The sequence below is a fragment of the Labrus bergylta genome, chromosome 9 (genome assembly GCF_963930695.1).
Source record: "Labrus bergylta chromosome 9, fLabBer1.1, whole genome shotgun sequence".
Classification (NCBI taxonomy): Eukaryota; Metazoa; Chordata; class Actinopteri; order Labriformes; family Labridae; genus Labrus; species Labrus bergylta.
Window position 1 is genome coordinate 15,476,771 of NC_089203.1, and position 282,019 is coordinate 15,758,789.

The following is a 282,019-nucleotide window of genomic DNA, read 5'->3' on the forward strand; positions in this document are numbered from 1 at the left end:
TGGTTTGCTAAAATGTTATTGAGTTATGACCTTCAAAAGTACTCATCAGCTGAAAACATGAACCCAGTGAACCACACACTGTAAAAAAAAACAACAACAGGTTTTATTCAGGGTTCAGCCTTTAAAGTGAACTAGAATGTAAGCCTTTATTTAGTTGTTTTCTTCTCACAATACAACCTTTCCTATAAGCTAAATCTTAAATAACAAATTTATTTATGAAAGATCATATTAAAATATACATTTTATTTTTGAGCATGATGAACAGTTTTCAAATTTGTTGTAACTTTCAACAAAGTTCCAGGGAAATACATACTCACGTTTAAACAGTGACATACTGGTTAAAGAAGCATACACATTTTTATTTAAGGATCCCTTAAATAATTGTGATTATTTACACGTGCTGCTTATTTTCATAAAACAGCATCCTTCATGACACTAGATTCTTTTTCTGACATAATGATCATCTTACTGAATTCTACCAAAACCTTAAAGCAAATCATTTTCCTGTTAGATCATGTAAGGTGTGAAGTCTGTGTTGAGACCTTTGACAGGAGCTTCACTGAGTGCATTTTATACACATTAAACAAGTAGAGAGAAATTAGACTGAAAAAGATCCCCCAAAAAAGGAACTATGTCAAGGGAGGAATGTCTCAATTTATTTAAACACAGCAGGGTTTTAGGAAAACCAAATAATGACAAGATAAAAATCTGTGAATAAAATATTATTTATTACAGTTGTGATATGTGTGGTTGGAAAAAATCTTTGTATATGCTGCATGATTTTTTTTTTTTGTAAATTGGATCATGATTTTGTCACAAATTAACATTAATCACAAATGTACACATTTACACATTGGTAGTTTTTCATTAGTAGATTACATGATACACATTTGTGAGCATTTACAGTCTAATTTCTCTCCATACACAATAAAACATCATTGAATGATATGTTTTTTATACAAAATCAATTAAATTGTCATCTTTGGTCCTACATTCTAAAAAAAATACATGTCTATACTGATATGTATAATCTTGGTATTTTCAGCTTTTTAAGATATGTTCAGACAGAAATCAAAGATTATTTTCCACTTGAATAAATTTTCCCAGTTTGACCACAAAATACTTAACGTATTATTCTTGCATTGGTTAGCATTATCCTCACTTTGCAAGATGGTTGACCAAGACATGTTGGTTAACCAAATGCCACCGTGTCTGTAATGTAAAACCAAAGTTAAGTTTCACCACCCACTTCAGGAACTGTGTGTGGATGAAAATGATTTTCTCCACTAGCTGCTCAAGGTTCGTCAGAGCTCGGTTTGATGCTTTGAGAGCCAGGTCAGGTTGGTTTGGTTATGTGACAGGATTTTTCTGATCGAAATCAACTACCGGTGTTTAGTTTCAACTGCTGGGAGCCTGTCAATTAAGTTAAGTGTTGTTTTTTTCCTTTGGTTGAATTGCCCAAAAAACGCCCACGAAAAAGGGAGAAATAACTTCTGGAGTAAAAAATTCACAGCTTACAAGATTTTTCCGCAAAAAAAAAAAAAAAAAAACCCACAGAAGCAACTTCAGTATTTCTAGTTTTTGAAATGGGTTTTGGACTGAACTGTACTTCTGCAATCCCAGGGCATAAAGAAAATCTATTTTTTAAATGAAGACTTTTATGCCTTCGTTGTATAGGATGGTAGAAAGAGTTTAGCTTGACTTGAATTTTGTTTTAAATCAAACTCATTTCAGTATACGTGTCACCCCTCAGGAGGCCTGGTTCACTTAACTTTTGGTCTGAACACACCTTCACAATAAAGTGCTTTATCTTGGCTTGTCTTATTTTGCTTATCTAAGCCACTGTAACAATTGTGTTAATAATTAGCCAGTCATATACAAAATATTACAAAAACAAAAATACAATACATGTGTTGAGTTGTAATATTTCAGAACACAAGAAACATAAGATGTGTAACAGTCATGAATAACAGGTGAACTAAGCTGTAAACAACACAGACAAAGGTAACAGTTGGGGAAAGCTATTTTTTTTTCTGCATCACTAGCAAGAGCTGATAATCTTACATCTCAGTGAAAATAAAATAATGAATTTTGGAGATCTCATGTGAGGATACCTTTAATATGGAGGCTCAGTGGCAGCACACAGCTCATCAGGAGATCTTTAATTTTTCAGATACATTGAATCTGTCTTCAACATGCTTCAAAGTGTGAATGTGTTGCAAATACATGACATCACTCGGTGTCTTTCTCCAGATAGGATAAAAGTGGCAACACAACACGGCCGTCAGGCAATTCCAATTAAACTAACTGAAGAGGTAACCGTGTTACAGGTCCGTTTTGAGTGTGAGTCATTGCTCTCCTTTCAGAGGCTTTAATTGATGACTTTAGTCTTGGATCGCTGTGAGGCCAGACTGCGACAGTGCAGGTAGACGGACAGGGGATGGATGAAGGCGAGCAGGCTGAGCAGTGTCAGGCCGATGTTCACCTGCAGACGTAACAGGGAAGAGTTCCAATGTAAAAGTGTAGATGTCATAATGACAGAAGTAAGTAGGTGGGATTTATTTCTCATAATACTTACATATAAAGGATCTCCACCCAGAACTCCTTTCACCAGAGCAAAGCATGGATACTGCAGCACAGAAAACACTGCAGACAGAGCCATGACCAAACCATAGAGCTTCCCAAAGTGGCATGATGGGAAACTACACACACACACACACATGCACACGCACAAGCACACGCGCACACACACGCGCACACACAGAACGGAGTTGAAAAAGAAGGTGAACAAGAAAAATAGATATAAGATAATCCTTCACAATAAGGGAACAAATCAAACACTAGGAATGCCTGACTAATGCATGACTTATTGTGTTTTAGTGCATGAATTAATGCTGGATGTATCATGGGTTTGTACTTTTCTCCATAAAGAAATAATCACTTCAGTTAGACTTAATGTGATATGTTTACAGTTTGTAAATCATCCTGCTAAAGAATAAAAAAAAACTTCATTAATTAATCAAAACACAAACATTAACATGATTCCAGTTATGACAGAGTTTAGTCATGTAACTGGATTTATGTCTACAATATAATATTTATATCTAACAAGTGGGAATAAAATCAAGCAGCATTTTTTTGCAAGATGTGTTTGCTGGATTCCGCATGTACTTATCACATTGCAATCAATGTCTAAAGTAACTTTGAATATCTCTGTATTAACTGTTAAAAGGGAATCAGATACATTTATTGGGTCTTTATAATTTGTAAATAGTGAACAACAGGAGTTCATGCATCTGTATCACATCATTCAGTACATTGTTGTACACTTGTTGTGAAAGATCACTCTAAAGCCAATCCATAACTGATTTATTAGAAGCATGTACACATTACATCAAAATATATTTTTTTATCTTAATATACTTCATTTCAGGCAGGCTTTTTGTGTGTATCTCACTTAAGTGTGGAGGACATTTTTTAGGTATGGGGGTCCAAGAAGCATCTTTGTGATGCTCATCAACACAATAAATAAAAAGAGCTTATCTGTTGTTGAGTCACTCGTTATTGAATCTCTTAAATAGTGAGTGTATGTCTAAATATAAGTATGTGAATAGTGCATTTAATACAATCTGTGTTTGTTTGTGCTGCCTGCCACAGGAACATACTTAAAAATTATTACTATCAATTGTTTACATGTGTGACGTTGTGTGGGTTTCTTACTCACGCCACACTGATGAATGCTGCATTTCCTCCATAGAGGAAGGAGCGGTTGAGCACCTGCAGGATGAAGGTGATGTACTGCAGCGGCAGGTATGGGGTTGTGGCACAGATGGAGAACAGCAGACACTGCAGCGCTGTCAGGAAGAGAGACAGCACAGAGGCTCGCAGGTCGGCCTCCTGCTCACTCTCTCCTACAAACACACACACACAAATTTGCACACAATCCCAAGCTAGATATCTCCTTAAGAAAACCTTATTCTCCTTTACGTGTAAGAATATTTCAGAGTGTGTGATTTTTCACTTTAATTGGAAAGAAGTTGGATCAGTACTGCTACGGTATTTCTGATGACATTTTCTGTAATTGTATTTAAGTAACGAAAGCGCCCATGGCTTGTGCTGTTCACCAGTTAATATGATATTTTGTTATGTTACCTGGAGCAAGAGGTTTGCCCTTGTGTCTGTCCATGATTAAGCCATTCCAGGGAGCACACAGCACACCACACAGCTGCGTTATAGCAAAGGCATTGATGTACTGGCTCACTGCAGGGACACACAAGCACACATCAGGTACCACAGAGGGGCAGCAGTGAGCAGTTAATTATTTCTTTACGTCTATCTTTTCTAATAGAGGGACAACATGACGTAGTGTTAGTGTGTGTTTACCTAGTGAAGGCTCTCCGGCTGTCATCCGATGCAGCATGGGGTTGAGGGTGCCGATAAAGAGGTAGTGTCTGAGCTGCATCACTGACAACCAAAGCAGGTGCCACATAAAGAACCTGGACAGGACACACTCACGGAAAGTCTTCTCTGCGACTGAGGAGGGGGGAGAACATCAGAGATGAATGAAGAACAGGGGAGAAAGAAAATGGGGTGATCTTTTAAGATGAATTGATCTTTGGAGCGGTAAAAAACACACCTGGTTTCTTATTGATGTCCTTGCTGAGAGGTGATTCCTCTATAGTCCTCTGTGAGTTACCATTCCTTGTGTTTGGATCTGAGCTCTTTGATTTTCCACAAGTTATCCTGGAAAATGTCACAATGGGTCAGCAACAGATTGAGTGCAATTTTTTTGAGTTTTTGACTTAAGTCCCAAACCATTATAGCCACCTAACAGGATAACTGTTTGTACAACAGAAAGCACCATCAAGGCATTTCCTCAAAAACTATGATGACTGACATTGATGTGGAATATTATGAAAGTATTATCTCCACTGTGTTGGTATTAAAGAACTGAACAGAAGTTCATTAGAAGAAAATGATGGGAACTAGCTACTTAGCCTGGCAGCCTATAGGGTATGCCAATCGTTGTATTGGTATGATCAGGTGTAGTGCTGGAGACATTTTGGTCTGTGCCTGCTTTTATTTGTGTTTGATTTTCCTTTCAGAGGACACACTTAAAGCATAAAGAAGCATTTATCTTATCTTAGTCAAAATGAAGGCATTTATGAGCCCTGTTTCTTGATGTAGCATGTGTACATGAGTTGTTGTGGTACCCATATATGTAGTGATCAGGCAGCGGGTAGGGAATAAACTTTCTGGGCAGAAGGAAGAAGGTCCTAAGCAGGTGAATGATGCCACAGGCGGACAGAAAGAGGAAGGAGGCTCGCAGAGAGACACCAGCCTCATGTAACAACTGCAGGGGGAGAGAAGGGCGGGGGAGGGGGGGCAAGAGTATTTACATCAGATGATGAATATATATATATATATTTATACATACATGTATGTGTGTGTGTGTTGATTTTATTCAAATGTGGGAAAGATTCTCACTTTGATGACGAGGAAGATTGCTGAAGAAGAGTCGAAGGCCCCGTTGTAGAGAGTGATAATGGTAGAGCGATGTGAGCCAAACAGGTTTCCAACCTTAGAACAAAAACATGACACATTGAAATCCTTTCTGAAAATCTTCTCCATCAACCATTGTGTCAGTGATTGTAAAGTTTGTTATTGCTGAGATTATCTTGCCTTTTAAAGTATGAGGATGTGGTTAGCACTCACAGCTACAGCACACCACTCAAATGAAACACTTTCAGTCAGAGACATTATTGTGTTTTTAATCCACAAGATCATGAGGCTGGTGTTAGAAAAGCCCTGCAGCCGGGAGACGTACTATGAGGGAGACTTTTTGTCTTTATTCATTTTTTTTTTGTATTTATGTTTGGGCTTTTTGCCTTTATTTGGATAATGGAAGAGTACAAAACAGGAGACAGAGAGTGGGAAATGGCATGTGGGAAAGGAGCCACAGGCCGAACTTATTTCAGCTGTGTATGATGATCTACACTGACAAAAACTAACCCTTTTATTCTGGTCAATTTCATATGTTTTGCTTTTTGTAGTAATTTGCTCATCTTTATCTGAAATTATTCTCATCAATCCTCTGATTCTGAAATGTGAAATGTAAACCAAGCAGAAGCTATTAACTGATATAACTGTATTGTTTCATGCTGTTTTCTATATTTTATGATCATATGCAAATTTCAGGGCTCTGGGAAAAAAAAGGAATTTGCATAGTGTCAGTTTTGGCCCTGACAAATTGTCGAATACACTTTTTTTGTCATCAAAGGTCAATTGAATTCCAAAATCATGAAATGAATAGCGTTCATTGACTGCTTCATTACCTGCATGTTGGTGACTAGGAACAACATGCCGCCTACTGCCAGGAGGGAGAGAGCTGGAAAGAGCAGGTTGGACAAAACTGAAGGAAAAAGAAACACAAACAGGAGGAGAAAATGAGTGTCTTCACTTGTAACAGATTATTTCTCAGCAGTATTTCTTTTGACAATAAATGTTTGTTTTTTACCTGAAGACGAGAAAGCCACCATCAAGGAACCCATAGTGTAAAGAAGGCTGGGGGGGAACAAATCAAGTTTCATCATTTCATTTTAAAAGCAGGTTAGAAGAATCCCAGCCACAGAAAAAGAGATAAGTAAGAATTTTAATTAAAAAAAGAAATAAAGTACAAACTTTCAGCAATTAAAGAAAAATGTCAGATTATAAACTCATGTTCAAAGGCAGGTTCTGCTGTTTGGAAACTTTAAGCCCCCTTTAATTAACTTCTCCTTTGCCCTCCATCCTCATCAATTGACCAATTATTTGCACAACTTTGCCATTATTTTCCCACACCCTTTTTTAGTTGAAACATATGGACAGCCTTAGTGCCAGTTTGTTATTGTGGACTTCTATACATCTGTGGCAACAGACTAAGCAGATTCGTGTATGAAACGTTTGTTATATGATAGATATCAACAATGAGGCTGAAAAACTGACTTTTTAGTCACAGGTTTGAGTGTCAGCACAACAAAAAACTATTTTTTCTTCTTCTGGAGACCTTAGTTACTTTATAGCATCCCTCATGAAATCTGCTCTAACCTCTCTTTTTGCATGTGCTTTCTTCCCTGTTCTCGTTATTCTACGAGCCCATTTTCCCTCGCAGGAGCATGCACAGTGCATGTTATGCATGCACACTTACAGTAATAGTTCTGCTCAAGGTTTCTGCCTGTTAAAAGGAAGTCACTGTAACTTTGTTTAATCTTGCTTAGTGCTGTGCTCATGGTGGAATAAATGTGGGTCTTTGTAAATAATACAACAAAGAGTATGGTCTAGACCTGCTCTTTTAGTAAAGTGTCTTGAGATAACAGTTGTTATGAATTGGCCCTATAGACACATAATAATTGATTGATTGATTGATTGATTGATTGATTGATTGATTGATTGACAATACATGTACCTTGCCTCAGTCAGTGACCCCCTGCGGGCTAAGAAACCTGAGCGAACTGTTATTCGCTAACTGATCTAGTAATCCCAGAGATGGGAAATACCAGAGACAGGTTGAAACTACAGCAAATTAGCAAATTGCAGCAGCCTATTTCACAGAAGCATTAGCTACGCCACAAACGAGAGACAAAGTCATGCAAGGACATGAAGAGGACAGAAGCCAATCTGTCTTCTGAAGCAACTGGTTTAGTAAAAAAAGCCACTGCAGACTTTTTTTTACTAGTTGTTCGTGTCACTTCTCCATATCTTTAAGGCATAGCCTAAAATAAGCCATGTCAAGTGTTGTCAAACTACTGCAGTCAAAGGATACTGGCAGTCAATTCTGTCGTACTACGATCTGGAAAGGAATTATTCATTCAAACTTTTTGTGTGGTTTTGTCCCACAGCCATTAACAGAAATCACTCTTCTGATGTAATGTAACATGTGATTAAACCATAACAACATCAATCACAACGTAAACAGTGCAACGGCATCGAATGGTATCACTTCACTTAAGCTAAAATTAGATAAAACATTCCAAGACACACTTGGATGTTTTGTAACACATTTTCAACTGTGGCTAGACTTCATGGTGGATCTTTGTAAATGGCTTTACACTGACTAATCTAATTTGATTGAAGAGGGGTGGGGGTCAGGCTGTATTTGAGGAAAGGATTATGGTTTGGACTAACATTTTACATTGCATTTAAATTTCACAGAGGACACAGACTTCTCATGCTTTTAAGAGAAACAGGTTAGGGGTTAGGGTTAGGGTTAGGGTTAATCACATCCAGTAGTTGATTCTTATATTGTAAAGTGGTGGAAGTGGTGGTGTTGACTGAATACTTTCATTCACACAATATGTGTCAAATAAAGTAATGGGGGGGTATAAGAGATAAGAAGGTTCTCTTTAGTATCATTTTAAAGAAACTATTGGCAGTGGTATGTATTTAACTGATACCTCGCCCTGTTGTTAAAGTTTTGCCTCAGTAAAAAACACGTCAAGTTTTGGTTAAACAACTGAAACAAGCAACAAATAACTCTTGAAAAGGAGAAGCAGCACTTGTTTTTTGGCATAAAAATCCACCACCACTCTTCTTCTTTGTTTAATTTTACATCTGATGAACACAGGGCTCATTCTGTTGTAGGCTTTTTAAAGTCAGACCTCTGTGTTATTACCATTGTTCAGTAACAGGTTGAAAATAAGGAGCATTTAAGTAGAGAAAGCTGAGATGATCAAGATAAGTGACATTAAGAGCTTGGTTCCACCTGTTGTCACAAAGCTATGAGACACAGAGACTTTGAATGAATTGTCTGTTCTTCAGCGCTTAACCGAGACTTTGTATCCTGTGATATCTTAATAAGCTGCTGTCTGAAGTAAAAGAGTTACCTGCAAAATAAAACAACCTATTTAAAACAGTATTTTGGCATTATTTTCTGTTTATGCTATATGGTTAGTTTATGAACTGTTTGGTAATTGGTAAAGAATATATGACCGCTCTCCTTTATCTATTAAAATCATGGGAAAACGTATTATCAATAGGATTGTACATTTGATCTTATTCCAAAACTACATCACCATCTTAGTACACAAGCAGGGCAGCAAATTAAGAAAAAGTTATTATTGCACCTAAAACTGCTGGTGAAAAATAATAAATGACATCTTAAATTGTTCTTTGCACGTCAAAGGTAGTCACTTCAAAACAACTGTTTTGGTAAAAAATGACATTGAAGATCTGTTACTCCACTGATTAAGCACCGCAAAGTAATAAGGTGTTTTTAGACTTACATTCCAAAAATGCGAGCGACTGTAGTACCAAAGCGGTCAAAGAGAAAGCCATTGGGTAGTGTCAGGAAATTGTTCATAAAGGAGGCGATGGTGAAAACAAGTGAAAATTGTTCATCCTGTCCACTGCAATCTGTGGATGAATAAAAAAAAGAACCAAGTTTTAGAAGAATGCTGTTAGACAAGCTGTATAGACATATTTTATGATCATAACTATAATCGCATCACTTACACAGACAATGATGATTAAAAGTATTGGGGTTGATGATTCAAACTGACCTAGGACCTGCGTTGCATTGACTCCTGTGGTGTTGGTGCACAGGTAGCTGAAGTAGCCGTCTGTCTTCAGGACAAACACAAGCGAAGCCCACCCAAACACGGCTCCAGCAAAACATAGACACTCCAACAGGCCAGTAGCAAAGGTGAGCCCACGTTTCACCACCAAGCTGTTCCCCAGACCCGCCATGGTCCCACTCACATCCACGCACACACACACCGACTGTTCCCAAACACTATCTTTTCACCTGCATGGACATACAAGCACACACGCACAGAACAGGATGAATTTATTTTCTGATACCTTTGGAGAAATGTCAGCATGAGCTTTTTTTGAAGAAAGTACAATTATTCTCAGGTGAAAAAAATAACATTTAAATAAGGAATAGATTAATAGATGCAAACACCATCTATGAGGCTATAAATAGGTAAAATCCATTAAAAAAATAAAAGTGCATGTAAAGTTGTAATATTTCTCAGTTTACTTCTCTCCCATACTCACTGTTCAGTCTCTGAGGGTCCCCCTAAGTGATCTCACAAACCACACCTTTCTGCTCTTGTCCCGCTCTCGTCTTTTTTATATAGTCCAGCTCTTCCTTCCTCTTCTTCACCAGTTCCCTCCCTCTCCTTCTGTCCTACCCAATGTTTTTTTTCTCTTTGTCAATCACTCTCTGATGTGCAGCACAGAAAATCTCTCTCCTCTGAGAGCTTATGGCTTCAGAGAGTATCACTCCTGCATTCCCAGAAAGAAAATCAGCAGTGCCAATGAAACCATGAGACATAGGCCTACCAGTACATCCAGATGAGGATGCTGGTAGGGCTGGCAAGACCTTTTTGGCCAAAAGGTCATGAGACTTGCACAAGGAAACAGCTTGGTGAGTGCCATGCATATTAGCTGTCATGTCTTAGTCCAAATAAACAAAGCACCCTTGATTGGTCTTATCACTGGTAGACAGGCAATCCTAACAAATGATTCTACAGGAACTCATGACATTTCGTGATACTACAGGCTTCTCCAGATGAAAAACATACTTTTAACCTTCTGTATCTCCTGAGAAGTTCAGCATATTTGACTGAGACACAGAAAGTAAACGTCTGACTTCCAGCTGCACCGGAAAGGTCACATTAATCAGAAGTCTGGTCAACTTAGCCTTCAAAGATTCAACCTACTTGGAAAATAAATAAAAAACTTGCGTGTGGAGAATTTATTGATAGACTGCTGTCCCAATCCTGTTCCACAGACAGACTCAAGAACTCGTTTGTCCCCCTGGCCGTACGTCTGTACAACACCTCACGGTTATGGCAGGTGGAAAGCACACACCTGGACTAAATCTTCCTTTTTCCAGTTCCCATCTGCACAGCTGTCCCAAGAGTCAGCCTCTAGTTCTACACTTTAATGATCACCTCAATTACTTAAATTACACCTTTAATTTAATGTTTGCACTGCCTGTTATTTAATGTCTGTTTTTTGATAATTTTGCACTATCTGCTTTTTAAACATTGCTGTACATATATAAACAACACAACTTCAGAAGGTCAACACTTTTTTATTTTTATTTTTTATATTCAGGTCTAATTACAGATTTTCTTTCCTCAACTGTTTATAGGTTCTTGTTTAAATCTCACATATATTTTTATCCCTGCACAGGTTATGTACATTTCTTGTATACGTCTATTTTTAATTGCACAGTTTAAGTTTGATTCATCTAGGGGTATTCTTTAAATCTTTTTTCGGGTTAATATATTTGTATGGGAGTGGGGCGTCGGTTTTGTGGTTAATTTGTAACAAATGTTTCATGTACGTCTTTGTAACCTGCTACTGGATGCTTTGAATTTCCCTCGGGATCAATAAAGTATCTATCTATCTATCTATCTATCTATCTTTATTTGATTTTAGCATCTTTAAAGCCCCTGGGAACTGTGGAGTGCAGTTTCCCGCCCTTTGGGGACTGAGCTGTAAATCTTGTCTCTTTGCTGATCTTGTCAGGTTCAACCATATATTCTGACATAAAGATGTCTTTCAACTGCAATAGTCATGTATCAGAATCAGAAATACTTTATTCATCAAACGCTTCAGTAGCAGTAGGATATAGGAATATATATAGAATATAGAATAAAATAGAAATAGAAATATAAGCAAGCACAGGGAATTTAATATATGTAGAATATTTACAAGTGTAAATATACAAAATGTGCTGTGTTTAACAGTGTATATATTGTGCGGAGTATGTATAATGATCAATAAAGACAATGTTATCCAGTTTGGTATCAGTATTGTACACGTGTCTGAACAAATTGCAGACAGTATCCCTGGCTGTGGATCTTCGCTGTTGAACATATTAACAAAATCTGTGTATGCAGCGTCCTGTTAATCACATAATCTGACCTTAGATAGATTGTCGAGCTTGTCGCTAATGTTTTTTTTGCTTTTGTTGATCATAAAGGACGACAGTATTCAGTTCTTTTAATGTCTTTTTGAAAACAAGCTCTAAACTTCTCAGTGGAGGATTAAGATGAATCTTAGATGTGAATCTAATTTAAAAACGACAGCTGCAATTTAAGTAATCACTGTGCTGGCAGCGGATACTACTGTCTGTAAGAGATCCTTTCCTCAGTGTGAGAGTCATGACACCAGTGTCTTCAGAGTGCCACAGCGTAAAATAATCCATCAAATATCGCATCGGCAAAGGCTTATACACAGCAACTTTAAAATCTTTAATCAACTAGCTCTTGAACCTCACAAAAATGAAACAACAAGGACACTTAAATATATAAATCTGACCTAACCTTTTGCTGTCTTTATCTCCTTCCAGAGAGTAAGAGCTCAAATTCACCAAACAGAGGATGGAGAGAAACCTGTAAAATGTCTCGAGCCTCGCAGGTTGCTCTCTTGTAAAAGATGTGGGGACGATCAGGCAGTTTAAAACAAATGGTCACGCTGGCCACTCTAATGATATGTTGCACCCTAATCTTGTCTACAGTTTGACTAAACCTAGTGATAATAACAAAGGCAATGACTGACAACCACTAAGAACAAGAGCACCATGAGTTCACTCGACACTGCATGTTATTCACAGTAAGCTCGCTCCCACATGTCTGACATGCTTTAAAAATTAAACCTGTTAAACGGTCTAATCCCTTATTAGATATTAGAGTGTGATTAGAAATGTTTTCTACTCTCCTGCAGGTCCACAGATCAAATTGAAGTGCAACACTAAATTGGTCCATTACCCCTTTTATAAACTATATCATGCCGCCAATTCTGACTTGCAATGAGTAATCAATCATGTTAAATGAAAAATGGGATGCTAATGGGTTAAAATAAGCAGTTGCGCAGTATTGTCCTTTTTTAACTATCCTACTCAGGGATTAAGTATCTGAGTGAAACATTAAAGGTTATGAAATGAAAATTTAAAAAATGCTAGCTCAGCTTATCTTTCACTATGTGGTTGAAAACTTTACTTCCTCAAAAGAGTTACTGCCCCCACAAACATGCATGACATCGACTCCAGCAGAACATCAATAGAGCAAATCATTACAGTCGATCATCAATAACAGCACATAAGCTGTGTTATCAAGCTCCAGTCCAACGTATACTTAGTTCCTATTACCAAGCATTATTTCACCAAAGGAATTTGGTGACTTTTAAGATGACTCAGTGAATACTATTAATTTCTGTTTTTATTGATTTCTATTGTCTTTGTAATTAGTTATATGTGTTTTGTTTTGTGCTGGTTTTTCAATGTCCTTTCGAGAATAAATAAAGGTTTGATTAATTGATTTTTTTTGCTGGAAGATGAATTTATTAATTTTCATACTAATAATGATCAACGTCCACAGTAGAAAGCAGGGGTCAAATCATTCGGTCTTTCAAAAGTTGTATCAACCATGTCCATACTGCTAAAGCAGATGAGTGATCCGAGCGCATATTATTATTATAATATAATTGGCCCAAATACTTAGAATAAACACATACAATAAAGTTTGAGGCTGATTATATTTGTTGCTGGGATTTTCTTTTTTAATACAGAGTGATCCAACAGGCTGCTGGAAGCAGAGATTGAAATGATTGCTGGAAGTCTTACCTCCCATTCATCCCCACTCATGAAAGACAAGAATGTATATTTAACCACCATCATCAACTGATCACAAGACACAACTCTTGCATGCATACTGTCACGCAAACCGGTGTAGGCACTTCCTAAAAGCACTGACCCAGAGTTAACACAGGCATCACCCCTGCATGTGTCCAAGCGTGTGTATAACAGTCCAGAGATACCGACAACTAAGAAGTTCAGAAAAGGTCTTCCGCCATATGACTTCTTTCTTATCACAATGCAAAGTTACTTTAGCTAACAGATAATAATACATGCATAATTGTATGTCTTTGTTATTAAAAAGTCTACAGAAAATGTGCACTGGACATCCAGTATATTCCAATAACTTTTGAAAAGTCTAATTGGATTTGTACTCTTGCATTGACTGACCAAACCAATCTGGGGAAAAATATTAGTGCCAAACAGTTAAGAGCTCCAGATTAAGCAAATAAAGGGACCCTGAGTGGACAGTGTTTGTGGAATACCCAGTAAAGACTATTCCTCTCAACCCCTCTGTACTGTTTAAGTAATCTGGCTCATATGGTGCAGCTATGCAGTGAGGTGCTCACAGTTTATTTATGAATGAGAGTCAAAGTATGAAATGATAAGTGGCAAAACACAAGAGGAAAATTATTCAAACAAAGGCGTCTTTCAGAATGCTCAATTCAAAGGGCTGTTGAAAGGATAATGTTGGTTTTAGGTATATAGCTTGATTTTCATATAAAGGTGTGTGCACACCCTATACTATGTGTGCCTGGATTAGGGGGCAAAAATGAGCTGTTGGGCCTGAATTAATCCTCCGTTTCTGCACACCTCTCATGAGTTGTTAATTATCCTTAAAAATAATAATAATAATAATTGTTATGGTTTGGTCTTTTTCTTGTTTGGTTTTTCAGTGTTTAGTGTTTCTTCTTGTTCTCGTGTGTTTTGTTCATTCTTGAGTTCTGTGTGTTTTTAGTGTTTCATGATTTAGTTTGTAGTTGTCCTCAGTGTTTCTTGTATTCCTGTCTGTGTGTTTCCCTCCATTGTGATTGCCCTGATTGTCCTCACGTGTGTCTTGTTAGTCTCATCTGTGTTTGATTACCCCTGTGTCTATTTAGTCTCTGTGTTTCTTCCCTCCTGTGTCAGTTCATTGTTGCATGTATGTTGTAGGTGTATGTGTTTGTGGTATGTCAGTTTGCTAGTGTCTCTTGTGCTTCCTCGTGGCTCCTTGTTTTTTTGTGTTTTTGGCATTTTGATCTTTATTTTAAATAAATCCTTTCTTTTAGCTCTGCACTTGGGTCCACCTCCCGTGTTTTACTCACCGAGCCGTAACAAATAATAATAATAATAATAATAATACTAATAATCCTTACTAAGTTAAGTCATAACTTTGATGTTTGACTATTTCTTTGCTTGGAGCAGTGACTATAAATTTGAAACGTTGTCTTTTTGTACAGCTCAAACAGCATCAATGTTGTATTTTTTGCCACAGCCAGGCTAGCTTTATCCTCTTTTTGGGTTGAGCTCTGCTAACCAGCTGTTGTCATATACTCATGTTTAGTAGACAGTTGTGAGGGGTCTGACTCCTACACTTTCGATAGATGAAAAAATGATATAAATCCATTTCTCAAAGTGTTCCTGTTTATTTGAATCAAGATTGCACAGGAAAGCCCTTGCAGGAAAATCCTTTTCATGTCCATTTTCATGTCCACAGCCAAAAAATATGATCTCAAGGACAAAATTGAAGTTGATCTTGGGTGCAAGGTCAAAGGTCTGGGGTCTTGGGCAGTTGCCCACTTTGCAGGTTATCAGGCTCTGTGTTTGAATCAAGGTTAGGGTACAGATATAGTTTAGCAAAGAGGCCTGATGGTAACATTTAAAGTAGTGAATGCATGTGCATTTTTTTTACAACCAGCAGTCAAACATACAAAAAAGAAAAGTGCAAACATCAGCAACTGCCAGGATAACTATCGGTCAGATGTCATCATCTCATGTCTTTTTAAAATGATACAGAAATAGGATTAACCATGGGACTCTCTTTCTTCATTTCATTCACTACTTCTTCTTCCCAAAAATGGTCATCAGGGAGAAAAAATGAAATGCTGCACATGACTTAAGAGATCATGTGGAAGTGAAAGCTTAAATATTTATTCTGATACTATTATATGATTATCCTAATGTGTGCAACTGATGTGTTTTGGGTCCAGGCTGCAAGGATATCAGCAGTCATGACTCTCTCCAGAATGAGCCGGGGCCCTGCACATCAGTAGGTTCCAAAATCTCTGTGATGATAGGTAATAGAAGAAAAAAGGGGACTCTGCCAAGAAACAAAAGGCAGTTATGTGATTTTGCAAACTTGTCAAACTTAGCATCCATTCCTTTTGATCCACAACGTGTCCCAAAAACGTTAGCAGATGAAGCTTCTAGGACCCTAAAGCTGGCTCTACTAAACATCAGATCACTGGCAGGGAAATCATTTTTAATCAATGATTTTATTATTGAGCAAAAGCTTGATTTTATTTTTTTAACTGAAACTTGGTTAGACCAAAATAACAGTGCAGCTGTTCTTATCGAGTCAACCCCTCACTACTTCAGTTTTGTAAGACAGGCCAGAGTGCATAAGACAGGAGGAGGAGTTGCAGTTTTGTTTAATGACTCCTTCCAATGTAAGCAATTATCTCTTGGAAATTTTGCTTCTTTTGAATATGTGGCCCTTCAGTCCACCCCCAGAGCCATGTTCCTAAATATTTACAGGCCACCTAAATACTGTGCAAACCTTTTCGATGATTTCACTGAACTGCTGTCTGTGATCTGTATTGACTTTGACTGTGTTATTATTGTTGGTGATTTTAACATCCATGTTGATAACCCCCAGGACAGAGGGACTTAAGAACTGTGTTACACTCTTGATAGCTTTGGGTCGACTCTGCACGTGACAGAGCCCACACACAACAGAGGGCACACTCTGGACTTAATCATCTCAAAGGGCTTTGACATCTCCAAGGTGGTTGTTTCAGATGTTGCCTTCTATGATCACTCCTGTGTTTTATTTGAGAGTACTATCTCAGTGTACAAAAGTATTCAAACAAAAATGATCACCAGCAAAATCTTTGACCAGGTTTTCTCTTCCACACCTGCCCTGTCCTGGGGCTTAGTCAGTGAGTTGGTAGATAACTTAAATTCTAAAATCACAAATGTTATTGATTCCATTGCTCCCACTAAGGTGAAGGTTGTCTCTGGTAAGAAAATATCTCCATGGAGAAATTTGACACTGGTAAGTAACGGAAAAAGAGATTGTCGAAAAGCTGAACGCAGGTGGCGTAAAACTAATCTCCAGATTCATTATGACATCTACAAAGAGAGATTTCACGTTTATAATTCACAACTGAGGAATGCAAGGCGATCTTTCTTCTCTGACATCATCACCAGAAACAATAATAATGCTTGTGCCCAGTTTGCTACTGTGGATAGGCTAACAAACCCTCCTGTGTCAATAGCATTGGAATTTCATTCTACCAGGGCCTGTAATACATTTTCCACCCAAAATCCAGAAAATTATACAAACTGTCAGTAACTCAACATAAGGATCAGGATATGTGCTGTGTCCATTTAAAACTAATTTAAGCACCATGACACAATTGAATCAAATCAACCTTAAAAACCTGGAGGACATTATACAACAATTACATTTCTCCTCCTGCTGTTTTGATATTCTTCAAACAGGTTTTTTCAAAAAAGTTTCCCAAGTCATGGCTCCAGATCTGTTACAAATTGTGAACCTGTCTCTTCTCTCAGGTGTCTTCCCACAGGCCCTGAAGACAGTAGTCATCAAGCCACTATTAAAAAAGAACAATCTAGACAAGTCAATAATTAACAATTACAGGCCTATATCACATCTTCTTTTTTTAAGTAAAATAATCTAAAAAGCTGTTTTTCAACAGTTAAATAACTTCTTGACATTGAGCGACTGTTTCGATGTCTCCCAGTCAGGTTTTAGACAAAACCACAGCACTGAGACAGCCCTGGTTAAGGTGTTTGATGACAGCCGTTTAAACACAGACAACTCTATGCTCTCTATATCTGGAACAAACTCCCAGAAAACTGCAGGTCAGCTGAAACTCTCAGCTCTTTTAAATCGAGGTTGAAGACACACCTGTTTACAGCTGCCTTTCATTAAACAATTTTAATAAGATTTTAAACTTTAACTCTGCACTGTAACTTTTAACTCTTTTTATATTTTTACTTTATTTATTTATATTAATTTCATTTGAATTATTTTTATTTGAACATATTTTCAGATTTAATAATTTATGTGATTTTTAAATGTATTTTCTTTCCTCTGTCATCATACTTTTGATGTCTTGTGTGAAGCACTTTGAATTGCTTTGTTGTTGAAATGTACTTTATAAATAAACTTGCCTTGCCTTGCCTAATAACACCTATTTATATGCATGTAATGTTTTTTTATAGTGTGTTGTGTATTGAAATCATAAAACTTTCTGACTTGTAAGAAACTTCAAATATACTATACTGAAGTGATTAAACCCTGCTGATTGAGTGAACCTGTTGAATGAACACATCCACTTGCACACTCGAATGTCAATGTTTGCGCAAAAGGGTTAAACACACACCAGCAATGAGGAACTGGTTTATGTTTTAAAAAAGTTCAAGAGCAACCAATTACAATCCCAGAAAAGTACTCAACTTTTGTCAATGAACTGAATGAACTGACGTATTGTCGATTGCAGTCAGTTCATTGACAAAATGTGGATACAGTATGTGCAGCAAGGCAGGAAAAGATCCCATGTTGCTTCAGCTCTGTACTCCTGTCTATGTGTTCCATCTGAAACAGTCACTTTATTATATGTGGATTCACTTTAATATCACAATGGTATGTTAATTATTGCTTCTCTAATCAACAGTATAGATTTTTTAATATCAGTTTGCATGCAAAGATTTTGGCAGGTATTTTTCATTGATTTGGAACCCATCACCACTAGATGGCTATTTTTCAACCTTTCTGCACTCTTCCACTCCTATGTAGACAAAGAAGAAGATGTAGGCACAAAGTGAAAACAAGCAGAATGGGCCAAAGGTTCAGGCTGGGACTTAAATATTGCAATATATCTCCTTCCTAACAATATGGTACAATATCACAATTAATTGAATCCTTACCCCTGTATTGCAAAACACATGATTCTTGCCATTCCACAACTCTCAAAGTTAATTTTTAATTAAAGTTGGGGTACATTTCTAATTTTCAGCATTACTCTTGTTTGATGATGTTCACATTTGTATTAGGTGAAATATAAATAGAACACTTGGGAAAGGAAGACATATATGTTTTTTGTCATATGTTTTGCATATGAGTCTTTTGTCCATGCAAAGCACTTTACACTACATAGTTACATTGACAGTCACACTGTCAAACACACTTTTACACACTGATGTAGATGCTGCAGTGCAAGGTGCCAAGCTGTCCTTCCAAAACTATTTTAATCACATTCACATACAATCATTGGCATGCCTTGAGAATCATTTTGGTTTCAGGGTCTTCCTATGCTTACTATGAGATGGGGACTTCAGGAGCCAGGGATCTTACAGGCAATTTACTGATTAGAAGAGCCACCCCGCTGAAGAACCACCCTTAAACAAGTATTAAGTCAGGTTGGCTACAGCATGTTTAGCTGAGTCTGACTTGAAAGTGTCAGCTCGAGAGTCAGAAGCTGCATTATGATGACCTCAGGTTCTGTCTGTTTTTGGCCAGAATCCCAGTTTCTAGTGTCCTTTTTGTTTTTACAACCCCAATAGTTAAAGGGATGTAAATTGGATCTTAATTGTGTCAATACGTGTTCAGAGTTTCATAACAACAACAGACAATGAGATGTGCTTCTGCAGGTGCTTTGAATAATGCATTTGACTAAAGTTGCAAATATTAAACACAATTTATTTACCTTGAGCTCATTTAAATAATAGGTCAAGTGCATGTTTTATATTGGTGAAACTAAGCAATTTAAACTTATAGCATGATACATTTTGATTTATCGTGTTTGAATGTGACCTAGTTGGTTTTTCAAAGCACTGAAGTATTAGCCCAGGTTGTTATATCTTCATGAATCAGATCAGGGTTTAATCTGTTGAGAAGACTCTGCGAAGCCCTCGCCTGTGGTCATGCTGTGGGCAGCTGAGGGACTGCTGACCTGTCTTCCTCACCTACAGTCCTGTGATCAACTTTCACTCGTGCACGGGATCGCACGAGTATCTGATCTATGTCCAGTCTATAAGGGTCTGAAGTATTTCCATGGCAGGATTTACACTTACATGTAAGTGTAGGGGGGGCCACATGTTGCTGCCGCTGGGCAAGTTGCTTAAAGTCTGTGTGCGCTCCTGCTTCAAACTGTGTTTTAACAATGTTTCCTCCGAGTTAAAATGCCCCTGCTGCTGGGAACGTAAATATAACGGACCAATCTTATTAGATAGGATATCTCTTTCTTAAAATAAACCCCAAAAAAACAACAACGAGCCAGTAAGTCTATTCATAGCCTATTCATTGTGTCTATCACGTATTTCATTCAGTTACTTTCCTGGGAGTAGGTCTAGATCTTAATTTATTAATCACTATACAGCCATACAACATTCTACAAGTTTAACAAACAAAATGGTAGCACAAAAAAGTGTAGCCTATTAGACCAATAAATCAACCAATAGCTAAATTATTTAATTTAAATAGTTAGGGAACGCCATAGGCTATATAATCACTGAATACAGTACAGTAGAAGTCGGCTACAATAGTTAGTCGTTTGGCGCCATCCTGTGACCGTTCAACTAAATTGCATTACCTTGTGAGAATGATCATTATAATAAGTGATCACTCGACTCTTCAGCAATGGTGGAAAAAAAGCACACATCTTACCAAGTTTTGTTTAAACAGATTTGAGGTACTTTTTCTTTGTTACGTCTGGTTTTGCGTCTGCTTCATTGCAGGGAAGTACATTTCTTCATGACAATTATTTTACAACTTTAGTTTCACGTTACTTTGCGAAAATTAGGCATGTAATGTATTCAAATGCTTGGAACATATTGACTTATGTGATAAGATATGAATTTTCCATTGCAATAGACAAACAATAGTTCTGTTTCATCATATTATTAATTCACACACAAAATATTTCAGAAATTGATAAATTTACTTTATTTTTTATGAAAACAGTAGGGTTGAAACAACATTGTTGTTGGTTTTGTTTGTTCAGTGTAAGAAATGAGACATCAATCACAATCCATTTGCAAAACATGCTGTCTTTTGACTTTTTCTAAAGTTGTATCAAAATATTGTATGACAGTTATTCTAACACAAGTTGTGAGAAACTTATGTTTGCTTTGGATTTCTTCCATTATATTGTATTATGATCATTTTCCTGTAAGAAACAAATAATGACACGTTTTAACCTTAATGTTGATTATTTTCATATGATCTTGAAGAAGGCCAAAAACAACTGTGTTGAAGACAGGTAATTTTAAACAAACAATATCAGACAATGCATGGTTAATATTTATAAAGAAAAAATGGCATCTCCTGGCAATTTTGTTAAAGAAATTCTAGTTTCTTGTCTTTGGACCTTTTGCAGAAACATCTGAATTATTTTCATTTAGTTGGCACAAGAAAAAAAGATAATAGTTTAAATATATATCATGTCTTCAAATTAATAAAAATATATCAGAGCAACAAGGCAGTAAGCAGACACAAGTAAATATTGAATTCTGCATCCAGCTTCTGCTCACATCAAGCAAACTGAGCTAAGCATGCAGTTACTTACACCTGTCCTGAGTTAGACCAATTGCCATGGCTGACTCCACCTACAGAGAGCAATTTAACAGCAACTGTCTGTCATTGATTCATTAAGTTCTGATTGGTCAGCCTTATCCAACATTTATAAACCCCTTGGATATGACAGATCCATATTGGGCTTCAAGATGATGACTGCAAGCTTCTGCACAGTGTAAGATGTTGTCTTGCTTTAGATGGTTTTGTACTAAATGCTGTGACATACGCTTTTACAGTTTTGACTTTCTATTGTTTCATGGAGTTCCTGTTTGTTTTGCTTATTGTGGATATATGCTACGTTCCTGTAGAGCAAGGTAATGTATCATTTATTCTGGTAACGAATTACATATATCAGTCGGCATAACCTTAAACTATCTGCTTTCCAGGTTTTGATCCCAGTGATTCCTATGGCAGCAGTCACACAAATGCTAATCCTGATTTTTGGCTCTGAACTGGGAACACCCTCTCACCAGTTTCCACCAAACTATGCTCCCTCTGAAGGTTTGTCTGCATCATATTATCAGCCTGTTGAACAGATGGCGCCTGCTGTTCAGCGTCAACCAGCAGCATGTGTTGGTTCTGCTTCCACTGGGTCTGTTTCATCAGGCCATGGTCGCGGTTCGTTGACCCCTAACCCGGTGAGGTACACCCAAACAGGACCTGCTTTTCAAACTGGCCCACAAGGTATTAAAATGCTTTTGGCTAATAAAGGTCCACAATTGTAAATCAGGTTGTCTATTGTTCAAATAGGAAATGGACTAGACGTTTTTCTGAAACTCAAATATTGTTAATGGACTGGTTTTTGTGTTGACTAGTTTCTCCACTTGTGTCCTCAGAGGTCCATTGGGCTGTTAGTCCACCCAGTCTCCTCTGTGGAAGAGAAGACATGCCAACTGACAGTTTTATTGTGATTAAGTAAACCTGAGAATCTGAGTCCACCTGGGCCAGTGTACCAGGCAGGGGAATTGTCCCACTTTAAGGAAAGCTTGGCGCATGGAGACTCCGAGAGAGTAACGTAAGAGCAGGGCTACATGCCACCTCCCCCACCACTTCCAATGCAGAATTCTGCCAGACAAGGATTCCCCAGCCAGCCAGCCAGCCTTGTCCTGAGTCTGAACTGGGTGGAGCCTGGGGTGCTTATCCTTATGATAACATGTTCCTGACTGGCTAGTATCCTCCAGGCACTTTCACTCACTGCTGCAGCAGCTATGAGCAAGGAAGGGACAACTAGCAAGATGGTCACTACATGAGACACTATCGTCCCTACAATCCTGAACCTGTACAGAAGATTCAGCCCTTCACTGACTTTGAAGCCCCCCAAAGCTTTAAGGGGCCAATGCCGCCTGCAAAGAGCCCCATGGGTGGCACGTTATGGCCAAGCGGCTCAGCCTATGCCCCAACCATCTTCTCATGCCAGCTTTATGCAACCAGGTCATTTTGAAGCTCCAGCCCACAGCCCAGCAGTTGTCTATTAACATGGCCAAGGTATGTGACTACATTGGCATGATGAGTTTGGGGTCTTTTAAATGTATACTTGTCTTTTGGGGTGGATCCCTACTGCAAAAAAGGCCTATTTACATTAATAAAAATTATAAACCATGACTTGAAATGTGTTTTTCATGGTGTAAAAGGCTGTGTGGTTTAAAGTGTTGTTGAGATTTTGTTATAAGTTTACTGATGTCATGGTGTGAAGACTGAGCAAGATGGTAAAACATCAAAAGACAAAGTAAGATAAGAAATTACCAAGTTAAAACACAAGAGGACTTAAGATATGAGACCGCGCATAAATAAAAGGCCATTAAGACAACATCACAAAAGTATGTTTTAAGGGATTTAAAAGAACTGAGGGAATATGAGAGTCTTATTTCCTCAGGGAGGTTGTTCCAAAGTCGAGGGGCCCTGACTGAAAAGGCTCGGTCACCTTTTAGTTTTAAGTCTCGACTTTGGAACAACGAGGAGGCCCCCACCTGAGGATCTAAGACTGCGGGCTGGCTCATATGGTGTCAGTAGCTCTGTTATATAGCTTGGAGCCAGCCCCTTCCGTGCTTTAAAAGTAATGAGTAAAATCGATTCTAAAACTCACAGGATGCTAAAATTGGAGTGATGTGATGTCATCTGTTACAACCAGTAAGAAGCCTAGCAGCTGCATTTTGGACTAGCTGAAGGCGAGACACTGACTTATTTGTGATTCCGGGAAATAGTGAGTTACAGTAGTCAAGTCCGGAGAAAATGATTACGTGGATGATCTTTTCAAGGTCTGGTTGGGTTCGTATTGTTTTAATTTTGGACATGGTGCGTAGATGGAAGAAGCATGATCGGACAACTGTTTTGATATGGGATTCAAAAGTGAGATTGCAATCAAATGTTATTCCTAGATTTCTGGCAGTGGGTTGGACATTGGCGAATAAGGGACCGAGGCTGCTCTTTGAAATATGAGTGATATTATGCTTTCAGATTTAGAATTGTTCAGTTGGAGAAAGTTTTGTGCCATCCAGCAGTTGATATCGTTTAGACAGTTTCTGACAGCAGCTAGGCTCCTAGCGTCCTCAGGTCTCAAAGGAAGGTATATCTGTGTGTCGTCTGCGTAGCAGTGAAAGGAGACTTTGTGGCGTCCAATTATTTGGCCAAGAGGCAGCATATAAATGGAGAATAAAATGGCACCTAAAACCGAACCTTAGAGGAGGAGTAGTTACCGATGGTGACCGCAAAGGTTCTTTAAAAAATATAAGAGTAAACCAGCTAAGTGCAGTATCCTTTAAACCAACCCATTTTCTGAGACGATCAATTAAAATTGTGTGATCAACAGTATCAAAAGCTGCGCTAAGATCTAAAAGAATTAAAATTGTGCCCTCCCCTCTATCTGCTGCTAAAAGAAGTTTAATTGGTTACCTTGAGGAGGGCAGTCTCTGTGCTGTGACAAGCTCTAAAACCGGATTGGAATTTCTCAGGTTATTTTCAGTCATAAAAGATAAAAATTGTGTTGAAACCACCTTTTCTAAAACATTTGATAAAAATGGAAGTTTTGGTCTGAAATTGTTAAAATCAGTGGGATCAAGGTTGGTTTTCTTTAAAGTGGTTGGACCACAGCATGTTTAAAAGCAGAGGGGACTACACCTTCTGCCAAGGAACTATTAATAATAGCTAAATACTGGGTCCAACTGTGTTAAAAACCTCTTTAAAACATTGTGGGAATAAAATCAAGGCTGCACGTAGCTGATTTCATATGGGTCAAAATTTCAAATAAAAAGGTCAAGGACACCGGCTCAAAACTGCTAAAACTGTTAAGTTCCCTGCTGGTGTCTAAAATACGGTCTGGGTGGATGATTTGTTGCCTAATGTCCTTGACTTTATTAGTAAAATAAGTTTAAAACTTCTCACACAGATCCTGAGAAGGATCAGTAAAATAAGAAGGGGAGGGGGTGGTGATTGATTCTAAAACCTTAAATAAAGTTCTGGGGTTAGAATGATTGGCTAAAATCAGATTAGAATAAAATGCTGCTCTTGCGTCTTTAACTGCCTTTTGGTATTGTTTCATTGTATCTCTCCATATTTCATAAAATACATGCAAGCCTGTTTTTTTTCCATTTTCGTTCTTTCCTTCTGCAGTCTCTTTTTAGATCCAGTTCGTTAAGCCATGGCTGTGGAGCTCTATTAGTCTTTTGTCTTTATAGGGACCAACAGAGTCCAGCACAGTTTGACAGGTGAGATTAAAAGAGGAGACCAGCTCCTCTGTGTTAAAATTTTGGTAAAAGGCAGTTGAAGAGACAGAAATAAAAAGATCCTTAAACTTGCTAGCAGACGTAGCATTAAAACCCTGCTGTGGATAGGTGCCTTGCTAATAACTGAGATAAAACCATTCTGAATAAAAACAGTTTGTGGTGTGACACACAGATATCCTTTGTCTCAAAGTTGTTAGGGCTGAGACCACTGTATAAAACAAGATCAAGTCTGTGGCCCTTAGAGTGAGTGGGTTCCTGTATTGCCTGAGTAAGGTTAAAAGATTCTAGAATATCCATAAAATCACCCGTGAGGGACTGAGAGGGGCAGCAGACATGTATGTTAAATATGTTACCTAAAACAAGGATTTTATCAAAGAAATAAAATGTGATAAAAACTCTGAAAACTGCAATAAAAACATTGTTAGGTCTGTAGATGATTAAAATTAACACAGGATCTTTTAAGTTAACAATAAAACCAAGATGCTCAAATGATGAGTGTGTAAAATTGGAGTGCATTTAAAATATTTTCTATGAATAACAGCAACCCCCTCTACCCGGCTGTGTGAAGGTGAGTGAGTTATCCTCAACTTTGTCATCTACTTAAAAATATGGTTGTAGTTAACTTTAAATAAGGATTACTAACTCAACAGTCCAGACTATGGAGAGAGGCTGGGGAAAGAACCTGGCAATCAGAGGCATGTCAAGACTTCTTTGACCTTTTAGAAGGGGTAGCCTTAAAAGTGATGTGCTCTCAAACACACACAATTTAAAAACTTACCCATTAACTTAATCACGTCTACCTTGTAAAAAAAGGGAATTGCGACATGTTTATGTTAAGTCACAACTGAAAGTGTTTGCATGCAAACTCCTGCCCAGTCAAATTTGCTAAAACACATTGATGATTTGTTCCCGACACATTGCAGGGGGACAATACAATTCCTATGATCCTGTTTTATGAAATGGATACGCAAAGTACAAACAAAAGAGAATGTGCTACAATATGTAAAGAAAAAATACCAACTGACTTGTATTTTTTGTAAGAATTTCCCTTTGTGACATCACAAAAGGTGGTAACCCCTCCCCGAGGTGGGTGACACTCCCATAGCTAGTTTTTTGTTCTGTCCTCTGAGTCCGCCTTCTCACCGTAAACAATTGGGCATGATGCAAGACAGCCCAAGCTATCCAAGACCCTCCAGAGAGGAGCTTGTTCAAACACAATTTATTTGCATTTAAAAACAAGGTGCCACATTTTACACATAAATACAGCAGCAATCAAGTATATCCCCTGTAAATGATTTTCCAAGTCATGACTGTCTATTATGAGTGTGATGCGATGATTGATATGGCTGTGATGATGTCTGAGCCGTATCATGTGTACTTGGATAGAGCGGCTGGCCGGCCAGCTCATCCCATTGTGTATAAAACCTGTTGAAGTGAGGGACTAGTGAAAAGAATAACATCATACTGTACTCACTTCTTATTTGAATGTCACGTAAGCTTTTTTAGATCACGGTCATTCCGTGTAAATTTATATGCAAAGAGAAGCTACGAAGAAACTAAAGAGCACATTAGCTTGCTAACACATCAATGCAGTTTAAGACAAATACAATTTTGTCAAGCGCATGCACTTAGCACGTAGTGCTAAATTATGGTGCGTTCCAATTTGATAACACTTTGAGCAAACGCGAGAGGAGAGGGGTTGGAGGTGTCGCCAAACAGCAGTTTGTTTTTGTTGTCTATGATCAGATACTTTTTTTTTTAGTTTTCTCACCTTGTGGCACAACAGTAGTGCGTCTGACTCCAGATCAGAAGGTTGCCTGTTCAAATCTTGTCAGTGTTAAATGCTCCAGTTTCCATTAACAAAATGCTAGCCTACACTAATAAATTTGAATATTCTTAGTTCTTTACAAGCACAGATAAGTTCTTTGATGGTCCACTTCTATTGCAGTCTTCAATTTTTCTGGTGCAACACACTCCAGATCCAAAGGTTGCTTGACCATGTCATATCAGGGTCAACCACTCAAAGCTAAATGAACAAGAAAGAAACTAACACTAATCACATTTTATACTTTTATGTAAAGTAGAGAGAGGTTGTTCTATATGATTGGATACTTCATCTGTTAGTTCCTGACCTTGTGGCGCAACGGTAGCGCGTCTGACTCCGGATAAGAAGGTTGCGTGTTCAAGTCACGTCAAGGTGAAAAGCTCCTCTTTCCATAATTGAAACGCTAGCCTACACTAATAAATTTGAATATCATTAGTTCTTTACAATCACAGATAAGTTATTCACTTTGATGGGCAACTTTTATAGTAGTCTTCTATCCTTCTGGTGCAACACACTCCGGATCCGAAGGTTTCTTGACCATGTCGTATCAGAGTCAACTACTCCAAGGTCCATGAGCTAAAAAGAAGCTAATTCTAATCAAATTGTATACTATTCATCTATGGAAGAGAGAGGTTGTTGTCTATGATTGGATTTTTCTTCTGTGGCTTTCTGACCTTGTGGCGCAATGGTAGCGCGTCTGACTCCAGATCAGAAGGTTGCGTGTTCAAATCACGTCAAGGTCAAAAGCTCTGCTTTACTTGAGGAAGGTGCTAATCTACACTTATCACCGTGAACAATATTAATTATTTACAAGCAGAGATACGTTCTTTGATGGGCCACTTCTATTGCAGTCTTCTATCCATCTGGTGCAACACACTAGGGATCTGAAGGTTGCTTGACCATGTCATATCAGGGTCAACCACTCCAAGGTCCATGAGCTAAAAAGAAGCTAATTCTAATCAAATTGTAAACTATCTATCTATGGAAGAGAGAGGTTGTTGTCTATGATTGGATACTTCTATTGTGGTTTTCTGACCTTGTGGCGCAATGGTAGCGCGTCTGACTCCAGATCAGAAGGTTGCGTGTTCAAATCACGTCAGGGTCAATCACTCTAGTTCACTTGAGGAACATGCTAGCCTACACTAACCAACTTGAACAATATAATTTATTTACAAGCAGAGATAAGTTCTTTACTTTGATGGTCCACTTCTATTGCAGTATTCTATCCTTCTGGTGAAACACACTCCAGATCCAAAGGTTGCTTGACCATGTCATATCAGGGTCAACCACTCAAAGCTAAATGAGCAAGAAAGAAACTAATACTAATTACATTTTATACTTTTATGTAAAGTAGAGAGAGGTTGTTGTTTATGATTGGATAGTTGTTCTTCAGTTTTCTGACCTTGTGGCGCAACGGTAGCGCGTCTGACTCCAGATCAGAAGGTTGCGTGTTCAAATCACGTCAGGGTCAATCACTCTACTTTACTTGATGAAGGTGCTAGCCTACACTAACCAACTTGAAAAATGTTAATTTGATGGGCAACTGCTATAAATTGACTGACCTTGTGGCGCAACAATAGCGCATCTGACTCCAGATCAGAAAGTTCCCTGTTCTAATCATGTCATGGTCAAATGCTCCACTTCCCATTTATGAAATGCTAGCCTACACTAACACATTTGAATATTATTCGTTCTTTACAAGTACAGACAAGTTCTTCACTTTGATTGGCCACTTCTATTGTAGTCTTCTATCCTTCTGGTGCAACACACTCAGGATTCGAAGGTTGCTTGACCATGTCGTATCAGGGTCAACTACTCCAAGGTCGATGCGCTAAAAAGAAGCTAATTCTAATCAAATTGTATACTATCTATCTATGGAAGAGAGAGGTTGTTGTCTATGATTGGATACTTCTACTGTGGTTTTCTGACCTTGTGGCGCAATGGTAGCGCGTCTGACTCCAGATCAGAAGGTTGCGTGTTCAAATCACGTGAAGGTCAAAAGCTCCACTTTCCATTAATGAAATGGTAACCTACACTAATAACCTTGAATATTATTAGTTCTTAACAAGCACAGATAAGTTATTCACTTTGATGGGCAACTTCTATAGTAGTCTTCTATCCTTCTGGTGCAACACACTCGGGATCTGAAGGTTACTTAACCATGTCGTATCAGAGTCAACTACTCCAAGGTCCATGAGCTAAAAAGAAGCTAATTCTAATCAAATTGTATACTATTCATCTATGGAAGAGAGAGGTTGTTGTCTATGATTGGATTTTTCTTCTGTGGCTTTCTGACCTTGTGGCGCAATGGTAGCGCGTCTGACTCCAGATCAGAAGGTTGCGTGTTCAAATCACGTCAAGGTCAAAAGCTCTGCTTTACTTGAGGAAGGTGCTAACCTACACTTATCACCGTGAACAATATTAATTATTTACAAGCAGAGATACGTTCTTTGATGGGCCACTTCTATTGCAGTCTTCTATCCATCTGGTGCAACACACTAGGGATCTGAAGGTTGCTTGACCATGTCATATCAGGGTCAACCACTCCAAGGTCCATGAGCTAAAAAGAAGCTAATTCTAATCAAATTGTAAACTATCTATCTATGGAAGAGAGAGGTTGTTGTCTATGATTGGATACTTCTATTGTGGTTTTCTGACCTTGTGGCGCAATGGTAGCGCGTCTGACTCCAGATCAGAAGGTTGCGTGTTCAAATCACGTCAGGGTCAATCACTCTAGTTCACTTGAGGAACATGCTAGCCTACACTAACCAACTTGAACAATATAATTTATTTACAAGCAGAGATAAGTTCTTTACTTTGATGGTCCACTTCTATTGCAGTATTCTATCCTTCTGGTGAAACACACTCCAGATCCAAAGGTTGCTTGACCATGTCATATCAGGGTCAACCACTCAAAGCTAAATGAGCAAGAAAGAAACTAATACTAATTACATTTTATACTTTTATGTAAAGTAGAGAGAGGTTGTTGTTTATGATTGGATAGTTGTTCTTCAGTTTTCTGACCTTGTGGCGCAACGGTAGCGCGTCTGACTCCAGATCAGAAGGTTGCGTGTTCAAATCACGTCAGGGTCAGTCACATTACTTTACTTGATGAAGGTGCTAGCCTACACTAACCAACTTGAACAATGTTAATTTGATGGGCAACTGCTATAAATTGACTGACCTTGTGGCGCAACAATAGCGCATCTGACTCCAGATCAGAAAGTTCCCTGTTCTAATCATGTCATGGTCAAATGCTCCACTTCCCATCTATGAAATGCTAGCCTACACTAACACATTTGAATATTATTCGTTCTTTACAAGTACAGACAAGTTCTTCACTTTGATTGGCCACTTCTATTGTAGTCTTCTATCCTTCTGGTGCAACACACTCAGGATTCGAAGGTTGCTTGACCATGTCGTATCAGGGTCAACTACTCCAAGGTCGATGCGCTAAAAAGAAGCTAATTCTAATCAAATTGAATACTATCTATCTATGGAAGAGAGAGGTTGTTGTTTATGATTGGATACTTCTACTGTGGTTTTCTGACCTTGTGGCGCAATGGTAGCGCGTCTGACTCCAGATCAGAAGGTTGCGAGTTCAAATCACGTCAAGGTCAAAAGCTCCACTTTCCATTAATGAAATGGTAACCTACGTTAATAACCTTAAATATTATTAGTTCTTTACAAGCACAGATAAGTTATTCACTTTGATGGGCAACTTCTATAGTAGTCTTCTATCCTTCTGGTGCAACACACTCGGGATCTGAAGGTTACTTAACCATGTCGTATCAGAGTCAACTACTCCAAGGTCCATGAGCTAAAAAGAAGCTAATTCTAATCAAATTGTATACTGTTCATCTATGGAAGAGAGAGGTTGTTGTATATGATTGGATAGTTGTTCAGCAGTTTTCTGACCTTGTGGCGCAATGGTAGCGCGTCTGACTCCAGATCAGAAGGTTGCGTGTTCAAATCACGTCAGGGTCAATCACTCTCCTTTACTTGAGGAAGGTGCTAGCCTGTGCTAACCTACACAAACCAACTTGAACAATATTAATTATTTAAAAGAAGAGATAAGTTCTTTCATGAGCCAGACCTTGTGGCGCAATGGTAGCACGTCTGACTCCAGATCAGATGGTTGCACATTCAAATCACATCAGGGTAATTCACTCTACTTTCCTTGAGGAAGGTGCTAGCCTACACTAACCAACTTGAACAATGTTAATTATTTACAAGCAGAGGTAAGTTATTTGATAGGCCACTTCTATCCATCTGGTGCCACACACTAAGGATCCAAAGGTTTCTTGACCATGTCATATCAGGGTCAACCACTCCAAGGTCCATGAGCTAAAAAGAAGCTAATTCTAATCAAATTGTAAACCATTCATCTATGGAAGAGAGAGGTTGTTGTCTATGATTGGATACTTCTTCTGTGATTTTCTGACCTTGTGGCGCAATGGTAGCGCGTCTGACTCCAGATCAGAAGGTTGCGTGTTCAAATCACGTCAGGGTCAATCACTCTACTTTACTTGAGGAAGGTGCTAGCCTACACTAACCAACTTGAACAATATTAATTATTTACAAGCAGAGATAAGTTCTTTGATGGGCCAGATCTATTGTAGTCTTCTATCCATCTGGTCAAACACACTCCAGATCCAAAGGGTTCTTGACCATGTCATATCAGGGTCAACCACTCCAAGGTCCATGAGCTAAAAAGAAGCTAATTCTAATCAAATTGTAAACTATCTATCTATGGAAGAGAGAGGTTGTTGTCTATGATTGGATACTTCTTCAGTGGTTTTCTGACCTTGTGGTGCAATGGTAGCGCGTCTGACTCCAGATCAGAAGATTGCGTGTTCAAATCACATCAGGGTCAATCACTCTACTTTACTTATGGAAGGTGCTAGCGTACACTAATCAACTTGAACAATCTTAATTATTTACAAGTAGAGATAAGTTCTTTAATGGGCCAGATCTATTGTAGTCTTCTATCCATCTGGTGCAACACACTCCAGATCCAAAGGTTGCTTGACCATGTCATATCAGGGTCAACCACTCAAAGCTAAATGAACAAGAAAGAAACTAATACTAATCACATTTTATACTTTTATGTATAGTAGAGAGAGGTTGTTGTCTATGATTAGATACTTCTTCTGTGGTTTTCTGACCTTGTGGCGCAATGGTAGCGAGTCTGACTCCAGATCAGAAGGTTGTGTGTTCAAATCACGTCAAGGTCAAAAGCTCCACTTTCCATTAATGAAATGCAAGCCTACACTAAGTAATTTGCTTATTATCAGTTCTTTACAAGCACAGATAAGTTCTTCACTTTGATGGGCAACTTCTGTAGTAGTCTCCTATCCTTCTGGTGCAACACACTCGGGATCTGAAGGTTACTTGACCATGTCTTATCAGAGTCAACTACTCTAAGGTCCATGAGCGAAAAAGAAGCTAATTCTAATCAAATTGTAAACCAGTCATCTATGGAAGAGAGAGGTTGTTGTCTATGATTGGATACTTCTACTGTGGTTTTCTGACCTTGTGGCACAACGGTAGCACGTCTGACTCCAGATCAGAAGGTTGCGTGTTCAAGTGACGTCAGGGTCAATCACTCTACTTTACTTATGGAAGGTGCTAGCCTACACTAACCAACTTGAACAATCTTAATTATTTACAAGCAGAGATAAGTTCTTTGATGGGCCAGATCTATTGTAGTCTTCTATCCATCTGGTGCAACACACTCCAGATCCAAAGGTTTCTTGACCATGTCGTATCAGGGTCAACCACTCCAAGGTCCATGAGCTAAAAAGAAGCTAATTCTAATCAAATTGTAAACTATTCATCTATGGAAGAGAGAGGTTGTTGTCTATGATTGGATACTTCTTCAGTGGTTTTCTGACCTTGTGGCGCAATGGTAGCGCGTCTGACTCCAGATCAGAAGATTGCGTGTTCAAATCACGTCAGGGTCAATCACTCTACTTCACTTATGGAAGGTGCTAGCGTACACTAATCAACTTGAACAATCTTAATTATTTACAAGCAGAGATAAGTTCTTTGATGGGCCAGATCTATTGTAGTCTTCTATCCGTCTGGTGCAACACACTCCAGATCCAAAGGTTGCTTGACCATGTCATATCAGGGTCAACCACTCAAAGCTAAATGAACAAGAAAGAAACTAATACTAATCACATTTTATACTTTTATGTAAAGTAGAGAGAAGTTGTTGTCTATGATTGGATACTTCTTCTGTGGTTTTCTGACCTTGTGGCGCAATGGTAGTGCGTCTGACTCCAGATCAGATGGTTGCATGTTCAAATCACGTCAAGGTCAAAAGCTCCACTTACCATTAATGAAATGCTAGCCTACACTAATTAATTTAGTAATTTAGTTCTTTACAAGCACAGATAAGTTCTTCACTTTGATGGGCAACTTCTATAGTAGTCTTCTATCCTTCTGGTGCAACACACTCGGGATCCGAAGGTTTCTTGACCATGTCGTTTCAGAGTCAACTACTCCAAGGTCCATGAGCTAAAAAGAAGCTAATTCTAATCAAATTGTATACTATTCATCTATGGAAGAGAGAGGTTGTTGTCTATGATTGGATACTTCTATTGTGGTTTTTTGACCTTGTGGCGCAATGGTAGCGCGTCTGACTCCAGATCAGAAGGGTGCGTGTTCAAATCACGTCAGGGTCATATCTATGCAAGAGAGAGGTTGTTGTCTATGATTTGATATTTCTGTAGTTTTCTGACATTGTGGCACAACGGTAGCAGAGCATCTGACTCCAAATCAGATTGTCTATCAGTCGGTAAGTAAGCTGGTTGATTTATTGATTGGTTGATTGATTTATATTGATTATGATCAGCACTCTTAAATATCATACCACTGAACATTATCTTGCAAATATCATGGTTTAATATTTAGTGACTCCAGAAATCATGTGGTCAAACTTGTAACTAGATCTTGTTATTGCATTATGATTTTATATTCACACACACAAGCACTCACAAACACACACACACACACACACACACACACACACACATACACACGGCGACAAGACACATGGTTGTCTAATGATCCAGTTCAATTTTCCGGTTGGTTGATATAAATCTCCAAACATTTAAAAAGAAACGGAAGAACAGTTGTGCTTTGGTAACCAGGCATGAGCAGGAGGGAGAGGAACGGATACACAAGAAGGTATTAACATATTTATAGCCCCCAAAAAGAGAAGGGGGAAGGAGAAGGAGGGTGAGGGGTGTTGGAAAAGATAATGACAGACCGATTGGGAATAAAGATAGACATTTATTTTTTACAACCATCTGTTTTGTGTTGAATGAGCATAAACGTGTTTACCAAACACACAGGAGCTCTAGTTTCTCATCTCGCTCTTGTCTATAAGATTAAAAGGTTAATTTTCTGGGGGAAAAAAACTTTTAGAATGATTGATTGTGTCCTATGAGCACATTTAATTGACTGCAAACATCCAAGTGTTTATAATGTGTGTGTATGTACATCCACGGTTTCCACAGCAGATGCAGCTGTCTTGCTTGTTGGACTGTGCCTATGTCACTGTGAGTCTATTTCAGGAGCATGTGTTGTTAGAAAGGTCAGATAAAGAAGCATAGGAATCCTCACAAAGCAGAGGGTGGGGGTGTTGGGTGAACAGGGGTGAAGGCAGATATCCACAAACCAACACACACATCTCAGATGGGCAGACAGGGAGACAGGGACAAGAGACAACATAGTGTTAGAAGCAAGAAGAGAGTAAGACACTACGCAAGGCTCTTGTGAAGACAATCTCCTTTTTGACTGAGGAAACCTGTATAGGGAAGGTAGAAGAGATCAATTTAAAGACCTGGATCACTATTTACTTTAATAGGCTGATTTCCATCTCGATCCAGTGGATTAACAAAGATTTCAGGACATGGATGGAGAATTGTCAAGCCAGGAGCCATCTGGGTCCACAGAGATAAATACTCAGACTGACACCAATAACAACAACAACCAGGTTTGTGTTTAAACATTTATATTTTTTATTACAGAAAAAAATACTCCATTAGGTAATCTTAGGATAACTGGTTCTATAATCGTTACAAGGTGGCATTGAGTGTATTTGCGATCATGGCAGGTGTTGTATTTGGACAGCACGGAAGGAGAGGCTTTACTACACCTGTTGTGCTGCTGGCTGAAGAACATGACACATAGAGACACATAAAAGTTATCCAAAGTTATGCTCATGCATGCATACAAACATACACTGTCAGTGAGTTTCCTATTCGCTCTGATGAGTCACAGCTGTAACACCTGACCTGATGTGACTGTTTCTGCAGCAGTTCGGAACGCTAATATTTTACAAGAATTTGCTCAATTATGGATAGATTATTCTTTAAAATAAAAGATATAGTGTTGTATTTGTCAAAATGAGATCTGAAATCACTGATTTAAGTAATATTTCAAATAAGAGGTTTGAGTGTAAAGTAAACAAGGATCTGAGGATCGATAAAGAACTATCTAATTTTATCTAATCTTATGATGACAATTTTTCTCTTAGATTAATTACTAGTGGGAAAATAAATAATTTTTTATGCTATTTAAATGCAGAGAGTTCTTTTTTACACAAGTCAAGGCATTAAAGAGCATTTTGAAATTGCCTATTATTTAGGGTAGGATATGAATTTAAAACTAAAAGAGGCAATTTTTCCATCTGAAGCTAGAATTCAAATGATTGAGATACTTCACAAATCCCATAGAGCTGGAGTTCTCATGTTACACTCCTCTCATTACTTCCAGGGACCATGTCATCCTTAGAGTGAGAGCTAATTTTAGTACATCTTACATAATCATGTGTTACAAAAAGAAATGATGTTCTAAATGAATCAAAGAAGTCTGTTGACTGATAAGTCGAATCCTTATAGTGATTTTGTAGATTAATCTGAAACTTGAATGTATCTCTGCAATGACAGATGCATGATAACAACAGTCGCTAATAGGCTCTTACTCGTGAGGATCATATAATTAATATTCATTCATAGAATTTAAAAGTAAGCAAACAAGTTTTACATTGTTTTAAAGCTATGACTGTGCTTCCCTTTAAATTGCATGCGACACATTGATGAGAGCAGAGGTACTAGGGAGCTTCTCTTGGTCTGTGAAGAAAAATATTAATAAATATTGAATGGTAAGCAAATGGGAGATACATCATCCAATGCTTCTGATGCCAAAATACATAGGTAAGTGCAAAACTCTGATGATGTCTGGTGGAGAGGTGATCTCTCCCTATGTCTATTGAACATATATATATATATTATATATATCCTCAGATTGGGCATTGGAAACTGAAACAAATAAATGTATGTTAGTCTCCCATAAAACCAAGAACTTCAACCAGAAATAAAGTGGTGACAGAGGAAGAACCATCATTTGACAAATGGAAATAACTTTACATTCATGTATAAAATATCGGCGCAACACTGAGAATAAATTGGTATATAAGATAATTCTCATAAATTTAGTCAAATGGGGGAAAAAAATTGGAAAAGGTAAAAACTCTGACCATGTTGTACTTTTCCTCTACTGATGAAGTGGCGCGGTTGCCATTGTTGAAATGGTTAAGTTGTTATCATGTTACCAAATGTAGAATTTCCATTTTATAATTAAAACATTATTTGGTTAAATTGGTATATAGAAGTGCAGTTTGAAATTAAGAAAAGGGCAAAGATGCATTTTGACATATTTGTTAGCAGATGTAGAAGTAAGAAATAGTTGTGTAATTGTGAGTGGCCTGTCAACAAATTTTTTTTTGTAGAATCACACAAAACTGCTTTGTAATATGTTTGCAGTCTTTGCGAATGGATTTGATACATACACAAACGTATATGCTTGTCCTCTAGACAGATGATCCAGAGCTGGAGGTGGGTAAAGACCCAGGGAGAGAGCTTGCAGCGGAAGAGACGGTGGACAGTGGGGAGGGAATGGTTGACAGGGACTCAGAAACAGATAAAAAAGAAGAGGAGGCTGGTGATACAGACAAGCCCCAGATAACTGTGTCACAGCAGGCTGAAGGTGACAATGAAGAGGCTGGCCAAGATAAAGACATGAAGGATCTTGAAGCGACGAGTACAGAAAAAGACAGAGAGGGGGAGACTAAGGAAGACAAGGAAGATGGGCAGGTGGAAGAGGTGACAAGTCTTGAGACTGAGAGAGATGCAGAGGAGATGAAGGACGAAAACAAAGAAGAAAAGAAGAGTCAAGCAGAGGAAAAGGCTATAGACACAAAAAAAGATGCAGATGAGAAAGCTGCAAAAGGGGAAGAGAAGAAAAAACAAGTCAAGGATGTGGAAACAAAAGACAAAGGACATATTAAGGAGATCGAAAAACAAGGGAAGCCAACAAGAAAAAGTGGTCCTCCCTCTTCTTCTCTCTCAAGACCAAGACAATCTGCACGCTCTATAAGAGCAGCCGCTAAAAACGACCTTATTGCCAAGTTCCAACAGGGTGCTCCAGAGTAAGTGTGTGTTACCTAGCATATTTAAAATCTTTAAATAGTGATGATAAATAAGATCTGATAAAGCGTGAAAAACGGTGCAATGTTGTGACATTTTAGGACACCAATACCGCGCAACTTTAAAATCCAGAGGTCATCAACGGCTGGCGCTACAGGAGCTTCAATCAAACAGAAGATGCTTCAGTGGTGCCGTAGCAAGACTCGCAACTATGAGGTGATTACAAAATGAACAACAGAATTAAAGAGAACTGACATTTTTAAAAATCCCCCCTTGTTTGCATGTGCTTTGCTTTGTCATTTCTTTCTCGTGACATCTTCTGTCCTTTGGCCTTTCAGGGAGTCAACATAGAAAACTTCTCATCGTCCTGGTGTGATGGACTTGCATTCTGTGCTCTGATCCATCGTTTCTTTCCTGATGCTTTTGACTTCAGCTCCCTGAACCCGAAAGAGAGGAAGAAAAACTTCACTTTGGCTTTTCAAACTGCTGAGTATGGAGGATTACATTTTTTAACTTTCATCTTTTTCCTTGATTAACTTAAGATCTTTATTGTTCCACAGGGGGGAAAATGCAATTAAGAAAGGCAGTGTAAGAGTAAATTATTAGTAATAAGAGAATAAAGCTACAGGAAATATGAAGGTTCTTGCATGCACATATACCAATGCAATAAAAGGTTCCTGACATAGGAGCAAAGAAAAGTGATTCTTTAAGTGCTAAGCTGTGCTGGGTAAAAGTAGTTATACTATACTAAGTGTTTTAAAAGTAACAGTGTATCAAATGACAATGTGAAGGTGGTCTCTTTAAGTTATGTACCTGCAAAGAATTTGCAGCTCCACGTGATTTGCTCAGATTTATAGTGAGTTCATTTTTTAACCTTGAATGTTATTGTTATGGTTCATTTGCACAACTCGCATACTCTATACTTAATATTGTATATTAATACTATTTACCTCGCTATGACAAGGATTTGAATGGTAATGTGGCCAAGTTCACAAAGAAAATCATAAAAGGGTCATGGGTGCTTATTGCACATTAAAGAAACAAATGTGTGCATCTATTTTTTCAATTCTAAAGGGAATGTGGTGATTAAATTGACTTTGTTGGTCTAGCCCTTAATGCACTTTTTGTTAAGATTGAAAAAAAATGTTAAAGAGGTTGTTGCACTATAGATTTGACTCAGTGTTTGTTTGTTGATTTCTGCTTTGCACGTTAAGTGGACTGAAAACCAAATCAGTAAGACTCAGACTGTGTGGTCAGTGTCACTGCTTTGTCTCATCATGGATCTTTTTCCTGTCCCCCTATTACCTCTGTGGCAGGTCCCTGGCCGACTGCTGCCCTCTGTTGGAAGTGGAGGACATGATTATGATGGGGAAAAACCCAGACCCCATGTGTGTGTTCACATACGTCCAGTCTCTCTGCCACAGCCTCTCCAAAATAGAGAAAGAGAGGAAAGACAAGGAAAAGGAAAAGGAAAGCAAAGAGGGGGTCAAAGATGAGAAAGGAGAAGATGCAGCTGGGGCGGAGTCACCAGAGAAGGAAGAGGAAGAGTCTGCTGAGAACGGGACGATGGAGAGCCAGGAGGAGACACAGAGGGAGGTTACTGAGATAGAGGGGACTGTAGAGGACGATAATAAACACAACAATTATGAGACGGAGAGAGAAGCTGTGTTAATGTAGGCATACTCCTTAAAAGAAATACCCAAAGAACAGATGAAGACTGAAAAAAACAAAATATTTCTGATAGTTGATGTCCTCAAATGAATCTTAAGTTTGGTGTTGGACTGCAGTCCAAATAAAGAGGGACATTAGGTTGAATCAGAAGTTGGTAACATATTGTATAAGTTATGTTTGAAAGTTCACTCTGTGTTTTTTTTAAATTTCTGTTTAAGTGTTTAGCATATGAAGCAGAATTGATCTGTTCTTCTATTTGCTGTGTATTTAAAGAAAAGGTAATTGAATAATATATTTGTATCGGAACGTTGTTTTGTGCAAGAACACCTTTTTGTTGATGGGAAAAATGATGATTAGCAAAGATGAATCATGAGAATAAGATGAATTGTATTTTTCAAAAGTAGAATTGTATTTTTAAGCACTCTAAATATTAAATGATTTTTTTGGGGGCAAAAATAAGCATCCAATTTTTTGTTGAGTCTTTCAGAAATAAAACATTTATTGTGGTTTAACAGATGATCTGAGGTCTTAAAGACATGGGTTGCCCTAAAAACATGATACATAATTAATAAGGCTGATCCAAATTGCGAGGATTTTATCACAGCAACTCATAATGTGAGTCAGTAGCGTGTACGGCCCCCTGCGTGCCTGTATGCACCCCCAACAATATCTGGGCATGCTCCTGATGAGTTGGCGGATGTTGTCCTTGGGGATCTACCTGGATCAGAGCATCAGTACTTGGCATCGTCGGATGCACAGATTCATAATGTCCCATAGTTGTTCAATTGGATTTAGTTTAGTTAGGGCTCCATTGGCTATGGCATGGAGGTCTGTGTGACCCTCCAAAGATATGCCTACCCAGACCATCGCTGACCCCCTGCGAAAACAGTAATGCCGGATGATGTTACAGGCAGCATAACATTCACCACTGAGTCTCCAGACTTTTACAGCTGTCATATGTTCTCAGTGTAGAGCTGCTGGCTCTCATCAGTAAAGAGAATGGGGCGCCAATGCCAAACCTCCCAATTTTGGTGTTCCCTGGCAAATGCCATGTCAATCTACACAGTGCTGGGCTGTGAGCAAAGGTCCCACTAGAGGACATTGGGTCCTCATGTCACCTTCATGCAAGCAGCCTACTGGAGGTCATTTTGATGAGGAAATGAAGATGTTTTTGTAAAGGCTTCTGCTAATGGTCATTAAGATTAGAAAGTACAGCACAATTTTTAGGTTAGAGCTGGGCCGTGCATTGTTGACTGCTAAAACTGGTCTGTACTGAGGCAGGAGGTGGATGCTGAGCCATAAACTGTACTAAACATGGATGTACTCTCAGTGACATAACCAATTGGTTTCTAATGTGGAAATTTTAAGCCCATTGAAGGCGATGTCAACCTGGTAACAGGCAAATAGCTGGAGCTGAAATGGGCCTTTAGCCTCCTGACAAACAGCTAAAACAAGCCTGCTCATCAGTCAGATCAGCCGCCCCCTTATTATGAATAACTCTTTTCCCTAATAAAATCAAAACAAATGACTTCGTGGCTGCCTGCCACAAACTAACCACTAGGCCATCGGCACCCCTTCCTGTTTATTTCTTTAATTTCTCCAACTTTTGGATATTGTAAAAATACCTACCTTGACTTTCCTTGTTCCAATCCTCCTGCCATGTTTTCTTTTTTTTTTTTTTGTTATGCTTTGGACTTAATTTTTCTCTAACTTACTGGCATACTTATTTCTAATTTCTTTGTTGCTTCCTTTGGAAATCTTTCAGCTAAGGACTCACTCTGGATGCTCAGGGTGTAATACACAGGTTTAGTTCTTTAAAGCTTTTATTTGGTCATAAGTTTTATTAATCACTTTTAATTGTATTAAACTACATTATTGCTCTCTTGACTTTATTTCCTGTTTTTGCTTTAACTCATTTTCTTTGTCATTTATGTAGGCCCTATGTATTCCCAGCATCATAGTAAATGAGGGACGCCCTCAATGATCTCTCCGACAACTTAAATGAAGGTTGATGGTGATAATTAATTAATTAATAATGAAGGTGTGGTTATAATTGGCGAGGTGGGCTTTGGCTGACATGGGTTAAGTACTACGCCTGATCCTGAAAACCTTATTCATATTACTTTTAACCAAACCCAGTCTATGGTTTTAAGTGTCTGAGCAGATAAAAAGGGGAACCAGGTAAATATCCGGCCAACCTGCGCATGCTTTCTCTGACTTACGGTAACAAGCGTCATGCTACCGGAAAGGCCATTGTGTTGTCACTTTTACAAGCTAACCCTGCGAATTAGTCGCGCCTTTTCTGACATAATTCAGGGCGGCAGCTGAGTGGAAAATGTCTGCAGGTATGCCGTCGTGCAGCTTAAACCTCGAGTCCCAGCTCTTGTCCATAATGGACGTGCTGGTAAAGGCTGCGGTGACGGAAATCAGTCAGATGTTCTCGGAGAACTCGGCGACCATCCGGCTCCATCTGAGCCAGAGCCTGAAGGAAAATGAAGCCCTGAGGATGAGGATGAAGGTGATGAGGAGTGAACTTTTCTCCCTCCGGCTGCAGACCAGGACGCAACGACCGCCCAGCCGATTTTCCTCGAAAGGAAATGTCCCTAAACCACGGACTAAACCGCAAGGTGACGAGCGCTCGTAACTTTTAAAGGGTCATTCTCACGCAGGTAGCGACGCAGGTTACTGAACAACGTCGGACTTTTCAATCAGACACCAATCAGTTGCGTTATGTCTTCATTTAAAAAGATCCTTTTTTTTATGTTTTCTTGTCGAAGCTGATTGGTTCAAACAATAAACCGCTTTTCCTTACCACGTGACACATACGTCACGTATTTCTTGTGTTTACCCAAAAACCTATAAAATGATATTTAAATTATAAGGCTCTGGTTCTACCCGTAGACTGTAAATATTAGGTTTTACCCTCGTACCATAAAGGTATGAGCAAAACAACGCGTTTCGCCTGTAGCTATTTGTTAAAACAATTATCAGGATAATCTATAATTAAATGTTACTAACTAGGCTACTAGTTAAACACTATATTCACGTAAAGGCTGTCTATTGTAATGCATATTATATTCGTCTTAAGTTGAAGAAATATCTTTTAATTTGTATTTTTTACGGATTCTTTTGCTGTGTGCTGCTGCTGCAAATGAAGTTTCCCCCAGTGGGACAATAAAGAGTCTGAATCTGAAAATAGTTACACTTCAAAGTCATTTCTGACTCATTTGTGTATTCATGTTTCAGTTAAATGTATTTTAAAAAAACAACAACCATATATAACTCTACATAAATGACTTGTCCTACATTTAGTAGAAAGTAAAGGTTAAGAAAAATGTATTACTGGCCCAAAGTAAAATTCATAGATATAGTATCAACTATAGTAAGAAGTACCTGTTAACTGGACCCAGACAAGAAATGAGAAGATTTGCTGAATTTTGTTTATATAATTAACATATTTGGGTTTATGGCATTGCAGAATTTCAGCTCAGACTTAAAGAAGCTGTACTGATGTACATATTTCTATATATGATTTTTAATATGCATTTGGTTCACAGTTGTTCAGTATATTTAGGAGACGGCTAATTTAGTCCGCACCGTCTGACACATACGCCCTTTTGCCATCAGCAGTTGTAAAAAAAAAAAAAATTTTTCCTTTCCTCTACTTCTCACCAAATCACCAGTGGTTCAGAAGACTGTTGAGGAAGTTGTTTCTATTTCTCTACAATCAAAGGAGAAGACTTCCTCTGCTGCCTCTCGATTAGAGGTAACTACAGCTTGCCTGTACATGTACTTTCAGTCACTTAAAGTTCACTTTGAAACTGTGTTTGCTCAGTTATGTGTTTTCATACTTTGTTAGTGTGCAGATGTGGAGAACCCAGAAGTCATCCTAATCAAAGATGAGGATGACTTTGGAGAATGTGAGCAGGTTCAAGGTGAGAAGGCTATCTGTCATACAATACAATTCACTTAGCAGACGCTTTTATCCAAAGCGACGTACATCAGAGAGTAAGTACAACTCTAATCCATTCATACACCGCCACCGAAGCAGTGGGAGCAATACAGGGTTAAGTGCCCAAGAATACATCGGCTATGTTGCTCAGCTGGGGATTGAACCCTGAACCTTTCGGTTGAAAGGCAATTACTCTACCTATGCAAACCTTTCAACACAAAAAAGAGGCTGTCAAATGATTTCATTTTTAAATCCTGATTAATCGCTAAATTTGAATATTTAGTTGCGATTAATCACATTTATTATTCCATGTTTAAAAATTCCATTATTTCACATTTAAAATAAAAAATAGTTAAGCTTTTCTTTTGAATTCTTGTACTGTCTAATGGGGCTTTCAAATAGGATGCGGTGGACACTGCTTCTTAATAGTGGACAGATACATTGTGCTATGGCAGAATCTACTTTACCTAGCTACTTTGCAGACTATCGTTTCTGTCACCTAGCAACTTGTCGATAGTCCAGAAAGTAGCTTTTACTACAGCACAATTTTTGTCTTCTATTCAGAAAAAAGGCCTTGCCACTGACACCTGTACTCCTTTATGTTTACTGTTGTCAGAACATACTGTCATAAAGATACTTTGCTGTGATTCATTATCAACAAAGTATTTACTTTTTCTACCAAATGTTTTGTAAATCGTAAATCAAAGCCATATTTTTTTCCTGGTTTATGATGTCTTTGTCTTTTGTCTTTTTAGGTCAGGACCACTTTGGAAACCAAAGTAAGCAGAGTGGTATTGCCACTGTGAATGTAGAGCCTGCGGGTTCTTCCTGCTTAACAGAAAATAATGTGGAGCTGAGAATCGTAAGTGTTCATGGACGAGGGGAGGGGCCTCTGCAGGAGGAGAGCAGCCTCTTTAATGTCACTCAACTCCAGGCTTTTAGCTCTCTGTCTCCAGAACACAGCATCCCTCATGATAGTATTGTGGATTTCACATTGGGATCCAATGATGGACCCTCGATCAGAGGGATGCAGAATAACAGCGTTGTAGTGGCAAGAAACAGCCAGCTGGAAAAGGACAATTCCACCCAGGTGACTTCAGCAGCATTGAATCCTGCAATGAAAACAATATTTTTAGAACCTGATAGTCATGTGGGGCCACCCAGTCATATCAGCCAGTTCCCCCAGCTGCAGAATGTCTTCCCTCAAACTGTTAACAAATCCATGGACTGTAGCTTCTGTGGGGAGCGTTTCCTCAGCCGCGAAGACCTAATTGTACACCGGGCAAGTCACACAGGGGAGTCCCCTGTTTTATGTTCATTCTGCGGCAAGTCCTTCGTCAACAAGACTACACTGGGCATCCACATGCGCATTCATACCGGGGAGAAGCCATATGCGTGTACACAGTGTGGGAAACGCTTCACACAGAACGGTAGCCTCAAGATCCACCTGAGAACTCACTCTGGAGAGAAACCATACACCTGCAATCATTGCACCGCAAGCTTCAACAACCCCAGCAACCTGCGCAGGCACATGAGCCTACACATCCCAAATGGAGCACTCTAATGATGAGAGAACAATGTTTTAGCATGTTATATCACTGACACCTGTACCACAGAGTTTTTTTCTTGAAAGATGTGATCTTGCCCTTTTTTATTTGATTTCTTTTTCCAAAGGTCAAAAGTTGACATATGTTATATAATCACCTAAGACAGTTACTAAAAATTAAAGAGGTCATATTCTGCCCTTTTGGGGGTTCGTACATTTAATCTATGTACCTACTGAAGTATGTTCACAATAGCTAAAGTTCAAAAAAGTGCCCACGTTCAGAGTCCCCACGTGTGCCAAGTCTGATCTGATTGGTCGGCCTGTCGGCTCTGCCATAATTGGTCAGCCACTCAGCCACTCTGGCTCCGAGGGCCGGGGAGCAAAAACATTAGTACCTTAGCACTACTGTGCTACCGCAGGCTACGGCATATCGTGGGCGTGCTACAGAAGTTAGCGGGCGTGCAACATGAGCTGCAGGGCTTGCCACAACGAGCCAATGGGCTTAGATCAGTGATATCACACTGACAAGACATCACACTGGCACATTTTTTTTCGAGGGGGGCTAGAACCGAGCGTTACATGCAGCTAATGCTGCAGCTAACAGGAGGACGTAGGAGAAGCTGTGTTTCCGCAGACTTTGAATTTTTGCAAATAGATGTGGCTAAACATGCACAGGACACTTGGAAAACACACTAAAGAGCATATAAAACCAGAAAAAGCATAATATGGGCCCTTTAAATATTGACATCTTTCCAGTTAAAGAAACAATGTTGTCGTTCAGACCATCATCTCTGTTAAAAGTGATGAGACTTAAATGCCTTTAAAAAAATAGGTGACACAGCAAAAAGGAAAACTGAAAATCCCCTTTTAATTTTTTTCTGTGCCTGTTTGACTGCTAGAGAGTTTATTTTTTAAAGCAAACTAACTTACAGATGTTGTTATCCTCCATTAACTGCAACTGTATTTGAATTTAATCTTGTAAATACTTTATTTTTCTTCTACCTCAATTAGCTCTGGTTGTCATACTTTAGCTCAATGCTAGGCAGACAAACAAGACAGACGCCGTGGTAGAAGTGTCAAGACGCAGTGGAAGGTTAGGTCCTCTTATATCTCCAACTTTCAATGTCTTTCTCATGCTCTATAGGATTTTCAGTGATAAATGTCCTAATGTATTGAAGGTAAATTATTCCTCGCTTAAGTTTAATTGTTAATCTTCCTGCCTTCTAGAGCACATGGCTTTCACCTGGAGTCTACCTCAATGCCAACGTGAGCACCTGATATCCTCCTTTTTCTACATATATACAGTATATGAGGTGTTTTTTAAATAAATAAATAAAAACATTCAGTATCTGATCAATAATGGTTTTCTCATATCACACAGATTGCAAAAAAACAAGATTAACTGACATAGCTCCTATTTATCACTCTGAACATTTTATTTTTGGAGGGGTCTTAAAATTTGGGCTTACTGCCATTCACATGTTCTCTATTTATGTGTATGTGTGCTTGTCCCATTTGAAAGCAAACTACCTCTACCGCTGCCTCTTTTATAGCTCTCTCCTTCTCTTTGTACTTCCAGGATAGATTTCAAGAGAGCAATGATGTAAGTGTGAATGCTGTTCGTTTTTGTTGACAGGAAATGATAAATAAACATTGTTTCATGTTTTGGTTTTACAATGTCCCTGTCTGATAAGTGTCATTTTGCTCCTCTAGAGTGCAGTGTTGTTTTTGTTCCCTCAGATTGCTGTGGCTCTGGATTGCTCAAGGTGCTGCTGGGGGGAGACTCATACGGAAACAGGGGGAAATTCCTTACATTGTTCCTCTTTCCATCCTGCCCGCAGTTGGTTATTAAGGTTTTGGGTTACTCGAAGGTTTTGATTTTTTCTTTTGAAGTTCTTAAAGTCAGAAACTTATCAAATAGGCCCGGTTACTAACCGAGATTTAAAGTAGGCCTAGGCTACAGTAGCGATAAACGCTGAGCAGAAAACATAAGATAGGCTATGACGTGTGTAAGTTACAGCCATGCAGTTATGATCCTTTAGTTTCAAATCAAGCATGATTCATAAATCATGTGATTACCATCATCCTCCTAGGCACGTGTAATATCTAAAAGGGCATTGGTTGTGGTTTTTATGTGCCAATAGTTTTGTCGTGTTGGCTCGGAATGTATTACTTCCACAAGAAAAGCTGCTTCCTCTTTGTCTATTGTTCTTGGGCAATCAATGAAATGACATCAGTGTGTGTGTGTACTTTAAGTGAGGGAAAGGGGGGGGGGGGGCGACAGTCGGAAATAAATGGGAGGAGAGAGGCGGTGGGAGGTGTCCTATTGACTCTAGCGTACTGTAACATATTTTGAAATCCCCCTTAAGTCAAAGTCAGAAAAGTCAAAGTCCACTTTATTGTCAGTTTCAAAATATGCCAGACATACAGTGGAATCGAAATTGCGTTTGTCTCCGTCCCGCGGTGCAATACAACCAGAATAAGGTAAAATAGATAAAATAAAATAAGGTAAAATAAGATAAGGTAAAATAAATAAAATAAAATAAGATAAGGTAAAATAAATAAAATAAAATAAGATAAGGTAAAATAAAAAAAATAGATCAAATAGAATAAGGTAAAATAAATAAAATAAAATAAGATAAGGTAAAATAGATAAAATAAGATAAGGTAAAATAGATAAAATAAAATGAGGTAAAATAAGATGAATAATATTTACAGTAATACATTCTAAATTGTGCAAAAGGTAAATAAAATAAAATAAAATTTAAAGAAAAAGTCAACTTGTGCAATGTGCAGTAAAGGCCCTTCTACTAAAATCCTAGGTTTCATCATTTTTAGTTGCTTGTTTCATCTTGTCAAAAAATACAACAATTTTAACCCCAGTCTAATAAATTGTCGGTGTGTGTAGAAACACTTAAAAAAAAAACACCTGTAAGAAAAGAGGAATTCGGTGTGCGCCGTCTTTACGGTAATCCCGCTTGTTGATCCCGCCCTCTCTTTGATAGAAATCTCGGTGATGTCGCTTCGTCTTTAACAAGCTTGACCCAGAAGCCCAGAACCCAAAAGGGAAGGAGGGGAAAAGAGGGGAGAGAAAAAAAAAACCACTTATAGCAGGAATAGTCTTGAAGGGGGGGCACAGGGCAGCATTTCAACGAGCAAGGTAAGTGAACTCGTAAATGTTACCATAGTGTCGATAAAGCGGGATAGATAGAGGATACACTGCAGCGTTGGCAAAGGAGTGGTCACATCAAGATCAGCAACACGACTCTGTTAGGCTAATGCTACCTAGCGATGCAAAACGAGAATTGTATTACACAAGGTCTCTCGGTTTTGTTGTCCTAATAAGCACATGATTATAACCTGGCGCAGTTTTAACCCACGATAGTGATTTCCAAAACTAGGAATTCCGTCTAAAAAAAAAAAAAAAAAATGTCCCGTACATGAAGCTTCAGCTCTAGTAGGCTAATCTGTTTGAGCTATGCTAACGCTAGCCCCTCACGGCTCGCTATGTTGGGTTATTGTGATGCTAACGTAGCAGGACAGCCAAACCAGGTCACACGGGTTTGCTGAGCGAGCACGGCCCGGCAAAGCCTGGGCTGATTTTTTTTTTTTTTTTATCTCCAGCATTTATTATGTTCATTTATGTGGACAGTTAGTGTTGGCACAAAACAAACAGCGAGCAACTCAGTGCTGAAATACACGAAGTCTTTGTTCGTGAGAGTCATTTCAGACCCGTGTGTGTGTGTGTGTGTGTGTGTGTGGTTTTTTTTTTGTTTCTGCCTGCGTGTTTGGCCAAATGCTGCCAGCTCGACTTGCCCCTGTCCTACTTTCGCGATATTACGTTAGCAAAAATCAATTCATGCTAGACAACCAGTTCACTGAGAGTCGTAGAGGTTTCATCAGAGACTGTAAACTAAAGTGTGAGATTCAGGCTGATGAAGACCCCTGAAGAGAACCGGGTTTGGTTCTCTTGACATGCGCAGTAAAGCTGGTCAAAATGTGGTCAACATTGCTGTTTAGAGTAAATAATCTCTCTGTAGATTGCATCCTCATGATTTCCTTACATCCTTAAAAAGTCGAGTCTGTTTTTAAAGGGTGGTGGTCTTCAACCTGTAGTCCAATCAAACCGACTTGGCTCATGCGTCTGCCAGCTCGTGAACCTGTTAGGTGGGTCCTGCGTGAACTTGTTTAGGTAGGGAAACACCTGGGTGGGGATAACTGTCAGCCTGAATGTGAACAAGTCAACCAGCTCTTCCCTTGTAAACACTGGGTCACTGCAGACACACATTGCTGTGGAGGTAAGCATCTCGCCCGTGGGCTTGGAAGAGTATCCTGGTTTGTGTTTGTACAGTATAAGTGATGGGGTCAGCGCTGCAGGTGCCACCACTAATAACCCCGTATGCGATAGTGAACACCCATGTATCAACCTTTTCTTGCCAAGTGATTGTTGATCCGTGCCCCCAGAACCAGCTGCGATTGTGTCTGCTCTCTTGAAGTGTCTAGGTTAATCCTCAAAGGGGTCTAGCCCGTGTTTGTGTGTGTGTGTATCTGTGCGTGCGCGTTAACATGTTGTGTGTATGCGTTAGGAGGTAAGTGGATTAGAAGCCTAAAGCTCCAATCCCATTTACAAGCCACATTCAGCTTAAACAAGCACTTGTGGAATCACACCGACAAACTTATTAGCAAACTAGCAGCGCAGGTTACTGCAAGATGTGCGGACAGGTGTGCATTTTCACAGAGAAGGGGTTGTTTCAGTGTGGGTTTGTAGCTGTCCACGGCAGGTGTAGGGGCTTATTGAATTAGCCAGAGTTTCATGAAGTAGACAAAGGTTGTTCTGTTGTTTACATGTGGGTGTTACAGATGTCCTCTGACATGGCTGAGTTGCTCATGCTGACTGATGGCTGCAGAATCAGATAAAGATATGTGACTCGTGGTCAGTCAGGGCTCAATCAGATGTTTGAGGAGTGAGTGTGTATGATGTTGACCTCAGTGCCCTATGCTCTGCATTTGTTTCAGCAGTGTTCTGGACAATTTCTCTTTGTCCCTCACTAGATTTTAAAACGTTGTGATTTGCTGCTAATTGGGATTTTGAAGGACATTTGTGTTCTTTAACATTTAGAGAACATTAAGTTGATCCTGTGCTGCTTTTTCGTTTTTGCTTCTTGTTCGGGGGTAAAAGTCTGACTTTAAAAAAAAAAAAAGGTCCATTTTATTATTGACAAATGTGTATAAACTGTAGTCTTGATTTAATGTAAGAGAAAATATAGCTCAATATAAATTCTCCAGAGCCAAAAATAATTGTCTGTTAGTTTTTTTTTTTTTTTTTTTGTAAAATCCCCAAAAATATCATCACAAAAGTCGTAAAACCAAGTGTTTCAGGTTAGAATATGAGGAGTAATTGGCAACATATAGTTACAAGATATTGTTACTCACAATAAACAGAGAAATATGATGAATGTAGATTGACAATTGTAGCTTTTAAAAGGTCATGAAAGCAGAACAGAAAACTGGACATGTAGAACAATGTTAGCAAAGGGGGAAGCTGTATGTGGCCGTGTGATCAGGTTATCGACTATGGGGGATGTTCACCGCAAAAAGGAGGAACCGTCCATTATCAGCTTGGTGTTTTCTAAAGTAGATGTCTTACAGGCTTTAGTGGTTTTGTGTGCAGGAAAATGTTCTTCTTTTGGTGCGCTTGAGTAGCCACAGCGTCCCTTTTAACTCCTTCGATGTCAAATCCACAACATCCTGTTTCTCCGGATGTGGTTACAGGGGAAAGGGGAGGGGAGTGGCAACAGACCTGCACTGATTGTTTTCATTGTTCAACGAAACTCACTACAGAGTACAAGGCCAAAACTCACAGCTGTGAAAGAGGCAGACGGGTGGAGGACAGAGGTCAAGAGTGGCTTTCCATGACAGAAACATAAGTAACACAGATGACACACAGATTTGTCCAGTAATGCCCTCGCTCCCCTGCACTTCTCACACTTGCGTTCCTCATACATGCTTACACAAACTTCTTTTTGTTCCACCAACCCCCCGGACTGACAGCTGCAAATTTCCTCGTCTGGCTGTGGTTTACAGACACACACACACACACACACACACACTCACACACTTGGTCTTAGAATAACATTCTCAAGTACATTTGCCAAGAAATATCAATCACAGTTCATCATTTTTCTTGTATGAATGACAGTTGCACTCATTAGTGGAATAACATCACATGTTAAACTGAGATAAGATGAGGACTGAGCCAGTGTTTAGATGCGGCTAATTAAAAGGGAAATTTGCCAGAAGGGGAGAGATTTGATAACATTTTTTTTTTTTGTTGCTTTGTTTGGGTATTTTAGTCCACTTATCTTGCCATATACTGCTATGTTGGTACAGTAAACACAGATCTCTATAGTGTCATGTTAAGGTCATACACAGAGGATGAGTGGGTGGGCTGCTGAACTGAATTGACATGAGACAATGAAAGGAATGCAAGACTTTTTATCTTGTTTTAAGCACATCCCTCTGTCTCACGACCTCGCTGCTGTTGCTCCAGTTTACTCTCACACTCCCCTGAAAGACAGTTTTATTTGTTTGCAGCTCCTGCTCTGCCGTCTCTGTCTGTCTGTGGTGGATAATATCAGCCCTGTCCTGGCTATGACCATATATAGGCATGTGTGGATCAGGACAGCGGTGTGCTTTGCTCAGGTGGGAGACAATGGCTCAGGGGGCGGCACAGTCACTAAGTAGAAGATAGTGTGTGTGCGCGCATGTGACATCATGTCTTCGTGTCAGTCAGCCTTATCCTCCATGCAAATCCTGGTTTTGGTTCCTCCGAATTCCTTTGTCTTGTGAAATATGTTTGAGCCACTCCTCATTTTCTCATCAAGCCATCCCACTTTCCTGCTTTTTTTCCCACACTGTCTGTCACACCCCAAGCAGGGACTTTTTTTTTTATGCAAGCACACTAACCAATGTGTGTGTTAGTCATTTGTCTGACAGACATACAGAAACAGTCTCCGCCTCTGCTGGCCTCAGTTTACCAGCTGAAGTGTGTAGTAGTGGTGGTGTGTTTGTCCAAAGGTGACATCATCGTCTGTAGGCTTTTTATGCGTTCTTTCTTGGCACAATCTCATGCAGGTAAAAGCTGTGAGTCATTCATCATCATCGCTTCCCTTGAACTAATTTCTTCTGTGCTGCGTTTCTTTTTTATTTACACTTGTTAACACTATACATGTCATGGCCCAAAAACACCTGCTGCACGTCTCTGTTTGATCCACAAGTCGCTGCAAGCTAACAATCACAGAAGTGTGTCTGTGCTTGTTGGCAAGCCAGAGAGAGACTTTCAGAAACTGAGCTTTGGTAGCCCCTCCTACATCTTGTCCAACCGGTTATGCAGGTGTGTGGGTGTAGGTGGCTGGCTAATGGCTGTGCCTGAGCTTACACACCTTTTGAAGCCAGTGCTGAGGGGGTTAGGGTTAGAAAGAACAAGAGCGGCAGATTGACAGTCAGACCTGAGGTAGCTGAAGACTGATAAAGATTTAAAAATAAGGCTTGGAGAAAAGAGATATAGCTAATTTGCTGAAGGAAAGATGAGAAGAATATATATTTCTCCATGGATGTTACACAATCTTTAAAACCTGCTTTCACTTTCTGCTGACAGTACATGTTCTTTGTCCCAGATAGAGCGGAAGGTTGGTCCACTTCCCACAGCTAACTACTGCACACAAACCAAAATCTCGAGTTAATATAGGGTGTGTCTAAAGGCCGGGGCTACTGTGTGTCCCTGTCTCTTGCTGTTTTTCTGCACACAGAGCAAACACAACCCTGTTGACACACATGTATGCTATTCACACTGTGTTGTTGTTTTTCAAACAGAGGTGCCTTCCTTCTTTCTAAAACAGCTCTCTCTCTTTCTCTTTATTTTCTTTCCTCCACGTCTCCCTTTCTCTCTCTCCCTCTCTCTCTGCAGTTCAGTCCTTCCTTCTTCTGGGCTTGGTGGTTCTGTGACCTTTTACCCATGAGCAACTAGAGCTCAACCTCTGATCTTGGCGTGATCTCTCACCTCTACTACCAAACCACGCTCACAGGTGAAGGTGTGTATGATTTTTCTCTGACTCGAGCTCTGACATTGGGTTTCTGCGATGCTGTGTTCAGCTTTTTGCCCTAACTGGAATAACTGTATCACAAAAAATATGCTGCTGATGCACATACCATATTTTATACAAAAATGTTTTCTTTGTCCGCTGTTTTTAATTAGCCCCAAACACACTTTCATGAGCCTGTATACATGGGATGGTGTTTTTTTTTTTTTTTTTTTTTGACAAATGCATTAGTGCAGTTACTACCACCAAATTATCAAAAAATTGTTCTATTATTTCACTCACTGTTTATAGAAATTGAAATGGCATACTCCTTGTAATTTATGTTTTGTAAGCGCTAACAACGTCAGGTAGTGCTCAAGGCAGAATTGAATTTGAGCGTGGGTCTCCTTTAAAGTCTCGATGTGGAGGAAAACTTCAAAGGAGGGCTTATTACACCATCACATGTTTGTACAGAAACCCGGTTTCATTTGGCAAGAGGTTATGTCAGTTTCAACCACAGACATGCCTATACAGTGGTGACTACTGTGTTCTCATTACTGAGCAAAGGAATAAATCCCCCGTTGTACAATGCCAACTGCCCAACTCTTTCCAAGAAGAACATCTGACCCACAATCACTGAACTAAATCAGATTAATCAGAACAGTCCAAACATGGCTGCACGATGTGGGATATTTTTTTTTTATAGTAATCATGAATATGGCTTTTTCTCATTTGATTAACTTTTATGGGGAATCATTATTTTTCTCCTTATAAAAGAGAAAATCAAAATATGATTTGACTTTTGTTAGGTTGACATGTTTTTTTCTGACATTTCAAGGACACATTGTATAGTTCATGTAGTTCTGCTTCACCTTAGTATTATATTATTTATTGTTTGTCAGACTTTTTACACTGATCAAAACATTTCAGCATGGTTTGGATATGCGCCCGTTTTTGAATAATTTTGACCCTGGGTTGAAACAAACCTTTTACTAAATCTCAGTGCCCCCAAAATCTTGCATCCACCGGATCATAGTGTACTTTGTATGCAAGGTTTCCCTGTTTTGTAGTCTATATGAGGCTGTATGGATGTATGTAACACCGCCCTCCCCTTTCCCCTTGGGGCTGTGTAGTGTGTATGGAGCAGTGTGAGAGCGCAGCAGCTCTGCTGGAGTCGGTCAGGGAGCAGGAGGTGCAGTTTGAACAGCTGACCAGGGCGTTGGAGGAGGAGAGGAGGTGGGTGGGCCTCCCCGCCACCAGCCCCTCGACCCTGGGTCGCCCCCTCCCTCATACACAGGTAACACCCTCCAATGAACCCAATCATCCCTGATCACGCTCTCTTGTAGGCGTTACCTGCCCTCATCTCTCATTCACATCCAATCCATGGGTCATCATTCCTCTATCCAATCCTCAAAAATTTCTCCGTCTGACACCATACAACCGTCGTTCATAAACCCCAACTTGTCTCCACCAGTGCTTGGCGAGTTTACATCAATTTATGTTTGTGTAAATGTCGCTAAATGTCTCTCTTCTTTGACTCTGGGAGACCTTTCAGCCCTCATCTGCATACGTATCAGTTGCCACCTGCACATACTCGCACTGCTCTGAACATGCCTGAGATGGTCATCATTTCTGCATGCTTTCATTGTCACTCACCGGATACATTCGACACTCAAACACCTTTCACGGCCCATTCTGTGGAATCTCAGTTATTTACCTTTCTAGTTGCAGCATGTTGTGTTTGTGAATGAGGTCATGTGTTGTGCATGTGTCGCATAGTCCTGCATCCAGTTTGGTTTCTGCTTTTTGTATTTCATTGTTTATCAAATATTTAGATGTCTTTCATCATCCTAAGCATTCCTTTGCATGCAGTGATCATTCATATCATCTGCTGTTGTATTTAATCATGCATTAAATGTATCTGTGATAGTGATGTATAGCAAAAGTGTCAGCAGTTTGGCGATTGCATTTTGTACATTTTCCGATATTTTTAACACCGCCTCACTGCAACAACCGCTTTGCTTTAGTTTTCAATTACTGTGTTCATTATTTTCTCTATCTTTCTACATTTTGAGAGTACTGCAAATGTGGAAAAAAAAGACAGAAAATCCTATCAGAGTTTCCAAACATGTAGCTTTCTTTTCTTCTAATAAGCAGTCAAGAATCCCTGATGCTACATTTACTACCTTAATATCCAGTACATTTTTACATTTGAGTAAATATTACCTCATAATTTTTGGTGCTTTTGCTTTAAAAGTTCACTCCAATCACAACATGTAATATTGAAATAGCTGCTGATCATTTCTAAATGATTCATTAATAAATAGCATATTAAGCTGTCACTTTAAAACACATCCGTATTTATCATTAGTGCAATGTTGCAAGTGGCAGCAGGATTGCTGTGTAGACAATATATGAGCAGTTCCTCCATTTATTTTCTTGAACATTTTCAAATAAATTTGTAGCTGAGGATCAGATTTCCTGTTTAAATTTCTAAACACTTCTTTTTTCCTAGAGCTGAGTTATCTGTTTAGAGAATGCCTTAACTGATGCCTTATCCTATATTGTTGTCTCTATCAAAATACTTCATTATCAAAGGGAAAACTGTGCCTGTAGGGCTTGAAGAGCAATTAAAGTAGAGCCATTATCATTTTGGCCTTAGCAAACACTAAATATCAGGCAGGCTGTATTCAGGGCGTGACATTTTTAGGACCTGTTATAACCCTGAGTTTAAATTACACTCCAACATTGTTCCCAAATATTTTCCTTTCTGTGAGAGCTTGCTGACATAGATTAGATCAGATATTGTGTCTCTTTAAAACCTTGGCAGTGACATTAAGATTTGGTAAGTGTGCGGCAGTTGTTAAAGGAAGACTGAGAATGCAGGAAATCATAATCTACCCTTCTTATTGCTCTCAAATAACACAGCTGCCTCCCTGTGGACATATAAATAAAATGCAGTCGAACATAATACTGCAAATGAAGTGGGATATGATTCTTTATAAGGTTTATAACATTGTTTTTTTTATGCAGTCAATGATATCAGAGAAATACTGAAAATCTGGGTGGTAAAACAGTTGCTGAGAAATATCCGCATTATCAGCCCAATTACTCAGGGAGGACGTGTCAGCTTGAGGCTATTTCAGATATCTTAGGCAGTTACATTGCATACAAGTGAGTGCTGCTCGGGGGAAGGTATAAAGTGTCCAAGTCATGCAGTCAGTGTGACAGTCATTGGTTATGTAACAGAAGAAAGCAGGAGGAAGTAAGGAGTGAGTATGAGTGGCTGCACTCCAAAATGTCCTCCCTCATGCCTGGCAGTGATTCACAGACCATAAACATGCAGGGATGGTTTCGGTCAGCACTGAATGTGCTTCGGCAGCAGCAATATCATCTGGGTGGTTGTGAGACACCAGACAGCACTGGCTACTACAAAGTATGCCACAACACCATGTATGTGTTGAGTTTTATTTTGAATTTGCAGGCCATGTCTCATATTTGTTTCTTTATCTTGCGTCTCAGAACGGGCGTTTGGGGGATGCTGACATAGAACGACTGAAACTAACTGACGCATACATAAACGGCACACAGGTACGTGTTTGTGTGTAAATCAAATCATGGTAGAGGTAAACTGTGCCAGTGATTTGATCCATTTTAAACATGTGGTGTGTCTCTGTTACAGTACAGAATGGTGGACCCTGCACACGGCGCTCTAGATGAGAGCTACACACCAGAGGACGACTCCCAGGAAGTGCACTCAGTCTTTTCTGAAGAGGGAACCACAAGGCGCCAAGACAATGGTGTAAGTGATATGACATATGCACTGGCTATCATCAAATTGAAATGAAATCTTGCAAGAGCTGTTTTTAAATTATTTTACTGTAAATAATATTTTTTGTAATGATTGCATGGTTTGATTTAGTCGTATGGGAGCTTACATTTAGCGACGCCTCCAAGCATCTCACACCACATTATTTTCCTTTCTTTGTTATCATATTTTTGAGAATAAGCCCCATCTGTCACTTTGTCATCCAGATGAAGAAACCAATCACACGCACAGTCCTGCCCTCTGACTCCATGTCCATCGATGGGGGGTTGTCAGTGTCCGGTATGGGTCCCTACAGTGCCACACTAGACCGTCCTTACAGGCAGCCTGTAGCAGGAGACTACCCAACTGCCACGGTGCCCAGAAACTACCCCTATGGTCCTGTACCAGGTTATGATGATTACCGTGGAGGCCCTCCATCGGAGGCATATACCAGCTTGAGCAGAGGCTCACACATGGACGACCGCTACAGGTACAACACTCCTTTCGCTTACACTTTTCTGTGATTGTTGTTCATGTATGTTAAGAATTGTGAACCTTAAAGATCAATCTTGTTTTTGGTTTGCGTGAGTTTATTCAATGTAAGATTCCGTTACTGCTTCATCAAAACAATGTGATAAACATGAATAAAGCCTCCAACAATTTGAAGCACAATTTATTTGAATTTGGATCTCTTTTTAACAAATCTGCTCAATTCTAACTTCCCTTCTTTCCCCAGGCCGGTGGATGGCTACAGGACCCTTGACTCGGGCTACAGGGCCCCAAGTCGCCAGCAGCTGGACCCGTATGCAGCCCAGCCCCAGGTGAGCCGAGGAATGAGAGCCCTGGGCTCAGCAATGGAAATGCGTTATGGCCATGGTCACTATGGACTGGAGGATGACCAGCGTAGTGTGGGATATGATGACTACGGCATGGGGCCTCCACCCATGCACCCTGGTGGCTACGGCACCATGCCCCGTTTAGGGCCCGGCCCAGGGGGTATGGACAGACGAAGACTCAGGTAAAACACAAAAGCATATCTGTGCTGTCACATCCTTCTTCTTTTTTGGCCATGAATAGGGGCAGTTTATCAAAGTGATCTTCTTCGCTGACTAATTAGAAACAAATTCATTATTTTAAGCCAAATCTTAAGAAAGTTCCTCTGTATTTCTCCCTCCAACATGAAGGAGCTGCGAGGATACTTTAGATGGGGACATGGGAGGAGTTGACCCGTACGCCTGGGCTGTTCCCATGACGATGGAGAGGGGTAGCATGGCGTCACTGGACAGCACACTGAGGAAGGCTCCTCCTGGTTCATGGAGACAGCCGGAGCTACCGGAGGTCATTGCCATGTTGAGCTACCGCCTGGACCCCGTCAAGACAAACGCCGCTGCATTCCTGCAGCATCTCACGTTCAAAAATGATAAGGTGAGACAAGGACCACATTGAAATGCAGAAGAACAGGGCTTCACAAATCTTTATCTTGATGTGTCATGAAAATTCATCAAATCCTATAGAAGAGCCTGATCATTTTGTACGTGTGTCTAGGTTAAGTCAGAGGTGCGTCGCTTAAAGGGCATTCCAGCCCTTGTGTCACTGCTGGACCATCCCAGCAAGGACGTGCACCACTCGGCCTGTGGAGCACTCAAGAACATTTCATATGGGCGAGACCACGACAACAAGATCGCCATCAAGAACTGTGATGGAGTCCCCGGTCTTGTCAGATTACTGAGAAAAACCCATGACCAGGACCTGACCGACACTATAACAGGTATCTACATCCCCAAATGGCTGCCTTGTCAATATGTTCAGGATTTAAACACACACATGATTGGTTTGGTTTGGCCATACAAATCTTTTGTAAAACTGTGTAAACTGCAAAAAATATTTTACTATTTGAAAGCTAAGCCTGTCTCTTTTATTGCAGTGATAGACATAGTATTTTTTTTAATATCCTCCCAGGCACCCTGTGGAATCTTTCATCCCATGACTCGGTGAAGATGGAAATTGTTGACCATGCCATGCACGCCCTGGCTGACGAGGTGGTTGTCCCGCACTCTGGCTGGGAGCGAGGGAGCAACGGAGCAGGAGAGGAGAGCTGCAAACCACGCCATCTGGAGTGGGAGACCGCCTTGACCAACACTGCTGGCTGCCTTAGGTATGCAAGGGATCAATGGACAAAATGTTGGAAAAAGTTGAAAAGGCTCAGAGAAGAGGAGTTATTTTGAGAAGAAACACATGCAATTATGTGCTTGACTTGTCCCTCTCCAACAGGAATGTGAGTTCGGAACGCAGCGAGGCCAGGCGAAAGCTGAGAGAATGCACAGGATTAGTGGATTCACTCATGTATATTGTCCAATCACAGATCAACCGCAAAGATGTGGATAACAAGGTATCAGATTGATTTTATACATATATATTTTTTGTGGGGTGTCAAGGGACTAATTGGGCAAAACCTCAGTGATGTCCTAACTCTTGCTGCCCATCAGTCTACATGGTTGGGAGGTGGGGGCTAGAACAGGCCATGCAGTAGGGTAGGTAGTATCGGAATTGTCACTATCTGGCTAGCTCGCATAAAAGGAGCCTGGGTCTGTTGAAGATGATAATGCTGTTTTAGTTGCACTGGCCATAAGGAAGGTTATGTAACTTATCAGGAGGGCATAAGGGCATCATTTGGATGAGGGGTTTGCTCACTGAGCGATTATCTTTTCATTGGGGGGACAAGTATCTTGTGTTTATTCGATATTTACCAGTTCCTCTTTCTTTCTCTGTTTCCATCTTTGATCATGTTGTCTGATCCTTTCTCTCCCCCCGCAGCTCGTGGAGAACTGTGTCTGCCTCCTGAGGAATCTCTCTTATCATGTTCACCGCGAAGTTCCAGGCTGTGAGCGTTACGTAGAGGCCCTGCCCCTCAACCAGGGACCCGTCCCTGCTAACAAGGGTGGCTGCTTTGGTTCTCGGAAGGGCAAAGGTCAGTGTTTAACAGATAATACAGTTCAGAGATACTGAAGATTTGGTGTTGAAATTTGGGTAGCTGCTTGTGTGTTTACGCTTCTTGGTGGCAGATGCACCTGTAGCTATTTTTCATACTATACCACCTTCTCTTGCCTCTCCTCCATCCTTCTTACCTCCCCCCCCCCCTTCTTCCTCCTACTCGCCCTTACTTCCCCTTCTTTCTCTGCTGTGTTTAGATGAGTGGTTTTCCAAAGGTAAGATTCCTCTCTCTCTGTGCTTGTGAGCCTTTTGAAACCATTGACCACTCTCATCATCACTCATTTTACTAATGCAGAAAGAAAACTTAACTTGTGAAAGATGAATGTCAGATATTGTGGAATTCACATCCAGCTCACAAGCATGATCACCTGACATCACGCAGACCAGCAGTGCATGTTCACAGTGCTTGTTCAACTCGTTGCATTTCTCATACCGTGCGTGCCAGTTTAGAGGACCGTAGATAGTCGACTGATCATCTCATCCAACTTCACATAATCTGTGTTTTTTTTCTTCAGCCCAAACATGCTTTTCTTTTTTGAATCCATTTCTTGCAGGGAAAAAGGACGGAGATGATGGAAGCGGAGACCAGGTGGACATCCCGAAGAGAACAACACCCGCCAAAGGTATGCACGTCCCTTAAAATCAAATTGACTTGTATCAGTATGGGACATGCTAATACTTTTATTGAAAAATTGTCCCCACATTTCTGTCAAATAAAGATAAATTTAATAAGATAAATAAAAAAACAAAACTAGTGGGCAAACGACAATAAGTATTTATTTAATGTTTGTATTTTTGAAAGAGTTCTCTAAATGAGACACAATGTGTTTTAAGACTAGTGCTTCTCTGTGGTCAAACAAATACAATAGTTCAGGCATAGTTTAAAACTTTTAAAACATCAGGTGAAAGTAATTTTTCTAGCTTACATGTTTATAGTAAAGATGAAAAACTGTGTTAAACTCACTCATGTCTCTTTCTCTTTTAGGCTATGAGCTGTTGTTCCAGCCAGAGGTGGTTCGTGTTTACACTTCGCTGCTCAGAGAGAGCAAAAACCCCTCAGTTCTGGAGGCTGCTGCTGGTGCCATCCAGAACCTGTGTGCTGGCCGATGGACTGTGAGAACTAATTCTTAATAAACTTACAGAGTTGTTAGTTGATATAGAGTACAACAATATCTTTTCTGCTCTCAGTTTAGAACGATTTTCAGTGCTCTCTCTCTCTCTCTCTGTTTGGTCTTTAGTATGGTCGCTATATCCGGGCCACTGTGCGTCTGGAAAAGGGTCTTCCAATGATGGCAGAGCTGCTGGCTCATGTCAATGACCGCGTGGTTCGGGCTATGTCTGGAGCTTTGAGGAACCTCGCCATAGACAACCGTAACTGTGAACTGCTTGGTAAGGACATCAAAATAGGCTTCAAGAAATGTTTCTCAAAGATAAAAGCGTTTTCTTCTCTTTTACCTGATAATATTTTTTTGTCTGTTTTTGTAAATACAACATGGAAGGACTTCTAGATTTGTATCTCTCCTGATATATTGTTACCTCCCTGTATGTATGCTGCAGGTTTGCATGCAGTACCTCACCTTGTGGCCAACCTACCTGGAGGCCAGAGTCAATCTGGGCGCGCCCTGTCAGAGGAGACAGTAGTGTCTGTACTGAGCACGCTCGCTGAGGTCTTGGGCAACAGTCTGGAGGCAGCAAAGACCCTTCGAGCGTCGCAGGGCATTGAGAGGCTGGTGCTCATCAACAAAGACGGGTATGTTAGTTCTGTAAAGTGAATTTAAACTATAATTGTTTTAATGTGGTTTCTGGGGTTGCATTAACAACAGTTTTTATTTTATAATCGGAAGGTGAATAGAGTTACTTTTGGCATTTGAAATTAAAATATTTGAATAACTAAAAAGTGTGAAATACCCTGAATTTATTATTGAAATACTTTAGTTAATGTGGAATAAAGCTTTCTTTTTGTCAACCGTCCTGAGCTGAAAGATTACTGCTCCTAATAAGTGAACCAAAGAGACGCATGGTAAACTGTGAAAGCTTGTGTGTGTCTTACAGCAAGCGCTCAGAGCGTGAGGTGCGGGGGGCCGGCCAGGTGCTGCAGCTCGTCTGGGCCCACAAAGAGCTGCGTCGGCCTCTTGAGAAGGACGGCTGGAAGAAGACTGACTTCATGGTCACGTTAAACCACAACACCGCCGCCACCACCAACGGTCCAAACACCCGGGTTAACGGCACCTATGAAGACAGCACCACGCCATTGCTAGACAGAGGTTGGTTTGCAGAAAAGAGCTTTTCAGAGCATTTAAACCGACATTTAGAAACTTAAAGACTGGTTCATTAAATGGCTTTTTGTGTTTTCCTACTATAGTTGTTAAATGTGCACTTCATTATATATGAAGCTAAAGCCGGGATGTTTTTGTTTTTACCACAGGGGAAAAGAGGGACATGATTCCACTAAACGACCTTGGCCCTGGTTAGTACATTAATTTTTTTTTTCATTAAGACATTAAATTTAAAGCCTGTTTAGATTGAAGGCTGTACTTTATCTGATTCTGTTCATCTTTTGTTTCTCAGAGGCCTACTCTACACTGGATCAGAGGGAGAGGAGACACACTCTAGATGAAACCACAGACACTTTACCGGTACTTTGAATTAGTGTCAGGCACTTTCACATGCTGGGTTGCTCATTAACGACACTAACCCTCTATCTCCTGCACTACTTTAAGTATTTCCTGACTTACACCGTTTCTTTCTTTTGGGAGTCTTTCAAACTTCACTTTTACTGACATTTTTTACTTTTTTTCCCCACTCACTCCTTTTCTCTTTCTCTCTCTCTCTGGTTGTCTCTCAGCGAGGGGTGTATGGGGGCAGAAAAGGCTCCTTGCCCCTCTTGGACTCCTACGATGGTTAGCCCTCCCCCTCCCCTCTACCCCCCTCTGCATGTAACAGCATGGTATGTCTAACTGACCTCTCGTCCTGCATGGACTCAGTCAGCTCTTTTCCTTTGTCTCTAATAACTTCAAACCCTCAGTTTACTAAAACACTGGTGTAGGTCTCTGTGCTGTTATTTAACCCTACAATGCCCTGATGTCATGAGTACATGCTGGTATAGTATGCTGTAAGGTACGCTGTTTCCCGCAGTCTGTCAGTGTAGAGCTAACCCTAAGTTGCTCAAATCCTCAGAATAATAAAAGTCTAAGCAGCAGATTTGTCACAATACCAGAACAATGCTTACTAAAGTTTGAACATTATCATAAATACTACAACACCGCACCATCAAGAGAAGAAGGGGGTTTGATTTTTGTCATCTCATGATAGTTATATGTATATAACTGTATGTATCCAGGAATATAGTGAAGTGTTTCATACATGTACTACGTTTTGAAATGTACAACTCTGCATTTTAATGGCTGTTATCATAGGTAAAGAATCTGTGTTTCAGTGCCCTCTTCTGGCTGTGCAGGCAGTACAACAACAATTTGCCAAAATGATAAACAAAGTAAAGCACTTTGGTGGATTTCATTGTCTGTGAAGCAGAATCTTATTGTCATGTAGTTACTTTTATCAGTATGAAAATTATTAAAAACGTAATAATGAATTGATATATATTTCATGGCTTTGATTTAAGTTATTTTAATTCAAAATGTGCTATCTTGTTCCACACACACACACACACACACACAAGTGAAAAAAGTCTCTTAATGTGCAGCTTGGTCACTGCTGTACTATTCAAGGCTACAGTCACTGTTTAAATGAATGTATTTTTGTTTTACCATGTCATGAAATAAGGATTCTGTCAAACTGACACATTTAGTTTTACATAGCAAGAATTGTACATTGCTCAAGGTTTTCTCTATTTATCGTCAGTGTATTCTTTGGAGGAGGTTGTCTGCTGTTTGGCACTTTTCTTTCATTTTCCCTCCAAAATATACTTCTTTTTTTTTTTTTTATGTATTGACTCACATTTTAATTAACATTTGCATTTAATTTATATCATCTAGGGCTGCATATACAACCCCTTTGCCCCTAGTGCTGTACTTTGCACCCAGATTTCTTTGAGCCATTAGCTAGCAGAAGGTAGATTTAAGTCCAGATGCCCTTACATACTGTATATAATGTTTAAATATGGCCCTCCATGTGATAAACAGTCAGGTGTTCAGGTGATTGTAAACATAGTAAAAATGATACATATTGAAATGGCAATATGATGAAATAGTATACTGCAACAAACTATACTGTATATAATTAAATCAGTGGACTTCTTTTATTTCAGTATTGAAGTATTCTCGTCCGTCTGGTTATTGTGACAGCCCTACTGCGCAGTGTGCCATACTTATACCACATAATAAGTCCTTGTGTTGCCTCCATGTTTAGTGAAATGTTCAGTAAATAATTATATTTTATTTTTCACTGTCACACTCTGACTCTGATTTAATAAAGTACTTTTGCTCTTCTCTCCAGAAAAACTGATAGTGTGCATCACCCAGACTGGGCCGTCCCTGCCTTACCACTGCTACTGAGGAGAGAAGAACCAGATGCACAGACTCTCTCCCCCTTGTCCCCCCCTCCCCTCCTCTCCCCTCCCCTCCTTTCCTCTTTTTCTCTACCAACACACAGATGGGATTAGAAGATGAGGGTTGGCATCCAAAGAAAGTGGCTGTCTTGCAGGCTTGTCATGCAACACAGCCACTTAGTTACAGACACACAGACACACCTATTTTACAAATTCATTCAATTGTAGCAACAGAAATATATTCAGTTTTTTAAATTATACTTCTTCTGTAAAGGCTATTATCTTTGTTGACAATCATTTTAACTGGTGTTGTAATCCTGCTTGATTCTATTTTTTTTTCTGGCTAAATCATTTTGGTCAAAAAAAAGTTTTGCCAACACCCACATCCTAACGACGAATTTGTACGTAGACTTCTAAGTAGGGTATATACTGTATATAAAAAGAAAATGGGATGACTGCATTAGTTTTGGCTCATTAATTTAAATCGTCCCGTTACTGGGATCATTGGGAGGTTGGGACGGAGTGACAGATCGCCCTGTAGAGCAAGAATGTTGTTTATAGAGGAGTTATTTTCCTGTCTAGAGTTATTTTCTCTTGGTTGGGACCAGCACAGGTGTAGACAAGAAAGGGCAGGTGTGTGTATATTTGTCATACAGTAAACCTGTGGCCGACTGTGTGTGTGTGTGTGTGTGTGTGATAAATGGATACGGACCTTGGAGTGAGTGTGTTTTTGTGCGAGTGACGGACCAGACCTATAAGACCACATGTTGATAATTTCATGCATTTATGTTGTTTTTTTTAAACTTATGTCTCCTGTGACAAAGCATTGTCATTGGGTTTTTTTTCTTGTTTTTTAGTTTTTGTGTAATGACTGCCTCTGTTTAGTGTTTGATACTTTAATTTCCAACTTTGTGTCTGCTTCCCCCGAAAGTAAGCTCTGACAGCCTCGGCATCTTTAACTCGTTAGATCACATTGAATGTGGGCCTGACTGGTGAAGCAGGGAACCAAACCATTACTAAACCACAAAACTACTTTAACATCCACTTTAGTTTTCATTCCTAGCTCTACTCTGTCAGACTTTGAAACTACTATATGCTTTTTATTTAGACAAAGTAACACTTTAGGATTATCTCTTTGAAATGATTATCCCCGCTTTAACTCTAAAGTTTAAATAAACACTACTGGTAGTTCTTATTGGCCTTTGTGGTGTGCTGTTTTATAAATAGACCCTTTACAAAATGGCAGGCTTTTATCCTCAGAGCAGACTCGAGTTTTAACAGATGCTGACTTGTAATTTAATTTGGGAGATGGACAAAAACACATAATTGTCTATTTTATTTTATTTTTTTCACTTTGTGTCTGGATTGTTTGTTTTTATTTCAGGATTTAAGGAGCGGGGATTGAGAGCATTATGCAATTTGTTTAACTTTTTTAGTCCCAGTTTTACTGTTACAGTTGTTTTTAAGGCAAAAGAGACCAATCATCTTTGTTTTTTTTCTTTTTTTTTTTACTCTCCGCACAGTATATTTGTAATGTTGCCTATCCATGTACAATTATGATGTACCATTCATACCTGCCTTGGCTCTGAGAAGTTGCTTTTTTCAGTAAAGTATGTATCTGGTAATACTGTTGTTTTTATAAATAAAGATCTTTTCTTAGACCAGATTTGGCGACATGTGATTGATGTGGCTGTGTGGTGAAGTAACGAAGGTCTGCTGTATCATGTAGATAAACAGGTCTAATTAAAGAGAGGCACTCTGAACGTCTGGGTAATTTCATACCCTCACTCTTGTTAAGGCAAATGGCAAACACTCACACCGTCACTATGTCAGATATTCACTCTCTAAGATACCTTTTTCTTTATTTTTTTCTTTTGCACCGTAGCACTGATTAAGCATTGACATTCTCAGCTTGGGTGTCTCTGGTTACACGTTCTTAACAGTGGGGAAAAGATCTGCCATCTATGTGTGTGTGCTTCATTCTCCAGATATGTCGAATAAAAACACACGGGTTCTTCGAGAACGTGAAGGTGTCTCGGTATTTCCAGCATGCAGCCCATCAAAAATGTCTCCCACACAGATTGAGGAGCAGCTGCTTGATCACGAGGTGAATGTGTGATGTAAACTGGTTTGTGTGTGTGTGTGTGTGTGTGACTTGTGCACAGTCACGGGGTTTAGCAACTTTGAAGGAGTTAAAATTCTGAAAATGAAAACATAATTTGATCCAAAAAATAATGGTAAATTCAAGGTATTTTAGTAGTAGCTAGATTTGGGGTTCCAAAATCCCCCCCCCCCCCCCCCCCCACCTTTCCCTGAAGATGGTCTCAATATATAACAAAGCACACTGCCACACACACACCTCAGTCACTGTTAAAAAGAATTAGCACCTAACCTGCTGCTTACAAGCCAGACATGTTGAACTCGGGGAGCATTTGGGGGCCATATGACTCAGCATATCTAAAAATCTTTGCTACGGCCCTGCTAGGAAGTGATGTGTGAGGTTTGTCTAAGTTGATTTAAATCCTACAGCTGCACCCGTCATAATTCAAGAACACTGCACCACAGGTTGAGATTTATTAGAGCTGCATAGGAACATAAACGGTTTTGATGGTTTTGTCCTCTAGCTGTTGAGAGCGTACATCTTGAGTGACAAGTGTGTGTGCATATCTGTGTTAGTCATTTCGTGTGTGATGTTTGTAACCTGTGCAGCTGGTACAAACACACACACACACACACACACACAGCGTTAAACTTGAGACCACCGGGCGCGGCAGATTCTCCCTCCCTCCCTGTGTACCGTCATAAGGTGTCATATCTATTTAGAGCTCCCCCTCTGTTTTTCATTTCCTCTCAATCGCTCACTCAAGCTCAAAGACAAGCAGCAACATTTAACTCCAGCACGTTCGATCTGCAGGAAAACTACTGCGAGGATAAAGCCATAGGAATAAAGCACATGCTCGGTGCTGTGAGTGAATGCTGAGAAGGATTTATCATTGGATACATGTCATCAATTCCACATTAAGTACTCCATCTAGGATAAGGTAGGGGAACTACACAACTGGGAGGTAAAGTGTGACCTTGTTCTTCCCTCCTTGTGATTCCTTGGAGCTGAGAAAGAAAGTAGGAGTTCTGTTTCAGAGCAAAGGAACGACTCAGTTTTTAATTGTTACCCATGGGTGTCTCTGGCCGTGGCCCCCCCTCTTTGAACTCAGATGACGAGTCCCCTGATCACACTCCGGCTCCAGACTCCTTTCGCCACACGTCCCATACTAGGAAGCAGAGCGGGCTAGGCGGACTAGGCTATGGGATGGGGGTGGCATGGCACCACCTGAGGCCCTTTGTCCCTTTCTTCCTCATCAGCTTCATGGTCGTGGCCCTTGTCTACCTAATGCAGGCCATTATCTTTGGGGGGCCCTTTAAGGACCCGCTTTTCTTTGTCAAGTTTAATGAGCGCTGGCCCCGGCCTGCTCCAGGCCAACATGACTCTCCAGCACCCACCAAGGGTTTCAGTCCGGTCCCCTCTATGTCCTTTGAGCAAGTCGTCTTTGGATTGCACACGGACAACAACACTATTTGAAATATTTGTTTGAAAAAAAACTTTGGAACTGTTTTTTTTCTCTCTGTGGATATGAAAACAAAGACTCCCAACGGATTACAAGAGGTGCCAGTGCTATCAAAAGGGCACAGATTTATTATTTGGCTAACTTTGACTAATTTCATTTGGGTTGTTGTTGAAAGTCCCCTATATGTCCTTTTTACTTGAGCCTATGACTAAAATGTTATGGAATGAAAAATAAACAGTCTATTTTGCTCTGATCTTTTAAAAATGTGCAACTGAATTAGTTGATTCTCATATCAAGGTCAAGAAATCTGACAGTAAACATTGTTCAGTCTGTCATGCGTTGGATACATGACAATTGGCCACGGTGTATTTACAAATAACAACCTTTTAAATATTTATTTTTGTAGTAGGCCTACTCACTTTTTGGACAGGGCTTTTTAAACACTTTACATCGAAGGCACTTAAACTCGCTGGCCCCCTGATTTTTACAGTAAAGAACAGGTGATATCATAAAGTATGTTTGGACCTATTATGTTTGGACAGTTAACACTCGAGCAGATTATTCTATCGCGAAGCTAAAATTGAAATTTCAGCAAAGAGTTTTTATTATGTAGATAAATCTTCCAAAGAAAATCTTCTTTAGTTCCACTTTGTTACTTTCCCCTCACTAAAGCTCAGCAAGCAAAAACTGTCCATGAAGCAGAATGAGGAATAAACAAATCAAATCATACAATCATGACATTACACACAATAAGAACCATTTTCCCCCTTCACTCCCACTGAAATATGGAACAACTTTTGGAGCCAAACTCCTACTTCAGTAAGCTATTTAACATCCTCAGAGATTGTCTTTTAGGTGACAATGAACAAGAACCGCTGTATCAAGCCACATGCTGAAGCTTATCCAGGTGAAGCGAAAAGGGGAAAGTACGAGACGTGAATCATCTCGCATTTATTGTTTTGTCCTACTCTTTGACTGTCTGTCGCTGTGGTCTCTGTACTGTACTGCCCCCCCCCCTCCCCCTGGTGGCGGAGCGACAAACTGCAGTGTGATGACTACTGTGGACGACCACGCTGACCCGTGGATGACCTCCCAAAAACGGCCAGGGGAAGAAAAAAAAGAAAAAGAAAATACAACTTTTATATCACCTTATTTCGAAACACATGTAGTGTCAAGAAAGAACAACATTTCTTTAATTTCTTTGGGGACGGATTTAGAAAGCGAGGATTGAAGTCGGTGAGTGAAGATGTCTGTCACCTGTCCGCCTTTCTCTTCATAACTAACATTCCGCCTTTTACAAAGAAGCTAATTATGTCTCGCACAATTTAGAGACAGCAAACTGATGTTAATGACATAATAACCAACAGGTTGTCTGTTATGACAAATGTACACCTCAGCTCTGTTGTTGACCGGACTTGTTGCTGATTAGCATTGGTGCTAAGCAGCAGGTGTGCTTTGAGCTCTGTCCAATTAAAGTACAGGTTGTCCCACTTGTTTTACAAGCTGTGTTCATCAAGTTAAAAAAAAAAATACAACCTTTGTTATTTTTTATTTTTGCATTGGCTGTGCAAATAAATTGGTTTTCTGTGAAAATAAAATAAATCAAGCCATACATCAGTATATATTATATATAGCTGTTAATTATAATTACATCAAGTGTGCAATAAATAGGGTTTAAGGTTTAGCTTCACTGTTATACCAAAATACTCACGCAGATAATATATCGACAATTATTAACTAATATGATAAGAATGCAGTGACATATTTAAAAATAGAAAAGTATTATTAAGAGATTTTAAATGAAAAGTATTTACAAGGAATATAGATGTTAATTTAAATATGAATGAACGTGTACCTCACTTAAGTTTATTCCACTACAAGAGTTAATAATAGGGCTGATATTATTATACAATACTCAAGTAACTTGTGTATTAAACATTTGTGGTGTAAATTCACATTTACCTTTCAAGTCATCATCAGTCAAATAAAAACAAAGAATAGACAAGAGATCGATCCCTCTTGTTACAGTCGACTTTTGACCAAATAATGTGCGTTACTGTGTTCATAGAGTCATAATTGAGCTTTCCATTGGTACAACACAGTATACAGACTCACCAAGTCAGAGTAGCTTTATACACACATAATGTAATGTGTGTTGTTTTCATATTGTGTAAAATTGACTGATGATGTGACCAGTATGCTGTTGAGGTTTGACGTGAAGCCCAGGCGTGCTTACATGGATACGTGTATGTGATGTTGATCCTGGTGAAGTGTTTAAAAAAATGTTGCTCCTTCTAATGTAATTATATATATATGTATGTTCAAACTGCATTGCCGTTAATCCCGTTGTTTTCATGTTTGTGGCAAATACAACTGTCTTTATTGTTTACATTTAAAATGAAATTCATAACAGTATGGAGTTTTTTTTCCACTGAGTTGTGATTCACCTCTCTCCTCCACCTCCTCTCTGCATCTCCTCTGAAGTGTATGGAGAGATGTGGTGCTACCAAAAGCCGGGGTTTGAAGCCCTCCTGCTCGCTGAGCTGCAGAGACAGCAGCAGTGCAACCAGTTCTGTGACACTCTGATCAAGACAGAAGGTATAAATACACTACATCAGGGCACTGATGGCATGGCGGTTAGGTCGTGCCTCATGTACAGAGCCTATAGCCCTCCAAGTGGGCGGCCCGGGTTCAAGTCGGACCTACGGCTCCTTTCCTGCATGTCATTCCCCACTCTCTCTCCTGATTTCCTAATCTATCTACTGTCCTGTCTAAATTAAGGCAAAATGCCCCAAAATTAAAATCTAAAAAATAAACAAACACACTACATTGAGCCACTCTTCACTTTCCTGTCATAGATTGTTTTTTACTTTATTTTCTGTTAAGGAGGTATGCATAAAGACAACATGAAAATCTTCCACAATTTGCAGTTCTGACGTGTCAATTATACAGTTTGACTTTATTATCATCACTAACACCTTAACTCTCTCCCCCAGGTGTATCTGTGCCAGCTCACAGTTGTATTCTCTCAGCTATCAGCCCCCAAATCTCCTCCTCTCTGTCTGCCTTGCCAGCGCCTCCTACAGGACAGAGCCGTCTCTTGGACTTTCGCGCTCTCGGCACATGCACCCTGCTCCACCTTGTCAGACTGCTGTACTCTGGACAGATGGCTGGCGAGGGGGAGGAGGAGAGGCAAGAAGCTGTTTCGGCTGCAGCCAGGCTGGGAATCCATGGGCTGGTGGAGGTCACGAGAGGAAGAAATGAGGAGGGAGAAGGCCAGCACAGGGAAGAAGGAGTGCAGACAGAGCCACTGATTCCTGGTGAACGTGAGGAGAGAAGGGGAAGGTGGAGGAGAGAAGAGAGGAATGAAGGCACCTTTTTGTGGAGAGAGACGGTGTCAGATGGTAAAAAAGACACATGGACTCAGACAGAGGAGCTACAGGTAACCACAGCAACCCCCTCTCATCCAGCAGCCTCCTTTGAGACAATCGATATGGGTGCTCTTCAAACGTTACATCAGACAGAACCCCATCTTCTTCCCCCTCATGTTTCCTACCTCCCAGTTTCCCTCGTCTATGAACCAGATGAAACCCAAGGCAGAAATACCCCGTCTACAGACCGCTGTTGGGCTGGAGCAGCAGCTGGAGATCTGGAGGACAATCAGTTGGAGCAGTTTCATGATAACATCCCAGGATACATCAACTACTTCCTGAACCCGCATCAAGAGGAGGGCCCCCGCAGACGGCGAAAAAGTGGGAGGCGAGCAGCAGGAACAGGAGGTACCAGGAGAGCTGCAACAGGTGAGAGAGGAACCCGGAGACCCCAAGCAAAAACAGGAGGGAGAAGGAGGGGTAGGGGAGTGTTAACGCAGACGGTGGATGTGCAGAGTGTTGGGGTGAGCAAGCTTCAGAAGATGTTCCTGCAGAGGTGGGGTATGAAGACTCCCAGGACGGGGCAGGGTGGAGGAGCTGTAGGCAGGAGGTTATACCTGAAGACAAGGGAGCAACTAAAGCCGGCCAAGAGCTGTCAGAGGAAGAGGAGGCGCGGCAAAGAGTGGGACTTCAGCCAGAGTGGCGATTTGAGAGAGGGAGGAGAAAGTAACATACAGCTGTATAACCAGGTGAGAGAGATGAACTGCTGCTGTCCTGCTTGTGACATCACCAAAACATGACAGGGAGACAGGATGATGCTGTTTTTCAAATAAGATAAATTAAAGGTACAATAGATGAACTTACCTTCTATATTTTGAAAGGATTTGAACATCTTGTAATACAGCATTTTATTTTTAAGCAGGATATAACAAAGGGCAACTGAAACACACACAATCTGTAATTATTTAACTTTTGTGTAACTATTTCAATAGATGAAAGAAAGTTGATTTTTTCAAACAGTAATTTGCTAGAAAATAAGATATGTAATGCGTTGCACAACTGGGATTTGCTTATGTTCATGACCTCGCCAGTCTGATAAAAGAGTCCCAAATGCAACAATCCTCTGTTATAGAAAGTTGAAAAACATTGCGTTTTTGTAACCATGATTCTGTTTTAGAAATTGTCTCTTGTTAGTTTCTGTCTATCAAAGGTATCAGCTCACCATTACAGGAAACAAAGAAAGGCCAGAAAATCATCTCACAATCTGATCAATAAATTACTTTAACAAATGATTAATAACCACAGAGGTTGCTGATGAAGTTTTTAACAACAGTAAATTTGATAATTGTCTTATCATGTCAGCCCCACAAAGATACGCTGGAACTGTCTACGTAAATGTCAACTTAAAATGACGTTGGCTTTAAACCTTCTTCCATTGCAGACACAATCTGCTGCTACAGAAATGTTCTGAGTTGTTTCACTTAGTCTTCACTTTTTTAAATATTTGTAAAACCCATGCTGTCAAAGTCAATGTTAGGATGGAGTTTGAAAGATTAAAAAAAAAAAAAAAAGAGTAGTTTATGTATTTGTGATCTGGTCCTGTGATTAGTTGAACTTTCTCCAGTAATGTTTTGACCAATAAGTAACTCACGTTTGAATTTGATATAATTATGACACCTTTTCTCCCTGCTTACAGGATGGTCTCCCTGTTGGCCGGCCTAAGAGGACAAGGGCCAAACAAACATCAGCTCCTGTTTCTTCCCCTCCTTTGAAATTTGACAATGTTTATCATGCATTATCCAACTCCAGCCCTGTCCTCCATACTTCTACATCAGCTGTCCTAATGTCACCTGCAGCTTCCTACCTGCCTCCAGCACCATCTCTCTTCCACACCACTTCCCTCCCTCCTGCAGCCCCTCCACCCTATGAGCCTGAACCCATGGATCGTCTCCTGGAGGAAGTGATAATGGGCCTTGACATTTTGCCAAACAACAACAGTGGAGGCCTAAATTCTCTGCCTCTTCCTTCAGCCGGCAGCAGCTGCACCTATGCCTCATCTGGCAATGTTTTGACTGAAAACAAATGCGTTGGCAGTCCCCCTGTACTCCTGGAAGCAGAATCTTCCCGGGTTGTTGGTGGAGGCCTAGGCCGAGGAGGAGGCGTTTCCAGCTCTGCAGTGCCAGTTCTGCAGCAGCAAGGAGAGGGAGAACTGAATGACATGCTTGAGAACTTTCTGCAGTCCTTCGAGCAGCATGTCGGCCGCTGGGACGAGATGGAGAGGGGGAGTCAGAGCAGCACAGTGGTTGTTCTGAGCGAATACAGAAAAACCCAGACCCAGACCAAAGCCCCTCGTCTAAAGAATACTCCACGTCCACTCAGATGTTCTCAAATAAGTGAACTGCAACAGAGTGATGAAGCTGAAACTCTACAGAGCTGTCCACAGCTGTCTCCTTTGGCTCCCCTGAAACATGCTGAGGAAACAGTGACACGAGTTGGAGAGTCGAGGAAGAATAAAAAAAAACAGTATCCGTTCTCACCGATGAAGGGAAGGAAGAGGAAGCCTGTATCATCGAGTAAAGCAAGGGAGAAAACAGTTCATTACAGAGACAAGCAGCTACAGCAGATGCCTGTCGTGAAACTGGAGAGAAGTGGCCCGCTGCCAGTCCGAGTAACGCAGCAGGGACGCAGCTGTCAGAGTCTGGAAGCTGAGGTGACAAACTTTTCAAACAACTCTGCTCTAATGCCTCTGATTAAACTGTATCTGCTGTCACCATCGGACAAGTTAGATTAAGATGTTGAAAAGTTACTTTGAAGTGCAAAGAATGTGAAAGAAATGTATCAAATGTGTGGTGGTTTTTGTGTGTGTACATTTTTTAGAGTCCCGGACAGACAAAGAGCACTCCATCATCAGTGAAATACCCACATGGTAGCTGGAGCATGAGGTCCTACCCAATCAGGAGCAGGTTCAGGGAGGCCCACATCATGGTTGGAATTGATCTTTGACAAAACGTTTTTATACTGTGATTCATGGTCTTAAAGAGCCCATATTATGCCCTTTTTTGGGGTTCATATATTTAATCTATGTACCTACTAAAGTATGTTCACAATAGCTAAAGTTCGAAAAAAAGTGTCTGTTTTCATGAACTGCCGCTCCATGCACCGGCTCGCTTCTGACCATCTCTAAGGCTCTGAAGTGCCCACGTTCAGAGTCCCCACGTGTGCCAAGTCTGATCTGATTGGTCGGCCTGTCGGCTCTGCCATAATTGTTCATCCGCTCAGCCACTCTGGCTCCGACGGCCGTGGAGCAAAAACATTAGTACCTTAGCACTACTGTGCTACCGCAGACTACGGCATATCGTGGGCGTGCAACATGAGCTGCAGGGCTTGCCACAACGAGCCAATGGGCTTAGATCAGTGATATCACACTGACAAGACGTCACACTGACAATTTTGTTTCGAGGGGGGCTAGAACCGAACGTTACATGCAGGTAATGCTACAGCTAACAGGAGGACGTAGGAGAAGCCGCTTTTCCGCGGACTTTGAATTTTTGCACATAGATGTGGCTAAACATGCACAGGGTTCATGGAAAACACACTAAAGAGCATATAAAACCAGAAAAAGCATAATATGGGCTCTTTAAGATGACTGATCCTAAGGTTTGGTGATACCTGAATTTTCCTCAAGCAGAAATAACTGATCATCTTTAAGATTGGCACAACATTTTGTACAGACATTTATGGTGCAGAGAGGAAGAGTCCTTATCACCTCTGTAAAACTTGAACTTTTCAAAAACTTAACAAAATAACTCAACTTACTACACTGATGAAATTCCAGCAGCCTCAGTTGCAATTTGTCTTTAGCATTATTTGGCAAATGGTAGCATGCTAAACCACCTTCAAATATCAACTAAACAATATTTACATTGATATACATTCTACATGTATTTGTTTTAAAAATAAAAGTACTGACATATTTATACAGGCAAGCAGAAAAGTACAAACCAGTTACATGCTGTGCAGTCATCATGGTCATGGATGTCTGTAAATGCGTACATTTACTTGATACTTACTTTTCTTGAAAATTACCTTAACGTGGTAGCTCTTTGCCGATCAAAGTTTCTATCATAGCTGTCGACTCTTTCATTGTCTGTATAATCTAATGAGGTTTATTTGTTTTGCAGGACAGTATGCCCTTTCTTTATGAGCCCCTTTCAAACAAAAAACAACCATCAGATAACCAGCAACCAGGTCCCAAGAGAAGAAGGCCCAAGAAGAATGGACTCTGCAGTGTATCTAAAGGGGGTAGCTCAATGTCATCAATTCAGCAGCAGCAATCAGTGAACGAGCAACTAGAGGAAAATCAAGAAAGGCAGGAAGAAGAATTAAACGTCCAGCGACAAGAGAAGGTAGGAGGAGCCAAGAGGACGGGTAAGAGAAGGAGTGTAGAGTCGGACGAGGAGACAGTTGATGATGCCCCTGCGGCCAAGAAAGTTTGTTTTAAACCAATGGCACATCCAGCATTACAAACAAGCTCTGAAGCCGACAGAACAGAATCAGCGTCGACAGAGAGAGAAAACTTGAGCTATGTGGACACCAGTGTGAGAGATTGTTTCCAAAAAGGACGAGGAGAGAAAACAGCGAGGACAGAGGAGAGTTCAGAGGATGAAGAGATCGATGTTGATGAAGTTGATGAAGATGATCACAACCACCAAAGGATAAGAGAATCCGATCCTTGGGCCTCTCCCCCTTCTCATTCAGCAGAAGAGATCCGTCTGGGATCAACAGGAAGCTGCGAAGACGGCAAAGACGAGGATGTTGATGTGATTGGAGGCTCCAGTCCCGTCCCTTCTCCAGTGATCATCAGCTGGTCGGATTCTTCAGAAGTTGAGGGAGAGGAGACGGACGAGGATGTCGACGTCGTTGGAGAAAAGACGGTCTACGCTCCATCAGGACTCTTCACTGCTATGAGTAAAGGTGAGCTCGAGAATACTGGACTGGGATGCTCTTAGACTAGAAAGTGATTTAAAGTCAATTCAAAACAGACAGAAGAACATCATTTAATTTTTTACTTGTCTTCAGGTTTAGCTATTTGTTTTAATTCCCAGAAAATGTTCTTGAACTTGTTTTATTTAGCTTTGGTAGATGGATGTAGTTTCATTCAAATGTTTTTATAGTAATCCCGTCCAGGGGCAGGCCCACTGACAATCACGTGAGGGAACACTGTTTTGGGGAAAAGAGCTGTAACTGACATGTTGATTTGGAGTAAAGATAAAAACCTGCAAAATAAAGTTGAGTAAAATCAGCAACTGAATTCAACCGCTCCGTGCAGTTGGTACGCATATATTCCGTTTTAGCTCTCGAGTTGACTTTTAATCATTTTCAGACTGCCAAAGTTGACTGGGATTGTTCATTTTTGTGTTTTTAGATGTTTAAACTTTATGTAGACCTCTGAATGTGTTCGTGTTAAAGTTCAGCATACTTTATGATTCCTATTCTGATATTGAGCAAAGTTTGTATTAACTTCAAGTGTTGAAGACATCACTGATGGAACAGTTAAAAATACATGCGAAAAAACAATCAGGTTTCTGTACTGTGAAAATCAGGAGTGTTTTATTTGTTGTAAATATGACTATGACTGTTTTAGTTGTATGATTAATAATGTCCGCCTACGTTCTAAAGTTTGTAAATGTTCCTGGAAAACTCTTGTCTTCCTTGTTTTACCGTCAAGTTTGTGTTTGATAATGTTCCTTGTGGCATTTTTGAGATTTTTCTGATTTCTACAGTAAAGCTATCCTCTCTACTTCTGGTGTTGCAGCAGCTTTATTCTGTGACCCCCTGCTGCCGTCACTGAATATGTGTCTCTTCATTAGTATGTTGTTTTCATTTACTACCTAAACACATCTTTGGGATTTAGCCAAAAACAAACAAATGTAAAGGCAGGTATCCATTGTTCGGTCTGCAGGTTTTCCTTTTTGACCGTTTTTGAGAAATTGACAACAAGGTCTTGGTCTTTGTTAACCACTTTTAAAAATACAACAATTAGGACAGAAAGCAGCAGAATGTGCACCCCAAAATAAACCAATGTTCAATATTTGTTGCGTTAGTGGTGAGGATTAGACGCACGAAAGTGAATGTAAATGAACAAGCAAACACTGCCTTGTTTATTTGCTTTTGTGAGCTCCATGCACACACGTAGTCAGCTTTATATTTATACCAGCAGGATGGAAAAAACCTTACTGATAATGATTACACTTAGGTTTCAGATTCAGTGAAGTGTCAGGTAAACCAACGTTGGTATCTTTAAAAAATATCTGAAATAGAAGATTATAATTGTCAGTATGTTTAATATTCTACATATAAGGCGAGTTAAAATGGCAACACTATTTACAGTTAAAGTAGAAAAAAACATGAAAGCTTTTTTTTTTTGGCCTGACAACTTTCAACAATTACTAAGCACATTAAATTGTTTTAATTGATCATTTCTAGCTTTATTTAATACAGCGCAGCTTGAACACTGGAATACTGAAATCGCACAGAGGACTATGTAAATGTTTTAATATCACTGTTTTGATGTTTTGTCTGTATTTGCTGCACTTTTCTTGTTGCATTTTTTTCAAAACTGCAAAGGTGTTACATATGTTTATGTGAAGCATTATTGGTAGTAAGTTGCAAACCATTTCTTTAAATCAGTATTTATTGTATTTTACTTATTTTCCTTGAAAAGGTCCCAATAATATAGTCACACACTGTTCTATAAGGAAAGAAGAAAATGTGAATTGAAAATTAGTTTATTAGTTTTCAACCTGTGGATCAACGTCCTACACAACAACAAAACACATCTGAGCTGCACTGCAGCACAGTCTGCTGCAATGAGGGGAGGGGGGGTGTCCTGGTCACGGTGTGATGTTGGAGAGTCATCTCCCCTCTGTTTGGCTCCAGCTCCCTGAAGAACTTCTCCACTCATCATTGCCCAGCTCAGGTGAGAGTACAGCGCAGGTGTGTGTCTGCATGTGAGTGTAGGGACCTCTAAACCAAATAAAAAGACACTGTATGAGTGTCAGCATGTGTGTGTATGTGGAGCATATGTTTCCCTGTGCTTTAACAGTGCGATATTGTCTCTTATCACACTCTGGCAGCTTCTGTAAATCATCAGTGGTGGTTTTGGGGGCGGCTCAAGTCAAGAGAAAGAAAAGGTTTGAGGAGAGAGAGAAAGACAGAGAGTAGGGGTTTGTGGGTAAAGGGGGGGGGGGGGTCGCTGTCTCAGTCTCAGCCTGTCCTCCTCTCAGTGCTGGATGCGCCTGATGGACTGGATCTGGGGGGTCTGACAGTGGGAGCCCCAGTTCCTCCAGTGCTGGTAGTCTCCACTATGTCTCTCACACTCCATGATGTACTGCTGACCCCTGTAGCCGGGGTGCTGGTAGCACACAAATCTGCAGAAAAGGCAGAGAGTATTAGAAGGACCATTTTAGCAGCTCTTTATAACACAGCTCTTGGTTAAAGGCTTATAAAACAGATGAAGAGATATGAGACGGGCGTAAAATCGAGGGGCATTTTAAAAAAAAAAAGATGCAAAACATCTTTTTACACTTCTCAGGTACTTACGCGCCGCACTGCACGTGCATGGAGCCGACCTCTGGCATCATCCATCCCATGGCCTGCAGAGAGGGATAGTCATCACAGATCTCCACACTGCGACCCATGAAGTTCTCCTTCTCAAAGATGATCATGCGACTGCTCTGGTGAGACTGTGAGGGGGTACACACAGAAAGAACATTCGATTTTTCTTTCCTGGGGTAGTTTTGTTTTGTTGTCCTGAGGATCACTAAAAAGCAGGATGCAACTCACAGCGCAGTAGATGGGGCGCAGAGACATGAGGCGCTCAACGTGGTAGGAGAGGGATCCGCTGTAAGCGTCCCAGTGGGGGTACTCTCCTCTCTCCAGGATGAACTGCTGGCCCTGGAAGTCATGGTGCTCGAAACCCACCCAGCTGTTCAGAGAGAGAGAGAGAGAGAGAGCTGTTCACACAAGTCTCCTCTTGATGTTTGGGATGGATGAATAAGGAGACAGCAAGAAGGGTAAAATAGTTTTTCTTGTTTCACCCTATCGGTGTGCCAAACATCATGCATTGTCTGTACATAAGGTTTTGTTTTTATCCCCAGGGAAAGAGTTAGTGAGACTTACGCTCCACTCTCCACCCTGATGGAACGGATGTTGTCCAGTCCACACTCCTGAATGTTGCAGCACTCGGAGGTGAACTCCAGGCACTTGCCCTGGAAATGCTCCTGCTCGAAAACAGTCACCTGGTGGGGATTGATTGGAGAGGAAGCAAAGAAGAAGGGAAGGTGATGAGTTGATATCACATATCGCATATGCAGAGATCTTAAATCACATTGATCGGAAATGTGAGCGTGTGTTTACCTTGAAGAAAGGAGCCATGCCCATTCCTGAGTTGACCAGGGGCTGCATCATGGGATACCTTGTAGTTCTGTACATCTTTACTCCTGTGGTTGCAAATGAAAACAGAGAGAATGAGGTAAGTAAAAAAAAAAAGGTGGTTTAGGTGGAAACTGTATGAAGAAATAAAATCATTTTAAAATGTCAAAAGTTTGACTGTTTGTTCTCAGTTTTAACAAGTAGGTCTTCAGTTTACACAATTCATAGAAATCTAACTAAAACCTTTAGGAGGTTTGGGCAAACATTGTAGTTACTTTAAAGATGAAACACAACTCATAAAAGATTTAAAAGTCTTGTTCAGGTGTTTCAGAGAGTGCTTAAGTTTCGCCTGACTGTCTGTTTACCTGCTTGTCAGTCTGACTCTGTGTGGTAGTGAAATCAGAAATGAAGCCTTACCTAGTTTTTGTACTTTAATGGAAGAGCTCTGGAGAAACACGCCTACCGCCTGCCTCGCGTAGAGCTTTGACAGAACCTGGCGCTTCAGTTTTATATGGACGGTCGGGGAGCGCGCCTGCTTCGCGCGTGCATGTTCTCTCACTGGGACCAGTCGCAGGGATGGCTGAGCGCGCTCCCGGCTTCGCTCTGCGGCCGCTGGATGCTGTTGTACTGCTGCGGCCAGCTCAGCAGATCCCATAGAGCTGCTGCCGCTCGGAAACAAAGGCGCTCCGGTATGTTCGGACCCCGGTCAGCAGTCCGGCGCGTGCCCCGGCACAATAGGCTGGGATCGGTGTGATGAATGTGGGGATTAAAGGCGGGGCAGAGAGTCCCTGCTGAATTACATGGAGTAGCTAACTAGATGAGTCTGAAAACCAACGTTTAAAAAACTATAAGTTTCATTTCAGTCTTGTTCACACAATGGTGACGCCAAACGTTATTGCGCGCGCAGCTTCCAGGGCGCAAGTATAGTGGTTTGACAAATGTGGACCTTCAGGAATCAGGACTATAGGCCTACAGTAGACTGGACGTCTTTGCACTCAAAAAGTGATCCTACAGTGAAATACATTAAAAACATACAAAAGTGAGACATTCAAATATTGTCCTAATATCAGATTGGGGGTCTGCAGTCTTGTGCCGTGAGGTCTGCAGATAAAAAGTTTGTTAAACTCAGGCTTAAGTGGGGAAACATTTCATTCAGATTTAAGTAGGTTACCACACATGAATTTTAAAAATACCTGGACACAAGGCCTGCAACATTACATGTATTTTTTCCACCTTTCAGGAAACATGCAGCACGAGGCCACATATCCCAACATCCACAATCAAATAATAGCCTGCCTTCAACAAAGAAAAAATAAAACCTGCAGGTGGAAGCTGATTTTTATTTTGGCAAATTCTGTGGCAAGGTGACAGGAAAATATAAATTCTGTAAGACACAACAACTATGATTCAGGTTACTTAATGTATCTTTTAAATGTGACACTTCTATTTTATTCGATACTTCATTAGTTTGTGTTATTTCTGTCCCCCAGCTTCTGTCAGTCCTCTCTGCCCCCGCCCATCAACTCGGTCTGTCCCTCTGTGATGATGAGGGGGTTCTTTTGTCTTTTGTCTCTGACCTCAGCAGGTTTGTTTCTCTACCCATAATCCCTCTCCTATGAGCGCCAGCGTATAAAAGGAGGAGGCACACTCTGAGCCGCACACACTTTGAGTAAGGCTCGGCGCAGGCATCACACACATACAGGTAAGATACACACACACATACTGTACATCTGTAGAGGGTGAGGTATAGGTGACACCAAAATATACAGATTGTTTTACATCTGTTTTCAAATTCATGCAATAAGAGTGTTTTCTCCATCTCTTGTGCATCCTTTATTACCTCCACACTAAAGAGGTAACATTTGTTATATGAGCATACTCCCTCTCACTGTGTTTTTTTCCTCTTTTCTTTTCCACCTAGTAATCATGTCCAGTGGAGATAAGTCCAAGACTTCTTCCCAGACTGATGGGAAGGCTGCTCAGGGCAAGAAGTCTGAGATGGGAATGATGTCCTACAAGGTGGGTGGTTGTTGCATGGGCCCCTTTTTTTTGCCTACAAGATATAAATGTCTCATCAAAATGTGTTGTTTTAATCATATCAGAAACTTCATCTCTGAGCCTTTGTGCCTCCAGATGTACGTGTTCGACCAGGAGAACTTCCAGGGACGCATGATTGAGATCAGCAACGAGTGCATGAATGTGTGTGAGCTTGGCATGGACCGCGTGCGCTCCCTGCGCGTTGAGTGTGGACCGTAAGTTTAAAAAGATTATTTATTCGAGCATGTCCCCATTTAAAAAAAAAAAATCTTATCTTTGAACAATTTTTCATCACATTATCTCCTCTGCAGCTTCGTGGGCTTCGAGCAGATGAACTTCTGTGGTGAGATGTACATCCTGGAGAAGGGAGAGTATCCTCGTTGGGACTCCTGGAGCAACTGCCAGAAGAACGACTACCTGCTGTCCTTCAGGCCTGTCAGAATGGTATAAAGAAACATTTCTGGTTTTATACTCTCATGTCCTTTTTTTCTTTAAAGTCTCTCCTTAACTAGGTTTTTCTCTCCCAGGACCCTGAGAAGCACAAGATCTGCCTGTACGAGGTTGGAGAGTTCAAGGGTCGCAAGATGGAGATCATGGACGATGACGTCCCCAGCCTGTTCTCCTACGGCTTCACCGACAGAGTGGGCAGCATCATCGTGAGCTGTGGAACGTGAGTGTCACTTTTCGCTCAAACATCACAGATATGGGATCAAATCACATTAATGAATCCTACACTGACATGTTTCCTCTTCTCTCTCCAGCTTTGTTGGATACCAGTTCCCTGGTTATCGTGGCAGCCAGTACCTGCTGGAGAAGGGTGACTACAGGCACTTCAACGAGTATGGCGCTCGTCATCCTCAGTTCCAGTCCGTGAGGCGTATCCGTGACATGCAGTGGCACCAACAGGGCTGCTACACCATGGCCAGCAAGTGAGGCTCAGGGAAGGAGAGAAAGAGAAAGAGCGGAAGTGAGGGAGAGGGGCGGAGGAAGAGGGAAAGGGGGAGAGACGTCTGAGGCTTTACCTCAGTACTTTTAATGCTCTATGATCTAAGGCAGTGAAGGGAAGGGTGAGGATCCCTGATTGGAGAAACATCTCAGTGGAAGGACCACCAAGACCACCCTCCATTTCTCTCTGTCTCTATTTTTCTCTTTCTCCCCTATGGGCTGAGTTTTGCTCCCCCCCCCTTTCTCCTTTTTGTTAGTCCCTCACTCCATTCCCCTCATAGTGCTCTGACACTCCAGAGAGGGAACACAACACCTGTGGCTGTTTTACATACTCGATTCTCGGCTCAGGGTTTGATGCACCACAAGAAACTGAGTCCCTAGAGCCCCCTGTCTCCCGACTTCTTGCCCCTGTGCTCAGCACATCCTCTCTGCTGTACAGAATCCTGGCCAAGTTTTCAATAAAAAGGAAAATCTTGATTTCAAAGATGTTTTGTTGCTATTTATTACTTATTATCCCCTTGATGGAAATGTTGATGAACAACTCAGACAATAAAATAATATTTAATATAATTCAAATTTCGGAATTTATAATTGTTTATAAATTGGATGGATTGGTACCAGTTAAAGTCGAATGCATGAATTTTATGTATTCAGAAAATCCTTTTAACATATATTTTTTTGAGTGACGCATGTATTCATAGTCTTATTTGTGAAGGTTTGAAAATCAGCCAACTACAACAATAGACATGCTTGCAATATTTTTAGAGCAGTTATCTTGATTGCATAAGCTATTTGTTTAGGCTACAGAATAACAGTGCTAATTGTGCCTTATGATAGGGTAATTTAAAAATATATCTTCAGAAAATAAAAGGGCATGTGTGAACAAATCTCAAGAAAACACTGTATTGCTTGTGTTTTGTGCACTTATCATTATCTAAAAGACAATGCAACAGTCTGATACATTGCTTAAAAATCAGTTCTACTTTATCTGGCAGTTTCAGCCTCAATAGGTAGCTACTGTTTTCAAACTGAATCTTTGCTCACTTCCATGGCACTCCTGATCAGGAATAACAGAAAGTAACCTAATAAGAGAGAACACCGTTTTTTCTTGGCCTAACAAAAGGGTCTCTGGAAGTCAGTGTGGCGTGCTGAGAGAAATTAATTACAGGTGACATAATACTTTCTGCTGCTCAAACTAATCTTTTATCAATAGATACAATCAGCGGCACGTCATAGTTGGGGGAGGGGCCTCCAGTGGGGAAAATAATCCTTTCCCCCAGCCACCAATAATGCAAACGCGAGGATTTTGAACTCCGAGGCTAGCACTTACAAGCTCTCATGTCCCATATTGATTCATTACTGTCAATTGACAAAGAAAGATATATTAATAAACTGAACAGAATAGGATGGATTTGTTGTCCGACACGTTTTAAAAGGCAGTGCTGCTGTGCAGGCATACAATTTTGAATTTTGTCGACTGTATCAATGGAAACATTTTGACTTCAAAATCGTCGAAAATGTTCATGAAAACATTTTGACTCAAAAAAGGTCAAAAATTTTAATGAAAACATTTTGACTGCAAAAGTTTTAATGTTAAAATTTTGACTCAAAGTTTTCATGTATAAACTTTGACTTAAAAAAATTCTAAAATTTTCATGAAAAAATATTGACTTAAGAAATGTCGAAAATCTGACTTCAAACTTTTCAAAAATTTTCATGAAATCATTTTACTCCAAAAAATTAAAAAAAATTCATGAAAACATTTTGACTCCAAAAACGTCGAAAATTTTAAAAAATGTTGACCTCAAAAATGTCGAACATTTTCATGAAAAAACGTTAACTTCAAAACACTACTAACAGGAGTGCTAACATTTCAGAACATTTTATACTTAACAGACAACAAACTTTACATCCACATTTCACACAGACGTGGCCTGTGACCAGTTTAGAGTTTATAATTAACAGAGCCCTGAGTGTACATTTGTTTCTCTGTATTTGTTTTGGCCCCGGCCCCTTAACTCTCTCTTTTTGTAAGATTCACCTTGGCAGTCAAGGTAGGTCTATTGTATTTATCTATATCCATCCTCTTATTCACCATATTTTGTGTATATATTTTTGTCCTCCACAATGTTTTAATGTCTTTAACTAACTGTTATTATATTGATTTGGTTAAATATCCCACATATATAGTTATTTTTATTAGTCATTACAGCTATCTTCTTGTGCAAGGCAGATTAAGCTAGTTTACGTTCAAAGCAAATTAAGCTAACCTGTGTAGAGGGTTGTAGCCTACCTGTGTAGAGTGTACTGCGGGCCGGGGAGTTACACTAAAGTGTTTGTCCGGACTTTTCTCTGCCAAAGAATGAAACATGGTTAATGAAAAGAATCAAAAGTGTCACAGCACAACTTAAAGCCCACCGGTTTAACTACAGTCTGCATTGTTGTTCACACAATCCACTGGTGAACTGAGATTAGGACAGATGATCGTTTGAGATTTTGTATTTTTTTTCCTCCTCATATGTGCGTAATGACATGCTCCTTTACTCTCACTCTTCTGTTTGAGCTCTCTCAAAGTTGTATTAAAGTGATAAAAACAAGATTATAATACTATTATAGGATAGGATCTCATGTGAATTAATGTTACATGAAGGTAGGCTATACATTTTATTTTGTCATTATAGTGATGAATCTGTGCGAGAATCACTTGGACCGTCATCAATTATCAATGAAACAACTACTGCACACTGACTAGGTCAACAAGTTACACATACCATGTAAGTATTGTTTACTTTTTTCTTGCTCAGTTTTACAAATTTCCCTTTAAATACTCAAGGCCCTTCTGCTGAAAAGCCTCCTTGTGACACACTCGTCCCTAATGACCTAAAATATGGAAGAAATGTATGTTGTCAGGAAATATTGTTGATGATTGTGAGCATCAAGACACTGAGATTAAAGGCGGTACATAAATGAGAAGACCTTAATCCCTGTGTTTAGACCAACATTCCCCCCCCTTCTTATTCACAATCAACATGCTCTTTATTCATGAAATCTTCCTAGAAGCACTTGAGCACATTGTCTATAGGTGGCTGCATATTCTGTTTTTTCATTGAGGATATGTCAGCTGCCTTGATGGTGAATTTCAAAGCCAGCAAAACATGCCTTAAAATAAATTTTGATTCTTCATTTTCATATTTTGAATTGAGACAATTGGCATTGTACAGTATAATAGGGCAATAATCAAATATGTTTTATTGGAATAGTCCCAAGGATGGGGCCTTGACCCAGGGATGGGGCCTTGGCCTTCTCAGTCTTAAAAAAAAGGTTCTCCCCATTTTTACATCTCTAACTATCTAAGAGTAATTTTCCCAAACATCACATTTTGTTCATTTATTTTATTAGAAAAAGAATTTAACAGTTTAGAAACAAGATTTTCCACTGAAAGGGCAACCATTGATACATAAAAATACTTCTAAAAACAGAGTCATAAATGTTGTCTATGAAGCTTTCGATATGTTTTACCGAAGTTTAAATAATAAATATTAATGCAGCACCCTAAGTTCAGATGTGAATATTTGTGTCAGTCATAGGCAGGGTGCTATTGTCTATTCAAACGTATTAATTTGTTTTTCTTTATAAAATATGAAAAATATAATTTCCAGATACATGCTCTTAAGAGCAGATGAATAACATTCACTACGATGTAGTGTGGTCACAAGTCCAGTAGCTGCACAGTTTCTTTGTTGATCTGTAACGTAGGTGGACCTTTCAGCGAGACATCATCCGCACAAACTCTGAAAAGACAAAAGAAAAGTGTTAGAAGAAAAAGGACTACTTTCATCTCCTCAGAGATCCAATGTCGACAAAGACAATTTCTCTCACCCTCGAAGTCCACCAGACCATCTCCGTTGAGGTCAACGTCTCGAAGAATCTCGTTGATCTCTCTGTTGGTCACTTGTTCTCCCATGAGCTTCTTCATTGCTTCACGCAGCTCAGTCAAACTGATCTGACCATCCCCATTAGAGTCAAACTGGACACAGAGAGGACAGATGTTAAGACTCACGCATAAATGTAATAATTCCTTGTGCTATACATCAATAGGAAACATACAAAAGTTTGTTTGAAAGGCAGTCACAGTGTCATTCTTTGTACCGCCACTAGAGGGTCTCAAAAGACATTTTTCAAATTCTTCATATTTTACTTCAGCACCATAGTTACCTCTGCTGATGACACAACCAATCATCTTATCTACATCAGGCCTCTCATTCTATCTGATACCATCTGCAATGTTAGACCCTTTTTAGGGTTACATTTCAGCACCCCTGAAATAACATTATAAGAACATTATTTGTAACTAATATCCAAAATGTTTTTTTTTTGGCCTTCTCATATTAGTTTATTTTTACTGAACTGTTACAGACAGTTGTAGAGCCATAAGCACAATAACTAGTACAAAAAGCTTAACTAGAAAAGATTTAATATCAAATGTTCTGGTTTGCAAGATTATCTTTTTCCCACATCAAAGACCGCCACCTTTGTGGTTTACATAATGCTTCATTGGAGCTTTAACTCGCCTCAAATAAATCTATTTGATCGAGCTGACCTGAAGCGGTTCCGATGGAAATCTTTCTGAGCGCGACAGCGTCAGATGCATCTGTCAGAGCAGTTGAATGGTTCTTTTTTTTCATGCCTGCTCCCCTTTTGACTTTGATAACATGACATGTCCACAACCTGACATATCCAAGTTTTATCAACCTAACAGCAACACCCAGAAAGCATTTATGAACACAGCAAAAATGATTCTTTCCCATCAAAGTTTTATCCATCTTGAACTTGAATCTCTCTGATTAAATATGTAACATTTGTGACTTATTGTTCTAGCAGCATTTTTTTTTTTTTTATTACACCATGTTATTTCTGAATGGCACAATTTCTGTCCTGCCTGCAGGTCCCACTTCACTTTTTCCACAGCAGGCGTTCTGACTTGTCACAGCAAGACAAATGCTGCTCGAATGAAATAAACGATGACTCAGCTTCTTTTAAGCTGTTCCAGCATGAATGATACCAGGGCCATAGAACCAGCTCCCCTGAGTGGAAAGTAGTCATAAACGGTCTCTACAACACTGGTGATTTTCTTGCTGTGACATGTCAGAATTGTCTGTTGTGAAAAGTGGTAATTAGGAAAAACTCCAGCTATGGTCGTTATTTGAACCTTGATGAAGATAGACACAGTATTTTTTAAATGTGGCTCTTTTACAACACGTCAAGAGCTGTTACCCCTCAATGTATGAGGGACATGTGAAGATGTTTACTATCTTTAGCGCAAAGGTATTTTAAGTATCTTTCTAAACTCTTGTTTCTTTATCAATCACATTAAGTGATCCTTTTAGGAGCACATATGTTTTCCTTTAACAGCATGAACGACAATAATCACACCATTGATCGCTTCATCCAAGCAAATTTTGCAATGCAGCAATTAATAGTGGTCAAATTTACACATGACTTTGATCAGTTAGAATCGAGTGTTATAGCTAACAACATTCAGCCTCTAGTATCAGTCTGCATATCCTGACCTCTTTGAATGCGTCTCGTAGTTCCTTGACTCCGATCATGTCGGCTGTCTCTGCCAACATCTTTGGTCCCATCAGCTCCACAAAATCCTCAAAGTCCAATTTCCCTCCACCTGCAAACAGAGAAGTGACGGGTCATGTCTGTTCCTCTCTCATCTCATCACTCACTCTCATAACCCTTTCCAAGAAATGTATTTGACAATTACCGCTTGCACATTTATTCAGCAAACTAGTCGGTCTATTTCATTGTTGTGTTCCGACTGTGCTTGTAGTCATTATTATGTTCTTTTCTTTTCTATGTGGTCTGTTCCTAACTGTGGGCCCTGGCATGTTCTATTCTGTTCTATTTCATGCTATTAATTTTGTTACTCTCCTGTTTTTCATTATTACATTTAGATTTTTTAATGTTTCCTTTTCCACTCTTTTGTAATTCACTTATCTTGTTCTGGTCTCTGTTTCTCTTCCTGTCTCTTTCTTGTTCTGCTATATTTTATTCCAGCCTGTTGTTCATTTTGTCTTCCAGTTATTTTCTCTATTCCTGTTTACATTCTGTTTTCCATTTGATTCTTTTCGTATTTGTACCTGCTTTGTTCTTATTCTGTCCTATTATGGTTTGCTCTATTGAACACTGTTCTGTAATCTCAGATGTTCCCGTTTGTTGTGCCATTCAAAAATGTATCAGATTTGATCTCATCCTATTTTCCTTTTGTCTTTTTCTATTGCATTTTTTGTTCTGTTTCTGTTTATTCTATTTGATTCTATCCTATTCTATCACATGTTCTAGGCTGTTGTTCCACTCACCGATCTGCTGGCTCAGTTCGATGAGCTCCATCTCTGTCGGCATGTATCCCATGGTCCTCATGCACTCCCCGAGATCTTTATGACTGATGTAGCCTTTTTTGTTCCTGTCGAACTCCAAAAACGCCTCACGGAGCTCTGACAGAAACACGATCAAAGACACACGTCAGTGTTTCTCAGTCAGCTGATGTGTTTGACGTGCTGGATGTTTGTTGTAGAGAAAAACACCTTACCGTCAATCTCCTCTGGTCTCAGCTCTCTGTCCTGTCAGAGGACGTAGAGACACATATTAGCTTCACATTTCTTTACATTTCTAAACCTTTAAGATACAAACAAACACACAAACACACAGACACACACACAAATCTAACTTGTATTCAAAGTACTTGAGGGTACAAGACAACAACTGAATAGGGAAACACGTTATAAACAAAATGAAGAAAATGAGAGAAATAATGAATGGATTTGGACCTGATGTGGTTCAACAGTACGGATTGATTGAATGAGATGTACACAGTTTAAACTATCCTCTTACATTGCCTCAAAACTGAGCTCATGCATTGTTAGAGCCATCTATAAAGTAACATAACTAACAAATGTAATGTAGCTCTTCAGTAAGCTGTATTTAGAGACAAGCCCAGTGCATCTAGAAATGAAAACTGTTTTTATAAGGATTAAAATGTGTTGCATTATCATACGGCCATAAAGGACATTTCATTTAACATTAAACCACCAGGAATCTCCAGATTAATTGTGGGAAGTTACCAGGCAACAAACATCTGGAGATTATGAGATTTAGTTTAGTTAGTCGGGAGACCCTTGTATACATTGTTCAGACACACATGTGTACATATATATTTCCGTGTTCGATCTTGCACATAGCACTCTAGTTCTCACGCAAGTCCGCACAAACTCACCACCAGTGGAGGGTTCAGTGTTGAGGATGTTTCACAAAGAGCTTTACAATGAGAAAAACACGGGACTAATCCTCTCAGATCCTTCATCGTTCATTTACTTTTATGTTCCTCTGCCTCGTTTTATCACACAACAAACTAAATGCATATGTTTGAACCAAATTACAAAATGAATAGACTTCCTCTAAGTTTAAAACAATGGATTTAACAACACTAATTAGTAAAAAAAAAAAAAAATAGACCACGAAAACCTGGTACTCCTGTCCCAGCTGCATGCTTGGTCTTCTATTGATACTGCTACACTTGTGATGACAGGTAGCCACTTAGAGACAGATACAGATAAAAAAAAAAGAAAGAAGCAAGAAGAAAATGTTTGAAAATTTGGCGGACTAGAACTAAGCAAATGGCGCTGTCTTTTTTTATTGCATGAAAGAAACGGTTGACACTCTGCCATGCTTAAAGTAAACTACAGGACCACCTACAAATCATTTCCATTTAGTCTTATTGTGCTAGAAAGCAGAATGGGATGGCATAAATTGGATCCAGTTTTATTGCTTTAGAGAGAACCTGGAGCCATCAGGGGCCTCCTCTGGGGCCCAATGTCAGCCCGTCACTCTTTCTGTTCAGCCTTTACCTCACATCACTCTGTGACGCACATTTTAGTGTAAGCTCCCCAAAAGCCAGTCAATAATTTCCATTAGAATTGAGAGATCGATTCCGTGGAGCATGTGTGTTGCCAGCAGTTTTGATTGTAATGGATGGCGATGGGATTACACAGCTGGTTGGGTGGTGAGCAGGAGGGTCAGCCACGGTGAGGATGAGAATGAATCAGCACAAGTGGAAGAAGTTGCGTGAGGGCACAGGGTTCACGTTTCTGATGTGACGTTACATACGAGTGTTAGTGAAAAGCCCTCTTTAAGGAAGACGCAAGCCGGCCCCGCAATGTTGTGCAGCATGTTGCAGTTCTTCACCAGCGCACCGAAAGTTTCCCTGTACGGCTTTTCCTCCATGTCCTGATCCTCTTCTTCCTCCGGCTGCAGACTCTCCTGGCCCCCTGCCCTCATCTTACCCCTGAGGGGCCCATCGATGACCCCCTTCAGAGGCAGACCAGACTGTTATTCAACCACAGCCATACAGTGTATGTATGACCGATTTCTTCACTCTTGAACACTATTATTTCTTTCTAGGAACATCATAAAGCCATTATTTTCACACAAACATGAGTTAGAATGCGGATGAAAACATGGCTGCAGTCTCTTCTTCTTAATATTGTTCATGTTAAGGACTGACAGTAAGTACTCTTAAAGTAAGAGGATACAAAGTGTGTTATTGATTTAAATGAATTTAGTATTTTTTCTTGCAACTACAATACAAAAAGATCTGTTGGCTAGTTAAGAACAAACAGTTCTTATTTTAGCAACTCTTGAAAGTTTAAGTATAAAGGCAGGTAGTCAAAAAGCTGCAAAAACCCAGTGGTCTCTTTTACTATTATTTTCTTACAAATAAGTAGTTACTTACTCTAATTCACTCTAATGCAAGACAGTAAAACGGATGCGTCAAGCTCCAGTCTTAGCAATATGAGACACAGCAGGCTTACCTTCATTTTGTTTTTCATTGATGGTTTGGTGCAGTTGCCCATTACCCGCAGACTGCCCTGGTCAACTAGCAATCTCACCCTGTCGGTCTCCTCCAGCTTCCCAAATATATTCCTTCACTTTTCTCTTTCTGTATTTCAGATCTTATTTTTGAGTTTTTATCTCTTCGTCCACTTCTTCCCCTGCTCTCTTCACTTTGGACGTCTCAGGGGTCGGGCTCAGATTGGAGCTCTGATATCTCTCTGTGTCCCATGCTTGTAATCAGCCATCACGTCTGATGCTGCACAGATGAAAAAAACTGCTCTAATCCATGCTTGAGCAACCCCTAATGACTCCACCCATCTCTATGTCATCCAAAGGCTACAACGCAGCAAATAAAACAGTAAAACCCAAATGAACTCTCCAATGCAGCTCTCTTGTTTGTTTCTTCAAAGCAACAGCAGCAACACTATTTGCTCCTCCTCACACTCAAACGTTTTCAATCCCCCCCCCCTCTCTCTCTCACACCCTCTTTTGGAGTTGCTTGCTCTCTCCTCCCTCCCTCAGTTGTCCACATGTTGCAAGAGCATTCAAACAAATTCCTCTACAGTGTGAAGATTTTTAAAGTGAGAATTAAGGCCATGTAAACAGATGGGGATTAATCCCTACAAAAGGATCGACCTTACGAAAAGAGGAAGTGACACAGTAACGACAGAGAAGAAAATATGAGAGAGAATGTGATGAACCCTACATTAATGAATAAATAAATAACCTAGACCTCATCAAACAGAAGTAAGCAGGTTAAACTGAACTACAAATCTCAATATATTGGGTTTTAATCTGAAACAGTTTTTATCGTCTTTATCTACAATGGACATTTTGTCAGAGATAAGTCTCTACTATGTTATTTTAACCACCACTTTTTATGTATCTGCTGCAACTTAACTTTGACATTTTTTTAGCAAAGCATTAAAAATGACTATTTATAGACAAGATGGAAGGAAAAAAGTTCAAACAAAACATTTAGAGAACAAATATTGTAGATTAAACTGTGGTTTATTACAGCACTTTGACTGAAAGTACTTTATTATTATAAGAAATATTATTATTATTATTATTATGTCACCAACCATATGATAAACCATAAAATTAGAGGGTAAAATAGAGTTTAAAAAAAATATCTGGTTTGAAAGAAAGATGTTCCTGTCCCACACTTTTTTTTATTTATGGTGATCCCTTCAGAGTTGAAAAAGCTTTGTCACAGATCAACTAGTAAACTACCAAACGTGTGATTATCAAAGCTACAACAAGTCCTCTCTTATTCCTAAAAAAGGTAAGAGTTGATCTCTTGAGCTCTGAGTTTGAAATATATTTTCAGAGAAAGCTTAAATGCTACAAAGTTTAAAACGTACCAAATCCTTTAACCGATGAGCTTAGATACTGGAGCAACTGAGAGCTTATGAAACAGACTCTGATCAGGCCTCAGGATGGACTTATGATGAAGTAATAGCGCATGAAGAACTCGACTTATAACTCCCTGGAGCTAGTTTGGACAAGCTTACTAAAATGATGATATATCAAAATACATTAAAATGAGATGAGTGCAATGCTAAGTGGTCGGGTAAGCATCTGTCAGAAATCTCTCCATAAGAAGTTTTCACTGCTTATTATAGTGCAACCAAATGCAGCACCGCTTGTGTGTGTGTGTGTGTGTGTGTGTGTGTGTGTGTGTGTGTGTGTGTGTGTCTGTGTCCAATTTTATATACATTCAGCAAAAGTTGTCCCTTATTACAAAAAAACGTGAGCGGCCCAGTGACAAGTGATAATAAAGGAACATAATAAATAAAACACGACAATAAATAAACAGCGTGCAGGGCCTTACATACGAAAATATTTGTGTCGCGTTTTATGAGACTTTTATTATGGCCCTCTCATAAGACACATTTATTGTGTGGTCCAAACTCAAAACATAAATGTGACATCCCTGATCGTTGGCCTATGTCACCACTAGAGGCCGCTTTAGGACGGATCTACAGTAATAACCATCTGACAGCTGCTGCAGTGAAGTAATTATACAACTTCTGTTCTATTTTAGGCAGAGCTCAGGGGAAGGTCTAGATGAGTGATGTGCAGCTTAAGAGCGAAGACTGTAAATTAAATCTTAAGTCTGAAAAAGACCCTAAGTAGAAACAGTTTGGGTCTGAAACACTCTAAGAGGGATCCAGAGGGCATGAAGACCAGTATGAGGGCTATTGATTGGGTAAAATACGACTACTATTTTAACTAATCACTCATTCGTAACAAACATCTACCTTGAAAATGCTTTAATATATTTTGCTGTAAATAACACAATATCATGTCCTGGCCAATAAAACAGACCAAACAGAGTTCTTCCTTTCTTTTAGAAGATGATTAGCTCCACAAATGACATGGTAGCACAAGTAAAGAATCATACATCACATCTTCAAGGAAAAAGTGTTGTCTTTATATCTGGTTATTATTTGCACACATGCACCTTCAAATCGTCCAGAAAGGGTTATTAAAATCTTGTGTGCATGCGTTTCCCTGCAAATATTGGTCTGACCACATGATGCTTACAGTCTGCTTGCATTTCCTTCACCGAAGCCACATTTCCACAGTCTGTGCATGTTTAAGTATTTTTGGTGTGTGAAACAGAACAGTCTTATGTAACGGAGGTACATCTGAAGTGTAAAGTAACAAACAAGGTCAAAAAAAAACTACACTTGAGTTGTTGTTTTTTTCCCCAGTTAGGATTGTGGTGACAAATGTGGTGTAAAAAAAAAAAGCTTCAGGTGCAAGGTGCATCTATGTTCTTAGTATTTGCTCGTTGCTTATTCTTACGCACAAGTTTCATCAGCACATCTTCAACACTGAAAAGGTAAAAAACCCTTGTTTTGTTTTTTAATACTGAACCACTTTTAGTCCAACAGAACAAACCAACATATAACAGCCCAACACATTCCTATACATAAGAATCCAACCAGTAAAATCATCAAAAGTTTAGTCTACTCTCATAACTCAATCCAACTTCAACAGAACTGACACCAGCAGCTGCATTAATAAACCAAGACACATCCAATACCATTAAGCCTGATTAATTACCAGGCTGATTCTCCACTATTAGCTGTCTCAATTTATCATGCACATGAGATGCTGCTGTGTGTTGAGTGTGTGTATGTGTGTGCGTGTGTGTTTGTTTGTTTGCTGGCCTATTTAGATCTGTTTTGAATACCTTTTAACTGCTTGTCTCCAGGGTACAGCATCGAACGACTGACACAAGCGGTTCTAGGTTTATTTTCACACCAGACACACAATCATGTGTTTTTGTTGGTGTGTAAGGGATTGAGATGGGTAGCGCTCGGGTCAAGTGACTCTGCTCTTTGTTGGAGACTCAGCCCTCTGTAACAAACAGACGTATCATGAACTGATCTGGTGTCAGATGTGCTGGTGTCCACTAACGACAGCTGTCAATCAATGAAACAAAAGAGGAGACAGACTAGACAGTGAGGACGGAGGGGATGAGGATGTATATAACACTGTCAGCACTGATGCATGAAAATGTAAGAAATATTTAATGTCATAGTTGGTCAAGGCTGAGTTCTATTTATCATATTTATTATACATATATGTTAGGAGAAGATTTGTATTAATTATGTTTCATGTTTTGTAGGTTAATCAAAAAGTATGTCCTCACTCCCACATACTCAGTCGCCCTTCTCTTAATTTAGATCATATGCATCATCACTGACATCACATTTTTCTCTTGATTTAAATAATTCTGTTCTTTTGTTCCTGTTTTAACCTCAGGAACAAAAGTGTTCAGTGTGTGCTGATGGGATCAGGTTATTTTCTTCTGTCATATCAGAAAAAAATCCTTGATCACAAGCCATGCTGAGGTCCGAAGCAGGAGGCAAGAGAGGCTTTAACTTTAAAGTAATCCTTTTTTGTTTGAAATTTCATACACACTCTCACACAAAGCCGGCACTTTCTCACACCATGATCCCACATGTCTGACCGCGACAGATGCTGTAACGCACTGAGCTGTGTCGTGTGTCACTGCTTACCATGATAGCGATGGGATGCTGAGATCGAGTCAGATCTGTGGCTGACGATGGCCGTATCCGTTGCGGATTACACTCATGATGTCTCCCAAAGTAAAGGAGTTTTAAGCCTCTAAAACACACGCTATCTGCATCCTTAGGTTTAGCCACTAGTCCTTTTCGGCTCACATTGCCATTTGCAGAAGGATTTGAGTTTTTTTTTTTTTTTTTTTTTTTAAAGGGCGAAATGGGTAAAATTGTGTTGACCTGCAGCTTTGTGATCTTTTGCACTATGGGGTCAAGGGTCGAAGGAGAGACGGCTACTTACAAAATCTGAGTGAAGCCAGGCTTTTAATTTGAATTAGAGGCTTAGGGTTTCAGTAAGGGCATCGCTGGGACATTCAATAGCCCGGATAACTTCATGCAGGAGCACATGATACACACACAGACTGACACACACACCCACAAACACACAAACCACAAGGAGGAACTCATTGGGTCACACACACACACACAGCAGCAGATGGCTCCTACCTGTCCAAACACAGAGTCCACTATGGGCAGCAGGTCGACAGCCTCAGCCTCCTCTTTCTCGTTCTCTCTCCTCGGTGGTCCCTCCATCATCTCCTCCAGAGTCCGCTCCAGCTCCTCACTCTCCTCAGCCCCCTCAGCCCCGGCTTCTGCTGCCATCATCGCCGGCCTTTGAAGGTGAGGAGGGAGAGGTGCAGTGATCTGAACGTCTGCGGTTCCTAGGTCGATGGATCGCTTCTTCTGCTTCTCCACCTTCTTCTTGATGGCAGCCTGCACCTGAGGAGGGGAGTAAAGAGTTGGAGACTCGGGAAATCTCTGTTCACCCCCCTGACGCGAAAACCTCATTTTTGATGTATTACGTCGGGAATTTTTGGAAGCAGCACAAAAAAACACAGTTTTTCATCATTAGTGAAAAAAACAAAACATGCTCAATTAACACAATGCATAATACTGCCTTCAAAACAAGGCAGTGGAATTAAATTACTAAATGAATACATGCCATGCTTTCTAAAAAAAAAATGCTTGATTAAACCCCTTCAGATGGAGCCCCGGGTGTACTGTATTAGCCGGGCTTTCATGCCATCTTGCCATTTAGACTAAGCTCCAGCTAGCCTTGAGCTAACCTCTGATTAATAGGTGTTAATTAGTGGTGATGAAGAATTGCAAATGATTTTATATTAAGTAGAGACATGTTGCTTACACTTAATATGGAGGACATGCAGAAGATTGCATTTTGTCATCACATTATTGAATGATGTAATTGCATACTGCAGATTTTTCTCATAGCGTTCAGGCTTATTGAGTTTAGTCTTTTATCACGAAGCTAAGCTGAAAGATGCTATATAGACAAACAGATCATTTATTTTAATCCAGCCCCATTATGTCAACTTTTGACTGAACACATAACAGAAATACATTGTTTGAGCTTTGTCTCAGACACAGGAGAGTTTCCTCTTTAAATAAAGAGCATCTTCTTAGTAAGCTGAAAACTTACAGATGCACCAAATATGGGAGGATTATTTCTTTTTTAATTAGTGATATACTGTATATTTACATTTGATTTCCTGAAAATTATCATCTTAAAATTACCTTTTTTTTTTTTTTTTTTTTTTTACTGAATTTGTTGCAACACAAACGTATTCACACCAATCTGATTCAAGGCATCATGAAGAGCATAAACATGTTTATAACCACACTGAAAAGCAGTAAAAAAAAGTGTTTATAAGGAGAAGAAAGAGAAATCATTACACACATGAAAACAGTGAACACACTCATACTGGACTTACATAGTTCTGAAAATAAATAGACAGCCATAATCACGCACCTGTTTTGCACTCCTCTCCGATGGCACACTCATGGTTGCAGCACCGCCTCCTGCGGCGGACGTCTCCCGAATGATCATGAACATCTCGTAGTCACAGGCTCACACACAAAAACACACACACACACACACACACACACACTCACACACTCTCTCTCTCTTTCTCTCCCTCGTTCTTCCTCCCCCTCCCTCACCTTCTGTTTGCCTTTTCCCTGCTCTCCTCTCTTCTGCTCTAGTTCTTAGTTTCTTCTTCTTTTGTGTTTAAAAACCGTAACCAAAGTCTGCTACAGATCATAAGATTTCTTAAATTTCAGATAGAATTTGCTTAAAAAAAATCAGCTCTTTGATGGGGTAAGGATTTCAGTTGTCCCAGGTAAAAGTAAAATAATAAATAGCCTCAGGTTTCCCTGTAAAAAAAAGAATCCAAAGAAATATTCTTTGAGTTCCTCCTCTGTCTCTATATTCCCTCCTGTCGTTTCTCTCACTGTTTCTCTGTGCTGCTGTCCATATGTGTCTCTGTGAGTGCAGGTGAGGAGGTTTTATCATCAGCTGTTGTTTTGGCGCTGGGATTGAGTTCCTCTGCCCCCACTCTCTATCTCCTGGTCCTTTAGGCGACACTTTATACCTCCTGAACTTCACCTCTCTCACGTTATCTACCTGTGACACAGCGACCCCTCTCTCTCTCTCTCTCTCTCTCTCTCTCTCTCTCTCTCGCTCATCCTTTTCCTCTCTGTCTTTCACCTTTGTTTCCTTCATCACAGGTGAACACTGCTCAGCTTAAATACGTGTTTTTGACATGTGTTCCTAGACTCTTTCATCATTTCATCATCTTTTCCCCTCTTGTCTTTATTTCATGCTTCTCCAAACCTCGAGTCTTTCTCATCTCCATCACTCTCCTCCGGCAGTAATCCATCTTCTCTTCAAACTCAATCTATCCTCCCTAAATCCCCTGTCCTCCCCCCTCTGTCAAATTTGGAGCCTTTTTTGTAACACAAATTGGATTCCCCCCCCCCCCCCCCAAGGTGCACAGGTCAGAGAGGAGAGAGAAGCAAAGAGAGGGAGTGATACATTAAAGTCAGCCGCTGGGTGATGATGAAAGACTTTTTTTTTTTATCTACAAAGCATCACTTCAATGTTTTGCTGCATGTATAATCTCATCTAGCGAGCATGGCTGAGCACACACAGGTGAGCGCTTCACGAGTGATCTCTATTTTTAGACGTGAATGTTCACACGCGTGTAAACATGAACTCATAAAAGAGGCAGATAGCTTTGAAGCTTTTATCTAAAGAAATGAATTCAACTAAAACTTCACGTCTAGCAAAAAAATCTTTAAAAAAGCAGCAACTTTCTTTGAGAGAAATAGCTTCCTATTCATCTGTCTTAAGTCGTCAAAAACAGACATGTCAGCAGGTGTTTTCAGCTCTTCCCCCTATTTTTTTTGCGTCCCCTCAAAATCTCCCTCCATCTCTACCTCTCCTACTTTATCTCGCTCCGCGTCTCCTGTTTACCTGAATTAAACATCTCTCCCCCTATAGTGTGTACTTCTTATAGGGTTTAATGTATAGCTTGCCTTCTCTCGAGTTTCTGATGAGGTTTCCGTTAATCACTTCTTTCTGCTTTTTTGGCCCATCTCTCTGTCCCTCTCATCTATAATTTATGGCGGGTGGTAAATTCTGGAGTGGAGACAGAAAAGAGATCCATTACAGAAAAGCTGAGTAACACAGTAAAAATAGAGGGTTTTATTTTTGGAAAAGATCCGTCACGCGAGAGAGGAAAGATGAAGGATGGATGAACAAGATGAAAGAGATTGAGACACTGAAGCTTCATGGAGATGGTGTAAAAAGACTCGTTCACCTTGAGCCTCTCTGAAGCTGATCAGAGACGGGGATGAAAGACACAGGGAGTGGCAGGACAGCAGAAATGTAGAAGTGAGGGCTTGTGTTACTGCGTGTTGATCTGCAAACACTAAGATCTAATTACAGATCAGGGTTGGACTTGACATGATCCTGACATGTATAGTCTTGGACCAGCAGCGAGTGGTTCGTGTAAAGGCAGATGACTCACAGAGACAACAGATACGTTTTATTTTGGTCAGAGAAGTCTCATTATTTATTTGTTGGTAATAGTAGTCACACATTACTAAATTGGCCAATTGGCACAAGAGAACTGATTAATCTTGCTAAAACTGGACACTGAAAAGAGGGCAGTAAACACAAAAGCAAAGGGGCTTATTATCCTGTCAAATGTATTCATTTGTATGCATTATCAAGGGTAACATACAAAGAAAGTAATCAAACAGTTGAGTCAGTTTTTATTTACATGTACTGATGGTTCGTCCCACTGAGTCTATTGAATGGGGTGCTGATCAAACACAGTATCAACAAAGACATTACCACAATAAACGCTACAACGTATTTGTTGAAGGGCCTTGTCCTATAAAGCTTCACCGCTATTCTGTCTCTCTCTGTCTCTCTCTCTCTCTCTCTCTCTTTCTGTAAATGTTTTAACTGTCTCTTTTCTGTTTGAATGAGGATCTTGCCTTATGAGACTGGAAATCAGGTAGTTTTCCCCCTCAGCCAGGGCGGCAATGGCTCAGTGTTAGTGGATTGTATGTTGGGGGTTTGATCCCCAGCTCCTGTAGTCTCACGTCAAAGTGTCCCTGGCGTATGAATGTGTATGAAGGGATTGGTAATACTGAAGGGTGCTGCACATAGCATTCACTGCTGTGACACGCAGCAAAAAAGAGCTTTGAGTAGTCAGACGACTGGGAGAGCGGTAGTCCATTTCGATGTTTATAATACATCTATCTTATTTCCATCCTGGTTTTCAGTTTGGTTTGTTGGTGTTTAATACTGTGAACTAGTTTTGAGTAGTGTAACAGTCAGAGAGAGGGGTCCCTTCTCTGTTGCTGCCCCTAATGTGTCTTCCATTTTTCTGTGATAGTTTTTGTCAGTGGATGTGTTTTATTACCTTGGGTGTAAAGATAGAAGGTGTAGAAGGTTTTCATTTAGTAAAGCCACTTGAGGAAATGTTGTTTTGCTTGTTTTGCAACATTGGCAGGGTTCCCATGCATCCTGGAAAACCAGGAAAACAATTGACCAATTTTCCAGTCATGGAAAACATTTGAAAAATGACAGAAAAAGCAAAATGTCTACGAAAATCATTCAAACATTCTCCCAATTTCATATCAGAGTTCTCCAAAACAGACAGCCTTGTCTCCAGAAAGGGCTAAATTATAGATTTGAAAAGATCATATCAAATAGTGACTGTGTGGTATATCAGCAGTATTAAGTATTGGAAGGAAGGCTTATTTAAATGTTACATTTAGGTTTTCCTCTTAATATTTATTACTACTCAATGAATAGTCATGATCTTGAGTTATTTGTTAACGACCACTTGTTGTCGTCATTATTACTATTATTTTTACATTATATTATTTTGAGTAAGGTAGGTGCAAGATACTTTATCCTGGCTCTTTATTTTTTACATAGCCAAGCTTTTATTTATTTTTTTGAGAACACAAGAAGACAAACTAGGTTATAAAATCTGAAACCATAATTGTAACTTACTCATATTAATATAATATATATAACATAATTATTCATTATCATTTATATGCATGTAAGTATTCATGGTAACAGCCAAAGACTGCACATCCTTTGAATCCGACTTCCACAGAAAGTAAACATATTGGTGTATCGGTACGATGCGTTCCGGTCATACAGCTTTATCACTGAAAATGTCCTGGAAAAGACTGGGAAATTTTCTCCAAAAAGTGGGAACCATGTTTGGGTAACATAATTATATAATTTTGCATCCTTTTTGAGATAAACTTGTCCCTAAAGCTGTATCTGTCTTCCATGTGGTCCAATAAAGCACAGAGCTGTGATTCATAGACCACTTCTGTGCTCAGTTATAGAGCATCCAGTTAGTTGTGGGCGCCCTCTGGTGGAATAAAACATCAGCAAAAAAACTCAGTTGGCTATTTATTCAGGAAAATCATATAGATCTTGACAGTGATTTCTCTGGTCGTACCTTTAGAACATATTCATTTAGTATTCTTCAAGTATTTTCTAATTACATTTTCAGCTGTACTGGGCAATGGTGGTTGCAGTGGGATATTGAAATGTACAGTCTTGTCAATTAACTTGTGTCAAATGCACTCTTCACTTTCTGATGATGATCATGTCATTAGAATAATGGTTGGTTACAAAACAGTTAGAAGAAAAAGAAAATAAAAGTGAATTTCTTCAAAAGATTTTAGCTTTTTTCAATATCCGCTCATTCTTATTAAACACCTGTCTGCTGAGTTTCCTTTGAAAACAAAAGTAATGTTCACATTCAGGGTCACTCATCAACTCATATGTTGCATCATTTTACTAACACATTTGTTGCCCACAACTTAAGGCATTTTTTTTTATCAAGCATTGCTTCTTCTCTTCTTCTCTCCTGCTTTGAGAATGATCCAATCCAAATGTATAAAGCACATTTAAAAACAACAACAGTTGACCAAAGTACTGTACAAATCAAGTATAGTAAAACCACAATAAAACACAGACCAATGCAAAAATGGCAGACAAATAGGAATGGATAAAAGGAATAAAAGTAAACTCAAGCAGAGAAAGGATCTGTAATGATAGAGCTAAAGAGACCTAAACCATCAATGAGTCAGTCCATCTCTGAATCCTCATTTCACTCGTAGCCCCGAGCACATTCATTGCTGCCTAAGATGCAAATATATATTTTTTTTTTATGAAACAAATAAAATAAACAACATTTAGGCACTTTACATTGTAGCTCAGGTTACTCTAGACAGAATACTAGACCTATTTAGGGCTATTATCAGGTTTAAATTCATACACATTTGGTCCACTAGAGTAGTTTTACTGGAAGCATCATTCTAAATATACTTAAGTGTCAATCTTCATTCTAATAAGGAAACATAATTCAGTGTCACAGTGTTGCTAATTGACATTATTTTTGCAATAAATTGAATTCTATGGCACAGAGAAAAAACATATATCAGACATTTGTACAGACTATACCTAAGATCAAATGTTGGTTTAATTTTTCTTACATTTGTTGATCAAATTTTAAAAAGTACAAATAATGACAGCCATGTCTTTTAGAGTGTCCTTTTTTATGTCGTTGTCTTGATCACTGTCTTAAAATATTCTCCCATTGTAACCTTTGAGTTTATCCCCACACCATCAGTAATACAGCGTCTCTATGACGAGGGAAATGTGTGAATGCTCATTACATGAGTTCATTTGAAGTTCATCAGCTGCTGAATCTTCTTCTGCGGTTTCATTGTTAAATCTGCTGATGCAAGCTCGTCGACTAAAAAGCCGGTCTATCCCCAGTGTGGCGTTACTATGGTGAGCGGCTCGCGGTTGTTTCCGTTAATGATCGGCCAGGGATTGAAATACGGGAAAACAGGCTCTTTAAACTTTGCATCACAGAAGGTGAAGAGGTGGCTCATGTCTCCTGCATCATAAAACGACACTTCACCTCGACTGTAGTCCAGAAAGACCCCCACCCTCCTGGGGGGTTTGGAAGGATGAATCAACCCTTCCTCTGAGTCGGTGCATGCTTCGTACTCACTGGTGCCATCGCCATTGTCCCTCAGCACCAGGGTCCAAAAACCGTCATCTGGACACAAGCTGATCTCCTCCTTCCTGTTGACGGAGGCTGTGGCTACACCCAGACCCCACGCTGTCTTGTGGCCCACTTCCACTTCCCAGTAGTGTCTGCCTGATGAGAAGGCTTTAGAGCCCAGGACGATGTTGTAGCGGGTAAAGCGCTCTGGGTTGTTGGGCAGGTTGGGCTGAATCTTCCCCACCTGGACTCTGGTGTGACACGGTGAAACCATCAGGCGGGGGTAGGCTGTGTTGGGGTCAAGGGTCACTGCTGTGATAGCTAAGACACCAAAAAAATAGTTTGAAAATGGACCAAGGCAACAACTGAAATGTGCTTACAGAGAGGCGCCCAAGGGAGACTCCTTGGCAGGAACCTTTAACAAGAAACTGAACGCAACCTGCTTAATTAGTGAAAGACGAGCTGACAAAGAGCATCAGGTACATGGATCCAAATTAAATATAAATGATACTGCGTCAACACAGAAATCCTTGATCTAACTCCACACAGTCATTTAAACCAGCATCGAAGTCTACTGTTTCACAATCAACACTATGGATAATTACACTGGCAAGTGTAAGGAGTACGTATTATGTTACCTGACTTGGATATTAGGACAGATGTGATGAAGTTTAAAAAACATGTCATGGCTCAAACAACTAATATTGTTATTATACATGCTTGTAGACAGTGCAAACAGTTGTGTCAAGTATCTTGAGGAGCTTTGAGGAGTTTACTCATCAGGATATATGGACTTCATTAAATGAACGATGAACTTTAAAAGAAACTGAGTTAGAACAAAAAGTAGTTTGAACAGACGTCACTGCACATGGTTTTGTTTTACACTGTATTTAACAAGTCCAATACGTTTATGATAGACGATTGCTCTACATCGCGCGCGTGTGTGTGTGTGTGTGTGTGTGTGTGTGTGTGTGTGTGTGTGTGTGTGTGTGTGTGTGTGTGTGTGTGTGTGTGTGTGTGTGTGTGTGTGTGTGTGTGTGGGTGTGTTAATGCATATATTCACACCTGGCTGAAAAAGGTTGCTCATTTTCCTCCAGGTCCTGTACTGCAGAGGTCCCAGAAACTCTCCAGTCTGCAGGTTAACACACACCTCTGGAGGAGGCTCAAACAGGCTCTCCACACTGGATAAGAGAAGAGGGGGGAAATCAGAGGGTAAAGAATTATTATTATTTATTTTTTTAAGTACACTATTTAAGAAGTAATTAAATACAAATTATAAAATATGTAAGTTTTGAGTTTTCTTGTTTTTATTTATGAGAACTATGCAATTATATTTAGAAACGTTGCACAGAATTTCAGAATTCACAGAATGGATTTCAAACTTTAAAAAAAAATGTTTTCTTTAACCAATAAGTGTGAGCATGTGTCTGTTAGATCTATAGTCTAAAATCTTTCAGACGAAATGTTGCAAGTTTCGAAACCGTTATCCTTTGGCCTTATGTCAGATCTACCACAGCCCTTTAGTCTGTAAAATGATTCCGTCAGTGACTGTCAGACGACAATGTGAGGCACAGATGACTTGATAAAACACAATCATGTCCCCACATCCTGTTTCAACATGACTTACAGTTAATTACAAAACAACACGTCATTACTTTGTGACTTTAGATGTTGGAAAGAGGACAGCAGTTGTGTCGAGGGAAAGGGGTAGATGAACTGGAAAGGAACAACTCAATAAGAAATCACCGCTGTTAAAGAATCATGATCAAGATGATACTCACCCTCCAATGAAATCTTTGATCCCCTGGAAAAGAGTAGATCAAAAAAAACGTTACCAATACAAATTTCTTCAGGATATTCCACAGCATGAGGAGTATATCTCTGGTACAGTGCAAATCGGTATTTACAGGCTGTTCTTTTATCAAACTACTGATACGTTTCACTACCTTTCAGTTCAATTAGGGTTTATCAAAAAATCGACTACAAAAGTATCATCTGTTTATTTCCTCCTCTTCCTCCGTCCTCCCTTCTCTCACCTTGAGCTGCTCTGGGTTTTCTTCTTCTCTCTGTTTCATGCAGAGCAGTTCTGCTTTATCCTCCAGCTGGCTGATTTGCTCCGTGGTCTTTGTAAGCGCCTCCTCCAGCTGGTTGAGCTTCTCCTCTTTCTGCTTCTTCAGTTTCTCTTTAATGCGCTCCTCCTCTTCAAGGAGAAACTCCCTCAGAAGGCCAAACTCAGCAGTGACCATCTCCTCCAGATCTCCTGCTCGCTCCTGAAACATGAGGAGCACTCTGATCAGACAAAAAAAAAAAAAAAACATGGAGGAGACATTCTGATGTTTCTACTCTAGGCCGAAGCAATAAAATGTGAATGAAGAAACACGTGTTGTTTGACTCTGAAGGTCTTGAACAAAACCTTTATTACCTTTTTTGGTAATTTTTCTTCTGTGTTTGAATTCTGGTTTATGTTGAGAAAACAGCTTACTGCACTTTTATAAACACTGGGCTGAATAACAGTTATATATTAGTAAGTGGTAGAATGTGATTAAGTTCTTATATACTTATGTATTCTCGTTTTAATTTTTCTGTTGGCGATGCCATAATATGACAAGTGACATTAAAGTCAATGTGAAAGAGACAATAAGACACAGTACAGGCAAACAAACAATTTATATTACGATGATACAATGACTAATGGATGATCAAGGATTGGTCATGGAGTGGAGATTTGGGTGGATCTTGGAAATCTTTGGGTGTCTCACGATTCGATTCGATTTAGATTCTTGGGGTCACGTTTAGATTCAGAATCTATTTCCGGTTAAAAACCATTCTGGATTCATGATTCAAAGTCTATTTTTGAACAAGTACATACTTCAGGATCTACTCCAGTCATCTGTGAGACTGGCAGGATTTCTTGCTGCTCCATTTGGCATAGATAAGAATCTCAATTTTTACATAAACCAATTTTTTCCACACCTCTACTAATTCAATTTGTGTTTCTTGTATGGAAGGGGTTCATATCTTTGTCCTTGTTTGGACTATTTCAGTTTCGATGTATTCTCATTTTAAAGGAGTAGAAATGGTGGCATTCCCCTTTAACTTGTGAATAGAGACAGAGAGATAGTCAAGTAAAGAAAAGTAGGCAGATAAAGTAATAGGCACACCGCAGTGTGCCTAAGATAAGCAGCAAAAGACAAATTGCCAAAGTTCCTCTTAACCTTGTTGACCCACATCCTGTCATGCTGGCATAGAAACAGAGAAGTGAAAACGTGTGCATGTGCAATGAAACTGGGTCAAACCGACAGACAGCGAGACAGACAGGAAAACATACAAACTGAGAGAGACAGACAGACAAACAAACAAACAAACAAACAAACAGGACAGATGGTGTGAAGTAGCCTGAAAGAGAGATGAGATGAAATACTACAACATGGCCGCATACTGCACTCTTATCTCTGTTTAACACAAGTACACAGAAAGGGAGTGTAAGTGTGTGTGTGTGTGTTTGTGTGTGTGTGTGTGAGAGAGAGAGAGAGAGAAAGAGAGAAGAAGGCCTCTATTTTGGTTGAATGCTGCTTTGGTGGAAAAAAGTGGCCCAGCCTAAATCACGTCAGCTGCTTCTCTTTCTATGAGGGTTTGTGAAATGTTAGCTATTTTGTATGAGAATGTGTGTGCGTGTGTGTGTGGGGGCCTGTGAAAACTAAGATTGTGAGAAAGACAAACATGCCATGACATGTATGAACGTCTATTAATCTTTTCATTTTCAGAAAGTACCTCTGAATCTGAGACACATGCAGATCCTCACATTCAAACAAAGCTGAGTAACAACTTGTTGTGTCACAACCAGTCATAATCAGTGTGAGTCATCCATCACTCATGTCTGTCAGACAGGTAAAGGTGGAGGAATGTACTGTAGGTGAGTGTTGCTTGGACACCAGAATATCTGTAAGTAACACACAAGTATTTGTCTTTTCCTTTCCCATGGCAGTTTCTTTCTTAAAGAGACACACTCACACACGCTCGCACACATCTATCATACCTTGATGAGAAGGATCTTGTCATTGGTCTGTGTTTGGAAGATCGAGGCCTCCTCTGACTGTAGCTGAACCCTCTGCAGAGCGACAGACAGCTTATCCTGTTTTAGAAGGTAAACAATTAAATGCAAAACATGGTTAAGAAGCGGAGACTCTTAACCAGTTTATACCATAAGAAGGAGAACATTTGATTTGTACCTCTCTCTGAACAACATCATCTTTGATGGGAATCATATGACCTCTCTAACTGAAACCTCTGACCCACATATTCAAACAAAACAGGAATTTAGCACCAGTGAAACATGCTGAAACACACTGGGAGAACCTCTCAGAGCGAGTCTTCAAACAAACAACATCGGGATGGCCAGGTTTTAAGAGTGGGGGGGGGGGGTGAGAGCTCACAGTGGGCTGCTGAATTCCTGTTAAACACCACCTACCCAAAGGCTGCTGCTGCAGGGGCTAACAAGGACTCTAACAAGGCCTTGTAAATTCCTGCCATCAGACATCAAATTTATTTAAAGATGTGTCTGTGAGATAAGGTTTTCAACATGGGTTTAAAAAAAAAACACAAGAAGATGACTGCAGCCGCACAAAAGCATGTTAGAACATGGCACTAACAAAAAGTTAGACTACCTTTAGTTATGTAGTTTCAGGTATTATGATGAGAACACATAAATTACAAGGAGACGTTGTAAGGTTTACTTGTAACAAATTAGTCCGGACTCGGTCTGTGAAACTGTACCTTATAGTTTTCAAAGGCCTCTGTAATTGGGATGACATTGTGGGTCTTATGATCCCGGGACATCCCACACACCAGGCAGATGGGCAGCTGGTCGTCCTCGCAGTACAGCTTGAGCTTCTCCTCATGCTCCTCACACATATCCATTCCCAGGCGCGGCCAGTGCCCAGTGGACGAGGCCAAGCTACTCATACTGGACCCGAGCTCCCGCTCCTCCGGCTCCTCTAGGTCACAACAACCCGGATCCCATCCAAGTATGCCCGCGGGTGAGTCCATGGTCCCGGCTCTGCGGACACTGTCAACGACGTTGCACAGCAGAGAGTTTGGGCGCAGTTTACGCGCGCACGACTTTCTACACTTTGGGCAACTCGACAACTCGTCTGACTTGGCCTCCCAGCACTGGATGATGCACACCTGGCAGAAGTGGTGTCCGCACTCGAGGATCACGGGGTCACGGAAGAGCTCCAAACACACAGGGCAAGTGAGCTCCGACTGCAGTTCTTCAAGCGCGTTGGCCTCCGCCATTCTTCGTAGCGCACATAGTCACTGAAAAGAAACGTCTGACGGCTGACTGAGCTTCCGTTCACAGTGAGAGAGGGAGTGGTCTGAAGCTGACAGCAGAGCAAAAGTCTGCACACCAGCCTGTTGCTGCACGCACAGTATCAGATGAAGATGCTCTGTGTGGATGCGCGGTCTGTAGCCCGGAGCAAAACAACTTTTATCTGCTAAAGAGAACCACCATCCAAAACATTCAAATGTAACCAATAAACCAATTAACATTATAATACTAACACGGCTGATCGTTTTATTATTGAGGAAGTACAACCGGAGCCTTGGCTAGAGTGCCACATTTAGGCATGTATTCTTTATGAGGATCCCTAAGAATCTTTATTTGTTTTTATTTTACCAGGTTGAGATTAGGAATCTGTTTTTCAAGGAAGACCATGGCCAAGACAGCCAGCAAGTTGAAAAACAGTCTCTCTAAGCCTTTAATAATAAAGGTTTAGTGTATGCAGTTCAAATGTCAAGACATTTTCAATAAAGGGTACTTTAAACCAATAGCAGAGGTAGGTAGTAAGTCATTAAGGCCTTCATATCAATTTGTGACACAGTTTTCTGACTCCAATTTTCAATAAAGAATATGTTATAAATTGAGGTAAAACAACTTAATTCATCCAATTGTTAATCAGAGTTTTATTCCACTTCTTAAAGATTTATCATTGTCCTTGTAGAGAATAAACTTCAAAAATACAACAATCAGGCTATTCTTCGAATCAAACAATGGTATACTTTCAAAACAGTCCTCACCATAAAGCTGCAGTTAAATTGTAAATGCTTTATAATCAGGTTGCCTACTGAAACATTAACATATTCTTTGGATCTACAAAATCCTCCTCTAAAATAATACAGGATAAAAGACCATGATATGGTTTAATCCTGATTCATAGTTACTGCATGAGCACAGTGTGGCCTGGGCTAAAGCAAGGGACAGCAGAATGTCTGCATAGTTGAAAACAAAAAGGCTAAAGCTGAACATTTTCTTAGTGGAACTGTAAACAATCTTAAGAACCCAAGGCTGTTCTGGGAGACTATGAAGTCTTCATCTGGAAATAACAAAGATATTGAACTCCCCCTTGCATTTTCAAGGATTCTCAAAGCATAACTGACTAAGCTTTAATGCTCGATTTATTCAATGAGCTGCTACAACCGCATCAACTTTAAAAGTAGTCAGTGATTTTATTGAGTCCTTGGAAAATAAGGAACACTGTGCAGCCCTTTGTATCATCTTGTCAAAGGCCTTTGATACTGTTGACCATAATATGAATGATAGACTGCACACTATTGGACTCTCAGAAAAATCTGTCTGTTGGTTTGAAAATGATTTATCAAACAGGTCACAGTGTTTGCAGGCTGACGGCTTTACCTCTGAATATCTTGAAGTGAAAAATGGTGTCCCACAGGGCTAAGACTCGGGACCAATGTTATTTATCATGTATGTAAACAGTATTGGTATGCTTATTATGTTCCAATGCAAATTTTAATTTATATTCTGATGATACTTCTTTTTAATGCTTTGCTCCTACACAATATCAGGCGTTCTGTCACTTACAAGAGGCCTTCGATACTGTACAGGACACTCTTATTGTGTTAACATTTATTTTGAAGCATGATAAAACAAAACTGATGTTTACAAATTCAAAGGAAAAATACTGAACTGGCTTGGAATCTCCTGTAGGAGTATTTGTGTCGGGAGGAGCTGGTCACTTTAAATAATTTTAAAAGTAGATTAAAGGCATTGGAGGAAGATGCATCAAGCTGCATCAGGTTGTCGATGATTTGACTAATGACTTTCTGCCAGGTGACCCAGGATATGGTGATCTGTGTTTGTAATTGTTTTGTGTTTTATGTCTGTTAACTTATTAAGACACAAGGCACAAGGGATTTCATGTGGCATTGGTGGCTTAGTCTTCCCACCATTCACAGAGCAATATTTTGCTTCCAGCCATGATCTTTCTTTAAGCGTTGGAAAAGACACTGCTTCAAAAGTTATTAGTTATGTTATTCCTACAGCGAACCTAGTTAGCAAAGTTACATGTTTACTGAGGTTTTTTTTTTTGTTATTTATTTTTGGGCTTTTTGTGCCTTTAATTGAGAGACAGGACAGTGGACAGAGCTGGAAACCAGGAAGAGAGAGTGGGGAATGACATGCTGGACAGGAGCCACAGGCCGGATTCGAACCCGGGCCGCCCACTTGGAAGACTATAGCCTCCATACATAGGACGCGTGTACCAACCACTGCACCACCAGCGCCCACTGAGGGTTTTTTGAGGGTTTTTTTTATTTGAAATGTTTTTCTTTAAATATATATATATATATATAAGTCTAGTTGTTCTTAAATAGTTACACACAAATTCACTGCCAGGTGTAAACCACATAGCTGTAAATTAACTTACTATTTCATTACTGACTAAAAAAAAAAAAACAACAAGCTTGCTAACGTATTCTTGCTAAATTCAAAACTGTAGCAAAATAAATGTAAATAATAAAATGCTTCATTATGTTTAGTAATGATAAAAAACAATCAATTTTCAAATAGATACTGATGTTAAAATTAAAAAAAAGTCCCACAAAGTGATAAGCATGCAGGTTATCATAGAAGGCGAACACTCATCTAAACCGTGCTTAATTTTACAGTGATTTGATCATCATGTTAAAAAAATACCCTGAAAAATGTAAAGTAACACCAAACTATACATTGTTATCTGCAGTTATGATGAGCCTGATTTCATAATGAGCCTAACACATAACTGTATGCATCCTGTGAAACCAAGGTACAATAACTTATTGTTTTAGCCTAGATCATGAACCAAACTTATCAAATAAGTAGTCTTGTTTTCTATGCCTTAACAAACTGTGACCATTTCACAAAGTGAAAAAACATTAGGGAGGAATTACAGGAGCATATATGGATGTTAAAAAGGTCTCCTTAATTATGCTTTATAATGCCACTGTAGTGTAAAAACATATATGCGTATGGGTAACAGTGGCTGGTGTGATATACCATGGAACCTCTGACTCAGTGACACAAAACAAGGAAGAAGAATAGAAACAAGCTGACAGAGAGTTAGCAGCTTTTCCTTTAAAACAACCTTGCTCATCTCATACCAAAGATCAGTAAACCTAGAAAGAACCAACCCTTCAGACCGGTTGCACTTACTTTTGTTAATTATGAAAACCTTTGAAAAGAACCCTCTTCTCTCAACTGTGAAGGGTAAACTTGATCCACTCCAATTCGCCTACCAGGCAGGGAGAGGTGTGGAGGGTGCAAAACTTTGGATCTTTCATAACTTGTACAAACACTTAAAAAAAAAAAAAACCCAAGCTCACGCACAGCTCTTGTTTGCAGATTTTTCATCAGTCTTTAATACCACTCAGCCTCATCAAAAAAAAAAAAGATCCGTGATTTTAACATACATCATCATCTTGGGCTGTGGGTTATATACTTTCTGACTGACAGAACTTACAGTGTGTCTGTAAATGGCCATTTTTTAGACTCCTGAACCATTTCCACCGGCTCGCCACAAGGGCGCGTCCTTTAACCCCTCTTCTTCATCTGTTTGGGCACCCCTGATGTACACTGATGCTTGCAGGAGAACTCAGGAGGGCAGCTATACCTGGTAAAATTCTCTGATGACACAGCTTTGCTGTCCCTCCTCCAAGGTCCAGTGTCAGACCATAGGAAGACTCTACCTGATTTAATTTCTTGGTGTGACAAAAACTTTTTAGAACTGAATGTTTCTAAAACCAAGAAACTTTGATTTTATACGCAAGAGAGCGGTAACCACGTGTCGCATCATTCATAATGAAACTGTGGAAAGTTGTACAAATACTTGGGTGTGCCTACATCAGGGGTGCCCAACCTTTTTTGAACCAAGATCTACTTTTAAAGTTGCCAGTCTGCCGAGATCTACCAGTCCACATAGTGAGCCATAGCCTTTACCGACAGCCTACAAACGCATTTAATACTCACACAACAAACAGAAAATAATTTCAGATATAATAAATGAGACTTCTGTACAAAAAATAATGCAATATGCAAAATACTTTTTTTTAAACTCTTATTTTAGGGTAGGCTACATTTTAATATTACGTTTGTATTTATATCACATATGTTTTTCCCTTAATTTTGTTTACAACAAACAACTTTAATCCGTGTGGAGATGTTCACAGACTACAGCAGGCTGCTGTGAGATGATGTTGCTTTTGTTAAATTAGCTGCAGACACGGTGAGAGTGAACGGAGTAAAGTCCAACCGACTGAAGTAGCTGCAGCTTCATCAAATGCGCTTAATACTCGTAGCATCCCTGGGCACCCCTGGCCTACATATTTGAATGACCATCTTAAATTCGATGTCAACACTGAGTCCATTGTATTGTTATTCATTGTCATCCACAGGTTACGATTCATCACCAGTGACAATAATCCTCATGACTCACAGTTCAATACGTTTCACTGACCTGATGACGAGTTTCTGTGTCCTGGAACGTTTCATGACTCCAACTGTCACTAGATGGCCACAATTAAGAGCTTCTTACCATTGAAATCTTTATTTCAAAGTTTCCAGATATGTGCTCCTTTTATCACTGATCCAGTCATAGAATTTCTCCTCAGGCAACAAATTGAAGACAGAAGGTGATGGTATTGTTCATACATTTTGTAAGTTGTATTATATAAAGTTAAAGATGTGGAGCAACTATTACTACCAAATGATACCGAGGTCAGGATCAACATACTCATGTTTTCCCTTTTTAGATAATGTGGCTAGTCCAATTTATAATTTGAATTAAACTAATTTTGACTCATGAATCGGTTGAAAAACACTCTTTATCAACCGTTTGGTGATTTGAAACCAAAAGTTGTTTCTATGTAAATTATTTCAATTAACTTTTCTATTTTTTGTGTTTATCCTCACAACACTAGTATGTATAATCAAAAAGGCTTTGTAGTAGTGTTGGTACTTTAACGTAGGTTCTGCAAGCTCCTATCTTGTTACCTCCTGAACTCTGTGTTCCCACATTCTCATCTTTCCTACAATTTATTAAACCAAAGCAGAAAGACTGAAACTGTGGGTTTTCTCACTTACTGATCAATCAGATAATTATATCACGAGCGCTGAGAAAATAAGAAGTTGAAGTGCTGTATATCTTCTGGGAAATATTGTGACCTCCCACAGTGAGGGAAGTTTTGATGACAGGAGAAACAGAAGACCTGACAGAAACTGAAGACAGAAAGTAAAACAAGAAATGCTGACGTGCTGTGTGGAGTTTGAATATATATGATTTATATAATTAATAAAACTGGTCAGCAAAACATCTGAAGATTTTTTTTATCAAATCGTCAACACACCTTGGAGAAGTATTGCTTAAAGAAAACCTATAACAAATGTAGTGTCCTTATACTATTGACATCCAAGTGCAGCAGTCCATAGAGAGCATTGTGTAATTTAAGGTACTCCCATCGCTGTTCATCTTTTAGACAGAGAGGGTAACAAAGTTGAGTCAGGCAGGCAGGTAAACGCTGCAAATCATCAGAAGGTGTGATTTCCTTCAACCAATAGAAACCTGGTTTTTCAGCAGATGTCTTCACAACAACTTCAGCAAAAGCCAGGAACCAGAAACTGCAATGTCAGTTCCTGTTGCTTCTAACACCTTTTTTTGCAGCGGATATAAGTCTGAATGTCTCGAGTCTAAAAACATTTAAAACGATGTGACAGAGAGGTTACTATCATTAAACCAGAAGAATAACAAACAATGATACAGAGTCAAGTCAAGAATTAAAAAAAAATGTCCAGGTCAATCTTGGTGCTCAGTTTAAGTTTTGAAATGCAGATTATCTTTCCTCACCTTGACAAAATTACCTATTAGAGAAAAACTTCTAAAAAGATATTCTCAACCCTGGCTTACTCAGCCAAAAAAGGGTAGGAAGAACCATTGTTTCCCAGAATGCCGTCTGACTGCTGGTCAACAGGGGAAGTTTGAGAGAAACAGGGTCAGGGGGTGGTCCAAACTGTAACCTACATGGTTCCTGCTGTGAGTGTAGGCTATATATGAGGAAACTGAGAGATAGCCCATTAACGCATATACCCCAGATGCTGAATAGACATTATATGTTTTATTTAACTCAGGAGCTGTGTCTGAGAAGAAGTCAGTCCACAAAGTCTGTTGTGCAGGATGTCTCAAAGGAAGATGCTGCAATCCTCCTCAGGAGCTCTGCTTCTCCTCCTGCCTTTGTTTGCTGGACCGGTCCTGGGAGAGATCAGCGAGGACTTCACCCAGTGTCTTGATTTCTTCTATGAAAGATCTCCACCACAAGGCATTACTCCAGCAGGATATCAGCCAATATGCCAGCGCTACAGAAACCAGTACCACTTTGCCAGCCTGTATGACCGTCAGCATCGCACACCATTGTACTCTGCGTATGTGCTCAGTCCTGCAGACGGCAAACGGCCCAAAGCACCCTGGATGTATGAACCTCAGGTAGGAAGCAAACACTGTGTGGCATTCAAGTGCATGCATTAGGCTACTATCTTGAATAAGTTTGTGTTGAGATTTGTTGAGATACTAGACTAAGGTGATTTTAAGGACACTTATTCTGAATCTAATGCAATCAAATAAAAAATACTGCAAGAAATCATGCTGTCATAAATGATATAACTTCTTTCTGAAGCTAAAAAAAAGTTTATGACAATAAAGGATGCACTTTTGATGCAGCATCTCAATTTGACTCCTTATTTTTAACAAACAATTAACCTTACCAGCAAAATATTGGCAAATAAAAATATACATATAAGTGTAGCTAGATGCAGTCTCAGTCTGTTCATGTAGTCTGCAGTTCATCATTCACTTTGCACAGGAATATAAAATTATTATATTTTTTTGTTCTAAACAATAATGCATTAGACTTTTTCTGTTGAGGTGAAAAAGAAGGAAAGTAACATAATCAAAGTTCCATTTTTATTTTTATTTTGTAATCTACATGTGAAGGTAAATAGGTCACACATCCATTTAGAGTACAATCACATGGACTATTCCACCCAAACAGTAAAAAGCACCAGTAACCAGAGAAATATTTTGGTGTAGCGTCTGAAAACTGACATGTCCTTTTCTCTGTCATGAAGTTGGTGTTCTCCCGTGCCAGCTCAGAGATGAAAGTCTTCGACATTCCCATCGACCAGAATGTGATCGAGAGCCAGGCGGTGCTTCAGGACTACAAGAACTCAAACTTCACTAAAGGCCATCTCAATCCCAGCATGCACCAGAAAACAAAAGAAAACCGTAAGGCCACATTCACACTGACAAACATTGTCCCTCAGCGAGCGGGCTCAAACTCTGGCCCCTGGAGCCGTCTGGAGAACGAGGTATTGAGTGAATTCAAGGCCTTCTGCAACGGGTCAATGTATGTGATCACCGGAGGCATGCCGTATGAGTCAGAACCCCGCTGGATCAATAACAGGGTATCTGTCCCTGAGTACATGTGGTCCGCTTACTGCTGCCCGTCCTACAATGCCAGCCTTCCTGAGTCTGTGAGGTCGTTTTTCCCCACATACGCAGCAGTGGGCAGAAACGACAGAAACAGTGATGAGCAAATAGTACCAGTTGACATCAAGTCAAAAGCATCAGTCAGGGGCTATGATGTGAGGAGGATGTCGTTAGAGGCTCTGGAGGACATCCTGAGTCAAAGGCTGGCTATGCCTATCAGTCTGTTTCAAGGACAGTGTCAGGAGCAAAGGGGAAAAGATGAGGTTTAGTTGAAATCATCTGTTATGGTTGTTCATAATTGTCTTTACTTACATCCTTGTTCTCTTCTTAATTACTGAATAAGTGTTTGGTTAGAAAAAAAAAAGGACGTACTGACGATTATTTCTTGATGATAAGGGTTAATTAAGAAGATATCTTTGTAAGCATCACCTTGTAAAATGTTCAAAAACTAACCCTGTTTTAACAACAAGACTGAAACTAGTGAAGAGTTATCTGTCAATAAAATGAGTGAAAAACACAATCATAGAGTAAGTGCATCATTTTTTCATATACAAATGTGAACCTCTTTATACATTTTTTCCAAATGTGGTCTGTGTAAGTACACAGTGGTGAAGCACGCAAACGCTAAAGACAATTGGATCCCTAATAGTCAGCAGCAGCCTCTCAGAATTAAAAAAAAAAAAAAGGTTACGCACATTTTCTCAGAGGAAATAAAGGAACATGTTTCTATTATTTTTCAAACAAACACCAACACAAGCAGCAAAGTGTTCTTTTCTGTCCTCTTAAAGCATGATTTATACCTCTCTTTTTGAAGTGAGGTAGTTGTCCTTACAGAGCCTACAGTTCATAAGGGTTGAGTCTTGTAAGCCTTTTTAAATGGCAGTGTGCCATAAAGTGAGAGGAGCTCTGGTTCTGTTGTTTCTGCTCACAGTTTATCTGTCATAGCCAGAAGCAAGTACCGTCCACACACACCTCTCACTGCTCCATTACTGAATAACATCCTAAGTGAAAATGTTTTGTCATGATGATTGAGAATAAGAATGCAATATTCCCTCTTGTGAATGTTATCATGCAACATATTGACAACCCTTTAACTTAATAAGAAAAGAGCAGCCTTCAGAAAAATTGAATTGTTTATTTCTTCATGTGACCAAAACACAGACATACAAAATACCAAGCTGTCAATTACATTTTCAGGAAAGAAATGAGGGCATTGGCTTTAGCACGACTGAGTTATTGATAAAAAGAGAAAAATGTACAATATAATCATAAATAATTAAAAAGGTTTGTACACACAAATGAGAACACTCCGACAAAAATGGCTGCACATCTGAGATTGATTTTGTTTCTCCTCCTAACATACAACTGACTTCCTGTCAAACTTTGGACATATGCCTTCTTTATTTATTAGGTGTGTAAAAAAGGGAAATTCCAAATCACTGAGAATAACATGAGCATCTACCAGTCATATTCATCACATTAGTTCTACCACATTCAATGAAACACTTTCTGTTTCCAGTTCAGTCAGGGATCTGAAAGCGGGGGGGCCTTAAAAACAGCGGTGGTTTTTCAGTTGCTCCACGTCACTGAAGCCGCTCCCACAGTTGGAGCACTGAAGTGTCATCTTTTCACTGTTGTGTATGAGTTGGTGTCTCTTTAAGTACTCCACCCGACTGAACCGCTTCCCACACGCTTCACAACCGTATGGACGTTCACCTGTGTGGATTCGCTGGTGGCGTTCCAAGTTGCCAAGTCGACTGAAGCTGCGTCCACACTGAGGGCACCTGTGTGGCCTCTCGCCTGTGTGCACCAGATGATGGCGTTCCAACGAGCGCGAGTGGGTGAAGCGCTTCCCACAGATCTCGCAGCAATGTGGACGCTCGGCTGCACATGCGCACTCATGGTTCTTCAGTGCCCAGGAATGGCTGAACGTGTTTCCGCAGTGAGCACAGGGATACAGACCATCCTCGCTTCCACTGCTCTGATGTTGAGAGCCCCCTAGTGGACAGGGGTGCTCATCCAGCTCAGCCTCAGACATGAAGCCTCCTCCGCATTGTGGGCAGAAGTGAAGCAGGTCCCCACCTCCTTCCTCCTCCCCACCGCTCTCTCCGACACTCCCTGGTGCAGAAAGGTGGGGTGGGTGCTCAGACTCTCCAAGCTCCATAACATCCTCTCCTTTCACGACCCCGGCCGAGTCACCCTCTCTAGACTTTTTCAAATAGCCCGACTTTGAATCCTCTCCAGCCCTCACACTGTCCTTTAACTGGCCCTGCTCCACCTGCTCTTCCCTCTGCAGTGTGGGGGGCTGAGGCTCCAGCTCTCCCTCCTGCTCCATTCCATCAAGACCAATGTATTTTGGAGCCAGGCTGATCTCGCTGCCTGGCGTTCCATCTGATTCAGGGCTGACAGGCTGGGAGGATTTCATGGAGGCTTCCTCACGGCCTCTCTCAGCTCTCAGGGCTGACTCTAGACCCCTTAGCTCATCCATGGTCATTCCTCCTTCTGATGGCTCCACTGAGCCCACCTCCCAGTCCTCTTCGTCTCTATCACTCGGATGAAGGGTTGGTGGATGATCTGACAGGTCACCTGAGCAGAGACAGGAGGAGAAGGAGAGATGTGGAGGAGAAACAAAGAGACCTGGAATGAGCAATCATTTCAACTTCCTTTCAAACTATTTATCTCTACACATTTCACTAACTCCCTCTCCCTCAACCAGTTTGTCCTGGGCTGATTACCTTCGCTTTGGACTCTGGAGACACTGCGCTGGTTCTTGTTGGGCAGATCCATATTCAAAGCCTCTTTGATAAGTCGGAGAGAAGCAGGCTGATAGCCTTCTGTTTGACCAAACTGTATAGGGATGCACAAAGAGTTACAGGGCAAACAGCTCAAACCGGGTAGGATATACATTTTTAAATCCATTAAATAATTAATTAACATGTAAAATTATCATATAATGCCATTTAAAGTGTATCCCCTTCAATATTATATTGTTGATTGCTATTTTTAGTTTCTCCCATCTACATCTTGTTATTTTGTAGCCAAAACTTTATTTGCACGACAGAGTGGAATCAGATTTCTCTATCCTTTAACTCAATGAAACATTATTTACAAAGTGAACATCAAGCTGTATTGAAAGAGGCTTGGGAGGGGGGTGTCAACAAAGAATAAAGTTCATTTTCATATCGGGTTTCTTCAATTGTGCCCTTTTCTTGCACATGGTATACGTACCCTCTGCTGGACATTAGGAAGAGTGCAGGGTTATGGCACTTTTTCATTGGCTTCACCTTTGAAACCAAGAAGGTACATCCACTTCTTTTAAACGGTTAATAGTTCTAGCCCGGCCTATTCAAAGTTTAAGTTGTATGACCAGTTATATTTCTTTACAGCCCCACCCTGTAGGCATCTGCAACACTTTGCAATTCCTTTACATGTATGCCAATAAAATTCTACATTCTTTGTATATTCAAATACAGCAGAGAAGTGCAAAGTTTATCTTCAACCTTGGTCGTGAAATAGAATAACAAATAGCTTTGCACTACCAGTAGTATTTGTACCTAACAGCATGAAACACTTGAGATGTGGAGAGCCCTACTCCACAGGCTCTCCTGGAAGCTAAATATCAAATCAATAGCTTTGCTTTTATCCACTTCATCTCTGCAGTGATTTGACGGATGAAAACAAAAGCAAAACTCTCTCTGTCTTTCTGTATCATCTCTTTTTTTTTTTTGTCTTCACTTTTTTCATTCTACATGAGGCTGAGAAGTGCAGAGATACTGTGGCACTTTTCTCCTCCTACTCCTCCTCCTTTGAGAGAAACCGTCTTCCTCACCTCCTCTTTGATGTTGGCCGTCTCCTCCCCCTCACCGCTGAGGCTGCCCTCCCCTCCATCGTCCTCCACCATCCCTCCCTCATCCTCTTCATCCCTGGGGAACTGGATGAGGTACATCTCCCTGGCCTCCTTCCCCCCTCTTCCTCCTGCTACCATCCCCACAGCTCCTCCTCCCCCTCCTCCTCCTCCTCCTCCTCCATCACTATCAGCACAGCCACCTCCTCCATCCTCCCACACACCTCCAGGCCAGCCTTTGCCATAGGCTGCTGCTGGGCCCTTCTTTGACTTGCCTCCTGTGGAGAAGAGAGAGAAAAGGAGAGGGTGGAAGGAAGGGAAGAGAGGGAGGAGAAAGTGTGTGTGTGTGTGTGTGTGTGTGGGGGGGGGGGGGGTGCATGGAGAAACAGAGGAGGGAGAATGAAATATGAGGGGGAGGGAGATAAGTGGGAGGAGATGATTGGGAGACCAGGAGAGAGAGACGAGAGGGGGAAGAGGTCGGATAAGTGGGAGATGAGGAGGAGGAGGTGATTGGATCGGCAGAGAGAAACAGGAGTAGAGAGGGGGTTAGGGGGAGGAGAGAGGAGAAGAGAGGAAGCAGAGAAGGGGAGGAGGAGTGAGCATGATGAACGAGGGAGGAGAGAGGCAGTGTAGAAGGACAAGGGAACGGGAAGGAGAAAAACACGTGACAGCAAGGAGAAAATATAGAGGAGAATGTGGAGTTTGTGTGACAGGGGAGGACAGCGGAGGTTTTGTCACAGTAGAGGGAGAGAGGGAGGAGAAGTGGGTGGACAAGTTGAAGGAGAGATGGGGTGTAAAGAGGAGAGAGAGGAAGAGGAGAGGAAGAGAGAGAAAGGAGAAGTGTTGAGCAAGAGCGTAATTACGTTGGTGGTGGTGAGAGGAGTGGAGGAGTGGAGGAGTGGAGGACGGAAAGGAGGGGAGGGTGTGTGTGTGTGTGTGTGTGTGTGTGCAACGTGATGAAGGAGAGCACAGAGCAGGAGGAGGTGGGGGCAGGGAGAGAGGAAGGAGGCGAGGGCGTGAAGAAGAGAGGAGCGGAAAGGGGAGGAGGCAGGTTTTGAGTGAGACAGACAGACGGAGAGAAGTGGAGGAGAGGAGGTGGGGGGAGGGAGAGGAGCACGGCAGGGAGGGAGGGAGGGAGGGAGAGAGTGTGCAGAAGCACAGAGGAGTGGGAGGGACAGAATGCAGTAGAGAGAGAGAGAGATAGAGGAGAGGGGGAGGTGAAGGACAGAGGGAGCGAACATGAAGAGGAGGCGGAGGAGGAGGAAGGAGGAGGGGTGAGAGGGAGGGAGGAAGGAAGGAGGGAGGGAGAGATCAGCTTTTGCCAGATGGTTTCCAACAAAACAAGTGCGTCTTCATATAAGCCCTGACTGCACTAAAAAAAAAAAAAAAACCTTTTTGCCAAATAACACACATAAGAATGGTATATTAAAAATGTTATGCTTTTTTTTAATATATCTTATCACATGACACAAACTATAGGTAATGTAAGTCTCACTTATTTAGGAGTAAAGGCCACCCTAAAGACAAATACTTACGGGCCACCTCAACTTTTCGTTTGTGCCGCCCTCCTCCTCCTCCTCCTCCTCCTGCTCCTCCTTCCGCAGCGGACAGCCCTGCGTTGCGGCGGTTCGCGGCCCAGCCGAGCCCGTACTTGCGCTCGGCTCTCAGCTTGTTCTCGGTGAGCCTCAGCCGCAGTTTGAGAGACTCGTTCTCCCTCCTGTTGAGGGACAGCTCCACCAGGTAGTCGTTCACGGACTCCTGGAAGAGTTTGGTGATCTCGCACACCGAGGCTCGGATCAGACTGTCCATGACGGCCGTCAGATGCGTCTCAAACGTGGACACCGACTCCTCCATCATCATCATCGTCGTCGTGGAAGCCACAGCTTCTGATGGGACCTGATGATGGTTCAGTACCAAGTTAACAAGCAGCATTTTTAATGACAGAAGTTGTGCATGACATGTTTCACACTGGTTCAATAAAAATAAAAAAACATCACTATTTATAGAACCCATATAAAAATGTTAGATAGATATGTTATGTTCATGTGTCGTTTCTTTATAGTAGTAAAAAAACAAATATGGATGAAATCAGCTGGAGGTGTGACAGAGCTGTAAACCCACACAGTTACATTATGGTTATACCACCTCTGTAACCTTTTATTTTTTGAAGAATACATTGCCTGTTTCGTCAAAAAGCACAACAGTGGTATCGCACTTTAACATCAAAATACACTAACTGTGCAAGGCGAGCTTGTTTTTAAAACTTACAGTACGATAATGTGCATGTAGGAGAGCGGCAGTAACCCCCCTCCGCGACGGCAAGAAAGTGATTGTGCTAGCAGCGGCGATGCTAATTTAGCTTTGTATACGTACCGTTTTGAAAGACGAAATAAAAGAAGAGTTACTCAGACGCGAAATGGCGACAGACTCTGCGATTTCACGGATCGTGGATAAGCTGGTTCGATGTTCATTCCCACGGAGACACGGCGACAAAGAAAAGCGTCATCCAACTTCTGCCCTGTCTCTCTCTCTCTCTCTCTCTCTCTCCCACACTGCCACTGTTTTCCTCTTCGCTTCCTTCAGCACTGCTTAGTGATGCTTGAGAACACTGCGCATGCCCAGTACCGTAATTACCCTAACACTCAGCCGCAGCCGCACCCTGGATTAAAACCTAAAAACCAACCCTGGATTCGCATATATAGAAGCTTTCCTTTTTTTTAAAATGAATCTATGTGGGTTTTTTTTTTTAACAATTTTATAATTCAACAAATAAAAAACAATTTAAAATGAAAAAAAAACAACAACTCCTAAATGGTTGGCGTAATGTCTAGCTTTTTCAACATAAGGGTCCTCCAGGATGGATGGGGGCGCTATGGTAATTTTGGGTGACATGATTAAAACTCCTAGCACCACTTTCCGTGTAAAGAAGTGTTTCGTCCAAAGTACAGTCAATAATATAGCGTCTGGTCTGCAGCTTTTTTTGGGGGGGAGAAGAAAGCCAGAAAAAAAGTTGTAATAATGCCGATGTTTGTAGTGAACACCAATGTGGCCAAAGGCGATGTGCCTGCAGCTCTGCTGTCCGAAACCTCCGCGGAGCTGGCCAAAGTTATGGGCAAGCCTGAGCAGGTAGGCCTGGGTTTCTTTGCTTAATAAGGTTTATTTCTTTGTAATACATTGGTAATCATTCTTCCCTGTATGGATTAGCTTCATAGATTGAACCTACATCACCAGAACATGAACCCTGTATTTAACATCATCTAGAAGTTAAGATTGTTTGTCTCCGTACTGAGTGAATGAGGTTACCGAGAAATAAGTAAAGTAAGCAAATATTATTGACCGAGTCCACCGGATTCAACATGGCTAGATGATTTATCAGAGGCTATTATATATATATATAGATATATCTATATATCTATATATCTATATATAGGCCTATTTGTTAAAGCTGTAGCCGCTACTGAGGAAACATTTTCTGGTTATTTTATTTATTTTTAGCAAATAGTCTACAGTTTGTGCTTTCATGTTTTTTTTTTGTTTTTTTGTTAAGGATGGTTTTAACCATTTAAAGTGACATATTTTTTTAAATGCTAAGAACTATTATATTCTAGAAATATTATGCTATGTTTCAAAACCAAAGTTCATTATTCTCCGCCTAATTCATATTAAGGAGAATACGATGACCATTATGTAGGAATATTAAAGTGCCAAACCCTTCTTGGAGAAAATGGACCCAGGTCAACTTTTGGTGCGTCTTCATAGTGGGGTTGCAGGTTGGGGTATTTGAGGTCATGTTTTCCAAAAGTCTTCACTCCAACCTTCACTGTAGTCTGTATTTCAACAGGCCTGTCTTTACACTGCTGTAACTATTTTATGGCATAGGGGCTTAACGAGCCTCACCCTAACCCTAACCCTAACCCTAACCCTTGACTGATCCGGACAGTGTGTAGTGACATCAGTTCTGTGTCTCTGTTTCCCACCAGTACATTGCAGTGCACATCAACTCTGACCAAATGATGACGTTTGGGGGAAAGGGGGACCCGTGCGCACTCTGCTCCCTCCACAGCATTGGCAAAATCAGCGGGGCGCAGAACAAGCAATACTCTAAACTTCTGTGTGGACTGCTCAACAAATACCTGGACATCTCTGTTGACAGGTATGTTCCAGACACATAATGTAACCAGCCAATCTACTGCAATTAATCTAATTAGAACGGGTGACACGGTGACGTAAACGCACAGACTCTCGGATACCATTAATCCCACTTACGGTACCTTGCTCTCCGTTAAAGCTTTATCTCATTAACTTTTTTTCTCTTTGTGTCTATTTCAGGATTTATATTAATTTTACTGACATGGATGCAGCCAATGTGGGTTGGAACAACACCACCTTTGGCTGAGAGGGAGCAAGACTCTGCAAGTTGACATAAAATAACATTCCACAATGTTTCTTTAAGTAGGAAATTCACTCAACCTGACCCGTTAGATATGTCAAGACATCTGGTTATCCAATAGCCTATTAACTCTTTACTCTACTAGGACACTGTTTGCTTTGCACTTGTCATTTTTGACCTGGGGGAAATAAATGAAACCCTGCATATCATTAAGGAGTCTCTGTTTTCCTTTGATCGTCTGGCCTTGGTAAAAACACACCACACTTTTTTAAGATCATTTTTTTTGCACATTGAACAATTGATGTCATAGGTTTAACCCTAAAACAGAAGCTGCCAAGTGGAATAAAAACATCCTTGATTCTCACACCTTCTCTCTTACAGAATCAGCTTTATTGGCCAGGTATGCTCACACATACAAGGACGTTTGACTTTGATAAACTGTACCCTCCATGTCCAAAGGTATAACATTCATTATTAACAATAAACAACAGGCTAATATGTACAACGCTAAGTAAGACAATAGTGCATCAGTGAGTAGTGCAAAAGATAATAAACGCATTAATAAATGATGTGATTTACATGAGGTAGACAGTTTTTACAGTCTTTGCATAAAGGCAGTATGCATGGTTTGATATTAGGTTACAGTATTTACATGATTAAGTGAGTGACCATAAAAAGTGGATGAATAATCTCATTAACATTCACAGTGGGGTTTATGCACATGACAGATCTGACACTGTGACCGCCTGGGGGAAGAAACTGTTCCTGTGTCAGGTTGTTTTGGGGTACAGTGATCTGTATCGCCTACACGAGAGGAGGAGTTTCAACAGTTTGTGTCCGGGGTGTGAGGGGTCTGCGCTGATGTTACCTGCCAGCTTCCTGACCCTGGACCAGTACAAGTACTGGATGGAGGGCAGATTGGCACTGAGGATTTTGTCCGTTGTAGTTCTTCTACTGAGAACATGTCCAAATGTCATGCATTACAAACTGCTCTGTAAATTATTTACTACAGTTCAGCAAACTTGAATCTTTCAGCTCGCCCTACCTGAATGCCCATCAATCTTTGACTACATCTGTACCACAGTAAGCCAAGTGTGACCTGAAGGTGGGAAACTGTTTGCCTGGCGTTCATCACATAGATGAACTTTGGATTTGTAAAACTTGAAAGCTTTTTTTAAAGTTTATTTTTTACTTTCAAATGGAGGGGAAGGCTAATGATAAAGTTGACTATGGAATCAACTATGGGTATTATACTGCTTAGTCAGCCAATGTATCCTCCTCCTAGAAATATTTTTGTAAAGTTTATTTGGTGGAAATATAAGTTGTCACTGCTTAACATATTTTTTTTCAAGTACTCACACGCTGAATTATTCCTCATCTAAGGAAATACACACTAGAGAATAAACTGAGAGTATGCAGCATACATTGACACAAAGTTGGAAAGTTGGCAGGTATTTAAACGACATGATGTTACACCCTCCTTTACAGCAGGTGGCGGTATGCACCTTTAAGTAGTTTGCCATCCGCCAATAAATCCAGAGAAGAAGAAGATTTTTTTTTCCCTCCTAGAAAACTCGTCAAGGAAAAATGGCGGATTCGTGTGTTGTCCAATAGTTGATCAACGTTGGATGGATTTTAAAGATTACATGCTTAACATCACATGTCAGGTGCGGATGGACTGTGGTCTCGCTCATTGCTTAGATACGTCACCTCATCTCGAGTTCTCCTCGCGCCGCAGGTGAGCATGTGATTTCCTTTGCAGACGCATCAGTCGCGCGCCATGTGATAAATGCTACCTCTTTCTGTCTCCCCTTCCACATGTACAGGTCCGTTTTTTGTTATTACAAGGGGTCGCAGTCATGCAAAGTGTCTGTAGCAGGAACGTGGAAGATTTGCGCCTCATTGCCAGAAAGAAACCTCGGTTTGATTGTAGTTATTAACACACCTGAGTGAGCTCATGTTTGATAGCTACCTGCGGAAACGTCTCTCGTGATACCGGACTGAAAATAACACCTTAATTCATCACGACCAGGCGAGTAACCTGCTGATGTGTATACACATTAAAACCCACATATTTTTAAATAATATATCCACTGTGTGTGTCATCGACTCGTAAGAAACAACTAAACCTCTCTTTTGGCACTGCATGCTGAGGTTGTGTGATATTAAGATGTATACAAGAGAAAACCTCAGTCTCCCTCACCCAGAAGAAGGGGATTTAACACCATTGTTGTTTTTTTGTTTTTTTTTGTGATCAAGTTTTTAATTTCCTTTTTATAACAGAGTTACAACAATCATTAAAAATACAGACACAAAGTGAAACATAAACCCTGTGGCGTTCCCTCCCTCCCCACCCCATAGGTCTCTATTATAAATAAATACTGTGTGCAGGGAAAACAGAGCATAGATAAAAATAAAATAATAATAATAATAATAATAATATAGCGCTTACAGCAGTTTGTTAATTCCCATGCTGACAGCTGCAGCACCATGCACTCTTGCCACTGACAGCTCCACACCAATGATATCAATATATGTGTTAATCCACAGGATTTTTGTGACTGCGTAAAGCTAACACCTTTTTGGCTGCAGTGATGCCTGTTCAAAGAATACGTGTAACACCATTTAACACCTTTGTTTTGCAAATAAACACTTTGCAAAGTGATTCTACTCCAGCCGTGGATTACCTTTCTTTCTAATGTTGAACCCTAACCAGATTTTTTTTTTTTTTTAAATCTCTCTGTAGGTGTACAGTCACTGGGAAGCTTAAGGACAGCTCCAGCATTTTCTGAAAAGGACATCTGCCCGCCATATTCAAAGATGTCGGACTATCTGATGAAAGAGTTCAGGGCCCTTCTCAGTACAACCATGGAGTCAGTCCTGAGAAGGGCTATGTTTGAAATAATGAAGATCTTCGAGAACAGCATACATGACCATCAGCTGGAGCTGGCACAGAAAGGAGAAGAGATTGTTCAACTTAAAGTGAAGTTGCAGAGAGCTGAGATCAAACTGAGAGACAATGGGTGTGCAGGCGACGAAAGAGCTGAGCTGAATAATACTACAAGTGAAATACGAAATAAGCCGGAGGATACTCTGAATGCCTCTGCGCAAACCTCTGTTGTTTCTGAGATTGATTTTGAAGGTAAAGTGTCCACATGTGGTCAATATCTTTATAACCTGTGCTGCTTTAACATTTCGAAAAATGTATTGTTACAAAGCTTAGTCTGTGTTGTTTGTTTAATAACCAGAGTTGATATACGCTCTGTTTATTACTGTACGTAATAGTGTTAATAATTTAATTTAATTTTTCACCTTCTCAGAATTTCTAAACTAATGTAACTTTGAAAAATATGTTTTTGTACCAATACATCACTGATTGAAAAATATCAGTAACACTGGTTTTGTATGATGTTTCTTGAGAAAAATAACTTAAAAAGGATACTTAAGTTTCATCAAAATGCGACAAGTAATTTTGAAGTGAGATAGCGTTGCATCCTCTGGTACAGTAACCAGTATCATCACTAGTTCATATGATGGCAGGGGGACAGCAAGCTGTGTGCAGACCAGATTAAATGATGAGCTTAAAAATACATCATTATTGTATTTCTCTTGTGCAGCATTATCATGTTCGTGCTCTTGTTTTCTTTTGTGCAGTACCTGATGACTGGTGCGCTCCTTTGGGCTGCGAGACCGTGACAAAGCAAGAAGAGGGGGGTTGTCCCAGTGTGAGACTCCGCCAGCTGTCTATTCCTCTTTGGCACGTTCCAATTAAGCAGGAGGTGTGTAACAGTGCGAGAAATATGGATGTGCTGGCATTCCAACTTAGCATCATACAGCTGACAGACTGCCATTTGAAGGCAGAATACTTATGTTCCTGATACGCCAAGCATGCAGCCTAAGATAACTCTTAACTGTCCGTTTGAACTCGGGCTGTAGATATATAACCCCACTCTATAATCCCATTTGAATTTGTATGCTTTATCATTTTTTAACATTAGTATATATTCAAATTTTTAAATGCTAAAATTTCTCCTATGCATCATATACAACTAAAGGCAATTTTACTAGTTACTACGGAAAACCTTGCACCCTGCATGTCATTTTCTTTATCATGAAGCTTTAGCACAGAATAATGTTCACTTGGATGTATGCATTGCCCATAGTACGGCGATCAGAATAGTGTTAAATATGTACACTGATGTACTGGAAATATGTGCAGAACTTCTTGTGCATAATTCTACAGGAAAGGCTGAAGCAGTGATTTGCTCGATATTGACAGCCTGATATTTTGTCCTGATAAACTCAATATATGAACCAAGTCCAGACATGTCAGGTTTTTGCTTAAGCATGCATCAAATGTTCTTATTCTCTGCAGTGTTGGGGATGTAATCTATAGCTTCTGTATTTTTAGATGGCTAGCCATGACATTGACTCCCACCCACAAACGAAAGGTCTCAGAAGATCAAAGAGAGGTGAGCGTGGCTCCTGCTAATTCACACTTTTCTTTTTTTTTTTTTTTTTCCAAAAATGTTACATAATGTTCTATGTTCTATTTTAATTCACAGGTAGTAACCGCATGATTGCCTGGGCTTCATTTGTAAACATGAACATTGTCTTTACCCAGTTGTAAAGTAAATTCAAAGGCTATCATGTTATGTCATCCCAAATTGAAAGAGCTGGTGTACAAAGTGTTTCCATCTGAACTTACACTGGTTGTGTCTTTACTCAGATAGTTTGATTTTAGTTGCCCAGGTAGTTAGTTTTCCATATCTGAGATGACTTACTCTTGTCATTCTAACAGAACACAGGTTATGGTTGAATCTTCTTTTACTCCTGTGTGGAGTGGCTGACAAAAACTAACTGAAAATGTTGGGTACCTGGCAGCTATTTTGTACTGGGAAGCATCTTTCTAACTCCCATTAGACAAGTAGAGGGAGTAAAGGATCGGGCCACACCTTTCTCAATACATTTTACTGCTTGATGTTTGGTGAAGTCACAAGGAAACCGTGGCATATCACTTAGGGGAACGTTTTCGAGGTGCAGCTGATAACAGAAGTACCCACATTTCAAAGTGGCCTCTCTCAAATGAATGTCTGCCTTGATAATCAAGCTGACATTATGTGTGAATGTCACATGTATGTTTACAGGCAGTTTGTACAGACTGCATGCACTGTTTGTATTAACAGACTTATGAGCCTGTAATCTCAGCTGATATCAGACAGATTGTTGTTGTAAAAATGACAATTTAAATGCTTGAAATCTGACATTCCTGAATTTGATTGTTGCACAAGCGCAAATTGATCTGGGCCAATTCTTTATGTACTGAAATCTCATCATGTTCCTCAAGAACTTTAGTTTTACTTTATTTAGCACATAGCAAACAAAGCTACATTTTAAAGAAACTTTATGGCAACACATGTTAATGTTTAGAATATTAGGGGTTAAATGCCAGAGGCGACAAGTTTTATTTTCTTCATTGTATTGACATCTAACCTTACATCACTGTCAAAGTCAAGCACTGCACTACTCATGTGCTTCATAATGACGAATCATTGCTCTGAAGGGATGAAGGATATATGAGAGAGATCTGCAATATTACACTTTTAATTTGTATTTCTATTACTCAGTTATGCAGAAAACACCTCTCATTTTTATTTATTCCAACTAAATACATGTTCTACAAGTAAGACTTTTGTTACATTGTCTTTATTTCTCCTCATCATTTTCACATGTTTATAGTTAACATTTAGGCCTTTTCTTTTTTTCTTTCCTACAGATTCCTCATTAAACGACAAGAACAATCAAACCTTGGGCAATAATTTGCTAAGGCGTGACCAAGGAGTTCGGCGTACTAGAGTAAGCGAAGACATCAACGTACCGCTGCAAGAAAATACTCAAGCGGTTGTTCAAGTTCCCAAAAAAAGAGGAAGAAAACCAAGGCCGCAAGAAACTACATCAAAGAGGAAAAGCGAGGATAAGGGAATTGCAGTAACTAAGTCTAACCCTCCAGGAAAAGAGACAGTAGTAGAGGAAGGTAAAGAAATGTACAGCTGCAAGTATTGTAAGAAGGCATTTGATTCACCCTTTGGCCGAAATGTGCATGTACGGTTTCACAAGTGGTGCAAGGGTTGCAAAACAGTGTTTGCCTCTCCGAGTGCACTCAAGTATCACAAACCAAATTGTGCTAAATTCCAGAAAATGATGGCAAAAAAAGCACAGTCTTCTGTCGCTCAAGTCCCTGAGCTTAGCAATAAAGAGTCCCCACCAATCAAGAAAACAGTGATAACGAAGAAAGACAGCACAGCCTCCACTTCAAACCACAGTGATTCCTCTGGGGAGAAGGATCAACCCATCAAACAGTACTCCTGTTTACATTGTAATGCAAAGTTCAAATGGCATTTCAAGCTCCAGGAGCACATGCGTATTCATACTGGTGAGAAGCCATTCACTTGCAGCATTTGCTCAAGGAAATTCCGAGTAAACCAGTTCCTTAAACTCCACATGGCGAGACTCCACAAAATGGAAGTGAACTCTGAGGACTTAAACGTGGACCTTTCATGGACTAAGCCTGTAGAGGCCACTGAGGAATCGATTTCTGCAAAGAAAGAATCGAGTGTACCAACCAACCATGTTAATGTTGAGAGAAAACCCAAGGTCAAAGGGACGGGTTCTTATGGGAGTCGCGGCTGGGAAGCCTGTGGCACATACAACCCAAACGGTTACACCTGCAATGTGTGTTTGCAGGTGAAAAAAAACAAATACCTGTTGATAGAACACTACCGCATCCACACAGGAGAGAAGCCCTTCAAGTGTGTCAAGTGTCACAAAAGGTTTCGTTTTCGCGGACAGCTCTCCACGCACCAAAAATCGTGTACTCAGTCAAGTAACCAGTGTAGCAAGTGTGGGGAGAAATTCTCAGGAAAAGAAATGTACGATAAGCATATGTTGAAAGTTCACAAGGATCGACCTCACTGCTGTAAGATTTGTGGGAAAAAATACACAACTGCAAAACGCCTCAAGAGCCATGTAAAGCGTTTACATAAGTAAAGGACTTCCACAGTTAATCTACTTTGTCAAGAGACTTCTCCACAATATCGAGAAAATCACATAAGACCACTATGACAACCAATTTGACTGCAGTTATGTCTTTCTTTCTTTTTTTTTTTAAGAACAGCTAACATGATATAGACAAAATTACAAAATCTCTACTTGTTAAAATCTGTAAAAGGTATACTTCCAAATTCTTCATCGTGGTTTTTGTATTGAGTTCAAGTTAATGTCAAATTGTCCCGAAGATTTTGTCTACTTTTTTTGATTTGAATACAGTTTGGTCCACTTGGAATGAGTTGACCATTTTTGTTTTCCTTCAGCCAAGTTAGGTGTACAGGTTTTTTAGCACGAGTTTGAGGTGCTGTGCCTGGTTGTGGAGTCAGACTTGTGGTACCAGCTTTGTAGTGTTGACTTTTTGCTACACAATTTGTAAATAGCTGCAAAGTAAAATCTCTATTGTAACGTCATGATAACTGAAAACACCGAAAGTTTTCTTGCTTTTTTTTAATCTAATGCTTTGAATTTTTTAAATATTAATTAGTTTTAACTGCTTTTTTTTTTTTTTAAATAGATCTGCCTGACCAAAAAAGAAGAGATCTTACTAACGAGTTTACTTTTTTCTGTTACAATTACGTTGCTAGATTAACATTTTTACCATTCCAATAAAACCTGCAATTACATACCTTGACTTCTTTTTTTTTAATTACAGCAATGTGTTTATAATGTTGATGTAGATTATTACAAATCATTAAAAATGTAAGCCTGCCCGTTTGTGTCATAGACTGTAAATCTTTTTACAGTCTATGGTTTGTTCATACAACTTAAGTTTCTTTTGGACCTGCAGGAACTGAACGCGTTTGCCTCGTTATCGCGAGACTTGCATTGCTCACATTCCCAGATGCCAACCAGCAAGCAAGCAGCAGCAGCAGGACGACTGGGCGCCGCAGTTATGAATGTAACCGAAGTATTTAATGTAATTAATGATGTCAGAGAGTAACTATCAGAGATTCGTACTCTGGCTTTCATGCTCTGGCTTTTACCGACCGATATATTTGGCTGTTAACGTTAATTTACTCCGGTAGCTCGATGGGCTAGCAGCTACAGGCTACGTCTCATAGGTTTGTTCTGTTTACATGTTAGCTCACTTCAGTGGTAATATTCACGAACACGTCACGATAAGATGTATTACATGCGAGTTGCTTTGATATGTGTCTAATGCAAATGTAGCGTGGCAGCATCTTAAAGCAGTTATTGAATGGAGTAACCACGCCGTCCTGCATCTGCCACTACAGGAAAACATTGGTGTAAATCACTTTTTTTTTTGCGATTAAAACGCCGACGTAAGAGGACAATGGAGTGTGTAAGGGGTGCTTTCCACGCACAGCTGGCTACTGTCATGGATTCCCTGCTGGCAGCTGCTGTGTGTGAGATCGCCAAGATCTTTGAGAGCAGCCTGATTGAACAGCAGGCGGAGCTGGCTCAAAAAACACAAGAGATCTCCATCCTCAGAGGCAAGCTGCAGAAGGTGGAGAGGAGGCCGAAGGTGAAGGGTGGAGGCAGCGAGGAGGGGGATTTGTCATCGGGCGACAAGGAGGCAAGCTCGAGACAGCAGAGCTTAACAACATCAGGTAACGTAGATTATATGTTCATATTCAACCTTGTAAATATTACCATGTAGACCAATCTGTCATTGTGTCTGTTGTGGCTGACTTGCATTTAGATTTTTCCCTTTTTGTCAGTAGTTGTGTATCATGTTGAACTTCACTGACCACCTATACTTCTTTCTTGCATAGGACTTAATGTGGGAAAGGATTCATCCTCTCATTCAGACCCAGTAAATGGACTCAGACACAGTGTGCTGAAAGAGGAGGTCACAGGCCAGGATGGAGCTTCAGTCAAAAATGAGGTCAGAACGTGTCCTTGACTCTCTCCTTGATTCAAACTTGGCTGAAGTAAAGCTTTAATGATTTCTGAATTACTACCCTGAAGTGACATTTTGCACAGTGCATTGCTTTTGACACATCTGTATCTTACTGATTTGTCCTTCTCTACATCTTCTTAGCGAGCTGGATCGCGGCCTAACCTTGAGTCGGTTGCAGTTCAAGCACCTGAGGGTAGCCTTTCTGCTGTGGATCAGAGGCAGATAGATACCCTGCAAGCCAAGGCCAAATGTAAGATGTCACGACAAACCTTTTCTGCTATTCACTATTTAGTTGTTCAAATACAAGATGACCCATGTCTTTTTTTTAATGTAAGGGTATCCCCCACTATTTTGCAGTGTCTCAATGGAAGCAGGGCAGTCAAAGCACAGACCACCGACCCCTTGAGGATCAAGTATCCGCCCCTTTTCTCTCCATCTCTCAAAGTGGACGATGCTCCCCAGGGACTGACCCAGACCTAGCTCAACCAGGGGAGTGGTTGCCAGGGCTTGACACCTCTCGAGGTGGTCTGGAGAGTATGCAGGCACACGGAACCAGCTGCTCTGGCACAGCTGGCAGCAGCGCTGGCACAGACGCACACAGCTACAGACCTGGTTTCGGCTCTGATGAGACCAGCAACGAGGATGATGAAAGCTCTTTTCCCTTCATGGACCAGGAACCTGAGAACCATAACTCCAATCAGACGTCAGTGCAGGGTCCAGGTGTGGTGATAAGAGGGGCACGGCAGGTTCAACCACAAACACCTTCTAGCGAATCATCATGGAGACCAAGAGAAGACACAGGGGGTAGATGCCCCATCAGTCACACTCGGCGGGTCACAACTTTTGCCAATAGAGACCCTCTTCGATCACAATCCAATTCACAGCTGCTCACGCTACGACACGCAAACACTCTGAGTCACCCTGCAGCTCTTAGCGGGGGGAATGGGCGACCCTACACCTGTCCGTATTGTACCAAGTGTTTCACCTACCCCTCCCACCAGCGCAGACACCTTTTACGCCACACAGGAGTCCGACTGCATCCCTGTCAGTTTTGTGAAAAGAGCTTCCTCACTCCCTCCGAGCTTACTGTGCACACCCGCACACACACGGGGGAGCGGCCTTTCGGCTGCGCTCAGTGCGGTAAACGCTTTGCCCGCAGCGGAAACTTGAGAGCCCACCAACGGGACGTTCACATGGGGAAGAGACCCTTTGCATGCACAGAGTGTGGAAAGAGATTTGCACACAGGGGGAACTTGAGAGTGCACAATCACAGAGTCCATCAAGGTGATCCCTATTACATAGACGATCAGCAGGAGCCCGACCTGGGCCAGAATCCCATCTGAAGGATTGAAAATGATTGGCCTGCACTTACTAAGTTTGCTAAATACACCCTCAGAAGTTTTTTCAGGATTGCCTTTTATATCACACAGAAACTCATTTGCAGAACACGCAAGTGAGTAATTGAAGGTTTTGCTTTCATTTTTTTTGTTGGTAAATTAAAAAGTTGTTTTGGTGCAATCTTTTACCACCATTAGTGTTTTATATTAATGAGATACATGGTCAAAGGAAATTAAAATTAAAATTAAATTAGATTGAGTTGTTTAATTTATATTCAAATTCAGTTCATTACCACTAAGTAAGCACACCTTGTATTTATCCCAAAAATAAGAAATATTGTCTATTTTTCTCAAGGATGACCTCGTGCACAATGTCTTTTCCTAACCGATTTAAGTTATTTTTTATCTTTTTAAAGTTAAGAAACAACATATTAAAGACAGTATAGTTTGTATTAGATTTAGACACGTGGCATGCAGAGGTAGGATAGCTCGACTCTCACGTCATGTGGGCAATTCTCTTCAAACTTTTGTTCTGTGTTGTAAAATGGAAAAAATTTGATGCTACAAGTCCATAACTATGTCGTCACAGACGAGCTGTGCTTTTATTTACATCCTCTTTTTGCAATGTGAAATAAAATTCTGTACATGTGTGCAAAAATAAAATCTCATCTGACTGACCCATCAATGCAATGTACCCCATTATGTTTGGCATCACTCTCAACCAAACACCAGGGGGCACTGTCAACTAACAGCATGCATTGAAATGCTTTGGACAGAATTGCAAATGTATTTTTGATAGTGTCACTCTCGGCTTGTTTTACCGGGTGCCCTATATTGTCAGATCTTTTTTTTACTGATGTTTGCACTTGTGTCATCATGGCACATTTCTCATGGCCGTGGTCTGTAAGCCTGTGCTTAGCAAAATCAAATACCAGTCTTTGGTTTGCTGTGTTGGAAATCCACTGACTTTGCCTGAGTTTGTGTTGTGTCTGTTAGTAACAAGGAGTTATTTACAATAACATGTTAAGCTCTGTTACTGTATGTGCGCATTGTTTTAATGAAAGAATTGAAGCGTCAAATAAGATTAGAATATGTTTTCAATCATCAACACAAAAACCTGTGTGAAATAAATGCTGAAAGTTAAAGTATTGGCGTAAAGAGACATTTGTCTCTCACTCTCTCTCACTTTCATGCACAGTCTCATCTGCTGAGCAGGTTTTTCCAAGCTGTGTATACCCCTGGCTGATGAGTCCTTGTTGTGTTTTGTATTTTAAACTAAAAGATTACATTGTGTGTAGTGACCTCCCCTCCCCCCCAAGGGTCACCTGTGTGTCTCTCCCTGTGGGGGAGTTATAGAAATATATTAAGAGCATACAACTGAAGGCCCACCCTGCATCGGCTCTAATACCAAACAGAGAGACGGCAAACATCAATAAGAATGGATGTGCTTATAGAATTTTATATTTATGGATTCATGAGTAAGTTCTGTGTGTGTGTGTGTGTGTGTCGGAGAGAGCGAGAGAACTACTGTAAATGTGAGAGGATTGAATCCCCACTGAGAAAAGCTGCAGGCGTTTGCAGCCCATTTGGGTGAATGTACTGTCTGAGTACTGTATTTATACACGGATGAAAGTGTTGGGTCAGATAAAAAACCCAAATCTATATGCAGATTAGGATCCCAAAATAGGTTTTTGTGTGTGTATTCACAGGCAAGGGTCAAATAGGCTTTACAGAATTGACTTCTTTTATATTTGGTTATATGTAATCTTCTTTCTGTTGTAAGCAGCTTTTCCCAGGGGGAGAAAGGAAAATGAGCAGTTGACCTGGCTGGGAGGACTGTGCACAGCAATGCCTTAAATACAGTGTAGATGCTTAACAGTATGTAAAAAAAAAAAAAAAAAAAAAGTTGTTTAATCAATTTTTGCCCTCTGGTGATTTGACTAGTGTGTTACATTCACATTCTTATAATAATAACAGCATCCCTTTTCAGAACTAAAATGTATCAGCCGTTGTTTATCACCAGGCCACAGTGTTATCATTGTGTCCTCTAGCAGGTATCAGACTATCATTTGTGCTTTACTTTTTATGTCACCAAATTTCTGTGTCTTTCTCTTACCCCTGAGGTTTTAAATTACCAGAAAAAACACACATACTGAACCTCCTGCCATCTCTAACTCTGCTGCCTATAGAGTCTTTCCATCACCGTCCCATAATCCTCCAAATGTATCCCCCTGACACCCCTCTTTTCCAAAACATGTCATACAAAAAGAGGGGAGATTTTATCCCGACTCACCTGGAGACCTAGGAGTAATCAGTCAGATCATACTTACTGTGTTTTTATACCCATCCACCTCTCTGACTTGATCTTTTTCACTTTTAAGCATGCCCTATGTGTGTTTTTCCTCATGATCGTTATGGTTGTATTTATTTGTCTACATCTACCAGCTTCTTTTTCTGTGTGTGTACTTGTGTGTCTGTGCTATAAGGAGTTTAGTGTCGCCCCGAGGCGGCTCATAATCTACACAGTCCCACCACTCCCCAGGGTCCGTGGTTTCATGCGGGTAGCCATTACTGTAGTGAAACCTCCCTTTAGGGGATTACACTGCTGCCTTTGCTCATGGCACTGAGTTGATCCATCGTCTGCTGACTATATTTAAGCACTCACTTAATGTGCTAATAGTGTTAGACTGGAGAGATGCTGCAGAGCTTTTAACTTTCATCTTCTTAAGCTCTTTGTCTGTTGGAAATGCTGATTTCATGGCTGCCGGCTTAAATTCAATCGTAATCAGTCACAATTACAAATGATAAAGTGATTTTGTGGATGAAGTGGATTTTGTGTGTACATGTTTGCATGTGTGTGGGTAGTGGTCAGAGTGCCCCAGTCACTGGGTTGAATTGAGACTGGGTTTTTTTTTTTCACATTTTGGGGGTCATAAAGCGTGATGGAGTGGGACTAAATTATATTCCCTTTTCAGAGTTTGTGTGTGTGTGTGTGTGTGTGTGTGTGTGTGTGTGTGTGTGTGTGTGTGTGTGTGTGTGTGTGTGTGTGTGTGTGTGTGTGTGTGTGTGTGTGTGTGTGTGTGTGTGTGTGTGTGTGTGTGTGTGTGTGTGTGTGTGTGTGTGTGTGTGTCTGCACAAATTAGTGTGTGTTCTCCAAAAGCCCACCCTTTGGTTGCTAAGCAACCCTGGCTGTGTCTGGAAGTTAGAGTGGGGGTGGGATGGGAGAGAAGCACCAGGTCAACAGAGACACACACTCACAAGCATTGCTGCATCTGATTGGACACTTCGGGGCTTCTGATGAATGATGCTGATCGTTATCATGTCGGCTGGATGAAATGTGTTTGAATCTCAAAATAGGGGAATGTATTTATCTGTGTCATATTGTACCAGAGATTCTACTTCTTACACACAGCGAAGAGAGCGATAATTAGTATTTTGAATCTAATGCTACTTGTATTTTGGCTAATCATTTTGAAATGTTATTTTGTCTATTTGGGAATTTTATGACAATAATTCCACATGATCAAACATTGGGGTAAACTTAATTTGAAACCCTTAAAAGTCAGTCTACATTGAAAGCCAAAAGGTTTTCTTGCATATTACCTAAAGAGATATTTGGGTTGATACCTTCTTTAGAATATAACCTTATTTTTTATCACAAAAAATAAAAGATGGTAAGATTGCTTTGATTTTACCAAAGAGTGTTTGTTTTTGTCTTATGTTGAGTTGACAACATGACTGTTTTAATTAAAAAAATAAAAATAAAAAAATCATCAAAACATTAATCATCAATTTAAGAGCTTTAAATCTTTTTGGAATTTTCTGTTTTATCCTTACGTTTTCAACAGATAACCCAGACTACAGGAAACAGGACACATGTTTTCCTCAACCAATGAAAGACTTAGATAACTTGGATGTCTCGCTAACCCTAACCCTGAATCACTAATGCAAGATTTTCCAACAGTGTTCTCTTCTCACCATCTCTCTTGAGGAAGATTATGTGGGGACACAATGCAGCTCAGGTTTAGCCCAGGAGGACACATGGGACACAGTGGATGGTGGGTGGTCATGCTCCAATGTCACCAAGGTAACGGGACCAGTCCAAGGCCAAGTCTTCACGGCTGAACAGTCACCATGGGGGACCTGAGACTGCTTTCAGGGTCAGACATGATAGGTTAACAAGGACAAGCTGAACTAGATTTACTGCATAAAGACAAACCTGCTGCATGCCTGGTTTTGTTCACTTGGTGTAATCAGCTGTTCATCACTATCTGTAGGCCTATATGTTCACTTTTCTCTGTTGTACTTTTCTGGGAGCACTTTATTTTATTATATGATTTTAACAAACAGATAAATCCCAAAAATATAAAAGTGTTACACCTATTTTTTTTTCCTGAATTAATATTGTTGGTCTAAAATTTCAAAAAATCGATGGGTTTGGTACTTTTGTGGAAAATGACTTGTGGCTAGCACATAACCATCATGTCTTTCCAAAAACACGAGAATTCTCATCTAGTCCTGCTTGGTGGAGGTTTTTAACTAGTCACAGCTTGTTGCTTTGTTTCTTCACTCTGTAAATACAAAGTTTACGTCTATTCTCATTCTCTTTTCTTTAACCATGATTTCTTCCTAGCAGACAGTTTTCCTTTAACAAGCTGAACACTGTAGCCTACACTGTGTATGTGCTAGCTGGCGAAGACGTCTCACCTTTTTATGGACCGGGGGAGACGAGCCAGAACTAAGATATATTAATAATTTAGCTAATTTTAGCTAGGCAACACATTAGCCGTGTGTATCACAAACACAAACTGCAGCCGTTTAGCTCTTTTGAGCTGAACTTCTACAATATGTTAAATGCTAATCACAAAAGTCACACATGAAGTTGTTCATTAGGTTACCAGTCAAATAAAAGTTCATGAAATGAACGGAAGGGGGGTGAACCTGAAGGGGTTCATTTATCATTTTAGACCCACTACAGTTAATGTGTTTCGATCTGGACCTCTTTATTATTGCTGGAAGCATTATTGATGGTTTGAAAACGTGTCGTCTTGGTATGGTGGCCCAATTACAAGGTTGTTATAGCCTTACATTTTTATAGACCTCTCATGTCCTATGTATTTAATTGGTTTTGCTACAAAACAAAATATTACAGCCTTCAGACAATCTCTATCGATCATTTTTATCGAAATAAGTCAAGTCGTTGTTTTACTTTATCCATGTCCAAAACCTGTTAAATTGCAAGTAGTGAACAAAGGCACCAAACCAAAAGTCATTGCATTTACACTGAGAGTGATATAACCGATATAACAGACTAAAAGAAGCATATGAACATATTTGAGAAGTTTGAATCAGCTATTTTTTTTGGTGGTTCTTTCTTTATAAATGACTTAAATTCTTAATTTATTATGAAATTGAAAGATTAATTGTTTTAATGGACTAACGCCTTTGCCTTTAAACTACACAGCCCTACAAAATCATTAGACCTATAAATGACTCCAAATGTGTTTTTTAGTCCATTTATATCTATAAATGTGGTTAGAAGTATACTGAAAACAATTAAACATTCTTAGCCTTTCCCCCCACCTTTTCTCTCTGTTTTGGTTTTGACAAAAGGGTTAAATCTTACACAGTCAGGACCCTCAGTAGCTAAACATCAAACCTTATGGTTTTATAGATTTAACCAGTGGGTGGCATATGGTTGGGGTGAATGGGTGGAGAGCTGCAGGTCGAACAGTGGCTATATGGGAAACAGTGGGTGGGCCTGGGGGGGCTTTGTGGTGGATGTTAGGCTGGTGGGGGGCAGTTAGTAGGGCAGATATGGCAGTGTTGTGTGGAGTCTTGCCCATCATTGGTAAGAAGTGGATAAGGGGAAGATGATGCTGGCAGTCTAGGGGTAAGTCTGATAACCAGCTCTTCTTGTTCCCTGCTGTGGGGGGGGGGGGGGGGGGGGGGTTCAAAGCCTGGTGGCAGACAGCCAGCACCAGTGATGGCACCAACTGTCAGTGGCAGACACCCCCCTCCCTCTCTCTCCCTCTGCTGCCACGCTGAATGAAGCGTCTCTATGTGTTGTGGTGTGTGAATTTAAGTATTTCTCTTTACAGTCAGTTGTCATCTTTGATTTCTTGTAGGCTCGGAGACATGATGAAAATGTTTATCTCATTCAAAAGAACGTTTTATTACACTGATATTTGCAGCCAGTCACCTACCATATCAACAATGCTTCACATTGTTTAACACTGTTGATATCAACCTTGTGCAATTTTTCTGTAAAGAAGCGAACAAAAATTATACTGTACATATAAATGATTACTACTTAGTTTCTTTTTTTTTTTTGCCTCTATCATTTGATTTCTTTTGTCCATAACTTGGAGCTGCTGTAACAAGTGCATTCCTCCCAATGGGGTATAAATAAAGTCTATCTTATATGATCTTTTTCTTATCTCTAAGATAAGATAAGACTTATCTTATCGTGTTTTCTTTATAACAGAATGATCTCTGTATTTGCGTGTAGCCTGAGAATCAAAATAATGATTTGATTGTCTTGAAAAGGAGAAATGCACACTTCTTATCGTTAAACTGAATAATAATTCTTAATAAAATCCCTGCTATAAATAAGACTCATACATAAATGAATAATAAAAAAAAATCCAGCTGTGTCTCAAGTTTGTTCATGTGTTCATGAATTTGGTCGTGCTGTTCTCTTAAATGTGTAAAATAGACTTGGATTAAATAGTAAATAATATATTTTCAGAAAAATTTGAATACTTAAATTTTTTTTAAAAAGTGAACTGTAGTTGGATGAGAACATCAGTACCTTGTCATATCTTTTCTGTAATATGAAAGCTGCAGACTGTTATCTCAGCTCTACTTGATAAGATCATATCATGATGTTAAACAACTTTAGCTTGAAAAACAGTAATTGAATTCACCAACAGCCCTACATTCTATGCAATAAAAATAAATCTCTACGTAATATGAACTGTCTTACTGAGTGTGTGTGTTCCGTGCTAATTGAATTATGACTCGAGGTGAATCCTCTAGTCGTCACTGTTTTGGTTCGTAGCACTCAGTCAAGTAAAACAGTCCTCTTCTCATCCTCTCTCCTTCTCTCGCTGCTTTCTTTCCCATCAGTCCCAGCCTTATAAGACCCTTCCGCTTGAGCTGCCCACTCCTCTGTCCCTCTCTGCTTCTTCATCAGGTCTAATCACCTGCAGTCAGTGGTGGTCAGGCACATCTCAGCTTTTTGATGATTGGCTGCACAGAGAAGTGGGCGGGTCCTGCTCTGATGCATCTCGCACGTACCAGCGCAGCAGGACAGATCCTCTCTCTCTCTCTCTCTCTCTCTCTCTCTCTCACACTCTCCCTCTCCCTCCCCCTCTCTCTACCTCTCACTCTGGCTTTCATACAGACGCCAGAGCACAGGCTGCTGCAGAACGCAAAGCCAGCAGGATTTTCCCTCCTTGCTCTGGATGAGCCGAGAAACCAAAGAGACAGTAACCCACTGAGAAGGACAGAGAGGTTATTCATGGAGGATCCACCGAGGAGTACCTGACCCAAAAGCTGCAGAGTGTGTAGGTGAGTGCGTATATTTGCCTTGCTGCTTATGTGTGTGTGTGTGTGTGTGTGTGTGTGTGTGTGTGTGTCCATGCTTGTGTGAGTTTACTGCAGAAGCAGCAGCACTGCAGATACATCAACCAGGGGCTCTTGCTCATCCCTCTCCACCCTCCCCCCACTCTCCTCCTTCTCCTCCTAATCTCCTCTCTTCTTTTGGAGCATCCATTAAAAACTAGAGACTTTACCCATGACACAGAGAACACGGTCTTGTATGTTGTGTGTGTTTGTGAGAGAGAAGAATTGCTCTGGCCACACCTGGACTCAGCAGCTGCGGAGTGGATTTGTCCTCCCTCACAGGGGATGTGTCAGAGCTCTTGGAATGAAAAACCAAACTCGCTTGGCATTTTTCAACTTATTTATAATAAACATCCTCCTGCAGGTCATCATCGTGCTCTCTGAAACAGTTCTGTGGACTCTTTAAGTGCACCAGCCCCTCCTCCGGGACCGGCCCACTCCCCTCCTTACCTGCCCCTCATCCACATTTAAAGGATAGGATGGACGGCTCTACGCGCCTGTGCTGAGGAGGCATCAGCGAGCAGCATTATGGGCTCTTGGCTGGCCAGCATCCCAACCACCACCCCCTCCACCGCCGATCTGCCACCACCACGCTGCCCCACCGGAACGGGCGCTCTCCCCAGCCCTGCTGATGGGCGAAGACACTGACGCCAACCCGACGCTCAACCACCGCGGCTTCCTCCCCGACCACAACTATGTGACTGAAGGTAAGAAGACCCGAAAAAGGAGGCTGCACGGTTCTGTGTTTTCATAAGCAGGTTTTAAAGTCTGCCCTTGTCCTTGTATGTGAGTTAAGAGTTCTGGCATGTGAGTGGAAGTGTGTATATGCTTAGTTAGCCTGTTAGATTAAACAAGCTCAGGAAACATCCTAATCTTCTTTAAGCTCTGTGTTGTTCAGACAGCAACAAGAACTAGGGAGTACAATCCTCCTCTCTGCTAAATTTAACTGTATTCGGCAAGTTTTCATCTCTTGAATCCCTCCTCTTGTACTGTTTTTTTTTTCTTTTTCTTATATCATTTAATCTTCCAGGACCTTTATGTTTTTTTTGTTTTTTTTTTGCTTTTGTAATCACTTTGCTGTCTTGTGTAACACAGCTTTTTGTTACACTGCAGGGAATAATTGATCTGACCTGGGTCTGAAAGCGTGTATATATCTATCTATATATATATATCTATATATATATCTATATATATCTATATATATCTATATCTATATATATATATATATAGATATATATGTGTGTCTGTTTGTGTCTGCATGTCAGATACAGACAATGGGAGAAAGGTATTTTTCTCTGTATCAATACCAAGAAAAAGATGCCAGAAATATAGTCGCGAACAGGAACTCTCTTTTGCATTGTCCTTTTGAATAGAACAGGTGTAGGATTCATATTGTATTTATAGAGTATCACATCTGACAAGGGGGTATCTTAAAAAGTCCAGCACACACGTTATAAAATAGGTATTCTCTTTGGTTTGTGTTCTATAACAGATGGATTATAACCCTGGATAACCTCCCCTCCTGCTAATCTCAATAACACCACTAATCTCACCTGCACACGAGCATCCCTGTCAGTCTGTCCTCAATCTGTTTCTTGGACTCAGCTCATTGTTTGCCACGCCTCTGTGGATTATCATGTGGGGGTCATGAACGTGCTTTGAGCTCATTTGGGATCCTTGCATCACTGTGGAAGGGGGATTAAACTTTCTGTTTCTTTTGCTGTTATATCACTTCCTTCACACAGGAGCACACACTGTAGTCAGGGGAGAGCTGTAGTACCGCCTGTTGATTGTGTAACTGCTTCTGTTTGTGTTCAACATATTGTACTGATGAAAGGATTCAAGAATATATGTGTGTGTGTGTGAGTGTTTGTCTTTGTTTGTCTCAGTCTGTGTATATCTTCTCTTAGACTTACAGTATTTCCCATTGTGCCTTTGTCCATTTCACAAAAGGATTTTTATGAAATAGTGGCTGAAAATCCGTCTTGACATCCATCACCAGCCATCCATTATTGCCATGGCAACAGTCCATGATGATAAACATGCTGCTTTTCATGCTTGGCCAATATGATTGACAGGTCGTCTCCACCCACCAATACAGGCAGTATTAATTATTCCGCACATCTCAGGCAGACGCAGACATTAGTCAGGGTGAATTGCTGATGAGCTCACACCAAGGTGAACACACCACTGAACCCTGTTGTTTCGAAACGGCCGTGCAACACATGGGCGTCCTGAAAAGAGACACAACTACTGATTGTGTTCTAAAAATCAATCATGCAATAATCCCTCCCTAACCAGAAAAGCGGATCATTTTCTGTTACAAATAAACACAGCAATTTCATTACCTGCTCCTTCTTCTACATCATCCACAACCCCCCTACACCTTTTCCTCCATGTTCATCCCCCACCCTCCGTCCTACTCCCCACTTCCATCCCCCACTGCCTCCCCCTCTCAGTATTTCCCCATCAGTCTGCTAATGCGACTCGCAGCATTGCCCAGTGCTGAAGTGGCACGTATGCCAAACAATTATCCAACAGTGTTCTGAAGGCTGCTCAAACACAATGTGCCTCTTTTTATGTGTGTGTGTGAGAGTGTGTGTGTGTGTGTGTGTGTGTGTGTCTGTGTGTGTGTGTGTGTCTGTGTGTGTGTGTGTGTGTGTGTGTGTGTGTGTGTGTGTGTGTGTGTGTGTGTGTGTGTGTGTGTGTGTGTGTGTGTGTGTGTGTGTATTATATGTGTGTTAAAGAGACAGACAGAAATAGTGAGATTTTATACATGGCTGTATATTGACGTGTCTTCACCTTTGTTCATTTTGTTTTGTTGCATTCATATTCATTTGTCTGTTTTATTTGTACAGATCTATGTGTGTATGGGTGTCTGCAGGGGTTTTGTCTGTTTATGTGCGTGTGCATACATAACAGTGTGTCTGTAAATCTCCCCGTGGGGATTCCCCTGTCCTTTAGCTCCTACAGGGGAGTCATGCTCAACCTCCCACTTCCTCAGCTTCCCTCCCTTCCCTTTATCTCTTATTCCCCCCCTCTCACACCTTTTGCTCGACTCAAAATCTTATGACTGGAGTCTCATATGCTTTAAGGATGGATGGATGAATAATAAAATAGGAGTGTTTTATTATTATCAAATCAAACTTCAAACTTTTGATATTTTAGGCAGATTAGTAAAGAAGTTTTGACCTATTCCAATCTATAATGTATTCATGCTTTGTAACCTCACTGTGAATGGGTATCATCTACAAAAAGGAGCAATACTTACTGGGGATAAGGAAACATCTTGTTGTTGGGTTGCTATGTTTTTGACAGAATCTAGTTCATTCTGTAAGGTTTCATAACCTCAGAGGTTTAGGTTTTCTCAATTAACTGTAGAGAGGAGCAATCCTGCTGCGATAGGAGCTAAAAAAAACCCCAAAAAACTCAAAACAACAAACTTTGGGGGCGCTGGTGGCGCAGTGGTTAGTGTATGGAAGCTGTAGTCTTCCAAGCAGGCGGCCCAGGTTCAAATCCAACCTGTAGCTCCTTTCATGCATGTCGTTCCCCACTCTCTCTCTCTCCCTGATTTCTGACTCTATCCACTGTCCTATCTCTCAAATAAAGGCAGAAAAAGCCCAAAAATAAATGAAAAAAAACAACAACTTTGAATCAGAACCTCTTGAAACAAACATGTCACTGGGCACTCAATGTAAAAGTAGGAAAAACAAGGGATGCTTTCAGACAGACTCTTGGTATCATAGCCTCTGTAAACACAACAGATATGTGTCAATAAATCTAAGGGTTTAAGGGACACTAAAAGCAACATCTTAGACATGATTATTTACGAGCTCGTCTGCATTTCGTTTATTGTCCTGGTTTTCACACAAATTCAAATTGCACTGAGCTTTTATTACACAATTGTGTGTGCGACTTATCAAAAATAAAAATAACCCGAGGAGACTTGTGAAGATTGTCATTTAAAAATGGCCAATCAAGACACTCTGAGGCTCTGTCTATCTCTGTCCATCCTGCATGTTTTGCTTGTCTTCCTGCCAAACCCAACATGTCAACACATCATGTTGTATAGATACAAAAGTATCATATCTTCATCATACATCCGATCCATCACTTTTTTTTTCTCTGGTGAGTACTCATGGCCAACAGTGGTGATGCAGTAACTCAGTCCCTACCCTTAACCCACCCCTCCCCGCTCCTCCCTTCCCCTCTGCTCCTCCTTGTTGCCCTGCTCCCTCCTTTCCTCCTCCCTTCCGTCCTTGCTCCTCTTGCAGGGCTGCTCCTGGCTATAGCCTGAAGAGCTGCGCCCATCCTGTCCACCCCTCTCCACCCTGGAGTCCTCCCCCAGGATGTTGAGCCCCATCCAGGTCCTGTGCTCCGACATCACCACCCTTTCTCTGGAGCCCGAGCCGTTTGCCTCTTACACTGAAGGTGTGTGCTCTCTCCTCTTCCTTCCCAAAGGTCCTATCTCTTTAGTTTCCCCCACATGACCCCAGAGTGACGTGTGAGACTGACTTGAAATGTGTCCCTGCGTGTGGCTGTCTAGATGTAAGAGTTTGTATCTGTGATTGGATTGAGAGTGTGTGTGTGTGTGTGTGTGTGTGTGTGTGTGTGTGTGTGTGTGTGTGTGTGTGTGTGTGTGTGTGTGTGTGTGTGTGTGTGTGTGTGTGTGTGTGTGCGTGTGCATGTGCGTGTGTGCGTGTGTCTGTGTGTGTGAGGGATTAGTGTGAGCCACATGAATCTGTCTGGTTGGGTCTGAGTGTTAAAAATATCTTAAATATCACTTTATATCTTTCTGTCAGCCTCATCCTTTTTTGTATTACTATTTTTGCACCTGCCTTTTTTTTTGTCTCAGTCTGCGTGCCTCAGTGTGTATTCTGCGTGCATGTGTGTGAGGGATTGCGATTGATATCTTTAAATAGCTTGACCAGACGACACCCAGTCTCCTTAAAAGAACAGCTACTCCAACATCTCCCTCATCACAACCATGCAGACAAACATCTAAAGACACACAGTCAAAAGCCCTGAACAAATGTACAGTGTGCATGCACTATACAGACGTTGTTACACACACACACACACACACACACACACACACACACACACACACACACAGATGGGACTAAAAATTGTGTTTTGCTATTTACTGATTCATGATTACATGTTTTATATTAATTAAAAGCAGTAAAAAATATGCATCTGTGAAGGTGGATCCTGCCAATTTTATGCATTTTCTGACTACAAAAAGACAATTCCTCAAAAGCCAAATTCCCTTGCAGAAGGATTTTTGTCAACTAATCATTACTGCTTTATAAAAAGAGAATGGTTACTGTGACAGCGTCTAAAAAGGAAGAGGATTTTCTCAATAGAGGATTTCATATTATTATTTATGGCATATTACTTTAGCCATAACACAGTATCACCATGTTGAGATTGGGTTTGAATAAGCAGCACTCATGATCTTTTGAATGTTAAGCGTTTTTCATACCTGCACTTAACACTTGAAATACTCCGGGTGAAATTTCAGGGTGAGCTGCATGTGTGAACACAAATAGTCAAATGTTTCACTCAGACTTTATCTGGAGTTTCTCCTGCCAACCCTCTAGTATTTTCCCTGCATGAAGCTCGATTGAACGGATGTAAGAATGCAGCAGGATATAATCAGGAGAATTCACCTCGAGCTAGTGAGAAGGGATGTAGATTCCCTGCGAGGGGGCACAACCATGGACTGTATCATGTACGCACACGACTGTTGCCGTCTCTGTACATGTACTCAAACGGCTGCATTATGGTTTCTGTTCACCAGCATGTTATCTTCCTCTCTTTTGTTGATATTGTGATTCTGTGTAAGTACACATAGCATTGATATAAAGACACATATACTCATTATAGAGTTGTACAGTGGACTCTGTTGCTTCGTCGGCCACTTACATGTCATTCTTTTTACGTCATGTCTTGCCTCAGGAGACACCCCCCCCCTGCCTTCCGACAGGGAGAGTCTGCCGCTGTGAGTTGCATGTGTGAACAACCAGATCAAGAGGATTTCAAGGGGCAGTTCTCCTGAAATTCTTTTCAGGACAGCATATTTGAATACAGCTATAGAGTGAAAAACAAACAGATTTGTATTCATGATAAATCCCACATCGCAGTTTTGAGAATTGATGCAGTTAGAAGACGTCTTTGAAATGCTGCGGAGTAGGGTTACACGTGTAACTCACACTTGCAGCTGAAGCTGGTTCAGTTTGGGAGTCTAATTGTTTGTGTCCATAACCATTAGGCTCACACCAGCTCTGCTCCATTGTGCCGATGTGTGTTTGGAGAAATGGCAGATTCCCTGCTGTGCCGGGCTTAAATCACTCCTCCACACACATGTGCACCTCTAACACAAACACATGACGTTTTTCCAGATAACTCCAAAACTGCTGGATAGGGATCAATTTAACATCTCCCTCCGGCACTCTCCCCCCTCATCTCCTTCTCTCCCTGCTCTTCCCCTTCTCCCTCCATCCCATTTATTTCTCTACAGGATAATTGAGTACACACACTTGTGCACACGTACACAGGAAATGTGGGCTGCTTGAGCAGCAGCATGCAGACACACACACACACACACACACACACACACACACACACACACACACACACACACACACACACAAAGACAGACATCTCCTGCTGAGTGCTGACTGGTCCTCGCTTTTAAGGAGTGTGTATTTGGCTCGGCTTTAATGGTCCGTGTTTACTCAGACCTAAGATATCTATAATTGGGACGGTTGGATGTCTGCTCCCCTCTCTGTCCCCAAACCAGCATTACAAAAAAAAAGAAACCCCCCCCCTCCCTTGATACTGCTTCCTCTCTTCTCCTCTCCTCTCCTCTCCTCTCCTCTCCTCCTCTCCTCTCCTCTCCTCTCCTCTCCTCTCTCTCCTCTCCTCTCATGACATATTCAGATTGATTGTTATGTAAAACTCACTTTCTGACACCCTGCTTTGTTCAGTCTAATCATTACCATCTTTAGAGCGCAAGGAGACATCTCAAAATTTTGTTTTTAACCATCATCCCAAAACTGCTCCCAAAAATTGTCATATGAAAATGATATAAAACATAGAATATCTCAGCTTTATTAAAAGACGCTGGAATCAGCCTCCGGCGTCGTGACTTGAACACATTGATAAATCACCTAAAACAGTCTTTGTTTTATCTTCTATGTTGAGGAGCTGCTGCCTCTTTAAAAACTTCACAGTGCTTTTGAGTGTTTGCTTGTTTGGTGTTTATCACTTTTGAGTGTGTTTAAAGGATCTCTGTGTCTTTGGGTTCATTCATGTTTGTGTGCTGTTGTTTTGTATTGATGTGTACTGTGTGTGTGGGCGCCTGTACTTGCAGTCACAGCGTGCGTCCCTAGCTCCTGTAGCATCACAATGAGTCAGAGAGGCCTGCTGATGCTAATGGACTGTCTGTTGGAGACAGCCACAGCTTACTTGCTATACTGTAGCACACACACACACACTCACATCCACCCTACAATACACTGACTTACAGCTTGAGCTCTTGTGATGAAGCTTGTTTCTGCAGTAGTTTGTATTATGACTCGTTTTATTCTGTCTGATCGTTTTTTCGAATAAAGAGCGTCAGAGAGCCAGATGGGTGTGTGAGCTGTGTGTGTTTGTGAAGGTGTGTGTGCATGTGAGTGTCTATTCGTAAAAGGGAGAAGAAAAGAAGGATGAAGTGGCTTCAGATTGAGAACAAACAGAGGATGAGAGAGGAGAGTGTGTGCTCCATATTTTATTCAGCTTCATTGTGTGCCACTCATCGAGTATTGCTTAGCTTAGCTCTTTCTCTGTGTCACATTCATCTGTAAATGTGCACACACAGAACATCAAGCCCACGTAGTATATGTATCTTTATGTTACGCTGCCAAGTGTGCATGGTTAGTTTTTATTTTTTAGATTTCACTGCATGTGTAGGTTTTTTTTTTTTTAAAACTAGTGTCATCAGTTTTGAGTGTGCATTAATTATGTGCACATCCTCAAGTTGGACCCCAGCTCCCTCTGCATCTCCCGATATGAATTTATTAATTTAGTTTGTTAGTGGACAAAACTGCAGCACCAGAATTATTCTTCAGCACTCCTTCCTGCGAGAATTGGATTGATGAATCCCACTTCCTCCTTTCCACCAGATTGCCTTATACGGCTAACCGCTACGAGTACTGCTGTTACTGGTTGGCTCTGCCTGTTTCCATGGCAACCCCCTGTTCACCGAAGGACCACCCCCCCCCCACCCCCACGGCCTCTTCCCTCCACCTCCCTTTTTTTTTTCCATCCTTTCCATTCTTCCACTACCAGCATCACCACCAGTACATACAAGCTAACCTACAGCCAGGCGGCAGAGTGAAGTGGGGGAGGGATGAGGTGGAGAGAGAGAGAGAGAGATGAATGTGGTTGAACAATCAAGAAGAAGATAAGAGAGTGAAATGGGCAGAAAAATTGTCTTGGGACAAGAGATGAGTAAAAAAATCTGAGGGTGTGTGTGTGTGTGTGGTGGGGGGGGGGGAGCCTGAAACCAAAATTGAAAATAGAGAAGGTTCTACAGTGACCAAGAAATCATGAAACAGTGTAATGACCAGTGGAAAAAAAGATGGGAAGGGAGAGACAGAGAGTGGTAACCAGTAATACATGAAGTGTGTGACGATGAGAGTGTATGAGGTTGTGTTGGTGTTGAGAATGAGGAGAAGTCCCTGCCTCCCTTCATCATAAAATCTCTCTCCCAAGGCCGCTGCAGAATGGATGAGAGGCTACAGCTTTGAATCAGTCGGACCCTCAATAACACACTCTATTTTTATGGACAATGGTTTGTTGAAAAATTAGCTCAGTGGACTCAAGATGGTAAAATGAGTCTTGTTTTAAAATCAAATCTGTGACATTCTCGGGATATTATTTATTTGGTGGACAGTGGTATTTGAGTTTTTGCTTTACAAATATGTCTTTGAGGCAGAATGGGTGTGTAGGCTTCAACACAGTCAGTCCAAATGCACTTTGTTAGTCTGCCTATAGATGGTACAGCTTCCGTCTACATTTCCTTAAACATCATTTGGAAATAAGCCTAAGAGGGCTTTGTGATTTTTCAGGTAGCATTGGTTTGAAGAATGTATTTTTCTTCACAGTTTTTTATGGTATGAAAGCAGTTTTTCTTGGTCTTTGATCCTCTTTATACCAGGTCAGTGGTTCCCAACCTCTCTCCTTGCAGCCCGCCCCGTACTTAGAGATATATATAGATATATATATATCTATATATATAGATATATATATATAAGAGAAGCTGAGACTGCCCAGGACCCACAAGAAAAAAAGGGATTCAGTGCTGTCGAAACATAGCATAAAAGTTGATTGTCTTCTTGAATGAATGCGACTGACTAATAGGGCTTTCACACTTGCAGAAAACTCCTGAAAAACTCCTGATATTTCCAGGAGGAGCTGAATGTGTGACGCAAACATCGCTCGGACTTCACCCGGAGTTTCTCCTACCAGACCCCTAGTATTTTTTCCGCAGCAAGTCTGTATGAGCGGATGTGAGAATGCAGCAGGAAATTATCCTGAGAATTCACCCCGAGCCAATGGGAGAGGGTAGCGATTATTGTGACTGCTACACGTCGCATGGTGTATGCACGCTACATCTACGATCTCCGTGCACGCAATTCAACGGCTGCATTATGTTTTTTGTTTGTCAGTATGTTGCGCTCCACTCTTTTGTTGATATTGTCATTCCGTTGAACTACACGTAGCATTGATATAAAGGAAAATATTCCCATTATAGCATCATATAGCAGAATCTGTTGCTGCGTCAGCTACTTCCGCGTCTTTTTTTTTTACGTCACGTCTTACCTCAGGAGACCCCCCGACCCCCCTCCTGACAGGGATAGTGTCCAGCTGTGAGGAGCATTTGTAGCCGGGTCAGGAGAATATCAGGCGCAGTCTGTCTGAAATTATCTAGATATTTTTATGAGGGCATATGTGCAAACGGCTGAAGTAGCCTGATACTTTTGATTGAGGAGAAATGTTTATTTTACACAGTTATATTCTACACACCCTTGAATGAACAATCCAGTAAGTGTGTTATCATGATTTTAAATAATTTGTGCAAATTAAATTTTGAGCACCCCAGAGCAGACAAAGCCCCTCTTTGATCTTTAGCACTCCCAATCGGGGGGCTTTGACCCCAGGTTGGGGACTAATGTACTAGGTCTTTGTCTATGTTTGGCAGTAATGAAGTAAATTGTATAAATTACATCTAAAGCCAATTTTTCCGCTAGTTTTCTATACACTTGCATGATATTGTCTTTAAAAAAAAAAAAAAAAGTTCTTGCAGAGTGAATACAATTGAAGCTGTCTTATTCATCTGATTGCATGTCCATGTTTTAACGGTTTCTTGTTCAGGCGCAGGCGTTATTAATAGTTCACTGATCTAATCATTGTAAAGGATTTACAGTATATAAATGTAGCAACAGACTTACTGCCCCAAAGCAGCTAAACTGCTGAAGTAAAAGCTGAACAAGTCCCTGGATCATTCTGTTGGTGATTATATTGTTAAGAGAACAGCACAGGCTTTTTGATGGCAAAACCTTGAGAACGTGTTTTTTTTTGTAACAGTGGTTGATTATGATCATCTCAGAAGGACACCGCTATGACTGCGATCATCATGGTGGTCAGCCCCACCAGCAACTCACTGTTCATAACATAGCTGTCTTATTTATTAAGTATGAAAACAGTTCAACCAAGGATCTGGAACTTCACACGGCTGAATATTGAGTTCACTTCTGATGCTTGGTATTAACACATTAGTGACTTAAAGATAAATTAGGTTCAATTGTGGTAGATAAGCCTGATTGATGTTAGAATAGAAATCAGTTTAATGACCTTGTGAAATATCAACACACGATGATCAATTTGTCACTTTTACTCGAGCCTGACCACAATGGGATCACAGATATGTGTCAAATAGTGTGATGTGTACCTGATGCAAATGTTCAACTTTGGTGGACAATAAAGACGTGTTAAATTATATTCTGTTCTATCTTAAACAAATAATTATATCAAGAATAATTTAAGGATTTTTTTATATATTATCTTATAGTTCTAGTGAGATGACTGTCTGCTGTGATACTCTGAAACACGTGCTGCAGACAGAGCTGAACGTTTTTGAAACAATGATTTTTAAGGGGTCCTGCTCTACATGTACATAAAGGCACCATACCTGAATAATATTTAGAGGCATTTCTTCAAATGGCATATAAAATATAAACGCATGTCATAACAATCATCCGTTGTCATGGCTTCCTTGTTTCAAAGGCCCAGCTGACTAAAAGGCAAGCCGTGCTAGTTTGACAACTTTCGACATTGATTGGCGATTGGGACAAATGATACTTTGATGACACTGCTTTTATTGATTCTGCATGTAGTCACTCTCAGTTTTCTTTGGGGAGAAAAGGGACACCTGCACAGGATTTCCCCAACATCCCATCTGTTTTATTATTGTCAGTTAGTCTGTATCAGTCTGTCTGTCATCATCACACGAGACATTTGAAAATATTTGAACAGTAGTCTGTGTGTCTTGTTTTCTTTCATGTGTGGCGTAAGGTTATTTAACATTTTATTCCTGCTAATGGACATAATTGATCATATTGCAACTTTGTTCAATCAATCAAGCTTAACCCCCTCTCAACCAACACCACCAACACCACCAACATCAACAGCATCACAAACACCACCAACACCACCAACACCATCACCATCACAAACACCACCACCACCACCACCAACACCAACACCACCACCACCACCAACACCACCACCAACACCACCACCAACACCAACACCACCAACACCACCACCACCACCAACACCACCACCAACACTACCACCAACACCACCACCACCAACACCATCACCAAAACCATCACAAACACCACCAACACAAACACCACCAACACCATCACAAACACCACCACCAACACCAACACCATCACAAACACCACCAACACCACCACCAACACCAACACCACCACCACCACCAACACCAACACCACCAACACCACCACCACCACCACCAACACCACCACCAACACTACCACCAACACCACCACCACCAACACCATCACCAAAACCATCACAAACACCACCAACACAAACACCACCAACACCAACACCATCACAAACACCACCACCAACACCAACACCATCACAAACACCACCACCAACACCACCACCAACACAAACACCACCAACACCAACACCATCACAAACACCAACACCACCACCAACACCATCACCATCACAAACACCACCAACACCAACACCAACACCATCACAAACACCACCACCACCACCAACACCACCACCAACACAAACACCACCACCACCAACACCATCACCATCACAAACACCACCACCAACACCAACACCATCACAAACACCACCACCAACACCACCACCAACACAAACACCACCAACACCAACACCAACACCATCACAAACACCACCACCAACACCAACACCATCACAAACACCACCACCAACACCACCACCAACACAAACACCACCAACACCAACACCAACACCATCACAAACACCAACACCACCACCAACACCATCACCATCACAAACACCACCAACACCAACACCAACACCATCACAAACACCACCACCACCACCAACACCACCACCAACACAAACACCACCACCACCAACACCATCACCATCACAAACACCACCACCACCACCACCACCACCATCACAAACACCACCACTACCAACACCAACACCACCACCACCAACACTACCACCAACACCACCAACACCATCACAAACACCACCAACACCACCACCAAAACCATCACAAACACCACCACCACCACCAACACCATCACAAACACCACCACCACCACCACCACCAACACCACCACCATCCCAAACACCACCACCACCACCAACACCACCACCAACACCACCACCACCAACACCATCACAAACACCACCAACACCAGCACCAAAACCATCACAAACACCACCACCACCACCACCAATACCACCACCAACACTACCACCAACACCATCACCAACACCACCACCACCAACACCACCACCACCACCACCACCAACACCAACACTACCACCAAAACCATCACAAACACCACCACCACCACCACCACCAACACCACCACCATCCCAAACACCACCACCACCACCAACACTACCACCAACACCACCACCACCAACACCATCACAAACACCACCAACACCAGCACCAAAACCATCACAAACACCACCACCACCACCACCAACACCAACACCACCACCACCACCACCACCAACACCAACACCAACACCACCAACACCACCACCACCACCAACACCACCACCAACACTACCACCAACACCACCACCACCAACACCATCACCAAAACCATCACAAACACCACCAACACAAACACCACCAACACCAACACCATCACAAACACCACCACCAACACCATCACAAACACCACCACCACCACCAACACCACCACCAACACAAACACCACCAACACCAACACCAACACCATCACAAACACCACCACCACCACCACCAACACCATCACCATCACAAACACCACCACCACCACCATCACAAACACCACCACTACCACCAACACCACCACCACCAACACCATCACAAACACCACCAACACCACCACCAAAACCATCACAAACACCACCACCACCACCAACACCATCACAAACACCACCACCACCACCACCAACACCACCACCATCCCAAACACCACCAACACCACCACCATCCCAAACACCACCAACACCACCACCACCAACACCACCACCATCCCAAACACCACCACCACCAACACCACCACCATCCCAAACACCACCACCACCAACACCAACACCAACACCACCACCAACACTACCACCAACACCACCAACACCATCACAAACACCACCAACACCAGCACCAAAACCATCACAAACACCACCACCACCACCAATACCACCACCAACACTACCACCAACACCATCACCAACACCACCACCACCACCAACACCATCACAAACACCACCACCACCACCAACACCATCACCATCACAAACACCACCACCACCACCACCACCAACACCACCACCAACACAAACACCACCACCACCACCAACACCACCACCAACACAAACACCACCAACACCAACACCATCACAAACACCACCACCACCACCAACACCATCACCATCACAAACACCACCACCACCACCACCACCATCACAAACACCACCACTACCACCACCAACACTACCACCAACACCACCACCACCAACACCATCACAAACACCACCAACACCACCACCAAAACCATCACAAACACCACCACCAACACCATCACAAACACCACCACCACCACCAACACCATCCCAAATACCACCACCACCAACACCAACACCACCACCAACACTACCACCAACACCACCACCACCAACACCATCACAAACACCACCAACACCAGCACCAAAACCATCACAAACACCACCACTACCACCAATACCACCACCAACACTACCACCAACACCATCACCAACACCACCACCACCAACACCACCACCAATACCACCACCAACACTACCACCAAAACCATCACAAACACCACCACCATCAACACCAACACCAACACCACCACCAACACCACCACCAACACCACCACCACCAACACTACCACCACCACCACCACCACCAACACCACCAACACCACCAACATCAACAGCATCACAAACACCACCAACACCACCACCAACACCATCACAAACACCACCAACACCAACACTACCACCAACACCATCACAAACACCACCACCAAAACCATCACAAACACCAACAACACCACCACCACCACTACCAACACCACCAACACCACCACCAACACCACCACCAACACCACCAACATCACCAAGAACTCTTCAGTAATGAGCATAAATAGACAGGACATAAGCAGACTAAATGAGTTTTAAACCAGATTCAAGCTTACAATATCACAAATGTCGTTCATTTTACAGGTTTGCACGACAAAGTGTTCTCTGTTTCACTTCCTGTGAATTGTTTGGTTCTGAAAGGTCCTCTGAAAGCAACGTGGCAGTAAATGTTAAGTATTTAATATTGTGCTCACTCATACATCAGTGTTAGTCACTGAGTCATACCGTGTTGTTGTCTCACGACAAGTGATGTGCATGATTGTCCTGAGAAATGATATCTCATCACTAATGCAAATTAAACCCCGAGCTGTGCGTACACTTGAAGAAACTGTAGAATGATAAGTATTTGTGTACATACACACACAAACCTACTCACCATGAACTCACGTGACTGTGTAATCTGGTGAGACTGGGGTGTCAGAGTGTGCGTCACTGTGTATGTGTCATACTGGAGCACAAATAACACCTGGGCCTCCTGAAACAGCAGTGTGTGTGTGTGTGTGTGTGTGTGTGTGTGTGTGTGTGTGTGTGTGTGTGTGTGTGTGTGTGTGTGTGTGTGTGTGTGTGTGTGTGTGTGTGTTCTTGTTTCTCTTTTTGTTGTTCTGTGTTTTCTGATGGTCTGTTAGGTTACAGACAGCACTGATACAGAATACTTGTGTTCGTGATCAAATATTGGGTTATTCTTCATCTTCATTTGCATATTTTAATCCACTTACACACTAATACTTTGACTGTTTACTCAGTTGTACAGTTTAGAGTCAGATAAACAGATTACATAGATGAATGATGATGTGTGCTCAATTAGCTAATGGCTGCTCGTTCTCTGTCTGAACTTGTCATTCCTGCCTCTCATGCTCCATCTCTTTTTCTCCCCATACCTCACTATCATTCTCCTCCCTTCATCTATGTCTCTGCCTATATCTCTCCCCAGCTGATATTATCTCCACTGTTGAGTTCAACCACACTGGAGAGCTCCTGGCCACTGGGGACAAAGGGGGCCGAGTGGTCATCTTTCAGAGGGAACCTGAGGTAGACATACACACACACACACACACACACACACACACACACACACACACACACACACACACACACACACTCTCTCACACACTCGTACGCACACAAAATATCATTTTTCATTCCAGCTCCGAGAGCAGTAATGAACACACAGCGTTCCCCTCCAGCTACAGTCTAGATTGATTGATAAATAGTTCATTCTCCTGCTGTGTCAGAGAGACTCTATCTTTATAGCTGTGCAGAGTCTGGGCCATGCTATTTCTTCACTTTATCACAATGATTATACTTCTCTACACATCTATCCTATTTCAATGTTTTTCTCCTTTTCTTTCCACAGAGCAAAACTGAGCCTTTCTCCCAGGGAGAGTACAATGTCTACAGCACCTTTCAGAGCCATGAACCCGAGTTTGACTACCTTAAGAGTCTGGAGATCGAGGAGAAGATCAATAAGATCCGATGGCTGCCTCAGCAGAACGCTGCTCAATTCCTCCTTTCCACCAACGGTAAGAAAACCCAAAGACACATACATGCATCCTTGAAGAGTCAGGAGAGAGTGGTTGGTTGTAATGTTTTATTTTGAACCAGATATCAGGAGTTTCAGAAAAGAGAAATCCTTATTTCAGAAATCAGATTTTCCCTCACCTAAAGGGAGAAGAGTTGCATCATGTTTGTGTAGTCTATAAGGAGTTTGCCTCATATGAGAGGCCCATCATCAGTTTACTTCAGAGATTATGGCCATATAGGAAGGTCTATAGATTTTCTCTGAGCGCCCTGTTATTGATTTATTTAAGTACTATATTATTTATGATTAAGGGTATGAAAAATGTAGGACCTGCTTCAGCGGTTGGGTTAACGCTGCTGTCATTTTGTTTCATTATCATACAGAGACTTTGTGTGTCTATGACTGTTGATAAAACAAAACCTCACTTACCCCTCATTTAAAGTCCCCTCTGCTATTCAGTGCTGACAATTTGAAGTGTGGTGGTGGATTAGCCGTTTCTTTAAATCATAGGCTTTCATGTCAAGTGACTGGAAGTATTCTAAAACAGCTCTTTTCTTTTTTAATTTCAGCTTCTAATTTTACATTTTAGATGAAATTATATCTTTACCCTCCTCTGAATGTTTAATCACATCTAATGTGAGATCTCCAGACAGCTCCTTCACCTCAGAACATCCACTACTTTCTCTTCGCATTTGTTACACCGACCCTTACTTTGTATCTGTTCTTATATCATTCTTAATGGGCCCGTCTTTTTCCCAGATAAGACCATTAAGTTGTGGAAGGTGAGTGAACGAGACAAACGGCCTGAGGGATACAACCTGAAAGATGAGGAGGGTCGTATCAAAGATATCTCCACTGTCACCTCCCTACAGGTAACATTATCTGTCTGTCTGTCTGTCTGTCTGTCTTTCTGTCTGTCTGTCTAGCAATCCTCCATCACACTCAGTAAAAAATAAATGATGGAGTCAGCTGTACAACATATCTGGGTCAGTGGGTACAGATGTGTTTGCATGTGCAAAAATTGGGTCAGTGGCACACTGGTTCAAGTCTACAAATGCTTGCGTTTGTGGGGGTGAGGAAACCTTGGTTCCCAGCTGTTCACATCAGCAACACGATATCTACATCAGTCAAAGCATTGGTGTTTGATAATGTGGTGAATCCTTGGTAATCTGTGTGCAGTGTCCTTCTTTGCAGAGGTGAAGAACATGAATGTGTATCGTGATGACACTCTACTGTGTTGCATGCACACAGCGCCACACGTTTAAGCCATGTATAAAAATGTAAATCAGCACTGACGATTAAATTGTATTTTAATGCAAATGTCAAGATATGAAAATTCAACTACATCTGCTTCAAATCAAATTCACTGAATCAGATCTTGATCTTGCGTTCAACTGAGAATGCTGGGATTCTAGCAGTCATTTATAATTGATGTCAAGGGAAGCAATGCATTAATTATTTATACATGATACAATAAAATTGTAAAAATCAAATTTAATCAAATGGCTGTATCCTGACAATCTTTTTTCTCCTAATCAGTGACATGGGATGATAAACTGCTCTGTTTTAGGTGCCAGTGTTGAGGCCGATGGACCTGATGTAGAGGTTAGCCCGCGGCGGGTCTTTGCCAACGCCCACACCTACCACGTCAACTCCATCTCCGTTAACTCCGACTACGAGACCTACATGTCAGCCGATGACCTGAGGATCAACCTCTGGCATCTGGACATCACTGACCGCAGCTTCAGTATCCTTTGTGCGGCCATGGTGTGCGTGAACTTTGAGAAAAGAGAGAGAGAAACATTAGGAATTATGCTAGAAGGATGAGCACGCGTTCACAAACACACGCAAGAGAGCAAAAAGCAAGAACAGATTTATTAAAGCGCAAGGACACACACAAAGAATGCATACATTAACACACGTAGTTGTGTATACATGCTACTTAATCTTTCCCTGCCCACACACACACACACACACACACACAAAACAAATTCACACGTTGCACATCCCACCTTGTTGTATATAGAATGCACACAGACACACAGCGATGGGGGAGGGGAATATTATTCTTGAGAGTGAAAATCTAGTTTTAATGAATAATTCAAAAGCTGCATAAATATTTCAGATCCTTTCGGAGTTCTAATCCAGCTCAATAGGACACAGTACAGTCACAATCCCTGACCCAGACAGGATTTATGATATTACAATTTATCTGAATATGGAATTACTTTACTCCCAACAATCCCCTGAAGATAGATTTAAATTGGTTTGCTTTATTTCTTCTGTAAATTATTAACACTGTTGGAAAATATGTTCATTTACATACACTGGTGATTTTGTGTGTGTTGATCATGGACATGTTTGGGGTCCGACATGAATGCTGTAGTAATTAGGGTCAAACTGAATGTAATAATGAATAAAGTTCAGATGAGGTTGAATAAATGAATACTTAGTTTATACAGTAAGGTAGATTTTCAGCAGTCTAAAACACGCAGCATGCCCCAGGATGTTAATACTCTTTGTTGTTTTGCTGAGCGATGCTCCCTCTCAGACATCGTGGACATCAAACCAGCCAACATGGAGGATCTGACAGAGGTGATCACAGCGGCTGAGTTTCACCCCCCACCACTGTAACCTGTTTGTCTACAGCAGCAGCAAAGGCACCCTGCGTCTCTGTGACATGAGAGAAGCAGCACTGTGCGACAAACACTCAAAATGTGAGTCAACTTTAGAGCTGGAATGAAGACAACTATCTCCAGACAGGTCAAAGTGTCTGATACTGACAGCGTTGTATGTCTATGCTCATGAACTCAGAGAAGGGGTTGAGGCCAAGTATTTGTCTAAAAATATGGCTAGCACATTTTAGCTTTGCTAGCCGCAAGACTCAAGGATGGCCCACCTTTACGTAAGACAGTGGATCTTAATAACTTTGGTGATCCTGAGGTTTTGCTCTCGTGCCACCATGTTTTTTTTTCATTGTGTGTTTTGAGTAGAATATTTGAACTATCTTGGATAAATGGACAGGAAACTTGCAAAACAATAATGCCCCCCTGCAGGACACTTTGGGGCATAACATTAAACAAAATCAGCTTTCAGAGACCTGCTTAACTTTGATTTATTGATGTGGTGTTAGGTCATTTTTCTGGGGGTTAGACACTTTCTATGGAGTATTCAGTTTGCAGTTAAATCTCAGGTACGTTGCAAATCATCCACAATGAAAAGTGTAGGTTATTAGAATTTTCTCTTTTTTTCCAAACTCGATGAGTCTCTTTCGGAAATTAACCAATGTGCAATATTTCAATTTTTTATTTACTCTTTTCCCTTGTTTGATTACAAATAAAAAATTGCCAGTTCTTCCATGTGTTTCACAGCTTTGACAAGGATGAGTAACCCGTTCTGTAAACTTAGTTCAGCATGCCAACATGCAGCAAGGGAGTTATGCTTGTATTTAGTTTTAATTGTAATCTTGTTTATGATTCTCTTTGAAGAACTTCACCCCAAACATACACTAATCTACTTTTACTTGGTGTACCAGTGTGTCTGTGTTCCTGTGTTTGGCCTCCTGTGTAAAAGCCATCTCCCTCTAACTACCTTGTCATCATCCGTTCTGTCCAGTGTTCGAGGAGCCTGAGGACCCCAGCGCCCGCTCCTTCTTCTCTGAGATCATCTCCTCTGTGTCAGATGTCAAGTTTAGCCACAGTGGACGCTACCTGCTCACCAGAGACTACCTGACGGCTAAAGTCTGGGACCTGAACATGGAGAGCAAGCCCTGGAGACTTACCAGGTGTGTGACTGAGCATGTGTGAGAAGTATTAGGGAGCGTTAAATACAAATGACTGATGAAGGGATGTGCAGGGGATTTTAGAGGGGCACTGGCTGAAATCCACAAAAGGGCAAAAAAACAAAAGCTGCTGTTATGACAGCTTCTGTGACAGTGTCAAGGGAACTTTACAATATATATTTAAAACAAAGCCAGTAGTGAGGGTAGTTCAAAAAGTTAAAAAATAACAGTTAATTATGCATTCAAATAATTTAAAGGAGTCATTTCTGGAGTTAAGAGTGTGTAGAATTTGTCTGCTAGGTGTCAGCTTTGTAGGTCAACAGGTGGGTCAACATAATAACTCCATTATACTGGGGCTTTAAATTTATAAACATTTCAGCTACCACGGACATCGGTTCATTCTTTTTTATTTAAAATAAAGATTTGAACCTATCCCTTTGTAACTTCCCTCCAAAATAAGATCCTACAAAAAGTGTTTGAACTTGAAAAAAAATCAAATCTGCTTCTTCCATAATTTCTTACTAACTCCTTACTTACTTACTTTCCTTCATTTCTGATCAAACACAACTAAACACACGTAACATAACATTACATTTTATCAATCCTAACGGCACATTTTAAACTGCTAAATAGTTCAAACAACAAAGACTTTTCCTGCTGAAAAATGTGAAGCTTTTCATTATGTCTATCAATATAAACCAAAACGAGGGCATGGCGCTGGCCTGGATCACCCAAACCCCCTTAAACTCATATATTTAATTAACCATATACAGGCTATCTGTTCGGCTGGCCTGTCTTTGTGCATAAAGGAAATGATTTATTTAAAATAGGACACTCTTTCTGTAGAGGGCAAAAAAAGCATTCGCTCTTCACCTTTTTTTTTTGTCTATGTGTGCACGTCCCTGGACAGAAGAATTCAAATTTGCCTTCAGGCTCAGTTACTATGATAAGATTTCGTCTATCAAGAAGCAAATTTACTCCAGGAAAGGGTAACTGATCAGCAGTCATGGAAGCATTCACTTATTTTCACATGATCAGCTGATATTATTACAGATTAAACTCATAACGATGTTAAATGATCATCTCTTTTCTTCAAGTTCAACCCCTATTTGCAGAAGGAAATGATTTGTCAACTGAAATTCAAATACTTTCTCTTGGCATATCATAGTTATACTGCCACATGTTAAAGCAGGCATTGGAGGTGTTACATCCCTCCTTTATTAGCTGTTTTATTCTCGACTTATCAACTGATGTTAATATTCCATCATTAGCTTTTAGTATCTAAATGTTCATACCTGCTGATATCCTCTTATCTGCACTGCATGCTACAAAATAAGTCCTCTTTCTCTTATCAAATTATTTTGTTTTAACTTTTAAACAAGATACAAAAAAGTTAAGATATCAAACAAGTGTAACATATCAAAACTAATCTGAAAAGTTATATCTGGTGACCTTCAAAGTTGCCGGATCTTAAGATGGAATCTTAGGGCGACATTGAAGGAGAGAATAAAGAGATATGCCAAATAAAGTTTCAATGTATTTTTAACAAATACTGTAATAGTGTTTAGTCTTTTTTCCACATTATACTAAGTCGTCATGAACATATGACAGCCATCTGTATTTTATGTAAAAATTAGTAAACCAGTGAGATGATGAGTTAGTCTATAACCTGGTGTGTTTCGAAAAGAAGCTGGAGTTCAGCTGGGTCTTCCAAACAGCTGACCTGAGAGTTCAGCCATTGCATCAAAATGTTATTAAAGTTCCGTTTGATGTATTCAAATGTTGTGAAAGGCAGCCAGAGTCTACCTGTTTGAGTAGCTACTGTGTGTCACCTCATGGCTCATTGCTTTGCTGACATTTAAGCTTCCCGTTCAGACCATCCTAAAAACATTTTCTTGTGTTTGGGGGGAAAGAACTTCAGGAAGCAGCTCCGAGCTTTTCTTCTTTTATGTTGGAAAGCAAAAAAAGATGCCTGACTCATCAAAAATCTCACCTCAGTTTAACTAATTGGTGCACAAATGTGAACATCATCACCAACTTTTTTTTACTAGTTATAAAACTTCTCAGAATCCAAAAGAGAGACCCTAATCCTCCATGATGAGGTCTCAGTCAAACCACACCCATGGGATATTTGGAGTGATGTGTAAGACTGTCCTTCAACATTATTAAAACATAATCTGAGGACAAATCTTTTGGATTCTTGGTGTTGGTCCATTTAAGCGACTGTCCTTGTAGCTTATTGGGATACTCTTTGTGGATTTGAGTCTGTTCTCTTCTGATTCCAATACAATCTTTTGGGGGGATTGATTCTCAAGAACAGTTCAGTCAGATTATTTAAGCAAAGCTTCTTCTACCGAGCCAAACACAGGAGAACTGATTCAATGAAATGTTCACTTCCTACTACAATACTGTGTGTCAAACTGTGACAGGACTTAACAGCCCCTTTACTGAAACAGAGAGTGGTCTTCCTGTAAATATGTATAATTGGAGACAGACATGAGTCATGGGCTGTGGGTTGTCTTTCACAATCAAAGTACTTCTTGGTGATTAGATTTTTTCCCAAACCTTTTAAGGATAACTGGATTGATTACTCGCCAGAAAATGCACTTCATCTCATCAATGCAGCGTCGCCAAAAAAGAGAACTGCTGCAGCTCTATGCAAAAAAGTTTTTTTAAACTTTGATCTGTAGCTTGATCTGAGCGAGTCTGACAGATTACAACATGCGTGACACACACATAAACAGTTATTTATTATCCTTGTATCTGGGATGAAGATTAGTTGGGCTCGGCATGCTATTGAAAATGTAGATGTACAAAACAAAAGTATTACGCTTAAAAAAAAAGAGTGTGCCATGTTTTATCCACACACTGTAATTCTCTTGTGTTTCCTCTGAATGTTTACTATAGGCCACACAAGCTTATGTTTATGTTATAAGCACAGTAGACATCTATGTATATACAGTATATATATATATATATATAAACACCTTTTTTTCAGTATGTGTTTAGGATTCTTGCTGCAGGTGTGTGGGTGAACATGTGTGTGTGTTTCTGCCTGACGTGTGAGCGCCCATGAGGCAGCCAGGAGTGGGAGGCCGAGACGCACCGCAGCTATTTATAGGCTGCCGAACCTCCACTCGTAAAGTGAAGGAGGGAAGGAGGGAAACCTTACACAGCGTCCGACACCTAGATCTGCAATGCAGCACAGGGAGGGAGGAAGAGGGGAGAGGGAGGGAGGGAGGGGTGAGGGTTTTGGGAGGGAGAGATGATGAGGGGTGGGCAGAGTTTGTTAATGAGAAGATGTGGATGAGATTGAATAAAGTAAACAAGAGGGGATGCCAGAGCTTTAAGGCTCTTATTTTTGTAAATGTCTCTTTTACTGCCTGAATGAAAATAAAATCCATGAGGGGAAGAGGCACGCTTCTGTCAATCAGAGATGATGAAGCAAGGGGGAAACATAGAAAAAGTGTCTACATTTAACTTAGCTGACGGTGTATAATTCACCACGAGCAGGAAGACCCTCAGGGGAAAACCAGAATGTCACTGAGTTTGATGTATAACCATGAGTCGACCTCAGCTTGACCGTTTATTGATTGTAGGCGACTGTTGACTGCTGACTTTATGCAGAATGTAAAAGCTGGCGGCTTAATGCAGAGCACGGCGGCTGAAGGAAGGTGTAGATTTCAAACCCTTGCATCACTGAGCCAACACAGTGCTGACACAGGCGGGTCGGATGAAAGCACAGGGGAAAGGAGTTATTAGTCAGGGAAAATGTGTGCGCGTTAACGCGTGTGTTCACCTGTGTGTCTCTGTTATCGCGCCCTCAGTTGGTTTGGATGTTAATGGATTTACTGATATAGAAAAGGAGTTTAGATGAAAATGGACTCCTGGCCCTCGTATTGCTTAGGGCAGGATGATCAGTCTTATCAGAGCTGCCTTCAGGGAGGGTTTTGTTACAGCCTACCCACCTTTTTATTGTGTTTAATTTGGACTGAGCTTAATTTGTCTGCATGTGCGTGTGTCTGTCTGTGTGTGTGTGTGTCTGTCTGTGTGTGTGTGTGTGCGTGTGTGTGTGTGTCTGTCTGTCTGTCTGTCTGTAAGTCTGTCTGTCTGTCTGTCTGTGTGCGTGTGTATGTGTGCGCGTGTATGTGTGTGTGTGGGTCAATCAGTTCTCTATTTACAGTTTGCATAGCGAGTCAAAACCTGAAGAAGCTGCATGCTGTACTCATTTTCCATCAGATCAATCAATCTTTATGTTTGTGCTCCTTCAGGTCCACGATTACCTCCGCAGCAAGTTGTGTTCCCTTTACGAGAACGACTGCATCTTCGACAAGTTTGAGTGTGCCTGGAACGGCTCCGACAGGTACCTGAAGTGTCTCATAGTCAGCCTTTCTGTGGTGTGTTTCTGTACCTATAATACCCAAACATCCTCCAGATGATAACATGCAAACATGCCATTTCACATTTTGTGTGATGATTTATAATTAAGGTAGCAGTCACAGTATCATATAGTAAGTAAGAGCAACTTGCAGGCTGGAGGCAACAATGAATCAATGTGAAGGATAATGGTTTTGAAAATGTATATTCAACGACATATCTGGTTAAGTACTCTACAGGGACGTCTGGAATCATCTTTGTTTTTTTTTTATTTCAACATCAAAAACAGACATGATGTGATGTTACAATGAATAGATATAGATCTAAAGGCCATTCTTATCAATGAAGATGAAAAATATGTTTATTTATATGCACACAATGGCACAGGTCAGGGTTTGGAGAAAAAACGGCCACAAGAGAGAAGTTGATTTTGGCTGTGACTGTAGTAATAATAACTTTAATCTGTCCCGAAATGGGCAGGTCCTTTGGTGAGTGACCAGTGTGTTTAAAGCTGAGAGACAGTGGTATACGAACAGACTGAGAGAGACAGAGAGGAGTGTTGATAGTTTTTGAGTACACTTGCTACTGATTGCGGGGCTACAGCAGAGTCAGAGACCCTCAGTCCCCCCTGTGATGTAAACGTAACGTGATGTTAAAAATCCAAAGTGTTGCTCGCAGCCTCACTGACAAAAAAAAGCCACTTTTCCTCTTAATTCAGCCATTGTCTTTTGATTAACTTATGAAATCAATTTCTGGCCTTGTCAACAGCCATGTTCAGACAGGTTTCAGTTTAATTTGTAACAAAGGGCCTGCAAGTTGTCCTTTGAGATGAAGATTTTAAGTGCATAGATTCTGAAATGTTCCCCTTTAAAATGATTCAGTAACAGAATATTTTCCCATAAACAGAGTCATCCAGGTTGCTCTGTATAACCCTGGAACTTAAAAGGGCACAAATTCAGAACTGTTTCCTTAAAAAATAGGATTAGAGAGAAAACCAATTGTTTGTATGATTCTGGTTTTGCAGAGGAACCCAAAGAAAATAAAAACTGGATCCTTTATCTCATTAACTCATAAAGGTATCTCCTATTTTCCAGCAATTACGAGATGATCATCTGGTAATTACCAGATCCCACTTTAGCAGGGATGCAATTCAAATGCACATAAGGACGGGAAGTAGATGTGCAGAAGGTGCTGCAGCACGCCTGAAATCAGGCAAAATGAAAGCCATCCTCTTACTCATCTTTGTGCACACGTTGTTGTTTTGGAGAGGAACGTAATCACAGTGATCCAGATGTCTGATCATCCTGTCAGATAGAGTAGCATCCCTAGAGGTTTCCCAGGAATATCAGTGAACATCAGTGAAAAAGGGACTTCAGACTGTAGTTACTGTACCCTTAATTGTAACCTTTACTCTCCTTTTCTTTTTGTCCAGTGTGATCATGACCGGAGCCTACAACAACTTCTTCCGCATGTTCGACCGGAACACCAAGCGCGACGTGACCCTGGAGGCGTCGAGAGAGAGCAGCAAACCCCGGGCCGTCCTGAAGCCCCGGAGGGTCTGTGCCGCCGGGGGAAAGCGCCGGAAGGACGACATCAGCGTGGACAGCCTGGACTTCACCAAGAAGATCCTGCACACCGCCTGGCACCCCAACGAGAACATCATTGCCATTGCCGCCACCAACAACCTGTACATCTTCCAGGACAAACTAAACTCTGAGTTGCATTAACTAAAGGATGTCAGCGTCTGATTGTGACGAGTTTACACCTGAAAACAAAACTATGCCAGAATGTCCACATTTGCAGTCACACACCCAAAGGAATATGCCTAACACATACACACAAATACACAACTAGGTCTACTCTTACACACTCCCAGCCTCCCAGGACTGAAAGGACCTAAAAAAAAGGGCTAGAAAGGGAACAGGCTGGATTACACAGTGGATTTCTTGATTGTTAACCTCTGGATTGTGCTTGATGGTGTGTTCATTGCTACAGTTCTTTGGACTGGAGAGACGTTTACATGTTTGTCTTTTCTTTGTTTGATTCTTTGGGCACTAGTGCTTTCTCCACCTCCTCTTGCTCTTCTCCTTTCTGTATTTGTGTGCTCGGGCAAAGCCTATTCTTATCCTCTGCCCACTGTTTTGTGTTACAGAAACCCTCCGTGGTTGTCTACTAGCGGTACTGATGAAAAAAAGGGGCATTTACGTAACTCGCTGTTTGTTTAATTTCAGATCAGCTGTCCCTTAACTCGTTTTTTCCCCCCTCCTAACATATTGTTTAATAATGTTTTAGGTTGTTATTTTGATGAGAATGAGGGTTTAACAACGATGTGTGTGATGTGAAAGGATGAACTTGGGACCCCTTCCCCTCAAACCAAGTGCACTCAGATGCCTCTGAGCTCCACTGGACAATGTTCAGAGAGCTAAAACAGCCACCGCCCTGCGGAATGAAGCAGAAGTGAATAGATGATTTCACCACAGCCTAATATGAGGACACACACTCATATCTGCTCCTCACACTGTGTTTCAGTCCTTAATGTTTCCTCTGCTGAAACTTCCCTGATGTGGATTCTGCTTCTGGTCAGGGGCTGCGTCGTGTGCTACTTTGCCGTGAAACACAACTCAAATTCAGCAAGAAAAAAAGAAATAAACATATAAAAAATGAACTGAATAGATCAACAATCAAGCAAAAAAAAGATGCTGCATGTAAAACCAGTTAAGCCTAGGTGTTTATAAATTGACTGACTGACTTGGCTGCCTTCTTAACCATTTAGACCCAGCTGTACAAAGGCTTCTGGGGCCCCCGGGCCCCGTGCAGCACGAGTTACCATAGATGACCGAGCTCTCCTACCTTTATTTGTGTCTTCAGGCACTGAAGCATGTTTACCAGTGTTCGGTTTGTACACGTACATGTACTGTACATTTTGAATGAAGCCGTCCAAGAATCAGTTTATACTCGACTGAAGCTGAGACGAAGAGGAATGGGGAATGTTTTCATTAATGTCGTTCTCTAAAAGAAAAAAAAAATACAAAAAGGGCCTGGAGGGAGTCTGTAAATATGAACTCTGTTTTTGACATGTTTTAGGTTTAGTTTTTTTAATATCCACAAACAAACATCATCATCTGTATCGCTGATCGCCTCCAAAGCTGCAGCAGAGATATGCTACTTTAATCTCTTCAGCCTTCCTCACTGATTACTTTTCTGATGTGCAGAATCTTTTATTTTTAGAACAGTCTATTCTTTTATTATCCTCTTATTTTTGACAAACTCCGTCAACCAAGTACCGACCAAACTAATGTCGAGTCACTTATTTATGTGTTAATGTATGTTGCGGACAGCATTGTCAAATTGTTTTTTTGTTTTTTTTTCTGAATAAAGATTTCAACGAAATTGCATCCAATGAGCGTACATTTGCGATTTTTATTGTTGTAAAAGTATTTGAGTCTAACACAAAACTTTCAGTGCCATTATGTGCCATTATGTGCACACTTTATAGCTCCAATTTATATGGACCAATGAGGTGTCATCATTAGTGATAGCAGTGAATACATGAGGTCTGAGGCTCCACCTAGTGACAAAACTAAGTTATTACAGATATGAAAGAAAACTTACTTTATTGATCCCAAACAGGGAAATTGTGGTGTTGCAACCTTCAGGCTGGGCCCCGTATTAACTGTTTCATTAGGTCATGCTGATGGTGACTATGCACAACACTGGGATCCGTAACTTTAAAATGGTAATCAATATGAAATAGCAAGTAACCACACCTGTGCTTTTCTTACTGCTTTATGTCAGATGTCTTCAGTGAGCAAAACAAGCAGCACCTGCTTCTGACAGGACAACAAAAAGCACAAAGTGAAAGTATTTAGTTTATTGGTCACAGTACAGAAAACAGTAGTGACATCCTAACCTACAACAGATCAACAGTCAGGGGCTGAAAACATTTATTCAATCTCTGCACAGCAGAAACATAGAAAATCAAGGGACGAGAAAGAACAGAGACAACGTTGGAGAACACTTCTCTGTAATAAATACAAGTACAGCTCCAGATAAGATTTATTTTTTGAAGTGTAAGCATTAAAGAAATGATAAAGTCTTATCTCTACCTAATTTACTTTAAGTTTATTAAGGCACTTGAATCATTGAAAATTCTTTCCAAAACCAGCTAACATACTTGACACAAAACGATTAAAGCTTAATGGCAAAGGAAATCGAGTTATCATCAGCATCGAAGACTTTTTGTTTAAAAAACAAACAAAGACAACTTTAGGCCGGGGACAAAACTAAGAGAGGACACTTCAGAAAATCAAACTGAATTATAAATACTGATCATTTTGGAAACACGTTTTTGATAAACATGTTAAAATGATCGCATCAGAGATAGTGTTTTGTTAAGAAACAAACAAATAATAAATTACATCATTAAACTTAATGAAATGCATAACTGACCACCTTCAGGGGTTTAGATGATTTTTTCATATTTTGGTGTTAGGCATTACATTTTTAATTCTTAAAAAAAACCTTATTGATTTAATTTCTCTCCCCTTGTGTACATTTTTATCACATTGTATTTTGAGTTCTCATACATTCTGGCTCAAAAGCTATAAAATTGCAAACACACACTCTCTGGAGTCCAGACTGACACTACAGTAGTACTCAGCATCTGTCCACCATCCTACAGTTCATGTCAACTGTAATTCTAAAAGAACAGTGTAGTATTACCATTAAAGTGATCCTCCTGGAGATAGTATCATTATGCTTCTAATTTTCCCACAGGTGTGTTTACTGTGGGAACTCCTCCTGTGTCTCTGTTTCAGAGTGCTGCTCCAGCTGAGCGGTCAGGAAGGGGTTAAAGAAGAAGTCAAAACCAAACTGCAGAGCGCTCTGAACCGTGCCCCTCCAGTCGTGTTCGATCTTGTACTGCCTGCGAGTTGTAATGTTGGCATCGCTGCATGACAAGCAGTGAATGGCCTTAAGTTCAAACACAGGCCATTTAGAGCCTAAACGACCCTCCAGTATGGTGCTGAACTCCACCAGGCTGCCCGTGTTTAAGTGTAAAAGCACAGACTTAAACTCATTACTAGCTCGCAGGACTATGTCCTTAGTGGCATCTTCGTCCTCTATGATTGTCCCATTCTTTGACTTCCTCTCCAGAGGCATTCCCATCGTGACCTCAAATTTGTAATGATCGAAGCGTTTGATGTGGCACTCGTGCTTGGCCAGTCTTTTCAGTTTACAGAGGGGGTCTTCGGGGCGAGGGGCCGGGGCAGGCAGGGGCTGCGGCTCGGCTGTTGCGTTTTTCTTCTCCTCACATAAAGGGTACGGCTCTCCATAGAGGCACCGCATCCAGTTGCCCAAAAACACAGGCATTAAGTTGATCACCGAGTTCGGCCCGTTCTCGATGTCGGTCACACGCACATATTTGAAGCGCCCGGTCCAGGTGACCCGATGTCCTTCCAGGTGAGAGCAGAGAATCTGAGTTTGAGCCATGTTGGAGTCTTTCCAGGCCAGAGGGCCGCACATGTTGCTGTACTCGGGCCACGTCAAGGTGGAGTTATACACCTTCATGCCTTCAGACCTGTACACATACATCCAGCAGAAGAGCACCACCGCACTGAGCCACACTAGGATGAGTTTGACGATGCTGCTCCCCGACAAGGAGCGGAAAACGACTATGGGGTTGAGGCTAAAGCGGGTCCAGAGCCTCAGCACGACTGGTACGAAGCAAACGGTCAGCGTGACCACCATCTTTGTCAGCTCCAGAGCGAGAAACCACTGCAGCAACTGGATGATGAACATTGCAGCCAGGCCCAGAGAGAGAACAGGAAGAGCAAATAGGAAGAGAAAGTAGCCGACGCATGTACGGATGAGTCCTATAGCAGAGGCGTTATTGAGGAACACCAGGCTGAGCTCACACCAGGTGAAGCAGACTAGATAGGGCACCAGGCACAGGTAGGTCCCCTTGAAGCCTCTCAGTTGAGCCATACGGAAGAGGAGATAGAAAAGATGCCCGTACAGCAGCCACGGCATCCCCAGGTTCAATGCCACCATGTCCCCTAGAGGCACTTTGATGAACGTCATCCCAAACAGCCTGAGGAACCAGAGGGAGTCCGGCAGGATGTGTGTGAGTGAGCATGCTCCGGAGAGGAACTCTGTGAGGAGAGCTTTACGAGCAAAGAGCTGAGCCGATGCATGAAGGCTGAGGAAGGCGGTGAAGGTGAAGAAAAGAGCGACAGCAGCAAACTCCGAGCACGGGATCCAGGATTTATCAGCAACAGGGAAGGAGAAAACCACAAAGATCACAGAGAGCAGAAAGTACCTGAGGACATAAAAAAAAACAAGACGATATACTGTCAGCTTTAATTCAGAAACTTTCTTTATTCCTTCTGATTATTTTAAGAATAATGAATCACCTTTACAATGTCTACCATACTACATGTTCATGCTGTTGTTGGTACATGTTCAGGGTGAAGAAGATAAACTAAACTAAATTACTTTTTGTGTTTTCTATTACAGCTAAATTAAAAAAAAAATCATCCTCAGCTTAGCATAAACATTTTATCTACAAAACTAAGCTAGACTGAAATGTGTTGTGAAAGTCACAAAAGAAAGGAACAGATCTAAACTTAATGTAATATAGAAATTCAACTGTTAAGAAAAAATTGGACAACAATGCAAAGACTTGATGTGTTTAACATGTCAACAGAGATGTACTTACAAATAAGGCTCTAAGTGTGTCCAACCAAAATTGGTCTCAGCCTGCTCCAGATCCAGACCGGGTTCAAAGTGAGCCAGCAGATCAGTTAGGGCCCGAAAGTTCTCCCACGCTTTTGAATTCTGTAGAGAAAAGGTGCTCATCAACTTCTGTTACTCGTACTTCTGAGACAAGTTCATCCACACTCTAGTACAAAAATACAAATCTTTAATTGACATTTACAAAGATCCCATAAACCTAAAATCAGTAGCAGTGTTTCATAAAACAAGCTCTAAGTGTCCATCTTCACTTATCACTGACCTGAAATACTCGCAGTGTGCAGATGACCATGGAGAAGAAGGAGAGGTAGAAAACCAGTAAAGGTATGAGGAAGACGAAGAAATCGATGGTGAGGTTGGAGATGATGAAGAAGAAGATGAGTGCGTTGACGTGGTGAGTGGGGATCAGAGCACTAAGCCACTGCATGCCAGCCCGTGACGCCCAGTCAATGAGGTGCTCCTTTATCTCTAGCAGAGCGTACAGAGGGAACTTCAACAGCTGGAGGAGGAGAGGAGGAAGAGTCAGTGCATCAACCAGGTACCAAGAGGAAAACATTTATGCAAGTTCCCTACTTGACAAAGAATGGCCTCTGAATTAAGTTTCCTCACACCTATAAATAAATGTTTAACTCTGATTTAAGTTGAGACAAGGCCCATTTTTCTCTTCAGCAGGCACAAATTCTGGAAACAATAAATGGTTAATAATGCTAATCCATTCCTCAGAACTCATTACTGCATACATTTGCGATACAGAGGAAATAAAACAAGAATAACAGGTAAAAAACAGGCAAGGACAGCAGAAACCAGTCACACATCTTTCCATGTTTCATGTCTACACTCCTGCACTTTAACATAAACCACTGAAGTTCCCTATGTCAATACTGTTTATTTACAACTCTGTTTTTGCACATTTACATCTACCTGCAGCAAATAATGTTGTATTTAATCTTTCATATTTAAGACTAGAAGTAATGCTAAGTTAAATCCTGGATGCATATATTATCATTCTTAGTTTTTATATTTGAAGTGCTTATTGACTTTGTGTTTAATATTATATTGTGTTTATTTGCTAATGTTGTGTGTTTGGATAACCTGCAGCTGTAACGCCACAATTTCCCCGTTTGGGATCAATAAAGTAATTCTATTCTACAAATGTGAGACGTTCCTACCTTTTGGTGTAAAGGCAGCTCATCTGGATTCTTCACCACGACATCATCGTCGTCCTCGTCACCTCCTGCTGCAGCCATAGCCGTCGAAGGTGAAACACCCTGAGCGTACTTCTTAGTCATCTCAACAAAGTCGTCAAGACCCACGTGGGAGGAGGCTTCAAGGACACACAAAAGAAACTATTTGTTACTCTCCACGTCATCCCAGTTCTCACAACCAACCACCCACTCCCCCATACCTACACCTCCCAGGTCCCACTCCTCTCCTCCTTCCTCTCCACACAGGAATCAGTGGGTGGGAACGGAACAGATGCTGAAGTGTGTCGAGACATTACACCACCAAGAGTATCGAGTCCTAAGTTCTTGATGGGTCCAACTTCTTTGACACTCATCCAACCCTTCCTCGATCCCAACTTGTCCCACCCCTCCTCAACCCCCACCCATCCTCCCATACTCTGACACTTTAGCATATTTAAAATGAAGGTTTTTTTTTTTTAGTGTAGTATATTTAGTTATCTTGAATTATCTAACACAAGAGAAATGATTGCCAAATCTAGGATAGGCAATGATAAAACGTTTTCTTCTCTCTGCTTTGCTAGGGACACTCAGCTGTTCTGGACCATGTTTTAAACCACACATACCCTCACTGGACACCAAAGACTCCAGGACTCTCCTCTGTTTCTTGGCAGAGCTGTTGAGTGGACCCGGGGAGACCGGTTTACCTGTAAATACAAGAAGGTAAAAAATTAAATAAAAACCTTAACCTGCAGCTGATCTAAATTTCTTTGTCTTTTTTTTAAACAATTTGCTATATGTTGTTCTGTGTTTAATTATAAAAAATCCCGTCATACCTGGCTCTGTGTGGACATGTTCAACATTCTCTAACATCTCTGACACGGCCACAGACTTCTTCCTCTCCGGGTTCAGTTTCCAGTACATCAGCAGAGCTGCTTTCCTGACTCCTCTTTCAAAGCGTGTCTCTGTGCACAACTTCTTCACCTCCTCAAAGTTCTCTAGAGTGATGCCTGAAACACAAAATGAGCACCCTGATTAAGAAATGTCTACCACATCAGATGAAGGGTTGCATATCTAATTTATACCGTCAAATCAACAATTTGAGCTGTAATGATGGTAGCAGGGGGGAGAATTTGGTACCTTTCCTGGACGCCAAGCACTGTTGCAGCAGTCTGACGGCATCCTTGCGACCTTGTTTAGCAGCTTGGACAAGCCAAGTGACCGCTGTGCAGTTGTTCAGCTCCTCATCTTTTTCTTCTGCCAGTGCCAGGAAGTAACGTCCCATCTGGACAAACACACACACAGACTCTTATACCTGCTCTGCAAGCATAAATGTGACCCGTCCTTCCCACCCAATATGTCACTCTGAAATAACATTTTTCATTACTTGGCTGATCTGCTGTGTGCCCAACATATGGTAAATAAAGTCAACAGCAATAGAAATATGTTTCTGTGACACTGACCTTGGTCTGTGCTTTAGCATCTCCTGACTTTGCTCTCTCCTCCAGATCCTCAAAACTGACCTCCTCCTCTGGCTCGTCTGACAGAAACAGACAATAAGTGACTTAACATGCCACAGATTTTTTTTTTTTTTTAAAGGTGCACAATATACTTCAAATTCTTAAAAACAACAGCTGACGTCTTATGTGGTTAGAAGTTTCAATTTTGTCTACTGGGAAAAAGTAGATAAAACAAAAGGGCAATTAACATTAAAAACATTTTTAAAAAATCTTCTTTTGTCCTCATGCCAGTTTATCAATTTGCCACATTTTAAAACGACGCACACTCATGTGCAATGTGCCAGTCAGTGACGCTGGTGATCCCAGAGAGTGAGAACAGAAACAGCATCTCCACTAAAAGGATGTGTCAGATTTCTTGAATTTAAAAGTGAGGAAATCTTTCCAGGCATGTATACGAAGAAAAAGATTGAGATAGCAACAAACGTGGAAACACTCTCCAAGATGTAAAAAGCCTGCTGGATGTAAGTGATACTGGTGAGTGCAGAGGTGGTCTGCCTGTGCCTGACACTGTGGAGCAAAAGAACATGCAATGTCGATCTGCTGCACCCAGCCTGATCCTCCACCTCAGCCCCAAAATAACTGTTTGTTCAGGACAGTCACCAGCCGCTGCTAGCTACCCTGAACACACACACGCTTACACAGTGATGCAATCTGTCTCCTATATTTACATGTTAGATAAACTATGATTTACTTGACAGCTGGACAAAGCGAACAAATCTAATGGAAAACTGTTTCCCAAATGAAATGGCTGAGGTGTTAGGTTTCATACCGTCCACTAATCCTCCATATTTAAATATCTAGGCATCACTGCCAAGTCACGCAACAAATGAAAATGTGATATTCCCAATGCAGCCAAGAGATCTATAACTATGGGAACTTCACATTCAGGATATAGTTGGTCTGAACTCATCAGATTCTATATAAAGATTGGGATGAGAGTTTTTTTTCCACTTAAGTCAGCAAATGTCTACGGTTGCCATGGTGACACTTCAGCACAAACAGTAAACTGTTGGTGTCTGCTGCACTGCAATGTGAAGTAAAGCTATGTGAAGCAAATATGGATGTTTTAGACGTTTTTTAAGGTCAAATTGAGTTTGAATCTCACCTGATTCGGGTGTAGGAGGTGGCTGTGGAGCCTTGGCAGCCGTGGAGCCGTTTGCGGGACTTCCCGTAGAGATTGCGTTGAGCTGAGATCTGCCCACCAGAGAGGGGTTCCTGATGGGCTGGCGAAGAGGGGACACAGGCGGCGTTGACAGCGAGGAAGAACGAGAGGAGAGACCAGGGGACGTTCGAGGAGAGGCAGCCGAGGTAGATGACGATGAGGGCGTAGCTGGAGGGGTAGGCATTGTGAGTTTTGGCTTGAGGCGGTCTGATGGCGGTGTGGTTGTGGTAGAATGTGAGCTGGAAGAGGGCGAGTCCGGCCTCAGTGGGGAGGGAGATGAAGAGCTGGGTTTTGGGGCTGCTGAGTTGCTAGTCAGCAAAGGTTCCATGGCTGAAAATAGCAACAGACAGCAAATCAGTCAAAAGAAAAACTTAAATCCCAATAGAAGTGATTATTGAAAGAAGCTGAAAACAGCAAGGTTATTTGTATGTATAACAACAGAATGTAAAAAAGGAAGATATTTGGTGGAAAACATTAGACGGAAAGAGGGTATGAATGAGGAAGTGATGGTGCCCCTGGGGTGAAGTAAGAGGTATTCTGAAATGACACTTTCTCTTTTTATTTCAACACTCCTCTCTGTCGGCCTCAGTAGTGCAAAAACACAAATCACTAAATTTCTCCAGGAAAGCTCACCAAACTTAAACTTAAATGAAGTGGAATTGTTAAGACAAATCAAAGCTTTAATGCATTCACATTAAACGTAGGCGATGTGTGAACTCACACTAAAATAACAGGATCTTTAAAAACTGAGCAAATCCACGTTGCATTTGAGTTTAGTTTGACTTTGTGATGTATAACCTTTTGTTTTCCATGAAGGCATTCCTGACACGGAGTCTGCAATCTATTTATGGCATTATCAAGTGAGCCACACCAAGTAGAAACAGAGACATCCTTGAAGTGCCCTGACTGGAAACGGGATGAGTCCTGTCCTGTTACAATTTAGGGAACCCCCCCCCCCCCCGCCCCCCCCTTGGCCCAGCAGGAAAAGGATCAAATGACATGTGGTATTCACTGGAGCTCACAAACAACTTAGTTCTGGTCTATAAGAGTCATATATACAGTGCAACAGTCTTTATATAACCGACATGTAGTTGACAGTGATATATGTGGCAGGCAGATTAAAATAGTCAGTGTTTTGTTGCTAATGCTAACATAACCATCAAACATGTCCCTGCTGTTGTCCTGCTCACCTTTACCACGAACACGCCTTTTTTTTTCTTCTTATTCAAATCCTCTGACTGCAGCAAATGCTTCGAGAAATATCTCCGTTTCTGTCCTATTCAATGTCTCATTCTTGTCTTCTTTCGCTTTTAGTAATGTCCCCCCCCCCTACCTCGTCTGTCCGCTGGCTCCTTTGTGATCATACTATAAACACCAAACTCGGGAAAGTCTGCCAGCTGCTCCACACGAAGGGCACGCCCACTTCCCTTCCTTCGCGCTGTGATTGGACACATTTAAGGACTCCGCCTCTTCAAATGGGATAGTGATTGGTTTGCAAACGCAGGAAGTCCTGCTGATTGTCACAAGTCAGAAGCAGTCAAGGGTCGAGATTATTCATATCTGTAAATTGCTGAACGTAACGTGACTTGTGAAGCCAGGTTTTTGGGCTTCTTGTTATAACTTTGCGTCAGTAAATATCGGTTCATTAAATCTGATTCACAACTTTGTAACAAAGAAGTGTCCAGTATGATTCTTTGTTTCCATACAATGTCGTATTCTCAAACATTATACATGTGCCACTGAGTTCACAATCATCTGGCACAGCTTCCAGAAATACAAAATACTCCTCCTGATTTCTGCACAAGTAGGCAAATTTACATCACACTACTTCAGAAGATGACCATGCTGCTTTCTTTTTGAGACACATCTGGATTTAAAGATCTGTTTAAGTTTACTTTAAATAAATAGGCTACATAACCATTTCGAAGTAGCCGTAATGAGCCAATATCAGCATATTTATATTCATTATATTTCCCGTTTGAAGTTAAATTCAAAGAAAACAGATCATCATAATTTGATTACTTTGTACTGGTCATAAGCGTTATGCAAGTTTTCTACCAGGAGATGGCACTACATGACATATTCTTAACATCTAAAAATTATGTTTTTTTATTTTTTAGTAATAAAACACGTATTAACACAAACATATCTGCCATTTACCTCATGTATGACTGTTAGATGTAGGACATTTACAGATAATATGTGATTAATAAATCCATATTCGTTGTGTATTGCCACAAATATGATACATTTAAAAAATAATGTAAAATATTTATGAGCTTTGGTTTGGTGTTACAAAAGAGCCTATGTTTATTAATTTGAGGAGAATATTAAAAAAAAAGTATTATTGTTATTTGAGAATTAAAATTTTAGATGCTGGTGGAAGTCAATGTGTTTGTAATCTGATTTTCCTTAGAATTTAATGTTCACTCAAAAAGCTGTAAAATCCCATGATTCAAATGCCACTGTGTGATCTGCTCACATAATATTTTCTGCCAGTTATTTAGATTGGGCCCAAACTATAGCTCCTGAGGTTAAGAGGTGTAACTTTTTGCTCTTCCAGCCATTGGGTAGACAAGGGGAAGGATACCATTAAAGTTCAGAGGAGGGAGAGTGAGGCCAAAAAGGAAGGGGAGCAGACAGTTAAAGGACTTACAGAAAGAAAAGCAACAGGACTCTGGGGAGTGAGGGAGATTAAAAGTCTGGGAATGAGAGTAGATGCCACATTGTGGGAAAGTAATAAATGGGGGCAGTAATTGCTTAACTGCAGCTGCCTTAAAGCAGTTATGTAAATGGCCCTCGATTAGTAGATTAACACAATCCAGTTGAGGGGATAAGTAGGACCCCTGTACTGTTTTTGGTTTTTCACGTGCACACCTCGATCTCTCTTTTAAATGGTTTATGCAATGGTATAGTTCCAATAGGCAAAGCAGCTTCAGACAGATACTTGTAATTATGAGCTTGTTATGTGTCCAAATCTTTTGATTATGCAAATCCGAGCAGATTTGCTGGGGCCACAGTGCCCCCTGCCAGAAACAGCCACAGTCAACACGTGCAGGATTTTACCATGTGGTCATTACTTGAGTGATTGAAAATTGAAACAAGCTGGTCTCTCTGCTTTGGTCTGCTTGTTTTTCGTCTCTTTATCCTGGAGAAGCAGACTTACCCCAGGGCTCAAGTGATTAAGTCTTCGCCATCATCTTCTCTGTTCTCTAATATGGTCTGCCTGTGATATCATTTGCAGTTTCTAGTTGCTGCATGACATAACAGAATAGAAAGTCATCTGTCTAAAACACACTCTACCCCCTCTTCGTCTCCTTCTAGGTAACAAGTCCCTGTATGTACATCACAGGACACCACCCGCGGTCTCCCCAGGCACTGCCAGAGACTCTCCCAGGAAGAGAGATATGAGGAGGAGGAGTTGATATATGGTCAGTAGTATCCATAGCAACCAGAGGGGTAATGTGAGAGTAGACATTGACTGGGTGTGGAGAGTATTTCCATAGCAAATGCAGCCCAATAGCTGTTCTGACCTTTGAAGTTTCTCTCTCTGGAATGGGCTGACATGTTGGAAGAAACGCAGCCCACTGATACTCTGTGAATTCTTAATAGTGTTTGGTATTTATAATTGTCTTTCATAAATATCAGCCACAGATTATATTTGAGAAACTTCTCAGGCAGTGATTTCATCAAACTCTAGCTACGTTGGTGCCACTGATTGTCTCATACCATGAAGCATTTTCACATGAACCTATTATTATAAACTCTTACAATATGCCTAAATCATCAGGGCAGGCCCTATTCACTTTCTCCAGTAATTGGGGAAAACTCCACTGTTTCTGTGGCTTCAGTCCCTTCTCTAGCTGCCAGCTTTTTTTTCTATATTGATCAGTGGCTATTTTGAGGCCTGAGTGGAAAAGAAGCAAATAAAGAGGAAAATACAGTGAAAGAAAAGATGGGAAAAATAAGTAATTGTAGGAGTGGATGACTTGAGTCACAGCCCTTAAGAATTTTATTTTACTTTCTGAACTCGGTTGTGTTTTGCCTTTAAGGGGCTTTATAGTGATATACATAAATGTTAAGACAGGTGACATTCAAGAAACATTGAAGGACTTTTCAACTCTATAGTATGCTTCAAATGTAAAATGTGCTGCATCCTACATCACCCATTCTACATTTATATCTACATCTACATCAATATTGTATTAAATATGAGCCCCGTCCTTTCAACCCTAACACCTCCAGTTTGTAAGTTCGAGTTTTTATTAAACATTTAGCGCTCAAATCTTAATACGCCTGATGGCATCATCAAAATGATTAAATTTTAAACTACGGACCCTCCCTTCACAGCAATAGAACTTGTCATTCAACGTACCAAGTAGATTTCTCCTCCTGAAAAGGAAAGGAAACTTTGTGTGTGGGGAGTTTTCATTGAATGAGATATTTGAACAAAGGACAAAAATATTTTTAGCCTTCCTTCTTCAATGTCCTGGAAAAGGCACAAATTCAGAATTTAGTGTAAAACAATCACAGGAACATCATCATATAAAGTCATTATGCTGACTGCATGGTTAGAAATAAATGATACATTGTGTATTTGCATTTTAAGAACCCTTGAATGGCACTGTGATGCTAATACAGTATTCCCCTCCTTGTTGAGTCATAAACTTGTGCTGTAGCTACAATAAACACATTGTGTTATTATTTGGAGCCTGAATGGTAATTGTGCATTGGTGGATTGTCTAATGGAGTATTAACTCACTGCATTTCCATTAAACACCTCATAGATCGCCAAGAAGTTCATGAAACAGAGAATGGTATATGTTAATACGTTTGAAAAGCTTTTTTAAAGAAATACTTCTTTCTTCTGTACACACATTGTCGATATCTTGTTATGCTCATGTTATGAATTAAGGATTTCTGGGATGGACCATGGAACATAAGGCTCAGATTTTTTGTGACTAACAGTGGTGACTCACTGGAAGCCTAATTACCCTCACATGAAAGTTTTACGTCACCACTGGCACTCCAGACTGGGAATTTGGGGTTGGATTGTGGAAAATAGGTCAGTTTGGTAGCTGGCTTCAGAAATGGACTCAAAGGTGTCTAATGTTTTCTTCGTGTTATCTTAAAATAAACACTAGATGAACTGTTAGATATATTTTACTCATTTGATCTCTCTTCCCCTCGGAATACCAGAGGCCGTCTCTTAAAGCCGTAACACGTTTTATCTGGCACCAGTCGTGAATATGTTAAGCTCATTACGACAGCTCTCATGCAAATGCCAAAAACCTAAGATGATTATGTTAAGTTAATGAAAAAACAGTGACTTCTCACATTACTTATTTATAACAGGGCACAAGAGATAGAAATAGCCTGACTGACTAGATCTATTGTTATATTATAACTGCTAATGAATAAGACTTTTACCTTCTTCATACAAAAGTCTGTGGCTAAGATGCTCTAATGAATTCAACCTAGTCACTAAACCTTCTTTTCGGTGCAGGCCCAGGATGCACCACTTTTGCACTTTGAATTTCCACAATATTATCACCTGAATCTAATAGCACATTGGACTGTTCTACGTTATAATCAGAGAATATACTATCAGAAGTCCTAATCACAACGCTATTGTAATTAAATAGCAAATAAAAATAAAGATTTTTCTTTGTCCCTTTTCTGTGTATTCTCTTTCATTGAGGGCTTGGTACAAAATCACTCCCGAACGATGATGTTGTGGAAAAAAGTGGAAGAACCTCGGGCAAAACAGGAATCAGAGACACTCATTACTGCTCTCTGACACAGTTTCACTCTCTGAATCAATCCATTACCGAAAAACAAAAAATGCCACACATGCCTATTTCATCTCTAATATCCATCTGCCTGCAACCACATTGTTGTTTCAATTAAAAAAGATTAACTCCAAACTCAACCCTATTTGTTTGTCCTCTATATCTCAGGCAAAAATGTTATGTACATATTAGACTTAACAATATATTAAAAACAAAATCCCCACTGGTACTCCGCTTCTGAATGAGTACTACTGCTGAGGTATGGACAATTGAAAATGAGCTTCCTGCTCTTCTTACGGTATGGCCTGTGTTGCCCTGCAGCTTTGTGCAGCATATGCTGTAGCCACAGAGAGTAGTGATAATGTTGTGTATTGCTACTCATAAGAGGCAGTCAGTGGAGAGGCAGAGACAGGCAGCTGTGCGGAAGTAATGCATCCTCAAAAATCTAGGTCACACTGACACCACTTTAGTATTGTCGGATTATTACACCTAGTTTTATATGTTGTCATATTGTCCAAGATAAATCTACTGAATATGGATGGCTTGAGCTGTGTGTAGCTTTACGATAACCGAGTATCACTGACATGGAAGAGATTGATGATGGTTAACTTTTGATGGCCTTAAAATTATAAAGAATTGCATATTCTTAAATGATGCATGGCAGGAGGCAATGTGGCTAATTTATCACCATTATCATCATCTTTTCTAATTACATGCAAAACAGACGTTTTAGGACTGTTATCAGAAAACATATTTTATAAAAAATGTAAAGAACAATGAAGCAAACATTCAAAATATACTTAAGGTAAAAACCTTAATAAAAATAAATCTTGTTGATAAAAAATGAAAGACACAAGATTATGATGTAGGCTACTGCACCCTTTAAAGAGTACCCTATTGATGTCTTTTTATTTTACAACTTATCCTCGTATGGACCAGTGTGCTGTGCAGTCTGATGGACAGAGGCAAGGTTAATCACATTACTGACTGCACTATTATGTCTTTCTGAGGGGGGGGGGGGGGTGAGGCTTGGATACACCCATGCATGCAAAAGGCTACATGCACAAACATGTTCAGGAACATGCAAAAAAACACACTGTGCATCCAGTAATAAATGACCAAATTGACATTCAAGTGGGTAACATACTATAGATGTAAACCACAAACTAAATTTAGATAAAAAACAAAACAAAACAAAAACAGCAGTTCTTTATTATATCAGGCAATGTTCCTTAGATGATTTAAGGAAACCAAAGGGAACATTTTTTTTTCTTTCCGTGTTGATATGTAGGCTAATATTCATAGTTTATGGTTGATATCAGCTTGTCTCAGGTAGTCACCGTACGCCCTGACGTTTCCACCGCACTGGCTGCGTGACACGCACTCACTGCGCGCGGTGTCATTCTTGAACACGCAGTCAGGTGTCGCACTTCTATCACGCTACCGGCGACGCCCGCCCGGCTTTTACCCCCCCCCCCCCCCCCCCTGTTCACGTCGACATAGTTTCATTTATTTATATATATATAAATATATTCACTCATGTGGATGTAATGTATGGGAACGGATGACGTCGCTCGTGTGTTTGTGTGGGCGTGGAAAGAGATGTCAGTGTGCGGCGCGAGAGCAGGACGAGAAGCCTGCAGCTGATTAAAAGCCAGAGAGGAAATACAACTTTAACCGCTGGAAAATACGTGTGATATCCGAGGAATAAAGTTGTAAATGGTCGCTGTTGACAGAGCAGGGCATCTGGAGGTGTGTTAACATCGCCCCACATCGCAGGAAGCCCAGCCTCTCTCCCTCACTGGATGTTGAAGCAAACCAGGCAGCGGCGTTTCTACATCAGGCCACCGGTGCTCACCCACTGGAACCTCCATTTCAGGTAAGTTTACTCGCCCTGGGAGGAAAAGACTAGCCTCGCTTCTCACGTCTTCATTTGTAGAGTCTTGACAGGCGAGAGCTGCTTTGACTTTGTGAACCACATCCGTGTTTCATGAGGTCGCGATGCAGAAACGAGCCGAAGAGCCGCCGACCCGCCTTCATCACATCAGGCTTTTTTCGACGTGTTTTTTTTTCTTCTTCTGCTGCCTGTAGTTCATAACTGCTGAGCATCGTTTTGACACAGCATTGTGAAATGTGGCTGCATCAGTGAACCTGTGTGACATCACTAGTGGTGTGGCAAGACCCTGCCAGCGAGCCAGAGGAGGAAGTATGAAATGCCATCGACTATATGGATGTTGGATGAGCGTAATATTCAAATGTTTTTTTTTTTACTGCCCTGTCCTCATAAGGTATTCAGCCATGATAGTTCCCCTCTGGCGATCAATAAAGTCTTATCTTATCCTGCCGTTTCTTCGCTCGGGAAGTTGGACGTAGACCATGTCATAGTCTTGGCAGCACTGTGTTAATGCAACATGACAGGCTCATAAACACACTAAACTCCACAGCCGGAGTGCAAGGACATCCGACCTCTGTGGCTGGAGGATGCTGCAGCAGCAAGCCCGAGTGCATGTCGCCGTGGGGTGTGGTTGTTCAAACTGGACAGGCAGACTGTCAGCAGTGTGTGTTAGCTCTTCCTTCCAGCAGCACTCTTGCTTCTCCCTTGTAATCTCCCATTTGACAGCTCTTTAGAGAGCTGGCCACATCCCATTTAGCCTTCATGACATCCCAAACATAACCCTAAACCCTAACCAGCCCTCTGCATCCCTGTAGCATCTCTGTTTACTCTGTCTGTCTGTCATCACAGTTTTGCCGCTGCAGCAGGCGGCCCCCTCAGGCTCGTGAATGTGCCACAGTGGACAGCCAACATGTGTTGAACACTCACTCCTGTTTGATAAGCTTCAGCTCAGGGCAGGCTGCAAAATCTCGGATGCATGCTGTGTTCACCTTTATCAACTTATCCTGGATAAGGGATGGCTTTTATGCAGCAACAGAGATATAGTAATCATTATTTTGACAATGCATTTCTTAACATGACCCCAACCGTTCTTACACTATGTGTAATGTCAATGCAGACATTCAGTGAGACCCCTTTACACGACCCCTCCCTGTGCATTATACCTTTGCGTGAATGCATATTGCTTGACTTTCTTCACTGAGATTGTTACCCTCACGTAAAGACAGACAAGAGTAGTGTAACCTTTATTTGAGACGAAAAGGGAAATGACAGACAGTATGGACCAGTGTGCTGTGCAGTCTGATGGAGGGATGCAAGGTTAATCACATTACTGGCTGCACTATTATGTCTTTCTGAGGGGGGGGGGGGAGGCTTGGATACACCCATGCATGCAAAAGGCTACATGCACAAACATGTTCAGGAACATGCAAAAAAACACACTGTGCATCCAGTAATAAATGACCAAATTGACATTCAAGTGGGTAACATACTATAGACGTAAACCACAAGCAATTAAACCAGCAGTTGTAAAAGTGTATTCTGTGTGTTTGTGTGACAGAGTGAGAGTGAGAGAGAGACTTCTTGTTTATCTGTTTAGGTTGACTAGTCATTGAGGTCACTGACTTGTATTCATTCTCTTGGCGTAGTTGTTTTTAGGTCAAGTGCTTCACTAGTGCTAGTGTTGCACTTGGCTAGATTACTCAGCCTTTCAGAGGGATCTTTACCGTGTCTTTGGAATATCACTAGCCTGCTGTGTGTGTGTGTGTGTGTGTGTGTGTGTGTGTGTGTGTGTGTGTGTGTGTGTGTGTGTGTAGATGGGGGTATGTCTGGATTGTGGCCAGTCTTGTTCTGACAGTCTATACTACACCGATGCTGATGTAACCACCCTGAAATTGTATAATAAGGCTGTGATGCATTTTTTAGTTGTAGGAACTGTGTAGTATAAACAGGAGTATATCTCAGTGTGTCCACACCCACTGTTGGTTTAGAGTAAGATAGAGAATAAAGGAGTCTTTGTTCAGGCTCATGTTTGCTGCTCTTTTATGTATTTATTGCGTCTGAACGTCTCACATCAGTCTAGTTAATGTTTGATTAAGATACCTGTGTGGTCTGTAGCTTTGAGGAGGTCCATCTGTAAGTGTGTTAAAAACTTGCGACCAGTGCAAAGGCTTCGGCCTGCCTCACATGTGGTACTTCATTTATGATCCATAAGAAATCCTCTGCTAAAAGAGAGAGCGAGCCATAAATTCTGATTTTTATATTGTCACAGATCACAAATATCCATACAAATACATGAATGTACAAGTTAATGCCAAAAGCTTGTTTGTTTGAATATTTAAAACAGTTAGGGATAATGGTTTGAGTACTTAAATTATAACTGACATTTAGATTTTATCACATTGTTTGTGTCGGTTTGTGTTTAATGTGACCATGTGCTTCCTTTTTCTGAATGTTTTAGTAAATTAAGTTCGGGTTAGCAAAATAAAACAGCCAGTTAAACAATCATGATGGAAGATCAACACACAATTACATCAGTAACATTTAGAAACTTTGGATGTTTTTACTGGATATTGAAACAGCAGACTTCATCTTTTGCTTATCTGAGAGTTCACACCCAGTTAGTGAATGAAGGAAGCAGATGTCAACTGTAAAAGAGAAGTGGAAATGATGGACGTAACAAAGGTGAAATTAAAGTGACATTATGATCCACATATGAAGAAACTGTGGCTAAAATAGGTAGCATATACGTTAGTCTATAGCTGTGAGTAGACCCTTGCCGATGGTTGCTGCCACAAGTATAAAACCTCATGAATGATTAGCTCGTGCTCGTGCAACTCTATTCAAAACTATGACCTGATGATATGAACATGGTATTACTTTGTATCTTTGTGGGTGGTGGCTGGGTCCATGGGGACTTTTTTATCTTGGCCATCGTTTTGGTCTGTTGAATGGTTTTAGTGCTTTCTAGTGCACTAAAAGTTGGGTAGAGTAAATAAAGTATTTTAAGCTCTATGACCTGTTGGGGCTCTGTACTTCTGTGGACATTAAAAGTGCTTGTTAGCCTCTTGGTGCCCAAATAAATTGTTCCAGTTTCCCATAAACTCTTAAGTGGCTCTGTCTGCAAGGTGGGTGTCCAACACGTGGCTGCTGCAGGAGGCTTTGTTCAAACTGTGTGTGGTAGAAGACATTTTTGCGTGTGGCTGTAAAAGGGAAAACAATCACATATTTTCTTGTTTTGGATGCATTTTATTTTCTTAAGTTCTGATGCAAGCAAATATCCCGAGTAGACAAGATCTGACCCCCAATTTGTTTTGTATATAAAATCAAGACGTTTTTCTTTTTTTTCCACCGACGTCGCTGAGTGTCACATCCTGATCGGATGTACATTGATGCCTCCTTTCTGTTATGAGATAAAAATCAGTAAACCATTTGTCATGCCTGTACATAAAACAATTTTTGTTGTTGGCATTTATGTGTGGTAATTATTAATCACATGATTGAGGCGAGTCAGGTCTCTAGAAATACCGTCAATGAAAATGTGTGAATAAGTGTAGAGAGCTTTTGTACCACTGTGAATAGCTGTATGTGTCCCTAGTTGTCCTGTTTGGGACTGTGTGCTTGTGTCTGTTTTTTCTGTGTGAATGATCTCTCTCTCTCTCTCTCTCTCTCTCTTTCTGTCAATGAGAGTGACATCAATGACCGCTTCTACTTGCTAACATCACCATGCCAGCGAGTTGAGGGTGGATGGGTGAGAGTGGTTAGAGAGTGTAAGAGAAGGCTGCAGCTCCTGCTCTCTCCTCTCCTGTACCTCCCCCTTCTCTCTCCCTCATGCTTTCATTCTTGTTCTTTCCCATCCCTGCTGGTACCCAGCGTCTGACTGTGTGTGTTGTATAAAAATGAATGTGGTAGAAAGCTTCCTTGCCCTCCAGCACCAATGCATTTCTGTCTCTCAGTCAACCTATGCTCAGAGGTTGTACAAGATAAAGCAGTCATGTGCGGATATTTGTGTTTTCCTGGAGTGTGCAGCCTTTATATGATGCAATCCTGTGTGCACAGTGTCAGTGTTTATGTGTGTGATTCATATCCACAATGAGTCCCCTCCTTCCCATCATCCTTTGCTGTTTGAGGAATAGTTTTTGAGAGCAAGGGTTGCCTTGGTAACTATTTCTGCCATCTGTGGATGTTGTATTAATGCAAGGTAATGTGTGTGTGTGCAGAAAAAGATGGCAGCATTTAATGCTTCAGCTCCTTCGTTATTTATTCAATAGTTTATAGACAGACCTGAAGGTTACTGGGTTACAATTCGTTCCAGGAAGAGATTAGAGGAGTCCAGTTTCTGCTCTCTGAACGTATCATTGTAGAACCTTATTCCATGCCACTTATACACATGCTGACACAACTGATGCCTTCTTTAAGTAGGAAAAAGCAGAAGACTAAACAAATCATTAATTTAAATCTCTCTATATTTTTCATGGTTTGTGTGTGGTTCATTTAGAGGACAGCATTTTTCCAACTTAGTGCATACATTATATATATATATATATATATATGCTTTCCAAGGACATGTCCATTAACTCTGTTACTTCACCTCATTGAATTTTTGTCAAAAGACAGCTGGTATGTCATGATTAGTTTATTCTGTGGAGACTTTAGTGAGGCTAGGACAGTTTTTTTTTTTTTTTTTTGGCATTCTGAGGTCTTGTTTTCCATCGGTCTTCTGAAGTATAAGTGAAAGGCCAGGTACCATAACTATGGTGGTCAGACTGTTTTTATGCTCTATGGAGCTTCTAAATACAACCAAGGGACTGGAACAGGATGATGATAAATTGCCCACATGTGTATCGTAGAGACAGGAGGGTGACAGAGCAGAGTGTAAATGTTATCCCAAAAATAGTCTGTTTTCCCAAGGCTGTAGTGCCTCATGTGGCTTTGGCCCAGTATTTTGTGCAGAGTAGTGCTGTGTAACCCAGTTTTCTTTTTTTTTTAACACTGACTCACTATTCCATGATTTATTTTCTTTCTCTCTGTTTGTGTGTTTGTGTTTCCAAAACAGAGAGTCCCAACAACCAAAAGCAATGATGTAGACTTTAGAACGACATAATGATGATGACGACACTGACGCAGGGCCTCGCAGGGAGGAGGAGCAGCGACTGATTCTCTCCTCCTTTACACCACACCTGGCACTCTATGTCCGTCCTGATTGGGCGGCCAGAGTACTATGTCATCAGCCACACCCCCTGCGGCCCCGCCCTTTAAAAAGGGAAGGAAGCCGGAGAAGTCGGAGGTGATGGCTGACTCTGTGCAGGCCACCAATGAGGAGCTGAGGACCAAAGTCATGGATGTCCAGATTGAGCTGCAGCAGGAGCGAGGCAAGGTGAGAGGCAGGAAGACGACGATGAAGAAGCCTACGTCTTGTGTAGTAACATAATGACAGCAAAGAGGTGCTCTCCTTTTTTAAAATCGAACACTTATACCAGGATGTATGACAATGGTGATCTGTGCTCAGCCTATGCCATTGCAAAACATTTCTATACTTACATGACCGATATATTTACCCCCACTCTTGGAAAAGGTCCAATCCACAAAGCATATTGTATTCATGATATTCACAAGCGAAAACTGCCATGTTGTTACCCTGCTCCATTCAGTTAATTCTTGTATTTGGTTTATAACAAAGCCGCTAGGAGCAGCTAGTTCAGATAAAGAAATACACACATTCTTGTCCTGCGCAACAGCCCAGACATTCAATAAATGTAAAAGTGTGTCAGGTTGAGCTTTTGTTTGAATCTCAGACAACCCCTGAAGGATTGAACCTCTGGATTATAGCTATAGTAACTTCTCTTATGTATATCAGTCTTTATTTACAGGTCATACAGAGGTGGAGTTGATGTTAGGTCACTGGACATTTTGCGCGACATCCCTTTGAAATGTCACACGCATGTCTTGCAGATATGCAAGCTCCGTGAGAGGCTGCAGGAACAGCGGCAGGCGCGGGAGCTCGAGCAGCACAAACATGTTGTAGCGGTGACCGACCTGCGCGCCAAACTCCACGAAGAGAAGCTCCGTGAGATAGCCGCTGTCCGCGAAGGCCTGGCGCGGCAGCATGAAGTCGAGCTGGCCCGGTCCATCAAGATCCGGGATGCAGAGGTGCAGAGGCTCCAGGGGCTTGTAAACGCACTGAGAGATGGAGCTGCTGACAAGCTTAAAAATGCTCTTCTCGGAGAGGCTCGGGAGGAGGCCAGGAGAGCGTTTGATGGGGAAAGGCTGAAGCTACAGCAAGAGGTGGGTTGTAGCATGTACTGTGTGTAGGTGGATAAACTAAGTTTTTATCATAGATGTTTTAAAACTAAGTGTTAATGTAAAGCTGTGTACACAACCTCTGGTATGCCCTGCTTCTCACAAAAATAATCAGCCTATTTTGTTTGTTTTATGTGTTATAGACCTTCTGGAACAATTAAGTGAGTGTACATGTGTGTTTATTGTTGATGTGGGACTGTGTAAACCTTGGTAAATTCACTGTTGAAAAACAGGAAGCATTTTGGAAAAGCCTGTTGCCAAGCTATTGTTTCACTATAGCCTTTCCAGACAAACAGGTCATCTATCCTCACAACTGTTTGATAGAAAGGAAATATATGGGTGTTACTCTCTTTGTTGTTGTTCTTTTTGTGTGTAATATACAAGTGTTTGAGTGTGTGGTGTGTATTTTAGATCCAGGAGCAAAAGACAGCCAGGAAGCAGGCGGAAGAGGCGCTTGCACATGCTCTGCAGGCGGATAAAGCCAAAGCAACAGATCTGCGCACAGCCTACCAACAGCACCAGGATGAGGTGCACCGTATCAAACGGGACTGTGAGAGAGACATCCGTAGACTGGTAAGGCCACATGCTGCATGCATGACATACCCTGCAGACACTTCATACAGTATTTATCATCTTAAACTGGCCATGGCCAGCATATACGTCTTTAAAGAACGGCTGATGAATTAAAATATTACCCACAGACACTCTTGGAAGAATACCTGGTACACACTGTAGAATGAAAATCTTCTCTAACAGACTGTTACAGTTTTTGACAAAGTCAGATGTAAGTCAAGTTGAATTTATTGTATATAATAACCTGTCCAAACTTTCTTGAAATGTCTCAATAATTTGAACTATTCATGATAAAATTAGTAATTAGAGAGGACCTCTGGGAGCAAAGGTCTCTGCAAAGGCAAATTTGAGGTGGTTAGATTTTGTTGTATGTTACTCACATCATGTTTTCTTTATCCGCTACAAAGTTAATGTGTCCTCTATTGGCTCAAAGAGTTCAACAGGCTTCATGAAAATCATGCCAGTAACTTTTCTGTAACCCTCCTGAAAAAAATCTGACATTAAATAATATAAACTACTTGTCAGAGGTAAAAAGCATAACCTAAGGTATTATATAAATTGTTACTAACAAAGAAAAAGTGAGAATCAGGACTTTGTGAGTGTGGTTTGATCACATTTATTGTCAGTGTCCTGCAAATTAAGCAAACAGCCACACAACAATCTCCACTTTTAGATTATAATGTTGTGAGCACCTAATTCTCGCAAAACATACAGAAAGCTATTAATTGTAATTCAAAATACAGTTCTTTAGGACTCCATTGCTCAAAATGAGAAGCTGAGTTAGAACACATGTTTTGGTCCCTGTCTTACAACATCTTATCACTATACCCCTTGTGCATCTGTTTGAATAAAAAACAACAAGTCATTTCATGTCCATTCCCGCAAGCAAAATGAATGAAATATACAAATTTGGAGCTGTCATGATGAGAAGAAAACATCTCATACTGTGATGCAAACCATATATAATCATTCCAAGAAAGGTAAGCTTGACAGACCCAGCAGCTGTTAGTTTTATGGTCTGTCTCAACCCCATTTGGAAATCACAAAGACTCCCCTACACATGACATCTGTTTTCCTGCTTTTGATGTTCAGTTCCAGTGCAGTAGTTATCTAACTGTCCTCATATCAGGGATAAAGGCTAGCTGCTGAGCTGCCTGTCTTTGCTCCATCTCATCATTCTGGTGGTTATCTACCAAAATTAAAGTCTACAGGTCTGCAGTTACTCATTAACTTCTATCATTCACAGAAGGGCTACAATAAGAAGCATTTTAGTCACTAAAGGAATGTTCGAACATGGGCCTTTAAAAGGTGGTGAATTAGTAATTCATGGCTGATGATGCAGAGCATGCAGTGCAGGAATTACCAGTGTCAAAGAAAAAATATGGAAGGAGCAGAGGCAGAAACATTTGTCAGAAGAAGTTGTTTGAGTGCAGAGCAAGTACAAAGCTCCATAAATAAATCACAGCCGAAGCACTTTTTTCTAAGATAAAACACACCCTTATTTTGAGCCATTTGAGCATACAGCCTTTCAGTCGTAGGTAAGGTGTAGATGGTGTAAAACCTGCGGTTGAAACTTCAGCATCATTCTTAGCAAACATATTAACACACAGATCCAACAGAAAACAACCAAATTACTGTTCCTTTTTCGTTTTCTTTTTTCTGTCCATCCTTTTATAGATGGATGAGTTGAAGTCGAAGGACCGGGTGGTGGGTGCTCTGGAGAGGGAGCTGGGGCTGCAGGCCGGCTATGCTCAGAAGCTTCAGCTTCAGAAGGAAGCCCTGGATGAGCAGCTCGGGCAGGTACGAGAGGCCGAGAGGTACAACCATGGCAGCCCCAAGAGGGAGATGGTGCCTGGGCTGGGGGACCAACAGGACCTGCTCAACAACCAGGTACACAAATAATAAAATAAGTGCATATGCTTCTGTACATGGATGCAATGATACCTCCACAATCCCTCAGACATTCTGAAATGTGACCTACATATATAAGACCATAATACAGCCATAAAAGGAATTTCTTTGTTGTTCTGAGTTGCTGGTGATGTAGATAGCACCATTTGTGTTGTATTAAACAGAACCAAATTCATGCAGATTTGAGATGTTTCATGAGATGTGTAATAGATTTCCTGATTTAGACTTTGATTGAACTCTAAATCTTCCTTTTCCTGGTATAGAGGAAGAATAAACACAATTCAAAGCTTCAGCTCATACATTAATGAAAAGCTTGTGGATATACTATCTGTATATGCACATTCAGGTTCACAGTTGCACTGTGTAAAAGACGTCTCATCCTTCATCCCACCGCCTCCTCTGTCCCAACTCCTTCCATTATTTGCCTTCTTGCCTGCCTGCATGTAAACCTTTTTTTTTAGATTTGGTTTTCCTCTTCCTCTCCTCTCCCCTCTCTTCCACAGGAGGTAGAGGAGCGTGACATGAGGAGGTTCCAGCTGAAGATAGCGGAGCTCCACTCAGTCATCAGGAAACTTGAGGACAGAAATGCACTGCTTGCTGATGAGAGGAATGAACTAGTGAGGAAAATTCACTGAACTGAACATAAATGTAGTGATTATAGGCATGAGAAGTCTTAAGAATTCCTCTAGAGTACAAACATGCTGTTACACTTAGCACTGATATACACAATAAACATGCATACCTGTAAGTGCTGTATAAAAACATTTACGTTTGATTCCTCTAGTCTTGATCAGCTCTCTTCTGCTTGAAAATTCAGTGTCACTTGAAGTCAAAGCTTAAGATTACAGTGTTTCCTCTCCCGGTTTCCTTCCTCTTACTAGGTGAAGCGGGTGCGAGAGGCAGAGAGCCAAATGAAGCCAATATTTGAGAAGAACAAAAGACTGTCAAAGAAGAATGACGACCTCCTACAAACACTTCAACGCATGGAGGAGAAACTGAAGACCTTGAGTCGAGAGAACGCTGAGATGGTAAAATGCAGCAAGCATATGTTTTTAATCTCTTTTTGCATTTTAGTATAAATACTCGTGGACAAAGCAGTTGTTATGGATTTACTCTATTTATGAGGGATTGTAGTCACTGTACTGTTCGTGTAACATTGAAAATTTCAACAAAAAACAAAAGCAGGACCTCTACTGGCTACTTGAGGAAATGCATAAAATAGTTCTTCAACCAATCATCATCTGTCTCATGTCGCTCTGTCTTCTGTACCTCAGAAGGAAAAAGCCTCGTCCTCTCGCCCCCCCTCACAGCAGCAGTCCATTCAGCCACAGCTAAAGCGTCCCAGCTCCCTGACAGACCTGAGCCACGCCCATGAGGAACAGGAAGTGGAGTTCCTCAAGCTGCAGGTTGCTGAGCAACAAGGCATCATTGACGAGCTTGTGCAGGTCAGTTTTTCTGATTTGTAAATATTGAATAGGATAAAATCTGTCAGATGGTAGATATTCAACTTTTGCATAACATTTTTTTCATACGGTTTGTTCTGCTGTATTGTAACTCTAACTTTAAATCATTTTTAACTGTAATGTTAATGAGTAATGTTGTCATAGTAAGAATTGTTTCATGTAAATATTGTGCTTATGTTCGTCAGGTTTTTAGATCACTGGAATGGCAATAAAATTCCCCGTTTCACGCTTTATACATAAAAAAAAAAAATCAGTTGGTTTTCTTGAAAAAACACACCATTGTTAAAACGTTCTGTGAATATACCTTAACCCACCTGCTACCACATTAGATACATTTGTAAAATCTGCTTAATACAATGGACCTCTTATTTTTTCCATTCCATTTACATGTGCCATTCATAATTCCAATCAGATTGTGAAAGCACTAGCTCTGTCTTCTCTTGACCACGCTCCCCTTAGTTTTGCCTGGTTATATCTGTTTTCATGTGCACAGAATCTCTTATTCAGCAGAGTGTTTCGTTTGATTAGACTTAACTTGCCCTACCTCCTCCAAACATTTAGTTGTTTTTAATTTTCCCTTCTTCATCCATTGTATAAGGCTGCTACGCCCTCATCGTGAAGAGATTTCACCCCCTCACTTCAGTCCTTCTTTTATTGTTTTCTGTGCTTCATAACAACTTTATGATTCATGTTTCATTTTTATTAAATGTTGTGAACTCTTGAGTACCATGTCTGTCATTCTTCTCTTTAGGAACGTGACCGGTTGGTCATGGCCAAAAAAACCAGAAGGAAACCTCTCAAACTGTCGAAAGTAAGTGTCCATGAGCGTTGAGAAACCTCAGTCAATCCAGTGATGTGTAACTCAGCAACTACCTACTCAGAGGTTCAATTAAGTGTGTGTGTGTGTGTGTGTGTGTGTGTGTGTGTGTGTGTGTGTGTGTGTGTGTGTGTGTGTGTGTGTGTGTGTGTGTGTGTGTGTGTGTGTGTGTGTGTGTGTGTGTGTGTGTGTGTGTGTGTGTGTGTGTGTGTGTGTGTGTGTGTGTGTGTGTGTGTGTGTGTGTGTGTTTAATTGGGCTCAGGGGACAATGATGACTGTGTCCTTCACAGCAGGGAGAATCACACTGAGCACACACAAATCATGCATGAGTGGGTCCCAGAGCAAGTGGAAAACTATGATAACTATGATAATTATTAACCTTTTGTTTCATTTCATTTTGAGTATTCAGATTAATGTAGGATAAATTAATGATTTCTTATGAACACTGCTAACCTAATTTGAGTGTTTTTTTCTTTTTGCCCGGCATGTATGAGATAAGAGAGAAAGGGGTCACGGCTAGCTAAGTATGTGATGTTTCTTGATGAGAAGAAAAGGTGTTGTGCCTGTATGTGTGTATGCAGTTGTGTATGTATGCTTGTGTGTGGTTTAGAGTACATGTTTGGGTTTATACACCAGGGAACATTTTAGTGTCTCTGATGTTGCTAGGAGGAGTTTGTGCCTGTTTGTCAGATACCTTCCTCCACCTCTGCTGCTGGATCCAGTTAGTCACCTTGGCTAGGTGGATGCACTGTTGGGCACAGCGACTTGGCTTTTGGACTTGCGCTTTTTCGGGAATTTAAACCAAACTGAATACTTCAGCCTGGAGATAAAAAAAAAAAAAAAAAGAAAAAAAAAAAAAGAACAGAAGCTGCTTTTTGGATTTTTCAGTGGGAGCAGTTTGATTGTTACCAGAAGCTTATCTACTTTGTGTGGGCGAGCAACTGAAAGCCTCTTTTTTTTTTATAATAATAAAACGCTTTATAGATCAGCCCATTTTCTTGTAGATATGACAGACTTATTTTCTGAAGACTCTTTATAGTTAAGTGTTGAGGTTTTTGTTCGAGTGCATCATGACGGAGTACATCCTCCTTATCCTCTACTTCTCCTCCTTCATCTGCCTCTGTGCTTTAGTCTGCCTCTACTTCTCTGGTTGCCAGGAGATGACTTATAAACACGATGGTAAGCACCCGATGGGGTTTGGAGTAGTTAACAGCAGGAAAGAACTGAATAAATATACACAGATTTCAACAGATGTGATTAAATTTCAATATGATAAGACTGAATGTTGGTGAATTACTCAAGTTGAAAAGAGAGCTTTTGGGATATCATAAGCAGACGTGTGGAGGCGCTTTATTGAATTCAAATACTACACCTGAAATCAAGTTTGATGTAATCCAGATGATTGATTTTATTTTGGCTTTCAGTAGTTTGGGCAACAAATAGATGTTAAAGTTTTATTTGTAATGTATAGTGATTATGTCTTCTGTCACCTCTCTTTCTTTTTGCAGAGGCATGTTGTGGAGACGTATTTTGGATTTGATGAGGAGTCGATCGACTCTGAGACCTCTTCTATGACTTCCTATAATACTGACCTCACTGACCGCACGCCTGCAACCCCAGAGGAGGATTTGGAAGACGTAAGAAAGTCCATTGTATACATAATGCACTGTAGAATTAATGTGAGCTATAGTCTATAGATCTAACAGACGAGAAAAACATACCATCAAAAGTTATTTTCAGATAAAAAGATGGGCTTACAAATAAGTTGATGTGAAGGTTTGTATGCATTTGAATCACCCCCTTCATCTTTCATACTTTGGATGTTTTGCTTTCCATAAAAAAGACTGTTACCCGTGAAGAGTCAGAGCTTCGCTTCCGTCAGTTGACCAGAGAGTACCAGGCTCTCCAGCGGGCCTACGCCCTCCTACAGGAGCAGACAGGGGGCTCTATGGATGCTGAGAGGGAGGCCAGGGTCTGTACTATCACTTCTAACCTCTTTAGAACCCACTTTATTTATAATCCAGCTCTTCTCATATACTTTTCTTTTCAAACAAATATGACTTAGGATGTTAGAAGTGAATTTAAACTGAAGCTTAATTCTATTACATTTTTGTAAATAAATATTTCAATTTGCACCCTTCTCCCTGACTGCCGTCATTCTCCCCACAGACACGTGAGCAGCTGCAGGTGGACCTATGCAGCTGTCAGGCCAAGATCATGGACCTGGAGAAGGCCCTGGCAGAAAGGGGGCAGGTAACAAAGACGGGGGATTGTAACAGGAACTCACTGGTCCTGCTCTCACTGGCCTGCATGCTCTGCCCTCATCCTCTGTTCTTCCTGTTGTTCGCTTTGTGTCTCGAGCCTTCTGCTGCTGTCGAGCCTGGAGAGGACTGTTAAAGCTATGAATAGAAACAAAACATTCTTGTCCCATGATGTTTCACCTTTTGTAAATCTGAAAATGCACAGGTTTCAATAGTTTTTTATTTTAATTCATATGTTCGAAAGTCATTTTGAAATATTTGGTTGAAGAATTAAGACAAACAAATTCACATGAAGAAGAATAACCGGCTAATGTATCAAAACTAAGAAGATATAAAGATTAGGCTGACGTTAAACACCTTAAATATACTCTACATTGAATATCATGAAGAATACTACAATAATAATAATGTATTGTATTATAATGCATTCAGCTTTTCTGTATTTGTTCCTTTGTCACCTCATGTTGCATGTGTTGCTTGATTCACCTCTGTTATTTTGGTTTTCTGCTCTGATGTGTCTCACTTCAGAACGTCTTTTTTCCTCCTGTTAGGGTAAAATCATGTTACCCGTGGTTGCAGCTCTATTGCCTGTTATCTTGGGAGTTTTCTTATTTCTTTGGATCAATAAACTTGTTCCACTCCCACTCTGTTCCTGTCTGTTTGTGTCTATGGAACATTTGCATGTGTCATTTGGAAATGCAGCAGATGGTCACCATGTGTTATGTTTTGAGTTGGCTGACAGCTTTGTTAATTACACCCTGTTGTGGGATCCTTTCCTTCCTTCCCTTTTCTTTCTAGTGACATTTCTTGCTGATGTTGTGTTTGGTTGTCATGGCAGGATTCAAAGTGGGTCGAGGAGAAGCAGTACTTGCTCAGGACCAACCAAGATCTTCATGAGAAGGTAGGCTGCACATGTCATTAGCAATGTCGTTCCTGTGGCATATTTCTGTAATATTGCATTCTTTCAAACTTAATTAATGCCAACCAGAGCTTGATATTATTTAAACTTTAAATGCTATTGCTGATACAACACCATGTTACTGATTTGAAATTCAGTGTCCAACTTTGGTGAATGAATACATTTGCAAATGTTAAATTCGGCTGCAAAGATTTTTTTTTTATTTACATAAAGAAGGGTTATTATTATTAAAGGGATAATGCCAAACAAGGTATCCAGGAACCAATGTATGCCATGAAGTTGCATGTTGGACAGATGCTACTGCACTCGTATAACTAACCCAGAGAAGGGTTGAAGGTTCATATAGCCTTTAAAGTTTTTGATACTGATTTAAAAGAAGTCAAAGCTGGAGCATGCCTGATTTCTGTTGGAAAAGTTATTCATCTCTATAGAGCATAGTGATTAGAGAAAAGAAAAACATGAAGATGGGAGTGATCTGATTCCTTCGGTAAACTACAGTATATTCTTCTTACAACTTATAAGTCACAATTGTTTTTTATGAAAGTGCATTTTTATCTAAGAGGATCCATTGTGAGATTTTTGATCGGCAGAACATTTTCAGCCACCTGAAATGATTCAGGACATGGGTTTTTCAAAGTGAATTGTAAATATGTAAAATAAGTGAATTTGTGTGACATTGATGCGTTTGTGTGTGTGTGTCTGTAGATGTGTGCGTTGCAGCGGACAGAGACGCGTCTGCAGGCCGAGGTTCAGGATGCCCGGGATCAGAATGAGCTGCTGGAGTTCAGGGTGCTTGAACTGGAAGTAAGAGAATGTACCAGCGTCATACTGTCACCAGGAAGCGACAACAACAACATCAGTTCCAAACTCAAGACTTACATACAGTGACTCAGCACATAGACAAACATACTATGTACACGTACCTGAGTCCTCTGTATGCATCTGTGTGTTGCATTGTTTTGCATGGCAGCTGTGTGTATACCCCGTCCTCTGAACTGGAATATTTTTTTAAGAAAGTTGTGTTAAGATAAATATGATTTTAAATTGAATAAAATGTATTTAAGTTGACCATTTAATCCCACCTTTGTTCATTTTGTCTCTCATTTTTTACATATATGTTGAACATCTTGTTTACCCTTTCATGTTGTTGTTTCCACTGATAATTAAGGACAGATTGACATTTGGGGTGACATTTGTTGACTTCATGTTGTTTTCTTTTATATTAAATTTACAAATATAACAATAAGGCATGTTGTTTGCCAAGAGGCCACTTGTCACAATGTGTCACTTTATGTAGCAGTTGTGGCTTAAGTTAGACAGAAAAGCATTTCTTTGAGTTTCTGCATGTGTTATGGTACTCCCTATTGGTTTGGTTGAGTTCATTGTCCCATTTAAATCTATGGGTTTCCACCTCCCTCATTTTGGCAGATCCTGACCATGTTTTCAGTTTCATGTAAGTAAATCCCTGATTCACTCCCTTTCCACTCACATTCACATTCACTACATCAAATTCAGTGTCTGTTGTTCTCTTCGAGTCGCACTGTGCGCCACCACCAACATGATAAAAACTGTTACATAACTGTAATAATGTGAGTTTGGTAGAAGTCATGATGTTTTAGTTGTGTGTGTGTATAAGAATTTAAATAGCTTGTACTGTTCTGTAGGAGAGGGAGCGTCGATCTCCTGCCCTCAATCTCCACATGTCTGCGTTTCCTGAGAATAGCAGCAGCGCTCTTCAGATCTACTGCCACCAGGAGGGAGTTAAGGTTATGACACTTAAACTAACCTTTCTCCTTCAGGACTGTCATTTACAGCGTTAATGTTAGGGTAATTAATGTTATCTTATTCTGACCTTTGTGCAGGATGTCATCATTCCTGAACTCATGAAGAAACTGGATATCCTAGGGGATAATGGGGTGAGGTGAAAAACTGTTGGATTAAAAGAAGGTCTGGTATCCTTTGTTTTTTTTTATCTTATGTTTGCCTGTTTTATTTTCTGAAGAATCTCAGAAATGAGGAGCAGGTAGCAGTGATCCAGGCAGGGACAGTGATCTCACTGTGTGAGAAGGTGAGAGAAAAACCTCACGCATGTTTTTACTGACACCCAGTGGACAAACATTACCATTGCACTCAATTTACTCCTATAATAGCCGTCACATTTGGACAGTTTTTTGATTAACATAAATATGGATAGAAATGATACAGTTATTTTGACTAGTGAAATTATTAACCCCCTGTCTTTCCACATTGTCTCAATATTCCCTATACAGTGGTTGAAGCAAATAGATAGCACAGAGGCTGCCCTGACACAGAAGATGATCGACGTGGAAAATGACAAGGTGAAAAATCCATTTACCACAAAGAATAGCCTTGCAGTTTTGTTGGGTGCCCCATGTACGGAGCCTATTGTTCTCCAAACAAACGGCCATGGTTTGACTTGCGGCTCCTTTCCTGCATGTCCTTCCCCACTCTCTCATTCCTGTTTCCAACTCTATCCACTGTCCTATCAATAATGCACAGTAGACCAATCATAAACTTAAAATAAAAGAAACAGTGGACATGATTTTTCAGGTTATTGATCCACAATAACCTGTAATTTTCAGTGGTGGTACAATGTCTTGTATCTTTTTGCAGGAGCTGTTCAGTAAGCAGAAGGGATTCCTGGAGGAAGAGCTGGACTATAGGAAGCAGGCCTTGGACCAGGCCTACATGGTACGTAGCCTGGCGCAGTATAACCTGTCTCTAAATACAAGGCTTGCTTTGAAATTACACAAAATTCACTATGTTTATATTTATTAAAACACAAACCTAGGCTGTACACAAGGCATAATGGTTTATGATAAAGGCGGACATTTTCATCCCAGCATGACACATAAACATTTGGAACCCATTCAAACATCATCAATGATCCATTAAAGTTAAAATTGTCTCAATTTTTCGGGATACTGCATCTTTTACCACTGAAGTAAAAACAGTTGTGAACAAAAACAGTCAAGCCACTGAATTAGCCAGGATATTGGGCCTCTCGTTTATAAAACTAATACTCATTTGTCTTCTGAGAAGGCAATGAACTGATCTCTTAAAACATCAAGTATTAGGATATGATACTGAAACTCCTGTGTAGCATGACAAATAAGAAAGCACTGTGGGTTCAAAATATTTTGATGATGGATCTAGTTAGCGTGAACGATCTCAAAACTATCTATCATCCCACAGAGGTCAATAGGCTGAACCCACAAAACTAGTCAACACTTAGTATCTAGGCCACTCTCATAAAGTATTAACCATTTGACTCAGTCAGTTTAATGTTGGTTTGTGTTTATTGTTCCAATTCATGCTGTGTGGGTGAAGGTTTGGATTTGACATGGTAACTTCTCAGAACAGTTCACCTATAGTTGACTAAGAATTCAAATATGTTTGTGTTACCATCTTGTAGTTACCATGTGAAGGTCAAGCCTGAATAACCCCCAATATGAAGTGGAACAGTGTTCCCCATATCTGCCATGGTCACAGTGGTGTATGTATGTGTTTGTTTGTGTGTGTGACTCAATGTGTGTGCTTGTGCTTTTGCATGCCTGTGTGTCTGCATGCGCATGTGCACGTTCACGTGTGTCTGTGTGTGTTTGTGTTTGTGTACCTGTGTGTGTGTGTGTATGTGGCTGGCTGTGCAGAGGATCGAGGAGCTGGAGGCCACCCTGTATAGCGCTCTGCAGCAGGAGCAGCCGGCATGCCGGGAAGTGGCCGAGTCGCTGACAGACAGGCAGAGGGAGGAGCTGAGGCTAGCTGTGGAGAAGCTGCGGCGTCAGATTCTCCGGCAGAGCCGGCAGTTTGACAGTCAGATCTTACAGGAGCGCATGGAGCTCCTACAGCAGGCCCAGCAGGTAAGGCTTAAAACAAAACAAGTCAGGTTACAAAGTCCTGCCCTCCTTCAATCTGACCCTGGCCCCTGTCTGAAACGTCTGACCCCACCAGACCTTTGGTGCTCTTAAAAAGATGCAGTATCCCTGTGTGTTCAACCTCTAACTCTACCTGTAAGTGCATTTGTAGAGATGAAAGGATGATAAGATAAGACAGAATGGTTGTGTTACTGTGTGTTTATCATTGTGATCTGACCCCTCCATTCTTCAGTATCCTTCCACTCTGCAGCTCTCACAGTAGTATGGCTCGTACAGTAAATGTTATTCATTCAGTTCATCAACAACCACAGCACCATCAATCTCATTGAATCAGTTAAACTGCAAGTTACTAACAAGGTTTGCCCGATCCCTAACCCTGAACACCGTATGACATACAACTCATTATATTAACAAACAAATCAAATATTTACTGAAGTTAGTCATGTAATCAGAGGGCACTTTCTTGGCCAGAGTGTATCTGTTATGCCTTGTCCATTTGCATCAAAATTGTAGTGTTGGTTATTTTGTCCCCACAGATGTGGTTCAGTTTAAATACCTTGTCAGTTCCCATGTTGACTCAACAATGTAGTAATTGTAACCCAAACTTTTACTGTATTATGACTATTATGATGTTATTAATATTAGTGTGTAAGTAAAGCATAAAACGAAACGAACTACGGTTCTATGAATCCCGAATGACCGCCAGAGCGCTCTGTCACTCAGAATCCTCGTGATCCCGCGAGAAGATTCTGTAGGAACAGAACCCCGGATGACACTGGAAGATATAACCTCTCTCGGGTCATCCAGGGGTCACAAGTGACATTGTTGGTATACATACTCGAACTGCGCATGCGTGAAGGGAATATTCAGTTCTTTAAGCACCGCCTCTGGCGGTCAGCAGGGATGAAATAGAAATGTTTGTGTTTTATTGAAGAAAACCTGTTTGTTAAAGAGTATTTGCTAATAAATCTCTCTACTATTTTTCTTAATCCTGAAGTAACTTCAAGATATTTTGGCTTGATTTAAGGATTTTAGGAGCTAAAGGTTTTCAAATGTCAAAAATAGAGTTACATTTTTGATCTGCCCCTTGGTTGCCATAGCTACCATAGAGACAGGGTGCATGGGAAAGAGGCAAGCTTTCAGAGTTTTTTAAATAATGAATGATGACCAGTGGCGTAGTGGTTAGTGCATGCGTCCCATTTACGGAGGCAGGTCCTTTTAGCAGACGACCCTGGGTTCAAATCCGACCTGTGGCTCCTTTCCCGCATGTCATTTCCCAATTCTCTTTCTTCCTGATATCTGACTCTGTTAACTCTCCTACCTCTCATGGCGTAGGCACAAAAAGCCCAAAACTAAACCTTTAAAAACAAAAGAAGAGATGAATGACTTAAAGAGATCTGCAAAATGGTTTTGGTTTTAGAGACGATCACATCCTCCCCTCTTACCACGTCTTTCTTTGCCCTGCAGAGAATTAGAGAGCTGGAGGACAGGATCGACTTGCAAAGGAGACAAATAAAGGATATAGAGGAGAAGGTATATTTTCCCTTTTTTTTTTGTTTCAAGAGAAAATTCTGTCAACAGTAACTTAACTAGGCAAAGATTTTCATAAGAATGTGAAGGACTTTACATCTACTGCTCTGATGCTGTGTTTTGTTTTATTAACTTCTTCTCTCTATTTTCTTTTTCCTTTTTTCATCTGTCCATTAACCCCTACCCCCCTGTACCCCTTTAGTTTTTGTTCCTCTTTTTGTTTTTCTCTTTAGCATTTATTCTTTGGCCTTAATGATACTGACTCTGGACCCACATCAGGTACCTCCTTTACTCACTCTATCATATTAATATTAAATCCAGTTATAGAGTAATTAAAACATAATAAGGATTTTGAAAGACTATGTATTTTTTTTATTTTTCTTAGGTGTTTCGGTGCTGTGGAGACAAGTGAGGACTAACAAAAACTTTGTTTTTTATGCATCTGTAGACAGCCAACGAAAACCCTATGGCCTTTTTGATAAGTGTGCACTTTTGCAGAAGAACCTTACCTGGAATGCATTTGAAATTGTGATAAATAACCTGATAGACATGAAATTAAAGTGATATTTATTTATAAATAACATTTACTGATGATATTCCTGGACCTGGAACAAAATAACTCCTCTGTGAGAAGCTAACACAGATATACTGAGAGAAAACTCTGAATCAGAGGATTTATTAAAGGGAGAAGAGCCACAGTCTGAAATGAAGCAATGCCCGGTTGGAAAATCAAACAAAGGGGAGAGAGAGAGAGAGAGGGAGTAGAAGAGGAGTGAAAAGTACATGGCCGAGCGAGGAACTGAGCAAGAAGAGTGCCAACTGGAAATAAAGGATTTTGGCAGAGTCCAGTGTCTGTACCGTATCCAAGGAAACAACAGCACAACCAAGTTCACAGAGCCGAAGCTGAACTTATTGGAAGCTCATGACTGCATTGAGGAGATATAGCTGTGATAAGCGGAGCTAAAAATCAGGTTATTATTTAAGTTTACCTTTGAAAATATATACCATTCGTACACATCGTTAAGGTTATATGGATTTAAGTGTTTTGGAAAACAGTCAATAGAGTTACTACTCAAAAACAGACAATTATTATTGTTTTCTGATTTTACTTTTACTTTACTCAAGGTTATCCTGAATGTTGCATTCTTACACAAATTTAAAAAAAAACATGAACATAGCATGATTATGATTACAGCAGATAAAACCTCTTTCTCTGCCAGAACAACCACGTGAGCATGTTTTAAAATAGATTTAAAACATTTAAAAAATAGAATTTGTTTTTTTTTGGATGATAGTATTTGTAAAATGTGGCAGAGAGTGTAGAGGGGGAAACAGGATGATTAGGGGGCGTGGTAACCTGAGAGACACCTGTACTGGATTACTTGCTACCAAGCTGTTGACGTGGTGAATTATAGATGACTGTATTTTGTGTTTGTGTATCTTCATATATGTCTATCTTTACCAATGTATGTGTGTTTGAAATGTTTTCGTTGTACTTAAAAAAAAAAAAAGCACTTCAGGGGAGTTGTGTAAAAATGTACAGTATTGTTTTGCTGACTAAATCTGACACCATGTTACAGGTGAAACTCCTGGATATCCACAGGATACTCAATCGAGGATCACATGACCTCATCAGACAGGAGGAGTACCGTAAGCAGTTCTGGAACCACAGTAATGGACTCAATGAGACCAAACCACCATCTGAACTAGGCAACAGAGTGAAGGTCCTGAGATAGTGAAGCAGCCCCCTCCAGAATGACAAGTACCTTAGGAACAGGTGAGAGACTGGAGGAGAGCAGATCCAGTGACACACACACACACACACACACACACACACACACACACACACACACACACACACACACACACACACACACACACACACACACACACAGACACACACACCTACCTGCCACTATATACGCACTTTTGGGCAAGGTGCTATCACATATCAAACGCACCTGACTGTGCAGCACACTTGCATGCAAGCTTCCTGCTGCTGCTGCTGTCTACCCAGGAGTTACATTTGTTTCCATCTTTTCTGACATTAGAAGGATCAAACTGAATCTCATTTGTAGATTTTGAGATGAATTGCCTTTGGAAGATATTTAACCATCCTGCTTAGTGTTGGTATTAAAATTCACGGGAAATTAATCGGATGATGTCATGTGATCTTGTCTGTGCCGTCTTGCGGAGTCAGGATCAGAGAGCTGAAGAGCTCAGAGAGGAGTCTACTGCTGCAGCTCTACCAGCTAGCCTCTGTCGCCCAACTCCTCAGCATGCAACACTTATCCCAGAGGCTGGACCAGAAACTCCACATGCTCAGGGAGGAGGTCAGGACGATGGTGAGTGCTCAGGATCTTTAAATCTATCAACAGGCAATGACCTCTAACATGAAGAGTGTAGTGGGTGTGTGAATCTTGCAAGATGATTTTAGTCACACAGGTTTTTAATTACCCCAACAGCAGATCTAGACTAAAATGCGTGTTCAGTGTGCAGGGATAGGAGGAATAAATGGTAAAGGGTCTACATGTTGTTCCCTTCTGCTGCTGTTTACCTTAATTATTAAAAGTTGAATACCTTTTTATTCAGTGCTGATGTTTTTTTTGCTACAGGTTTTTGCTTGCTAATGTATTTACCTCTAGGCCATCAAGCATCTCCAAAGGAACATCTTCTCAGAGGCTGTTCACATTTGTGTATTCAATTTTTTACCTTTTATTTGAACTTTCATGGTAAACAGTTGTGAAAAGTTGAAATTAAGCGACATGTGACATGTTGTGTTTATTATACATCTGTGGAATTTTTTTAAAATTATCACATCAATTCTTATTTCATAAAGTTATGCTTATTTGGTGACATCATCTATTTTTTTTTCTGGGTTGACTTCTGAAGGGCCATACATTTAGCAAACCTCCCCAAAAAACTGAAACAAAGAGACCTGTCACTTCTCCAATTTATATTTTGTTTATTTTCAGTCTTTGAGATTTGTTTGGGTATATCTGTCATGCCTTTAAGTTATGACACTGTAGAGGTTCTGTAGATAAAAATAATTCAAACTCCAAAAAAAACTCCCTGTGTTTCTCACACAGTCAGGACTACAGTGGTAATAGATACTATGACATGTTTTAGACATATTCTACCAGTGTTGAATAGTTTTCCAGACTCCACTATTGTATTTCAGATTGTAATATTTTCTGTCTTTCCCCATCTTTGTCTCTTTTCTCCTCAGACTCAGGACAAGGAGCGAGGGGAGCAGGTTTGGAGGGAGCGGCTGCAGCGCTGTCAGAGGCAGCTGAAGGCCAAAGAGGACGAGATGAGTCGCCAGTCCCAGTACTTTGAGACCTTTAAAACCCAACTCCAGCAAAAGCTCAGCCTGGCCCGGGACAAAGAGCAGACCCTGCAAAACAGAATCTACACTTTAGAAAAGCAGCTCCTGGAAATGACTGTGAGTGCCGCCACTGGCATAACGGGGAAAAGTGCAGTCAGAATCACTGCTGGGACAGTGACACGCTGGGAAGAACAGGAGAGGCTACCTCCCATGAGAGGAGAGGGTGAAGGAGAGGAGGAGAGAAAGGAGGAGAAGAGGAAGCAATGGCAGCCAAGTAATGGTAAGACAGAGAAGAACATACAAGAAAATCAGAACTCAAATGAAGTCAGGCTACAAGGCTTCATCTTGAGCCTACAGGAGGATCTCCAGGTGCTGCTGGAGAGAGAGGAGCATGGGATGACACAGAGGAGGGGGCTGATGGAGCAGCTCCAGGGGGCCCAGGAGAAAAGTCACTTCTTGGGCTGCACGGTGGAGGAGATGAAGGTCGAGTTGAATCGGCTGAAGCATTGTGAAAGCCTCTTATTGGAGGAGGTGGAAGAGCTGAGAGAGGAGAACCACAGACTCTTGCAGGTCGTCAGAGATGCAGCTAACCAAACATCCTGCCAGTCATCTGAAAACGCTGAGTCCACGTGTCTCGACCCCGGGACCAGCTCGCCCAGCTGCAGCCCTGCTGATTGTCCTGTGCCCTCCAGTATTCTACATCCCTCAGGGTTGAGCTCTGAAGAAGTATGTAAAACATCTTTATCATTATTAAAACAATTTATTGTATCCGCTATTGTCAGTAATATCAAGAACTGTTTTGTCAAGACAAACCAAAGAACAGAAGACAAAAGAGAGACGAGTAAAACAAGAAAACACAGATAATGTGGAGTCACAGACTTCTCTAAAAGGTCCAGAAGATTTCACTTTAAACTTCTTTATTAGTTTATTTTATTTACGTATATGGTTTAAAGTACTTAAACTTCAGCAGAAAACATTTATAACATTTGTCTGGTCTCAGTGTAGCTTGTAGAAACACATTTTTACGTGTTCTGTGCCAGTCGTTCCGCATGTAGTTTAAAAGTAAGACTGCTAAAGCATTAAACCATTTACTTAAAAATAAAAAAAAAAAAAAAAAATTGAACTGCTTTCACTTCAGCACCACTGTGTGTAGGATTGCCAGGAATATGTGGGATAGAAATATGCGTCCTTGAGAATAAAGCATCTATGATAACATACATTGGTCGAGGATTACCGGTAGTAGAGATAGTTATTTTCTGTGATTTATTTTCTCTTTTTTTGTTTGGGCCAGACAGTAAGAGTCTGTACAAATAAGTAGAGGCTCAATAAATATTTGATGCGGTGTTATTATTGGCTTAATGTTGTAAATCCTTCTTGTTATTCTATGAGAAGGTATTAAGCAAAAAAGGGGGAAAGCGAGAAGAGAAAAGCTCTGTTGCTAGGATTTCAAGTGTTACATAACCACCACCTATTGCACATGGTTATACAAGTGAATCTTAACATCAAGTGGGGCAAGAATTTGGGACCATGTTTTTTTTATTTTGAATTGCTTTGTCATGTTTACATGAATTACTTTCTGTTTTGTTCTGCTCTTTTTCCCACAACTTTGATCTCTCTGCAGGTAAATCGAACCTCAAATGGGGGAAATGGGCTCCCTAACTCCCCTGCAGTCGCACATTTTCACCACCAGGCTACAGCAAAGCGCACACAGACAGCTACAGAGGATCACTTCCCATTTGCCAAATCAGACACGTCACCTAAAGATGACGTTCTGAAGCACTTCAGCCATATTAGCTCCAAAACCGACCCCAGCCTCCAGTCACTGTCCTTGACTGCAGAGACAGTTGATGAGTTTAAAATTGGCACCTGGTGCTCCAGAGGGATCCTTAACCTGGAGGAAAGCCCCAGTGAGGAATCGGATGCCCTGAGGGAAGCCTACAGGAGCTTGGGGTTTGGAGATGATCTTCAAGCACTTAAAGAACAACGTGATCGCCTGGAGGTGGCCCTGCAGCACACGCAGGAGCAGCTGCAGGTGATGACTCAAGAGAATACTCGATTGAAAATAAAACTGAGGAAAGAGGAAGACAAACAAGAAGCAGAGGACGCTTCAAAAGAAAAGGTATTTCACAAAGGTTGCAGTACTGCTTAAGGTTTTGCACAGATAAGAAATCAAAAACAAACTTTCCAGACTGTCACTGATCAAGTTCTTGCTCTTTTTCCTTCTCAGATTAACACTTTACTCTCCAGTGGTGGAGCAGAAAGTAACACCAGTCTCGCCCTTGCTCAGGATGATCTTGTCCAGGCTCTCAATCAGGAGAACAGGGCTTTAGCGGACCGGATCCAGGAGCTTCTGGCTCACATTGAGCTAAGAGAAGATAAGATTAAGACTGAGGATACACAGCTGAGGAAGCATATTTACAAGCTAGAGGCAGATGTTGCCAGATTAGAGCAGGAAAACCAGGAACATGGAGGTTTGATTACCGAACTCACCAAGAAGACTGAGGATGATCTCAACACCATCATGGAGATGCAGCAAAGACTGGAGGAGAATGGACAGCATACGGAGGAATCAAAGGTTGAAAAGGACTTGCGTGGATCTCAATTGCAGATTGAAAACACGGCTGTATTATCAGGATGTTTTCAATTATATGACCAAGAAAAATCTGTTGAAAATGTGGTGGAAAGTGTGCTTAAAGAGGACAAACCAAAGCTGATGTCCAATCAACATCCAGATGATTCAACAACAGCTACAGTGCCTCAACAAATCAATCACTATGATCTGTTCCAGAACCGCCAGCAAACCATCTCTGTCCAGAGCCTCAAAACAGAACAAGAAGAACTGCTGGACGACATAAATTCTCTCAGAGAGCAGCAGAGAGAAGTAGCTCTCTCAGTCAAAACACAGACAGAAGTGAAACAGCAGTTAACCCGGACAGTTTGGGGGCTGAAGGAGGAGAAAGACAGCATCGCTCAGTCTTTGGCAGGTGTCAGACAGGAAAAACAGCAGCTCACCAGGACTGTCTGCGGGCTGAGAGATGAAAGAGATCAGTTAATAAAATCTACAAGTGACCTGAAAGAGGAGAAAGAGCAGCTAGTGAAGTGTTTATCTGGTCTCAAGTCAGAAAACAAGACACTGCTTGAATCTCTCTTGAGTGAAAAAGAAGAGAAAGATCAAATCATGCAATCACTACAAAGTTTACAGACAGAAAGGGAGCAGTTAAGCCAGGCGGTGCTCGATTTAAAGATTGAGAGAGATGGATTAATGTCTTCTCTTATGTCTCTGAAGGAACAGAGAGACATGGAACAATCATTTTACACTTTACAAGAAGACCAGGACAGGTTAAAACAATCAGTTTGTAGTTTAATGGAAGAAAAAGAGAGGATTGAGCAGTCAGTCATTTGTTTAAAACAGGAAGAAACACAAACAAAGATATTACTACAAGGCCTAAGAGAGGAACGAAACAGCCTACAAGCTGCACGCCACAGCCAAACACAAACAGAGGGGAGGAACCAGCAGCAGCTTCTGATGAATACAAACAGTGCTGATGAAACTGCTGTTGGGACAGGAGCTACACAACGATGTCAGACTGAAGCCCACAGAGGAAACAATATGCAGGTATAGGAGTGATGTAATGATGATTTTTTTTTTGTTTGCATAATGTTTGTGTATGTAGTGTCAATTTGAATGACTTTTGAGACATTTGGCTGATTGTGTATCATTACTTTGGATTCCTGTGAACTCAAATCACATGGTTAGATGATGAACTGGAGCAAACTGATCAGCTGCAGGAGATTGAAGCTTTGAGAGTAGAACTAAAGAGCTCACAAGATAGAATGGGCAAAAGCAAAGTAGATGTAAGTTTGCACAGATTCCCTTTTTATAAACAACATTTGTTGCAAACCAAGATGTGTAGAGGTCACAAGTGCACTTTGGTGATCAAACTGATAACTGTAGCAGCAGAGGGGTGGATATATAAATACAATTTCTACATTTTAAATATATATCGTGTTTATCTCAATCTGAAACATATTACACATTTCAGATTTCTGTTTGTCTGTGTCTTTTTTCTTCTTTATTTTTTTTACATATACGAGGTTCATAGTTATGTTTGTGTTATGTTCGGACCCAGAGGCTGCACAATGAGATGCATCAAACGGAGGTCAGGAGCGAGAAGGACGAGAGAAAGGCAGCCCAAGAAGCTGACAATCTGATATGGCTGACAGATATAGCCAATCAGATGGAAGATACCAGAATGGAAAATGAAAGCCTAAAGACCCAGGTATTACACACGATCATTCCTTTTAGATTGACATTGGACATACTGTAATCGTGTTTTGTCTCCTGCACTGTTAACCACATGTACAGTTCAGAAAGACTCATGCAGCATACCTTTGAAATACACACATAATGTTAAGAAGCCCTCCAGTAGTTAATAGTCAGTGTGTGTGTCTGTTTACTTTGTCTGTCTCTTGTTTATCTGTTGGCGCTAACAAGTGTTTGTGTCGCTGAAGGTGAACGAGCTGCAGAGTAAAGTGACAGACGTGGTCAGGGAGAAGACTAAAGCTTTGTCACTGAAGGCACAAATAGAGGAGCAACACAACATGCTGACAGCTCAGCTCAAAGCTAAGGTAAGGTGAAGGCGCTTTTATTATCACCAGATTTGAATTCAACTTATCTTTTATGTGACACAGACGAGAAAAAAGTTTGGCAAATAGCCATTCTATGTGTTCATTTTTCTGATTAAAAGAAAAAAAACGGCAAAAATGTCTATGGAAACCTGATTAAATCTGCAAACTCATGATAAGATTTTCGTTTTTTGAATGAAAGGCTCATATTGTCACATTCTTAAACTGAGATGTTGTTTGAATTGAAGAATCTTCAGCATCACCTTTTATTCATCCTTGTGACTTTTAATACAGTCTTAAACCGGAGCAACTACACACATTAATGCATTAATATTGAGACCAACCTACACCAAGATCAGTTCTCATCATAGATCTGTTCCTGTTTGTTTGTTTGTTTGTTTGTGTGCTTAAATGTATGTAAAACCTCTCAGACAGTGGCACTAGAGGAGCTGAACTCTGAATATATCGCTCTAAAGCGAGGACAGGACAGCACAGAAGACGTGGGCACTGCTCTAGTCTCACTCAGAACACAATACAACAACATCAGAGCTAAGGTGGGTAACCATTCAGCGCTGGCTTTGGGACGAAATGCAGTTTATTTCAGACTTATTTCATGAGTTGGTAAGATTGAATCTGATTCTTGTGTTCATATTAACGGTGTTTTTATTGTATTTTCTTTATAGTATGACGCTCTCCTGAAAAAGAGGAGTCCAAAGGATCTGGACAATGCTCCTTTAAAGGTGGAGAACACACAAAGAGCTTTTTGTTCCTACATCATTTGTCCTTTTGTCACTGAACCCTCATTTACAGTGTATGACTTACACTGAGCTTTAAGTTAAAACTGAGTTCATATAAATAGGAGCACAGTGTTTCTGACGTGTGTTTTTTTTTTCTGACAACAGGCCAAGCTTTCTTGCCTGGTTGTGAAGTGTCAGGAGAGGAACAGTTTGTTGGTTCAGATGATTAAGACCATGAACAGACAAGGCTTTGTGGACCCCGTCCTCACGCAGCAGGTTGAGGAACTGCTCAGTGACATTGTGCTGCAGGACTACTCTGCAGCATTCACTCCAGGATGTAAGACTCGGGAGAACAGTACTGGATTTACACCAGGGTTTCTTTTAAAACTTCAAGACTACAGCAGAGGATTCACGCCTGATCAGAGCTGCTGCACTATATCCCCTCTTTTGAATCAGCAGGTCCAAAACATGTGTACAACTGATTCTGCTGGTAAATGTAGAGAAATACAAAATCCTGAAATCTCTTCAGTCGCCAATGAATCCTCGAAAAATCACCAAGACTGCAGCAGTGAAGTCATCTCACCTGCACCTACAGGGACACTTGAGACAGACTCCCCTGTGCAAGAGCATGCCAGTGTCCAAACAGACACAGAAAAGGTGAGATGATATGCAAACATAACTGCTCTCAGAATGTATTTATTTCATATTGCTGGCTTTTAAAGAAAATGTGTTGTGCCCTTTGGTTGCAACATTTGGGAAGTAATGATTCGTTATGTACTACTACTAAAATTACAACAAGGGCAACTTCATCGAAGTTAGGTCTTGTATTTTTTGCAAGACAATCCCTTCTTACATCCATATTTTTGTCAATTGAGAAAGGTAATTTAAACAAAGAAGCAAATATCTAATTTGAAAAAGACTTATTATTATTTCTTATAAATTACGAGGTCTTATAGCGATCCTAATCAGATATTTAACAGAAAAAGATGGGTTAAAAGTGTTCAAATCTGTTTTTAAAAAGTAGTCAGATGCCAATATGTACATCAAACAGGTTTATTTTACTGTCAGATTTCTCCCTTGTGAACCTTATAAGTAGCAATATACCAATGAAAGCTAGAGGCCTTGTCATCAGTCGTTGGTATGCAGGCTAACATTTCATGTTCATGTACACATATGCACCATTTACTGGTTTCTTATTGGCATGCAGGTGGCTGTTTATAAGTCAAGAAAAAGCACTTATTTGTGGTCCAGGCTCTGAGTCTATAAAATAATTTGACATTTTTATAAATACTTTATGCACAGTAACCATAAACGTTAAATTGTTTGTATTTAAGAGTTAAAAAAAACAACTAATAGAAAAACTATAATCGGCTTTATCTCATTCCTACCACAGCTCTGTCCCCCAACCAGTGGACCGATCCAAAAAACCAGCGCAGCAGAAATACTAGGATTTCATAAACCAGAAATCAAAGGAAAATCCTACCTGGACCTTTCCAGGTCGACTGGATCCTCACTGAGTACTACTGCTCTCTGCAGGACACGAGTCAGTGCGAGCAGGAGGCTGAGCAGTCCAGAAAAGATCCTTAACCTACATGAGCAACTGCAGACGACTATGAAGAGCAGCTATCAGGTACGCTGAAGATGATGGGTTAGTGTCAAAGTATGAATGAAAGATCACACTACTTTTATGTATTTGCCATCATGCAGTTTGATGTCTTTAAACAAGAACCCATAAAGCCATAATATATTAATATGTTCATGTGTCTCTTTGATTCAAGGGTCAAGTGAGCAGAGGACGCCTACAGCAGCCCAGGAAATGTCTCTCATTTCCTCCAGCTGCAGACCTGGGACCGGCCTCTCTGACTGCAAAGCGGAGCATCAGTTTAAATCAAACAGACACCAACTCTCTCCCAGTCACCACTGCTTTGAGCAAAGCTAAGTCCACTTCAGCAGTGACAACCACACCTGTTGCCAAGACAACACTTTATACTGCAGTTACCTCTAGGTCTGCTCATGTTAAAGTCAATCCCAACATGTTTACTCACCATCACTTCAAAGCAGGAGTATCTAAAACTACATCTGCTCTTTCCAGCTCTTTGTTCATTGACCCTAGCAGAGCTGAATCTGACTCGAGCAGTTGCTCTAATACAAAAATAGATCCAAAACAGACCAAGACAAATGCTGCCTTCACGGACATATCTGATGCGAAACATGCAGCTTCTTCTCCTTTAACTCAGAGGACCACGATGGTTGACTCTGATGTCTTAATCTGTTCTGACACTCATCCAAGAAACACTGCCTCAGACACAACTGCCCAAAAGGTGAATCATTGTAACACACCTCCTCAAACCAATGGTGCTGCCCCTGACTATGACGGGCCTGTATTTCCTGCCTCTCCGACTCAGTCAGCTCCTTGCTTTCCTGTGAGAACCATCAAGTCTACCGCGAAGTCCGCTGCTGCTCCTGAAAAGACAGAGACGACAAGGCTGGAACCAGGTAATGCATATATACCCAATAATTGAGATAATTTTCACGAAGGCAAACACACAGCTGCTTAAAATCCTGGTAGAAGAAATGGTTGTTTTATAAAAAGTTGAAATGTTGTTTTATTGATGTGACAATAAAACTGCATGCCCTGAAACTTTTGAACAAGGTCTTTGCATAGCTTTCGTGCATAATCTTGCAGTTAATGATTGTGCAGTATTACTTCTTGGTTGTTTGCTTTGGCAATGGGATTACACACAGCTTAGAAATGGGTTATCCTCTTTTTCAATGTCTTGTTGTAGAATTAATCTTGTTGGAAATTTAAGCAGAAATGATGGCATTTCAATGTTTCCCTGTTTATTGCAAATACAGCATCACACTGCAGTGCACAACTACAAACCTTCACTTAATCGCTTGGATTTGTGAGTGAGCTCACTTTGCTGCAAGTTCTTTTTTTGTTAATTAATACAGAAGAATTTAAATTAGAAAAGGTATATTGTGAAAGTAACCTGTAACTAATCAAAAAAATAAATAAAACAGTTTGTTCAAATGGTAATGTTGTAAACATGGTACAGTACACTCAATATGAAATATTCTTTACAAAATGATAGCATGCTGTGCTTAATGTCTCTTTTCCCCATTACCTCAGGAGTTCCAGCCAAGGTTTGCTCTGTTGAGGTAATCAAGACAGTGGGCCAGAGCAGCCTCCTGATTGGCTGGGAGAGGCCAACGCTAGACGAGCTTGGCTGTAGTAACGGCACATTTGTGTACGGATACCGGGTAAGCAGAACAAACCGCAACTGTAAACTGACACATAGACTTTTAATCTTGACGATGTATCCGTCTAAAATAATTGACTGTCACCTGTCAGGTGTTGGTCGATGGAGACTTCCACAAATCTGTCATGAGCTCAGCTTGCACCAAGGTATCTCATTTTCTGCTCACCCTAAACATCTGTGTGCTTTAGTGCACCCTTCAAAAGTCAAACTCAGTAACAGCATGTATTGAATATTTTGTCTTTTTATTCTTTAGTGTATTCTGGAAAATGTCAACCTGAGTCTCCCGGTCCAGATCAGTGTCCAGACGCTGGGCTCTAATGGTCTCAGATCAAACAGTGTCCACACCTTGTACAGTACTTCAGGCAGAACACACCATAACAGCCCTGACTAGATTAAAAAGGATAGCAAAAACCAACATGTAAGTACTATTATTAGACAAGCTTATTAGACTTATTATTAATAACTTCATTTAATAATGTAATGTTTTATTATTTTTTAGCTGAAGGATAATGGAAACCTCTTAGTGAAAACATGAATTTTCTGTGACAAGGCCCGAATGGTAAGTTCTGTCTTTTTGTCCGTGGGTTAGATTAAATGTAATTAAATAAATGTCACACATTAGTGCAGTCTAATATAATGCTGCTAATATATTAAAAAGACCTTGAAGGAACTTTTATTCCAACCCTTGTTTCATGATCTATTTTCTCCTCTGCTCTGCGTATGTCTGCCCCTCCGTCCACAGCCCTCTTAGGGAGCGTCCTGACCTCCAGCTCAGAAGACAGCGAGCGAGACACCGTCACACGGCTTGGTCAACCTCAGGTTGAGGTCAACTAATCAGAAAAACTCATTTCACATTGTAATGTTTAGCCTATAAACATGAAGTGACCTGTGGCCATGCAAACCTCACCACGGTTTACTGAAGATGTCAAACAAAACACCAAGCAGATAATCTGCATGTACGAGCAGGTGATGATTACCTTGTTGGAAGAAGTTTCTGTTTCAGAGTCCTGGACACGCCCCTTTAAAGGATTGGACGACATGTTTACAAGAGGAACCGCCAATTATACAAATCCTGACAAACTGATGGAAGAGTTACTTTACCGCAAACTGAAGACAAGATCAATCATGCTGTCAAAATCTGCCTGTGACTCTAACTTTTCATAACTGTTGATAACATCACAGGACTGAAAACTTTGGAAGTCTTTCCCTGCTGCACATTTGAACACTGTGTTAACTAGGAGGTCCTGTTTGTACCGCTCCATCTGCCTCTCTGGACTCTGTGACTTGAACGATTGACTAAAAAGACGTTCACTTTATGAAAAGCCTTTTTTTTAAAGAAACATACACTGTTTGAGATGTCGACGCAACATTTGTACTCAAAGGTCATTGTACTTGAGTTTGACTCCACATGAAGCCAAATATGGAAAAAGTTGATTCTCTCCAAAGACTTACTCTGCATAAGACTACGGGATTACTTTACACACAGAAACCAGGTGTTATTTACGTTCTGCAATTTGCACACAGTCATTATGAATATCTAGAAGATTACATTAATATCACGGATATTTTTTTGTAGAGATAATTATGAAAAATATGCCAATATACTACATTCTGTGCGCCTTTTTGTATGAGAGACACTTTGTTTTAAATAACTGATAGATGTTATGCACGCTCACGTTTTTGTTTTGTTTTATACGATGTTATAAACTCCTGAGATTCTTCTGCTACTTAATGTACTGTATGTGCGAATGCAAAGTGATCATGGTGCAGCAAAAGTATTTTTCTAACCCTAAAGAAAATATTGATTTCCCATTGATTCCTAAAGACTGTACAGAGAATAAATGTTTATATGATATAATATACATTTCAGTTTCAGTGCGTACATGTGTACTGGTGAAAGAAGTTTTGTTTAACATGAATCCAAAGCAAAGATCATTTACACATTGTCGTCCAGAGAAGAAAAAAGATTCATCTTTAAATATATGTTTTTCCGATAAATTGAAATGTTTCTTTTCCCGTCATATATGTTGCTGATAACCCATTCAAATATCTGAATAATGCATTGTAACAATGATATAAATCTGACTTATTTTTAGCCCGATGAACATGAAGATTTTAAGATACTTGGATATAATTCAGTGGTTCTCAAACTGGGGAGTGACCACAGTCATGCTAAAACATGACAGGGATAGGGTGGGGTGTGACCAGTGAGTGGTCACAGTCAGCTTTTTCATCTTTGAATACTTTAAGTAGATCAAGTAGATATAATGTAGATAGAAAGTGTAAATAATTGCTACTCATTCATGTGTTTGCAGACACCAGTCATGGTGAAATGTTCATAATCTTGATGGAGGGAGCATGACAGTAAAAGTTTGAGAACCACTGTTTTAATCAGACAGTGATCAAAGTTATTGTGCAAATAATGACATATAATCACTTAACACGAATGAACACTAGGTGGTAGCCATTTTTGGATGTTTTCACAGGTGCAATGCTTGTGCTCAGTATTTGTGTGTGTGTGTGTGTGTGTAACTCTGTTGCCTTATCTGACAGGTGCTTTCACCACAGATTTAGTGGAGTGGATGATGCTGACAGGCTCAAGTAGCCTAAAACATCTTAGTGTCTGCTTTTCTATTCAATACAAACCAGGCGCATTACCAAAACCTGACATAAGAGCGCAGGAGGATGTAGCATCAGCAGGTTTAAAAAGAAAAAAAGGGGGAGCTTAATAATCACCTTCAGTGCTCAGCAGCTTTGGGAGCTCCTCTGAGGACGTCAAGGCTCGTGCTCAACAGAAAGAGGAGTACCAGCTGGAGGAAGAAGAGTCTGTTTTTCTGCCGTGGGGTATCACTGTGGAAAACTCAACTGTGAGCAGACCAAACTTATTTTTTCCTCTGAAATCTTTTTCTCTGCTCCTTTTTCTATTTTTATTTCTCTTTGTTACAGCACACTGTCTATACACATCAAAGACAAACACACACATACTTTAAAGTCAAAAAGAATGCATATAGAAACCATGTCATTTTTGCAGAGACAGAAAATAAATTAACAACGCAACATTTGCTCAAGTACTGTAATAAGTAGTCATAACATTTAAAGCAACAATATGTAACTTTTCCACCATTAAACAGTAGTTAATAACAATAACTTTCAACAGGGACAGTGGCGTCTCCCCTACTACCACTCTTTACTAGAGGAATGTTACTTTGCCAGCAGGCTAAGAAGTGCATACGGCTTTATGGCACTTTTTTTACACCAAGCGGCAACCTCCAGCATTGACCAATGATGCTGATGATGATGTTCGAAAAGCTGCAGTTCCTTGATTGCCCCTTGAGGCTGGCTGCAGAAGCTCAGAAAATCACACACACACCTATTCAAAAATCCCTGTTTTTACCGCAGAAATAGGCTAAATATGCTTACAGCTTGGTTTAAAAAACTAATTTGGTTTGGATAGCTCATGTCTTTATTTGCGCACACTGTGGTGGGGTTGAATTTTTTATTATAACTCACCCTTTTTGATTTTATGAAGGGTTAATATTAAGACCTGCCTCAGCTTCAGCTCTTTGCCTGTCGTTAGGTTGACCAACAGTTTGTTGGAGACAACATTTGCAATAAGGCGACCTCCATCGATGGGTTTCCAAAGCTTATGGTTTACAAACAAGCCTCCAAAAGAAGCCAGTTAGTCTGTCTCTGTACTGTTTGATACCATGGCTTAAGAGGACGTTGACGAATGAAGCTAAGAAGAGAATAAGAGAGTCTCCAATGTAGCCATTCAGCCACGGTCCATAGATGTCATGGCAACAGTTGAATACTCAAACACTAAATGCTGCTACATGTGCAAACAGTTTGCACACAGCGGGCTGAAGACACTTGCAGAGTCATATTTGTGCAAAGTCTGGTAGTATTGCTGTACCTTGTCAGTCTATATGGTTGTTAAGCTTCTCACAGGTTTGGTACCATCTTGTAAACAGTTTCTTACAACGATGCATTTGACCTCAGAGAACTTGGGTGGGCGTCAAAACGCACCTAATCAAATTCCTACATATTGTTGCTTCAAGTACTTTGCTGTATTTAGAGATATAGTGTGAATACCACGAACAGAACAGTGTATCTACAAGCTGAACTATAATTGTGCATAGATTGATGAAACAAACACTGTAATTATGCATTGGTTACTTTATTTTCAATTAGGAGGCGGACATGAACAGTAAATGCAATTAAAGTCTTAATCCTTCTTAGAATGTATTTTCCTCAAACACACACACACACACACACACACACACACACTCAACCTCCAAACTAACAGATTTAAAAATGTTGAATTGGTTGCAATTAGCCACGACTAGAAACTTGTATGCATGGCATCTACTTTGTATTTGATATATGAAGCAATGTTCACTGCATGTGTCCCCGTTAAATATTGTTCCAATAGATCAGCAGCCAGAGTTGTTACATTTCATACATTCAATGCACAATATGCTTCTCAATACATTGTGGTTTCAGAATATAAAGCATATATAAAAACCCTATATGTACAACCATCATGTATTATATTCATTGAATTATATATTAACAATGAAATCTAATATAATAATAATTATAATAACTTATCATTTTGGCCCTACGTTAGTGGAAACTGCTGCAAACAGAATCAAGTATTTAAAGGTTTGCACTGAAGTCATGAGCATGCATGCACACTTACCAGCTTTACGTTGAATTTTTTATTGGATTAAATTCAAGTTTAAGATTAATGAAGGTCCTCTGTAGCCCTACATTGCACCACTTAAATGAACTTCAATTAAAGCTGCAGTGCAGTTGTTTAATGCTGAATCAGCCTAAATAAGCTCAGCTCAGTTGTTCCCTGAGGACTCTCATTCCACTCCCCAGGGAGATTCACCTTCATTATTAAAACACACCGCCAACATATATGATGCTCATGAAGAAGTGCGTGTGTGCTTGAAAGTCTTGTGTACATGACTTAATGACCTCTGTGTCAATTACCTTTCTGCGCTGGATGTTAATGATGCCAAGGCTCATTTCTGAATCTGACACATGTAGGCCGACATGGGAGGGAAACAGGAGCTGTGGATAAAAAGAGTCACGCAGCTGGGCTCAAGCTTCCTGGAAAAATATTATATTGTGCTGTGTTGAGACTCTTCTCTTTATGTGTGTGTGTATTAGCAGTTTTTGTGTGTTACTGCTCACAGTTGTCATCTGCAGAGTATCTTGAAGGGGGGGGGGGGGGGGGGGGTGTGAGAAACAGAAGAAGACGGACACTTTTGTGGTTTTAATTTCACCCAGGGGCGACTTTGTCACTCCATCACTTCCCCCCCTGACACCTCGAGCAGCCCGGGGCTCAAGTGGTGTGGTGAGTCGACTTTCAGAGCTCGAGGGCAACTCTTGCTGCTCACACTCTATAAGTGGGCTTCTCCTGCTGCTGTGTTTGGGCAGATGGGTCTCCATGCTGGGAGGTTTTTTTTTTTTTGTTGTTGTGGTTGTGTTACTATCCTTGCTGAGAGTATGTGTGTTAAATGCTGGGACTAGGATTGCATTATAACACACACTCATACATTCTAAAAATGTCACCACATGAAAATGACTGCCTGCTGAGCGCTCATCCCTTTTCATATATGCACAGATTTGGCATTTTCTATCCTGTCTTTCTCTGTTCTCCATGGATGAAGCCTCCTTTATTCTCACCATCTCTGGGTCTGTTGTTGTGGCCGTATCAGTCCATCTCAGCGCCTGTTATATTTAGAGGCAGAGCACTATCAGAGCTTACAGCTGGCCGCCTGTGATTCAATTCTGACAGATCTACAGCGTTCAAAGCAATCTCCTCCCGTTTTGTCTCACCCATTTTCTCTCACCAACTCCACCCCCTCCTCTTGTTTTGTTCTATTTTTTCTTTATATCACCTTCTTATTTCAAACCAATCTTCGTTGTTTTTCCTCTCCTTATCCTTCCTTCTTTGTTTACTTTCTTCATACACCATTATCTCTGCCTTCAGCTCTGTCTCTTTCATACAACCCTCATCTCTCCTTTCATCTCGTAACTTTTCCCACCCTTAAATCTTATGAAACTGTCCCTCTTCTCTTTTCTTTGCCAGTTGGCCCCCTTTTTCACTTCAATTTGAGAAGACTTTATTGCTTTCTTGAAACTCCAGTTCTCTCTTTTCCTCTCTTCTACTCCAGTTACCTCAAATCTGCTCCACATCTTGCCTATCGGGTGCCCTCTATACTGCTAGGAAAAGAGAACGCGCTTCATCACTCTGTGCAAATCCAAATTGAAACAAACATCAAACAACACTACTTCTAATTTGGGACGAGACAAGCAATTAACTGCTATTACATCCTTGACTCTATGCGCACAGGCAGCCATAATCTCGTTAATCATGAACAATGGGGGCGGTAATAGAGAAGCATGTTTATGCAAATTCCCCCACTCAGTAATCTCCTTCATGCTTAATAGCCAAAACAGTGGTGGTGCCTGAGCAAACAAACCTCCCCCTTCTTTCTCCCCGCTCTGCCTTTCGACTTGCTTTGCCTCCCTCCTCTTGTTTTCTCCCTCTTATGTTCTTTTCTTTCTCAAACCTTCCTCCGCTGTAATGAAAATCAGCCTTCAGAGTCAGTGGAAACAGTATTGATCACTGCCGAACCTCTCAGCTCGATAGCAAATAACCCTGAGTTTGTTAGGGACTTCTGAGTTTGAAATCCCGGCTTCTGCTCTTGGCAAACTCCTCAGCTCCTTCTCCTCTATCAAATCTCTTCATTCCAACAGTTTTTTATGCCTTTTATTTGCATTGTTTCATGGCTTTTCTTTCTTTCTTTCTCTCTCCCCACCCCCCTCCCCATAATGTCTGTTTAAATCTGTCTCTTCATTTCTCTTCTAACTTTGCCGTTTGCGCTGTATTTCGCGTTCTAGCCCTCAGTCCAGTCTCCATATATGCTCCAGGACTAAATATAGCCCAGAAATGTGCAGAAAGGACATTATAAGATTATGTCCCTGCTTCCTATTTCTCCTCCCTCCTCTCTCCTATGTGCCTCTTTGTTTTCTAGCTTTTCTCTTGAACTCTTTCTCTACAGTTCTCTTAAGTGCAAGTTTCAGATTTTCATGGCAGCACTGTTCAGGATTGATCAGAATTGGATCAGGGGCCGAGTAAAGGTCAACAGCATGTGATCTATTACTATATTAGTCAAATACAACCTGTAAACCTGTATGGATGGAGATTTATTGATGAGACGAAATTGGTTCAAAGAAATCAATAAAGACAGATCTGCAATATCTAATAAGATTTAGCGATATAATGCTTATTTTCAGTTCCATATCGGAGTCCTTTTAACATCAAGTGATGTTCAAATGTAAGGAACTTTTACTTGACAGTTTACCTATGTGACACTTGATACTTTAATAAAGCTTTAAACTAAGACATTTTTTCAGAATAAGCTACAGCCAACAGCTGAGACTGTATTACAAATAATCTCCATCCTACAGTAAAGTAGAATATAAAAACTAACTATTGTCAACCCAAGGCTGATTTGAGCTCATTTTAATACTTTGTTTGAACTTCTTTATTTCGTTTTTTGCGTTTCATCTTTTTAATCACCTTCCATTCTTTCTCCCCCTCTGAAAAGATTTTTTAAAAGCAAATTCTCTGTTTGCTTAAAGCCTACAAATCCTATTCATCACACACAATACTGTTATTATTGATTTGAAAGTAGTTCTAGGTTCTGAAAGTTATTGTTTTACTATTTAAAAATAAAATACAGTATAATTACGTGAGATATAAAACTGTAAAACCATGTGTTTATAAAGTCCCCATGAAATAGAAAAATACATTTTCCTGGTCCCTGTGTTTAATGTTCATGTATCTTCTAAATATACTTCAATAAAGCATTATCTTCCAATTTTATACAATTATATAACTCTATTCTCTCAAATGCCGCATGACTCATCTTGCACTCAGGGGCGTTTCCTCATTTTTCCAACGTTTAAAAAGCTTTGTCAAAGCTAAAGAGCCAATCAAATTCACCACAATGTCCTGCCTTCTATCTTGTGATTGGTTTGATCACATTTGAGTTGAAAATAGAGACAACATAGCAGTTCAGAGATACTCTCAAGCTTCTGTTTCATTGGGACTTGAAGTGAATTTATCATTAGTTCATTATTTATGGCCCGTTAGATTCAGATTCAGATTCAGATTCAGACAACTTTATTAATCCCAGAAGTGCAATACAGTTTCACAGCCTACCAAGTTGTTGAAAGAAGCCAAGAAAATATAAAGGAAACAAACAGTCACAGCAGCATTCAGACAATTACTTTTCACGTGTCATTAACAGTAATTAGACAGACCAACAGGTCACCAAACAAGAAGCCAGTGCGAGCAAATCTAGAAATTCATGAATACAACGCCAGAAATATATCGACATTAATCACTGAAAGTACTTATACTTCAAACACAAACTACCACCTGCTTATCAGCTTGTGTCTCTATGATATCAAAGTTTTGCTGCTGTAAATAAAACACACTCAGCGGTTTATCATAACTAAACAAGTTAGAGCAAAGACATCCAACAAAGTAATACAAAATCAGAAACATCACATTTTCTTAACAGTGAATTCTGACTTCTTCACTGTTCACTTCTTTTGTATCTGCGATGATTAACATTTATTCCTCATAACAATTCAGCATATTTACATTTTTGCATATTTGTATCCCTTTATATTTCGTAGATAAATAATCTGAATACTTTTATTTTCTAACCTTTGTGTTCCTGGTTTTCCCCTCATGTCATATCTTTCACCCACAATAATACATTCAATTAAGAAGAGAAGATTAAAGTTAAAGGAAAGAGAGAAAATGAAACAAATCAACAAACTGTAGGGTACAAAAGAGGATAAACATTACTGTTAGAAAACAACAACTAACCTCATCACCATTAACATTACATTCATTACCATAGCAGTTAATTGCTGATCATAAAGTGGGCTGTTAGTAACGGCATTGAGCATCCCAAACAGCACTGTAAGCTTTCCTCAGCTTGTTATTTGATTACTTTAAAAAGAAAATTGTTACATTTTCATTTAGAATAGTACAAAAAAAAAAACAACTTCAGAAGTTCCAGGAATGAGTTTGATGTTTGCGAAGGAGAAACGTAAGAAGACACTCAACGAGATGAACTTTATTCACTGAGCTATAAGGGCTGTAGGAGGAGTTTAAGGAGGAGTGTGTGTCTTGTGTGCGTGTTTGCACAGAGAGGGAAACGGAGCACGCTCAGTGTGTTTGCTCCGGATAGTGAGGAGCTGTCCATTGTCTACGGTGCTGAAAGTGGATTATTGCTTCAACACTTAAAAGTGGAAGAAAAATTCAATCAGCAGGAGGGAAGAAACTTAGAAGAAAAAGAAGAAAGGAAAAACAGGAAAAGCTCAGGAGATTGCTTCATTACTGGAATCCTGGAGGCAGAAAACACATTTAGATAAAGTTTTCTTAGAAACTAAGCTTGTAAGATCACCTCTAACAAGCTGTAGTTGTCCTGGAGAGTTGGACAGAGCTCATTTCTTCAACACACATCTTCTCTCTCTCTCTCTCTTTCCCTTTCTCTCTCTCTCTCTCTCTCTCTCTCTCTCTCTCTCTCTCTCTCTCTCTCCCTGAATGCACACCTCGCTCTTAAGCAGTCACTAATTTGGACACATTCAGGGTTGGGATAGAGAGGGAAGAGGAGGAGGAGGTGAAGGAGTGGTGAAGAGGGAGGGAGATCACCAGCTTTCTTTTTTTTCTTTCTTTCCCTCCAGCTCAGCGAGAGGAAAGGCAACACAGACAGAAGAGTACACTCTCCTCTGCTCCTTTCACACTGTTGGATTCATACGCTCCACCCGACAAAGTTATATTGATTACTACTTCTGTCTGGGAGTCCTGCTGCTGATTTGGACCTGGAGACCCCCTGCCCTGTCCTAGCTGCTTTGTCCCTGCTCAGGATGACAGGCTGTGCAAAGCGCTGCAAACAGGGAATTATCAAATTTGCCCTGTCCCTGCACAAACTGGTCACTGGAACTCTCAGTAAAGGTATGTAAGTCCTTGACAAATTCTCTTCTGTTTTTTTTGTTTGTTTGTTTTTTGTTGCAGGTGCATCTCATATAAGTTGCAAGCGGAGAAAGTAGCCCCCCCCCCCCCTCCCCTATCGTGTGTGCCGTGTGTGTTGAGAAAAGTTACACCATAGCAGACAAGGCTTCAAATGAACAGGCATCACAGAAGCAGAAGTTAAAGTCCATCCTGTTCATCTTTCATCTTCAGCTCATACAACTCTTTTCTGTCTCTTCTCTTGTCTGCTGTTGACCTTGTTCTGCTCGGCGTGCTCTCCACAGGGAGGAGTGAAGGAGACAGAGATGAAGGGAGTACGCAGCTAATAGAGAGGAGAGATAAAGTTGATATAGAGACGATTGCCGTGTGTGTGGGTGTTTATGTGTCTGTGATGCATATGAGTAATAAAGCCTATTGGTGTGGCATCGGGGGAAGAGGAGCTGTGCACACAGGATGCTGAGAGGAAGGGGAGGGTTTTACAATTGTGATTCATTAGCCGGGTTTTAGTGTGTGCGCTTGGAGTGGTCATAGTTCACTGCAGCATTTTTGTGTGCTTACAGCATTTTGATCTTATTCCGATGCTTTTATTGTTGAAGCTGAGACTAAGTAAAAGAAATGCTTCAGAAACTGTATGCGGCATAGGAGCAGCCCGGAGGCACACACATACACACTTACATTATGAAGCCTTTCCAGCCAGTTGACATTTTGTCTGGAGGGATGGAAAACATCAAAAGAGTCAGCGGCACACATACAGTACTCAAACAAAGACATGCTCAAATGCGAGCAAATGTTTTGGATGGCTCAAGCATTCAGATACAGTGGGTAGAACTGCCCTCAAGGTCTCACTCTCTCTCTCACACTCCCTCCCTCCCTAACTCTCTCTCTCACACACATACACACACACACACACACACACATGCTCTACGTCACAAGGAAGCTGCTGTTGAGGTTTTGTTGCGTAACAAATAGCTCCTTAAAAGAGAAATTCATCCATAGTGAAAAAGGGATCGTGTAATCTCTCAGTCCTGAAAACTTAAATTAAAACGCTGAATTACAAACACAAACATGTGCACATACTGTATGTATGAAAACACTCATGGTACCAATAGATGGCCATGAAAACACCCACACATTCACGGAAAAGAGATCAGGGTCTGCATAATGTCAGCAACCAAGGCACACAAAAGACAAGCACACACACAATTTGATAAACACATTCACATGCAGCTATGTGCACACACAGGTCTACATCTGCACGTGTTCAGAGCTCTGAAAGGAGCGAGAGCTACATCTGTAACAACATCAGATATGACAACAGCAATAAAAGCAAATGGGTTAGATGCACACACACATGCACACACGAACACAACATTCAATATCCAGCCTCAGTTTTGGAGGCTTGTGTTTATGACCTCTCGCTTTCCATTTCAGGATGTGAGACTGTGCCCTCTTTGTTGAAATGGTGGAAACAAAGTTGATTTTCCTTCTTTGGTAGTTGAATGGCAGTAATTTCACTCTAAGTTTTTACTGGGTGCTTGGGTCCAGTTTAGTTTCAGATGTTGTCTGTAGCAGTCACTAGATGGCAGTTAACTGGGCTGTTATGAAGCCATTTGGAGGAAATGGTATAGGAGTCTGATCTAATGAAGCTTCTCTTGGATTTATTTTGTGCTAAAAGTGTCTAATGGTGTGTCATTTTCAAAGATATGATTAATCTGAGGATCAGTTTTCCTTATTAGAACAATGAAGTTCAAAGACAGAAATGCTGCATCACTTTTGTGTCTGGAGATTGTGCAGCAGCTCGTCAACAAAAACAACATGAACACTGTCCTCTCAAATTTCAGCAACTTGGTCCGACAGTTCCCGTAATGCAACTTGTTTGTTCATTCCACCCACCTGCGCATTTTAAGTTTCACTCCTTCACACTAAGTAACACTCATTATTGTTGTGAATATTTTCCTCATTTTATTAATTGGTTAAATAGGCCTTTACCCTTCTTCATACCCATTTCAATCTTCCTTGAAATACAACTCGTCTGACCCATCGCCCTTCCACAAAGTGAAAAATGTCTTGTATGTCTTTTAGGGAAATAGTTGATATCGCTCTCTTCAGGAGCTGTAGGCAAGAAAAAAAACACACACACACACACACACACACACACACACACACACTTAAAGGTCAAGGCATGTCACTCCACATCTCCAAAGGTCATACAAGCATATAGTTTCTCTCCAAATATTAAAAAAGAAGGTATTGATCCATCATCAATCCATCAGGTTATGATGCAGTCTATGTGTTCAACTGGCACATTAAGAAAACATTGTTTCCCTCTTCCATTAAAGGCTAAACAGGGACCCGTCCTCTCTGAAGCCAACAGGCCTGGCTATGCGTTCTACACTCACACAGACACACAGTCAGCGTTTTAAGACAGTTTATGAGAGGTGGTATTAAATTGTAGGGAAAGAATAGCTCTACTGCACTCTCTCAGTCGCATAATGAGCTTTAGATGGGTCCCTGCATGGGTGCTGAAGGGGACAATACTGATGGTTTGTGTGATCAGTGAACTGAAAGGAAAGGAGAAACAATGAATACTTTAAGGGTTTAGTGCTGTGCAGAACCACAACCAGAGCAACATTGACCTCTGCTGGTAGCAATGAGAAAATACAGGTTGACAGGTAGAAAAATTAGCTTCCATTTTTAACACCCAAGCACTGTCAGTTAACCATACAAGGGGTAAAGAATCTGTGTGATATCATTCTAATTGACCTTTTACAACATAAAAAAAACCTAAAGCACAAATAAAAGACTTCTATCAGTCTCAACAACCTGAAAAAATAAGAAAGAATTGAGTATTGCCCGTTCCCTTTCTTGAATATCACTCATATATATCTTATATATCTGACTTCCGTAACATACAACTTAGCAGAATTCAGGTTAGTATTATGTCAGACAGAATGAATAGAAAAACCTTTTTAGCCGAAGCAATATGTTGGCTTTGAAAAAAACATGTATTGTAATTCAAACTGATTGAATCCACTTGTAAAGTGTTTTTGTAGACTGCTGTTGTATGGAGAGTCATTTTAAATACTATTGACTGTAAATGATCAGTTAATAATATCAGTAATTGTTTAGTGTAAAGCCATGTCTGTTGAATTTCTAATTTGCTTTCTTCACAAAAATCTCAGAATGGATTGGCCATTGTTAAGCGTGCTCATTTCTTCGTAGCTTCCTACTCACAAGAACGAATCATTTTCAATCAATTGGTTTTCTTTATGTTTTTCTCCCACTGTCTGTCACTCCCTGAGAACCCTGAAGACACCCAGTCAAGACCTGACCCACTGTAAACATCCTACATGATTTCACTTATCCTGTCCTTGCAGACCTCCCCTCAGGTGCTTCAGTGGCATACAAATCCACCTGCCTGAGGTAGTCTGGACACAGGTGATTGGAGCTATCAGCACATAAAATAGTGTTGGCTACAAAACCACTAAACATGTAAATCCTTCTTGTCGTCTGAGGGAAGCCTCCAGGTACTTGAATCTTATTTTACTTTAAAACCCAACACATCATCTGTTTGTGCATTGCATTATTTGTCTGTTTTACCACCTTGTTCCTTTTGAAAATGAACTATAAATCAACCTTTGATGCTCTGAAATTTGCTTAATCTATTCCAGGAGGTGTTTTCTTGTAATCAAAAACAAACCCTCCTCAGAGGAGACGCAAAACACAGAAGATAGATGTGCTGACTCCTCTCAGTCTTCAAAGCTTCTTCTGTGGGGAATAGGAGGAAAATGCAATCTTAATCATCCTCTTTGCTCGACTGGAAGAATATTCCTTCGGTAGAAGTCTCCGCTAGCAGCTCACAGCAGGAAAACTCCACTGTCCTATATTTGAATATGGCTCATGATATCTGGATGTTAACCTTTGTGACAATAATTCCAAAGCCTTTATGTTTTCTTCTTATTCTGATTCTCTCGGACTGCACAGCAGATGGCGTCAGATTCCTCGACCTAGATTCTCACAAAGATTATTGTCCCATACTGTCCAGGTAGATCAGAACACAAGTGAAGTCTTAACCAAATGAACCATTAAATATTAAGCATGTAAAAGCGCTTGCTGATGAAGCAGCTCTTCCTCTATGGTTGACGAATGCTGACGGATGCAAAGGTGTTCTTCTTTTTTCAGACTTAGGGTTCACCGGCATCGGCAATGAGAAACTCGGATCTGAGGTGTTCCTCATAAGTGCTTAATGAAATATTCAGCAGCTCCTTTTTTTTTTTTTCTCACTCGCTTCAGGTCCCCCTCCCCTCCTGGAGTTAGGGGGACTTGGCTGCAATTTGTATTCAGAGAAGAGGATGGATGGGTAAATGAGAACAGAAAGAATGGGAGAAAGATGGAAGAGTGTGTGTGTGTGTGTGTGTGTGTGTGTGTGTGTGTGTGTGTGTGTGCATGATTTTAATCTTTGCACCTGTATATCAGTAAGCACATGTGTGTCTCGGCTTTGATGCTGGATATTTGCATGTGTGCTTATCCCACCTGTGTCTGTGTGCACATGTACTTGTCTTCTCCATAATGCTGTCGTGTCACTTTAATGTGCCAGAGGGGACACAGTGTGTGTTTAATATAAAATATAATGATTCATATGGAAAACGCTCTCACAGGAGACGACACCACCCCCCACTCTGTTGTAATCAATCCCTAAGCTGCATAAATTAACACTTCCATCACTGTTATCTGCTGAGGAGCGAGGAAAAGAGAGACACAGAGGAGGAGAGTCGATAGTTGTGTTGGTATTCAGTTCACAGAAACCACTAAGGAACTTTAGGTAAAGAAATACAACTTATCTGCAGTTAATGAAAAGCTAAATTGCATTTTCATTGCACTTTTTTAAAATTAGCCCGGGTTTGTCCTCATTACTGTGTGTACAGGAATAAAAGGTGACAGAGCTCGAGTATAGCACCAACAGGAAAGGTGATCCTTTTTGTTAAACATTTATGGAAAAAGACATTTAAAAGGAGAAAAATGCAAGCAAGCTGGAAAACACAGGTGACTCAAGCTGACTGGATTTTAAAGACCTCTACAAAATGTATCGTCTGCGTATCGACCAGAGGGAGCAGGTTAGATGGTTTGCCACAAAAATAGGTTTTTCACATCTTGACAGGTGACATAAAGTATGTGGGCGGTATGCAGCAGTGAATCTTTGAGGGAAATTCACTGTGGGACAGATAAAAGCAGCCATGGTCACGAGAAGGTTGTCAAGGAGAGAAGGCTCAAGAAATTCCCCCATACAGGCTCCAGATCTTTCAAATCAGCATTGTTTCCACTAATTAAACGGAGCACCAATACAACTAGTCACCAGACATCTTACTCTGAATCAGTATATATCTCTGAATGACACTTTGTTTAGGCCCTTATTCAAACGTTAACATAGAAAAAAAGGGGTTGATGAGTTTATAGCCTTGTTAGCCACAAAACAGGTCTGCAGGTCTCGACAATATAACTTGATTTAAGGTATTTTATCCATGAGGGGATCCTGTAGGAATTATTAAATAGGTTTTTGGGTTCACTTGCTGCAGAGTAGGCTGTCCCAGCTGCATTATGTTGTTACTAGCTGAGTCAAGCCCCAAAACAGCTAGCAGTTAAATAGTCAGCGTATCCAGACAATTCTCAGACTAAGTCAAATATTCAATTCTATAAAATCATCAGGTTATTGACCATATTTACATGGCAGCGATTTTCCTCTGTTGCAACACTCGGGGAGTTTCTTTGCTACATTTTTTTGTGTAACCAAATAAGAAAGGAAAAAGTGTAAATTCTTAGCCAACATCAGTTTAAGCTAGCAAACAGTAACGTCCAAGCTAAAAATATCGTTAGGTAGAAATATGTCGAGTGCTATAGTCGTTCTTTGTGACACAACTTTTGGTAGAGTAAGAGTAATAAAATATGATGTTTTACTTGACATGTGACCTGAATTTAACATCTTTTCAGTTTCTGCTCAGTCAAAAGGCGATGGATGTGTCTGATCCTTTATGTTTAAATTATTTGTTAACATCATTACGACATGAAGCATTTGAGTTTCCCGACCTCAGCGTGACATCAGAGGAAAATGGCCGCTCTGTGGATATGGAGAATTTGTAGCTATTTTTCTTTCACCTTATGAATTCAATGGGTTTTAGAACTTTTCTTGCTGAAAACAGGAACGTTTAGGGAACAAAACCATTATGAGGCGAACTGAGGGGGAAATCAGAATCTGGTGATTCTGCTGGTTGATTATCACAAGTGACCAACAGTGGTAATGTGTAAAGTTAGCCATTGACAACAGATTGCTGTCTTAGTCCCAACAAAAGCAGTTTATAATCATAAACACAAACAAACCACACAATATTCATGTTTGAAAAGTTGGACCCTGTGATTTGACATGACCTCGAATTTGTTTCTGATTTCATCTATTGAAAATCAATTGATCAACCAAAGGTTTGTCAGACCATCTTCATGTAAGAAATATAGTTGATTTATTATCCGTAAGACAAATTAAGTTTTTCTTTAAGCAATCATGTCATGTGTTAGATTTGCATCTTGCTATTCTTGAGGGAAAAATAAATAAAGCGTTTGCTCCACGCACATTGGTTTCATCGACATCTTCAAGTTGATGTTGAAAAAACGTTCACTTTCATTAATGTCTTTTGGACGATAGATGATGAAAGCCACATTTATGAATACTTAATAAAAACATTTTTTAACCCACATCACTAACACGAACAAGCTATCACATTTTAAAAAGAAAAATAAGGTTTTAGACGCTTTGACCCGATTTTAACCTGTTTTCAACTAAATTCCATTGTTGAAATCACGGCTAGTGCTCACTGGGATCTGTGAGGACAATTGAGCATGTCTCCTGAACTCCTCACTCCATTAAATGTAACTGTTGTTCCATTGCTGAAGCGTCACAGAGCCATTTATTGGCCAGGCTCAGTTTTCACTCCTTCATCTCTCTCTTCTGTCCCGTCATCTCGTTTCTGTCATTTTCTCAATTTCATCCACCACCTCCCCCTTGCTTCCCTCCTCACCTATCTCCACCTCCATCTTCTCAATCCTCCCAATTCTCTGCTCTCATTTACTTCTCTCCCACCATCTGCAGATCCTCCACTCCCTTCCTACAGTTATTGCCCCCCTGTCTCATTTCTTTCCCTCTCTTTTTGCCTCCCAAGTCTCTTCCCTCATTGCCTTCATATACTCTCCTCTGAATTGGAATGGCTATGACAGTTTCCATCCAGCTTTTGTCTGATTAGAGGAGGCAGAAACTAACTGGCCAATTTCTTATTCACTGCGTTCTCACCACACTTCCTCTGCTTGTCAACACCTTTATTCCCCTCTGCTGTCAAATGCTCTCTCTATTTACTACTCCACTGTCTCACCCCATCCTTTTCCTTCTTAACGTCCATCCATTCATGCAGGCAGCTGTCTCAATCTAGTAAAAGATCCATTGTGTTACAGTTAATAAATGATGAGAGGGATAGGCTGGCTGGCACTCAAAATGATCCACAGCACTCTGGACAGGCCCGAGTAGTAGCACAGACCAAGTCAGGCTTAATGTCTTGGAAAAGCTTGGCGCTCTGCCTAATGCAATTGACCTGTTGCTGTTTGGTGTTATTGCACTGTAGTGAATTGCTGTTTTTGTTTCCCTGTTTAAACAACTTAGATATTAATGCTTCAATTACTTTGGGTTTGACAGCTGAATATCTCAAAAGCTAATGCGTCAGGGTGAGATCAGGGTAAGGGACTCTAACTCTGAGCCCTTCCTAAGTGATGCTGGAACCTCTTTGGAACTGATGTACCTAGCATGCTGATGCTGTTTGTATTTTTATATATTTTAAAAGCAACTACTTAACGACTACTTAATTTTTAGAACAATTACACGATTGAAAACTGAGCTGTTGATGAAATATGTGCTGCAAAAGGATATAAAAAGGCATTATAAGTTAACATGCTGCCACCCATCCAGCCATTATCTTGAGCCTATCCAGGGCTGGGTCACGATGGCGGCAAGCTATGCAAGTTGCCCAAGATGTCTCTTTTCGTGACTCCTCCTGGGGGATCCCAAGTAGTTCCCAGGCAGGAAGGGATATATAATCCCTACATTGTGTTCTGAGTCTACCCCGGGGTCTCCTCCCAGGTGCTCCCAAAGCTAATGATCATAGATGAGGGTTGGGATGTAAATCAAAAGCTTTGCCTTTCAGGTCAGCTCCCTCTTCAGCATGATGGTCTGGCATAATGCCCCCATACTGCAGTACTTGAGGCAGAGACTCTCTCTCCTCCCAGAGCGAGGAATCCATCGTTTTTTGGCAGAGAACCATAACCTCAGAGGTCCTGACCCTCGTCCCGACCGCTTTGCACTCTGCAGGCCCCAATGCCTGCTGGAGGTCCCAGCCTTCAAGAAGCCAACAGTACAGCATCTTCTGCAAAAATCAGCTATGTAATTCTGAGGTCCTTGAACCAGAAAAAACACCCTCCTTGACTGCGCCTTGAGATCCTGTCTATGAAAATCACAAACAAAATCAAACAAGCGGAACATGTCTGCCGAAAATGCAGACACAGCTCACTGTGATTATATCTGGTGGCTTACAGCGCCGGCCCCGGGACCCCATGTTCCCACAGTACCCCCCCCCCCTCCCCTTGACACTACGAGGAACACTATCGTCAGCCTTCTTCAGGTATACAAAACACATGCAGACTGGATAAAGATAAATTCTCCAATGCCCCCCCCATGATGCCATGCGAGGGTAAAGAGCTGGTACGCTGTCCCATGGCCAGGACAGAATCCACATTGTTCTTCCTGTAATAGAGGTACGACAATCGACAGGAGCCTCCTTTTATGCATCCTGGAATAAACTTTCCCTCTGAGGCCGAGTATGTGATACCCCGACCCTCCAGTCATCCACGATACATGAAAAACCTTCTGTAGGACACAGACAGGGGCCTCTACCAAATGTTCCCAAATCTACCCATTAAGGTTTGCCAGGTAAAACACAGAGGTAATCAATGATTTTTGACCCAGGACGTTCTGGTACCAGGTACACTTATGAACATCCCTATGCTCAGACATGGTGTTTGTTATGGCAGATCCATGACTAGCACAGAAGTCCAATAACAGAACATCACTCAGGCTTAGATCCCCAGGCGGAACCCCTTCCTGGACCCCACCTCGTGACTCCAAGAAGGCTGCATACTCCGAACTGCCGTTCAGTGGATAAGCACAAACAACAGCCAGAGCGTTACTCCCTGCTACTTGCATTCCTAGAGAGGCAACACTCTCGTTCACTTGGGAAAATATCTATCTATCTAATATACATAAATATAACGCAGCTTAGCCAGGGCTTGTGAGTATCCCCACACCTGCCATGTGCCTCTCACCTTGGACAACACAACAAAAGGAGACAGACCAGCTCCTCTCCAGCAGATTGGTTTCTGAACCAGTACTGTGCATTGACATGAGGTCCTTGGTGACATTCCATGTGCCAAGAACCAATCTACACTGGCTCCAGAGGGGTGCCCGAGTCTCCCGCTTCTGGCCAAGGTTTCTGTGTTCTGCTTCTGCTGAGTCATGGAGGTTTAGAGGCAAATACTTAAACATGAACAGTTTTGGGCCATTGCATTTGACCTTATAATCAACCAAATTGTTATTTTTTACCCAGGCTCCTTGTCAAGTCATCACTGTATATTCTTAGCTGAAGCAAGAAATGCTACCAACTAAGATTGTACTCTGTAAGGATCTGTGCTGAGATCTGGGGATCTCCACTCATGTCAGATTAATTTGCTAAACAGTCTTATAGAACATGGATGAAGTTCAGCAATTCATATTTGATTATCACAAAACTAATCTTGACTTTTTTAGTAGCTTTCTAGGAATATTTGATTTTATCTCAAAATCTCCCTTTTGAAAACTGAATTCATCCTATAAGTGATGTTCATGTTTATTTTAGTTGATGGACTTCTCACCTTTCTTGGTTTTAAGATTAGAATCATTCTTCATCTTTCTGTTTGATAAACAGACTCATGGTGGTAATGTAGAAGCTATTCTGGACCTTTACCATGTAAATTCCTCATAATTATTTGTGAGCTGCTCTTATTACAACCAAGTGTAATCCTTCTATAATGTTATTTTATATAGTCTTTCTTCTCATTTTCCTTTTCTTTTTTTCTTGCCTTTATAAATCACCTGAATCACCTGGATTTTGAAAAGGGATTTATAAATAAAGCTTTTATTATTATTCCCATCTTTCTTCAGTTTGTTTTAAAGCTTGGTATTTGGAAATATAAGACCTTCAGACACTGAAAAAAACGTTCTGTTTTTTCTGCTTATTTTCAGTTTATTCAGCTGTGATTCAGTCTTTCGCTCCACTGGCAGACGTGGGTGCAACACATCTACTGGAGTTAAACATCATCACTACAGCAAATCACGTCCCCTTATCTTGTCTATTCAGCCGGGCTTTCAGAATTTAATTTGCTGCTGTGTTGCCGCTGTAGTGTGTGTTTGAAAACCTGTTTCTGTTTGTGCATATATTGCCACTCTTACTTGTGGTAACCAGTGGGTGTTTGTACATGTGTGGTTGTGTGTGAAATGTTTTTGTTAATATTTGATTTTAGAAAAGACTCCTGTCAGATATGTGTCTTTATGCAGAGCTACAAAACGAGATGTGTGTGAATGTTGGGGTGTGCTCTGGCCTCTTGTATAACTAAAATATGTCCCTCACAATTTCCCCCAAACACAAATACACACCTGCCTTGCAGTGGTTCCTTTTTCAGTTTCTTTGTCTGCGTACCTCACTCTACCTTTCTTTGTTTTATCTCTCTCCTTCTCTAAATCTCAATTTCTTCTCACACCTCCTCCACCCCTTTCTCTTGTTCTTACACTGCATTGATCCTTGCCAAATGGCCTTCTACAGCCAGTAGCTTTTAATGAATGCCGTGGCCTAATAGCTTTATCATTGGCCTTGATGGCTTCAGCCTGGTCACAGCTACGGCTCAGCTGTAAATTGTTTTTCTTAACTACAGCCATGTGAGGAATTTCAATCGGGGTGAAGTCGATGGCGTGGTTGCAGCCATCCATTCTCTACAGCAGGCAGTTACACACAGGGCAAGAAGGGGTTAACGTGAGTGACAGGGGAGTGTATGCGAGAGGTTCATTCCCCTGGTCGTATTGTCGTTGAGGACGTGTGTGTGTGTGTGTGGTCTGGGTGTGTGTTTGTTTGTGTGTAGCTGATGGATTCATCAGCAGACTAGACAGAAAAACATGTCTGACACAGTGCAATGATGCCCGCGCTGACATATGCGAGGCGGCGTCTCTGCAAATGTAGTGGTGTCAGATGAAAAGAGCTTTGTCTGTGACCCACCCGCTAGCAGACTAATCACACACACGCACACACACACGCACACACACACACACACACACACACACACACACACACACACACACACACACACACACACACACACACACACATGAAGGACAGACAGCTCCTGTCAGACTTGTGCTTGTGGAGATAAAGCAGCAAATAAACTCCACGGTCAGACCGTTTGCCTGCTGAATAGCAAAGGGGGACTGATTATTCTGGCTCTCTTTCATATCCCCTCTCCTCCTGCGCTCTTCGTGTTTTTATATCTCTCTTTTTCTCCCTCTCTGTTCTCCTCCTCTTTCCCCTTACTTTCCCTCCCCTGCTGTTGGTGAATCCTCCAAATTTGTCCCTGTTCCTCTTTCCTCCCTTCTCCTCTGTCCTCGTCATTTCTCAATCTGTTTTCTCCTCTCCCCCACGCTCCCTTGAGTTCTGTCCCTCTTACAAACCCCCTCTCCCTCTCTCTCCGTCTCTGTCTCTTCCTGTGCAACAGTGTGCAATCCTTCTTTCCCCACTAGACAGACGAGGAGAGCGACTGAGACGAATAGGAGGCGAAGAGGGAGCTGAAAAAGCAGAGGGAGAGACAGAGGGAGGCAGATACATAAAGAGGCACAGAGGAATTGATGGAATGACAGGCTGGTGGCAGGGAACACACTGAGAGAGAGAGAGAGAGAGAGAGAGAGAGAAGAAGAAAGAGGAAAAGGAGAGAGGAAGAGGGCAGGAGTGCTGAAGAGAGAGAGAGAGAGAGAGATAGAGTGGATGTAAAATAGGAAGCTTCAGTGACTGCGTAGACAAAGGTAGCCTCAGAGTGCATGTGCGCCTGCTATTTCATTCACACAAACACACATCCTCTCTCTTTCTTTCTCACTCACTCACTCACTCACACAGACAGACACACGCACAGCCTCGAGCAGAAGCGGCAGAGCTGTGTGCGTCCAAGGCAGCATGAGAAGTGATATCTATACTTCCACATACGCAGCTGGCTGATGCACTAACTTAATTACTGGGCAAGCATACTTTACGCACACTCACAGGCACACCTTGATCATAGGCAAGCAGACTTACACCTACCACACACAAAACTCGTCTCCAGCTAGAAAGTCAACATGGGTCTTGTGATGGGAACCTTTTCCATGCAAACAAAGCAGGTGAACTTCCACAAAGGTAAGACTTTTATTTGTATTAAAAAATAATCAAATGTTGACTATTAGGGATGTGTGCTTTTTTTTTTAAGCACATGCATGTGGCTGTCTTGTGAAAGAAGCACCTGTCATGTTGTGTGTATTTACCTTAATGAAGGAGGCTCGTATGGTTGCTTACAGACTCATGAATATTACAGAAAAAGTGCATTATGGGAATGAACTGAATGTTTAGGAAGCAGCAATGTAAGTTGGCATAAATTTTCGTCATTGGTTAATGATGCAATCATCAGGCCACCTGTCCTATAGATGTAGGATTGTTTGTGCATGTGTGTGTGTGTGTGTGTGTGTGTAAGTGTGAGTGTTAAGTGTGTGCATACACCAAAGTGATCAGGCAAGTCTATAAAAGGTAATGGTATTTTCCCCTGTTGGCCTTCCTAACCAACCTGCCTCCTGTCTGCCCCGCTTCTGTTTGACAGGAGGAAACTGGCACTGACACTTGAGGCTTGCATGCTAACGTGCGTGCTTGCCTGCGTGCGTGCATGTGTGTTTTTTGTATGTATGTATGTTTCTGGTGATAACTGTGGGCATGCAGTTATGTCCATGAAAATATGTTTGCATATAATTCACTCCTAAAATAGGAGTATTTAAAGGTGTGTATTTTGTATGTGTTCTATGGCGGCTGTGGCTGTGTGTGTGTGTGTGTGTGTGTGTGTGTGTGTGTGTGTGTGTGTGTGTGTGTGTATGTGTGTGTGTGTGTGTGATTGCAGTAAATCAGTGTGCTGTAATCTGTCAGCCTTTGGCCCTGGTCTGTCTTGAGTGTGTTGACCTCAGACATGATGTTTATCACCAGCAGACACAGAGCTCCAGCACACAGACTAAGGAGACATGGAGCTCCAAATCCTTATTTTACACTGATCTTGTTAACACTGACTGTGTGTTACATATGCTGTGTCAAGAACTGTGTAGGCGATGTTAATTGATGTGAATGATATGCAATGAATCTTGTGTTAGTTCCTAAGAAAACCGCCTTTCAGCTGTCCATATTATCTTTGTTTTACCTGTCATGCAGTGCAGCCAGAGCCCACAGACAGTTTGAATTAGCTGTAAAAAACACTTTAGGGAGCATGTAAATGGTTTTCTGAAACACAGTCATATATAGCATCCTGCGTGGGTTGTTTATTTTAATTCCTCGACCCGTGCCTCATTGCATTGCATGGCAACAGCTCTCAGCACAATACTTCAGATGTTTGCTGAACTGATACTTTAGGCACATTTTCAAGGAGATTTTTCAGCTGCCTAAAATCTGAAATATAAAGAGACATGGAGATATTATGGAGACGACAGAGAAACATCCGCTGTGTTGTCTTGATCCATTTTTTTTTTTTAGCACAACCTATTCACTCAGAAGGAAACAATGCTTACAAAGCAACTTACATGTATTTTTAGCCAATTTAGTGCAGGATAAGCTCTCTAGTTAGGGTAACCTCTAAATAGCAGCCACTTTGAAGTTTGCACTGTTAGTAGTGAGGAAGAGGGAGGGAGGGAGGAGAGATGAGTAAAAAAGTGGGAGAGAAAAGTTGGGAGAAGAGACGAGGGTGCTCCTCGGGGGACTGCAGTGTGAGTGTCAGTGAACGTGTGTGTTCTACCATCTGCTGCAGTGTTTATAAAAAGTGGCCTAATGAAAGCAGGGCAGGATTCATTTTGCATGGAAGGTTGGCTCACCCTTGATCGCCGCCCAACATGAGGCAGCAACCAGCTGGGATGCTCCCGAAGTTAACTTGCTGAGAAAACACAAGTTTTAAGGAGGAGAAAATATTCAGATTCAGTGTCACAGCAGTGGTGGGAGAGACACAGAGGCAGAGAGATGTGAATTCACATGTACTTCACCCTTACCATTCTGAACTTGGATTAATTCTTTGCCATATGTTACATTTTCTGGTAACAGCAGATGAATTTTGAGGAAGATATTATCGGAAGTCAACAGATGGTGCCTCAAATGATCCCATTTAGAGGTTGGTAATCAAATGTGTTCAACAAAAACAGTATGATCAAAAACATGTATTATTCCTATAAAATGGATGTACTAACTATTTCAATAAAAACAGGTAGTTTGGATTGGACTTGACATCCTGCTAAGGACTCAAAACACACATTTTAGGATTTAGACGTGTTTTCGTTAATTGAGGAAATCAAGACCACATTTTCAATTCGGCTCAATATATAATGCAGAAGCGAGAGACGTAACGATGATAAGTAGTAATATACAAATGGGTTTTAGACCTCCAATAGATGTTTGTTATTTTTGAAAGCAGAAAGCGAACTCACATCTTTTCAAGGTCTCTGTTGACACCTGCAGGAAGGTTTATTATTCTGCTCTGTAAAAAAGAAGAAAAGCCAACCGACATTTACAGCTTTGAATGAGCAGGTCGTTAGGGAAAACCTGGAGGTTGGGACCTTCTAAAGGGATGTAAAGATAAATCAAAAAAATATATATTAGTAGAGACAGACAATAGACTTAGTAGTGAGAGGGACGACATTCAGCAATGCCCCCTCACTGATGGTGTTACAGTATTGTAAGCATAATAGGACATCAGGATATTCTGAAATCATCTTTCTTGAAAATATCTGACTAAGTACACTATAAATATTTAATGGATTTAAAGGAGACACCCTTGTGGTTTGTTAGACACTGTATTTACCCCAGGTACAAGTGGTACACAATGCTTTATTTAGGGGACAACTGTTGACCACTGACTGATCATTGATTTTCTGAGGAGTGAGAGGTATGCCTCCCAAGTTTTTCCATTATTTAAGCTTTTGGTGGCCCAGAGATAGAGCTATTGTCTATAAAAACAACATTATACAAATATTTATGTTTCAAAATACAGTTGTCAAAGCTTTTGAATCATTGTTTGATACATTGCGTGTAACAGTTGGATTGATTAATCTTTCATTCCCCTCTCAGCACCCTGATCTTTCATTTTGTAACTTGGGTTAAGTGGATATGATCTCCTGAGAGAAATGCAGAGAGCCTTACGGTATTGCTTAGCGGCTAAAAGCGCAAAGGTACATTTTTCCAGTTACCATTCTTAGCTCAGTATTACGAGCGAGGAGATTCAAGTCGAGAAAAGACTTAAAAAGCACGTTCACGGAGTAAGTGGCCAAGCAAGAGAGTGAAAATGTCAGACTGGCTTTTAAGAGGGTGAACTGCACTCCAAAACAGTTGTGGCGTCAAGTTGCAAAAAATACAAATTGTTGCATAATGTTCCTCTCCATATTTACACTCCTGTGCTCAGTCCTGTGCATGCTGAATGAGAGAGACTCTGTTCAGTGCTGTGTTTTGAAAGCTCTATACAACTGTAGTCCATTTACAGTCCCATTCAGCAGTTCATATTAAAAGACTAAATTGACTAATAATGAGGTGACTAAACAGCAACAGGTGTTTTTGGCTTTAATAAGAATGAAGCCAAACTGATGCTAAGGTCTACATACAGTTCTGGCTTTCCCTCTGTGTAAACAGAGAGTTGAAATATTAGCTGATGCCCTGAACAGCCCATATGGCCATAGGTTGGCACTAAGGAATTTATCTACAATTATCTGTCTCCACCTGGGGCGAAAAAAGAAAGAAATTTATCCACTGTCACTGTGCACAAACTGCTCTGCTGATATAAAATATTTCCCAGGGGTCGTGTAATAAACTACAAAAACCTGCACCTCCCCAACACATTCATCTCCCTGTCCATTTACTCCATTTGTTTTTTGCCTCTTCTTTCATTTCTCTCCACTCTCTCCCTCTGTCAAGTGGATTTCCACTCTCCCTATATTTGTCTTGCTCACTCTCACCTCATTTCACCTCAACTTTTTTTTGTCTTGTATGTGTTTCTCCCTTCAACTTTTTCTTTGCTATTTCCAGAGATGTTCTCTTTATGATCCAGGGCGTCTTCTGCGAGCTCTTTATCTCAGGCTTCTGTCTCTTTTCGCTCTCTTGAACCCTCACATCTTTGTGTTCAGAGTGTTGCACAGAAGAAGGCCTTGTTTAACTCTGAAGATAACTTCGACTGCTTTATGCTTTCATGCTGAGTTTTAGTTGTGGTCTGAAGGATAAATGTAAATAGACGTGTGTATGTGGGTCTGTTGGAGGAAAAGTGTGTTTGTTTCAGCTTCTCAATCTGCCACAGGGCTAAAAGAACTGAGGGACGAGGAAGACCGTTTCTTTAATAGGCTTTATAGTTTCCACCCCTCTCTCTCATCCCCGCACATCAAAAGAAGTGCACCAAAAGGGCCAATTAGGACAGCAATAAGAGCATTATTAGGCACATGGAAACATGAAGACAAATTCCTAAATAATCTCATGTGTGCATGTGGTTGTTTGTGTGTGACTGGGTGAAGACGTGAAATGATGAAATAATGAAATTACAACCTTATATCTTCTGTTTCTCAACACTCTTGTTTATAATCTGTAGAATTTTACAGGAAGCATCATTTCCATTTTTAAAAATGCCCTTCATCTAAGATCCTCTTTGATGTCTCACTGTTGCAAATTAAACCCACTTTCAAGCATCCTTTTAAATAAAAAATCAATATAAATTATAATGCTATATTTGCATATGATTTGCTGCCAAATCGTTGGCTTGGCTCAAAGATAATCAACATTTCCCAAGCAATGTATCTCTGCAGACAGCTCAGCCCTTTGCTTGCCTTCAGGCTCTGTGGTACAGGAGCCAATGTGAGAAATGCAGATGATGAATATAGATAGCTACTTAGCTCAGAGTGTAATGTTAGGCCAGCATGCTCAGTCTTTACAGCGGTGACGCTCATCACTTGAGCTTAATTAATTTGACAACTGAAATAAGGCTCAGGGTACAAACTGTAGATGTTGCCAATGTAACCCTACACATCATACACACCACAGTGGATTATCAAACCCCAATTGATTATTATCGTCTGTCACTGGACATAAAGCCTGCATGCCTAAATAAGTTTTTCAAAGAGTATACAATATTTTAAACACTTTTTAGTACACACTTTTATTGCAAATATGTGATTTGATGTTTTTGCCTGGATTTTGAGCATTTTGTATTTTTTATTCAAACTGTATCTGTGTAAGAAAACCATGGAAGGTGTGAAGGGGATACAAGGTGAAACACAAGAGATGATTATTTCTATCTTCATATTCATTATATTAATTAAGCCAGGCAGGAGCTGTTTCTTGTGCAAAACAAAAGAAAACTTTTTTAAACTTTTAAATAGGACAGCAGACGAACGAGGCAAACTTTATCATCTGTTTTTTATTTTGTTTTTCTCAATTATCAAAGGAAGATCCGTCTGTCTAAGACCCAGTGCAGACGAGAAAATCTACATCTGAGAGTTTGAATTGAGTAAACTGCAGAGTCTGTTGCAGTGTGAAGGCGGGACAGAGACAGAAGAGCAGCTTTAATTATCTGCAGAGTTAAAGAAACCTTGACTGAATGTGTGAGTTACAATAAGAAACCGAGCACATTAATCATGCCTTTCAGAGACATTAAACACAGTCGACAGCGTGATATCTTACTGCTTCTTTCTCTGCTCTGATGTCAGAACTATCTGACACGGGAATAAACAACAAAACGTATGTTATCAAACTAGGATGTGTGTGTGTATTTGTGTGTATGTGTGCTGCTGATTTTGCTGTAAATAATCAATGATGTATTACTGTGTCTTTGTAAGCACTGCCGTGTCATTTACTTGGAATAGCAAGCCAACAACTGTACACAATGACATCTACTCTAATGATTATTTTTGTCTGGGTATCAATTCGCCATCTTTTATAGTATATGACCATTTTATTCTTTAAGGACGGACATTAGCTGTCCCTTTAAAAATTCTGCAGAAAAAATCTATACACAGCCGCTCAAATCCTGATGAGTGTTTCCCTGCTTCTTCCACCACCTGCCAGAGTGTGTGTGTGCGTGTGTGTGTGTGTGTACGTGTGTGTGTGTGTGTGTGTGTGTGCGTGTGTGTGTGTGTGCGTGTGTGTGTGTGTGTTAACTAAGACATCACATCCCATGCCAAACTACTTAGCTCTGAGAATAACGATGGAGCGGAAAGTGTGTCGATGAGGAAAACAACTCTGTTCCCTGTGCGCAGTGCTTCCCTCTCTGTTGCTGTCTTTCTATAGTTTTCTCATTGATTCCCTCTTAAATCACCCTCCATCTTGCAATAAGGCTTTATCTCCTGCTTTTTCACACTCCACACTTCTGCCCTACTTTGTGCGTTGCTTCTCTTTTTTCCTCTTTTACAAACCCCTTCATCACTATTTCTCCATTCAGCTTTGCCCTTACTTCCCCTCTCAGTCCATCTTTCTCTCCGTTCCTCCTCTCCCTGGATGATGACAGATCAATAGCAGAGAAGCCTTTAATTATTCTCTTTTCATAATGTAATGGGAGCTAGCGAGAGGCTCAGTGTGTTTCCACTAATAAAGATACAGAGGAGCGACTGTGGGAATTCATTTGGACAGCACATATTAGTGTTGAATTAGATATGACCAAAGCTGTGTGTCAATGAAACATTATAGATCCATAGTCTATGTCCTGAACCTCTTAGTAGGCAAAGGGGGAGTTTTTATGTTCTGGGCTGCAGCATAGCACTGAGGTTGGTCTGAATGTGCTGCTTTTAAAAGCTGAGCTGATTTTCTGAAGCCTCTATCCGGCGGTTTAATCTTAATAAAGATCTTTAGAGATTCATTTTCTACCACACTTGCTTCCTCGTCCCCCCCACCCCCCTTTATCCTCTTTGTTCTTCCACCTTCCCCTCTGCAAATGTAGTGTTTGCATGTCCCACTTGCTCTCTCCGCTGCCTTTTCTTTCTTGTGATGCCACTCGCCCACTCTCCTGGCTCTTGTTACCCACTTCTTTCTTTCTCTTTCGCTCTCTGCATCGCACTCTATAATCTCCAGCTGGAAGCTTTCCTGACGCGCTTCCTAACTCTCCATTTTTCATCTTTTATTGCCAAATATGTTTCCATCTCGGCCATTTTTTTTTCCTTCCCCCTTATATACTGCCTTCCATACTCTTCCAGTTCTAGCTGTTCTAGCTTGCCAGTGAGGCAAGGGTTCTTGCGAAACAGCGCTTTCCCTCACATGCCATCAGGGAAATACCCGGCAATTTTGGCAGCCTGTTGTACACTCAAGCACACACTCGGAAAAACACACTTACCCGTGCTGTTTCTCTTAGCACTACAGACCGACTTTGCAATGATTACTTGAAGGAGAAAGATTTCTGTCAGTGTGGAAGCAGCCCTGTCAGGGACCGCAGGGAGATGGAGAGGGATGAAGATGTGAGAGAGGAACAAGCAGGGAACAGTATTTGAAACGACAAGAACACCGGGCTGATATGTTCCAGAGATTTATAAGGCAAGATCGCTGGATAAGGGTGTATCAGGGCAGGCCGAATGCCTGCAGACAAATTCATAGATGAGAGGGGGGAGAAAGATGGATAGATATGGTTTAAGGCTAAAGATGAAGCAGGGTGCAGTGAAGATAGCGAGGAATCACTTTGATGGGCTGTGAATTCCTACAGGCACAACTCAGACAGTGTGTTATACAGCAGAAAAAGCAAAGAGGGTGAGCGGCTTGTGTGTGTGTTTGTGTGTATAGAGCAAGATGTCAAATGCGTCCACAGAGACCTCATCCTATGATCAGACATTCTCTCTTCCCTACTGGTGCGCGTGTAAAATGAACATGCGTACATATGTGTGCTTCTCTGTGTGTGCTTCTGTGTGTGTGCTTCTGTGTGTGTGAGTGTGTGTGCAGGCAGGGTGAAAGGAGGCATTACTCCCCACTGCTGTCCATTCTGTCTCTCTCGCTCTTGTGAAAAAAAAGTCAAACAACACATCCGAGCATTCATGAGCACATTTCAGCTGAAGCAGATTGCAGATTTTTTTACTCACCAAACTAAATATTCGCAGCTAAATCTTCCCATATGGCTCCCTAACAATCACACCTCGTTTATTATTCATCAGCAGCAGACAAAAAAGTGCCTCATATCCGGAGCAGTTGCCACAATCACAGAAGCATTTTTATGGACTGCTATAGCTTGATATAAAATGACAATGTGTCCATTCTCCAAATCCACGACTGACAACTGAGCTTTAAAACCTGACATATGCATCATGAGCAGTAGCAGTCGTTTCTCTTTTTGACAATATCTCTGCTCATTTTGTGGGGGAAAAAAAGATTTGTTTTTGTCCTTGAAAAAGACTGAAACTTTGATCAGTACTGACAATGACAGTTTTACATGTTTTGTCCTCAGGCTGGACGCTTTAATGTTCAAAGCTCAGCCGCAAAATCCAGTCCAGTGTGTGATTGTGTTGTCTGACACCAACACTGCTCTCTCCTCTACATTCATTTCAAATATTAAGTTGCCTGTTACTTCGCAGACCCCCTTTTATAAGAACATTAAAACGGAGGAACCAGTACACAAAGATGATTGTTCGACCTTGACAAGCAAAAACATGAAAATGCTTGTTTCACATGAATGAATGATGAACACTTTTGGTACATTTCTATCCGTTGGCCCTTTATACGGTACACATGCAGAAGTCTTTACAACAGCTTTGCCATTAAAACTATCTTCACAAAATGTTCAATGTTCAGTTTTTGTACATTGTTAAATATGTGTAGGCCTACTGATATGGTTAGCCTCCATTCATGTTTATTTGTATAGGTGTATAGTATGGAGAAAGTAAACCGTTGCCACAGACTAGAGCATTTATAGCCTAAGCTATAATTTGCAATGCCCGTCCCTAGATATTCATGAGGATGGAGTTCAATCTGGTGTTGCAGGAGTCACATGATATTTAGATGTGTTTCTAATGTTTCTGTCCTTCCTATTTACATACTTAAGTTTGAAACATGTACAAAGGCGTCTGAATATAATGCAGTTCAGCACAACAAAATCCTAACTGCACAGAATGAACACCTTGAAAACAATATCAACAAAAAGCATCACAAAAGTAGTCTTTTGCAGAACAGGTGTATTAAGATCAAAGACATTATATGTGTGTTTAAAATAAAGTGGAGGCCGTTTCATTTAACTTTTGATGCTTTAGGAGATTTTTACTGTTGATTCTATAAAATGAACATGAATTGGGTTTAATTTCAAATGTCAGACTTTGACCTGTTGCTTCTTTAATTAAAGGATCTGGCCTCTACTTCCAGCCCTGCTTGAAATGTTTTGGATGTGCCTGTTACAAGCACAACAGGTTGTTTGTCATCTGTAACTGGCTTCCAATTTATCTGTTTGTACTTTCATCGCGTCACACCATGAACCTCGTTTGTATTGATCGAGCTGTAATTAAAATGTGATTTCTTCTTCTGCTGTGTGCGTGTGTGTGTAGCTTGAACAGGCTAAGGCACACCATCCTGCAGTGTTATCTGCCACTTGTCCTAAATCTTCTACTTCACACGATTAAATATACTATTCTTCTTCTGCCTTTCCGGATTTTAATGTCTTGCTCCTCTCGCTTCCTTGACTTTAAGCCTTTTCCCTTTTTTCCTTGCCGCCTGCCCATCTCTCTTCCCTCTTTCCTCCCTGCCCAAGAAGCCGATCTAACAGTGAACACACACTCTCTTGGACCCATTATCCGTCCCCTGTAAGCATGTGTATGTGTGTGTGTATGTGGGGGTATTATGGATGGTTGAACAGGGATGATGGATGGAGTGAACGGAGGTGGTGATGGATTGAAGTGGCCTTTTCATGAACAAACTGTGATGTTGAGGGGAAAAAATGAAAGATGCACAGAGTTTCTCCTGAATTTTGTCACATGCACATGTTCACCTCCCTCCATAATTCATATTTACCTCAGCAGTCAATATATCAGCCGGTATGTATTTGCATATTTGTGCTCCATTAGAGGAAGACAGATGTATTTAGGTGTGAAATGCAACAGGGCATGTTTGTTGTTTTTCTTGCAGAGTGATTCACGCTGTGTCATCATTTACAAATCAATGGGTAGCCTCATATTTTTTTTATAATTCAGTGAATCAACATCCTGCCGATTTCACGGTGAATCACTGATGCTCGGCTCGGGCTTTTGGCTTGTGGGTAAAGGTAGGAGGGAGGGAGAGAGAGAGAGAGAGAGGGAGGCTACAACCCCTCATGAAAAACAAAGAAAATGGGAGGGAGTGAGAGTGGGAGAGCGTGGGGGGAAGAAAAGGGGGGAGAGAGAGAGAGAGAGAGAGATAGAGAGAGAGAGGAGGAGCATGGTGGAAAGGAGTGAGAAAGTAAAGGAGGAAAGAGAGACGGAGGGATTCTGCTGAGGAGGGAAAGAGGAGGAAAGGCGCTTGAGGGTAGCGTGTGTATGTACGTGTGTGTGCGTGTGTTGTAGCCGTCCAAACACGTCACAAAGAGTTACAGACTTCAGCATACAGACACGCTTGTTTCCACGACGACGACTGCAAACATGGGGGCTGTGGTGGGTACGCTGACCATGCAGACCAAGCAGCAGAGAAGGCCGTCCAGGGGTGAGGGGATACACACACACACACTTTCATAAACAAACTCACATGCACTTTTATTTGCATACAATCAGATACCCTTATCAACACACTACGCCTCTTTTTTCTCTCTTTAACACACCTGCATGCACACGTGTGTGCAACAGGAAAACTTTCACCTTCATATCTGATGTTTTCTAGGTGAAACAAACGACGAGAGCGAGCTGAAGATCAAAGATTAATAACTGCTGCTATGTCCTTTAAGATGCAGTGAAAGAAAGAGAACATATGGTGTGCTCGGTGTGTGTGTGTGTGTGTGTGTGTGTGTGGGTGTGTGTGTGTGCGTGCGTGTGTGTGTGTACGTGTGCGTGCGTGTGTGTGTGTGTGTGTGTGTGTGTCTGTGTGGAAGAGGGTGGAGGTGAGAGGGGGACAACAGGTGTTCCTGGTGGAAAATAAGTCTTTAATGTTTTTCTTCTATCACAAAGTGTGACAGTGTGTGTGTTTACTCATGTGATGCTGAGCTCATCTTTTTCTGCCAGATAAACCAGGGAAGGAGAATTCTTTTTTTTTTTTTACTGTATTTGATTCAGCGTTTTTATGTATGTGTGTTTGAGTCTGTGTGTGTTAAAGAGGGGGGCTGAGGGTGCTGGTAAACACACACATGTCCAAGGTATTTGTCACTCTGCTCACACACTGCTTTTCTGTCTTGCTGTTACCTTGGAAGCACGGTAGCCATGGCAACAAAAGATGTCAGTTTTGGGGTGGGAGGGTGTTGGCGGCGGTTATGGTGCTGGTGGGGCTTTGATGAGATTGGGGTATTCCTAAGTAAGTCAAGGCCATGTGAAAGAGAGGGAATAGTGGGAGATGTGAATATGCTGATGGAGCAGAGGGAGGTTTTTCTATGATGACCTGTTGCAGAAACGTTTTACTACCTCATCCTGATAAAAACCTGCAAAACACATTTATAAAAAAAAATCTAACAAATACAAGCTGGTTGCTCCAATGAATGGGCACAGTAAGCAGGAGGTCATTGCCAATGAAAATACCCTCTATTAATACTGTGTACTCATTTAAACATATCTGTTGCGGCAGGCTATTACTGGTTTGCCAGAGCAAATTAGGCCATACAGGATATTTTCCAAGTGACTGCATATGGCTCGTTTCATCTTTTGAATCAGGTTCTTTTTTTTGTTTTTTTCCCTCCGTGGGCTCAAACAAACACCTCTCCCTGTAGGTTTTTAAAAGGCTCGGCGTAAATTTGTTGCTATTTTGAATAATGAGGTGGTTGGAGAGGCGCTCACATTGTGCAAACGTGTGAAATATGACTCTCCCTGCAGAATGAAAACAAAACGTTTTTTTTTTTTTCTCCCCTTCCACAAATGCCCTTGCAAAAGATGTGAAATAATGGGAAGTGGAGCCAGAGCTATTTGGAGGTTGTTTATAATTCTGGTGTAGTATTATGGTGCTTGAGCGTCTCTCTCGCTCTCTCTCTCTCTCCCTCCCGCACAACATGTTGGCTGTATGCAGGATTAGTGCCGCAGGGCTTGTATGTGTGCAGCCGCCTCTTCTGTGGGGTTGCAGATAAGTTCTGATCCGGGATCATGACACTGACAGACACATTGAGAGGGAAGTCAGTGCATGGCTCTAATATTGTTAGATTAGATGCCTACATGATTGATCCTTAAGCACAAGCGATAAAGAAAAAAAAAGCCCTGTGTTTGCATTCTGCGCCTGGAAGACTATTTGCATTTGGGCTTGTCTAAACTGTCTGTTTCTATCAAGCTGCCTGCTGTTCTCTCGACTATCTTTGTTTCCTGTCAAGTTTTCTTGTTTTTCTTTGACATCCTTTGGTTGTAGTTTCCTCCTACCTGTTGTGTTGTCTGCCTGGTTTTGTCTGGCATCAGGCAGCTGTTTTCCCTCTAATCTTTCGTATAGTGGCCTCTGACAACTCATCTCTCAAGCTTAATTTTCTCCTGGCATTTTTCTCCCTTCCCGGGTGAATTCTTCATTTCTCTACAGCCTCTTCCTCACTTACTCCCTGCAGCAATGTTGTCTCAATCTTCTCTCTCTCCTTTCCATGCTACTCATCTTCATATCCTGCATTTTTTATGCTTCTCCATCCCTAAACCTTCTCTTGTTGTTGTTTTTCACGTCTCTTTCTGTTATTTTAACCCTGCTGCTTTTTCCTCTCCCTGTTATCTGCCTCCCACTCCATCTCCACGCTTGTTTCCCTTTATCTTACTTTTAATTTCCCAAACCTCACTCTCACATGCCATCACCACAATCTGCTCCTGGCAGCCTCATCACAATACCGCTCTCCTCTCTCTCATTTATGCCTCCATTCTTCCTCTCATTTTCTCCCTTTCTCCATCACCCACGCTCCCATTAGCTAGTGTGAGTGCTTATTAAGTCATCTCATCATTCTCGTCTCCTGGCATCCAGTCATTTGTGTTCGTGTGTAAATGTGTATTTACGTGTGTTTTTGCAGATTCTGTGTCTAGACATGTATTTACTCAAAAATCACTTTTGTGTGTAACTAATTTATATTTGACTCCCTTTCAATCAACGTTGGCGCATCGATGCAATATGTGAGGCAGTGACTTTAGGTGGAATTCTTTGTGTGTGTGTGTGTGTGTGTGTGTGTGTGTGTGTCTTTGTCTTATGTACACATAAACACAGCACTCCAAACACTCTTATGCCCTCCTGTCCTGCTTCACAAGCTAAGGATTATCAGCAAACAGATATATGTGTGTGTGCGCATACAAGCATGGGAGTGTGTTGCTTATCTAAAGCACACGGGTGCTAACTGTTTTATCTGTGACCCTGGAAATATTGTGTTCATGTATTTCTTGTTTAATAGTGTGCGGCTGGATGCATGGGGCTCTCTACTTGTGTGCTGAAGCGTGTGTGTTTGGGTTTGTGTGTCTTTTCAACCAAAGCACGACATCGGAAATTCAATGAACTGTTGGCTCATAGGCCGGTCATGGATTGGCCCCCGTGTCCATCGGCTTGAGCGTGGAAAACAATGCGTCTCGGAATGAGAGCTTGATTTCACGCTGTGGAACATGATAATGTTGTGTAGCTTTCTTGGTGCTGAAGTGTGTGTGTGTGTGTGTGTGTGTGTGTGTGTGTGTGTGTGTGTGTGTGTGTGTTAGAAGAAATGTTGCAGCTGAAGTCTATTTTTATGATACTTCCTCCATACCTATACCTCCAGGGAGCCCATGGCCAGCAGAGCTGCTACTTTCTTACAAGAGCTCTCTACATCCTTAAAGAGGCCGGTGAGAGAGAGCCCTCTTCATTGCTGCCCGGACCGCAGATTAGGCTAATTCAGATTATGCAAATTACTTGCTCTCTGGCAAGGATTACAGGACACAGTACGAGAAGGAAAGAGAGAGCATGGCAGAGATGGAGGCGCTGAATGAGGGGAGATTTTGGCAGAGTGAGGGAGATAAGAATTGGGGAAGAAATTAGAGCTAACATTAAATACCAGAGGCAGGAGTATTTAAATCCTGTTTCTGGGCCAGAGGAAATGTGTTTGTTGTAAGTATTTTTTGTGACCGCTCTCTGTCTCCGATAGAGTGACGGGCAGTCTATCTTTGCTTACAGCTCAGGCCACTGAGGCCAAACTCTGAAAGAAAAGAGTGCAGGCTTTTGGTCACTGTCAAACTCCATGGCTTTTAATAGCTTGTGTAACAAATGGAGGTTTAGCTTTGGGTTTCCTAACCTGCAGAGTTTGCAGACTCCGTTTTGGATCAGAAAACAGCACTGCATTTAGTTTTACAAGCGCTCTCCTGGATCAAAAAACTTTCCATTTAATTTTTTCACCCAAGAGTACAGTGCACTTAAATGCAAATTACTCCTAGATAGTAAGAGGAGGAACAGGGTGCTTCCTGTGGACATCGACTGATAGCCAAAATCCATAATAGTTCACTATCCACTGACAGATTTACAGGCAAAAGCCCAGTGGGTTATGGGTCCCTTTTATTTAATATTTAATTAGAGTTTCCCTTTGAAGACACTGTTAGTAAAGTGTTTTGTTGGAAAGTCAGACTCGCTTAAAAGTTTGTCCCAACCACAGCCAGCTGGCATTTCCATTAGAAGAAAACATGTTGTTAAAACAGTTTTCATCAGGTTCTCATTTCAATGTCAATATTTGTATTTCTACAGGTCTTTTTTTTAAATCAATGCACATAGCAGGACATCTTTTTGTATGAAACAGGCCATATACATGAACTAATAAATGCATTCACAAATGCATACTGAGGCCACATTAACTATTTTCTATCTGTTAAAGGTCGGCTTTGAGGTAATATACATCCCAAGTTTCTCTTCATGATTTCTGACCATCTTGGGAAAGAGTGTGGTCATGTTCAAAGCCACGATAACAGAAGGCGAGTTATGACACTGCTTGTGCGGTGGCAGGAGTGATATTGCTCATTTTCAAAATGGGGGATCAGTATAGTATCACACTTATCGGTTTTCTTGTGAAAGATTATTCAAGTGTACTGGAAAGGAGACTCTGGTAGGTCGAACCTAAAAATGATAATGGAACATTGTACAGGTTCTTTACTCATACATGGTTGATAGGGGGTCATGGTGCTAGTCCAGTCTACATTTCAACGGATTCTTTTCACCAAAGCAGCGAGAAACAGAGGAAGACAGGTGGAAGATTGCAATAGCCTAATGAAATAGTCAACCATTGTTATTTATTGGGTTATTCATAAATCATTCAAAAGCCAGGGAGAATGCAGCTGAAGAGAGGGAAGTATTCAAGTTCTCTGTTTCTCTTATTTGATTTATCAATGAGTTATATTGAGGGATTAAGAGAGCATTTGTCAAATAGATTGCAATCGGTGCAGCTCTACTTTGACCATAAGCTTTAGGTAATGACCAAATAATACGATTTCTAGATACAAGTAGCCAAAATGAGTTTCCTCCGCAGGGACGCTGGGCTCAATCTAGAGATAAGGTCTAAGCTCGAGCATCGGGAGGGAGCTCTGAGAAGAGCTGCTACTCCTCTGCATTGAACGTTGCCAGTTGAGATGGTTAGACATCTGAACAGGATGCCGTCTTTGCTATTGCCTTGGGAGATTTCAGGGCACTCGGAAGAGTCCCTGAGGTATACCCAGAGCTTGTTGGAGAGATGATATATCCCATCTGGCTGAGGAATGCCTGAGGATACCCAATGAGGAGCTTGAGAAGTTCGCTTGGGAGAGGGAAGTGTGGAGGTAACTTCCTTAACCTGGTGCTGACCTTGGGCAAATAAGCAGAAGAAAATATATAAATGGTTGGATGGAAAGAAGTATGCCTTTGGATCATTTAGAATAGTATCCTTAAGATCTTGTTCGTGTGGATACACTGTGGCAGGAGTTACTTCTCATTTGCTGTGTCTGTGAATTGTTGCTGATTGGTCACAGCAGGACACAGCTGAAGGTTGATTACTTAAACAAATACAATTTGTTCTTAATCATCCCTATCAAGTGATGTTTACACTACTGGGCATCTTTTAAATATCTGGAAAATTAAATTAAATGTGACTCTTGCTACTACATTTAATTTACCAAGCACTGCTGCCACAGTTATCGCAAGGTTAAATTGGCAACTCAGTGTGAAACGTTTTGGTCCTGCAGAGCCACCTGCTGTCTGTGAGTCAGCAGCTCCACTCCAGCTCGTCAGGTTAACTCATCTGCTTCTTCAACACCTGCTTTAAGATGATGAATTAGTGCCAGCTGCTGGACACAGCGAAGAGATACTCCAGAAAATATGTCATGCTAATTTAAGTGGGATTTTCAAACATGTTTCACCGAACCACAAATTCTTTATTCATTAAGAACACAGCACATTTGATGTGAAAAAGACTTTCAGATTTTCTGAGTATTATCTCACCATTACTGAACATTTGAGCTAAATCTGAAGTGTAACATGTAATGAAGAGTTTAATACAAATGTACACACACGCTGGTGTCCTCTGTGTTTGTGTCTGCTTCCCCCTGCTGGTAGAATCAAGTCATTTCAGGTTATAAAGCCAAGTTGATCTCTTTCCTCACTTTAGACAAACTGCTTACATTATAATGTCTAAATAAAGTCCTCTCAGATTAGGATGGATCATGTCATCTCACTGGGTGTATTCATAGTTAATGATTTATATAAAGTGTTGTTTACTGTAGAGTAAGTCACCTTAGAGGACTGAGCCATGTTTAGTTTGAGAAGTGACTTTGTAGTAAATTAAGCCTTCAGTTGTCTGGGGATGAGTGTGTGTCTTAATGGAGGCAATTAATCAAGTGCTGAACTGCACATGCACACACACACACACACACACACACATACACACACACACACACACACACACACACACAGGGTCATACAGTAGAAGGAGAGTTTATCATTGTTACAGTTGGCTCAGGTCAGACTCTGTAGTCGAGGCTCTGTTTTCTGAGAGTGAAGGACACAATGACTGTAATAGTGGGGGAGAGGAGAGAAGGAAGGGATGAGGGAAGGGTCAGGATAAGAGAGGGAGATGCCCCAGGGAGTCGAGAGACAGGGGGATAAAAAGAATGAGCTAGAGAAAGGCAGGTGAGTGCTGATCTCACTGTGGGAGGAGCAGGATGGATAGGACGTTTAACAGAAGGAAAGATATTGTTAGAACTTGTACATAGTCTAAAGCGGGACTAAACTTAAAAGTGTAGAGTAAATTGGTATAACGCTTACATTAAAAACCTGAAAGGAGTATAGGAATTAAAGGTTAGTGGAAAGAAAGAAGGACTTTAAAATGGAAAAAGAGCCACAGAGTGAGAACAGCTTACACACTATAGCCATTATTCTGCTGTGCTGTGGGGCCGTCAAAATGCTGCACCTATTAGGAGTCATCACTGTGGATGGTGAGTCAGTGAGTATTAAACTTCTACCACCCTCATGAATAGCTAACAGAAGTAGCATAGTATTGAGGAGTTGTGTTACCACTGCTGAAAAGCAATCTACACTGATTTGTCATGTAAGAGCAATATATGGAAGAAATGGACTGCCATTCATAGAAAATCATCGCTTTTCAATGACAAAACATTGCTAAATGTATAATATTTTGTCTTTGATCATAATATTTTTATTCACCTTTTAAGGAAAAAAGGAAGGTTTGCTATAACTGATTCTTATTCTAGTTTTTGTGTCATACTTGAGTCAATCACTTTTGTTTTATATGCAAAAAATACACATTGGCTTTAAAGAGCTTTTAAATCTGTTTTAGAACTAATGTGCACTCTCCTTATACAAGATCTGAAAATCTTAATAATGGTGGACGTACTAGACTCTAAAAAACACCCATGCTAAGTCTTGAGGTGTAGCTACCTAGAGATGGGACGTTCTGTGCGGTGGTAGTTTTTGGTAAAAGCGCTGTGTGAGACTGTGAAGGTGGCGTTGAGGTTTTAAGCAGACAATAGAATTGCAGTGAAGCATTTTCAGAGAAGTGCCTAATCTTTAAATCTATGGTGCACATGTACCATGAACCTGTACTTTTTGTATATATTGTGTGCTGTTGTATGTGCCTAACCTGCTGTTTGAATATATTTTTTATCTTATTTGTATCTTATTTTTATCTCATAGATCGCTGCTGGGCTGTTTGTCACCAACCAAATTTTGTTGTATCGCATACAATGACAATAAAGTGTCTTATCTTATCTTATCTTATCTTATCTTCTCACATATCAACCAACCAAAGTGTGCGGTCAAAACCAACTAACTATGTGCTGGTGTGAAGGGTTTTTTAGCTGTCTTTTTTCCCCCACTTCTACAGAGTATTGGTTATAATACACAACACCCTGAACTGTAAATGCAATATATAGAATATGTGCCATATACTGTAAAATATACCTGAAGAATATAGGGACAATAGATATGAAAAATCTGTGTGTGTGTGTGTGTGTATATGAAGTAGATCTAAAAAGAATGACTGCAAAACAACTCAACAGAAGTTCTACAGAGTCATCATCTAATTATGCTCCCATTATGTAAGAATTAGCGGCCACAGCGTAATGAGCTCTTGCTGGGTAGTATAAATTGTTATTTTATTTTATCCTGACTAATTTGAAATGTAAAATTAATTTTATTTTGTATTGCAATATAATGACATCCTGTAGTATCTGCAGTGCCACATTTTGGTGATGAGTTTAGTTCAGTTTAACTGGATGCAACATCATTAAACAATTAAAAACAAGTTTGCTCTTGTGGCTGCACTTCTACGCAGTTATGAAATATTCTACTGATCTATGAAATTGGGTTGCCTTTGATAGCACAGTTTAAATGCTGACCTTAACTCACTTAGAGAACAGAACGGAAGAGGTGTCGGTGTAATGAAGCTTTGCAAAGCACTAATGGTCTGGTCACACCGAAATAAATGTTTCTATTTCAAGACTGGTAATGTTTCAAAATCTGTGTTGCCAAGGACAGTGTGAACGCTGCCCTCTGTGACACTTCATTGTAACAGAAGAGAAGCTCAGAAAAAGACTACAGCATGCTCTGATTGTATCGCAGTTTTTTTAAACTACTGTCTGTTTCAATTCACTGATCAAAGTTTGGAGAGAGCAGGTGAACATCGGCCACTGACAGTTCTGTTAAACCATAATGACTATGCTTGGAAAAAAGAAGGAGGACATCTACATGGCGCTTTGGGGGTGAAAACAGCTTTTAAAAATGATAACAGGTTTTCACCGGCATCACTTTTTACTGACACATCAGTGAGTGTATGCACATGAAACTGCCACAGAAAGATATACAATGAAGCAGGGGAAGATGATAACTGCAGGTCTTTCTATAACTTATAAACTGGACAGGTTAAGATGGGTCAGTGATGAACAATCAGTCATAAATCTGAAATGATATTCATTTAATGTACCATATTATTACTTAACAACCAATAACTTTTTCTTCCTCTTTTTTCTTGTATTTGCATTTTACTACTGCACATTATGACCTTTTATCATATTCTGAGTTTTTATTACAATTCTATTAAATTATGCACAGTTATAACAGTATGCATAATTATGATATTGAAGATTGCTTTAGGCAGTGTGTGCTCGCTCGAGCAAAAAAGAGAGAGAGAGTCTAAGATGGAGAGAGGGTAGGTGTCTTTTATGCTGTTACATTCACCTAACGGCACTATGAGAATGTCCGTGTGTGTGTGTGTGTGTGTGTGTGTGTGTGTGTGTGTGTGTGTGTGTGTGTGTGTGTGTGTGTGTGTGTGTGTGTGTTGTCTCAGAGGCAGTGGTTTGTCCTATGTACCCTCCCCTCCAGCGAGGAGAGTAATGAGTTGTTAATCAAAGGGGCCGGTGAGAGGAGGATCATTGAGCTGTTAGACTGACCTCTACCTCTCATCCTCTCCTCTCCTTCCCTTTTAGAAAAGTTTTAAATAGATTAAATAGAAAACAACAGAGATGCACATTTTTTTCATACTTCCTATATTTACGATTTCTCACTCACTTGTTATGTTTTGTGTGTTTTCCTTTAGACAAAGCTGACGATGACTTGGAGGTGACCATGGTGTGCCATCGGCCGGAGGGCCTTGACAAGTTAGAAGCTCAAACTAACTTCAGCAAAAGAGAGCTCCAAGTGCTCTATCGGGGCTTCAAGAATGTAAGAGACTCTAAAGATACACTTTAATGATCCACATAGAAACATACAGTGACGAACAAGTGTCCATGTGTGGGTCAGGAGATTGCTCTCCCTTGTTCTACAGTATGTAGAAAGTATTTAATGTCTACATGTTCTGAGGGGATTTTCACACTTTCTCGTTTCTCTTCTGAGCAAGCACATGAAGAGAATAGCTTAAAAGAATCATTTACAAACAGGGAAATCTGAATTCTGCTTGAAATGCAGTCGTTTTATGGGAAAGGCAGTCTACTGAATTGCTATAAACTTTTGTCAAAGTTCATGCTGTAAAATCTTCTTATAACACCAAGATACTGTTACTTACTGATATAAGTCCAGACAAATAGAAAGAGTACAAATACAATCTCTGGCAGAGAGTCATCACCTGCCATCTTAAAATCGACCACCTCTGTCTGAAAACGGTGACTAAATGGTGATTAATTGGACTCTTTATAAAGTTATAACCAAACGCTTACATATTAATGAAATTTAAGACAAAATATTTAGCTTCTGAACAAAGCCTGCGTCCATGTTCAAATTTGACTCAACAGTGACACCCTTGCAAGAAGGTCTGAATTTGCTACTGCAGTTTATTGTCATGGGGTTGATGATTGTGCTTCATACAAAAGGATAACACTAAATTATGTGATTTGAAATGTATCAACTTTAATTTTCCACATGACTCTGTATCTATCTACCTCTATTCTGCCTGAAGTCAGTATCTGCAGTTCAATCCTCCTACCTGCTCACCATCCCTGTCTTTCTATCGCCTTCTCTCTTTCCAGGAGTGTCCCAGTGGCATTGTTAACGAGGAAACCTTCAAGCAAATATACTCACAGTTCTTCCCACATGGAGGTACAGAGAGAAAGTTTGTTTCACTCTGTGTTTTTATACGGGGTTCTGCCTCCCTACTGTTTCTACTCAAGGTGTTAACAAATGTTTTCTTCTTCTCCTGCAGATGCCAGCACCTACGCACATTTCCTGTTCAATGCATTTGACTCAGCACATACCGGCTCCATAAAGTTTGAGGTGTGCTGGATTCACACATTTCAATTTTTTTTATTTTTCAAAGTTACTTATTAGATAACGTCCTCTTCCATTTTGTTTCCCTCGGTCAGGACTTTGTAACAGCTCTCTCCATCCTGCTGAGGGGAACCATCACTGAGAAGCTACAGTGGACCTTCAACCTTTACGACATCAACAGAGATGGATACATCAACAAAGAGGTGAGGGTTTGTTTCTGCCGTCGTGGGTGTATCTTTAAACCTCCGCACGTCTTCAAATGATGATGTACTTCTGTTCTGTTTGACAGGAGATGACGGACATCGTCAGAGCCATTTACGACATGATGGGGAAGTTCACTTACCCCGTCTTGAAAACTGATGCACCCAAACAGCATGTGGATGCCTTCTTTCGGGTAATAGTATCTGAGTCCATAATTGATGTCAAATAAACAATGAAACGAGCAATGAAAATCATGAATTACCAGACCTCATGCATCAGTCAAAAATCATGATTTACATTTCAGCAAAAGAAAAAATGTGAATGTTTTTTTTTTTAGCAATTTCAAGAGTGAAACAAGTGCTAGTTTAGTTATGAAAACAAACTAAACTTCCTGTAACATATGAAAAATAGAAATAAATCACAGAGTTAACAGGGTGACTATAGCTAAGGTGATCTTTGAGAAGTGCTGAATAACCACGGCAAAGAGTGCTGAGCAACAAATAAGTTACCAAAATGACTGATGTTTGGTTTGTTTTTTTCTTTGATCATTACCTTTTTATTTTTCCTCACTATCCTCGAGACTTATGGCTTGACAGTATGGTGTTGCTCTTCACAGAAAATGGACAAAAACAGAGACGGTGTGGTCACTCTTGATGAATTCATCCTTTCTTGTCAAGAGGTATATATTTATTTTCTTCCTCGGGCCTTTTTAGCTTTACACCACTAAAAGACAGAACATGTGCCAAATATAAAATGAATGATAGCTTAATTGGTAAAATTGGTAACAACTGTGATTTCCCTGCAGTAAAAGCTGTGTGTATATGTAACTAACGTTTCACAAACCTCTTCATAGGCTCTTTGCTAACGATCCTCCTTTGCAAGCCTCCCTATACTAGCTATTAATTAAAGTGTTTGCCAGCTTTTATATAAATATGGAGAGAAGACGCTAACATTTTTACAGGCTTTTACTGCCCCCTTGTGGCCAGTAAACTGAATTAAATGATGTTTGGAGGAACCCTTTCAGCCTTTTAATGTTCTTTGCACAGGATGAAAACATCATGAGGTCCCTACAGCTCTTTGAAAATGTCATCTAGAAGTGTGGACGCTGCGAGAGATAAGAGCACAAAAGAACAAAGATGGAGAGGAAGAAGAGTCAAACAAGTGAGAAAAACAAAGATATCGTCGGTCAGTGTGGGAAAGTCGCCTCGGAGCTTCATGGGAGACTTCCTTCTGTAACCAAACCATGGAGACAAACCATCACTGGTTTTGGAGAAGTCCTTCAGACTCAAACTCTTTGTTTGATCTTGTCTCTGTCTCTCTATTATTATTTTTTTGCTGTTTGTCCAATGACAGACACTTTGAACATTGTGTAAATACTGATTCTCTATAATAATAATAATTTTCTGAAACATGTAAATTAAACCAGACTATCAGGCTGGAGAGGAATTCCTTGAAGCAGCTTAGCAGGAATGTCAAATAAATGTAACCATGGGGCTTAAATATCAGCTTTTTTCATCTTGAATTTCTGTGTCAATAAAACAATGCGGGCAATATTGTGAAGCATGCAGGGCAGAGGCCTGAGGAATGTTTAACGTACAGTATGTGTGCCGTACAAATACCCTGTTGCAGTTCACTCTTTCTAAGTACATACAGTTTGGGAAGCAAAGGTCCGAGTGGAGACGTCTTGTGTGTTTCTAGATCCATGTGATTCAGCCACAGCCCTGTGAAGATTTGCAAGAGCTGAATATGTCCTCCTTGTGACAGTCTACGTCTCTCGACAGCTTGCAACAGTCTTTAATGTTCCTTTTGTGTGTGTGTCTGCGCGTGTGTGTGTGTGTACGTGTGTGTTAGAGTGGTTTTTGTCAGTGTTTTAATGTATAACAACCCAACTTCAGATATTTAATGTGGTGTTTGTGGATTTTTCTCGCTCTATAAAGCATTTGTGCCTGTCTATCTTTCTGTCAAATTAAACCTAACTGTAATGATTTTATGTGACACTTTTTATGAAATAAAGAGTTCATTTAAAGGTTTCCAGGCGTAAAAAAAAAAAAAAGCAGACAAATGCAGGGACGTGCATGTGTGTTTGTCCGTGTGTGTGTATGTGTGTGTGTGTGTGTGTGTGTGTGTGTGTGTGTGTGTGTGTGTGTGGTGTCCTTATGTAAAGTGTCTGTCAGCCTGAATAATGTTTAAGTCACTTTATGAGCATGTTGCTTCATCTTGTGGACGCTGCTATCTGTCAATTTGAGATGACCAAGTATCTGAGAGGAGAGTTTCTTCGTCAGTTCTGTCTGTTAAAAAATATTGACTGAGAGCAACCAACGTTTCACTGTGAGGGAGAGACAGCGGAGCGGGGCTAAAGGAGGAGGGAGTGTAAGGGGAAGACAGATGACGAGAGAGACCTTTCACTGATTCTGGAGGAATGGAAGCCATGTTTCAAACAAGAGCCATTGTGTTGAGGATTGAGCAGGACAAAACACAGATTTATAGATGATTTACTGTCATGCCCACTCACTGTGCTACCAATAGTGTGACAGAACTCCGGCTCGTATCAAATGTACCCAGACATAGACAGACAGGAAGATAAACAGACAGCTTAAAACTGTCCGAATAAAATCATGTGCGTTGTAGAATACAAAATCATTATATTCATCAATAAACTTTTCAAGAAACAAAATTAATTCATGTCTGGTATTATTATTTACCATGTTAATCCATAACCTTTTCTTTTTCACAGATTGTAACTATTGTGTATGAAGACCTTGCAATAATTTTAAAGCGCAACATAAAGAGGAAGAACAAAAAGGGTCACATGAACGGTTTATACTGTTATTTACACATTTACAGTGAAAGTACAAAATCAGTTGTACAGTCGTGCCTGCATCCCAGAGGACTAGGCCCACAAATAAAGCATGATAATGTGCATATGAAAAAACGTCACCACCATCACTGAACATGCATCACTCTCTTTATTACCCAACTTACAGCCGCTTTCATATTTTTGCACTTCTCTCTCCTACCATCCTCGCATCTATTTTCCCATTTATTGCCGCGCACTGAAGAATTCCCTCATATGTTAACATTTTAGGCACCAAATTTCTCAGGCTTAGTTTGTGCAACACACCTGTGCATGTGTACAGGTGATTGTAGCTGGAGAGAGCACATTTATAAATTAGATTTAAAAAAGGATTTAAGCACCAGAATATTGAAAATGAGTCCAAACAAGCATTTTGTGAAGCCTTGTGATAAAACAGAAGAGAAGATAGATTTAAAACACATTTCTTGACCTAGGTCATATAGTAAAGGTGTGTCAGGCCTTGTCTCAATCTAGCTGGTGTTCTGCCCTTAAAAGAGCATCTCATGGTTACTATCACAAAATCTGGTGGGCTGCATTGAGTGGAAAAAACACTCACAAGCCATTTAGTCACGTAATGTCCCACTGTAAAGAAGGAATGTTTTCTTCATGTGTTTTAGGTAAATGTAAATATGCTTTTTATTCTAATAAATAGAATAAGAACAAGCATACGAGTACAGTAACAGGGTGGCGAGAAATTGTAAGGACAAAGTCGTGTTTCCTTTTTCGGTGTGAAAAAGTCTCGTAGTTTTTGTGGATGGAAGAAATCTTCCCAAAAAAAAAGTCTGTGCTTGAAGACAGGCACCACTTACCCTCATACTAGGTTCTTTTCCTCAGATGGATGGGGCTGCTTCCTTTGTTTTTTTTCCCCCCATTGCATGGGTCAAAGTTAGTCCTGCTGTCCTCAAGTGGGCCTAATTGAATGGATTTACCCTCCCAGCGATAATAGATGCTGATTATTGATTACAGCGTAGTGCCTTGGCTCTATTCCCTCTCCTCAGCCCAGGGCTGGAGGTTCTGCAGGGCGTACAAGGAGGAGTTATGGGCGCAAAGTGGGTCCGACACCGCTGATTCGCTGAGGGACTTCTGGAGGGCGGACTGCTGCAGCTGCAGGATGAGCCGATTGGCCTGTTGGCGCTCCGCCTCGCGCTCCTCGGCTGTCTGTCTCCTAAAAGAAGACAGGAGGTAAGATTAAAAAAAAACCATCATGGACGTTCATTTATGTTCAAAGGTAGAGTTGTGCAGAATAAAAGACAAAAAGTAAAACAACGAACAAAATAAATACAAATAAAACAATAGGCCGCAAAATAACAACAGTTGTAATTTATTTGAATTAGAATAAGCCACGAGCGATGCATAACACATTTCTTTAACGTGAAATTTATCATAGAGAATAGGGCAAAATCTGTGTCTTCGTGTTTTGGTAAGAATAAGTTAAAAAAAACAAAAACTTCATTTTTGGTAGGCTATTTTAAGGAATTATTTATAATTTGTATTTAATACATCCTGACATAAGAACAGAATGAGAAAAAGAAGAATACAATTTAAAGTTATTTTGAAAGTTTTGCCCCTAGTGTTTAGCTTGTTTTGTTTCCGTGTCATTGGGGTCAAGTAACCGGAAAAAGCGCGTGGGGTTCACCTGAGCAAAGTTATGTCTGAAACAGGTGAAACAGGACTTGGAAAAAAGAGAAGAACTCCCGGGTGTCTACGGGTGAATTGTGATGAAACGGGTGAATTGTGATTAAACTCAGATACAAGTGAAAGTCAAGACAACTAACGCCCAATATGGACTTTCCTACCGACCTCCACTTGGTTCTCCGGTTCTGGAACCAGGTTTTGACCTGCGCGTCCGTCATCTTCAGACTCTTTGCCAGGGCTGCCCGCTCGGCGCTGGCCAGGTATTTCTGTCTGTGGAAACGTTTTTCCAGCTCACAGATCTGAACCCTCGAGAAGGACGTCCGGGGCTTTTTCCGTTTGGGAGGAGTCCGGTTCTGGTACGGATGTCCTATCCGCCGCGTGACTGCAAACGGCACCAGAGCCGCTGCGAGAAACGGAGAGAGACACACCGGGTAAGTGGAAGACTAAGATTTTACACCACACCAAACAGAATAATTCACTCCCCACTCTGTATGGAAATTCAAGGCCATAGATCACAGATATCTGCCCTGTTTGACAACAATTCCCTATTTCGACTGTGTACACCACGTGAGAGAGACGAGAGAGGAAATTTATTGTGAAAGATGAGTCTGGCCAAAGTAGGCTTTGGGAAACAATGCAGATATGAAGAAAAAAAAAGAGAAATAACTCAATCCTACTTTATTTTGGATTGAAAGACTACTTAACAGAGGGGGCAGCGGCCCATTGGTCTATTTAGGCTTTTCTACAGGACACACATTTGCTCCTAAAGGCAGCTAATCTTTAAAACGTGTGTGAAAAATAATTATATGCCTGATATTTCTTTCTTTGTTAAATACAAAGAAAATAAACGCTTTTATTTTAGTATTATCATTAGATGTTTTTAGTATAACTTTTTGTGTTTTTTTTTAAAGTGGTCTATATGTTACAGTGCAAACTTTAAAAAACGATCTCTTTATTTTTTTTATTTTGCCTTTGAATAACATTTAGCCTAAGTAAGTTGTCATAAAGCATTAATTTCATGCCGTTGTATTTTATTTATTTGAAAAAAGCACAGTCTGACGGGCTTTTTTATTCATCTGCAGCCATAATGTAGAAATGATATATTTAACTCTTTTAACAAGATTTACTTCAGTAAAAAGAGAAACAATTGGTGTTTAATAATATTGATAATAATATCTAAAAGAAACATTCAGCATTATTAAAAAAAAAAAAACCACACACTTATTCTAATTTAAATCCTGATTCATTTAGGCTAAGACTTTTAAATGAGCCACATTCCTGATAGTTGGAAATAGCTTTCACAGATACCGGCCACATGATGTTTAACATTTTAAACAATATAAAATATTAACGAGGGACAACCTAATGGTTAAACAGCTGGCCCACCTGATATTCTGTCCTTGGCGAACCTGTTTCCAATCCAGGGGAAACACAGTCCTCCGAACCCAGGGACAGCACCCTGGACGGGGGCAGGGGGTCCCGGGGCTGTCATGGGTCTGTGGGCCGGGACTCGAATTACTCCCCGACTACCCAGACCCCTGCTCTCCCCGTATGAACCGGCAGCCTCTGCCGGGGGAATTATACCGGAGAGCGAGATGGAGAGCGCAGTGTAGGAGGGCGCGCTGGCCCCTGTCGGGCTTCCTAGACTGTAATAACCGTCCCCGCTCCCTAAATCGGACCCACTTTGTCTTCCAGCCGTGCGCCCGTTTTCTGGCTCTGTACCGGCTCCCAGGATCTGGTCGATGCCGAAGCTGATGGGCTCATGATGGGCCGGTTTGGGTGGAGGACTCGGCGCGCTTGGTGCTTGCTCCATCCTCGTCGCTCTGTCGCAGAAAGGATGAAAAAAAGAACTAAAGGAGAGGTTTTCAGGTGGATGCACAGCAGGGTCAAACTGCACCTAAATATGCCGCCAGTCGTGCCTCCATCGCTGTTCGGTTGTGTTCCCAGAATCCAGCGCGTCCTCGTTGTGTCTTCGGTGTGTCTTACAGGCCTCCTTCAGAGGACTGGCTCCTCTCTACAGGCTCTGTGAAGTTTGATTTGCGTTTGGAGAGATGTGACGCTCTGTCCTCCTCTCAGCGCGTCAAAACGCTCCGTCTGGCTGCTCCGTCCTCCTCCATCCTTCTCCACCTTTCATTGGCTGGCACCTCAATGACTGATTGAATGTTAATGGGGGTAGGCCCGCGATTTGGCACGATTACAAAGATTTCCCATAACCACTACAGCCGTCAGATTGTTATGTTTAAATGGCAAGATATGGCAGCTTCATGCCATGTGCGCGAGTCAGTATCTAATGTAGTCGTTCTTAAATCAATGATGGTGTGAAAGTAAGGAGGGTGCGACAACTCCATAACATTTGAACTGCATGTAAATCACTCCATTGATCACCGAAGTTCAATGTTGTTTTTTCCGCCTCTTCGTTAAAGAACATCACATTTTGTATCGTTACAGCTGCTTGTCAGTCATCCGTCAGTGTTTCGTTCATCCCGAGAAATCTATATGTGGACGGGTTTATAAGTTTAGGCAACAAACATTTAAAAAAAAAAAAAAAAAAAAAAAAAAACTTCACACAGGATCCGATGAATTGATGCTTCCTTTGCCCACGTTTCACGAAATAGACAGTAAATGCGCATCATCTGTTGCTTTATGTGTCACCTTTTTATTTACACACGTGTATTTTCCGGGAATAATTATACATGTTGAAAGCTTCAAGAGAAGTAGACTTTATAACCAGGAGAGCATTAATAAGGACATTTTCTAAACCCAAGAACAAAAGGAATAAGCAACAGTTTACATGTGCGTTTCTTTGAATGCAAATCCTTCACATCGTCCTTGCATTTAAAATGTGGTGTTATTAAATTTCCTTGATGGGTGTTTTATGGTCGACTTCCATGTATGATTTTATGCTCAAATTTAGTAAAATGTTTTTCTAACTATCATATCGCGTCAAACGTAGCCCTTAATGTTACAGCTAAATTGCAAATAAGTCAAATTCTTGTTGTTTTGTGTTCGTTACCGGGTTATAGAAACAATGTTATTACGATCACCACAAACATAAAGCATTATGTACTGAGAGGTTACTAAAAAAAAAAAAAAAAAGTGTTAAAACAAGGGTCTTCATTTACCCGTGCGTAATTGCGCACATAGAACCCATCGCGTCTCTCTTTAAAGTAAAAGGACAGCAGCCTGATGGAACATTGGCAGTGAATCACCAGCACCCATTGCGCGTGGAAAATCACTACTTGGCCTTATTTGTTCCTCGTAGCCAGCCCCACATTAAATGACCTGACAGGGGAAGGCCATGGGCTACTCTAGATAAAGTGTCCGGACTGTGGAAGCCGCTAACCGCTCAGATTCAATGTAACAGGCGCCCAAAGTGACCGGATAATCACATTTCCACTAACTTGTCTCAGGGACAGACAAATGCGCGTGGGCTTCAGTTGCGGCAGGTGGCTTTTTAAGCGATCACATTACAGTACTTTAACAAACTAATGGCCAACATATTCATTTAGTGACAATGGGGTTTATATTTGTAGGCTTTTTAACGATCTGCTCAACCTGTTCACTTATCATCATTTGATGGACATGTACTTTAATATTTAAAAACTATTATTTATTTGTGATATCGCTGTCTTGATGGCCTATTGTATGCAGATTATTTGAGCTATATTATTGCCCTTCCATTTATGTGTTGCACTTAAAATCTGTTACTTGGAAAAAATGCAGCCTGAATGATTACACCATCTTTATTTAACGGAATATACAATTGTAAAATAAAAAGCAATTAATTTGATTGTTTTTTATGAAGTTATAAACTACAAGATTAAATTGGAATGCAAACATGCATCGGTAGATATATATATATTTTTTTTAAAAAGCAGCTCGTCATCTCGTCTTTCACAATAAAGGCTTAAAAAGCAATATGATATGGGACAAGGCCCGAGGTGTTTGCTTGGCAATATGGACAGACTCTGAGTGTTGGCCGCGTCACCCCGCCATATGTGAACTCACCGGTGGCTTTTGATGGGGAAGAATTGGTCTGTAATAGCTGTCAGCTTTTGGGAACATTTTTATGTTTCTCTTCAGGACATTTGCAAAATAAAATTCCCTAAAATAACCCCCCCCCCTCCCACGCAAGTAAATAGGTACGTGAAATATCACAAAAACATTATAATATAAATAAATGTATCACTCATTGGTTAAGCCACGAGTTTGATGAAAGTTAATAATTCTTGCGTCCGTCCTCACTCCTCCAGTGAAGGCAGTTCCTTCAGCCTGCACGGAGCAGACGGGGTCCCACTGGTTGCAGATGTTGGGTGTTAGTAATCCGGTGTAATCCAATGATTATGAGCGATTATGACACATTAGCTCTGACCTACCGGGATACCACCGTGACTTAATCTAAAACGCACATGGAGAAAACCCCCAGTCACCCTCCTGCCAGCTTTTCTGAATTTATTGATTGTCTGCAGACAGACTCGGATCATTTCATTGCTTCGTGATTACAGCAGAAAGGGTCCAAATAATTGATAACATTAGTCCACTCAAAAAAAAAAAACCACACACACCCCATTCTAAAAAGCAGGCTTTAGGTGATCTCGTTTGGGCCAAAATATTTAGATGGTGTTTCGAAAAAAAAGCCTGCAGCTCGCAAGAACAATTAAAGTGTGCATCAATCCTCTTTTTTCCACAGGCAAAATAAATGCTGACACCCTGATTCCAAAGTCCAAAAAGAAAAGACAACAAAAGAGTGAAAGAGTGCGATTTGTTTGAGAAATTACCACTTGATCTGCATAATCGGGGGTCTGGGCTGCAGCTCGGTACCCGGGGGCTGCGTTTTTATTGCGCGTCTCTTCACCGTTATCAATTTCAGCAGCGCGCCTGACTTTTTAAAAGGGGGACGAGGCCGGCTGCCTCTGAATAATGAATGACACGCTTTTATATTGTCGCTAAAGTGCCCGTGATGTTACAATATGAAAAGGCAGCGGTAAGTAATAGTGCATTTAAAGGGGATGTAGTGTATTATTATGATGTAAAAGAGAAGCAGAGAGGCGGTGCAGAGAGGGAGATGAGTGGAGAGAGAGATTGTTTTATTACAATAAGAGGAGATGAGTTTGCCTCGCAGCGAAATGGGGACCAGTTAATGAAACTTTACCGCAGCTAACGATTTCTCCTCCCTCGCTCTAAAAACCGCCCTTATGAAATATTTAAACTATTTAATATAGGTAGTATTAAGCTGAAAGACACTGGCATCGGCCATCTGACAACATTTACAAGGCTGTGGATTCTTTAAAGTTGGCTAAACAAAGCTTTACAGCCTGCTATCCCTCAACCCCACATACAACAGGGCTCATGTCCTAAATCACCCTCACATTGAGCGCAATATAGTCTAATGTGTTTTACTGTTGGGAGACTTGATTTGGTCTAATTTAAACTTCTCTCAACACCATGCTGTGCGTCTTTTCTACGCACAGATAGAGCAGTTTACAGGCTCATCCTATCAATGTAAACCTGTCGTATCTATAATAGGAGGGATGGCCTATAGTATTAGCACAGTCTGAGTGTGTGTGGGGATAGAGTTTCATATTGACATGCTCAGTGGGATTGTTGGATGAGAAGAGAGGAATGGGATCCCCCATCAGGGAGTAGGTCAGGGCCATCATCATCCCAGGGCTGTCACTGGACCGCAGCGCCATGAACTGTGGATACAATTTATTTACTAGACATTAAAAGCAGATAAACCAACTAAAAATATATTTTCTAAATGGCACTTTTCTGACTTTGCATGCGGTAAAAAGTTTTGATGGCCAAAATGAAAGCTGTCATGCAAGTTTTTAAATGTGTTAACAGCTAATTATAAAAAAATGTTGTGGTGGATTATTTGATATATTCAGATGGCAACCAGTAGAAAGACTCCCAGTGGGATTTATCCTGCGGGTAAAAAGCCTGTCACTGATTTGTATACAAGTATCAGGATGCACTTAACCACCTAAAGATGCCCTGATATGGTCAGCATTTGTTTCAATGAACATTGCATTCTTGTTAAACTCGAGACAAAATATGCTGTGTGTGTGTATGTGTGTATGTGTGTATGTGTGTGTGTGTGTGTGTGTGTGTGTGTGTGTGTGTTGGTGTAAGGGTGGACCATGTAAGCCTGCCTGATGGTTGAATGCATGGCTGCTCCTTCACGCTGGTTAAAAGTCGAGGGAGGGAGGGAGGGAATGGAGGAAGAGAGTGAGAGAGGGAAGTAAGTAACCGCATAGACGTGAATTAAAGGGGTGGACGGAGAGCAGAGAGAAAAAAGGGGATGGATGGATGGCTTTGATTGGGATGTGAGAGAAAGAGTTAAAACATTAATGGGGATCATTTGGGGTTGATGATAATTGAACACATGCCTTTAGTTTGGACAAGAGGATTCCCATTGCATTATCTTATCTTTAAAAGTGCATGCTTTTTCTTTGTTGGGTTAATCTCTGTCTTATCTCTTTCTAGAGTTAAGTAAATGTATCAGTTTCTGTGGAGACGTTTTAAGAGGCTTTCAGAGGGACCTGTCATGGAAAAAATAATGAGTGATGTAATTAATTAGTGAGTGTGTTTGTTGTTTCATTAATGACTTATGACTGATTTATGTGTGTGTGTGTGCCAGTGTGGGTTTGTGTTTAAGAGCAGCTGAGTGCTCCTGAACGCCCCTGGTCGTGCTGCTAATGTGTTAATTCATTACGTCTTGTAGCCAGTTGCATTGTGTCAGAGCTGTGTTTCTAGTCTCTCCCTGTCTGTGTCCTCTCCGCTTCATAAAAGCCGATTATCCGGCATGTCGCCGCCGCTCCACCCATTCTCTCCTGCCTCTTGACCTCCTCACCCATCCTGTTGCCTGCCCGCAGGGCGCTCAGGCAGGGGAGGGAGGGGAGGGAGGGACAGAGAGACCAGCTGCCACCAGCCATAGTGCTGTGGAGCCTGGCAGAGGGAGCTACTCCAGCCCCCTGCTTTGCTGGGCCTTCTGGCCCCTCAGGGTTGAGGGTTGGAGGAGGAGGAGGAGGGGGGGTGACCAGCCAGCTTCTTGCCACCAGCCCCACCTGTCTAGCCCCAGGCGCAGGAGTGTGACCGATTCGACACACGTGCAGATATTCAAAGCCACATATGCATTTTAGGACTGGATGACCCCAGATATGTCAATTCGACATTATACTTTTTTACTTTTTTCCAAACTTACATGCACTACCCCATATTCAGATTATGCTCCAGTCTGCACAATACAACACAATTTAATTATGAGCACAAAATTAGTATGCACATTGAAATCATGGAACAACATGATTATTGCAAAATACGGGGAAAACAGGTTTATGTAATATCACTATGCATTCACATTTGCATAAAAAAAACATTTGACCTAGCAGATCAAGTCCTGGATACATGGACCATTCATTCAAACTATTGTAGCACAAGCTAGAACTCTAGCAAGGTTAGCTAGCACTAAAGATGTGGACAGTTGAGGCATGTTTAGATAAAGGAGTCACTTCTGATTTTGATGCAATTTGCGTATAGGAGAGAAAACGGGCGACACAAACTGACTGTGTAAAACATGCTGAACAGAAGGAAGACACTGGAACTGTAAATTATGGTTAGTATGCTAATTTCAACATTCATTCATTCTAAACTTGTATGGGCATCGCATTACTGAACAATGTTATTGCACATATAGATTTTCCTCATGTACAAGCCTACTCTTCCTCTACTCTACACTCTTTAAGTCTTCCTGAATACACATGAATGCACACACTCACTACAAAGTACACTACACCCCTCCTCACGCCCACACCACAGATACATGGAGGCACTTTGCTGTGAGGCGTGAAAGAGCGAGAGCTAAGTGAGGCCACTCCACAGCGCTATTCTCTATATTGATTTCCCATTATCAGAGCACAGTCCCTGTGGAGTCATTAGTGCCGGGATCAAACAGACAGACAGAGAAGGAGACTAATACCAGTCACTTACACCAGCACCGGGAGCTCACCTTACCTCCCCGAGGGTAGGAAGGCCAGAGAGGAGCAGAGGAGGAGAGGAAACGAGGAAGGGTGGGTGGGTGGGTGGGTGGTTGGGGGGGGGGGGCTGATAGTGGACGGACGAGTGCAACGGGCTAACAGATGGAGAAGGCAATGTGTGGAGAAAAAGAGGAAGAGGAGAGAGGTGGGGTTTCACAGTGGAACGTTCACGGGCAAATGGTAGACACTCTTTGATCACTTTATTTGGCAGCTTTGTTTGGGCGGTTGTTGCGGAAATGTCTCCCTTTGCTCTCTTTCTCTTTTTTTTTTTTTCTAGCTAAGCAGTTTCACCATCCCTTTAAAAGAAATGTCTGCCCTTTAGTTATTGCTTAAGTTTTCATGTTTTCCACTTGATGCATAACTTTTCTCTTTGTCCAACGTTGTAGAAACGCAGCCAATAACGCTCCTCGCCCTCCTATCTGTCAATAATTTTATGGTAAAGATGCGATGATGAATGGTTTTCATGTAGCCGGCAGCTGTCCCCACACCTCAGAGACAAAGAGAGAGGGATAGGGAGAGAGAGAGAGAGGAGAGAGAATATAAAATGTGAGATGCTCATTTTGGTCCCTTCTTTCATAATTTCTGTGGATATATTTATTCTCTATGGATTCAAGGGGAGCAATGAATTCATAGTTTGAATCAACACCATCCATCTTATTCGCTTCTGCCTGCCAGTGAGCCCTGGAAGTGCTGGTCAGGCTTTTACTACACTCACAAACACACACATTGAGACTGACACACACACACACACACACTCAGCTCAGACGGGGGTGACCCTGGCCTGACCCCCCTGCTGACCCCCAATCTGTTCCCCAACCTCACACCATGAGAGACCGGGGCACACCAGGACAGACGGGGACACACACACGCTCAAAGACACGTACGCACAAATGAGCATATCGCACAATGTGTGATGTGATGGATATCTCCTTAGACAGTACCATGTGTGTGGGCAGTGTGCATGGGGACACAGAGTGTGTCTAAGTGTGTGTGGTGCCGTACCCTCTGCCCCCTCCCACTGGTGTTAATTGATTCTTGGTGCGCTATGCTGATTGGTGTGAGGACCCCTAGAGGCGGGCCCAGTCTCCACCTCTGCCCCCTCCCCATTTGTGTAGCACCTTTCACACTTCAGCACAAACACACCAAAAAGCTATACAGTGCATGGTATATGTGTCTATATGTATAGATGTCCGAATGTCCCTGAACTCATCTCACAGTAGCACATGTGTAGAGTTTACATCCTCTTGTGAGAAAACACACACACACACACACACACACACACACACACACACACACACACACACACACACACACACACACACACACACACACACATCTTTCAGGGGATTTTCACACCCCAGTAAAGAGGAAGCTGGCTAGCTGACATGAGCAGATTGTGGATCATATGAGACGATCCACAAAAAATCTGAGTCTTAGAGGAGATTCATGAACAATGTAGGTGGGCAAAGGTGTGTGTGTGTGTGTGTGTGTGTGTGTGAGTGTGTTTGTTTGTGTGTGTGTGTGTGTGTGAGAGAGAGAGAGAGCCAGAAAGACAGTAAGAGAGATGAATCTCTGGTTATTAATTTCCAGCCGCGGCCCCTGGGTGAGATGTTAATATAGGGCTGATTGTGACTAATTTCTTATTAATTGCCATCAGCGATTACACAGTGGCCAGTAATGGGGCTAATTTGTTGAAATGAATTTGTTTTTTCAGAGGCATTTTAATTGCTGCAGGTGGGCAGCATCCTGTGCACGCTGTCGCTTTTGTTTTTCAGCTGGAAACTTTTGAAGTGTGATGCTGTTTGTTTCACTAGTATTTGCAATTTAATATAGATTAAAGTACAATAGTATAAAAGTGTAGTATGTATACTATACACAACGTATGTGTATGCATGTATGATATTTGGGCTTCTGCCTCCTGTCTGCAGACATACACCCACACATATCTTTGCAGAACCATTGTAAACCTCATGCTATCTTATTCATCAGGTTTATATATCTTCTCCAGTATATCTCTACACGTTCATGATCATTACAGCGGGGACGCAGGGACATTTAAGTTGTTGCCTTTGTTTGTTGAATGTTTATAGCTTCCGTTAGCACAGCCTCAACGACCACTGAGGAACCAGTAGATACAAAATCCAAATCCCCCTATAAAAGAGGAGATGCCCTCTGGGCAGCCATAGCTCATAGTTGGCCTGATTTAGTGGCAGCCAGGAATCCGGGCTTGAATAAAGACAGAGAGAGCGAGGGCAGAATGGGAGAGAGAAAGAGAGAGAGAGAGGGAGAAAAAGATAGCTCCCTGTGTGATAAATAGCCCCAGCTCTCTCTATTGCATTAGCCGTCCGGGCCGATAGATTGCGAGCCCAATAGACCCAGACGTATGCGATTGGTTTCTCATATAAAAGTTGCATATTAAATTCCTTCACAGGACTGTGCCCCCCAAGCATGAAGGAGGGAAGGAAGAAATGGGAGTGAAAAAGCAGAAAGTGGAGAAAGGAATGGAAGAGAAAAAGGCTTTTTATGAGGGAAGGCAGAGAGAGTTGGGGAAGCCGCAGAAGAAAAAGAAGGGGGGAAGATAATAGCAGGAGAAAAGTAGCTTGATGGTGGAAAAGACAAATGGTGATGTCATGCATTTAATAGGTCCGTGGATATTGGGCGATGAGTGCGACCGTACGTCCATTTAATCAGTATTGCTTCACAATGAAGATTTCTCTCTGGTTTGAGCTCGCTCCCCCCTTCCCCTGTTCTCAGCCGCTCTCCACATGCTAACGACCTCTCTAATTGTTTCCAAGCTCATTAAGATGCTGATGTTTTAATAGTAATTAATCCGTCATTTGCCTACATGCAAAGACGGGCCACTGAGGTTTGTTCATTGCTGTTTCAATACACTGATAATGCAGTAGCCCAGTCAAAGGAGACAATATCCTGCTAATTTAGCTCATCACTGTTAATTGGTTGTTAAGTGCCTTTAATTACCAGGCAGGCTCTGGGATTTGGGTCGGCAGAAAGAGGGGGATCGCACTCATTGTCCCTGCCGCTTGTAATGGATCTAGTGTGAACTTTGGAAACTGGAATAAATGACCAAAGAGTGAGAAGAGTTGTACATTGACCCTGCCTATTTTCTTGCTCCTTACACTTCCTCTCCCATTTCCTTTCCTCCTTCCCCTTCCTTTCCTCCGTCCTCCTGTCCCGTCCTCCATCTCTGTCTCACTCCCTATCTCTTCCTCCATGATATTATTAACTCATTAAGTTTTTTTCATTATTTTTAATAAAAGATGAGTTATGGCTTTAGCCTCACTGTGGCAGCACCCCCCCCCCCCCCCTACACACACACACACACCTCCTCCTCCTCCTACACCTCCGTCGTCTTCTCTCTCTTCCACTTTAACCATTTGTTCCCTCCCTCCCCCCTTCTCCTTCCACATTTCCTCCCTCCTTCTTGGCCATATTGTGCCTCCTCTGATACATTTGACCCTTGAACTGCAGTTTTTGACCTCGGTGTTGCTGGTTACAACCTTCTGTCCATCCTCTTTGCGTTTGCCACAGATACTCACATCTATCAATCATCTCTCCTTCTCATAGCACTGAGCAGTCTTTAGATGGCATTCATAAGATTTATGATGCATGATCCTCTCCTGTGTGTGTGTGTTTGAGATAGAGAGAGAGACAGAATAGAGTGAAGAATAAAAAGAGAAAAGATGGAGAGACAAAGGCAGATAGAGAGAGAAGAGGAGAGGGTTTTGTCGATGACACAGTTGAATAATGACAATATCTATGATTGATAGCTCATACTGAGTAGGTCGAGTGTGTGTACTGGGTTTGAGAGTGTGTGTGTGTATGTGAAAGAAGTGGGAGTCTATATGTCTGTTTTTCCCTCACATTAATCTGATGTTAAAGAAGCAATGATGAATGGTTTTCATGTAGTTGGAGCTGTCAATGGTCAACCTGAAGAAGAGCACGGAAAGAGAGGGATAAAGGTAGCAAGTGACCAGAATTGCCAAGGGACGCATGGTGTTTATGTGGGAAAAAAAAGGGACTCCAGGAGATGAAAGCGTAATAAATATCTTTCAGTTAGAGAGGACAGATAAAACCCAGTTATTAACCACTCTGCTTTCAGCCATAAAAAGCCTAACTGAAATATTTACAGCATATGCTTGTCTATTTCTTAACACCATGAGTCATTTCTTGAAGAAAGGCTTTTTAAATACATGTAAATTGAATACTTGGGTTTGTTGCTATAAATACAGTACACATGAATAGTTTTTCACTGTTATTATTCCTCATAAAGGAGTGATCTCTTCTTATATCTATTCACTATAGCTAACACATTTCCAGTCATGCAAGAAGTCCTTGCAGCATTCAGAGGGACCTGAAAAGAATTCCTCAGCAGTCTATGGAGCCAGAGTTAATATCAGTATGTGTCTTTAAATGTTAGTCTTTTTTTGTTTCCATTCATTTTTTTCTCTTGCTGGAGGGAATATCTTGCTGCTTGCATGTTTGTAATTTTCCAAACATTGCTCTAAAACTCCAGGCCAAAGTTGTGGTCACATTACCATTTTGTTCAACAAAGTTTCTCCTTATGCAGCCTGAAAAGAATGATTGATTGATTGCATTGCTTTAAGCAGGAACAATATACTGTAGATAACAAAAAGAAGGTTTGGGAGCAACACTACAGTTTTTTTTGCTGGTTGTATGATAATGTAAAGTATGACTGTGTATATACTGTTACCAGCCACTTTATGAGGGATGACTGTTTCACTGCCTTTTGAGGTAAACAATGCAGCAACTCGGTAAATGCAGTACTCTTGACAAAAATGCTTTGTTGGTGGCCAAAGGAGTATTACCAGAGTCACTGAAACAATTAAAATGATAATGATAACTCCAATAAATGCTCGGTAGTAACTAAAATAACCACTCATTACACTGAAGGTGCAGAATGAAGATCTAAACTGAACGATCTGAACGCAAAATTACAGGCACCATGATGAATGTTTAACATGAGTGTCGCCACAACTGCACCTAAGCTGCTTATGACTTACAAAAGAGTTGAATAGACATCAAAGTTTGTAGTTGTTAAAGGAAAACAGTTAGCTGCCTGAAAGATTTTGAGTTAGTGATGGACTTGAGAGTCAGAAAAGAGCTCATATGATGACAGAAACTTGCTGCAAGTGAACAAAAACAGGCTGCAGGAAGCAAAAACAACTACTTTGAAAGCAAATGTGATGAAAAATAAATGTAAAAAATTAGAAAACAAATGCAACAAAAAAAAAGCTGCAAAGAAAGTTTTCCCAATGAAAGGCCTGTACTGTATAGGAGCACTTACTTGAACTTGAAAGACATCAATAAGGTATTTTTCTTGTAAGGCTTGGCTTTACTGGGGATCTTCTGCTCGGGCTCCTGGGATGGGAAAAATCAACTGCATAGAACTTGGACGTAGTTTCAGGGTTGTCTTACATTGGTGTCTGAATTTGAAGCCCACCGATGGCTCTTGCTGTATTGGGATCCTGTCATGAGGTAACGTTCAGTCAACCTGCCTCAACTACACCTTTAGCAACAGGCAGAAAGGTGCAATGGAGGCAACTCTTTGGCCTCCTTGCAAACGGCTTTAATGTGCTTGAATATCATTCAGAAAATGCACCAAATTATGCATAACTGTTATCCTTAATATAAACAAAACAAATGAGTTATGAAACAAATTCATAGCCATAAAAGGCTCCTGTACAGTGTGAACCAATATTAACATGGGCCATTCAGACCAAATTCATTTTTTGAAACAGGCTGTAAACATCTTCTTTTTTTTTTCTGCTGTCAAAATAGGCATTTTAACATGAGTGTTAATCTTATGGGGCTTTTGCAGTCAGCCTAGAGTGGACACACAATGTGAACATTCACATTGGCTTAATTTTTTCAACACCTGAGGTCACCGCTTGGACGGACACAACCTGATGCTCAACATCACCCTCCATCACCTCACTGCCCTCTCATGTCTTGGTTACTCGTGTCAGTGTCCTTGGCTGTAAATCTTGTTACTACTTGTTGTCAAATGCCGTCATCATTCCTCATTTAATCCATCCATGCTCGGGGGCCTGACAACTCCTTGTTCCCAGGACTCCTAGAGTTGGCAAAGTCAACTGGCAGTACCAATTTCTGCATAGCTAATAGAACTAACTTGCTAACAGCAGCCAAACTTAGCTGTGGCGGTGTCTTTAGCAATGCCATCTGTACTTCAGAAACAAACCTGGAACATATCTTAGAAACTAATTAAGATATGTTCCAGGTTTGACCAAATTCAGAGACATAAAACATAGGCATATTATATTTAATATGTTATAAAGTTGTGTTTTTTGCACAGATAGGTACCTGGCCCTCTGCAGCAAAATTGTTTGTCCAAAAGCTACTCTTTTGGGGCATATTTGGCCCTGTCAGCCATCTTAGAATTGGGTTATTGATGCACCATCTGTTACTAGTCAGCCAAGTTAAAATCACATAATTCCACCACAAGTGATTCTTAATAAAAGACAAGAATTCATTATTAATCTGCTGTCTGCTGCAACTCCTTACACCTCACGGGCTTGGTATTTGGTTTTCTTTGTGTTTTAAGAAGCTCCGCTGTCAATGAATGTTTGCATCAATCATTTATTCTACCTTACTTTATGTCTCTGCGTAATCCCTGTTGTCACACACATCATAGGAAAGCTCATAGAAAGAATAGCCTTTTATGGCTATGATTTCCAACCAATAGTAAAGCACTTGACATGCGTGTCTCAAACTGTGTATTTTGTTCCTTGTGTTTTACAGTGCAGTGTGGACCTGATTGTCCTAGAAGTTATACCGAATAAGTGTTTCCTGTGGTTGATTGGTTTGTTTCCAGCCGCTCTCTGACATGCAGATGGATGTGCGCTGTGTTATTTACACTTTTGTGTCAGTCCTCAAGGAAATAGCTTGAAGTATGGGAAAGGTTAGGTGTTAATGTGGCAGTAGTTTGAGGCAATGTTTGCTGACAGCTGTGATGAATTGTTTCCATTGTTCTTGTATTCCTTACCATTCAAACACTATTTCCCTGCCACATGATAATCCCTATCCGTATATATAACTACAGCCAATCTGTATTCACTCCTGAAACTGCAGTATATATTACATTCTTTATTAAAGCAGCTCTTTATTGGTACAGTGTTATCATAATTTTTCTGTTGTGGAGGAACAGTACACGGCATTTTCTCAGTTTAATTTACAGTGTGATACGATACATACATTTGTCAGGTTTATGGCACTGAATGAGCAATGTAAAAGACACAATCTGGAGACAGAAGCATTTTTTTGAAATGGCCATATATTATTAGTTTGCATGCGTCACATTCAAATGTCAAACATTTCAAGTTGTTCTACATAAAGTGATCAGTGCATTAAGTCTTTATATTAATATTGTCCTTGAATTCTCTTATTTTGTGAAAATTCAGATTACTACTAACTTTGCCCAGGTAGAGGTTTGAATACATCCTGTTTTCCCAGAAGTCCACTTCTGAGTCATCATAAAAAATGTAGTTCATGAAATGGATGACAGGCAAGTTTATCGTATGGTTTCATTTAGTCCTTCAGAGCATCTACAGCAAGTTCAAGGGCTTATCTGAGCCACACATTTCTCTGTCCAATGGTTGGATAGAAAAGTTGTTAGACTAGTAGACGTTTAGTTCCCTCCTCAAAGAAGCAGCATCAATCATCGGTCCACATGTGATGTAGGCTGGCTGTGTGAGTACAGTTGGTTCTCTCTGATGAGGTGTAGAGTATCGGAAGTCCCATTTTTCTCACAGTGTTGTTAGTTCTTTTATTGTAAAATTGATAAAAGAAGATAAAAGACACACAATATAGATCAGTTTTTTTGTCTTGTTTCACACAAGATTTGCAATCAGCTTCTATCATTGAGACATTTTTCAATTTAATGTTTCAGCAATCACATGTAAAAAAAAAGACTGCTCAAATGTTATTTTTACGGGTCCTGAAGCTGTGCACATTTAAGAATATTGTATCTTTCAGCAACTGAAAAACACTTAAAGGCTTTATATGCGATTTTTCACACTTAAATGTAATAGAAATGAAGTATATCCTCTGAAAATAACTCTGTGAGTCATGACTGTCTACAATGGGTGTAACACCCGAGTCCTACTGTCTGTGATGCTTTCCGAGTCCTATCTTCAGTTTGTTTACATCGCTAGGACGGCCGGCCAGCTCTCTCATCCCCTCACGTATAAAAGTTGTTTGATTGAGGGACTAGGGAAAAGAAGAATAACATACTGTACTCACTGCTTAACTGTGTTTCTAGATCACGATCATTTCAGGTAAATTTACATGCAGTGTGAAGATACGAGCATAATAAAGATCGCTAGCATTAGCATGCTAACACAACAATGCACCGCGAGTTGTTTTGGTTTCATGCTGGTGCTCAAGGGCGACATCTGCTGGATCAAAAAATTGCATATAAAGCCTGAATATAAAAAGCATAAAAATAACATTTTTATCTGCAACAAACTTCTAACATCTGTTTAAGCTTTTTATATCAACAATATTATATAAGTAAATTATTATTATTTTGGTTAATGCACTAAGAAAAAATGCTTCCCCAGTATAAGACAGTAGGTGCACAAGGTAATGCCAACCATCTCCCTTGAGGATTTCATTATTTGAAAATACATGCATCATAGATATAATTTGTTTATTCTTAATTCGTACCAACTTAAAACAATGTCTAATTAAGTGTACACTTTATTCTAAGTTGATATTTTTGTGCTTTTATTAGCAGATAGGATGAACTGTCGTAAAAGATCATGTTGCACTTTAAATGTATTTAACCTGCTTTGCTCATTTTAACATTTAATACAAATTACAAGACACCAAATCTGATGATGGTGTCATGACATTCAGGCATGTAAATTGCAGTGGTTAACTCTTTACAAGGCTCTTGTGTGTTGGGTTTAATGTGGTGCTGTGTGAAAGCAAAGGTTTGAAAACTTGCCTTGTTGCTTTTACTTACAGAATATTTACAAAAATGTGCCTGGAAATGGCAAACTAATGATTTGATCCTGTTCACAAAGTGTGAACATACACATGAAAGCAGGATGTGAAACATAAAGTGCCTCCCTTCTGAAAGCATATTTCTTGGCCTAACACCGATATTGCCATATGGCCTGATGCTCGGTGGATGACACCAGTAGGATCTGAGTGTCACAGT

The 282,019-nt window shown here is 40.8% G+C and overlaps 21 protein-coding genes and 15 non-coding genes across 53 annotated transcripts in view; 28 read left to right on the top strand and 8 right to left on the bottom strand.

Annotated features, from left to right (window-relative positions):
• Window positions 1-634: 634 nt before the first annotated feature.
• On the bottom strand, window positions 635-10,168 carry slc43a3b (solute carrier family 43 member 3b). The gene is made up of 13 exons (XM_020645804.3): window positions 10,036-10,168; window positions 9,537-9,781; window positions 9,261-9,390; window positions 6,518-6,564; window positions 6,336-6,412; window positions 5,488-5,580; window positions 5,214-5,353; window positions 4,637-4,743; window positions 4,384-4,533; window positions 4,153-4,260; window positions 3,725-3,911; window positions 2,579-2,702; window positions 635-2,485 (listed from the first exon to the last, which is right to left on the bottom strand). Exons 2-13 carry the CDS (start codon window positions 9,721-9,723, stop codon window positions 2,372-2,374), a joined length of 1,464 nt encoding a protein of 487 aa, XP_020501460.1. The 5' UTR covers window positions 9,724-9,781; window positions 10,036-10,168; the 3' UTR covers window positions 635-2,371.
• A 17,481-nt stretch (window positions 10,169-27,649) lies between these two features.
• On the top strand, window positions 27,650-27,721 carry trnaw-cca (transfer RNA tryptophan (anticodon CCA)). Its single transcript has one exon. It is a non-coding gene; the product is annotated as a tRNA-Trp (tRNA).
• Window positions 27,722-28,011: 290 nt separating this feature from the next.
• trnaw-cca (transfer RNA tryptophan (anticodon CCA)) lies at window positions 28,012-28,083 on the top strand. Its single transcript has one exon. It is a non-coding gene; the product is annotated as a tRNA-Trp (tRNA).
• Window positions 28,084-28,377: 294 nt separating this feature from the next.
• Window positions 28,378-28,449, top strand: trnaw-cca (transfer RNA tryptophan (anticodon CCA)). Its single transcript has one exon. It is a non-coding gene; the product is annotated as a tRNA-Trp (tRNA).
• Window positions 28,450-28,904: 455 nt separating this feature from the next.
• Window positions 28,905-28,976, top strand: trnaw-cca (transfer RNA tryptophan (anticodon CCA)). Its single transcript has one exon. It is a non-coding gene; the product is annotated as a tRNA-Trp (tRNA).
• A 295-nt stretch (window positions 28,977-29,271) lies between these two features.
• Window positions 29,272-29,343, top strand: trnaw-cca (transfer RNA tryptophan (anticodon CCA)). Its single transcript has one exon. It is a non-coding gene; the product is annotated as a tRNA-Trp (tRNA).
• A 290-nt stretch (window positions 29,344-29,633) lies between these two features.
• Window positions 29,634-29,705, top strand: trnaw-cca (transfer RNA tryptophan (anticodon CCA)). Its single transcript has one exon. It is a non-coding gene; the product is annotated as a tRNA-Trp (tRNA).
• Window positions 29,706-29,999: 294 nt separating this feature from the next.
• Window positions 30,000-30,071, top strand: trnaw-cca (transfer RNA tryptophan (anticodon CCA)). Its single transcript has one exon. It is a non-coding gene; the product is annotated as a tRNA-Trp (tRNA).
• A 455-nt stretch (window positions 30,072-30,526) lies between these two features.
• trnaw-cca (transfer RNA tryptophan (anticodon CCA)) lies at window positions 30,527-30,598 on the top strand. Its single transcript has one exon. It is a non-coding gene; the product is annotated as a tRNA-Trp (tRNA).
• A 295-nt stretch (window positions 30,599-30,893) lies between these two features.
• On the top strand, window positions 30,894-30,965 carry trnaw-cca (transfer RNA tryptophan (anticodon CCA)). Its single transcript has one exon. It is a non-coding gene; the product is annotated as a tRNA-Trp (tRNA).
• Window positions 30,966-31,420: 455 nt separating this feature from the next.
• Window positions 31,421-31,492, top strand: trnaw-cca (transfer RNA tryptophan (anticodon CCA)). Its single transcript has one exon. It is a non-coding gene; the product is annotated as a tRNA-Trp (tRNA).
• A 290-nt stretch (window positions 31,493-31,782) lies between these two features.
• Window positions 31,783-31,854, top strand: trnaw-cca (transfer RNA tryptophan (anticodon CCA)). The gene has a single exon. It is a non-coding gene; the product is annotated as a tRNA-Trp (tRNA).
• A 289-nt stretch (window positions 31,855-32,143) lies between these two features.
• On the top strand, window positions 32,144-32,215 carry trnaw-cca (transfer RNA tryptophan (anticodon CCA)). The gene has a single exon. It is a non-coding gene; the product is annotated as a tRNA-Trp (tRNA).
• Window positions 32,216-32,872: 657 nt separating this feature from the next.
• Window positions 32,873-32,944, top strand: trnaw-cca (transfer RNA tryptophan (anticodon CCA)). Its single transcript has one exon. It is a non-coding gene; the product is annotated as a tRNA-Trp (tRNA).
• Window positions 32,945-33,233: 289 nt separating this feature from the next.
• On the top strand, window positions 33,234-33,305 carry trnaw-cca (transfer RNA tryptophan (anticodon CCA)). Its single transcript has one exon. It is a non-coding gene; the product is annotated as a tRNA-Trp (tRNA).
• Window positions 33,306-33,598: 293 nt separating this feature from the next.
• Window positions 33,599-33,670, top strand: trnaw-cca (transfer RNA tryptophan (anticodon CCA)). The gene has a single exon. It is a non-coding gene; the product is annotated as a tRNA-Trp (tRNA).
• A 982-nt stretch (window positions 33,671-34,652) lies between these two features.
• Window positions 34,653-39,831, top strand: smtnl1 (smoothelin-like 1). Its single transcript, XM_020645866.3, has 5 exons — window positions 34,653-34,986; window positions 36,869-37,482; window positions 37,582-37,696; window positions 37,819-37,970; window positions 38,797-39,831. Exons 1-5 carry the CDS (start codon window positions 34,903-34,905, stop codon window positions 39,155-39,157), a joined length of 1,326 nt encoding a protein of 441 aa, XP_020501522.2. The 5' UTR covers window positions 34,653-34,902; the 3' UTR covers window positions 39,158-39,831.
• A 1,409-nt stretch (window positions 39,832-41,240) lies between these two features.
• Window positions 41,241-46,328, top strand: LOC109993039 (uncharacterized). 2 transcript variants are annotated; one of them, XR_010666949.1, is made up of 5 exons: window positions 41,241-41,778; window positions 42,835-42,917; window positions 43,011-43,086; window positions 43,859-45,742; window positions 45,877-46,328. XR_010666949.1 is itself a non-coding variant. In XM_020645852.3 (4 exons), the coding sequence occupies exons 1-4, from the start codon at window positions 41,487-41,489 to the stop codon at window positions 44,665-44,667; spliced, it is 1,260 nt and encodes a 419-aa protein (XP_020501508.2). In that variant the 5' UTR covers window positions 41,241-41,486; the 3' UTR covers window positions 44,668-46,328. The 2 variants fall into 2 exon arrangements, 1 of the variants encoding a protein (XP_020501508.2); XM_020645852.3 differs by having other exon boundaries at window positions 43,859-46,328.
• Window positions 46,329-47,651: 1,323 nt separating this feature from the next.
• LOC109993035 (catenin delta-1) lies at window positions 47,652-65,699 on the top strand. 9 transcript variants are annotated; one of them, XM_029279698.2, is made up of 22 exons: window positions 47,652-47,809; window positions 52,616-52,739; window positions 53,861-54,024; window positions 56,250-56,318; window positions 56,410-56,529; window positions 56,763-57,025; window positions 57,272-57,553; window positions 57,720-57,960; window positions 58,081-58,303; window positions 58,495-58,690; window positions 58,807-58,924; window positions 59,350-59,503; window positions 59,724-59,741; window positions 60,081-60,149; window positions 60,512-60,639; window positions 60,765-60,915; window positions 61,084-61,276; window positions 61,579-61,790; window positions 61,952-61,993; window positions 62,095-62,162; window positions 62,372-62,473; window positions 63,982-65,699. In XM_029279698.2, the coding sequence occupies exons 3-21, from the start codon at window positions 53,866-53,868 to the stop codon at window positions 62,429-62,431; spliced, it is 2,766 nt and encodes a 921-aa protein (XP_029135531.2). In that variant the 5' UTR covers window positions 47,652-47,809; window positions 52,616-52,739; window positions 53,861-53,865; the 3' UTR covers window positions 62,432-62,473; window positions 63,982-65,699. The 9 variants fall into 9 exon arrangements, with proteins under 9 accessions (XP_029135531.2, XP_065815188.1, XP_065815189.1 ...); XM_065959116.1 differs by having other exon boundaries at window positions 62,372-62,426; XM_065959117.1 differs by having other exon boundaries at window positions 52,616-52,733; window positions 62,372-62,426.
• Window positions 65,700-70,062: 4,363 nt separating this feature from the next.
• LOC114919047 (uncharacterized) lies at window positions 70,063-76,834 on the top strand. Its single transcript, XM_029276249.2, has 5 exons — window positions 70,063-70,194; window positions 70,593-71,716; window positions 72,664-73,677; window positions 73,845-73,952; window positions 75,149-76,834. Exons 1-5 carry the CDS (start codon window positions 70,092-70,094, stop codon window positions 75,974-75,976), a joined length of 3,177 nt encoding a protein of 1,058 aa, XP_029132082.2. The 5' UTR covers window positions 70,063-70,091; the 3' UTR covers window positions 75,977-76,834.
• A 905-nt stretch (window positions 76,835-77,739) lies between these two features.
• Window positions 77,740-80,070, bottom strand: cryba1l1 (crystallin, beta A1, like 1). Its single transcript, XM_020645857.3, has 6 exons — window positions 79,818-80,070; window positions 79,386-79,468; window positions 79,149-79,267; window positions 78,813-78,954; window positions 78,570-78,712; window positions 77,740-78,397 (listed from the first exon to the last, which is right to left on the bottom strand). The coding sequence occupies exons 1-6, from the start codon at window positions 80,053-80,055 to the stop codon at window positions 78,250-78,252; spliced, it is 873 nt and encodes a 290-aa protein (XP_020501513.2). The 5' UTR covers window positions 80,056-80,070; the 3' UTR covers window positions 77,740-78,249.
• A 971-nt stretch (window positions 80,071-81,041) lies between these two features.
• Window positions 81,042-82,866, top strand: crybb1l1 (crystallin, beta B1, like 1). The gene is made up of 6 exons (XM_020645856.3): window positions 81,042-81,102; window positions 81,322-81,419; window positions 81,534-81,652; window positions 81,749-81,881; window positions 81,965-82,107; window positions 82,199-82,866. The coding sequence occupies exons 2-6, from the start codon at window positions 81,327-81,329 to the stop codon at window positions 82,368-82,370; spliced, it is 660 nt and encodes a 219-aa protein (XP_020501512.1). The 5' UTR covers window positions 81,042-81,102; window positions 81,322-81,326; the 3' UTR covers window positions 82,371-82,866.
• A 2,893-nt stretch (window positions 82,867-85,759) lies between these two features.
• cabp2b (calcium binding protein 2b) lies at window positions 85,760-97,774 on the bottom strand. Of its 3 annotated transcripts, none has more exons than XM_020645854.3 (7): window positions 97,152-97,774; window positions 95,831-96,103; window positions 88,981-89,011; window positions 88,751-88,885; window positions 87,953-88,062; window positions 86,262-86,409; window positions 85,760-86,173 (listed from the first exon to the last, which is right to left on the bottom strand). In XM_020645854.3, exons 1-7 carry the CDS (start codon window positions 97,233-97,235, stop codon window positions 86,148-86,150), a joined length of 807 nt encoding a protein of 268 aa, XP_020501510.1. In that variant the 5' UTR covers window positions 97,236-97,774; the 3' UTR covers window positions 85,760-86,147. The 3 variants fall into 3 exon arrangements, with proteins under 3 accessions (XP_020501510.1, XP_065815198.1, XP_065815199.1); XM_065959126.1 differs by lacking the exons at window positions 95,831-96,103; window positions 97,152-97,774 and adding exons at window positions 90,555-90,755; window positions 91,259-91,715; XM_065959127.1 differs by lacking the exons at window positions 95,831-96,103; window positions 97,152-97,774 and adding an exon at window positions 91,259-91,705.
• A 3,348-nt stretch (window positions 97,775-101,122) lies between these two features.
• LOC109993037 (zinc-binding protein A33) lies at window positions 101,123-108,274 on the bottom strand. The gene is made up of 6 exons (XM_020645850.3): window positions 107,521-108,274; window positions 106,784-106,879; window positions 104,784-105,017; window positions 104,529-104,551; window positions 103,813-103,928; window positions 101,123-103,068 (listed from the first exon to the last, which is right to left on the bottom strand). Exons 1-6 carry the CDS (start codon window positions 108,040-108,042, stop codon window positions 102,503-102,505), a joined length of 1,557 nt encoding a protein of 518 aa, XP_020501506.2. The 5' UTR covers window positions 108,043-108,274; the 3' UTR covers window positions 101,123-102,502.
• A 5,868-nt stretch (window positions 108,275-114,142) lies between these two features.
• On the top strand, window positions 114,143-116,076 carry LOC109993040 (endonuclease domain-containing 1 protein). The gene is made up of 2 exons (XM_020645853.3): window positions 114,143-114,554; window positions 115,196-116,076. The coding sequence occupies exons 1-2, from the start codon at window positions 114,249-114,251 to the stop codon at window positions 115,823-115,825; spliced, it is 936 nt and encodes a 311-aa protein (XP_020501509.2). The 5' UTR covers window positions 114,143-114,248; the 3' UTR covers window positions 115,826-116,076.
• Window positions 116,077-116,676: 600 nt separating this feature from the next.
• On the bottom strand, window positions 116,677-121,984 carry si:dkeyp-121d2.7 (zinc finger protein 892). Its single transcript, XM_029279699.2, has 5 exons — window positions 121,774-121,984; window positions 120,936-121,296; window positions 119,386-119,678; window positions 118,292-118,403; window positions 116,677-118,142 (listed from the first exon to the last, which is right to left on the bottom strand). Exons 2-5 carry the CDS (start codon window positions 121,261-121,263, stop codon window positions 117,106-117,108), a joined length of 1,770 nt encoding a protein of 589 aa, XP_029135532.1. The 5' UTR covers window positions 121,264-121,296; window positions 121,774-121,984; the 3' UTR covers window positions 116,677-117,105.
• A 311-nt stretch (window positions 121,985-122,295) lies between these two features.
• On the top strand, window positions 122,296-123,999 carry mif (macrophage migration inhibitory factor). The gene is made up of 3 exons (XM_020645859.2): window positions 122,296-122,526; window positions 123,381-123,553; window positions 123,730-123,999. The coding sequence occupies exons 1-3, from the start codon at window positions 122,419-122,421 to the stop codon at window positions 123,794-123,796; spliced, it is 348 nt and encodes a 115-aa protein (XP_020501515.1). The 5' UTR covers window positions 122,296-122,418; the 3' UTR covers window positions 123,797-123,999.
• A 1,339-nt stretch (window positions 124,000-125,338) lies between these two features.
• LOC109993036 (zinc finger protein 260) lies at window positions 125,339-131,520 on the top strand. 2 transcript variants are annotated; one of them, XM_065959125.1, is made up of 6 exons: window positions 125,339-125,528; window positions 125,617-125,822; window positions 126,537-126,932; window positions 127,445-127,569; window positions 128,202-128,262; window positions 129,567-131,520. In XM_065959125.1, exons 3-6 carry the CDS (start codon window positions 126,611-126,613, stop codon window positions 130,835-130,837), a joined length of 1,779 nt encoding a protein of 592 aa, XP_065815197.1. In that variant the 5' UTR covers window positions 125,339-125,528; window positions 125,617-125,822; window positions 126,537-126,610; the 3' UTR covers window positions 130,838-131,520. The 2 variants fall into 2 exon arrangements, with proteins under 2 accessions (XP_065815197.1, XP_020501505.2); XM_020645849.3 differs by lacking the exon at window positions 125,617-125,822 and having other exon boundaries at window positions 125,340-125,528.
• A 192-nt stretch (window positions 131,521-131,712) lies between these two features.
• Window positions 131,713-135,243, top strand: LOC109993038 (uncharacterized). Its single transcript, XM_020645851.3, has 4 exons — window positions 131,713-132,468; window positions 132,634-132,746; window positions 132,903-133,011; window positions 133,119-135,243. The coding sequence occupies exons 1-4, from the start codon at window positions 132,192-132,194 to the stop codon at window positions 134,102-134,104; spliced, it is 1,485 nt and encodes a 494-aa protein (XP_020501507.2). The 5' UTR covers window positions 131,713-132,191; the 3' UTR covers window positions 134,105-135,243.
• A 6,199-nt stretch (window positions 135,244-141,442) lies between these two features.
• LOC109993022 (serine/threonine-protein phosphatase 2A 55 kDa regulatory subunit B gamma isoform) lies at window positions 141,443-169,804 on the top strand. Its single transcript, XM_065958509.1, is given in 13 exon segments — window positions 141,443-141,673; window positions 142,092-142,434; window positions 157,659-157,756; window positions 158,082-158,247; window positions 159,006-159,118; window positions 159,817-159,844; window positions 159,847-159,993; window positions 160,798-160,865; window positions 160,867-160,963; window positions 161,862-162,014; window positions 162,017-162,030; window positions 166,299-166,390; window positions 167,837-169,804. Coding segments are annotated over 12 exon segments (1,347 nt in total). The 5' UTR covers window positions 141,443-141,673; window positions 142,092-142,358; the 3' UTR covers window positions 168,132-169,804.
• A 456-nt stretch (window positions 169,805-170,260) lies between these two features.
• On the bottom strand, window positions 170,261-178,417 carry wfs1b (Wolfram syndrome 1b (wolframin)). The gene is made up of 10 exons (XM_020645867.3): window positions 178,211-178,417; window positions 176,964-177,350; window positions 175,802-175,878; window positions 175,479-175,623; window positions 175,175-175,348; window positions 174,965-175,045; window positions 174,327-174,481; window positions 173,420-173,656; window positions 173,123-173,241; window positions 170,261-172,723 (listed from the first exon to the last, which is right to left on the bottom strand). The coding sequence occupies exons 2-10, from the start codon at window positions 177,346-177,348 to the stop codon at window positions 171,187-171,189; spliced, it is 2,910 nt and encodes a 969-aa protein (XP_020501523.2). The 5' UTR covers window positions 177,349-177,350; window positions 178,211-178,417; the 3' UTR covers window positions 170,261-171,186.
• Window positions 178,418-184,303: 5,886 nt separating this feature from the next.
• On the top strand, window positions 184,304-204,867 carry jakmip1 (janus kinase and microtubule interacting protein 1). Its single transcript, XM_020645864.3, is given in 24 exon segments — window positions 184,304-184,691; window positions 189,760-190,080; window positions 190,656-190,988; window positions 191,415-191,576; window positions 193,254-193,466; window positions 193,991-194,104; window positions 194,369-194,515; window positions 194,762-194,932; window positions 195,702-195,761; window positions 197,276-197,404; window positions 197,611-197,739; window positions 197,937-198,020; window positions 198,867-198,929; window positions 199,653-199,751; window positions 200,612-200,713; window positions 200,810-200,863; window positions 200,950-201,015; window positions 201,218-201,286; window positions 201,582-201,659; window positions 202,619-202,828; window positions 204,311-204,376; window positions 204,607-204,652; window positions 204,759-204,826; window positions 204,829-204,867. Coding segments are annotated over 23 exon segments (2,643 nt in total). The 5' UTR covers window positions 184,304-184,691; window positions 189,760-189,924; the 3' UTR covers window positions 204,853-204,867.
• A 138-nt stretch (window positions 204,868-205,005) lies between these two features.
• Window positions 205,006-218,191, top strand: LOC109993033 (early endosome antigen 1). Of its 2 annotated transcripts, none has more exons than XM_029279703.2 (18): window positions 205,006-205,344; window positions 205,954-206,150; window positions 206,574-206,718; window positions 207,603-208,427; window positions 209,323-209,820; window positions 209,929-211,317; window positions 211,832-211,981; window positions 212,214-212,330; window positions 212,759-212,881; window positions 213,011-213,067; window positions 213,230-213,721; window positions 214,458-214,694; window positions 214,843-215,560; window positions 216,198-216,328; window positions 216,420-216,473; window positions 216,581-216,745; window positions 216,827-216,886; window positions 217,070-218,191. In XM_029279703.2, exons 3-16 carry the CDS (start codon window positions 206,653-206,655, stop codon window positions 216,716-216,718), a joined length of 4,995 nt encoding a protein of 1,664 aa, XP_029135536.2. In that variant the 5' UTR covers window positions 205,006-205,344; window positions 205,954-206,150; window positions 206,574-206,652; the 3' UTR covers window positions 216,719-216,745; window positions 216,827-216,886; window positions 217,070-218,191. The 2 variants fall into 2 exon arrangements, with proteins under 2 accessions (XP_029135536.2, XP_029135537.2); XM_029279704.2 differs by having other exon boundaries at window positions 216,833-216,886.
• A 7,864-nt stretch (window positions 218,192-226,055) lies between these two features.
• Window positions 226,056-262,943, top strand: LOC109993008 (Kv channel-interacting protein 1). 3 transcript variants are annotated; one of them, XM_020645811.3, is made up of 8 exons: window positions 226,056-226,387; window positions 258,902-259,026; window positions 259,827-259,896; window positions 260,000-260,070; window positions 260,160-260,267; window positions 260,354-260,458; window positions 260,882-260,944; window positions 261,312-262,943. In XM_020645811.3, exons 1-8 carry the CDS (start codon window positions 226,300-226,302, stop codon window positions 261,357-261,359), a joined length of 678 nt encoding a protein of 225 aa, XP_020501467.1. In that variant the 5' UTR covers window positions 226,056-226,299; the 3' UTR covers window positions 261,360-262,943. The 3 variants fall into 3 exon arrangements, with proteins under 3 accessions (XP_020501467.1, XP_020501470.1, XP_020501468.1); XM_020645814.3 differs by lacking the exon at window positions 226,056-226,387 and adding an exon at window positions 238,206-238,953; XM_020645812.3 differs by lacking the exon at window positions 226,056-226,387 and adding an exon at window positions 249,180-249,432.
• A 127-nt stretch (window positions 262,944-263,070) lies between these two features.
• On the bottom strand, window positions 263,071-266,930 carry LOC109993007 (T-cell leukemia homeobox protein 3). The gene is made up of 3 exons (XM_020645810.2): window positions 266,141-266,930; window positions 264,920-265,157; window positions 263,071-264,284 (listed from the first exon to the last, which is right to left on the bottom strand). The coding sequence occupies exons 1-3, from the start codon at window positions 266,565-266,567 to the stop codon at window positions 264,101-264,103; spliced, it is 849 nt and encodes a 282-aa protein (XP_020501466.1). The 5' UTR covers window positions 266,568-266,930; the 3' UTR covers window positions 263,071-264,100.
• Window positions 266,931-279,924: 12,994 nt separating this feature from the next.
• The window catches only part of hrh2a (histamine receptor H2a), a 9,888-nt gene continuing 7,793 nt past the window's right edge, over window positions 279,925-282,019 (bottom strand). Inside the window, exons 5-6 of one of the 3 annotated variants that reach the window (XR_010666852.1) lie at window positions 280,958-281,061; window positions 279,925-280,615 (exon numbers count right to left, since the gene is read on the bottom strand). The gene's annotated coding sequence lies outside the window, so the exon portion shown is untranslated. Of the gene's footprint in view, window positions 281,062-282,019 lie in introns of all 3 variants that reach the window. The other 2 variants (XM_020645808.3, XM_020645809.3) reach the window with 2 other exon arrangements.

Bases quoted from the DNA above. Each gene is read 5' to 3' on its own strand.
- si:dkeyp-121d2.7 (XM_029279699.2), bottom strand. From the start codon at position 121,263: ATGATGATGATGGAGGAGTCGGTGTCCACGTTTGAGACGCATCTGACG. The intron at 118,404-119,385 runs GTGAGGAAGACG...ATCCCTATACAG, and splicing joins CGGCCAACATCAAAGAGGAG to TTTGGTCAAACAGAAGGCTA. The intron at 118,143-118,291 runs GTAATCAGCCCA...GTCTCTGCTCAG, and splicing joins CTCCAGAGTCCAAAGCGAAG to GTGACCTGTCAGATCATCCA.
- LOC109993035 (XM_065959116.1), top strand. From the start codon at position 53,866: ATGGAGCAGTGTGAGAGCGCAGCAGCTCTGCTGGAGTCGGTCAGGGAG. The intron at 58,691-58,806 runs GTATGCAAGGGA...CCTCTCCAACAG, and splicing joins AACACTGCTGGCTGCCTTAG to GAATGTGAGTTCGGAACGCA. The intron at 62,427-63,981 runs GTTAGCCCTCCC...TCTTCTCTCCAG, and splicing joins CCTCTTGGACTCCTACGATG to AAAAACTGATAGTGTGCATC.
- LOC114919047 (XM_029276249.2), top strand. From the start codon at position 70,092: ATGTGGTGCTACCAAAAGCCGGGGTTTGAAGCCCTCCTGCTCGCTGAG. The intron at 73,678-73,844 runs GTGACAAACTTT...TACATTTTTTAG, and splicing joins GTCAGAGTCTGGAAGCTGAG to AGTCCCGGACAGACAAAGAG. The intron at 73,953-75,148 runs GTTGGAATTGAT...TTTGTTTTGCAG, and splicing joins TCAGGGAGGCCCACATCATG to GACAGTATGCCCTTTCTTTA.
- slc43a3b (XM_020645804.3), bottom strand. From the start codon at position 9,723: ATGGCGGGTCTGGGGAACAGCTTGGTGGTGAAACGTGGGCTCACCTTT. The intron at 6,413-6,517 runs GTAAAAAACAAA...TTTTTCCTTCAG, and splicing joins GGTGGCTTTCTCGTCTTCAG to TTTTGTCCAACCTGCTCTTT. The intron at 2,486-2,578 runs GTAAGTATTATG...TTACGTCTGCAG, and splicing joins TGGGTGGAGATCCTTTATAT to GTGAACATCGGCCTGACACT.
- mif (XM_020645859.2), top strand. From the start codon at position 122,419: ATGCCGATGTTTGTAGTGAACACCAATGTGGCCAAAGGCGATGTGCCT. The intron at 122,527-123,380 runs GTAGGCCTGGGT...GTTTCCCACCAG, and splicing joins TTATGGGCAAGCCTGAGCAG to TACATTGCAGTGCACATCAA. The intron at 123,554-123,729 runs GTATGTTCCAGA...TGTCTATTTCAG, and splicing joins CTGGACATCTCTGTTGACAG to GATTTATATTAATTTTACTG.
- LOC109993038 (XM_020645851.3), top strand. From the start codon at position 132,192: ATGGAGTGTGTAAGGGGTGCTTTCCACGCACAGCTGGCTACTGTCATG. The intron at 132,469-132,633 runs GTAACGTAGATT...TTTCTTGCATAG, and splicing joins GCAGAGCTTAACAACATCAG to GACTTAATGTGGGAAAGGAT. The intron at 133,012-133,118 runs GTAAGATGTCAC...ACTATTTTGCAG, and splicing joins CCTGCAAGCCAAGGCCAAAT to TGTCTCAATGGAAGCAGGGC.
- LOC109993007 (XM_020645810.2), bottom strand. From the start codon at position 266,567: ATGGAGCAAGCACCAAGCGCGCCGAGTCCTCCACCCAAACCGGCCCAT. The intron at 265,158-266,140 runs GTGGGCCAGCTG...CGTTTCTCGCAG, and splicing joins CGCCAAGGACAGAATATCAG to CGGCTCTGGTGCCGTTTGCA. The intron at 264,285-264,919 runs GTCGGTAGGAAA...GTCTTCTTTTAG, and splicing joins AACCGGAGAACCAAGTGGAG to GAGACAGACAGCCGAGGAGC.
- LOC109993040 (XM_020645853.3), top strand. From the start codon at position 114,249: ATGTCTCAAAGGAAGATGCTGCAATCCTCCTCAGGAGCTCTGCTTCTC. The intron at 114,555-115,195 runs GTAGGAAGCAAA...TCTGTCATGAAG, and splicing joins CCTGGATGTATGAACCTCAG to TTGGTGTTCTCCCGTGCCAG.
- smtnl1 (XM_020645866.3), top strand. From the start codon at position 34,903: ATGGATGGAGAATTGTCAAGCCAGGAGCCATCTGGGTCCACAGAGATA. The intron at 34,987-36,868 runs GTTTGTGTTTAA...CTTGTCCTCTAG, and splicing joins CCAATAACAACAACAACCAG to ACAGATGATCCAGAGCTGGA. The intron at 37,483-37,581 runs GTAAGTGTGTGT...GTGACATTTTAG, and splicing joins TTCCAACAGGGTGCTCCAGA to GACACCAATACCGCGCAACT.
- cryba1l1 (XM_020645857.3), bottom strand. From the start codon at position 80,055: ATGGGATCTGCTGAGCTGGCCGCAGCAGTACAACAGCATCCAGCGGCC. The intron at 78,955-79,148 runs GTAAGTCTCACT...CTCTCTGAACAG, and splicing joins ATCAGGGTGGAGAGTGGAGC to CTGGGTGGGTTTCGAGCACC. The intron at 78,713-78,812 runs GTGAGTTGCATC...ACCCCCTCACAG, and splicing joins TGCGCCCCATCTACTGCGCT to TCTCACCAGAGCAGTCGCAT.
- crybb1l1 (XM_020645856.3), top strand. From the start codon at position 81,327: ATGTCCAGTGGAGATAAGTCCAAGACTTCTTCCCAGACTGATGGGAAG. The intron at 81,420-81,533 runs GTGGGTGGTTGT...TTGTGCCTCCAG, and splicing joins TGGGAATGATGTCCTACAAG to ATGTACGTGTTCGACCAGGA. The intron at 82,108-82,198 runs GTGAGTGTCACT...TTCTCTCTCCAG, and splicing joins ATCATCGTGAGCTGTGGAAC to CTTTGTTGGATACCAGTTCC.
- LOC109993036 (XM_065959125.1), top strand. From the start codon at position 126,611: ATGTCGGACTATCTGATGAAAGAGTTCAGGGCCCTTCTCAGTACAACC. The intron at 126,933-127,444 runs GTAAAGTGTCCA...TCTTTTGTGCAG, and splicing joins TTCTGAGATTGATTTTGAAG to TACCTGATGACTGGTGCGCT. The intron at 128,263-129,566 runs GTGAGCGTGGCT...TCTTTCCTACAG, and splicing joins TCTCAGAAGATCAAAGAGAG to ATTCCTCATTAAACGACAAG.
- LOC109993008 (XM_020645811.3), top strand. From the start codon at position 226,300: ATGACAGGCTGTGCAAAGCGCTGCAAACAGGGAATTATCAAATTTGCC. The intron at 226,388-258,901 runs GTATGTAAGTCC...GTTTTCCTTTAG, and splicing joins CACTGGAACTCTCAGTAAAG to ACAAAGCTGACGATGACTTG. The intron at 259,897-259,999 runs GTACAGAGAGAA...CTTCTCCTGCAG, and splicing joins ACAGTTCTTCCCACATGGAG to ATGCCAGCACCTACGCACAT.
- LOC109993033 (XM_029279703.2), top strand. From the start codon at position 206,653: ATGCAACACTTATCCCAGAGGCTGGACCAGAAACTCCACATGCTCAGG. The intron at 211,982-212,213 runs GTATTACACACG...GTGTCGCTGAAG, and splicing joins ATGAAAGCCTAAAGACCCAG to GTGAACGAGCTGCAGAGTAA. The intron at 213,068-213,229 runs GTGGAGAACACA...TTCTGACAACAG, and splicing joins TGGACAATGCTCCTTTAAAG to GCCAAGCTTTCTTGCCTGGT.
- wfs1b (XM_020645867.3), bottom strand. From the start codon at position 177,348: ATGGAACCTTTGCTGACTAGCAACTCAGCAGCCCCAAAACCCAGCTCT. The intron at 174,482-174,964 runs GTATGTGTGGTT...GTGTCCTTGAAG, and splicing joins GTCTTTGGTGTCCAGTGAGG to CCTCCTCCCACGTGGGTCTT. The intron at 173,657-174,326 runs GTAGGAACGTCT...CTCCTCCTCCAG, and splicing joins AGCTGCCTTTACACCAAAAG to CTGTTGAAGTTCCCTCTGTA.
- cabp2b (XM_020645854.3), bottom strand. From the start codon at position 97,235: ATGTTCATGATCATTCGGGAGACGTCCGCCGCAGGAGGCGGTGCTGCA. The intron at 96,104-97,151 runs GTGCGTGATTAT...TCCCCTCCTCAG, and splicing joins CGGAGAGGAGTGCAAAACAG to GTGCAGGCTGCCATCAAGAA. The intron at 88,886-88,980 runs GTAAGGTGTTTT...TGTTTCTGTCAG, and splicing joins GAGACCAGAGGAGATTGACG to AGCTCCGTGAGGCGTTTTTG.
- LOC109993037 (XM_020645850.3), bottom strand. From the start codon at position 108,042: ATGGCGGAGGCCAACGCGCTTGAAGAACTGCAGTCGGAGCTCACTTGC. The intron at 106,880-107,520 runs GTACAGTTTCAC...CTTCTAAAACAG, and splicing joins AGGCCTTTGAAAACTATAAG to GATAAGCTGTCTGTCGCTCT. The intron at 105,018-106,783 runs GTATGATAGATG...CTCATGTTTCAG, and splicing joins ACAAGATCCTTCTCATCAAG to GAGCGAGCAGGAGATCTGGA.
- LOC109993039 (XM_020645852.3), top strand. From the start codon at position 41,487: ATGTCTGCAGGTATGCCGTCGTGCAGCTTAAACCTCGAGTCCCAGCTC. The intron at 42,918-43,010 runs GTAACTACAGCT...ATACTTTGTTAG, and splicing joins CTGCTGCCTCTCGATTAGAG to TGTGCAGATGTGGAGAACCC. The intron at 43,087-43,858 runs GTGAGAAGGCTA...TTGTCTTTTTAG, and splicing joins AGAATGTGAGCAGGTTCAAG to GTCAGGACCACTTTGGAAAC.